The 286,235-nt window shown below is 47.3% G+C and overlaps 5 protein-coding genes and 1 long non-coding RNA gene across 14 annotated transcripts in view; 4 read left to right on the plus strand and 2 right to left on the minus strand.

Moving 5' to 3' along the window:
* The first annotated feature begins 26,673 nt into the window (after positions 1-26,673).
* ITGA11 (integrin subunit alpha 11) lies at positions 26,674-144,957 on the plus strand. 2 transcript variants are annotated; one of them, XM_005602972.4, is made up of 30 exons: positions 26,674-27,199; positions 55,769-55,880; positions 80,895-80,995; positions 85,136-85,227; positions 87,805-87,919; positions 90,599-90,726; positions 91,871-92,019; positions 96,728-96,872; positions 97,357-97,522; positions 98,884-98,954; positions 108,102-108,246; positions 111,779-111,927; positions 115,071-115,211; positions 115,490-115,693; positions 116,348-116,478; positions 119,313-119,479; positions 120,851-120,993; positions 122,470-122,580; positions 124,963-125,048; positions 125,858-126,065; positions 129,779-129,877; positions 131,346-131,422; positions 133,258-133,347; positions 134,162-134,252; positions 135,570-135,683; positions 135,875-135,961; positions 137,341-137,451; positions 137,559-137,654; positions 141,023-141,136; positions 143,825-144,957. In XM_005602972.4, exons 1-30 carry the CDS (start codon positions 27,148-27,150, stop codon positions 143,870-143,872), a joined length of 3,543 nt encoding a protein of 1,180 aa, XP_005603029.2. In that variant the 5' UTR covers positions 26,674-27,147; the 3' UTR covers positions 143,873-144,957. The 2 variants fall into 2 exon arrangements, with proteins under 2 accessions (XP_005603029.2, XP_001495918.2); XM_001495868.7 differs by having other exon boundaries at positions 26,729-27,199; positions 141,806-144,957.
* A 5,169-nt stretch (positions 144,958-150,126) lies between these two features.
* On the minus strand, positions 150,127-167,971 carry FEM1B (fem-1 homolog B). 3 transcript variants are annotated; one of them, XM_070269851.1, is made up of 4 exons: positions 166,513-167,105; positions 165,116-165,274; positions 156,990-157,026; positions 150,127-156,355 (listed from the first exon to the last, which is right to left on the minus strand). In XM_070269851.1, exons 3-4 carry the CDS (start codon positions 157,013-157,015, stop codon positions 154,720-154,722), a joined length of 1,662 nt encoding a protein of 553 aa, XP_070125952.1. In that variant the 5' UTR covers positions 157,016-157,026; positions 165,116-165,274; positions 166,513-167,105; the 3' UTR covers positions 150,127-154,719. The 3 variants fall into 3 exon arrangements, with proteins under 3 accessions (XP_070125952.1, XP_014589262.1, XP_001496275.1); XM_014733776.3 differs by lacking the exons at positions 165,116-165,274; positions 166,513-167,105 and adding an exon at positions 159,101-159,137; XM_001496225.7 differs by lacking the exons at positions 156,990-157,026; positions 165,116-165,274 and having other exon boundaries at positions 166,513-167,971.
* On the plus strand, positions 167,159-176,581 carry LOC138924649 (uncharacterized). Its single transcript, XR_011439682.1, has 6 exons — positions 167,159-169,097; positions 169,993-170,057; positions 170,244-170,361; positions 174,843-174,991; positions 175,592-175,805; positions 176,040-176,581. It is a non-coding gene; the product is annotated as an uncharacterized lncRNA (long non-coding RNA).
* Positions 176,582-203,739: 27,158 nt separating this feature from the next.
* CLN6 (CLN6 transmembrane ER protein) lies at positions 203,740-218,494 on the plus strand. The gene is made up of 7 exons (XM_070269875.1): positions 203,740-203,920; positions 210,317-210,431; positions 211,825-211,923; positions 213,001-213,189; positions 213,537-213,592; positions 215,062-215,184; positions 216,859-218,494. Exons 1-7 carry the CDS (start codon positions 203,835-203,837, stop codon positions 217,127-217,129), a joined length of 939 nt encoding a protein of 312 aa, XP_070125976.1. The 5' UTR covers positions 203,740-203,834; the 3' UTR covers positions 217,130-218,494.
* A 2,310-nt stretch (positions 218,495-220,804) lies between these two features.
* Positions 220,805-233,561, plus strand: CALML4 (calmodulin like 4). 6 transcript variants are annotated; one of them, XM_070269890.1, is made up of 7 exons: positions 220,806-220,945; positions 221,612-222,345; positions 222,448-222,478; positions 223,351-223,484; positions 227,464-227,569; positions 228,451-228,591; positions 233,253-233,561. In XM_070269890.1, the coding sequence occupies exons 2-7, from the start codon at positions 222,211-222,213 to the stop codon at positions 233,348-233,350; spliced, it is 645 nt and encodes a 214-aa protein (XP_070125991.1). In that variant the 5' UTR covers positions 220,806-220,945; positions 221,612-222,210; the 3' UTR covers positions 233,351-233,561. The 6 variants fall into 6 exon arrangements, with proteins under 6 accessions (XP_023510657.1, XP_070125991.1, XP_070126002.1 ...); XM_023654889.2 differs by lacking the exons at positions 223,351-223,484; positions 227,464-227,569 and adding an exon at positions 230,209-230,397 and having other exon boundaries at positions 220,805-220,945; XM_070269901.1 differs by lacking the exons at positions 220,806-220,945; positions 223,351-223,484; positions 227,464-227,569 and adding exons at positions 221,075-221,232; positions 230,209-230,397.
* A 2,652-nt stretch (positions 233,562-236,213) lies between these two features.
* PIAS1 (protein inhibitor of activated STAT 1) overlaps positions 236,214-286,235 on the minus strand; it is a 110,665-nt gene continuing 60,643 nt past the window's right edge. Inside the window, exons 3-14 of the mRNA XM_023654887.2 lie at positions 281,599-281,683; positions 281,288-281,335; positions 277,997-278,087; positions 277,219-277,353; positions 269,540-269,645; positions 259,671-259,744; positions 249,211-249,371; positions 247,370-247,500; positions 246,431-246,611; positions 242,477-242,619; positions 240,841-240,878; positions 236,214-240,225 (exon numbers count right to left, since the gene is read on the minus strand). Of these exons, the coding sequence (XP_023510655.1) occupies positions 239,932-240,225; positions 240,841-240,878; positions 242,477-242,619; positions 246,431-246,611; positions 247,370-247,500; positions 249,211-249,371; positions 259,671-259,744; positions 269,540-269,645; positions 277,219-277,353; positions 277,997-278,087; positions 281,288-281,335; positions 281,599-281,683 (1,487 nt within the window). The 3' untranslated portion in view covers positions 236,214-239,931. The remainder of the gene's footprint in view (positions 240,226-240,840; positions 240,879-242,476; positions 242,620-246,430; positions 246,612-247,369; positions 247,501-249,210; positions 249,372-259,670; positions 259,745-269,539; positions 269,646-277,218; positions 277,354-277,996; positions 278,088-281,287; positions 281,336-281,598; positions 281,684-286,235) is intronic.

Here is a 286,235-nt window from a genome sequence, read left to right on the forward strand (position 1 = left end):
CTCACTCCTGCTGTGTAGAGGAGGTGGCATCTCCTGGCTCCCTGAGCATTTCCCATGGGTGAGATGTGATCAGCATCTCACCATCACATTACTCTAATAACACCTGGGCTACTCTGTGACAGCCACGTAAGTGTTGTGGGTGTTGGTGGCCTCCGGGACATGCTCCCCCTAGAACTTAGGTCAGGGCAGTCATAAGCAAAGTTACCTTCAGGGTCACACTGGCTCCTGTGTCAGCAAGACTGAGCCACATCCTGATGGAAAGGTCTAAAGAAAGAATGCGTAGGTCCAATGGGGAGGGACTGACCAGTCACAGAAAAGTGGAGAAAGATGCTGTGCTCGGACCAACACTGGTATTGCCTGGAAACACAGGGAGAGGTGGCCCTGGCCTCTGGACTGGCAGTCTTTTCATTCACAGAGCAAATTTATCTCATTCAATCTCTAGTCATTCATTTATTCATCAGACGCACCTGTGCCAGACACTCCTCCTGGTGTGGGATTCGTCGGTGAACGGAACAGATGAGTTTCCGTTGCATTTATCACAATCCGTAACTTTATTTTTAGCTATGTGGTTATCCTGCCTCCACTGTTGGATTGCTCTGTTCTGTTCAACGCTGTATCCCCCATGCTCACCATGGGACCTGGTTCACAGCAGCACTTATAAATATGTCCTGGCTGAGTGCAGGACATGTCATCCCTGTCGAGACGAGAGATGCAGGAAATGCATCAATACACCCTGAGGATTCCAGCCTCACTGGTAAGGGCTTCCAGGTGTGAGAAGTGTGGTTCTCCTGTCCTCACTGTCAGTACGCTGAGCCACTTCCTACTGGGGATAAGGGTCGCCATTTAGTCCCCCTTCAGAAAGAGAATGTGGGCACATCAACATGGGTACTGAGTTCCATTTGTAAATTAACAATGTAGCAGTTCGGTTAACCCATGAGATTCAGATGCTTTATTCATGAGAACCTGCCCCTCCCTGCTGAGGCGGAGTCTCTGGGTGGGAGCCTGATGGAGCTGACAGCTGTAGGCATCCGATGTGCCTGGCTGGGAGTCAGTGTGATGATCGCCCCCTTGAAACTCTCCAGGAGGTGGCCGGCCCATCAATCCCCAGAGGCCACCCTCAGGTTCAGCCTGGGAGACTGCCTTTCCGCTTGAATGTCCACACCAAGGACAGGTGCAGGATCGCTCCCCAGTTCTGGAGCACCAGCACATCTATGCTCAAGAACTGTGTCTACTCCCCCCTCACTTCCACAGAGCTGGAAGCCATCTGGGCAAAGAGGACTCTCGGAGATCGTCTAATCCAACTCCCTCACTTGATTATTTTGTTTATTGTAACATGGATCGTACATACAGGAGTGCGCAAGAGACAGGTGTTTAGTTTATAGAACCATAAAAACGAACACCTTGTACACGTCATCCAAATGAAGGAAAAAAACATTATCAACGCGTTAGAACTGCCCACCCCATTCCCTGTGATGACCTCCTCAACGCACACACCGGAGGGAATCATCTTGACTTTGGGTGAACCAGTCTTTACTTTTGAAAATAGTTTTACCACCGAACAATGACATGGTTTTTCGTATGTTTACATGGTTGTGTAACCATCGCCATTATCTAACTACAGAACATTTTTATCACCCCCAAAAGAAACCCTATACCCATTAGCAGTCCCTCCCCGTAACCTCTAGAAACCATTGATCTACTTTCTGTCTCTATAGATTTGCCTGTTCTCGATGTTTCATGTAAATGGAATCACACGATAAGTGACGATTTATGACTGGCTTCTTTCACTAAGTAGAATGTTTTCAAGGACGATCCGTGTTGTTGCAGGGATCAATTCTTCATTCCTTTTCATGGCTGAATAATATTCCATTGTGTGGATATGCCCCATTTTGTTTATCTGTCCGTCAGGTGGTGATGGATATTTGGTTGTTTCTGCTTTATGGCTATTATGAATAACACTGCTATGAGCATTTGTGTACAAGTTTTTGTGTGAACATGTGTTTTCAGTTCTCTTTGATATATACCTAGGAGTGGAATTTCTAGGTCCTATGGTAACTCTGTTTAATCCTTTGAGGAACTGCCAAATTGTCTTTCAAAGTGTCTGCACCATTTTACCACCAACAATGTGTGTGGTCCAACTTCTCTACATCCTCTCCAGCACTTGTTATTGTCTGTCTTTTTTATTATAACCATACTAGTGCGTGTGAAGTGGTGTCTCATTGCAGTTTTGATTTGCATTTCCCTAATGACTAATGACATTGAGCATCTTTTCATGTGCTTATTGGCCATTTATGTTTCTTCTTTGGAGAAATGTCTATTCAAACGCTGTGCTCATTTTTTAATTGGGCAATGCGTATTTTTAAAAAAGGAATTTCCACAGGCAAAAGTGTGAAGTTGGACTCCTGCCTCACATCGTATGCAAAAATTAACTCAAAATGGATCAAAGACCTAAATGTAAGAGCTACAACTGTAAAACTCTTAGAAGAAAACATGTGTGTAGATCTTCGTGAGCTTGGCTTAGAAAATGACTTCTTAGATGTGACACCAAAAGTACAAGTGACAAAAAAATAAACTGAACATAATCAAAATTGAAACTTTTTGTGCCTCATAGGACATCATCAAGAAAGTAAAAAGATGACATACACATGGGAGAAAATTTTTGCAAATTAAGTACTTGACAAAGAATTTGTATTTAGAATACATAAAGAACCATCACAATTCAATAACAAAAAGACAACCTATTTTTGCCAATAACAAAAAGGCAACCTAATTAAAAATAGGCAAAGGATCTGAATTTTCTCTGGATAGACATTTGAGTTGTCTCCAGTTTGGGGCTATTACAAAGACTTCTATTATGAACATTCTTGAAAGTGTTCCCTGGTGCACGTGTGCAAAAATGTCTTTATCTGAGTGGAATTTGAGTTATAGAGTTTGTACACGTTCAGCTCTAACAGGTAATGCTAAACTGCTTTCCTAATAGTTTCCTCAATTTATATTCCCACCAGCAGTGGAAGAGAGTTTCATGGCTCTGCATCTTTACCAACAGTTAACATTGTCAGACTTTTTACTTTTTTTTCTATCTCATGAATGTGTAATTGTTTCTTGTTTTAACTTGCATTTGCCTGATTGCTAATGAAGTTGAGCATCTCTTCCTACACTTACAAGCCGTTTATGTTTCTTTGTCTATGATATCCCTGTTTACATTTATTGCCTATTTTTCAATTGTTTGTCATTCTCTTATTGATTCATATTTATGTATTCTGGATGTTATTTAATATTTTGTTAATTTTATGTGTTGCAATTATCTTCTGCCCATTTGTGGTTTGTCTTCTTACTCCATAACATTATGGTGTCTTTTTTTTTTTTTTTTTTTGCCGAGGAAGATTTGCCCTGAGCTAATATTCATGCCAATCCTTTACTTTGTATGTGGGTCACCACCACAGCATGGCTGACAGTGGGGTAGGTCCACACCTGGGATCCGAACCTGCAAACCTGGGCCACTGAAGCAGAGTATGCCTAGCTTAACCACTACATCATGGGGCTGGCTGTAGGGTGTCTTTTGATAAGCAAAAATTCTTAATTTTAGTGTAGTCTAATTTATCAATCTTTGTCTTTATAGTTTGTACTTCTTGTGTCTTATTTAAGAAATCTTTTCCTACCCTGAGGTCACAAAAATATTCTCCTATATTATCTTCCAATAGTTTTATAGTTTTTCCTATTATATTTAAGCCTTTATCCCATCTGGAATTGATTTTGTGTATTGTGTAAGGTAGGAATCTAATTTCATTTTTTTCCGTATGGATAACCAGCCTTCCTAGCACTACAGATCTGCAACATCTGGTCTGTCACAAATCGAGTTTCTACGTATGTGAGGGTTTCTTTCTGGGCGCTCTATTCTGTTTCATGCTATGCTAATATCACACTGTCTTAATTATCATATCATTATGATAAATCCTGATGTCTGGCATGGTGAGTCCACCACCTGGCTTGTTGGAGTTTTTTAAATCAGAACATCTTGGCTATTCTTGACTTTTTTGCTCTTCCATATAAATTTGAGAATCAGCTTGTTAAATTCTAAAAAAAAAATACTGTTGGGATTTCAATCGGAATTATATTAAATTTACATGCCAACCTAGGGAGAATTGACGTCATGATTATATTGGTTTTTCTATCCAAGAACATGGTCTATCTTTCCACTTATTTATATCTCCTTTAATGTCTTTCAATAAAGTTTTATAATCTACCCATAAAAGGCTAGCCTATCTCTGTTAAATTCATTCCTAAGTTCTTTAAAATTTTTGCTGTTTTTGTATTTAGTATTTAACGAAATTTTTTATTGATGTATAATACACATTAGAAAAGTATATATTTCATAAGTTAATAGCCCACTAAATTGTCACAAACAGAACACACGCATTTAAACAGAACTCAGATTAAGAAATAGAGCAATAATAGCATCCTCAAAAGTCCCTCGTGCCCCCTGCCAGTCACCGTCCTGCAAAGAGAAGCACTGACCTAACTTCTAACCCCACTAAGCACTGCTTTATTTCACCTGTTTTCAAACTTCATTTAAATGAAGTCGTATAGTAGATACTCTTTGAGGTCTGGCTTCCTCTCTCAGCATTATATTGATGAGAATTATTCATATCGTTACGTGTAATTGTAAATCATTCATTCTCATTGCAGCATAGTATTGAATTGCGTGAAAACATCACAACTCGTTTATCCACTCCCCTCTTCATGAACATTCTGTAGTTTCTTGTTTGGGGCTATTATGAATGATGTGGTTGAAAACATTCTAGTGCACGTCTTTTGGGAATATATTCTGGAGTGGAACTGCCAAATCATAGAGTACCTGTAAGTTCACCTTTAGGAGATATTGCCCAACAATTTTCCAAAGTGATTGTTCCCCCTTCGTCACCGCTAAATCATATTTTGTCTTTTTCATTTTAACATTCTCGTGGGAGTTAAGTTGTATTTTATTGTGTGTTTGTTTTAACGACTTTATTGAGATATAATTTACATACAATAAAGTTCATCCATTTAAAGTGTACAATTCAATGTGTCTGGAGTTTTGCAACCATCATCATAATCTAATTTTAGGACATTTTCATCATTCCACAAAGAAATTTTGTACTCTTTAGCAATCACTCCGCAATCTCCCTCATTTCCTCCCCTTCTCACCTCATCCCTAGACACTATAATCTATTTTTTTCTATAAATCTGCTTATTCTGGACATTCTATACAAGAGGAATCATAAAATATGTAGTCATTTTTGACTAGCTTCTTTCACTTAGCATAGTATCTCAAGATTCATCCATGTTGTAGTATGTGCCAGTACTTCATCCTTTTTCTTGCCAAATAATATTCCATTGTATGGATATACTACGTTTAATTTATCCATTCATCAGTTGATGAACGTGTGTGTTTTTTCACTTTTTGGCTATTATGATTAACGCTGCTATGAACATCCATGTATAAGTTTTGTGTGGACATATGTTTTCATTTCTCTTGAATAGATATCTAGTAGAGTTGCTGAATAATATGTAACTCCATGGGGAACTGCCAAACTATTTTGCATGGTGGCAGCTGCATTTTCATTTTACATTCTCACCAGCGATGTATGAGAGTCCCAAATTCTCCACATTTTTATCAATACTTGTTATTGCCTATTATTATTATTATTATGGTGGATGTGAAGTGGTGTCTCATTGTGATTTTGTGCATTTCTCTAATGACTGACAGTGTTGAACATCTTTTCCTGTGCTTATTGGCCATTTAGATGTCTTTTTCAGAGAAATGTCTATTCACATCTTTTGCTCATATTTAATTGGGCTGTTTCTCTTTATTATTAATAATGAGTTGCAATAGTTCTTTATACATTCTGGCTACAAGTTCCTTTTGAGATTTATGATTTGCAAAGTTTTTTTCTGAAAATTTCTTTGAATTGTCTTTTACTTTCTTGATGGCGTCTTTTGAAGCACAAAGTTTTTGATCTTGATAAAGTACAGCTTCTCAATCTTCTCTTTTATCACTTCTAAGAAATCATTTCTTGACTCAAGGTCATGAAGATTTACACTCATATGTTCTTCTAAGAGTTTTATAGTTTTAACTTAGATTTAGGTCTTTGACCCATTTTGAGTTAGTTTTTGTGTATGTATGAAGTAAGGATCCAAATTCATTCACGTTGTGGCTTTAATTTGCATTTCTCTGATGACTAATGAACTTGAGCACCTTTTCATATATTTATTGGCAATTTGGATGTCCTCTTTATGAAATGTCTGATCGTCAAGTATTTTGCTCATTTAGTAATTGAAATGTTTGTCTTTTTCTTAGTGATTTGTACGAGTTCTTTATATATTCTGGATATGAGTACTTTGTTGGATGACTCACTTTGTGGATTTCATTTCACTCTCCTAATGATGTCTTTTGATGAACAGAAGTTCTAATGTTAATGTGGTTTGATTTATCATCTTTTCTTTATGGTTAGTGCTGTTTGTGACCTATTTAAGAAATCATTGCCTACTCCATCATGGAAATTTTCTCTAATATTTTATTCTACATTTTTTTATTGTTTTGCTTTTCACTTTTAGATCTGCAATCCCTCTGGATTTGATTTTTGTGTGTGAGCTAGCGAACCAAGTACATTATTTTAATATGTAGATAATCAACAATCCATTGTCATACTACATTATTGTGTCACCTTTATCGTAAATCAGGTGACTGAATACGTGTGGATCAGTTAATAGACTCCCTAATCTGTGCCATTAGTCTGCTTGCATATCTGCCGCACAGTTTCAACCACTATAGCTTCATGGCTGTTCTTGTTATCTGGTAGTGAAAGTCCTCCAGCTTAGTTTTTCTTGAAGATTGTTTTAAATATTTTAGATCCTTTGCATTTTCATATGTTCACCAAATATACATGCACACACAGATTTCCTTTAGTGAAGATTTTTGGTGATAAACTTGGTTTTATTTGTTAGGAGATGTCTTTATCTTACCCTAATTCTTGAAGGATAGTTTCACTAGGTATAGAATTATACATCAGTAGCTATTTTCTCTCAACCTGTTTTTTTTTTTTTCTATTAAGACATCAGCTGCCAATCTAACTGTCTTTTCTCTCTGGCTTCTTTTACAACATTAAGTATCTGTCTAGGAGTGTGTGTGTTTGTGTGTGTGTGTATGTGCATGTGCACGTATGTATTTATTCTTTTGGAGTTCATTAGGCTTTCTAGATGTAAAGATTAGAAGCTTTCAACAATTCTGGAAAGTTATTAGTATTTATCTCTTCAAACATTGTCTCTTTCCCATTTTCTCCATTACCTCTTTCTGTAAATCAGTTCAAAACATATTGAAACTTCTTGCTCTATCTTCCATGTCTCTTAACACCTCCCTCTCTTTCATATTTTCCAGCTCTTTGTGTCACTAACCTATATCTGGCTAGTTCTTTGAAACTATTTTCCAGTTTACAGATTCTCTCTTCAGTGTCTAATCTGCTCATTAACCAATTCATTTGGGTTTTTAGTTTCAGTTCTTATATTTTTAATTCTCAATCTACTTGACCCTGTTTCAGATCTGCTTGTTTCTTGCTTATATTTATAAGATATTTTTTATTTCTTTAAATGTATTAAACCTAGTTTTCCTGTCTGCTAAGTCAATAGGAAGTCTTGGTGGATCTGTTTCTGCTGACCCTACCTTTTGGTACCTTAGTTCCTTGTGTGTTTTGTTTCATTTTGTTTTTACTGTGAGCTGTTCATTTTCCTTGGAAGTTTATTTGTGGGAATTCTTAGAAAGCTAGGTTTAAGCTTAGTTCCTCCAGAGATTATTTATATTTACTTCTTTGGACATAGGACCACTTAAAATTAAATTCTCCGTTTGAAATTTTTGGGCCACACCTGTAATATGAATTTGGACTGCAAGCTCACATAAAGATCAGCTTATAGTTTTGAATTTTCAGAGGTTTTCCCTCTCCAACCACATCAAAAAGAATTTTTTAAAGCTAGTTTTTATGCTTTATCCTCCTTGCACAGTCCATTTCTTATTCACTTACACTGAAAATAAAGCTTTTTATGGATGTCCTAAATTTATGCAAGGATCTCCTATTTGATTTTCCACCTTGGGTGGCCCCTAGGCTTCCTATTCTGTTCCCTGCTTCTGTAAAACCATGAAACAGAAGCTCAAGATCTTCAAATTTTGACAGAAATCCACAATTCAAAAGAGAGCTTTGGCATCAATTTATACCCAAGAATTTCTGGTTTCACCTCATTTGTGATTCCTTACCTTTATAGAAGTTCAGCAATGCAATTAAAAGTATTTTTTTTATTCTTTATTCGGGATTGTCTATTTCTTTTGGTAGAGTCATCCGTGGTACCTAGTCTGCCATTCATACAGGAAAATAGAAGTCTCCATCACTTTGCAAAAGAGGAGACTAAGGGCTAAAGAGAAGAAGCCAGCTCACAGCCACACAGATGCTGACACTGTCAGAGCAGTCCAACGAGTCCACTGAGAGCACCACTCAAAGAAGGATCCCTGGGGCCAGGGCTGACCTGGCTCATTGTTCACCATGGCCACTGTGGGCAGCATGGCCAGAAGTCTCTGATTTATGGTCAAGGAGGGTCAAGTGTCCCCCAGCACCCTTCCATCCTTCCATGCCTCCTCTTCCCCTACCATACTTACATCCCACTGTGCATGCCATCACCTTCCACTTCACAAGAGGATGACATGGAGCACAGCAGGATGACAAGGCCGTCCAGTTGGAGGTGGAATCATGAGCTCCTTCCTAATTATGGTCCACATCAGAAAATGCTCTTTGCCCCTTCTCCTAGCATCCACTGGCACTTGCTGGGTTTCAGCTGGCCTCTATTGGCTCACATTCAGCAGCAGCCACTTGATGTCTGGCTTCTGGACTTCTGGTGACCAGTCAGATATTGACCTGGGTGCCTGGGTAGGGAATACTGGCCTTGGGGAGTGCAGAGCCACCTTTGGCTCCTGAATACTTCACTGCCCTTGTTTTCCAGTCTCTGCCCCCAGGAGAAGCAAGTAGAAAAAGTTGGGCAGATTCTTATTACCTTCATTACGCAGATTCACTATCTTCACGTCTCAAGAGTTCATTACTTATTTACTGAGTGCTTCCTTTACATTAGGCCCTGTGCTACACTCTTAACACGTAGCAATTCATTTAATTCTCAAGCCAACCCTAGAGTTAAGAGGGTTTAACTTCCTTACCCAAGGTCCCCCATTGGTAAGTGGTGCTGGGATTCAAACTGGGTCTTTCTGATTCCTGAGTCCATGATCCTAACCCCCTCATAGTGCTTTATAAGCTGAAGTGATCTTTGGAAAATCTAATACAATCCTTTCCTTTTGCAAAGGAGGAAACTGAGACTCAGAGAGGTAAAGCACTTGGCCCAAGGTGACACAGCTTGCCAGTGGGAGTGCCACAGTGGTGTGATTTTCCTCGTGATGCCCCGGGTTTAAAAGCAGAATTTGGCTACTTTCACTGATGAAAAGAACCTGTTTTTCGTCCAGGGAGAAGGGAGAACACAGTCCATGGGAGAGTCCCACAACATTATCCCTGCAAAGCCCTGACCTCAGCCAGATTCCAGACACACAGGATCCCAGCTCCAGGCCCTCTCCTGTCTCCCACACACCCAGCTGGAGGAGGTGGCATACGCCCCACCTCCTTCTCTGGCCCCTCCCTTCACTGCCAGCCCAGCTGCCTGCCTGCCGCCTATCCACAGGGCTGTGGTCAGGCTGGCAGGGGAAGTATCAGATGCTGCTGGATTTCCATCTTCCCATCCAGCCTTGGAAGGCCCCCTCTCAGATCTTTGGGCAACAAGCGATTTGTAGAAAACTGCAAAGTTGGCTCTCCTATCTGAAATCCTGCGAAGCACCAGGCAGGGAACAAAAAATAGAGGCACCACAACATGGCACAGTCTAATTTAAAGATGTGGGGACAAGTCAGGCTGCCCAAATGAATGAAGTGTGCCAACCTCCAAAGACACAAAGGCGCAAGCTATGGCCTTTTCTTTCTACTAGATTTTATTGTTTGTGTTGCTGTTGTTTCACATGACTTTCCTCCTGGAAACAATTATCTGAAGAAGCTGGTCCCTGCCCAGAGGAGTGTGCAGTGTAGACCAGAAGGATGCGTGTAGCGTTTATATGGGGAGGTGGCAAGTTGGGGCCAGTTCGGGGAACAGTGGTGGTTCTATGGAATAGGGGTCTCATGAGACAGTGTTTAAAAGTGTTCCCTCAGGTGGGGCTCGAGGGACCTCCCAGACCACCCAGCCCTAGGCTCTCGTTCTGCAACTGAAGAAACTGAGGCCCAGAGAGGGGAGGGACCTGCCTGAGATCACGTCGCCAGTGAGCAGCAGCTATAGCTGAGGAGCCAGAGAGTCTCCTCCCGCTCAGAGCAAATCTTGCCTTGTTCACAGTCTGTCAGTTGTCAGCCAGAAGCCACAGGGGGAAATCCTCTCCAGTGTGGACACAGAGATCGTCAGCCCCAACTCTTGGGGGAGGGAACAGGAGACATTCCCCTGGGCTGCTTTGGGGCATCTCCCCAAGGTCTTTATGGCCCACACCTCACCTCTAGGGGCTCTTCTCTTGATTTGTCCGTGGCACTGACCTCTTGTGGTCCAGCACCCACCACATTGTACTGCACCCATGTCGTGTCTATCTCCTCCATCAGACTGAGCCTCTGAAGGCCATCTTCATAGTGCCAGCACCATGCACATAGTAGGCAGTCAATATATGTTTGTTGAGTGAATGAACAAATAAGTGTATGGATGAATGGATAGACAATACAGTACTTTCCCAATGAACATGATCTCCGTTCAATGCATCTGGAAAAAAAGGTGAATGTTTCAATCTGGACTCACTGCTCACCAGCCATATGACCTTACACAAGTCACCAGCCAGTGCCTGGCACTTGGCAGCAGTTCCATCTGCCATGTGCCAGGCCCTGTATTAAATGTTTAGCCCATGTTGTCTCATTCTAAACTCACAAATATCCAGTGAATGAAGCACTGTTGTTCCTATTTTACAGATGAAGAAACAAAGGTGCAACAAGGTTAAGAAACAGCAACACAAGGCCTGAAATTCAGGCTCAGTATTATGTACCGCCTTGATATCTGGTGAAATTAAGGGCCCCAAATGTCCACACAGAGAGTTCCCCTCTCCACTCTGCTCTCAGGAATAAGGTTCTCTGGCCAAACACCTCTTCCTCTCCGAGGGGCCAGATGCAATTCCAGTTTACCCCTAAATAATGGGCTTCTGTTCCCTGCCAGCCTGTGGAATGATTCAGACCAGCCAATCACATCCTCCTGTGGGCACAGAAGAAACCACACCCTCTTGACACTACAACGCCTGCCTCCCACAGCCCCCAGGGTTCACCCGCATGTGGCCCTGTGAGGTGTGTGGTGTCCTCCTCCCCAGGCAGTGAGTACAGGTGACTAGTAAACAACTGTTGAGCTCAGCTGTCTAGCGCAGGGGTTGTGTCCAACTATCCCCGTAAGCCTAGGATAGTAATCTTCCCTTCACTGATGGGGTGAAGAGGAGGCCACCAAAACGGAGACTGGCCCAAGGTCTCACAGCTTGTGAGCCATAAAGTTGGGACTTGAACCCTAGAATGTGACGCCAGATCGCTCTGCAAGCACTCAGTAGTTACTATGCACTAGTCTGTAAGCGTTAGAAGATCAAGGGCAGTGTCTTGTTCAGAACTGCACCCCTAGAGACCAGCATAGCACCAGGAGTATTAAAGGACTCAGTAAAGGTTTGTTAAGTGAATAAGTGGGTGAATGAACCTCACATTTCTGAACCTCAGTTTCCTCATCTGAAAAATCAGAACAATCATCTCCATCTACCTTGCTAGAGACAGTTGATCAAAGAAGTTAAAACCCTAGCTTTGCAACCAGATGACCTGGGTTTAAACTCAGGTTCCACCAAACATATAACCTTGGACAAGGTCCTCAACACTGTGACTCAGTTTTGCCACTGTAAAATGAGGATACTAATAAGACCAGCTCGTCAGGCTGTCATAAGGTCTAAACGAGTTCATGTATGTGAACACGTGATAATGTTAGTCATGACTGCCGGTTTATGGGGTTATTATGAAGTAGGTGTCAGAATGTGTTTGTAAAACACTCTGGGGAATTGTGAAATGGGTGGTTTGCCTTTGGTGACGCCCCCCTCTACTACCAACCCCCTGTGATGGACACTGCTGACTGTCTGCCCAACGGCCACTCTGCTCCTTCCTTCTTCCTTCCTGATAGAACCCCCATTTCATTGAGGAGTTGGACTCTCCCACACATGACTCAAGGGAATATGGCCCCATGCCCAGCCAGGAACAGAGTGTGATTAGGATAAGTCCATTGTGGTAACTTTATTCCCTTTGCCAGTGATTGGTATAGGAATGACTCAATTCTGCCCAGTGACAAATGAGGAGAGATGTGCTAGGGGTTTCCTGTTCTTCCTCTGGATATTTTCACGGCTGGATGAGACGAATGGAACTTCAGCTGCCATCTTGTACCAGCCTGCGGACAATGAGAGAGAAGAGGCAGAGGAGCAGCCAGAGTCGTGATGGCTTCTGTCTGAGGTTCCTCCACCTCTGGGCTGATTGTTTTGTGAGGGATAATGCATTCAGTCATTATTTAGGCCCATTTGGGTCCAGTTTTCTGCTGCTTGCAGACAAAGCATCACAACTGATGGAATTCTTCTTGTACTTGGCACCCTCATTCTCTTCCTATTGCAATCGATTGTTCTCAATCAATTTTCCTCTCAATCTCCCATCACATTTGAGTGTAGCTATTCTTTTTACTTGTTCCTCTCTCTATCTCCAGACGTTAAACTTTGGGAGAGAAAGGAAGGTGTCTGCTCTGCTAACCACCAAATCTCCAGGGCCCAGAAAAGTGCCCGGGACATAGTAGACACTCAATAAATATCTGTTGAATAAGTGAATGAACTCGTGTCTTAGTCCTCAAGTTGTTATTAGATAAGACTGGATAAAATCACCATCTCAGGGTTACTTGCCTTTGCATAAGAAATTCTAGGAGGCTCACCAGAAAATTCTTGTTGAGTTTTATGAGCTGTTACTAAAGGTCGTCTTGAGGAATTGACATTGTCATATTTTGGATTACACTTTCAATTTTGGCAGATTAAGTCGTGTGGACAAATTTTCTCTCTGAGGAGAAATTGACAAATTGGACAAAATATTTTCCAAAAGTCAGCTGAAAGTATGGGAAAGCTATCAAGGTGGTAAAAAAAAATTGCTAGACTGAGGCCTGAAAGAGGAAGGAAGCCCAGAGAAGGTAGCCTGGCATTTAGGAGGAGGCATCTGCAAATCCCGGAGACGCAGCTGAGAAACTGGGAGACATTTTGGACAGTGTTTGTGGGTAGGGAAAAGGGCTGTAGTTCAGGGTCTGTGGAAGTGGGGATCGTGGTAAACCTCTAACACTTTTAAACCCTGAGAGCTCTACCCGAAGAGTGAGGGCGAACTGCCAGCAAACCAGCCCTCGCTTAGACTGTAGCCCCGCTCCTGGACAGCTGGGTACCCAAGAAAGTCTCCATCCCTAAACATTATTAACATTATTAACCGTATTCAAGTGATCTGAATGGCCTTGGGACCCTACCAGAAGCAAATAATCATCTTTGGAAGATAAAATTCAAGCTCTCAATTTATTTTTACAAACAATTTTCAACTATGATGTTCTATGCACAATCAGGCTAACCGGCCCCAGGAGGAGACAAGACATCAAATGCGAGGTTGAAGAGAGACAGCATATGATAGAAACAGACCATAATGACTCCAGTAGATCAGACCCAGACTTTAAAATAGTGATGTTTCTTGTGTTCGAGGAGATAAAAGACAAGATTTAAAATTTTAACAGAGAACTGTAAAGAATCAAACAGAAATTCTTGAAATAAAAAATTAACCAAAATTAAGAACTTAAAGAATAGATTTAGAGTCAACTGGAGAAAGACTTAATAAATTGGAAGATAAAGCAGAGAAAAGTATCCAGAATGAACTATAGGAAGAAAAAAATAATTGAAAAATGCGAAGAGAGGATAAGAGGCACAAAGGATGCTATCTTAGTCCTTTCAGGCTGCTATAACAAACATACCATAGTCTGGATGGTTTGAGCAACAAACATTTACTTCTCCCAGGTCTGGAAGCTGGGAGGTCTAAGATCAAAGCACCAGCAGATTCGGGGTCTGGTAAGGGCCTGCTTCCTGGCTCAGAGAACCTTGGAGGTCTTCTTGCTTTGCCCTCACGTGGCAGAGGGGCAAGAAAGCTCTCTGGGGTCTGTTTTATAAAGGCATTAATCCCATTTATGAGGCTCCACAGTTACAACCTAATCACCTCCCAAAGATCCCCTCCTAATACCATCACATCGAGGGTTAGGATCTCAACGTAGGAATTTTTGAAGGGACACAAAAATCCAGTCCATAACTGGTACAATGAGAAATTCTAATAAATGCTTATTAGAGAGCCAGTGGTAGAGGAGAGAGAAAATGGGATGGACACAATGTTTGAAAAGGTGATGGCTGAAGTTTCCCCAAACTGATGAAAGGCTAAAATTCGCGGGTAAGGGAAGGCAAACTAATCTCAGGAGGATAAATAAAAATAAATCTACATGTTAGTAAAGCCTCTCAAAGCCAAAATCGAAAAGAAAAATCTTAAAGGCAGCCATAGGATAATTAGACATCTTCCCTTTAAAGGAGCAGTGAGTAAACCGATAATTGACTTCTCATCAGAAACAACAAGAATCAGAAGACAAGAGAATGATCATTTCAATGTGGTAAAAGAAAAAAATAATGCCAATCTAGAATTCTATGCCATCCCTCAGGAATAAACGTGAAATGTCATTTTCACAGAAACAAGAGCTGAGAGAATTTGACACCAGAAAATCCAGTCCTAAAGGAAATACTAAATGGTATTCTTCTGGCAGAAGGAAATGATCCCATATGGAAAGTTAAAGATGCAGGAAAAGCAACAAAAATGGTAACTATGTGGATAAATCTAAATATTGACTGGCTGCAAGAAAAATAATAAAGTCTCATGGTATTTAAACAATAGAGAGACTTAAGATAATAAAAACAATTGTATATAATTCAGGAGGGTAGCAACTGCAGTTCAAATGTCCTGAGGCCCCTGCAATGTCTGAGGGGATAAAAGCACTTCTTAATGTTAGACTTTCATGAATCAAAGATGCCTGCTGGGATCTCTAGGGAATCATTAGCAAATAGCAAAAGAGTTCATTATTTCCAACCTAGCAGAGGGGGAAATAGAATAATTACAAATAATCTATCCAAAACAAAGCAAGAAAAGAGAGAAAAAGACACATAAATCAGTCAGGACAAATAGAAAGAAAATACTAAGATGATTTAAACTCAAATACAGCAACAATGAAATTAAACATAATGGACTAAGTGTTCCAATTAAAAATCGGTTTAATAGATTAAATTTAAAAACAACTAAACGCTGCTTACGTGAGATGGGTCTAAAACACAAAGATACAGAAAGGTTAAAAGTGAAAGGATAGAAAATGATGTTCCATGCAAAGACCGACTGAAAGAAAGCCAGTGTAACTACATGAATGTCAGACAAAGCGGGTGTTAAGGCAAAAAACGTTCATAACGATAAAGACACTCTATAACAATGAAAGGTTCAAGTCACTAAGAAGATATGACAACTCTAAATTTATATACACCTGATGACTTAACCTCAAAATCTATAAAGCAAAAATTGACAGAACTACGAGAAGAGAGACGTGATTCTACAATCTTTGTGGGAGAGTATTTTTTATTTCATTTTTATAAAAACAAACAGCACTTTCCTGTGCCGGGCACTTTTCCGAACATTTTACATGTATTCGCTCATTTAATCCTCAGGTAGGTATTCTCCCTTAATAGGTGAGAATTCTGAAACACCCAGAGCTGAAATAACTTGCCCAACGTCACAGAATTAGTAAGTGTTAGGGCTGAGATTTGGGACCAAGCATTCCAGCTGCAGCAAGACTGAAGTGTAGTGGGAGACACTGACGCTCCTCGCTCCTGGTGATTGACCAAACACACAGGCAAAACTCAGCCAGAGGAGGAGGTGAGAGCAGAGCCCTGTGACTCCCCACACAGCAGCCCTGCTCAGCTCGTTTTACGGCACAATTGTGTCCAGTAGTAGATTGTTGGGACGTTGAAATGAGATCACACATGTTTAGAAACTGGAAAATGCTGTGTAAACGTTAGTCCTATTGTTTGACTCTCGGTCTTCCATGTTTTGTTTTGGTTTTTTGGCAATTTTATGGGTTTGTAATTTCTGCTTTTATTGTAATCCCTTCAGATCTCTATTACAAAAAGGTCAAGTATAAACAATTAAGAGATTGTTACACTGTTGTATCACAGCTTATACAGTTGGGTATAAAAATGTTTGAGTAAATAGAATCTGAATTCAACATACTAAAGGATCGCATGCTGACGTTCTTTGGCATTTTTTCAGCCCACACAGTATGTAATTCAGGCTCAGGGATATCAGTACAGGCTTGCTGAAGGATGGTATGACCAGAGAGCTGGGGGGGACCTTGTGCAAGTCCCCGACCTTCTTCGGGCCTCTGCATCCTGGTCCATCCAATAATCATGCCCTCCCTAAACTACCCACTGCCCTCACAGGGCTTCAGGGCAGGTTTAAGAGACATAACTGGGGAGGCCTTTGGATTATACCAGGATTATAACAGACGTCCGGCATTGTTAGGAATCTCAAATGGTGCGGACAGCTCAACTGGTCTGATTCACACCATTTCATATGTTGTTGATAATAAAAGCTAACATTTATTGAGAGCTCGCCATATGGCGGGCACTGTGCCAAGCCCTTTATAGGCTGCGTTTCATCCACTCCTTGCAGCAGCCCAAGAGGTGGTGTTCAAGGGCGCTGCAGCCAGATTGCCTGAGGCCGTCTCTGGGCTCCACTACTCACCAGCTGAGAGTCCTTGAGCAAGTTATGGCCCCCTTTGGGTCTCGGTTTCCTCAACTGTAAAATAGGAATAGCGACAGCAGCAACTTCACAGAGCCGCTGTGACTATTCAGTGAGCTAGTATATGCTAAGTGCTTAGAACTGTGCCTAACACTTGGTAAGTGGTCTGTAGAAGCTTGTTTCCTCATTTTCATTTTATAGGCAGTAAAACGGTTTTAAGTGGCAAGTCATTCAGCTGATGAGAGGCCGGGCTGGGATTCTAGCCCAGGTCTTTCTGAGCCCAGAGCCCACATGTTCAACCACTACACTCCCTACCCCCACCGCCCCATGTGCACCGCAGGGGCCACCAGCCATTCGCAGAGCCTGTTTTGAAGCTCCACAAGGACCCAGGAAGCTGCCGTCTCTGTTTCCCGTCCAATGATCCTCCACACGATGCTGAACTTTTGGCCTTCACTGAGGGGTAAGTTCTTAAGAGGGTCTAAGCTCAACGCTCGCACCCACATTTTTCTTACTAACTCTCAGCAGAGAAAAAAATGTGCAAAGAAGCATTTGTTACTCAAATATCAACTGAAACATCTGCATTCACCATACCTCTCCCCCGACTCCCAACCACCGCCACTTGGCCTCTGCCCCCAGCTGCAAATTGCTTGGGAGATGTTTATTTCTGGAACATGCTGGAGGATGAGCAGCAGTAGCTGGGGAAGTCTGGAGACAACCTCCCCGGGCAGGGCAAGAGGTCGGTCCTCTTTGCAGAAATAAGCATAGCCAAGCAGAGTCTTCAAGCGAGCACCCGCTGGTGGCTGCCCCAGCCTGGCAGGTATTGGATCCCAGGGACAAGGCCAGCCTCTTAAGCCTGTGGCAGGAGGGGAGGTAGAGGGAGGCAGCATCTTTTTAAAATTCCAGTCACTGGGTTTGGCGAGGCTGGCTGGAGACGAAGGTTAGACAGTGGGTTTCGTCACTGGTTGTATTGTCACGAATGTTTTTTATGGTTTGTCTTGGGCTGTGCCCCCCATCTCTCCTCTTCAACTTTGAAGATCACTTATGCAATTTGTGAGGTTCAGAAATCCCTGTCTGTCCTTCCAGGCTGAGGGCTCTGGCCTGGCTCTCAGCTAAACGGGGCCATGACACGCTAGTTTTCATTACCCTCCCAGCTCCCTTTCCGGGGGTCTGCTTTCTCTTCCTGGGCCCTCCAGCTGCATGAGGGCTGGTTCTCCTGACCCACATGCCCTGCGAAATCACATCCCTTTCTCTTCCTTGTTAAAGCTCCTACTGTGTGTGGGGACCCGGGGGAATGAAGTGATGCCATAGATATGTTCATTCTATGGGTGAATGACTGATATTAGCTTAGTAGGTTAATCAACTTCCCAAAGGGAATTTTCTTTTTCGAAGAGTGCACCGGGAGCCAGAAACTCAAACGGCAAAATTTCTGGCATTCCCAGACATTCCAGGTGCTTAGACAGATGTGAGAAAGCCTGGAGACAGAATAATTAGAGCGGTTCGGAGGAGTTATCAATACCATCCTCCCCATATCCCCTGAGTTCAAATCCTGACTAGGCCACTTTCTAGCTATGAAGCTTGGGGCAAGTTGCTTCCCCTCTCTTAACCATCTGCCTTATGTTGCGTTCCCCTGGAAGTAGACCCTGATGCAAGGATTTAAGTGCAAGGCTTTCGGGGGAGGTGATCTCAAGAAGCACGGTCAAGGGAATGAGGAGTTAAGACAGGGAAGGGAAGGAAGCCAACACAGGGTGCAGCAGTGGGCAAATGGCCTTGTGGGTAACGGGGGTGCCATTCAGCTGGGCGCCCCTGAGAGACTAAAACACTCCTCAGAGTTGTCCCTCAGGAGTGATGTCTTAGCCTATGTGGGCTGCTGTAACAAAACTACTATGGACCGGTAGCTTGTAAACAACAGGAATGTATTTCTCTCAGTTCTGGAGGCTGGGAAGTTCAGATCAAGGTGCCGGCAGATTTGGTGTCCCGTGAGAGCCCACTTCCTGGTGCATAGACAGCGCCTTCCAGCTGTGTCCTCGTGGCGGAAGAGGCAGGGGATCTTCCTGAGGTATCTTTCATAGGAACACTAAGCTCATTCATGAGGGCTCTGCCCTTGTGACCTAGTCACCTTCCAAAGGACCCACCTCCTAATGCTCTCACTTTAGGGGTTAGGATTCAACATATACATTTTGGGGTCCACAGTAAGGAGTGTGGGAGCCACAGTATCCATCCACCAGCTCCCATCAGCCATTAGGTGAGCATTCCTCCCGCTAATTCCCCCGCACTCCCAGGGGCCAGAGAACACCTCCAACCTGTAGCTGGAAGCCGTATGATCTGGCATTCACAGGAATGCCAAGGGAAAATATTAGCATATTCACAGTGATTGCAACACTGTCCATTAGATGGGAAGAGAAAGACCCACTGCACGCTCAGGGATCAGATGAGACGGTGTATGGCACTCAGCACGGTGTCTAGTCCATGGTCAGTGATGGTCAGCGATGGTTGTTTGTCCTGTCATCTGTGTTCCAGGCATGCTGAGTACTAGCCATCAGACGAGAATACATGGTTTGTTTTGGAGAGAGGTGGTAAACAAAATAAGGAAGGCAGGAGTAAGCTCTACTACACAGGGCTTCCAAGGGCAGGCAGGGCACAGATCTGACCCAGCAGGCAGCAGGGCTGGGGGCGGTGCAGGGCTCCATGGTGAGCAGTGGCAACAGCACCCACCAAGGCCAAGGCAGGAAAAAGACGGCATCCTTATGGAAGTTCAAGCAATGCACGTGAAAACACATGATGTCTTGAGGAAGTATGAGGGGGCATCTGAAAGATGTTCTGTGAGGCATTTGCGTCTCCTCCAAAGAACCTTCCTGAATTGGTCCAAAGGCCACAGGCTTCTGTCTTCCTGATTAGTTTGGACATAGATCTTCCCTCCCTTCCACCATCTCACTCAAAAACCTCTGAAGGCTTTTCACTACCTGTCATATGAAGGCTGATTAAAAATCCCCCCCAGTGCGACCCAGAAATATTTTTCCACCCTTATCTCTTAAACCACTCCACTCCTCCCCCCAAAACTAGGATTTACCCCCTTGGAATTTGATCCGCCCCCGAAGTAAAGGATGAAAATGTAAAAGCTTTATCTGAGCCTTTTTACAGCCAAGGAGTGACCTTCCAGGGCTGTCTCTGGCATTTGAGACATGGATGCAGTGACTCATAACCCTTAGGCTTCATCTGAAAGTGGAAGAAAGAACCACGAGAAACCAACACTGCTCTGAGCAATCATGGAAAATGCTATCTCTAAAATTCACAGGATAATCTGTACATTTGAGGTTTATTTGGAGAAATGTTTCTCTTCCTTAACGTGGCTTTGGATTATGCTGGATCGGAAAAGGGTTATTTATTGTTGGAGTGGATGTGCACGCGTGTGCGTGACTGTGTGTGTGTGCCTGTGTTTGGGCCGGATCACACCCACAGGAAGCCCACAGAGAGGGTACATCTGCACATCGCCTCCTCTGCTGACGGAGAGACCTGAAGTTGAGCAGACTCAGACCAAAGTGGCTCGCGAGAGGCTAACTCAGCAGCAGACAGGAGGCAAAGCCCTTTTCCCCGAATACCAGAGGGAGCTGACCCTCAAAGGCACAGAAACTCGAAACTTGACTTTGCTCTGTTCTGATGTCTCTTCCACCTGTGACTGCTCACCACCGCCTCTGCCTCCAGGCACTCGGTCACACTTCTGTCATAGCACTTATCACAGTCCTGTCTACCACCCAGCACCTAAGAACAATGAAGCCGAGGGGTTAGGAGCAGAATCTGGGATCAGCCAAGACCAGGTTCAAATCCCAGGTCTGCCTTTTACAAGTTCAGGGACCTTCCCTCTCCAAGCCTCAAGTTCTTCATCTGTAAAAGGCAGATAGATAGTAATTGTACTGCTTCGTAGGACTGTCATGAGGATGAAAGGAAATGAGATAAGCGGTCAATAAATGGGCGCTGTGGTTTTGATAATTATGGTGCATATTTGCTTCCTCTCCTAGAATAGGAGCTTCATGGGGAGGCAAGAACCACATCAGGTTTGTCACTCCCTCCTTGGCATGGTGCTCAGTAATACACCTGTCCCCTTGCACCTGGTCCATACACTGAGGATTCCTTTCTCTGCCCCATGTCTTCGTTTAATATCATGATTCTGCTTCCCAAGAGGCTGCCACAAGCTCATCTTTACCCTTGTGAGCTCTCTCCAGACCTCTAACTCTCACGGCTTCTCCTTGACATCTCAGCCCAGCCAGTACCAGGATGAAAGTCCTGGACAGCCACGTGGGCCGTGTTGATGACTAGAGGACATGCGCAGGAATTGGCATTTAGCCCGCATTAAGTGCCCAGTTGGAGCAGTTATTCTTTGTACTGTTGTCGCTGTGACAGCTGTTTCTGATGTGGCTCTTCCAGTCTGGTCCAACATCAGGGGCTTAGTTCATCTAAGCGTCATCAGAAATGGCCTCTCGGCTAGGATGTTGACAGCTACCTCTAGATTTTTAAGGCAATTTGTATTCTCCAGAACCCTTTGACATACTTTTTCTTCAAAAGGATGTTTCCTTATCCATCCTATGTGTCTGTTTGTGCTGTGGCCACGCTCCTTCCCTTTGATATCTTCACTGCAAATGCTGTGCATACTTGTGGCTTGAGAAATGGAAATCAGAAAATAACTTCCTGGATTCAGTATAGGTTGTACACAGGGCTTGATCCTGGTCACTGACCCTCAACAACAGGACTGAGAGCGGGGCTCTAGCACGATGTTTAGAAGGCAGCATCCACCCCACTCCAACATTTTGGGTTGGACTTTCTACTTCAAGTGGAAAGGGGCTGGGGCAGACATAAGCTACTGGTGTAAACACATTTATTCAAAGCTAACATCCTTCACTTTGTTGGCAGGGATGAGACCTGGCACGACACACTGACACTAAGGGAAGCTCTCTAAGCCTCTTTGTATGTGACACATGCAATCACCTCTCCCTCATCCATCTTATTGGCCCAGAACAGTGGCACATGTCATTGAAACACCAGATAACAAAAGCAATCTTGTCGTTTTCTTCTCTTTTTCTTTTTTTTTACTTTGGAATTTATTATATCATTTTTTGGCAGATGTGCCTTCCCAAGTAACCGTAAGTTTGCCTAAGTTTATCTTTAAAAAAAGAGAAGAGTTGCGTTTCCTAAGCACAAAGCAGCAGACAAGGCACAAAGGGGAGGCCGGATCCATGAGGGGGGCCTGTGGGGGCAGAGAGGAGCCGGGAGCCAGGGTATGCCTCCAGGTGGACCCCTCAGCCTGTCGACATGGAGAATGGCTGCACTGGAGGCGCTGGGGAGCAGAGAAGAGAAGGTAGAGAGAAATAACCAGAGAGGGGAAAAGAGACGGAGCTACCTGAGGGCGGGTGCAGGGAGAGGAGTGTTGGAGAAAAATGGGGCAGAGGGTCCAAGACAGACAGAGTTAGGGGGACCAATTTGTCCCAGTTGGCCAGGGATTGTCCCAGTTTTGACACTGAAAGTCCAACAACCCAAGAAACCCTTCAATCCTAGGGCAGTTGATCACCTCAGGTCACAGAGGTGAAAATGCAGAGAAAGGGTAGAAAGAGAGAGGTGCCCTCCAAAATGGAAGCAGATCCGGGAGCCCCAGGTACTTTTCTGGAAGAAGAGTGTGCTGGTCCTAGCTGAACCAGGCTTCTATCATCAGCACCCTTCCCCACTGCTGGGTTCCTTTGGAAGTGATGGCCTCTCCCCACCTTTCCTTCCTAGAGAATTCAGGGGCCCCCGGAAGAGGGAGCTCAGACTCGAAGCTTGGGAGACAGAGGACCCGCATACACGACTCTCTGGGCTCCCCACGCCATTGCAGTCCAGGCCTGAAACACCTGCTTCCCCATCCAGCTGTGATGTGGTCATGAGTTCGGAATCTCCCGTCAGAACACCTGGATTCTCATTCCAGTTCTGCCGCACAGGTGCTGTGGCACCCTGGGTGAATCCCTTGCTGCTTTAAGTTTAGGTTTATAGAGTGGACTTAGCAACTGTGGATCTTGCCTGTCCAGTATGCTTTGTCATCCCCTTTTTCTATTTGCTTTTGGGAACTCCTCTCCTATGATACATGGTCTTGGTAGGGCTGTCAGTCACAATGCCCTTCTCTTCCCAACTCCTCAGAGCTAGGCATGTGCTCCAGAGCAGACCAATTATAGTCCCATATGCTCCAGACACTATTTGGTTCAGGAGTGGGCATGAACCAAAACCCTGGACCTTCCTGCTGGATCTGGAGGGAAGCCTGTCTCTCTCCCTTTCGAATCCATAAAGAATAGGCTTGGGACTGCTGGCTACATCTTTCTAGCAGGCAGAGACATCCCAAATGCTTCAGGAAAGGAGAGCAGAGTGAAGGGAAACAAGAGAAGACAGAGAGAAAAAAAAGACAAGAGTCTCATGTGAGAGTCTTGATCCACCCATACCTGCAGCAATCACCTTTGCACTTGCTAGATACAGAAGCTTGTACCTTCTCTTTTCTGCTTCAGTCAGTTTGTGTAGTTTCTGTTACTTGCGAGTGAAAGAATCCTCACCAGGACAATCACTTTATCTATAAAACTGAGTATAATTCCTTGCAGGACTCTTGCGAGTATTAAGTGAGATCATAGGTGTGAAAGGGATTTCAAACTTAATAAAATACCAGGTACAGCCCACATACACTGCTGGTGGGAATGTAAAATGGTGCAGCCACTGTGGAAACAGTCCGGCAATTCCTCAAATGATTAAACATAGAGTTTTACCATAAGACCCAGCAATTTCACTCCTAGGTATATACCCAGGAGAAGTGAAAACATATGTTCACACAAAAACTTGTACACAAATGTTAATAGTAGCATCATTCATAATAGCCAAAAAGTGGAAACAACCAAATATCCGTCCCCCGATACTGGATAAACAAAACGTGGTATATCCATACAATGGAATGTTATTTGGCCATAAAAAGGAATGAAATACTGATACATGTTACAGCATGGATGAACCTTGAAAATGTTACAGTATGTGATAGAAACCAGCCACAAAGGGTCACTTATCATGTGTTTCCATTTACATGAAATGTCCAGAATAGACAAATCCATATAGATAGAAAGCAGATTAGTGGTTGCTGGGGGCTCGGGTGAGGGGGTGGGGAGTGGCTGCTAATGATTACAGAGTGTCTTTTTGGGGTAATAAAAATGTTCTAAAATTAGTGGTAATAGTTACACAAACTTGTGAATGTACTAAAAATTGCTGAATTTCCTGGAGGATTTTATGGTATGTGAATTATATCTCAATAAAATAAGTAAATAAATACGCTATGGATATGTAAATGATGATGTTGATGAAGACTATTATTAATATTATTATTATTACTGCTCAACTCAGACCCCGGCTTCCATAAAGCCCTTCATCCAATTCTCTGAGCTTCTCCAGACTGAATCTGGATCATGCATTTGTCACCCATACACTGCTGCCTTGTGTGACTTAAGTAATGTTTAATAGTCATTAAATAATAAATGACAAATAATGAATAATGATTATGCCAATAAATATGAGGTTATGACTCGACTTCTCAGCTCCATCAGTAGCTCCTTGACTGCAGGCTTCTCTTGTGTCACTTGCAGAGCATGGGGACACAGTGTTTGTATAAGTAAGGGCACACCTCTCCCCGGCCAGGTTACACCCAGGCGCACATACAGTAGTCCCCCCAATCTGCAGAGGATACATTCCAAGACCTCCAGTGGATGCCTGGAAGCACAGATAGTACCAAACTCTATTCATACTATGCTTTTTCCTATACATACATACCTATGATAAAGTTTAACTTATAAATCAGGCCTGGTAAGAGATTAACAATAACTAATAATAAAATAGAACAATATACTGTAACAATATGCTGATAACCAAGATGGATACTAAATGACTAATGGGCCTGTAGCATTTACAGCGTGGATATGCTGGACAAAGGGACGATTCACGTCCTGGGCAGGAGGGAGTGGGAGGGTGCGAGATTTCATGGCACTTCTCAGAGCGGCACACAACTTAAAACTTACGAATTGTTTATTTCTGGAATTTTCCATTTAAAGTGAAACAGTGGAAAGTGAAATCACGGATAAGGGGGGACTATTGTACTTGATTCAGGACCCCCATGTCCCTGATGAGAACAGTGTGAATTAATGAATGGCAGAAGTGTTACTTGAGGACCAGCAGCAGCACCCACCGCAAAGAGCCCCTCAGGAAGCAGTGTGCGGTCTCAGAGCGTGGTCTTCAGTCCACCTACACGCCAGAGTGCCTGCGGTGCCCATCAGGACTCCTTGATCTTCACGGACTTTGCAATCTTCATAAGTGCTCCAGGCAATTCCCTTGCATCAGATTTGGAAACCCACTAGCAAGAGCATAAATTTGTGAGAGGCAGGGAAGCGGTTTGTTGCCCACGGGATAGCTCTAGGCTCAAAGCGTCCTCACTCAAATTCACTGAAACAATAAAGGGGACTCAGCGACACAATTGAAAGTCCCGAGGGGAGCAGGCTGAGGGGTGGCTTGATTCAGGGCCTTAACAAGACCCTCCCGGACTTGGTTTCTCCATTCTGTCATCCACTGTCTGCCTCATCCCCAGGCCAGAGCTCTCTTCCCCACCCCTATCCCTATCAACTTCCAGGCCTCTCCGATTCTTTGTCCCAGCCTGGGAGGGGACACGGGGGAAGGAGAGAAAGAATTAGTTAGTTTATTCTAGGGTCTCTTTTAGAAGAGCAAGAAAGCTTGTTTCCCAGAAAACATATTTCCTTTGTCATATTGTCCCTTCTTAAACTATGGCCAGGGGGTGGCAATACACTGATTGATTTCAGCCTAAACCACATGCGCCCGGACATACATGCTGCAGGGATGGGAGCATCTTCCCCCAGAGTCTGTGGCTGAGTGGGAGAGGTGAGGATACTGAAATAAAAACTAGGGTGGCTACCAAGAAGACAGCAATGTTGGGGATGCAGGCACAATGCCTGCTATTACACATACTTACGTGAACCTGGGCCTTCTCAAACCCCCAGGACCCAGACTGAATGTCACCTCCTCTGGGAAGTCCTCCCAATCCCTCCCAGAGAGAAAACTCTACCGTGTTTTCAGTCTGGACAAGGAGAAAAAAATCAGTCAAATGATTACACCAGTTGATGTCTAGTTTCTCTCCTAAGTACAGTGAAGAAAAATGAGAGCTCGCCTGTATCTGAGGACCTGACCTGGTGAGGACAGCAGTGAAGGGAGGCTTTCCTGAGCAAGTGGCAGGGCCTCTGCTGTAGCTTTCACCACACGGGCCATCCCGCCCTCTGCCTCAGCTCTCTTCCGTGGGGAAAGGCTGGCCTCCATACCCACAGGTTGTGGTCCAGGGCCTGATTTAACGCTTGTGCAACAAATGTGCGTTGAGTTTAGTTGTCTGTGGTTAGAAGAGCTGGGAAGGAAAGCGGCTGGGTCCCAAAGAAGAGCTTCGCTGTTACGCTAAAAGTGGGCCTGGGGTCCTCCAGGATGCTTTGGGCTGTTTCGGGCGTGTGGGTGGGAGAGTAGAGGCAGAAGAGGGGTCTGCGTTTATTCCAGGGTCAGAAGAAGCGTTGTGGCCTTTACAGTCCAAGCTCCAGGGTGTGTGTACGGGGTGGGGGGGGGGGGGGGGGGGACAGGGGCATGTCTCAGAATGGACGTTGGAGGGACATCCACTCCACTCGGCCAAGGGAGACCTGAGTCACAGCCGCTGTCCCCGGGTCACCCCTTCAGCTTTGCGAGGCTCTTTCTTCTGGGAAATGGCATATAAACCACTTTTCCTGAACAGACTGAACTTGGTGGTGATGGGGTAAAGGGAGGTGTTGAGCGGGGGACGGGGTTCCCAGGAGCGGTTCTGGGGTTTTCTCCTAAGGCAGAGGTGAGGTGGAGGCAGAAGGAGAGATTTGGAGACGGCGTCGAGGCCGCAGCCTGCCGCCTGCCCAGGTGGCAGAGGGGCCGAGACGGGACCGGAGCCAGAGCGGGTGGCGTCCGGCGCCCCTCCCCGCCGCGCGGCCCTCCCACTTCCTCCGAAGGAGCGCGCTGTCAGGGAGCCGGGCGCCCGCGCGCACTGCAGGCTCGAGGCGCCGCGCCGAGGAGGCTGCCGCTCTGGCTCGCCGCCCCCGACGCCGCTCCGCACCGGGCACCCGCCGCCGCGCCGCGCGCCATGGACCTGCCCAGGGGCCTCCTGGTGGCCTGGACGCTCAGCCTGTGGCCAGGTACGTGGCCCTCTTGCTTCCCCTTGCCCTTGGGAGCCCCCGCCCCCCGCCTTGGCCCGCCGGGACCTCGGACCCAGCTGCCAGGAGAGGGACGCGTTGTGCGGCCCAGAGTCGGACCTTGGCTGCTCTCGGGGACGTGGGTTCCCGGGAACTGGCTGCAGTCCAGCGGCTCTGCCAAGTTCAGGAAAAGAGGGAGACGCGCGGAGGCGCCTTGGAGCTGGGACTTCGGTGTGTTTGGGAAAAGTTGAAGAGGTTCGAGTTGAAAAGCGCCGAGGGCGGGTGGCCCCACTGGACAGCCTGGCCACCTCCAAGGGCCACGCCGGGGTTGCCGCACCGCCGGGACGGGGAGAGACGCGCAGAGCGAGCCCCGCTCGGCTGCCCTCCCGCCTGGCGCGGAGAGAGCATCCTGAAGCGTGGAGAGCCAGGCGCAGCGGCCCTAGAAGGCTGGGGCAGACCCCGGAGTCGAAAGCCGCCCGGAGTCCCTCCGGCGGGGGACAGAGGGAACCCCCAGGGCAGTCGGCTCCTTGGCGGTGGCGAGCAGTCCCCGGACCGGCCAAAGGCAGCGGGGTGCAGCTCTGCAGCCCAGGGCCCCCGAAAACGTTACCTGACGCTCGGGGTAGGGACGGGGCATCGCCCCCCAGCCCGCGCTCAATTATGCAATGATTCCGTAATCCGGGGGAAGCCACTGTCGCCGAGACGCGCGCGCCGCCGCCTAATGCACTCCAGGTGCCGGGGCGCGGCGGGGACCTCGGGCTGGCCAGGCACGCGCCCGGGAATGAGAGGGCAGCCCTGGACTCTCCGCACTGGGGCACCTGGACCGGGCTTCCCCACACCCGGCGCCCCGGCCCGACCCTCCACATAGGGGCGGCGGCCAGCAGCGCTGTTCTAAAGGCCCGAGAGCTTTCGGGGACCCTCCTCGGAGCAGCTGAGTGCTCCGGTGGGGACCAGCGGGGGCCACCTAAGGGATTAACCGCCGGGCCTTCTGCGTGGGCTCCAGGCTGGGGCTGGGGCGGGGAGCAGGGGTGAGATGTGGTGGCAGTGGGAGAAGCACCCTTAGTGGAGACCCCGTAGCCTGCGCTCCTCACCCGGGTCCAAAGTACCACGGCAACAAGTGCACCGCGTGTCAGTCTATAAAGGAGCTTCTGAGAGGGTCTGCAGTTGAAAGGGCCTCTGGCTGGTGGGCTTCAGTTCAGATCCTAGAGTCACAGTTTACAACCAACGTTGAGGTATGAAACTGTCGGGGTGAGGGGGTTTGGGGACGGCAGGGGAAGAGCTGCACCAGGCGGGCATACATCTAGAACCCAGCTACAGGAAGAGCCAAAGGCCATTCTAGGTCATTTAGACAGGAGGGGAAACAACTACAGGAACTACCTTTAAATCACAGGAGATCCAGCCAAAGGAAAAGGGAATGCACCCCTGTGTGACTCCAGAGGGGTGGAACCATCCCGTCAGACCCGGAGATGGAGTGGCTGCCTGAGGGGCTAGAGAGAGTCTGGACCTCAGGAAGCTAAGAGCAACGTCTTTGAAATCAGACCCGGCTTCCAGTTCTGGCTCTGCTGCCCACTAGCTGCACAACCTTGGGCAGGTTATGCGATCTCTCCAAGGCGTCTCCTCCTCTGTGGAATGGAGGGAGAAGTTCTGAGTTCATAAAGCTGTCTGGATGATTAAGTGAGGCACCGTAAGAAAAGTCCTTAACACAGAGCTGGGTGCACAGTAGGACTGGAGCAATGATTGTTAATATTGTTGTCACTTAAGCAGAGGTGGGGGGAAGTAGGGGAGTGGGGTGAAGGACAGGGACAGGATTTGTGACTCACAGCTCCCTTTATATGGAGAAAACCATCCCTGAGTTATGTCTGGTCAGTTTGGGTTCTTGAAATATGGGATTCATTAAACATATCAATCAATGTTGGAACAACATCTGTTTGCAAGGAGCTGGGGGTGGGGCTCAAGCACATGTGCAAACCCGGCCCTGCCTGGAGCTGAGAACAAGGCAAGACTAGGGAAAGCTAAACAGAGGCCCTAGGGAGGGAACAGCACAGAGAAGCTAAGGGCTGCTGTTCAAACAAGAGAAGTGCAGTTCCACTTGGATAACCAAAGGGGGCTTCCTGGAGGAGGAGATATCATTTGAACCGGGCCTTGCAGAAGTGTGTAGAATGAGGACAGAGCTTAAAGTAGGACTGTTCATATGTCAGAGTGTTATTTCCTGAGACTAGTTAAAACTCAGAAAGGCAAATATTTTAAAACCACAAAGGTGACTCCCGTCAGTCTGAACTCTGAAGATTGGAAGGGTCTCAGGGGTCGTTGAGTCTATTCCCTTGGCTCCAGAGCAGGGTTGATGTTGATCTCTCATGTGTGCATCATGTGCATTCAATGTGAGGACTACCAGGAAGTTTTCCTACTGGTGACGGCACAGTTTGGCTGCGCAGGGGACCTGTCACAGGCCAAGCTGGGAGTGAGTCCCCATTGAGGCCATTGTGAGTTCAGAGCCTCCATCTTTCCAGAGCTTCTGCTACAAGCTGGGCAAGATGATGGGGTGGGAAAACTATCAAGAAAGCCAGAAAAAAAGTAGACAAGTCCAAAGTGATAGCTGACATTCAGAGAGAGCAGATCCATGGATCAGGACTTTCCTGTTAAACACATCTCTATAAGGGTTGATGGGGTAATGGCTCTTTAAAAAGCCAGTCTTTACTGAGCACCTGTTATCTGCCATCCCCAGAAAGACACACAAGGAGATCAGACAGCATGGGAGTGAAGGCCCTGGGGTCTCAGCCTGGAATGGGTCTGGGCTCCGCCAGCGAGGACTCTATGCCCTCGGCAAGTTACTAAACTGCTCTGTGCCAGGGCCTGCCCAGTGGCACAGCGGTTAAGTGCACACATTCGGCTTTGGCAGCCCTGGGTTCGTCAGTTCGGATGCTTGATGCGGACATGGTACTGCTCATCAAGCCATGCTGTGGCAGGCGTCCCACATATAAGGTAGAGGAAGATGGGCATGGATGTTAGCTCAGGGCCAATCTTCCTCAGCAAAAAAAAAAAAAAAACACAACCTGCTCTGTGCCTTAGTTTTCTCACCTGTAAAATGGGGATGATAATAATAGAACCTATAGAGTTACCCAAAGATTAAATGAGCAAATGTCTATAAAGTGCTGGAAAGTTCCAGGCACATATTAAGCACTCAAGGAAGTTATCTTTCTTATCATCACATTATCAGTGCACAAGGTACTGACCATTCAGTAAGGGGTCTAAGGATGCACAGAGATGTAACTTCCAAACTCAAGTCCATGAGAGAAGTCTAGAAGAAGTGCTGGGGTTCTGGAGGCTCAGAGGAGACATAAATGCCAAGGCTCTAAATAAACCTAAACTTTCCTTGCCCCTGCCCCGAAAGGCCTCGCCCAAAGTCTGGATCATAATGGGAACTCAGAGATTTTTTGCTATAGAGGCTGCCTTAAAGTCAATATGGTCTGAGTGTGAGTGTTTTGGGGTGTTGGAGAGGAGAGAAACCAGACGACTCAGCGTGGCACTTGTGTTTCCTGGCGGGTGGGGCTCCTATGCCACAGGAAAACCGTGTGTGGCAGAAGCACGGTTCTAGGCACCACAGATGCACAAAGACTAAGATCCCAGCCCTGCTCTCCAGCTTTGGAAGAGCAGGGAGAGAGACGAAGTTTGTCACCTTGCCTCCCCAACTGCCCATCCTGCTGGGAACTTGTCAGCCAAGTCTCTCAGCTACCATCAGCTGAGGAGCTTCTGGACCCTTCCACACACAGGCCCTGGGGGCCCTAAAGAGATGGGAGTGGAATATCACCTTCTTTCTACTTGTTCACCATGCCGATCTCTACCCAACAGTGGACCCCCGCAGATGGGATGTCTACCTCCTTGCCATTCTCATTGTTCTCAGCCCAACCACGCAGGGCTGTGGGCCCTTGGGGAACTCAGACAGCTGCTCACCTTCGTTTTGCCCTCTGGGAGCCTCTTTCTCTCCCTCCAGGAGAGGGAGCTTCCTCCAGCAGCAGGGAACTTCCCTTTCATGCTCTCCCCTGTCACCTAGGACAAAACTGTGTTCTGAGCTGGTCTGGCTTGGCTCTTGCTGTATAGAAGGGAGTTTGGAGAATTCAAAAAGCCCTCTTTTCTCTCCATAGGCCTGACTTCGGAGATTATTGTCTCACTATAGTTTCAAGATCTTACTTTGTGAGTCAAAGTTGAACATTGTTCTACTGCAATTGCAAAGAGAAAGGATCCATCATAATGCCCCCCAGGCAGCGATGGCCTTTGGCCGACTCAGGGAGCCCAGCTATAAAATAAGCTTTAAACATGCACTAACACAGTTCAAAAATGATCTCTCTGCTATTTTGGTATCTCTGCCTCTACCCCACCACCACCAGACCGTGGGCTCCATCAAGGATTCATAGCCATTTGAAACTATTTTCACCCAAATAATTGGGAGCTCCAAAGACTCCCAGGCACCCTCAGTACTGAGTGCTTGCTTAGAAAGCTACGGTCCAGGTGCGGACCGTCCCCAACCTCCATGATGTAAATCCTAACTGAATTCTTAGTTGAAAGCCCAGAAGTTTGTTACCAGTGAGGGGAAAAGGGGAAGAGAGAGACTGGAGTTGGTCATCTTGTAAACCAAAAATAAATAAGCTCTCCCAAAATTCCATGAATGGTTTGCATACTGTGTACTTATGCTCTGAGTCACAAGGAAATAAAATCCCACCTGGAGGAAAAGGTCAGTGTGGTCAAAACCCCTTGCTGCCTCTGTCCCTCGTTTCATCCTTCACCCTCACGCTTACTGAGCAGCAATAAGCATCATCGCATGCACGGCCTGGAAACCCAGCTGTCCACGTGGGTGGATCCAGGATAAGCCCCTCTGGGCCTCATTGTCCTCGTAAAATGGGGAGAATAACGACCGCACGTGCTGATGTGTGTTAGACGATCTATCAGTGGCTCATTTATATCAAGTGCTTAGAGCAGCGTCTGCCACTCAGTCAGCCCTCCAGTACCAGCAGCAGTATTTACCCTTCCCATCATGGATTATTTGACTGATGCCAGGCACTGTGTCAAGCACTTTCTTACGTCTCGTCTAAGATGTGAGAAATGGCTCGTCTAAGGTCATGCCGATAGAGTAAGAGGCAGAATTGGGATTTGTCTGACCCCAAAGCTGCTGCTCTTAATCCCTGCATGATATCTCTTCGGGAAATGGGCCCAGAGGGCATAGAAAGAGAATAAGATGCCCTTGCTGAAGGAGTTGTCATCAGGGAAAATGAGGTCAGTGCACAAATGGCCATCCTGACAGGGGCACTGGCCCAGGAGCGTCATCGCCCTCCTTCAGACTCAACCAGACAGTGACGCCTCGCTTATGATGCTGGCTCAGTGAGCCGTGGTCCTTACATGGTGCCGCGTAATGTGGGGGCCTCTCTCCCTCACTTGCCTCCCCTGCTCAGGGCCAACAGGAGCTCACCTCCTGTCCCCAAGTGCCCAATACTCTGGGCCACTGTGACTGCCCCAGGGCTTCCTCTCCAGCCCATCCTCAGGGTCCAGGCTGGGCATTCCTCTCCTGCCTTCCCTGCCTCGGCTCCCATTCCCCTAATCAAAACCCGCTCTGAGCTCCAGGCCTAACGAGTTACTTCATGCTGAACAGCACTAATGAGTGATGACAACTTCCTGTGTTCTACCGGAGCAATTCGCATTTTAACTGGGCTGTGCCCTAAGCCAGAGGAGTAAGGGGCTAATGGTGGAACTTCAGGCACCAGGACCACCCAGCAGATGGAATAGTTGAGGCAGGGGGTCCTGCCTGGCATGGTCTAGCCCTTCAGCCCACTACTCCATCAGCAGTCAGAGGCGTCCTGTGCCGACCCTTGTGGACAATGAGCAGCCTCATCCTGTAATGCAGAAGAAGCCAGCCTGTGGCTTGGCTGATGCCGCTCTAAAGCGGGCAGAGGTTTTTCCACGTGGCATGTGGGGTGAATTAGGCAAGTTGCTACAGTAACGCGCTCTGGGATTCCAAACAGGATGACACAGGGAAGGGGTTCCTGTCTCGGCAGCTGGGGCTGAAGGCTTTCTCGCCCTAGCAGCATCGCCCAGCTGGACCAGACTGCCAGAAATCCTGACCCTGCAGATTTCCAGGGTCTGTTTCTTTGCAGATCAGGAGGACTGGGCCTCAGGAAGAGGAGAGCCCATGGAAAATTCATGAAATAGGCGAGTGAGTACAGCTCCAAACAGTCTGCAAAAAGCACTCCATTGTTCATTCCATCATTCAGGATAGGCCAGGTGAGGCCAGAGGCCCTGCCAAGGGTGGCATGTCCATTAGACAGATGGGGAAATTGAGGCTCTTAAAGGTTGAGTGATTTCCCATGATTTTCCCAAGATCACATGGGAACTCAAGGAGGTCTTCTGGCCAAAGATGAGGTTAGGAACCTAATTTGCTACTCTCATCAGAGGAACTTAAGGAGTAAGCAATGCTTCAGCCAAAGGAATGATGTTCTAATGGTAGATTTTCTACATCTATGTTAGGCAGGTAGGACAAGATCATTGAAATCATTCTCTGTGGACCTCTGGGGGTGTCCCCAATCTCCACCATCCTCCCTTTCAGCCTGGCTCATCCCCATACCCTCAGACCATTGCACCTTCCTCCTCTCAGGAAGAAGGCCACAGAGCATTATCCATCTCCTCTCCTTCTACTGGAATTGCTCTTTCCCTGGAGCTCCCAGCCCCTCATATTCAATGATTGGTGGCAATCATAGAGTGCCATGAATAATTTGCAGACAGAGCTCTTCTCTGAGTTTATCATACACACCACTTACCACACATGCAGGACCACGTGCACATAATCTGCAGGACACAGTGCAAAATGAAAATGCAAGTCTCCTTGTTTAAAAATCATGAAGAATTTCAAGATGGCCACAGCAGAGCATTAAACCAAGTGGGGGCCCTTCTGAGGGTGGGGCCCCAAGCAACCGCACAGGCTGCACAAGCATGAAGGCAGCCTTGTTCACCTGGTTCTCCCCGCTGGTCTGTAATTTGGCAAGGAAGGCACCATGATGCCACTTTACAGATTAAGAAACTGAGTTGCTTGTCCATTTGGCCAACATGTCCTGAGCACCCACGAAACCCCAGGAACCTCCAGGTTCTGGGGATTCCAAATTAGATAAGACACAGGCTCTGCCTCAAGGAACTCGGTGAGAACCGGAGGTGCGGATTACACAGACTACAGGGCTCGTGAACGTGCTGGTCTCCACAGAGGGCAGGGCTGTCCATGGGCCAGTCCTAAAGGCACACAGCCGGGGCTGTGGGATGATTTTTAGGCCATGGAATTCAGAAGACGCTTCTGTCTCCAGTTACAGCCCCAAGACCTCTTTGAGAACCTTTCTGGAGGACCTTCACACATTTGACACTTGGCTCTGGAGTAGCCACCTTGGTGAGTGCACGAAGCCAAACCTTGCAACGCTGGCCTCCCCGCAGGTATCTGTGCTGCCGTGGTCCCGCCAGGCAAGCACTTCTACAGAAAGCGTCACTCCTCAGGTTCTGTTACCTGCCCATTTCGGCCTCTCCACTTGGTCTATCATGGAATTGCAGACGATCAGCAAATCCATGCCTGGGTGAACAAGAGAACGATGGTGTAAAACAAAACCTCTGCCTAGGCCATACCCCAGAACACATCGTTGCTGCCCACGGTGGAGCCCAGTATTGGAATTTTTTAAGCTCCCCAATAATTCTAATGCACAGCCAGGGCTGAGAGTCACTGTAGTCCTCTAACCCCAATCCCCAATCAAGCAGAAGAGAAAGCACTGTCCAGGGAAGGGAAACGACTTGCTCAGGGTCACACAGCCCCCAGTGGTGAAGCCAAGATCTAACCAGTCCTCCTGAATCTCGATTCTTCCAGCCCGCTTCCCCAGCCTGCAGCTGCACAGGATTCAGAGCCAGGCGGGGCTGGAGAGGCAACTTGGACTCAGAATTTGAGAGGCTGAACGCAAGCCGGAATTTGAGGGTGGGGGGTGGTAGTTGGAAGGTCTTACTCTGCCAGTCTGTGTCCCCACAAAGCCATAAGCTATTGATCCCTGTGTGGTCCCAAGCTGGAGACCTAGGGAAGCCAAAGAGGGACCACAGGGACACTGATTGACTGAGGATCCCAGTCAGAACTGCCCACAGACAGAGGGACCGGCCCAGGGGCTGGGGGAGTAGAGGTGTCCAGCAGGGGTTAGACGAAGCCCATTAGGGTCATTCCGACCCTGCAATCCTGGGCCCCCCCAAAGCTGTCGAGAGTGTTCAGGTGAGGGAAGTGCCTGACTCAGGATGGGGACCTGCAAAGCGAAGCCCAGGCTGGGTGGGGAAGGGATGTTCCATCAGGGAGAGAGAGGAGGCTGCCTGGGAGCGGAAGGGCTCTGGGACCTCCCTGAGGCTCCAGCCCAAACTCAGGTGTCGTTGTCCCTCTTGCCCCCACCCATCCAAACCTCTCTCAATAGCAGCCAAAATGAGGCAAAAACACAAACTGGGTTGTGTAGTGACTCCCCTGCTTGAAACCCTCAGTGACTCTCCATTGCCAGTAGATTGAGTCCAGACTCTTTAATAGCACTAACCAGACCCCGAATGGCTGGTCCCGGCCTGTGCTTGGTTTCACCTCTAGGAGCACCACGTGCACGGGCACCTGCACATCCTACAGCACCCCATGTGACTGAGCATCTCACTTTCTCAAACACTCCAGCTCTCTCTGGCCTTCGTGCATCTTGTTCTCTATATCCCATTCTACCTCCTCCTTTCTCCTGGCTGCCTCCCACTTAGTCTTCAGGTCTCCACTTGGGCACGACTTCTCCCTGAAAGCCTTACCGGACCCCCCCAATCAGACCTCAGAGCCCCGCTTGTGTGACCTCAGGATACCCTGCACTTCGCCACCACACAGGGTTACAACTGCCTGAACATCTCGCCCCCTGGACCGAGAGCAGAGACCACATCTTCCGTCAATCTCTGCATCCCCAGCTCTCACACAGTGCCAGACATAGTAGGTGCTCAATTAACATGAGTCAAACGAATGGAAGAACTCTGTCCACGTGGACAGAAAGATATTGAAGGGCAAGATAGTTGTCTTAAATTTATTTGCACCTGCACCCCCAGGAGGTAGTGCGAGCCAGGCCCTGTGCTAGGTGCTCTGGGGATAAAAGATAAGAGATAAGTCCTGTCCTTCCAGGAAGTTATGGTTTAGTAGGAGAGAGACTCTTGGGTAAATAACTATAATATAAGGGAGGAAGTAATAAAGGCTATAAGAGCTCCAGACAAAGGACTCTGGGATTTGACTGCTGAGAAAGAGATGGTTTGCAGGAAGGGGAGAGAGTCTATCTGGGCAAACGGCCAGTGTTTGGTCGACAGGATGCTGGAGTAGGTGCCATGGGAACTGCAAGAACGGAACTGAGGCCATTGAGAGAGGACCAGAGCGCCAACTACGGCATTTGGATCTAGCAGATGGGGAGCCACTGAAGGCTTTTGAGGGAGGGTAGTGGCACATTCTAATCTGTGTTTTAAGAAGCTCCTGGGGGCGAGGTGGATGTGACAGGGCAACAACTGGGAGCCAGAGCAATAGGACGGCTATGCAGCGACCCAGGCGAGAGGACACAAGAGCCTGAGGGAACAGTGGTGAGATGAAAGAGGAGGTGTGAACCGCTGGGAGGCAGAGTGGCACAGGGCCTGGTCACCAGGGAAGGAGAGGGGTCTGGGAGGCCACAGGGCAGCGCCACTGACCTGAGGAGAGAAGACGGGAGGTTCGAGAAGGGTGAAGTTGAGTGGGTTCTGGAGGTGTCGACTTTGCGGGCTCTTGGGCAAGTGGAGGTGGCCCTCAGACAGCTGGAAATGTTGGCTGGGAGCTTGGAATTGAGTCCGACTGGAAATGTTTTGACTAGGAGCCTGTCACATAAACGCCCCTTAGTGGCATGAGGCCTGAGTGAGAGGGAGTGCCCGCGACACAGTGCCTCCGGTCCCTCCATCCCCTTTCCAGGCCCAGAAGCGGTGATTCATGCCCCAAACTTAAAGAGAACCTGGATTCTGATTTTAAAAGCCTTTCAGAGCAGAAAAAACCAAGGAGAGGGCCAGGCCAGACCACAAGCCAAACGTCAGCTGTGGAATGTGCTTGCTGCTGACAGTGAGGCCAGCCAGGGGCAGAGACATTGGCAGGCTCGGCAAGAGGCCCCTCTAAGTGGCCCGAATGTGTCAAAATTGTCGCTGAGATTGTCCCTGCTCCTTTCTCTCTTGTCAGTGTGGATCTGGCTGTGTTTTAGCTCATCTTAGAGCTAGTCCCTGCCCTCATGCCGTGGCCTGTCAGTTCCACTGGTCCCACTCCATCCTTGGTGAGAGAGCTCCGGCTTGCCTTCCATCTGCCCCGCTCTGCTCAGCCCAGAGGACTAGGACCAGGAGGCAGGCAGGGGTCTGGGGGCTGCTGGGGGGGGGGCACCCAGAAAGACTCCTGTGGCTTCTGGCAACAGCCACCTGACTGGGCCCCCTGCGTCTGCCCTGCCCCTTGAGGCTCTTCCACCACCAGCCAGAGGGAGGCTGCTAGAATGTAGGTCAGATCATGTCATGTCCCGCCTCTGCTCCAAGCCCTCCAGGGCTCCCCTTCTGTCTCTGAGGAAGAGCCTTCTGTGATCTGGCTCCCCTGCCTTTCTGACCTCATCCTCTACTCCTCCTCCACTTGCTCCACCCATGCAGTCTCTGGAATGTTCTTCAAACGTACAGGGCGCTGTAGGCTTTGCACTTGCTGTTCCTTCTGCCTGGAATGCTCTTCACCAATGAGACATCTTCCTTCAGGCCGTTACTCCAATATCACCCTCTCACAGAGGCCCTTCCTGGCACCCCTACTTAAATTTCAGCCTCGCCCTGCATGCACTCCCCTACATGAACACCCTTTCCTGCTTTGGTCTCGCGGAGGTGTTTCCCATTATCCAGCATTATTGCCTATTTTATTTATCCGCTTGTTTATTGCCTGTCTCCCCCCAACAGAACGTAATCGTGAGAGCAGGACTCCTGTATGTTGTGCTCACTTAGGTATCCCAGGGTCCAGAGCAGTGGCGGCCAGAGTCGGCGAGTAGTAAACAGTTGTGGAATGAATGAGTGAGCCAGTGAAAATCTCCCCAGTGGGCTGCACCAGCCTGAAATCCCATTAATTAACCCCTGTGGGACGTGCACAGCCTCTCTCCCGTCACCCTTGTTAGGGCGCCACTTCCCTAGGTGGGCATGCGCTCAGTCCTGACACCTCCAAGGCCGTTTGCTATTAGAGGCTTGCTTTCTAGAAGAAGAGGCTGGCGGCAGTGGCAGATGGGCAGGACAAGGAGAGTAGCTGAGGGGGAAGAGGGGCTGTTGAAGGGAGAAGGGTCTTGAAAGGGGCAGATCGATTCAGAGCTGCAGCCCAGGCTGGCCCAGCTGGCCCCATCTCCTCAGCACTGTTTACCATGACCTAGAGAGGACACGGGGAGACTGGGAAAGGCCTTGTTTATGCCCAGTGGAAACCTGGGTATCTAAGGGGACTTCCCAGGAAACAAGGGGGCGGGAGAGCAGGAGATTAAAATGCCTCATTCCCCACAAGAGGGTAGTGATTCAGACATCATCCCTGTACCGCACGACGTGGCCGTGTCATTTAGTACCCAAGAAGGAGCTGGCAGTGCCCAGAGGCGATGGCAGAGGCTGAACGGTGGACCCCAGGTTAAGGCCCAATCCCTGGGAGCCACCAGACCAGAAGCTGCCCTGGTGGCTTAGGAGACAGGATGAAACCCATTGTCCAGGTGGAGAGATTGAGTCTGAGCCCGACGAGGTTCGCATTAGGGGTGTGTTCCACTCACTTGAATACCAGCCCTGACACTTATTAAGTGTGTCACCTTGGGCAAGTCACTTCCTCTCTTTAGAATTGCCATGGAAATTATAATGCCTACTTTGTAGGATTAGTATGAAAAATTAGAAATGATACTGATTAGCAAACAAAATATCCAGCAGGGACGAGGTGTCAGTAAACATTAGGAGTGACAGTAATCCTTGCTCACGTTCGCTGAGGGCTTCTAGGAGTCAGGCTTTGCTCTCAGCACTCATCTCACTCATCCTGTAGGAGGGGTGCTGCTGTCCCCCCACCTTAGACATGAGGACACCAAGGCAGGTGGTTACGTAACTGACCCAGGATCACCAAGGTGGTAAAGGCACAGCCTGGGATTGGAACCCAGGCCAATTCTGAGACGGCAGTTCCCAGCGGTTATGTGACTTGCCCAAGGTCATGCAACTGCGCTAAACAAGAGAGCCGGAGTTCAAATCCAGGTTTGATGGTCCCAAAAGCCCACCTTCTTTCCTGCTTTGCGTCTGCCACCCACATGACTTTGGCCATGTCTGTGTATCACCTTGATGACTTTCACGCAATAATTTTCCTTAAATTGACTTTAAATCAACTCCGTCTTTTTACTTAACCTTGTCCTGAGCAATAAGCACTGTGGAATCTAAGTTTTGATTTGCTTGTCATTTTTTTAATACCCACTAAATAAACACACGAGTAGTCAAGTTTTAATGTTCTCTCTTGTCCCATCTAAACGCTTCTCACCACTCCGCCCTGGGGGACGCCGGGTTATACTGGGCAGCCTCAGGAGGACAGCGCTCCCTAGTCCCCGCTCCCCCAGAGCTGAAGTATGGCAGGGCTAGGTTTGACGGGGGCAGTTTTCATGAGACGGCCCAGACGCCTTTCAGCTGATTTCTCGGTTGCCCGGGCTCTCTCCTTGGGCGTGTGGTCAGAGCCCCCTCCAGGACCACGCCCCTTGGCGTTCACTGGGAGGAGTCTAGAGAATGGCAGATGTCCAGGCAACAGGAGTGGCCACTTTCTCCAGTGCTCAGCCCACCCCAGGGGGAGGCCCAGGAGACCCCTTTCCCGGTGCGTAATACCCCGTCGCTTGTTGTTTCTGCGGTGTTGTTTGGCTTGGCAGCAGCCCCACTCAACTGGTCCCCATGGCTGATGGGGGTGGGCCAGGGAAGAGGGGTCTGGCCAGGGTGCCTCCCTCACGAGGGTAGAGGGAGCTTTTATGTGGAACCAGAGGCCAAAAGCCCCAGATCAAAGCTTTGCTGAGCCTGGGGCTGGCTGGAGGTGGGAAGGTGGGATGGAGAGAGATGTGGTGGGGATGCAAAGAACCACCGGGGAGGGCAGGCCAAATAAGTCTGTTGTCCCCGTGAAAGAGGAAACTCCCGATCCTCTCTCTGATAAATGTCTGTAGGGGATGTAGGTTCAAGCGGAAAGGATATTGCTGCTTTCTCTGGGCCCTTGCAGCTCCAGAAAGGTCTCCTCTCCCAGGAAGCCCTCCTGGACCACTGCCGAAGTGACAGCCCTAGTTCTGTGGGCTTCTCGACCTCATCTTACAGCAGCACCCCCACGCTCCACAAGGCTGCCTTGCCCCTTATGCGGTGGGCACTGTTCGCTTCCTTACCTCTTACTTTCTCCTCCTCTGTGTAGCATCACACCATCCTGCACAACCTCCTACACCCCCCTCCTAGGATTTCAACAGTGCCTCAGGCAATTCACGCCAGCCGGCACTCTCTCTTCAGATCCTGCCTCTGCTCAGCCTGCTGGGCAGTAAAACAACTACAGACTAATGTGCACAGCAGAGTTCACGGCTGATAGAATGTTAGACCTATGCCACCACTTGCTGATTTTTTTAGGAGAGGCTGCCTGAAACCACCATGACTTATCCCAAAGGGACCAATCTGAGCCAACCCTGATGTTACCAATGTGGAAACCCCAGCCTGGGGCTGGATTGCTCCCTCGCTAACTGGACCTTTTAAGCCTGGGGTAATGAAAAAGCCCTGGACTGCGGACGAGGACCTCTGGGTCAAGTTCAGGCTCTAGTACTAAACTTGACTGAGCCGTGGACCCTCTTAAGACTTCCATTCAATCACTGCTAAAATTAATATTTGACTTTCACCTTTCCAAAAGCTTTTTGGAGGCTGTGCTTCTGGGAACATTTCCTGAACCAGAACCTCGACTCTGGTTGTAAAGCCACATGTAACATGAGGAAGAAGAGGGTCTCTATTTTAAAACAACTTCATCTAGAGCCCGGGTGGACCCAATGCATGGTGGGCCCCTCCTCATTCACAGGTCCTGGGCCTCAGGGGCCTCTTGAGAGGACTCAGTAATAAGTATCTGCTTGGGAGGAAACTTGGAACCTGAACATCCCAGACAAGTGGCCACCTTCTGCTTGTATCCTTCCAGTGACAAGGAGCTCACCGCTTCACAAGGCAGGGCTTTATTTCCTAGCAAAAGCAGATGAAATCATGAATCCTTAACTCTTCTACAGACCTGAAAGTGGCAGTAAACATTTCGCATAGTCTTGAAACCATAAGGAACTCCACTCCCCAGTATCCTCCATCCGCACCAAGCCCAGCCAATGGCATCCAGCTGAACTTGGGTTCTGGTGGATCTTTGTTGAGCTCTGTGCAGCCGGAGAACTTTTCAGATCTTTGTGGGCGTGTACACTGCAGGGCGGGCCCTGCAGGCTTGGAAGGGAAGGGCCCCCACAATTCCTTTTTTTAGTTTACATTCAAAGACCAGGGGCAGACAGGCCCAGCAGTTCTCCGGGTTCTCACTGTCCTATTTCCTCTCCTCCAAGGGAAAGCCCTGCCACAAATTGCATATCCTGAGCCTTGTCTTGCTCTTGCTTTACCCCAACACTCCCTGGGCTGGGACTAACCCGGGATGCACAAGGCTTTTGATCCACACACCCATGACAAGCAGGAGACAATCTTAGGATTTGGAAAACCAAAACCAAACTGTCTGAACTCTTTGAGCTGGTTAGTATGTCAGGAAAGGGAGGGACTCAATGTCCAATTCGGCTCCCTTTGAAAGGCCAGTGGCCAGGATCAGAGTGGGCAGGGCTGCCACGTACAGCTTTGCAGGCCGTGCACTGCATAACTCGATCGACTACAATGTAAACAGCTACCCCTGCAGTTGTGTAGTGTAGTGCAGGGACCCGGGAATTGGGGGTAAAGGAAATGGTAACAGTGTACCTAAAGGGGCTTCATTCAATCCTATGTGCGGACCTAGAGAATGAGCATCCAGTCCAGTGTGTGCCTTTTACCAATAGGAAGAGGAAGAAACTGACCCAATGTTGTGAACCAGTTAGAAGTCATGCTGGGGTTAGAACCAGGGCTTCTGAAGGCAAACCCAGTGCTCTAACAGCCTTCACTCCGTGAGGCTCTGAGCATCAGGTTCACTTCAACTCCTTGGCAGGTTAGTGTATGATGCTCGTGAATGCCTCTGTGTACTTTTTTCTGTCTTTTTTCACAAATGCATGTTGAGCACCTATTGTGTGCTGGGCATTGTTCTAGATGCTGAGGATAAAGTGGGGAGACAGACAGATATAGTCCCTTCCAGTGTCCTGCTGGTAAATGTTTGGCAACCGGTTCTGACTCTTGGGATGGGGTGGGGAAAGTCCTTACCTGTAGCATTGGCCAATTACTGTGGTGTAAATCCTCCCGCCATGGTCAACGTTAGCCTCCAGTGTGACCTCACTGAAAGGGAAGATGGCACTCATTCGGCTCTTGTGAGCAGGATCCAGCACAGCACTTCCCCGGTGGAACTTAAACCCAATGAGAAAGGAGACAGTGTCCAAGCAAGCAAATAGCTCTTGTAGCCATCTGTAATTATCTTGATTGTAAAGGAAATAAAGAAGATGCTTCGAGGGAGAATAATGGGTTCTCCATAGCACAGTCAGGGAAGATCTCTCCAAGGCCATGACATGGAAACTGGAGGTTGAGAAGGAGCCGGCTGAGCAAAGCTCTTGGAGAAGAGCATTCCAGGCAAAGGGAACAGCACATGCAAAGACGTTGAGGTGGAAAAGGCTTGGTGTGTTTGAGGAGCAGAGAGGAAGGCAGTGTAGCCAGAAGTCGTAAGTGACGAAGATGGTGGCACAGGAACAAGCAGATCCCGCAGGGCCTGGTGGGCCCTGAGGAAGGGTTGAATCTACCGTAAATGCAGTGGGAAGACCCTGGAGGTTGGTAACCCAGAAAATGCCAGCATCTGATTGGCATTTTTGAAAGACTTCTCTGGCTGCTGTGAAGAGCATAGCTTGGAACTGAGCACAGTTAGAATTGAGGGGCCAATTAGACAGCTCTTCAAAAGTCCAGGCACAAAAGCATGAGAATGACTTGGTCTGGGCAGTGTCGGAGGAAACAGAGAAGTGTGTACACATTTGAGGGGACTTGAGGGGTAGAACCTATAGCTTTCGTTGATGGGAAATGAAGGGAAATCCTCAGGAACACTCTCCAAGCTTCTGCCTTGAGCATTGGGGTGGGTGGTAAAGCCAATCCTGAGATGAGGAGCCCTGGAGAAGCCAGTTTGGAGGGGAAGCCCCGGGGCCCCTTTTGGTCCTGTGAAGTGTGAGATGCTGCGAGACCTCCAAGTGAAAGTGCTCTGTGGGCAGCTGGACGTTGATCATGGGGCTCAGAGGGCAGGGCTGGGCTGGGCTGGGCTGTGACCCGGGGTCCTCAGGAGTTTGGGCCTTTTGAGGTGAGCGGAGGAAGGTGGGAGCCCCGGGCCCAGCACACTCAGCAGGTCCTACAGGTGTAAATGTGGGGTCACACCTCGACTCCAGTTTTCCATACAGTAGGTGTGTATGTGTGTATTTTAGTTAATCAAGACTTTATTGCACTTTAAATGAACTTACAACTGGGGCTGGCCCCGTGGCCGAGTGGTTAAGTTCGCGCGCTCCGCTGCAGGCGGCCCAGTGTTTCGTCAGTTTGAATCCTGGGCGCGGACATGGCACTGCTCATCAGACCACGCTGAGGCGGCGTCCCACATGCCACAACTAGAAGAACCCACAACGAAGAATACACAACCATGTACCGGGGGGCTTTGGGGAGAAAAAGGAAAAAATAAAATCTTTAAAAAAAAAAAAAAAAAAAATGAACTTACAACACAGAGATTCGTAGTATCGATATTGGTGTTTTTATATCCTTCATAGCAGCTCTTGAAAACTTAAGGAAAGTGGTCCATTTTGATCACTTTCCGACCTAGAGAAAAGGATAAATGATGTAAGACAGAAAAATACATTGGGTTTCGTAAACCTGTGAGTCTTACTCCCAAAGGAGGTGATACCTGTGTTCTCGAAGGCGTGAGACGGCTAGCCAAGGCTCGGACCGAAAACAATGTTAATTACAGCAAATTTCAGCTTGCTGTTTCCTGTTTTCGATTTTTAGGCCTGTTTTCCATGAGCTTAACATCTGCTTAACCAACACCTTGGCAAACTTCTGATTTCTTAAAAAAATTAAAAGGGCAGTCCTTGCTCTCGCCAGCAGTTGCTCCTTATCTCCGTCTCCCCCCTCTGGAAGCTTATGCCATGTCCCTATTTCAGCCGGCCTCCCACCTGCTCAGCAGGCATTTGGTCTCCTCCACACACCCCGGTGATGGGGCCCTCCCTGTTCCATAGGCCGCCCAGCCCACTCTGATTGTCTCCGAATTGGAGAATTATTCCTTACACAGGGCTACACATGCTTCCGAGAGTTGAGGGGATGCTGTGTACGTCTCACGTTAGCTGACATTCATTTATCTAGCACAAAGTAAGCCTACTTTGGGAACAGAAGAGTTTTTTGATGAGACAAGGAGACTGAAGCAGGGGAGAGGTAGGCCGGCCAGGGCAGGGGGCTCTGAGGTCTCGGGTACCCAGCGTGTATGAGGGCACGGCAGAGCCCGGCTGGAGAGAGCAGAGGGTGGATTGACAGAGGGCCCTGGCTAAAGGGAAGGCAGCCCCGTGTCCCACCTGCTTGGGTCCTTCTTGGATGAATATGAGGTTAATTTGATAAGCTCTTCCATGCTCATTCATTCATTCGTTCTTTCATGAGTTTGCTCGGTTGACTTTGTGGAGAGCCTGTTGTGTTCCAGACACTGTGCAGGGCGCAGGGGTGAGGAGGGACAGAACCCCTCGGCTCAGTGGAAGTAGCCTCCCTTTGGGCTCCAAAGACCAGGTTAGCATAGGGTCTGCAATGCTTCAACCCAACGAAAGCTTTGCAAACAGAGCTATCCCTGATCCAGCTGGTGATCTTCAGGCGTGAAAAGAGGGTCTTGTCCAGCCCCTCCAAGGAGAGCTCTCGGCTGCCCTGCCTTCCCTCTCAGAGACAGCCTGCCTTGATGGGGCCACACGCAAGGGGTAAAGGATGTGTTGCCTGGGAAGCAGACGGGATGAGACCTCGGCACTAGCAGCTGGGCCATGGGCAGGTCAGTCCTGGAGCCTCCGTTTCCTCTCCTGCTTCATGGGGACAAAAATCGTTAATCACCCGTTAGAATTAAATGAAATACTGTACTGTGGCACCTGGCCTGTCCCTCGCAGTTGGTAGATGCTCCGAGAGTGGCAGCTGAACCCCAGTGGGAGGTTCAGGGTAGGGGTGAAACAAGAGCGCTGCCCAGGCTGGGGTGGAGGGGCTGGATCTCTGCTGCCAACGTGCCCCACCAGCTAGAAGACCTTGGTCACAGCTGGTGACCTTCCTAAGACTCCGTTTCCCATTAGTGAAGGAGGCCCCAAGCCCACCCTCTGTGTGTGTGTTTGCTTCATGTCTGAGTGCTTCCTGTTTGTAACACGAGGCATCGGGAGCATGCAGGTGCATACACAGGATGCTTCTTGTCCTCTGGACCCTCCAGCCCAGGTAGGAAGGGTGGGTCAGGAGGCAGGACAGTCAGAGAGAGGCGTGGGATGGGATGGAGGCTGGTGGGTAGGTTGGCCGGCGGGCAGGACAGGCACTGGGCCCGCTGACAGGGGTTGCAGAATAGGGGGCAGACAGCAAGAGAAGCATATACTGGAGGAAACCGAGAGCCAAGGCTTGGAGGCGGGAGTGGCAGGGCTCCTTCTGTGTAGACAGTGTGCTGGAGGCTGCCGTGAAGACCTGGTAGGATCGTGAATATGAAAGCTCTTTCCCCGTTAAGCTCTCCTCGACCTCAGAGCTCAAGCAGAACCTAGAACTCAACTCCTGACAACGCCCTGCCCTCCTCCTCATACACATGAGGAAGCTTTCTGTTGTTTTTCACACATTTCACATTCAAGAGGACATAAAGGTACATATTGACCCGGGCTCTTCCTCCTGGGGAAGGTGGACATGTGGCCGCTGGCGTGCTCAGAGCAGCTCGCAGCCAGAAGCACAGCGGGGTGAGCTGGGAACACACTAGTTCCCAGATGAGGTCATTTCCCTGAGAGATGCCTGTAAGAAATGAGCGGTGCACTCATTCCACGGGGAGGGGTGACGCCTTTCCACGGAAGCCTGCGCACTCATTCCCTCTGCCTCCCCTTCTCTGTCCCGTCTGGGGAGACAGCTGGTCCTTCCGCACCTCCATCCTCCAAACCCTCTCCTTTCTCTGGACTCCATCGGGAGAATCATTCCTGCCCGTTGTTACCTCTCCCCATCCTGTCCTCTCTGGCTAACCGCTGGGCTACCCAAGCACGTGTGCACACGCACACGCACACGCACAGGGTCCCACAGTGAGCCATGTTCTGACCTGCACGAGGCTGGGGAGCCAAGGAGATGAGACTCCACCCGAGACAAAGCTCTGTGTGCTTCTTCAGCAGAGGGGAGGGAAAGGAAGGACAGAGGTTGGCTAGTGATGTTAGTGGCTGGAGGAATACGAAATAGGATGGACTTCGTAGTGTTTTTTCAGAGAAAAAGGCAGTGGGATAATGACCAGTTAGCAGAGAGACATGAAATCACTTTGTAAAGAACTAAGACGCTGATGAGTTGATTAGAGAAGCTGGGAAACGGGGATATTTTGCAAGAGTAAAGAGAAGGGACTTGTCCCTCTCCTGGGGAGACAAAGTTTGGGCTCATTTGCTAAAGCACCAAGGGGGCATCAGGGCCCAGGGTGAGAACTGGCTTGGTATCACCAGACCCCTCCCAGCCGATCACAGCCCCTCTTCTGGCATTCAGGCCCAGCTGAGTGCTGAGCCACGGAGGGTGGGCAGGAGGGTGTTAGAGCCCCCTTTATGAGTGGCTTGAAGCCGAGGGGCACACGTGTTGGCCCCAAGTGCTGGAGAGGAGGGAGGGAATGGCCCCACTCCCTGAAGCCAATCTGATAGGGACTTGCAGGGGCAATGGCCACCTGCCTGGCCTCTTGGGCTGCCCCAATGCCCATCTGCCTCCTCCTCCTCTCTGAAGGGAGATGGATTTGGAAATGAATTCAGAGGAGAAGGGGCACGCAGACTCAGAACATCCCGGCTCTAAAGGATTTTAGGCCACCTGGTCCAGCTTCCTCATTGTCTATAATGGGAGACTGAGGCACAGAGAAGAGAAGCATCTTATTCAAGGTTTGGCCAGTGGCAGAACCCGGGAGAGAACCCAGCCTAGTTCCACTTACCACAGCAGTCCTAACTCTCAGTCGGTGGACATTATATTCTCATGTCCCCTATTCTGAGTCTTAGAACCAGCTGTCCAGAGTCAGGAGTCTATCCTCTGAACTTTGACCTTGGCAGTGGTCCTCCTGCCATTTCTCCCCTCCAAGGGGGTCATCACTGCCATTCCTAGAAGATCTTAGGGAGAGAGGAACCTCTGTCATTCCAAGGCCACATAGTCATATCCTTGAGGAGTCCATGCACACAGCCTGGCGTCCACAATTTTTGAAATGAGAGGGGTCTGAAGAGAATCGTGGTAGCCCCTGCCCACGTGCTTTAAATCTCCTCACTAAGATTTGAGCAGCACAGTCCAGCTCCAGGGCAGGGCTGGGCTTTCTTGGAAAGGTGACCACATTTCCTGGACCCCCACCAAGGCCTCATGCCCTCTGACATCTGGGCGTGCCCAGAAGCTGCAGCCAGGGAAGCAGAGCCCTGGGGCCCGGTCTCCACGGTTCAGGCAAGGGCAAAGGGAGCTGCGCCTGGATGCTGCAGAGCATTAGATGACAATTTTCTTCAATCCTTCCCTTTGGCTTGAGAATGCAAAATAGGATCATTTTTGCCTGGAGAGTTCCCTTCCTAAATGTGTTTGGCTTTGTCCAACATTAAGATGAGCTTGCATTCCTCCACACCGCCTGGCCTCCAATTCTAAATAGTTTGTGGAGACTCAAGACAGATGCTCGCGTGCCGACAACTGGAAACTGGCTGTGTGTTTGCCTAAGAGAACTTCTTGACGTGTGCAGGGCTGGGCCTTGCATGGCAGGGAGCTGAACCCTCTCATTTTACAGATGGGGAAACTGAAGCCCAGAGAGGCGTAGTGACTCTGCATGGACGCATGACCAAGTTAGTGAGGAAGCTGAGATTAGAAGCCAGGTCACCCCGCCCTGGTCCAGCCATCTCTTGGTTTCATTTTGGGCTCTGGTGAGTTGCAAACATGTCTGCTGGCTCACCCACGTGGCTGTAGCCTCTGAAGACCACAAGTCATGTCTTTTCTGACTTGGTGTCCCCACTACCCAGCATGGAACCTGGAGCATCACAGGCCCAAGTAGACTTTTATTGAATTAAAGGACCATCAAGGAGAGTTATACAGAAGGAGTGGTGGTGAGTAGGATGGGCGTGAAGAAAAGCTGGTGACCTCAGACAGAGCCCCACTCCTCTGCTAGCCTTAGTTCTCTCATTTATAACTAGAAGCATCTTAAAGCTGAGCAAGTGGTTCTCAAACTATGTTCCAGGACACCCTGGGGTTCCAAGGAAGTGTGTTAGGACTGCCACTGGGAATGGGGAGCTACTCCTTGTCCCCTACCCCGACCCCTACCTCGACTTCTTGTGTCTGCTTTTCATGTATAGATTTGGTACAAAAAAGGTGGGATTCACTGCAGGAAAAGCAAAGTTTCGAGACTGCTGGACTATTTGATCTCTAAGATCCTTGCTTGCTCTTAAAAATAAAACCCTGTTACGTTACCCTTCCCTGATGCCACGTTTGCTCCACACCACCTTTGGCCCAGTGGTAAACTGCCTTGCCAGCCACGCCCCAAACCTGGCATCGCCTTCTTAGATGCCTGTCTGTGAAACAGTGGCCTCGGGGCAGAAGGGAAAGATGGCTGACAGCAGAGCAAGGACCGCCACACGTCTGTTGTCTGTCCAGCCAGGCCTCTAAGGCTCACTTCTGTCCCCCTTTGGAAGGTGTTATTTTGTTTCCCATAGCAGTGGGAGGTCCACTTTACCCTTTCTTTTTGCTCAGGCCAGTCTCAGGGTCTTTTCTGCCACGCCCTCTCCCTATCTGTAATTTGCTTTTCGATGTGAAGATTCTTGGGGCCCAAGTAAAACTGGGAAGAGGGAGATAAAGCAGAGAGTTTGGGTAATATTTCAGCCTCCCTCGCCCCCACCCTGGCTCCCATAGCCAAGGAAAATGAAAGCTCTTGCTTACACAGGTGCGTCTGCAGCCCAGAGCAGAGCCCAAGGATGAGCCAAGGCCTGCGTCCAGGCAGATGGAAGGCTGCTGAGAGCTGTTTGCTCTCGGGGTCCGCAGAGTGGCTTCCTCTCACTATCAGCTCAAATCAGGTGCTTCATGCAGACTTTCAAGGCCCCTAGGACTCTGACTGCATCCTTCTGGCAGGGCTGGTCTCCCGCGGGGTGATCAGGGGTTCACCTGTCAGTTCTCTAACCAGCAGGATCTGAGGGCGCAGCACCCAGGATGGGAGAGTTTTGAAGCGGGGGGGCGGGGGGGGGGGCGGGGAGGAAAAGCCTGGGTGAGACACCACAGTGAGGACTCAAGTGACTGAAGGGGTGGGGGCTGCCGGGGGGAGGAAGGCTCGATGGCGGCAGGCAGCATGGGGCAGGACCAATGAGGCCTCGGAGTGCATCCTTGCCACTTCCTACCTGTGGGACCTTGGCTGGTTATCTGCCTTCTTTGTGCCTCAGTTTCCTCACCTGTTAAATGAGAATAATAATATACTTACTTCAAAAGGCTGTTGTGAGGACTAAATGAATTTAGAACAGTGCTTTCCTATGTACACGTACCCTATAATTTTTATTATTATTATCTAAATGGTAGGGGACTGTCAGTACCTAAGTCAGAGAGCTAGGAGGTAAACTAAGGCAGGAAGAAGCCAACAGGTGCTGGTTCTGAGAACAGGCTCTTAGAAGGTAAGAAATCCATCAGGCAAGTCTGTCTGCACCTTCCTGGCTCAGGGCAAAGATAAAAAGGCATTCCAGGATGTTGCCCTGAATAGTATAGAGCCAGATAAGAAAGCAAGGCAGATGTGGAAACAACTGTCATCCGAAATAGAAAGCAGCAGAAGCTATGAGCAGCCCAGAGGAAGGACCACGGTGTAGCAAAGATGTCATTAGAGCTGCGCCTTGACGTTTGAGAAGGCCCACACTTTGGGCAGCAGAAACAGCATGGACAGAGGTACTGAGGCAGCTCAGAGAACAGGGAATCTTGATTCAGTTCAATTTGACCAAGATGTACTGTGTGCCTTCCATGTACTAGGCACTGCCAAAGGTTAGTTACTGCAGTCAGTCTTGTCAGCCACACTTCAAGGTAGGTATTATTATTTCCATTTTGTAGATGAGTAAACTGAGAGCCAGAAAGGAGAAGTAACTGGCCAGGGTCACCGTTAGTGAATGAATGCTGGAGCCAGGCTTCTAATAAGCCCGCCCTGAACTCACAGGCCAGGCTCTCTCCCCCCAGCGGGCTGTCTCTTCTCCTTCCCTGGCCCCACGGTCACATGAGGAATTCCTGCCTACCACCTTTGGGCCACCTCATCGATTCCTACATGGCGCCCTTCAAGGCCGGGGTCAGGCCTCCAGAAGCTTCCTGACACCCCAGCGCACAGCCATGCCTCCCTTCCCTAACCACCACCACGCTGCTCCCAACACAGCACTTCCACTCCCCGCCGTCTATCCACCGCCCATGCCCCCAGGCTGGTAGGGTCCCTACGCTCCTCTTGCCCTGCTCACACCTCAGCTGGGTTCGGGGCCAGCCCCACGCTCAGTGCTGGATCCAGAGTAAACAGACCCCATCTTGCCCTCAGGGAGCGGCTGTCCTGATGGGGAGACAGGAGTAGTCAAATGCTTACAGCTGTCGTCTATAATTACTAACTGTGATGAGAAAAAGAGGCATCATGGTCACCTATTAGTGAGGTAGGAGGGGTGACAATCTCGTTAGCCAGGATCTGCTAGAATCGGGATCAGGGAGCTTCCTAGGGGCGGGGAAGAATGTGACCTTTATGCTGAGATTTGAAGATGAGGAGAAGTTCATCAGAGAGGCTCAGGCAGAGGACACAGCATATACAAAGGCCCCAAGGCAGGAGGAAGCAAGGTACATCCGGGGAGCAGAAAAGGGCCCTAGTGCCTGGACTGCAGGGAGCCAGAGGAAAACTCGCACAAGATGAGGCTGGGGGGGCTCGGAGGGCCTTGGGGCCGCATGGAGATTTTGGACTTTCTCCCAAGATCCCTGGGAAACTATCTGGCAGCTGGGGGGGATGGGAGGGGGAGAAATGGGAGTTGAGGGGCGGAGGGTGGAGCGGCACAGTGTGGATGCTCAGCAGATGCTCCCTAAGCTAGAGTGAGCACTCCCCAGGGAGCTGTGGAGTTGTGGAGTTGACGGAAGCCCTGGACATGTGGCCTCAGCATTTGGGACTGTGACTGCCCCATCTGGTGGTAGGGCGGGGCCTCCATGGCAGCCTGGAGTGATGTGTTGGAGAACCATGAGCCCCAAGCAATGATCAAGCTCCATGCTATGGCTTTGGTGCCTTGTTGGGACGGACTGAAGCTTTTTTAAAAGACAGATAAGATTCTGAGAAGAGGGCAGCAGCTGATGTAACCTTGGCCCCAGCCCACAGGAGAGCAGCCCGGGAATTGTGGTTTTTCCCCCCCTGTCATCAATATCAAGGACAGATAAGTGGCAAGCTGCCCAACCAGGCTCCCAGTGTCTCTGCAGTCAGCCTGTTGATTCCTGTCAAAAACAACTTTGCTTTGTTTTGTTGGTATTTGGGGTTCATAAATCCCTGAGAGGAGTGTATTCTCCATCCTGAAAGCCACCCGCCATCAGATGAGCCGGCCAGAGATCTCATTGGGAGCCAAGGTCAGCATGTCGGACTTGACATCACTTTTAGAAAATCCATTCTCTGGTTGGTTTGGTTTGCTCAGAAGCAAATGCCGACTGGGGGAAGAAACCAGCACTTTGTAACTTAGTGCCTTGGCCTGAGGGCTTTTGTCCTCTTCCCCGTGGCCAGATGTCACTAATCCTGTGCCAGGGGTGGGGGTGCTGAGGGAGACAGGACTAGTCCTAGACAGAGCCCCAAGGGAGGGAGGGAACCCAGGGCAGCCTGCCTTCTCTCCCATCTGCATCTCTCAGCCGTCCCGAAGACAGAGGCGGCCGGCCCAAGGGCAGGGGGTAAGGGAGACCCCTTCTCTGAAAAAAATATTCCCTCCCTCCATGGGCCCTTCTTCTGAAAGGCTAATCTCCCAGGGGTCACATCCCCCCAGTGCCCCATGCTCTCTGATCCTGGACTTGCTCCAGTCTCCCAGCTGAGTGATTTGGGACAAATTATTTACCCTTTCAGAGGTGCAGTAATATCTGTCTCACAGGGCTGGCGTGAGAGTTAACTATTTAATGTAAAACTAATGGTTAGAGATCTAGAACAGTGCCTGGAATATATCAGTGCTTGGTCAATATGCTTTTCTTCCTCCTTTTCGTCGTCGAGGGAAGACAGCGTCCCAGCCAAATATGAATCTGGTCTCTAACCATTCCATCAAGCAATATCTCTCGACCACTAACTCTGAGCTAGATCTTTATTCGAGGCGCTAAGGATACAGCAGTGAGCACATGGCAGGATCTCGTGGCACTTAGAGAACTTAAGAATATCATAGAATATCAACCACGTAAGAATAAACAGATAAGTATGTAATATATTTGTGAGAAGTGCTCTGAGGAAAAATGGAGAATAAGGGAGATAGAGAGGGACAGGGTGGCCTGGTGATGGCCAAGATGGCACTGAAACAGAGACTCTCATGATCTGAGGGAGTGAGCCATGTGGATAACCAGGGGAAGAGCATTCCAGGCAGAGGGAACAGCCAGGGCAAAGATGCTGAGAGAGAAGGGGCCTGAGACAGCGTGGCTGCAGCAGAGGACAGGAGATGAGGGGCACAGGGGACGGGGTGGGATCACATGGGGCCTTGCAGGTGAGGAGTTTGGCTTTGACGGGGAGGGGGGGTGGGAAACTGATGGAGGGTGTGGAGCTGAGGACTGATGGGATCTGACTCATCTCAGAAGGATCACTCTGGCCACGTTCACTCAAGAGGCCCTGATGGTGGGAGGGCCCTGAAGACACAATTGATGGCCTGGTCTTCACTGGCCCTCACTCCCATGCAGGTCCAGGAGTGGTGGGTAGGTCTGGATTTCCCGACGGCCTTCCTCTTGTTCAGGGCCACCTCCCCTGCACGGGTCAGATGCAGGAAGAGGAGGACCAGGGACCGCTGGGGGGCACCTCCAGGGGGCGCCAGGGAGCCAGAGAAAGTGTTGCCCCACAATCAGGGAATGTGTGTAGCCTGTGCAGGTGTGTGCAGGTGTGTGTCCATGTGTTTTTGTGTGTACACACGCATGCATGCCTGTGTGTACATTTCCATGTGTGTGTGCGTGCATGCATGTTCATGCACACATGTATGACATCAGTGTGTGCGTGTGTGTGTATGTGTGTGTTCATCCCTGAGACAGACTGGAGAGAGGATGTTTCATCTGCAACTCCACTTCTTTGACCCCTCTCTGCCCACCTCCCAGCTCTGCACAGGTGACAGTGGCATCTCTCTGTCTCTCCTCCGTGCCATGCCCTCGCTGGCCAGGGTCCTGTGCTCCTTCATCCCTCTGTGCTCGCCTGACCCTGGCCTCTTCCCCAACCCTAGCTGCTGCTTTCCAGGCTAATGCGTCCGTTTGTGGGCTGGGCTTTGTACATAAGGCACTAACAGATTAATGCGCTCCTCTTCCCCACTCCCACTCAGGGCTATGACACCAAATTCATGTGGCAGATTAGGAATCATGAAGTCAGGACTGGCAGCCAGATGGCCACTTGCTGCCACTGTCCTCTCCTGTACCCAAAGCAGGCACTGCTGATTGATCACACTAGTCTTGCCCACTGAGCCCAGACTTGACCTCAGAATCTTTCTTAACTCAGTGCTCCAGGCAGCACAAATAACCAATTGACATGGGTAGGTGAGATAAAACATATCTAACATCCCTGCTCTAAGGTGTTCCAAAGTTTTACCTCTGGGGGCTCTAATTCTGTGACCCTAATGATAGAACTTTTGTCCCCTGTATCCATCTGCGAAGCAGGAAAGGAAGTGTGGAAGAAACTGCTTGTTCCTGTCCGGTAGGCCTGATTCAGGTAGGGGCCCCGGGCATCACCCCTGAACACTCAGAATGGGGGTCAGTGCCCCGTGGGACGTTCAGGGGTATGAGCCTCAGATTCAGGTCCCTCTCCACAGGCTCCGGGACTTGGCAGGTCAGGTCGCCTCTCTGACCCTCGGCTTTCCCTCCGCTGCTCGCCTCACAGGGCCGTCATGGAGAGCGATTGAAAGCATAAATGGGACCGTTCTTTGACATTTAGAAAGTGCCCTACACATGAAAGAGGCGACCATGGTCTTCTGTCTGTTCTGTTCTGTTCTGCTGATTGCTTTTCACTCATCTGAAGTTCCAGCTCGTGGTAGCATGCCACCCCTTAAATCCCATGGGTCCCAAGTTTGCTGGTCCTGTTCGTAGTGACGTGTGACAAGGCTGGACATGCCTGAAAATGCCTTCTGGAGGGAGGGAGTCACAGAGCAGGCGTCCCAGATCCTAGTTCAGATGCTGCTGCTGACCTGCTGTGTATCCCTGGACTTGCTTCTTAACCTCTCTGGGGCTGAGTCCCCCTCTGCCAAATGTGGATGATACTAGCTCATTCTCCCAGGGTCCTAGGCGGGTAAATGGTGGCGGATGTAAGGAGACCCAGAAACCCAAACTGCATACAGATGTGAATCATTATTTCTTGTGATTTGCCACCGGAATGCCAAAGGGAGAAAGCATGTGGCTTCACACCAAGGCTGTCCACCAGGTGGAATCAGTCCACTGACATGGGAGTTAGCCAAACTGAGGAGACCTTTGGGGCCAGGGCAAAAGGGCTATGGGACTTTCTCTCTGCTTTGCAGCAGCTGCCCCAGCCAAGCAGTGGCCCCTGCTGAAGGCAGGCAGAGCTCGGCCGACTGGTTCAGAAGCAGTGCCGGTGCCGTGGCCACTAGGGCCCCAGGCTTGGAGGGAGGTGGAAAGTCTATTCCCTGACTCTTTAGCAGGCAGAGGTGAGAGAAGAGAGAAGGAGGGGGAGGAGGGAGAGAGGAGAACACAGAAGAGGAGACCAGCAGAAGCTGGAGGAAGGAGTGATGGAGGAGGAAGGGAGCTGTCTTCCCCGAGAGACTGGGAATTCTCTTCCCATTGCGACTGGGTCTCCCTATCAGACTATGGCTCCCCTAGGCAGGAACTTGGCCTCTCCCATCAGACTGTGGGCTCCCCCAAGCAGGGACTATGGCAGCCACATATGGGGGCTCCCCCAGGACAGGGGAACCTATGCCCCCCGCAGCCAAGATCCTCTGAGGCAGGTGACCTGCCAGGGGGCCTGTCACACTGCTGGCGCCTGGACTTCTGCCCACCTGACTCCTCGACTGTCCGCTCCTCCTCTCCCTGCCCCAGGGTTCACGGACACCTTCAACATGGACACCAGGAAGCCTCGAATCATCCCTGGCTCCAGGACGGCCTTCTTCGGCTACACGGTGCAGCAGCACGACATCAGCGGCAAGAAGTGGTGAGTGAGCGCGGCCGCCGCCCCCTGCCCCAGACTCCCCACACCGGCCCCTCCCTCGGCCGCCTGGCTGGCCCTCACCTGTGGATGCCCCCGTTTCCAGTGACTTGACTTCTTGTCCTGGCAGGCCCAAGGCTGCATAGGCTCTGCTCCTGACTATGAAAGCTTGAGCATCCCATTTTGCAGGCCCTCCATCCTCTCACCTGAGAAATGGGAATGAACAAGCCCTCCTTCTCCAGGTTGTGTGACAGCACAGGCAGCAGGCACCCTGGACCAATAGTTCCCCCTCCCATCCCCTTCCAGGGCCTCAGTGTCTCGTCGACTGGGGCAGCGTCTCTGGTCTTGGCTGCTTGCAGAGCTGTTGGGGTGTCTCTGAGGGGACGGACGCGAGCCCACAAGCTAAAACACAGGCAGTGGCGGGGCAAAGGGAAGTGAGAGCCAGACCGAGTGGAGGGAGAGGGCCAGAAGGATCCCAAGGAGCCCTCTGGGGCGGAGGGGATCAAGAGGAGGGACGAATCCACCTCCAATTTTTAAAAGTAACCTTATTAGGTCGTATTTTACAGATGATATAATTCACTCATTTCAAGTGTACAATTCAATGGTTTTTAAAAGTGAATTTACCAAGTTGTGCAGCCATCACTACACATCAGTTCTAGAATATTTTCCTCACCCCAGTGGGATGCCTCGTGCACATTTCCTGGTGACTGCCATTCTCCGCCCTCTGTGGGGTTCTAGCTGACAGGAGGCAAGGCCTGCCCTCCTGAAGTGGAAAGGGTAGGCCTCTGCGGGGCCCTCTTAGGAGCTCTTGCCAAGTCAACGGACCCCAGGAACACCGCGCTGTGTCCTCCGCTGCCCTCTCCCCCGTCTGCCTCTGCCCACCCTCCTGATCTCTTCTTCCGCTCCCCTTGCCTGTTTTCTTGTGCCCAACCCTCTAGCCAAATTGCATTATTTCAGTTTTTCCATTCTCCAGACCTGCTTTGCACGTGCTGTACTCTCTCCCCGTGATGTCCTCTCTTACCCTCCCCATTCACCCTACCCCACCATTCGGATCTGGCTAATTCATATACGTATCTTGTGTGTGAAGGAGTATCTTACTAATTATCTTTCTATTGAGCTAGAACTTAGATACAATAAAGTGTAGACATCTTAAGTGTCCAGCTCAGTGACATTTTATGTGTGTGTATGCCTATGTAATCACTTCCCAGAATATGACATAGAACATCCAGCTCCCCAGAAAGCTCCTTTGTGCCCCTCACCCAGTCAGCGCCCCTCCAGGTAACCACTGTTCTGACTCCCGTCGCCATAGATTTGTTTTGCCTGGGTTTGAACTTCATCTCAATGATATCATACAGTAGGTACACATTTGTACCTGACCTGTTTTACTCAACATTATGTCTTTGAGATTTAACATATTGTTGTATGTATCATAGTCCATGCTTTTTCACTGATGTGTAATATTCCACTGTGGCAATATACCACAATTAATTTTTTTATTCTGCTATTGATGGATATTTGGATTCTTTCCATTTTGGGCTATTTCAAATAGAGATGCTATTAACATTTGTATGCGTGTCTTTTGATGGACATAAGTATTCATTTTTATTGAGTATATACTCAGGAGTAGAATTGCTGAGTTAAACAGTAGATATATGTTTAGCTTGAGTAGGATCTGCCGAGCATTTTTTTCCAAAGTGGTTTACCAATTTAAGCTCTTTCTAGTAAGATAAGAGAGTTCCAGTTGCTCCACATCCTTAATAGCACTTGGTGTTATCAGTCTTTTTAATTTTAGCCATTCTGGCGATATGTAATGGTATCTCATTATGGGTTTAATTTGCATTTCTGTAATGACTAATGATGTTGAGCAACTTTTTGTAAATTTATTGGACATTTTGGTATCCCATTTGGTCTGATGAGTCTTTTGCCTATTATAAAAATTGTGTTTGTATCTTTTTCTTATTGATTTATAGGACTAAAAATATATTCTGCATACAAATCCTTTGTCAATGAGAAGCATTGCAAAGAACTTCTCCCAGTCTGTGTCTTGCCTTTTCATTCTTCTCATGATGTCTTTTTATGAACAGAAGTTCTTAACTTTAATCAAGTCTAATTTATCTATCTGTTTTATGGTTAGCATTTTTTGTGTGTCCCATTTAAGAAATCTTTGCCTCTCCCAGGATCTTGAAGATATTCTCCTCTGTTTTCTTCTAGAAGTCTCACATTTTTGCTTCCTCATTTAGGCCAATGATTCATATCAAATTAATTTTTGTGTGAGGTGTGAGATAAATCTTTTTTCTTTTTCTGTGTGGATATCCAATTGATCTGGCACCATTTGTTAAAAGACTATTTTCCCCACTGAATTGTAGTGTCATCTTTGTCAAAAATCAGGTGACTATATATTTGTGGGTCTACTTCTAGCCTCTATTCTATTCCATTTGTCTATTTATCTAAGTTTTCACCAGTGAAAAGCTGCCTTGGTTACTGTAGCTTTAAAGTAAGTCTTGAAGTCAGGTGGTGTGAGTTCTCCCTAATTGTTCTTGGACAGATTGTTTTGGCTGTGCAAGGTCCTTTATATTTCCTTATGAATTTTAGAACCAGCTATCAATTTCCCCTAATCACACTTGCTGAAAATTTGATTGGGATTGCATTGAATTTATAGATCAATTTGGAGAGAAATAAAATCTTAATAATACTGAATCTTCCAATCCATGACATGTATATCCCTCCATTTATTTAGTTTTTTTAAAAGTTTTCTCTCAATAGTGCTTTGAAGTTTTTAGTATAAAATTCTTACAGATCTTTTATTACATTAATTCCTAGTATTTGATATTTTATGCTAATTAAAATAGAATGATCTTATTTCATTTTCTAATCTTTTCTGCTAGTGTACAGAAAAATGCAATTGATTTTTGTATATTTACATCATATCCAGCAACTTTGCTAAATTCCTTGACTATTTTTTAATAGTTGTCTTATAGATTCTTTTGACTTTTCTACATATACAAGCAGATGAGCTGAAATAATTACAGTTTTATTTCTTATTTTCCAATCTTCCCAGCTTTTCTTTCTTTTTCTTTCCTGACTGCAGTGGCCAGGAGTTTCAGTACAAGGTTGAATAGAAGTTGTGATATGGAACATGCTTTCCTTTTTTCCCTTATTGGAGAGAAAACTTTCAAAACTTCATAATTAGATAAGATATTAACTGCAGTTTATTCATTTGTTTGTTTGCTAAGGAAGTTTTCTTCTATTCCTAGTTTTCTGAGTTTGTGTGTATGTGTGAATAGATCTTAAATTTTATCAGATACTTTTTATGCAAAGGTTGAGATGTTATACGGTTCTTCTCCTTTATTCTGTTATTATGGTTAATTATACTCATTGATTGATTTTTTTTGAGTATTAAATCAAATTTGCATTCCTGGGATAAACTCCACTTGGTCATCATGTATTCGTATATATATTGGATTCCATTCATTAATATATTCTCAGGAATTTTGTTTGTATGAACATGAGATATATTGTGCAGCTCAACATATCCAATGTATTCTTAATTATAGATATTTGATTTTGCAGTTCCTAAATTTCCATTTGATTCTTTTTTATAGACTCTACTTCCATTAAAATAATCTTTCTCCCATTTTTCCATCTTTTACTCTATTTTTTTTTAAACACACTGATCATAGTTATTTTGAAGTCCTTGTTGGCTACCTTAAATATCTGGGTCATCTTTAGGTCTGCTTTTAGTTACTATTTTATCTTATGGTTACCAGTCACTTTTTCCTGATTCTTTGTCTTTAATTTTTTTTTAATTCTGTGAATGGTACACTGTAGAGAATCTAGATTATGTTACCTCCCTTTAAAGAAGGCTACCTTTTCTCTGACAGGTGATTAAAATGCTGGTGAGACCACCTACATCTTCCCATGGCTTGATTTGGAGCTTGGTTTGCACAGGTGTCATCTAGTTTTGCCCTCATTCCTTGGGTGCAGTCTTTACTCCTAAGGCATGGATTTTCTGGGGTCTCAACTGAAAGCCCACAGTATCCATTAAAGTTTCTCCACTCTGACTGGGCAAGAACCCCAACATCTCCTGGGCACTGAGCGGCCTCTAAAATCTCTGCCCTCAGTGGCTGTTCTGTGATAGATTTTCCAGGGTCTCACTCTGTGCATGTACAGCTTAGGAGTCAGCTGAGGATCTGAAGGAAACTTTCAGCAGGGTTTGGGAGCTCTTTCTCTGTGGCTGTCTCCTTTCTTCATGCCCCCACCAAATTCTAGCCATCTTTGCAGCCCCAGCTCCAATCAGTTTCCTCCACCCAGAAAAACTGCTACTCTCTATTTGGACTCTGTTCCCTATGCTCAGTAAGGAAAGTACCCTCATGGAGAGAGCCAGGTGAACGTCGGGTTGGCACCTGTCCTTCCCTCTTGTCCAGTACTGAGCTCTGCAATGACTGCCATCCAGTGCCTGCACATAGTTGTCATATGTTTTGTCTCACTTGTGCAGTTGTTAACAGCTATAATTGAAAGTCCTCGTTCATATTCTTTTATCAACTTAGATACCATTTCCTCTGAGAAAACATTTATCAAACCGGATAGTAATTGCCTGTTTCATTGTCTTTCTTCCTGAAATCAAGGGTGCAAGCCCTGGCGTTTAGTAGATGCTCAAAAGAACATACTTTGCAAGGCTGAATTAATGATATGAACCTCTCTCAACCAGCCCAGACATAAGATGCACAGCATCCAGATTCTTTACATTGTATGAAGCAATAAAGATTAAATGCAACTGGCTTTTCCAAGATAGAATTTATTTTGACCAATATTTGTTTATTAAGCTTCTGTTAAGAAATTTTACTAGACTGCAAAATATTGGTATGAGTAGATATGGTTTTACTCTCAAATAACTTACAGATCAGTTGAGTAGACAACACTAATATCCTTGAAATAATTAAAAAACAATACAAGACAATGTTAATTATGTTCATCTTTGTAAGGCCACTTTCTCCATGAAGGCTTTCTGGATCCTTCTCCTAGCCTAAAATGGCCTTAGCTTCCCCAAGCCCTCTCTCTGATGGCATGTCTCACATCCTACCTTGTGTTGGAGTGGCTGCGGCCCGTGGCCCCTCTACCTTACTGGACACCAGCTTCGTCTCCCCGTGCCGGAGAGCAGCCGCCACAGTGTCTTGCTCACAGCCGGAGCCTGGAAGGAGTCGTCGCTGTGCCTGGACTCTCTGGGAGGGCTTCAGAGGAGACGGGCATTGGAATGGGGTTTTGGAAGTCGCTCTTAGAGAAGAAGAAAGCTATGATAGAATTAATTCCTGGTGACTTTTGCTGATCTGAGTTCAGCCAGAGGTATCACAGAAGAGAGCTGGTGCTGCAGGCCGGCAGGGTCACACCCGCTGCGGCCGCCTGGCCTGAGCGTGTGTATGGCCACAACTGAGCTGGGAGACAGAGAGGCCTTGGGGCCCCAGGGACGGCACCTCATGCCGAGGGCTGGAGCACACAGGGCCTCTAGGAGTCTCCTTCCTCCCTTGCGTGGACCCCCTGCACAGCCTCCTCGGTCGCTTCCCCTCCCTGCTTCCTCCCCCGGCCCCCAGGTTTCCTGTCCTGTAGGCAGCACTCCAAGAGTTTATTCGGACATAAGACCATGTGGATGTTGATCGTGGGAAAAGCAGTCGAGGCCGGTGTCGTTTGGGGAACGCTGGCCGGCTGTTCCATGCGACTCCAGGGGCACGTGTGGCGTCAGCTCCATGCCAGGAGGCACCTCAGGGGAAGGGCAGGAGCCAGCGTTGGAAGTCCAAGACTCTGCCGCTTGGAGGCAGCCCTCGGGAGAAGCTCTCTCGGCCTCCTGCACCCCTGTTTGCTCAGGTATAAAGTGGGAATAAACTTGCCCATCTCAGGGTACTAGGCAAGATCAAAGAATACTCAAAACTCGAACGTGTTTTGTAATCTGTCAAGCAGGAAATGGAGGACTGAACTGCCCGCAGCCAGCGGGCAGCCAAACCTAAGGTCAGGTCTACGGAGGCTTGGTGGAGAGTCTCCCTCTGCCCCAGGCTCCTCCTGCCTCCGGAGCGGGGCCCTGGCTTCCGGCCCTCAAGGCAGAGGTGGCACACCTTGTCTGCATCTCCTGGGCCTGCACTGGGGCCAGGGAATCTGTGTTTCAAAGAGCTTCCCAGGAGACTCTAGCAGGGAGGCTGGGGCGTCTAAGGATCACCATCTCCACTGAGGGTAAGGACATGCCGGTGGGAAGCAACATCACTCCCCAGCCCCTGCCCAAAATCCAGGTCCCAACACTGCCCCAGAGGACCCACAGCTGTCTCCCCGTGAGACACCAGCGGGGTCTGGCCCCCACTTACCAGGCTGTGAGCCTCCTTGCACATCAAGGGCACCAGACCCTGATGTAAACGGCCAGAGGACGAGGGCACAGACCCCGTGGGGCTGCCACTGTATTTTCTTAACCCTTCCCCTCTGCCCACTGCACCCCCAACTCAGAACTCCCACTAGGCAGAGCTGGCTGTACCCCAATGTACATCTTGAACAGTTTTCCACATGCTTTGGTTTTAGCAACAATAACAACATTCACAGACACACAAAAAGGAAAAGAGAAAACAAATTCCTCTTGGCCTGAGTGTTCTCTGCCCCTGCTCTTTAAGCCCTTGTGTATTTTCAGAGGAATCTAATCCACATGACTCTCATGCGTATACATTGGAATCGTGAGGTCAGTTGGTTTTTAAGACCCTTTGATGTCCCAGAAGCGCTGGTGGAGGGTTTGCAGAGGGCATCTCCAAGCCTTTGGTCCCCTGGAGCAGGAAGCCTCCTGGTGCTGAGAAAAAAGAGAGCTGGGCCCCCCAAGTTTCCAATTTGTCACTGAAGCTCTTACGCCTGGAAGAGCAGCCTCAGCTCTCGGCCAAGTGGGGCATTTTGCCAGCCACCCTCAAGGGCGCTGGGGAGCAGGAGCCCGACAGCCCCCAGAGCTCCCTGTCCCGGTCCCCCACTCCCCTCCCTACTTCTGTACAAAGCCACCAGTGTTCTCAGTCTCATCAGCCCCACGTGTCCCCTTGTGGGGAGGGGAGGGAGGAGTCCAGCCCCAGCTTCCCGGCACCTGCTCACCTGGCCAGCTGTGCTGCCCTCGGGGGTCGCTACCTGGCGAGCAGAGCTTGGACACAGAGAGGGACAAGGGCAGTGAGAGGGAAGGGCCCTGAGGGCCGAGAGAAAATCCAGAAAGGGAGTCCAGTGGAGAGGGAGACTGAGAAGGAAGTTAGGGGAACCATCCCGGAGCCTCGGTCTCCTAAATGCCGGAGTGTCCTTATGAGAAACAGAAGCTTCTCTTGGGGGAAAGGGAGCATCGTAAACATAACTGTCATCCCTCTCAGCAACGGAAGGACAGACTTGGTGGCTTGGCTCATCCAAAGTCACAAGGAGTCCTAGACAGCCTCCCAACTCTTTGAAGGGTCCTTTCGGATTCTTTTGTAATAACTTAACTCAAGCCTTTGTGCCCAGATGCTGAGGGGTCTGTGTGATTAGATGCCCTACATACGGACTTTGAGGGACTGGGGAGGGGGACCCAGAAACCAGCCAGGCTTGGAAGCAAATCCTCCACTCTAGGCAAAGTGCAGGTCCTGCCAGGAGCCTGTACCTCCTCCCAAAGGCTTGGTGTCATTCGGGGGATGGGCCCCCTCAGCCCCTTAGGGGGACAAAGCTGGAATAGACCTGCCTGACACTGGTAGATAGCCCACCTCTCCCCGAAACCTCTCTGCAGGTGCAGTGTCTTCCGCTGGTGCAGACCCGGGGAACAGGGCTATCTCCTTAGCCTGAGGACAGGGTCACCCCCGCCATGGTCCTCAGTGGACCCCCATTATAGAGGCAGAGGTGGGCTGGGGAGGGACAAGGTGTCTGGGAGCAGGCCCAGGAGGCGTGGATGGACATGAAGTAAACATGGTGGGCTGGCCTTCAGGGCTACGAGACCCCCTGTGGCATCTCCCGCTGCCTGAGAGGGGTCTTAGAAATTATTTACCCCAATCTGCTTATTTTACAGGCAAGGAAACTGAGGCCCAGAAATAGAAAGAAACTACACCAAGGTCACAAGCAAGTCAGTGGGAGAGCCAGGACTGAAACCCAGGTGGCCCAACTCCCAGTCCCATTGCTTTCTACTTCCTGTGATATTTCCACCTGGCACTTAAGTGAAAACTGCCAGCGGGTTAGTTCCCCCGCCATCCAGGTCCCTTGTCTCAAGATAACTAGGTGATAGCTACCTAAACTAAATTCTAATTTGGGTAAGGCATTCATTCTATTACAGTGCCTTTCTGTACTGACCTTCCCAGATAACAAGTTTGTATTTTCACCAGGATATTCCAAGTCTAAACCCAGAGGCCCACTGATGGTGGAATTCGGGGTTGACTGGAGAGGTAATCCATGAGGAATAAATCCATGAAAATTGGCTGTCAAGCGTAGGCCCCGGGGGTGATGCCCTCAGGCCTGGACGTCCCTCCCGTCCCAGCTCCAGGGTTTCCCAGCCTCACATTTGTGGCCCTTTCTGCAGGGTTTAGCAGTGCGTCAGGGTGGGTGCAGACCTGCAGCCTCAGCAGATAAGAGAAGGCACACAGAGTGGCTCCTGACTGCAGGAAAAGTCTAGGCTTCAGAACCACGCAAACCTGGGTTCCCTTCCCTGCTCAGCCGCTTGCCAAGCCTTGGGAACTTGAATCCATCACATCCACTCACTGGACCACAGTTTCTTCCTCTGTAAAATGGGCATGGTGATGCGAACCCCAAAGGGTTCTTGTGAGGAAGAACCAGGAGACAGTGTGTGAAGTGTCTACTGTGAGCAGATGCTGGATAAGTTAGTCCCTACACTGGCCTATCCCCCAAGAAAGGATGTGGTGTTCCGGAGAGGTTTCGAGGAAAAGGACCCCCAGGACCTGCTGTTTGGACAGAATGACAGATTGTGTCCAAGTCTGTCTCTCCTCCTCGGAGGCAGTGCCAGTCGTCAGGCTGGGGCACCCTCAGCATTTGTTGCTGTGGAATCTCTCTGAGGAACACCCTAAGCTCTTTTCCTGGCACAGGCCCCCCGAGCAGGCTCCCGACACCGCAGTGCATAAATGCCCTCTGCTATTTTCTCTTGGAACAAATAAAATCCGGTACTATGACTCATTCTGGTTAAAGGATAAATTGCCACAGAAGCAAAGCCCAGGATAGGATGAAACCACCCGACACATGAGAGAGAGGGAGAAAGAGAGAGAGAAAAACTGTCCTCTGGGGAAATGTTGGCTCAGGGCCCCAGACCAAGCCACCCAGCAGACCCTGGCAGCCAGCACGTGGACAAAAAGAGAGCGAACCGGAGAGGGCTGCAGGAGTGGGAATCCAGACAGGGGTCCTCACAGGCAGGAACTGAGGGCACCTTGAGGCCCTCAAAAACACAACACAGCATTGAGAGCAGCCAAGGAGAGCCTGTCAGCCCCAGAACCCCACGAGAACTCTGGGGAGCGCAAGCATTTGAGACGCAGCCTGCAAAGGGCTCCCAGTGCCCCTGGCATCTCGGGATTTTTTTTCTCTTCTCTCCTTGTTCTCTCACCCCCTCTCCTTTTTTTTTTTTTTTTTTTTTTAATGTCAAATCAACACAGGAACGTCCCAGAACTTGAAGAGTATGTCAGTGAGGGCCCAGGTAAACTCTGACACACACACAAACCGGTCACCCAGAGACGGAGCTGAGGCCAGTCCTCAGGGCCGTAGAAGGACCCCAGTGCTGAGCTCCGAGAGGCAGGGAGCCAACCATTGCATGCTTTGGGGGTAAGACGCACAATCTTGGTAGTGGAAACATTGAAAGGAAAGTTTCCTGGTTACTAACCTCCAAGAAAGAAAATAGATTTAATTCGAGCAGTTCATGGAAGCCAGAGGGATTTGCCAACTCAGCATCGTCTTTGCTCGCCGCCCCCCAACCCCAGCAGCCTGTGGTCTCTTCCACCCCCTCCCTGGTCTGACGCCAAGGCTGTTGGTTCTGTGACTCCAATGTCCTTCCTAAGCCCAGGGCATGAGAGGGAGGGGGACTTGCTCACAGGAGGTGGAGAGGAAACTAATGCTGAAATTCACTCTCTCTTGAGAATGGCTTTCTATGATTGCATAGGTTTGAATTTTCAAGACTGGTAGTTTTTAATTGCTCCGTGGAACTTTATCTGCATTACCACTAACTGACACTAGGGGGAGCAAGGCTGCCCGGTAACGGCTCCTCGCTCAACCATCTCAGCTTCCCACAGAAGCGTGGATGGCGCTAACTCTAGGCAGCGTGTGCTTCCATTCAGTGAGGCTATAAAACGTGCAAAACAGAACTCTCTGTTGAAAACCACAAAGTGGAATAAACATGTTTTAAGGTTATATACAATTATAAAAACAAATCAATGTGCTATTCCTGCTTTTTCTCCCTGATCTGAACTGTGATCAATCGCTACTTAACCTTACCCTCGTTTTCTCCAGGCTTGGATAGAACACCTCCTTCTAACTTTCCCTAACTCCTTCCTGAAGAATCAAGGGCTCCTGGGGATTTCAGACTCTTTCAAATGGCTTTTCTTCTCTTGACAACTTCTCTTCCTGCACAGCTGCAACACTCAGGCACACGGCCAATGCTAAATACTTGTTATCGACTCGAGACCTGCTTGACAAAGTTTCTCTCATTTTCTGTTAAATTCCGAAATCTTCCCCACTTTCTCTCGAGTTATTTTTTCCTGGTTTAGCTGTCATGAGTCACCCCAAGCCAATAACGCAGAGAGACATGGAGAAAGAGTTGTAGAAAAAGCCAATTAACAGACATGGAAAACGAAATAAGGAAAAGGGGAGAGGAGAGGAGAAATGAAATGAAGAGTAAAGAGCTAAGAGAGAGTGATGAAGGAAAGAGGGCTGTAAGCCCAGGGGCAGGGCTTGCCTTTTATTCATCTTTGCATCTTCCATGCTTGGCACAGGACCACAGAAGGAGGAGAGAATGGCTCTGGAAGTCTGGGTGTGACCGGAGCTAAATCTCAGGGGAACTCAAAGCTGGATGGTCTTGTTATCGAGGGCCTGGGGACCATGGCCCTGTGTGGCAGAGGTCTTGAGATTCCCCGTCCTTTTCTTTCCCCTGCAAAGTTTGGAGGGGCCCCGCTAACGCGAAGTCAGGAGAAAGAGCAAGTGCGTGGTGGACGGCAGCCTGGCCCAACCCCAGGCGGCTCACCCTGTGACACCAGCTCCTCTCTGCGCCGTCCAGTCCCCTCTGCCTCTCCCCGACCACCGAGGGAATGATCTCGCATAACCCAAGGAGGAGGACGTTTCCAAAAATGCAGTGACAGCCTTCACCCTCCAGTGGTTCAAGTGGAGCCGCTGCCTCGGTTTCTTTATGGGTTCTCACAGTAAGAACCATGCTGTGCAAACAGCCATTGCCCACAGTCCGGGAGGGAGAGGAGGGAAGTCAATCTGAGCTCTGAACCGGAGGGAAAGTGCTTCGAAGGATTCTGCATGGCCAGTGATTCCTGATGCAGCCGAGGGCTCCCTGAGGGAAGGCACGGCTGCCTTCTGTGGGCTCTGCTCTCCTGCACCCAGAGGCGGGGAGAGGACCGGGTGGGACACTGAGGCCGAAGAGCTGCGCCTTGGCGGGCTGGGGGACTTAGTTGGGTCACCCAGCTTCTCTGTGTGGCAGCTTCCAGATGGGACTGCTATCTCTCTCCCAGAGTTGTCGCGAGGACTGAGTGAGTTCACGTCAGAGGACGCACCTAGCACACCCCCTGACTCAGCATAACCCCTCCCAGACGTCCATTCACGCTCGCATTAATGCATTTGTTCACACTGAGCACTTTGAAAGTACATGAACTCATGGCCCGGTGCTTGTTAACTGTTTCTCGATTGGGCATCCTGTGCCTGATTCCCACGTGACCTCTCTTCCATTATCTCAAAGCCTGGTGATCACCCGATAATATAATCCAGGGGTTCCCAAAGCTGGCAGAACAGTTAGAAAAAGAATTAAAAAGTGAAAGTTAAATTTAAAAAAGAGTTAAAAATTCAATTAAAGTTAGAAAAAGAGTTAAAGTTAAGTTAGAAAAAGAATTCAGATTCCTTAGCCCAATCCAAGACTTACAAAATCGGAATCTGTAGATCTGGCCATCTGTATTTTTAAACACCCACAGATAAGCCCAGCTGCGTTCTGGAACCACTGACTTTATCCTTTCTCAGAGGTCTGTGAGCTCTCGTGGGTTCGTAGGCTAACTCCTCTCCAGGCTTATGTTGAGAGTGACCCACGATGCCTGAATCTGAAGGGGTGACCGGTGGCAGGAATTGAGAGGCACTGAAAATCGGGTGGGGGGGTAACCTGATCAGGGGGACAGTGTGATGTTTGTCAACCCACATGGACATCTGACGGAAGTCTACACTTCCGGCCACTTTAAATAGCGTTCTCTGGACCAGCGAGGGGAGAAGGGAGGGGATTTGGAATGTCAGGGAGGCGTGGGTGGGGAGGGAGAAGGGAGACGAATGGCCTGAGCCGGGTCAAAGCTGCTCCACCCCAGCTCTGTGAAGGCAGGGACTTGTCTATCCCTCGTGTCGGGTCCATCCCGGGCCCGGCCTTCTCTATGGAAGGTGGGTTAGAATAACACACATGAGCACTAGCGCCATCAGCACTGGGCTGTCCCTCCTCCCTGAGGGCCTCTGGCCCTCTTCACCTGGGTGACACCTGGTCATCCTGCGAAGCTCCATCCAGGAGTCACTTGTTCCAGGAAGCCTCCAAGATGGCCGAGCCAGGGCCCGTCCTCGGTGCCCCTGCCATACCTGCGCACCCCTCTGGTCTTATTGCCTCCACTCCGCAATCGGCGGGCATGGTCTCTCAGCCCCGTCAGACTTGGGTGTGGACTACGCTCCATTCACCTCTCAGTCCACAGGGCCCAGCGCAAAGCGTTCAATAGCTGTTTCTTTGAACCAAACTTGTCCAAGCCTCTCATTTTGCAGATGAGGAAACTGAGGCCCAGAGAGGGTAGGTGGCTCACCCCAGGTCACTTTGCCCATCTGGGAGTGAATCGGAGTTAACCATACATGTGTCAACATGCCCAAGACCAAAAAAGAATACCTGTCCTTTTGCCTCTGGGCTTCTTTTTCCACGTTACCTGAGTCCACGTGGCTCATGGGAAGAGCAGTGGATGCAGTTGGAATAAAGGACCTCCCAGCTGTGCCTCAGCCTCTCTGGGCCTTCTTTCTTCTCCAGTCGAATGGGAATACCTCTCCTCGTCTGTCCCCCCAGCCACAGGAACGATGAAATGAGCCGTTGGGTGTGTGCGCTGCTCACACAGAAAGGATCCTCATCCTAATTATGACCCAAAGGACACGGGCCCACCAGCGCGGAGAGCAGGCATCCCAGGGCCCCTCTCATTCCTGCCAAGTAACTGCTGAGACACCGTCAGACTGGCACAGACCAAGAAAGCAACACTACATCCCCCTGAGAAACATCTGCCCCAACTATTGCTGTGTTTATGTTTCGTTTTCAGAGGAAGCATTGTTATAAAACTGGAGGAAAAAAACCCTCTGAGCAGGACTTGGAAGAACAAGCAAGAGTTTATCAGACATTTTGAAAAGATAATGGGAGATTTGACAAAGTGGACTCAGCCTCTCTGGGGGACACCAGACCACAGCTGCCTTCCTGGGCAGAGCTAGGCCGGGCACCCCGAGGTTGGTGGTCCATCTGCAGACGGGACCCAGGAGAGCTCAGCCCAGCTCTGCTCTCAGCTCTACCCCAAGATGCAGAGTGAAGACTCAGCTCGTCATTGCAAAACCAGCAGCCTCTTCCATCTGTCCATCTGTTTATTCACTCAACAAACAAATACTGAGCCTTCACTGTGTTCAAGGTACTTTGACCAGCACTGAGAGGGAGATTTAAAGATGGACCAGGGTCTCTACTATCTAGAAGCAAATTATCTAAAGGAGAGGAAAAAACGGACAAGAGAGGTACAAACAAAGCATCATGGGAATTGAGAGAGAGCTTTCAGCTGAGAGATCAAGGAGGGCTTCCTGGAGGAAGAAGCACTGAAGCGTGGATGGAATGGGCCAGTGTGAGTTCAGGATGAGGGGGCTGCACGCACAGAGGCAGGAAGGAGAGTGCCAGGTGTGGTGAGGAAAAGACAAGTGGCCTGTGAGCCTGGCTTCGGGATGTGGGAAGGAGAGGGGCATTGAGCTAAATGGCACAAGCTGGCCATTCACAGTCAGTGGGTCAGCTTCTCATTTCCCTTCAAATGGGTTGAAAATGTCCTTTGTGGTCACCTTCCCTCACTCTTTCCTCTTCTCGTCTGAGTACTTCTGCAACTTAGGAAAAAACGCTTTCTGGATGTAAGCTGAGGAGGACCCAGAAGTTTCCAGGAACAAAGCAGAAAGCCAAGCCTGTGAAATCAACATCTGAGCTGATGCTTGTCAGCAGGCTCCGTGCCCGAGATGGCAGGGGCGGGCCCCAGGGCCAGCCTGCACAGGAACACACGGGCTCTGTCCCCACTGCCTGCATGGCTCCACACAGCTCCTTGTGCATGGCGGCTTTTTCATTCATTTGTGTGGTCACGTGCAGCGTAACGACATGTCGGTCAACAACAGCCTGCGTATAGGATGGTGGTCCCATAGGTTAGCACCATATGACCTAGGTGTGTCAGAGGCTCTGTCGTCTAGGTTTGTGTAAGTCACTCTGTGATGTTCGCATGACAAAATCACTTAACAATGCATTTCTCAAAAGATCCTTGTTGTTAAGTGATGCAAATACAGTATTGATAAAAGGCTTGTGCAGTGGGAAAAAATTTTTTAAATTACCTAAACATCTATCAATAGGAAAAAATATGAAACAATTTAAATATCCATCAAGAGGAGAATGGTTAAAAAGACAAGTATAACACTGTGCAACCGTGTAAAGAATGAAGCAGAGCCATCTTACCTGTCTCTACCAGGCCCGCCCCAACGCCTGAGGGGCCTGGGTCTGGAAAGTAAATGGAGGCTCTGGCCCACAGCCCCCCATCTTTTCTTCCCACCTACAGTTATCTCTTGGTAATTGACGGGCCTTGCATGTGTGGACACCCCAGCCTGTCCATCTGAGCTCTGTCCACAATGCCCAGCAAGCAGCCCCCTCGGCTAGCCCCATCGGTGGTGTGAGCCACCATCAGCAAGACAGAGCCAGGGAAGAGGCCTGTCCTGGGCTGTTTGGGCAGGAGATTCTGGTACCCCAGGTACATAGAGGAGGCTGCAGGCTCTAGGTGGCCTGTCCCCCGCACCCCTAGGACTCCTCTCCCCATAGGAGGGGGCCCAGCCAGAGAAGAGTCAGAACAAAACCCACAGCGGGGGCCCCAGTGACCAGGTCTAAGTGTGGCATTGATATATACTGACACAGAAGGGTGTTCAAGTATAAAATAATTAGGTGAGAAAAGCACGCTACAGACCCTTGTATGTAGAATGACTCCGTTTTTTAAATTCCCTACGTAAATGCCTAGCCGATCGTCTGCAGCCCCGCTGCTGGTGGCAGTTGCCTGTGGAGGGCCGGGCTGAGCAGGGGAGGGAGAGGCCTTGCACATTTACTTTGCACAGTTTTGCTCTATGAGCATCATACAACAAGCGTGTGTTACCTTTATAATCTAAACGAGTTTTCAATAATACTTTTTAAATAAGTGAGTACTTTTTTGAACCAGTTAAAGTAGGTATTTCTTATGTTGTCTTGTGACCAAAAGAAACAAAACACATTTTGTAAAGACCCCAATCTAGGACCATCCCTGGACAGCCAAGGAGGCTGCTGTGGTCATGACCCCCACGGGGAGGGAAAATTCCCGGGACTCACATGCTTTGTCCCTCGTCCAGAGGGCCTCAGAGCCACTTCCTCAGCAGATCCTTCACACAAGGGCTCCCAATCCTGCCTGTGCAGCTGGGGGCTTCTAAAAATAGATCCCCAGGCCCTGGGCCCAACTGACTGAACCAGAACCGCCAGGCGCCGGGAACCTGCACTTGTAACTCCCCAGGTGTTCTCATCACCACCAAGGTCCAGGTGTCGCCGCCCTCGAAGTCCTGGGTGGTAAGTAGCCCCGGTACGTGCAGCCCCATGTGGTGGATGGGGACACTGCGGCCCAGGGCAGCTAACAGCCCCGTCTCAGGCCAGGGTGCGCAGTCTCTTGGTTCCTCTGCTGGAGCTTCTTCTCCTCCCGCAGCTGAGGTCACAGGTGTTGGGAGACCAACCCGGGCTGGCAGTCAGTGGTCCCCATTTGCAGGCTCCCAGATTCCAGGGGTCCCACTAAGGCGTGTGATTAGCTAATTCATTCGACAACCGTATTTTAGGGACCTATTCAGTGCAGACACTGCTCTGGGTGCTGGGGTATCTAGAGCTGCCCACCTGGCCCACAGGGTCCTAGCTCCTCGGCAGCTCAAATTCTACTGGGAGAAAAGGATGATTAAAAGGTAGATAAAGAAGACAGCATCAGAGAGTGCAAAGGGCCACGAGGAGGATAAGGCAGGGTGGTGAGGCATGGAGGGACACGTGGTCAGGAAAGGCCTCTTTGGGAGGTGACTTTGGAGCTGAGCCCTAAACGATGACCTGGCTGTGCACAGTGTTCACAGCAGCGCTGGTAAAAGTGAGGACAGGCTGGGGAGCAGCAGGGAGCTAATGCAGAGCCTTGGGGTGAAGCGGCTGACCTCACTGGCATGGATTTGGCCCTTTGAGCCCAGAGAGGATTGCGGGTCCCTGAGCCTCTGCTTCCCCCACGTCAGCAGTTCTCACACTGGACGGTGGTGCTTCTCAAAGGGGAGTGCGCATCAGCATTCCCTGGGGGCCTGTAACACCGGGATGCCAGGCCCCTCTTCCAGCTCTCATCTGTCGGTAGGGCCCAAGATGTTGCATTTCTAATAAGCTCCCGGGGGAGGCTGACACTACTGGGCTGGAACCACCTTGAGACCCTCTGCGGTGCTGCAGTGGGCTGTTGGCTTCCTGTTTCCTCTATGAGGCTAGAGGCCCCCTGAAGGCAGAGAGATGCCGCGTTCACATCGTGCCCCCCGTGCTGGGTGCATTAGTAAGAACTCAATAACTGCTTATGATTCAATGAGTGAATGACGGTGTGGATCATCAGCAACATGAAATAATATATGTAAAGCCCTTAGAACTTAACAAGCACCACGTAAATGTGATAGTCAGGGTTCTCCAGAGAAACAGAACCAATAGAATGTGTGTGTACATATATATGGAGAGAGAGAGGATTGATTGATTGATTGATTATAAGGAGTTGGCTCATGTGATCCTGGAGGCTGGCAAGTCCCAAAATATACAGGTTGAGTCAGCAATTCGGAGACCCTGGAGAGCTGACGGTGTAGTTCCAGTCTGAAGGTCAACAGGCTGGAGACCTGGGAAGAGCCGACGTTTCAGTTTGAGTCCAAAGGTAAGAAAAAGCCAGTGTCTCGGTCTGCAGGCACTCAGTTAGGAAGGATGCTCTCTTATTCTGCGGAGGGTCAGCCTTTCTCTTCTATTCAGGCCTTCAGCTGATTGGATGAGGCCCACCCACACTGGGGAGGACAATCTGCTTTACTCAGTCTACCGATTTAAGTGTTCATCTCATCCCAAAACACCCTCACAGACACACCCCAAATAATGTTTGACCAAATGGGCACCACATGGCTCAGTCTAGTTGACATATAAAATTACCCATCACAGTATGCATGTTTAAAATACACATGAAGGATTCCCATCTCCGATGGGAGTTTTATGGAGGCAGGGAGAGTAAGGGATGTACAGCAGAGGGGTCCTCATTTTTCGGGCCCCCAGGAGTCCAGGCCTGCCAGGCATGTGAGTCACAGGGAACCACAAGCTCCTCCAACCACCCCACAGAAGACCTGCAGGTGCCGTCTCCCTCGGGCAGGCCACCTCCAGCGGGTGCAGCCCTGTTACTTCACAAAGGGCACGATTTGCTTGCCGCAAGACAAAAGCCGATCGTCAAGAGGCAAGATGATGGTGGAGAAAGGGCATTTTATTACAGCTTGCTAGCAAGAGGGAAGATGGCTGACTAATGTCCAAAGGACCATCTTAAGTCGGGCACAGAGTCTTGAAGCAGTTATATAGGCCAGTGGGTTACAGGGGAGGGGTTAGGAATGTTGACCCTCTGGTGTTACAGACTGGGAGTTGCCACACCAGATCTTTCAGTTGTCATTGGTGATGGCTGTCAGCATAGACTTTCTGTTTGGGGGGTCATCACATTCCTAAGGAACTCAAAAGAACAAAGGTATCGTTTTAGCACAGCTGGGTGGTATATGCACAAGCAGGGGTCAAAAAATCTACAGAACAGGTGGATCTCCTGGAGGGTGCAAATCCAGCTGGGTTAGTTAGTCAGAGGTCATGCAAAGTTACAACATGGTCTCTTTTCTACAATATGGCTTCCCTTATGTCAACCCTGTGTTGAGCCACTTTCAGCCCCAGGGCCCTCCCCCACAGCATTCAGGTTTGCTGCGATCAGCACTTCCCCAGCCCCATCTTGAACACATTAGCCACCGCGCTCACGCCGGCTGGAGGAGATTCCATTTTCCATGGAGAGAGAGGGAGAGAAAAAACCTCGCTAAAGGAATACTCTCTCCTTTGTTCCCTTGAGTTCTCTGCTCCTCCAGGGGAACCCCACCGCCCCCACCCCTCGATGCCCTTATCTGATTTCAGGAAAGGACCATGAAGCCAGGAAATAATGGAACTGGGGCCTCGAATGGGTTTGAGTGGAGGGGCGCACTGGGGGAGAGGAGCAGAAGAAGAAGGGAATGGGCTGAGAGAGGAGGGGGCAAGAGGCCCCTGGGGGACAGGCCCAGCTGGCTAGGGGAGGGCAGCATCCTCCCCATGCTGGGCACTGCCCAGCCCCTAGAGCTGGGCTTTCTGAACTTCCTGGTCCTTCATAGTGGTGGAAAGAGCACTGGACTTGGAGTCCTAGCTCTGAAACAGACCAATGTCTCTTTCCAGGCTTGTCACATCTGCCTTCTGAGCCTCAGATGCTCACTGCCCTTCCAGCTCAAAGCTGTCCTGGTAATCAAAATCAAGTGCGATTCAACTGCGTCAAAAGTTATTCACTAAAATAAAAAGAATAATCAGTGGTAACTGGATTTCCTGGGATGTGAAGTCCAGGTCTTGCAGAGAGGGGCAAAGAGGTTGGCCAGGGAGGGCATTAAACCCACAGGTTGCCTTTCCTAGGCAGTCAGTGCTGGCCTCTGGGCTCAGGGCTTCCTCCAGGGGCAGGCCCATCAGTTGCAGCTTTCCTCCTTCCTTCCCCCAGCATCTGATGGCCTTTTTGTGCCCATGGCCTCTGCTCGTCCCATCTGCTAGGGAGTTAAGCTGCTCAGACCTGCCTCCCTAGACACAGACAGTAGAAGGCCAGGCTGGGCCTAGATCCTCAAGCCCCTACTTCCAGGCTTTCCACCCTCCCTGGCTTGTGGGGAGCACTGCCCTGGGATTCAGAATACCATGCACCAGCCCAGCTCTGCCACCGTCTGCTCTGAGACCTCAGACACAGAACTTCCCTGCTCCGAGCCTCCAATGCCTCACTGGTATGTGATGAGCTTGGCCCAATGTTTCCCCCCAGCCCTGATGGTCTGCGAGGCCAGTTACCAGGTAACCAGAAGCATCTAGAGTGCAGGGCTCCCTGTCCAAGTGGCTGCTATAAGTGGGATGCACACAGATCAAAAGGATTTCTGTTTCCACAAGCCTGGGCCAGGGGACAGTTTTACACACTTAGTTAAACAACCAAAGAGAAATAACACATGTTGTCAGCAAGTCTGCCCACTACTCACGCAGTAGGTGTTTGCCCTTGATGGAGCCTGAGCTGGGGGACATGAATCTGAATGCGAGCATTGATCCTGGATGCCGTGTTCTTCTGATAGCATAGGAATATATGGAATTTCTATGGCTAATTTTAACTATTTGCTCTATTTGCTTTTTTTTCTTGCCTTACATATTTTAGTTAGGATGTTTTAAATACCTGGAAACTCAACTCAAACAGACTTATACAGTAAAAAGTAGTTATTGCTTATATATTTGGAAAGTCCAGCAGCACTTCAGGCTTCGGATCTAGTTTGATCCAGGGCTTCACCATGTTATCAGTACTTTAACTCCTTCTCTTGATGCTTCTCTCCATCCTCCCTCTCTCAATGTATCAGCTCAAACTCCTTATCATCACAAGGTGGCTGCCAGCAGTTCAAGGCCTTGCATCTACACACTATGGCATCCAGAGAAAAGGGAGCACTTTGGTCTCTGAGTCCCAAGAAGTCCTGAGATTCATGCTGATTGGGGTGACTTAAGTCATTTGCCTGCCCTAAGTCAATCACTGCAGCCAGGGGATCAAACTGGCCTGGCCTGAGGTATGTGCTTGGTCCTTAGAACCAGGAATGCAGCCAGAGTCCCTGGATCCTCAAACAGAAGTGAACACTGTGGAGAAGAGGGCAGTGGAAACCAGGAGGCAAGCAACATGGACTTTTCACGGAAGCTGGGTCACTGCGTTGAGCCGCCAGGCGTGGATAAGATGCCATTTCTCAGCAGCCCCTCTCCAGGCGCTGAAATGGGGGCTCCCTTAGGCCCAAGGCAAAGCCAGAGGCTCCTGAAGCTGCTGCTGCTATAGACTGTCAGACAGAAGGTCCCACCGGTCCACGGGTGGCTTCAAGACCAGCCTGCGCGGGTACAGCAGGGCAGACGAGGATGTCTGGGCTCTCAAGAAATGACAGCCCGAAAACGCTGGCCATAGCAGGTGGCAGGGATTCCCTGCTGGTTTATGCGGGCAAGCCCGGGGTGATCATCGAGGGCTTCCTGGAGAAGGTGGGAATTCCTACTGGATCTTAAAGGGATGGCCTCCAGAGTAGGGTGTGTGCACCACAGGGGATGTGCGAGACAGTATACTGGAGGACAGAAATAAAATGATTCAAGTTCTATTTAGGGTTATATTTTATCTGAAAAAACAGGATTACTGATATTTAATGTACAGATTGACAGTTGTACACTAGTATAATGTACACATATTGGGAGGACGTGTTACCCTTTTTTCTGATAGCAGAGTACAATTTAAAAGGATCAGAGACTAAAATTGCCTTGAAGGATGGACCAAGGATAAGCAGAAGTCAGGATGAGTCCCGTAGGAATCTCGATGGAGAGGGTGTGAGGTAGGGAGCGAGGGGCCCCTTCTCTCAGCCTGGGTCCCGCTGGGAGCCAAGGGCCCAGCGCCCAAGGGGGCCATGTCCTGCCTTCCACAGGTGACCATCTCCATGGCGAGCCCCCACCCTTGGCAAGGCCCTGCTTAGAGGGGTCCTACAGGGCTGCGGCTGAAGCATGCTGTCAACGCTCCCATCCACAGCAGCCCTGCGCCCCACGCCTTGCGGGAAGGATGCTAGTGCCCGCAGCCAGTGAGTCACGACACGCGGCCCATGGAAAGGGCCCGATGCTCGCTCGCCACGACCTTTGGGGTTTGCCGTGCCGTCTGGGGCCCACGCCAGAGGGGATAGGGTGTCTAGCCCCTGCGAGGCACAACAGGCCCTGAGGATGCAGATGGCTATATAAGGCTGAGGCTGCAGGAGGTGGCAGGGGCTGCCAGACCCCAGGAGCAATTTGGCTGGTCTCCGTGGTGATGCAAACATTTTCCCTGCACTCCACAGCGGGACTGAATCATCTCCTCAAAACCTCAAGCCCGACAGGCACACGTAATGCCGAGACTCGAGGACGGCAGACAGAGCTAACCCAGGCACCCACTTCATGATGAAGAAATTTGGGGCCACACAGAGAAAGCTGTCCCAGGAGAACTAGTGCCAGCCCGGCCACAGACGAACTGTGGGGCCTGGGTCAGCTCCCCTCTCAGGGCCTCAGCTTCTGCATCTGTAATAGGGAAACAGTAAGCCATGACCCCCGAGTGAAGGGCCAAAGACGCCCCAAGAAATCCAGTCCGGGAGAATGGAGAGGGGCCACAGCGGGCAGCCCTGGTTCTTTGAAAAGGACAAAGCCTAGGCTTGTAGCAAATTTGGGGTCACAATGACTTGGTAGATTTACTGGCAGAGAGTCACATGCTGGCCATTGCCAGAACATGACTTCTAGGAAGTCACCAGTCTTCGTACATAGCTTATCTAGATACAGCCCCTTCGGTTTCTCGATGCCTTTTGACATCTGTGACTTCTCACAGTGACCCTGGGAGGTAAGCAGTGCAGAAATCGTTAACCCCATTTCACAGCCAAGAAAACAAAGATCTGGGAAGTTCAGTGACCTCAAGGCCACACAGCCAGCTGGTAACAGAACTGGGATGAAGACCTGACCCCTAGATTCTCAGCCCAAAGATCTCACCCTGTGTTGGGGGCCCCACCACGTCGCCATCAAGAACTCAGAATTCCTCTCTGTAAAATGGGCAGAGTTGTGAGGAGTCCATCTTGTCAGGCTGCTGGGGTGTTTTCTGGAAGACATATGAGGAGAGCTTGTCTGGAAGATGGTCATGGTTCTCCTAATCTAGAACCTGCTGTGCCTGATTCTCCCAGAAACACCCTGGCAAGTGTTCCTCAAAGGCACTCTTTCCGGAAAGCACCCACATTGGGCAGTGGTGTCCTGGAGGGAGCATCTTTCTGGAAGACTCGCTCACATATCAGGGTGACCTTGAAAACCAGCGCAGCCAGAAAAGCAAGGTTGGAGTGCAAACCTCATTTCCTGACCTCTCTCTCTCTCTCTCTCTCTCTCTCTCTCTCTATCTCTCTCGGTTTTTGTTTTTTGTTTTTGGGGGTTTTTTTGCTGGAAAGAATGGAGCAGCCTTGACTACACAATCACTCGCAGAATTAAGTAGCCAAAAATCACATCGTCTAGACAAATAGAATTTATGGGTCCAATTAATTCCTGCTGGTCAAAAATAGACATGCTTAATAAGTGGATATATTTAGAATCTGTCATTATCTGGTTCCCGGGGGAGAAACTGCAGCTCTTATTTCACAGGCTTAATTTCAAACAGAGCTCTGTTAACTCCCACTTCAGACCTCCCTCTCTTTCCTGACAGCACCGAGTGGGGGCAGGGGGGAATTTGACCACAGGAAGCCACTGACGTCCTGCGTAGCCTGAACCTCCAGGCCCATCCCCTCTCAACCATCCTTTGTGTGTGTGTGTGTGTGTGTGTGTGTGTGTGTGTGAGGAAGAGTGGCCCTGAGCAAACATCCATTGCCGATCTTCCTCTTTTTATTTGAGGAAGATTGTCGCTGAGCTAACATCTGTGCCAGTCTTCCTCTATTTTTTTATGTGGGATGCCACCACAGTATGTCTTGACCAGTGGCGTTAGGTCCACGCCTAGGATCTGAACCAGTGAACCCCAGGCCACCAAAGCCAAGCGAGCGAACTTAACCACTCGGCCATGGGCCGGCCCCAGCCCTCTCAACCATCTTAAATCGGAAAAACAATGATTGCTTCTTCTTTGGGCTGCACTGCCAGGGCTGGGAGGCTGCTCGGCGAGCAGGACTCCAGAAAGTTCTCCTCGCTCCCAATGTCTCACTCGTGCCTGTGCCCCAAGTGCCACTGCCACCTATTCTCTGCCCCTCAGGGCCTGGGATCCCTCAGGGCTGAGTGAGCTGTGGCACCCCCTGCCCTTACAGCACAGCTGTCCGTGGAGGGTTCCGTTCTCCAGTCACGAGGGCCTGAACAGAGGCAGCTGCAGCTGAGAGAAACTGGCGCCCGGAGCCTCGAGGGTTCCAGAGACGCCAGAGGTGGGCAGCACTGACTGGCAGGTGGGCACCAGAGGGACACATCACCCACTTTCAGGGTGTCACTTATCATCAGCACTGGGTTCCGGCTCCCTCCCCAGGCCGCTCTGGGCTGCTCTTGATGGTGCTGCCCTCTGGTGGGCTGGAGATGGGGCATGGAGGGGGCTTAGGAGCACTAGGGAGAGGGCCTGGGCCGGCCAGTCTGAGATGGGATTCTCCCTGGCTTCAAGGGAGGTGAGTCCCCAGCCCTTGCCGCCAGGGCCACGGGCTCTGCATCCCAGGCACTGCCAGGGCATTGCTGGGTCAAGAAGGAGTGGCCCTCATTTCTCTCTATGCATGCGTGTCAGCAAGATGTGTTAGTTTCCTGTGGCTGCATAGCAAATTACTGCAACATACGTAGATGGCTTACAGAAACAGAAATTTATTCCCTCAGGCTCTGGAGGCCGGATGTCCACAATCAGGGCATCAGCAGGGGCTGAGCTCCTTCTAAAGGATCTAGGAGAGAATCCTTCCTGGCCTCGCCTGCTTCCTGTGGCCCCAGGCATTCTTTGGCTTGTGGCCGCATCCCTCCCAGCTCTGGCTCCGTCTTCACATAGCTTTCTCTTTTCTCTTGGTCTCTCCTTTGTGTGTTTCTTGTAAGGACACTTGTCTTGGATTTAGGGCCCACCTGGGCAGTCCAGGATGATCTCATCTCAAGATCCTTCATCACAACTGCAAAATCCCTTTTTCCCAATAAGGTCACAAAGGCCTAGGCTCAGGGCAGAAGCCCCGGCTGGGCAGCTGCCCCTGGCCGCTCTTTAGCCCTGCTGGCTGCCTTGCCCACCCTGAGCAAAGACTTAGTGGCTCAGGGGACAACCCCAACCCTGAGCAACATGCCCACATCTGGGTCACCAGCTGAAAGGCTGTCATATATGCTGAGGAATGAGGCCACCTGCAGGCAGTGACAGATGGCCAAAACTCTGGCTCCAAAATCCTCCTTTCTCTGCGTGAATGACCACCATTGCCACTCTCCCTCCAGGGACAAACTCATAGTCCCTCATTAAGACCAGCTCGAGCCTCACGTCCTCCATGTTGTCTGCCCTGCCCTCTTCTCCCGGGGACTGCCTCCACCCCACTGGCTGCAGGGCACCGTGGTCTTCGTCTCCGTATCGCCACATTCTGGCAACGGCCTGCATAGACCACAGGCCCTGTGACTTTACGCGGAAAGCCGAGCATCTCCCCCAGAGAGAGAAAAGCCCCTCCTCCAGGATTCCCTCCCACCCTCCCCACCCCGTCTTCCCCTCAACACTGCCCTCCAGGTTCCAGTATTTGCCAGGAGAGTACCTCCCTCAGCATCTTTACTTGTCTTCTCTTCCTTCCCAGGCTGGTCGTGGGCGCTCCATTGGAAACCAACGGCCACCAGAAGACAGGGGACGTGTACAAGTGTCCGGTGACCCAGGGCAACTGCACCAAGCTCAACCTGGGTAACTTGGGCTGCCAGCCTCTCCACGATGAGGCCACCATTGTCCAGGGTGGGGCAGGCTCTAAAGCACATCCACGCCCGCAGTCACGCTGGCTCCTCACAGCTGTCCAGTGAGGTGACCCAGCTGGTATCGCTGCCCCATTTCACAGATGAGAAAACTGAGGTCAGAGAGAGAAAGCGACTTGCCCATAGTCACACAGCTTGTCAGGAGCCGGCTAGGATTCAAACCCAGGCCTCCAGTGTCCCAGGCCACTGCTTTCTGACCTATCCACTGCCCCTCAACTCAAGGTTTCCTCTCCCAGCAGGAGAAAAACACTGTCTGTCTTCTTTCTGATTTTGAAATAACAACAATAGCGAAAATTCATCCATTTCATATAATGTGCACCGTGTGCCAGGTGCTGGTTTTTTAGGTATTTTGACTCATTTAATCCTCGCAACAACCATATGAGATTCAAGCACTTAACAAAGGAGGGAATGCCAGCCTGCGGAGGTGAGGGGACCTGCTGGGGTGGCCCAGCTCATAAGCAGCGAGGGGGGGATGCCAGTGCAGGCAATCCACAACCGCCCTTAACCACCACACACGCTGCCTTTCTGAAACCGGGGCTTCGTTCCTCTCTGGAGAGCCTTCAGGCCCAGGGGAGATGCCGTGAGCTGCCTCATGCCCTCCAAGCCCTCGTAAAACCTGTGTGTGTGTGCACACGCATGCATCCACGAACACACACACACTTGCGGCTGGGCCATCGCCTTGATTTCAGAAGAAGGAGAAGTTCCGTTTGGGCTGAGAAGCCACACTCCCAGGCCTTGCCCTGGAGGACTGGCCGCCCCTCCCCCAGGAGGGGAACCTCTGCCCTAGAGCAGCAGCGTGGGGCTCCCTGGGGAGGTGGGGACGGGAAGCGGGGGCCTGGTGGGGGACATGGCAGAGCTTCAAGAGATAAGACGGATGAAAAGGCCCACATCAAAGAGAATGCCCGAGGACTCAGATACCCGGGCCAGCTGTCCCGTCACGTGGTCCGGGATGCTCCCGCTGTCCACAGCTGCGTCAGTGCCATGGATGGGAAGTTCAGACCCCAGCTGGGGCCCAGACTCCAGTGAGGAAACAGTCTAGGGGAGGCGGGAGCCTGGCCGGCGGCTCAAGAATCCCAGTCATCCCCACCCTGAGAATGCAGGCTTCTGAAACAGGCCAAGCTGTGTTCTCCTTCCAGCTGTACAGTTTCCTCATAGTGTGTCCATGGGGAGCTCACATCCCCTCTCTGAACCTCGGTTTGCTCATATGTAAAGAGAGGAGGTCAACTCAAGGACCTCAGGATCCATTCCAGGTCAAATATGTCCCCCAACCTGTGCTGAGCACCCAGTCTATGTCAAGCACTGTGCTAGTTACTGGGGATACAGCAGGGCTGTCTCCACGGGCTCTGCTGGGAGGGGACGGTAAGCAAGTAGACAAATTAGAAAGCAGGGATAAATGCTGTGCCATCAACCGGAGTGCTGTGATAAGAGGAGCTGAGCAGGGGTGGGGTTTCTACCTTAGCAAGGGGGTCAGGGAAGGCCTGTCTGAGCAGGTAACACTTGAGCGAAGGTTTGACAGTGAGAAGGAGTCAGGTGGGGCATTCTAAGCAGTGGGTGAGCAAGTGCAAAGGCCCTGAGGTGGGAATGAGCTTGCTCTGAGGATGGAAAGACGGGCCATGTGGCTGGGGCAGAGGGAGTGAGGCGGGTGGTGGGAGAGGTGGGCTCTGGGCTCAGGGCCTGGGCCCCTGAGAGAAGCTCCTGCTCCAGGTGGGGACACAGAGGAACTGGTCATTTCATTTCCTCTGTTGCTCTGGTTTCCAGTGTGGTCCCGATTTCCCTCCAAAGGAGAGGAGCCCCTGCCATGAAGCTGGCAGACCCTGGGAAACTGCCCTGAACCGGGCAGATACGGGAGGCCGCAGGCAGCAAAGGGAGACAGAGGAGTGCTGGGCAGGAAGCCCCTGTTTTTGGGCAGTGGCTCGGCAGGAAGCCTCTCCGTCATTTTACCCCACGGTGGGAAGCTCGAGGCCGGGAAACCTGAGTCCCAGGTTTTCCAGGCTCTGAGTCACACTGAGTCAAGGATGTTCTTTCCTCTCTCCCCAGGGAAGGCTAAGTGGGTGTCAGTCATTCACACCTCAGTGTGGGAGAGTCCACCGCGGGCACTGTCTTCCCAGCACCTGGATGAAGGCAGGGTTCCACTGAGGGCAGAGGCTGCGGGAAGGGGTGTGATCTGGAAGGCAGGCCTGTGTGCAGACAGGCTTGTGCCCCTGGACCCTCACAGAGACCTGCTGAGAAAGGTGTTAGTGTTCCGGCTCTCAGAGGGGCAGACTGAACCCAGGAGAGGTTAGCGACCGACTGCCCCAAATGCAGGAAGCCAGTACGCCGCGGAGCCGGACTCGAACCTGAGTATGTCTGACTCTGTCTGACTCCGTCTGACTCCAACGCAGGGGTCTTCCCTACCATGCCCTCTGCTTCCGGGCCCGCACAGTTTCAGTGAGGACTTAGGTCACTGAGACAAGGCAGAAGGAGAGAGGCAGGGTGAGGAGTGGGATGTGCCCCCTACATCAGTTGGGGGCAGCATTCTCCAAGCTGCCGAGGGGTGCCTAGTCAGGGCTCGGAGCTTCCTCTCCAGATTCCTCACTACCATCCCACTGCCGCCGCAGGCCTGCCATCAGACGGGAGAACTCAGGTGGATGTCAGACGGCCTGGGTTCCAGTCCCCCTCTGTCATTTGCCACTCACTGGTCTAGTAGGAGTCCCTGCCTCTCTCTGCCCCTCAATTTTCTCATCTGTAAAATGGAAATGGTGACTCCTGGGCCTCCCAGGACCCAGAGGGGATCCTGGGAGGACACGTGGGGATGGTACTTTTTAAATGATAAGGCACCATAAAAACACCAGGGTTATTACTTTTTTTTCTCTCTGCCTTTTGTGGACAGACAAGACAGAAAGCAATCCCAGTCACTTGCAGCACAGCTGCGAGGGGCTGGGTCTCATAAAGGAGACTCACTCCCAACTGAGGGAACCAAAGGGACAAGCAGCAAACACAGCTGCCCCCGTCCAGCCACGTCCAGTCAGGAGCCTGGAGTCCTGGTCTCTGCGGAGGCCTGTGACCCGAAGGGCAGGCCAGCTCTTCACGCTTCCCATCGCCCACCAAGCAAAATGCAGACCTTTCTTGGTCCAGGCTTCCCAGGTCTTTAGAGATCCCGCCCCTCCCCCAAGCAGAGACGTCTAGGTCCTCACACGGCAGGTCAGGACTCGCTCTTGGCTCAATCTAATGCCCAACTCGCTTCCCCTAATCTCTGCCCCACCACGTGGCCGTACACGTGCGCGCGCACACACACTCATACACACCCACACACATCTGGGGAATTCAAGCTCCCTTCCTTCCCTTCAGTGGCCTGGCAGAAGGATCTCATAAAACCTTCGCCATGTAACTTTGTTCCATAATTCTAACCTGCCAGACCCTCTCCCTAGACCGTGTTGCTATGATCCTGCCCCTCAGTACCTCTCCTGGCAGCCAACCACAGAATGACATTCTTGGGCAAGACCTTGAAGTCCCAGGAGGTTCTCATTAAGTTGGCTATTCGTTACTTGTGAGAGAGAATCAGCTGTCATGCATCAGTTTGTCAGATGAGCAGAGAGGCAGGCCCTGAGAGAGGAGGACACGGGGCTGGCAAGTGCTGATGACAGGTTGGCTTGAAGGAAAATGTGGAGGGGACACTGCACAGAGAAGCCAGCCTAGGTGGGGGGCCCTGGTACGTGGGGGGTGGGACTCAAGGGGAATGCTGGCGTCCAGTCAGATGACTGAAGGAGGGAAAGCTCCAGACTAGGGGATGGAAGGCTCTGTTATGTGTGTACTGTGTGACTCTGGGCAAGTTGCTTGGCCTTTCTGAGACTTGGTTTCCTCATTTCACAAGGAGTTGTGAGGGAGTAACGAGACCGTGTCTGGGCAAAGGCTTCATAAACTGTGAAGGGCTGCACTAAGGCACGGGTGAGGGAGGGGCCCAGAGGGCTGGGAGAATCAGGAGGACTCTGCCTGGCACCCGCCCTGCCACAGGCCCTTCTGGTAGCCGGCGGCAGCAGGCTCTGGGCCGAGGGCAGTCCGGAGGGGCTGTAGGCTGAGCTTGTCCCTCCCACCCCAGGAAGGGTTACCCTGTCCAACGTGTCCGAGCGGAAGGACAACATGCGCCTCGGCCTGAGCCTGGCCACCAACCCCAAGGACAACAGCTTCTTGGTAAGAGCCACCCCCCACCCTGTCTGAGCCTCAGCCCTTCCTGCCCCACGCACCCTCCGCTTGAGGCTGGGAGAGGCACAGGGTGACGGAGCATGTCCCTACACACACCCCCACCCTCCACCCTCCACGCTGCCTGTCCACACACGCTCCAGGCAGCAGCTCCCTCCACCAGCTTCCTGTCTGTGCCCTTCTGCCTGCTGTGCCCTAAATTTTTGAGGGGAGACAGTCCAGACAGGAAGAAAGATTGAGCCGTTTGATACGAATACCTCCAGGGTGAGGGGGGCAGACAGCATGAAAGGACCAGGAATAAATAAAGATAGCCGACAATTCGATGGGAGGCCTCTCCCTTCCTTTAGGGAGACAAATTTCTAAAGCAGAGGCCGAACCGCTGCTCCAGGTTTGATCAAAGAAAAAAGACACACCACACCCCCTGAAGAGACTTTGAAAGGAAGCCACAAATGAGTGAACACAGGTTTGCGACAATCGAGGAAAGAGTAGGGTAACGGGTCACCCGGACTGCGCAGGATTAGATGGAAGGTGTCCCAGAGGAGGTCTCTGTTTTGTTTTTAAAGAAGAGACAGGTCTTAGCAATAAAGAAAGAGGAGGGAGTATTTGGGCTGAGGTGGGAGAGACATTCATTCATTTAGACAACAATTTTTGGGAGCACTCACAATGTACTGTGCCCAGTGCCGGGCACCAGGGAGTCAGGAGTCAGAGCTCCTCCCCCAGGAGCTGACATCCTGATTAGGGGAGTAACAGTAAGCGAGTGAGTGATGTCAACAGGACATCAGGACAGAAGGGCAGCAGGGGCCGAGCAGGAGCTCTCTGAACCCCGCCCAGGCTTTGCGCACAGCAGGCGAGTGAGTGCTGGTGACAGTCGGCGTGATGGATCTGCAGGGCCTGCTCCTCCCTGCCATGTGGGAGTGGCCCCCCATGAGTTTGGGGGATTCTAGGGGTTCAAAACAGGATCCTTCTGGAGCTGATAGCTCCTAGAAACAGCTGCGAGAGAGGATTTCAGAGAAAAATTACCCCAGAAAGCCCACTAAAATGCACCACTTGTTTTAAGATGGGAGGGCTGTGTTACTCTTGGCTCTTGTCCGTCAGTCCATTTCTGTCTACAGACGAGACATCTAGGATGTGAAGCGCCAGACACCCTGGCAATGAGATGACTCGGATGCTCTGGGACTTGAGCAGAATGTAGTGGCTCTGCCAGGGAAAGTCCTGAGGTGCCTCGATGTGTGGTCAGCCCATAGCCGTCCATCCTCCCCAACCAAGGCAAACAGGATCCCTGGCCCTGTGCACACACATGCCTGTCAGGAGCCTGTTGCTACACCCCCTTCCCTCTGAGGCTCCTTGTTGCGTTCCTACTAATTTGATTTCACCCACTTTACAAAGTGGGATGAAGGCCCAAGAGGGATGGTGTGACATACCCTCTGGGGTCTATGTGGGTAGTTTAAGTCCCTGGTTTATAAATAGCAACTTTTTTAAAACTCATTTGCCCATCCGTTTATTCATTCACTCATCAATCCATCCCCCAATAAATTATCCTTCCCTCTATTCATCCATCCATCCCTTAATTCATTCACCCATTCATCAATATATCGATCCACACCCTCATCCTCCCATCTAATCATCCATCCTTCCATCCATCCCTTCCTACCTCCATTCATCATCCATCCAGCCACCCATCCATCCATCCATAATCTTTCTATCCACCCATCCACCGATCCACCCATCATCCATCCATCTACCCATCCACCCAACCATCCATTATCCATCATTCACCTTTCCATTCTTTATTCTCCCTCTACTTCCAAAAATAATTTACTGCAGCTTCAACAAAGGACACAGATAAAATAAAATCTTTAAAATCTGAGTATAAAAAAAGACAGCTAATTAAAGAAAGGTATTGGCAATAGAATAATTATTCTTCCAAACCAAAGAAAATTACAACACAAAATTTAGTCCTGAGTTTCCTGGCAGCAGGACAAAAATGGAGACATGGAGCTGGGCTTTCATTTTTAATAACCCTGACTCTGAGAGGAACTCTTCACTCAGTCTTTAAATGAGGAGTTGATATCAATGTTTTTGGTAGCAGAGAAAGAGCAGAGGTGTTCTTTTTTCTTTCTCTAACAAGAGCCATGGCATGTTGTTGGGACCCAGTCCTAGAAATATCCCAGTAAGGACCTTCAGTGACCTGTTCAGACAGAGGGGCTATTCTAGTTACCTTGAAAGGTCCACTCCCCTGGATGAAAAGGCTTTCCCAGATCCTGTGTGGGGGGTGGGGTGGGCAGACTGAGTGAAGGAGAGTCACAACCCTAGAAGATAGGATAGAAAATGGCACCCTTGAAAATACAACAAAGGACTCTAAGATTAGTTTTTCCCCATTCCACCTGAAACCAAGGGAATTGGTACACCTTGTAGCAAAAGGGAATTCAGTTAGACTCAAAGAAGACCCTCTAAACCCTGGGTGTTTGTCTTGGGTCTTGGAGGTTGGGTCTGGACTGAAGGCTGTTGGGCCTGGACGCACCCTGAGGCCCCCCACTGACTGGGGGTCTGACTGCGCTTCCTTTACAGGCCTGCAGCCCCCTCTGGTCTCACGAGTGTGGGAGCTCCTACTACACCACAGGGATGTGTTCACGAGTCAACTCCAACTTCAGGTTCTCTAAGACGGTGGCCCCAGCTCTCCAAAGTAAGTGGCTTCTAATCTGCAGACTCAGGCTGAGCGGCCAGCAGTCTGTGGGAGGCTCGGGGCTCTGATCCCCGCTGTCCTGCAGCTACAAAGCAGCACTTAGACTCTCACCCCGCCCTGCTCCGGCTCTCTGGGTAACCTGGGACCACTCGCTTCACGTCTCGGGGCCTCTGTGGCCCACCCTCCCACACGGAGTGATGGTGGGGGAGAAATGAGCTGAGGTTAGGAAGACAATCCTGGCAGACAGCGAGGCTCACTGCAAACACACCTGAGTGGGGAAGAACTTGCTGGGCCACCATGTATATCAGGCAAGCTGTGCACTGCACAGGGGACGTCGTTCGATTAGACTATGGTGTGAATGGTGCCCCCTAATGTTATGCCTTGCTGTTGTCTGTGGATAGGGGGCCAGTGAGAACAGAAATATCCCTGGTAATAGACCCATCAAACCCATGTTCCTGGACATCAGGAAGCTCTACCCAGCTTGCCAGGAACTTCACGGAACGCAAAACCTCCCACACACTCCCCACCTGCCAAGAAAATCTGGGGAAATGATGCTGAAACCTTGCCTCCCTCGAGCCCAGGCTGCTTGGCTCCGAGCCTCACTATTTCCTCTGGGCTGAATACCATCACCCAAGCAGCTGCTGCCCGTTTGATTGAGGGTGAGAGGATTAGCACTCCAGCTAGCCCGCACCTCCCTCCAAACAGCAGGGCCCAGTCCGAGATGGAAAGATGGTACCTGAGTTGGGGGAGGAAGCATCAGTCCAGCAGGGGCTCGAAAGTGGTCCTCTTATTGCAATGAGGAGGTGTGGAGTTTATTCACACAAAATGGCAGAGAGAAGGACAGTGCTGGGGCTCAGGAAGAGGCTCAAGGTGAGTCGCCCCACGCCCAGGGCTGCTCTTTCCTCTGGGCCAGGGTGTGACCCTCCCAGCCACCCAGAACCGCCTGTGGGGGAGGCTTCCTCCCCTGACTGACCAGCAGCAGTGCCCAGGAGCTTACTGGACACAGATTCCAGGGCACTCCCCGTGGAGGTTCTAATGCAACAGGTCTGGGATATGCCCCGGGGTGTCTGTGTGTGTGTGTGTGTGTGTGTGTGTGTGTGTTTCAGTGGGGTGTTCACCCATGTTTAGGAACCACAGACCTAAAGCAAAATTCTTCCCGACATGTCTTAAAAAGAAAACTTTGAAGTTGTAAGGAAGAAATCAGCAATAATAAGTGCATTCCAGTAATAAAACTGTCTTAAAAATAAAAGAAACCTGGTCCCTACCACTAGATTGGAAATTCCTCCCAATCAAGAAGTTTCTGTCTCGGTCACCCCACGTGGCGCTCCGGCATGTGGCAGGTGCTCCCTCCTCAAGTGTGGAGCTGAACCACACTGGAACAGGACAAAGCTATCAGGCACGGTCAGCCCGGACATGTCAGGGTGTCACATGCTGCACAGAGCATGCAGCTGGGATAAGACTATCTATGCAACTTCTGTGAAAGCAGAGGTGACTCTGAGCATCGAATCACCCAAACACTTCTAAATGCTGCCCCAGACGCAAGGCCTGCGACGGGCACCTGGGTTCAAAGCCACCCCCCTTCCTCTCTCTAGTGAGCACGGGCTGCAGCGTCTGCACCTTCCCGATGCAGGACTTCCTGGAACAGATCACACACAACAGGCTCCGGCCTTATTGCTGCAAAGTAGATTTTCTAGCAGTGCGAAAATCTCTAGTAAACATAAGCAGATGCCCAAACTTTCAATATAATGTAATATAATATAAATCATAGCATATTTCAAAGTAACCCCAACTGTTCACAAACAGAAATAAATTACTTAGATTTTAAAAGAAGTTTCTTACATTTCTTATAGTACCGATGTTTCATTAGTTTTCTCTGAAAAAATTTCTCTGAAAAATTGATTTTTATTATGCGTTTTAATTACATATTAATGTTATAAGAATATAGAGAAAGCTTTATGTTCAGAGCAGAAATAAAAGCATGAGAGCTCGACCTGAGTCTGTCATTGCCGCATTGACAAAGTGGTTTGCTTAAAAAAGTAAAAATAGGATCAGCTAAGATTTCTGGAGCACTGGCTTGGTGCTCCGCCCTGTGGAAGCATCACCCCATTGATTCCTCCTGACAACCCTCTGCTATCATTATGCCTGTTCTAGAGAAGAGAAAACTGGGGCTGAGAGGTCCAGTGACTTGCCCAAGGTCAAAGCCAGGAGTCAAACATCATGACTCCAGGCTCCATATTCCTAGCCGTTACACCATACTGCCCCCTTAAAAAGTGAAACCCCTCCATTTGGGCTGAAAGTCGTTAAGTCCAGCCTGCCCGTTTCAGTAAAACAAATTATAAAGAGATGCCAATGTGAGCAGTGTTGGCTGCCTCAGAGACACTGACCAGCTGCCCGTGGTCAGTCCGTGATGAGAGCCGAGCGGGTCAGGCTTCATCTCAGCTTTGTTTGCATGGCCAGCACAGAGAGGTGGAGCAGAGCCAGGAATTCTTGGGCTCGTCATTCACATTGCCCAAATAAATGTCCAGCCCAAGGATGGCTCCCCAGCCCAGGGAAGTACACACATGTAATTATATACATACAACAGAGTCCTTCTATTGTCCTTTGGACAATGAACCGGAGAATCAGAGACTTGCAGACACTGGGCCCTGGGGTAGCTGTGACCATGTCCCCACTTCCCAGGGTGCCAGACCTACATGGACATCGTCATTGTTCTGGATGGTTCCAACAGCATCTACCCCTGGGTAGAGGTTCAGCACTTCCTCATCAACATCCTGAAAAAGTTTTACATCGGCCCTGGGCAGATCCAGGTGAGCATCTCTGGGACTCTTTCCTCCTCCAAGCATGGCCCCCCGAACCCATGGTAGATACTGCCCTGGGATGTGGGGGAGCATCTTTGCATGCACTAAGAAGGTGTAGGTGGAAGGGCCAGCACCAGGGCTCTGTAGCCCAGGACACTCATCTCTGCTGGGCACATGGAGGGACAATTTGGGGGATGCCTCACCTCGAGGGTCAAACATTGTCTTCTGGAATAGATGCTACCTATTAAGAGAAAGTTTGACCAACTAGAGAGTGAGAAGGAAGGCAGGAAAGATTGAGTAGGTGCTAGAATCCTGCTGAGCGGGGCACAGGGGAGAATTAGACACACTGATCTTGGAGAGGAGACTGGGAGAGGGTCGTAGCCGCCAGCACATATTTGAAACGCTGCCTGGCTGGAGAGCAGGTAGATTTATTCCCTGTTGTTTTGGCAGGCCAAATGAGGACCAATGATTAGAAGTTACAAGGTGGCAGATTTTAAGTCAATCTAAGCAGTTATTTTGTAACAATCAGGGCTGGTAAAAAGGGAGTGGGCTTTCCTGAAGCGGTGGACCTCCCCAACCTTGGAAGACCACCTTTTAAGGTATTGTGGGTGAAAGTCCAGCATTACAAAGGCACCAAATAACCTCTGCGGGCCCATCCAACAGTCGCATTTTGTCATTCTAGTTCTGCTGTAGGTCTTTAAGGTTTTTTGTTTCTTTCAAGGCTATTAATATTGTCTATATTTTATCAGCCTTGGGGATAAAAGAACCTCTTCTCTTCCAAGTTTTAAGGAACCTCAGTTCCAGAGTTTGGTGAACAATGTCATGCCCCTCCCCCAAGCCATTCCTAATATTTTAGACTTCAATTCTATGCTCAGCTTTTGTCTTTTTAAGTAACAAACATAATCTCTTGGGCCTTTCTTTAAATCACAGTCTCCTGTCTTGATAAGTGCCTCCCACGCGTCTCACCAAGCCGTCCGTTGTTCCCAGAGCTTTCAGAACCTGCTGCCCTCAGCCTAGCTGCTCTCCCTCGGGAGGTCCTGAGCCCTCCTCGCTCCTGAACTGTCCCAGACAGTGATGCCTCAGGGAGCCTGGCCACCGCAGGTCTCAGTGTCGGGGGTCGAGATGTTCTGTCGCCTTCTCCTCTAACTTGCAGGTTGGAGTTGTTCAGTACGGAGAAGACGTGGTACATGAATTTCACCTCAATGACTACAGGTCCGTAAAAGATGTAGTGGAAGCGGCCAGTCACATTGAGCAGAGAGGAGGAACAGAGACCCGCACAGCATTCGGCATCGAATTTGCTCGGTAAAGAAAAAATTAAATTTTCTAAATCTGATACCGTTCTAGATATATATTGCCGTGTAACAAACCCCCACCAAATTTAGTACCTTGAGACAATAATTTACTAATGCCTGAAAGTTCTGGGAATTGGTTGGGCTCAGCTGGTCAGTTCTCTCTTGGGTTCTCTCATGTGGCTGAAATCTGGTGTCGGCTGGGGCTGTTGTCATCTGAGGATCTGACTGGACTGGACATCCAAAATGACACACTCATGTGCCCAGCAGTTGATGCTGGTTGTTGACTGACAGCTCAGCTGGGGCTGACCACACATGGCCATGTGGCTTGGTTTTCTCACGTCATGGCAGCTGGACTCTGAGAGCGAGCTTTCCAAGGGACCCACGCGGGAACTCTAAGACTGCCTATGACCTAGCCCCAAAAGTCCCCGAAAAAACTTCTACCATATTGTATTGATCGAACAAGTCACTATGGCCAGCCCAGATTCAAGGGGAAGAGAATCTGATTCTGCCTCTAGATGGAGGAACGGCAATGTCACATTGCGGAAGAGCATTTGGGATGGGAGATATCATTACAGCCAACTTCGGAAAATACATCCTGCCACAGAGACCCTATAAAAAGTGTAGGTTCTTTGATGGCAGAATCTTCCTGTGGAGAGTTGTCATCAATGAAGTGTGAAGAACACAGTTAAATCTAATCTCTGAGATCATAGAGTAATGAGGCTGGTTCCTTAAAAGTCACCCCAGAACTCACTCATGATGACAGTGAATGCTGTCTCTAGTCGTTGTCCACACAGACAGCTACGTGCTTATTCCAGTAATGTGGCCACTGCTCAGAATGCTGTGTTCATCCCCTCTGAAATCAGTGAGTGATTTTATTTTTTTATTTTTTCTCCCCAAAGCCCCAGTGCATGGTTGTATATCCTAGTTGTAAGTTATTCTAGCTCTCCTATGTGGGACGCCTCCGCAGCATGGCTTGATGAGTGGTGTGTAGGTCTGCACCCAGGATCTGAACCAGTGAACCCCGGGCCACCAAAGCAGAGCATGCAAACTTAACCACTCTGCCACGGGGCCAGCCCCTCAGTGAGCACTTTTTTGCTGAGGCCTGAACTCCTGTGATGGCTACATCCAGGGCATTTAGATTTTAGATGTATAAATTTTATGCCTGTGAATGTGAGTTCCGCCGTGTTCATTGAGACCGCAGTCCCATTACCTTATAATCCCACCTCACACGGGGTTAGTCAATGTGTTTAACAGGATTCCACAGTGTAAGAGCGATTTAGTAGTAACATGACTTTATGTGGTGAAAAGATTGTTTTTTCCCATCTCACAGCTCTTTCTAAGTTACTGCTCCACTAACCTATTCTGGTTGCTGATAAAACCTCCTCATGCCTTTTTCCTAAATGAGCCTTCCTCCTTCATTGGGATGAGCCCCTGAGCCCCCAGAGCCCCCTGGCAGGCCCTCGTGAAATGGCTGGGCAACAGCGGGAAGCCCCGGTGCCCACTGAGCTATCACTTCCTCAGTGGGGAGCCAACTGACTCAGCAGGGCTCGTTCCGCAGCCCACCCACCCCAGGTCAGTTACAAGTGTGTGACTCCCCAGGCAGTGTGAACATCCGGGCCTCACAGGCACCACTGGGGTGTGCATCTGCACCTCAAGTGAAGTTGAAACCTCTCTTCCCGGCCTGCCACGCTTGGGTCCCAAATTACAACCGGTGCCCTTTAAGGTGAAAGCTTTTCTCCCCTCACTAAGCTATTCGTAATGCTTTTTTTTCTGTGCACCTACTAAAGTAACAAAGATCCAGGCCATGGATTTGACGGGTTACAAAGACAGTAACCTGTGCCCCCACCCCATAGGGGAGCTCTGATAAGCATCAGCCTAATTCAGTAAGGACGAGAGAGAGAAGGCTCCAAGGGAGGGGCCGGGGAGGACTGCCAAGACAGGGTGGCATTTGACCTGTCCTGTGAAGACCCCAGGAGTCCAGCAGGGAGAGGCAGAGAGAAGACATTCACAGAAGACCTTCTGCCCTGGTAAGGGCCAAGGAAGGGGGACGTCGAGGGACATTTACATTCATGCTCTGGCCGTGGCCTGGGGTTCGTGTTGGGGTTAGTGAGCCAGGCAACTGCAAAGATGGCTTGGATCCAGACTATGAGGCTGATAATGTTGTAGCTAAGACAAGCGTGAGTGGCCACTGAAGGTTCTTGGGGATGAGAGTGTTATCACGAGATGTGCACATGAAGCCATGTATGGCTTGGGGGGTTGGGGGGTGCAGGGACAATGGTGTGATTCATCTTAGTTTACTCAACACTTTTTATTGAGCACCTACTACGTGCCTCACACATGAACAAAACAGATAAATGTCCTGCCCTCAAGGGCTGACAACCTAGAGGGTGAGGCAGACAATAAACAAATAAACAACATAGATGCTAGAAGGAGATAAAAAAACTATGGCGGGAGCCAGCCCGGTGGCGTAGTGGTTAAGTTCACGCATTCCACTTCAGTGGCCCAGGGTTTTCAGGTTTGGATCCTTGGCATGGTTCTACACACCACTCATCAAACCATGCTGAGGTGGTGTTCCACATGCAAAATAGAGGGAGATTGGCACAGATGTTAGCTCAGGGCAACTCCTCCTCAGCAAAAAAAAAAAAAAAAAAAAAAAGCTATGGGGTAAAAATTGAGCATAGTAAAGGCACTCAAGTGGATTGAAGAGGACAGGTATTTCCTCAGTATTAGAGTGGTCAGGGAAGTTTGCACCGAGAGCTTGCGTTTGAGTGGAGTGTTGAAGGAGGTGAGGAATTTGGCCAAGCAGGTCCTGCCTTCCAGGGAGGGGCACAGCTCATATGAAGGCCCTAAGACAGGAGCGTGCCTGGTGGTTCCAGGATCAGTGAGGAATCCGGAGAAGTTTGGTGTGCGTGGAGGGGAGTGAGCAGGAGGAGGGGCGCAGAGGGATAACGGGGCCACGTCACAAAGGGTCTGGTGGGCCATTGTCAGGACCCGAGAGAAATGGGAGCCAGTGCAGGTTTTGAGCAGCAAGAAGCCATGATGTGACCTAACTTCTCACAAGATCACTCTGGCTTCCACGTTCACAGAAGCTGCTGTGAGTTTAACGCTCTCACTGCTCTCAAGGAACTTACAATCTGTTTACGTAGGAACACATCCAAGTCTTTCACGCAATACGAAATCAGACTTCAAATCTAATGATTCATGCCAGTGTTTACCCCGCTGCAGATTCGTGCAGATATTCACACTATTCCACTATTTGGAAATATGATCCTGAAATTTTTCCTGGCTCCATATATAATAAAACCTATTTTTTCTCTGCCATATTTTTTGCATGGAGTTTTGTTCCTTGGCCCTCCAATGAGGTCATGGAAGCATCTGGAATCTCCTCTGAGGGACTAGCTGAGTTCTCCCTCCACAGGTCCGGCTTCAGCCCAAAATCTGATCTAGTCGTGTCAAGTGTGCCTTTGCCCTGCTTCAACCCACAGTTCGTACTGAAAGTAGAGAGTTTTTTAAAGTCAACATATCCGATATAGCACAGAACTGCTGAGAGAGTGGCAGCTGGTCTGTTTCTCCTAGGTGGTAGCTCGAAGATGCCCTGAACTAGCATATTCCAAGTTTTGTGAATTCCTCAACATCTAAGTCATGCCCATGAGCTCATCAGCTGAGACACCTTGGTTCCCCACGCCTTGGGGCCCGGAAACGGGCTTTAACTTGGCACTGGAGAGTTAGATCTGTGGGTCAGACCCGGGAGAAATCGCTGCAGGGTTTAAGGGTAACATTTATTTTTAGATCCTTATGAGAAATTCTACCTGCTGGGCCAGACTCTTGGGCCATATCATGTCTGTCCTTCTTAGAACCTCACAGTCTAAGGGAGTGTTGGCCGCAGAGGCACCAAGAGCCAAGGATGGCTCGAGAGCAGTTTTGCACGCTTCATAGGTTGCCAGCTGCACGAGCCTCTCCACAGCGTCAAGGGCCAGCGTGCCAGCCTCTGGTCCCCTGGCTGGATTGTACAACAGGCAGGCCAAGCCCCTGCTCTGGGCACTGGAAACAAAAAGCAAGAAAGAGGAATATTTGTCACAGAATTTGATATTTAATAGTTCCCAAAATAAAACGAAAGCAGTCCTCGTGGGAAAAATCAGAACTTTGTCAGGCTTCACCCCCTGCGTTTTATGGATTAGTGTGGTTTGAATTACTCTGGCACATCAACTTTTCAGTACTTGGGGAAGTGGTTCCCAACTCTGATGTTCGTTAGAACTTTTGAAAAATACTGATGCCCCGGCCACACCCCTGAGATTCTGATTTCGTGAGTCCAGGTGGGGCCTGGACATCATTTTTTTTTTAACTCCCCAAGAGATTCTCCTGTGCAGCTGGGTGTTTGAACTGATGACTTAGGTCTTCTAAAGATCTCCATCTGACCCTGAACCCTCCCCGCTCTACCCTGTCCCCTCCACTTGCCCCAAACAGCAAGGAGAGGACCCTAGAGGGGCTTTTTAAAGTCACTGTTTAAAGACAAACAGACATAAGACCCATCTGAGCAGCTGGCGAATGAGAGTCTGCGCATCTCCACGCAGCTGCTGCTTTGGTTTGAGGTCTCTGCTCCTGTTGGGTTCCCCGGGGGACTCGACCCTGGCTTCTGTGGCTGCCCCTCCGGAGAAGCGCCGGGGGCTGCCCCACAGCCATCTCCTGCTTGTGATCCTTCCCTTGTGCTCGGGTTCCAGCTCAGAGGCTTTCCAGAAGGGCGGAAGGAAAGGGGCCAAGAAGGTAATGATTGTCATCACAGATGGGGAGTCCCACGACAGCCCGGACCTGGAGAAGGTGATCCAGCAAAGCGAGAGGGACAACGTGACCAGATACGCTGTGGCCGTGAGTCCGCCCGTCCTGCCCCCTGCTTCTGCCCAAGGGCTGCCGGCTGCCTTCTAGAGGCTTTGCCATCAAACCCCTGGGGTTTCTGGGGAATGAGCAACTACCCAGGCCCTCAAAGGGGCCTCTCCTTTTTTCATCCTCTGCTAAAGAGCAAGTCAAACATCTTCTTTCTGCACTACCCGGGCCTATCCACAACAGTTGTGGGGTTTTTTTGTCTCCATTGCCAGGGAGGTTCTGCAACCTCAGAAAACTAGAAAACACCCCCACGCGCCTCCCACCTCCAGAACCCCATCTCAGAACAGGGCCTGTGTCTGGCCCTTACAAGAGACTTTTTCAAAATGCAAATGGCACTTTGGCTTATGCTCATGACTACCAGAGTAGTGGCTCCAGCTGGCCCTGGGTCCCCAGGGTCAGGGGTCATGGGCGTGCATGGAGGTCTGTGCCATGTCCTGGTTTGTCGCCCCTGCCCCCTGTTCCCTGGCAGGTCCTGGGCTACTACAACCGCAGGGGGATCAATCCAGAAACTTTCCTAAATGAAATCAAATACATCGCCAGTGACCCAGATGACAAGCACTTCTTCAACGTCACCGACGAGGCGGCCCTGAAGGACATTGTCGATGCCCTGGGGGACCGGATCTTCAGCTTGGAAGGTGCGTGATCCATCCCGAGAGAGGTCCATGCTCCTGGGCTCCCATCAGATGAAGCCCAGGGAGCGAAATCCAGCCCCACAGAGGGGACTGGGTTCACAGGGTCCTCCCTCACCATCAGTGCCGACCCCTGCGTGTCACCGTGCTGGCCGCCAGCCTGCGCACTTTCTGAACAGCCCCGGAAGGTGGTTTTGCTGATAGTCTCCTCTTTACCATTGAGAAAACTGAAGCCGAAGGGGCTGAGTGCCTTGCCTAAGCTCCCACAGCTTGGGAAGGAGCTGGGGTTTGAATGAGGGCTGCCAGATTTAGCAAATATAAAATACAATGTTTGTGGCAAACTTATACTAAAAAATTATTTGTTGTTTGTCTGACATTCACATTTACTGAGCGTCCTGTGTTTTATCTGGCAGCTCTAGTTTGCACCCGGCTGAGCCTGACTCCTTAGCCAGAAACACTTGACCCCTCAGCCCCACTGCCTCCCATCCAGAAGCACCTTCTGCAGGGCCCCGTCGGGTGGCCCCTCTCCTTGCGGTTTAATCTCCAGCTCTGAGCTGCACACACCTCACTGGCATCACGTGTTGCTCTAGCGGGCCCTTCCCCTCCTGGGCTTTGCCACGTGGGAGGACTGTGGAAAGAGACAGAGGCGGTGTCCAAAGCCTGAGCAGTCTGCAGCACATCAGAATGACAAGCTACAGACACAGAAAAAGAGACAAAAACACCCTCATAAACCAGGCTAAAGGAATAGAAAGTATGAACCTGAGTTTTGACACTCACAGTAGAACTTAAATATCCAAATCACTGTATTTCTCCTCAAAACAGTCGCCTTGGGTGACGAGAACCTTGGTTCCAGTGATGTGCTCGGAGAGGCCCTCTGTGGGGGGGCCTTCAGCACACGTGGGATTTCTCGTGCAAATCGGTGGTGGTGACAAGTCCCCCTCCTGAGGGCCAGTTTGATGTTTGAGACCCTCCAGAGGCATCTGGAACAAGATCTGGTGAAGAATAGGAATGAACAAAGTGGGAAGTTCCAGTTCTTGCCAAAAATGTAGACTACTTCTTTCCACGCACCTTTCCTGGTCTTTCCCCTATTTGACAGTCTTATTGTACAGGATACCCGCCCTGTAACAGAAGCTGTCCCCAGCCCTTTTCAGCCATGAGCGGCCTACTAATGATAAACCCGCACGGCCACCTGGCTCCTCCTGGTGTAGGGCACCAGCCACGAGGGCAGACGAGGCTGGACCCAGACTTGGGCCCCTGTCACCTCCCTGAAGGGGCCCCTGGGACACAGGTGCTGGGATTGAGTTGCAGCGTGTCTGGCGCTCAGCAGTCAGGCGCGGAGCTGACATCCTTCTGTCCCTCTGTTTTAGGCACCAACAAGAACGAAACCTCCTTCGGGCTGGAGATGTCGCAGACCGGCTTTTCCTCGCACGTGGTAGAGGTACGCGGGTGGAGAGCTGCCTCCCACGTGCTCACTCTTGCCAGCCTCTGCCTTGTCATCCCGCCTTACCGGGCCCTCTCCTCCCCCTTCTCTCTTGCTTGAGGTCTCTCTGCCTCCCATCTTCTATGGCTGGAGGAGGGAAGTCAAGGCCTTCAACTTAGAATAAGTTGTCTCGGGCGCTTTTGAGCAGAGCATGGGCTACAGATAATAAGCCCACATACCCCCCTGGCGACCTCTCTGTGCAGGGTGCTGATGGAGCGTTTCCCCCCAGGGGCCCTTTCAGGCACAGAGCCTGAGGCAAACCAATTGCACGCACTCCACTAGCACCCATGCGTGCCTGGGGCAGCCTGTGTGTGCAGGGGGGCGGCGTGTTGTCGACGTTGGGAGGGTGTCCAGATGTTGCAGATGTGCTCCGGCAGATGGCCCTCCTGGGCTCCCTCCCTGTGCGGACTCGGCTTCACATTGCAGAGGGCCAAGGTGGCACATGGCGTCACAGCAGCATGTTGTGTCTGGGGCTCTGCGGCATGGGCCCAGAGCCTCAGGCTGCCACTCACCCTGCACTTCACCTGGTTCTGATTCACAAGATGGGACTGAATGCTCACAGGACCGCAGGAGGGGCAGAGCCTTATAAACTGTTTGGGAGGGAAAGCCCTGCCGGGAATCCCACGTGGGGAAAGCCCATCTGTGCCGGTGTCAGCACATGCCCCGTGGGCATGCTTTAGATAGACAGGTGTCCTAGGTGTCCTAGGTGTTCTGCCTGGGCTGGCACTGTGGGGGAGTACTTCTGCCTCCTAATTTTCCAGAAAAGGCCTTTTAGACCATCCTACTTATACATCACCTTCATTATCCCACTGAATTCTCCCAGCTGCCCTGTGAGGTGGTTAGGGCAGGATTCCTTGTTCCCAGTTTCCAGATAAAGAAACTGAGTCAGGGAAAGGTTGAGTGATCTGCAGAAGTGACATTTGTGAGAGAAATATTAGTCTCCTGCTGTCCCCTACACATTAAACAGCTGCTCCATGAGAGAGTGTGGAATGTAAGGGGTCTGAGTCAGAAATCCCCAACTGGCAGGGAGGGGAGACAGGCACGACATGCAGCAGGCAGATGGACGGAAACGTGACTCATGCTCAGCTTTTCCTCGGCTGCATCTGGACCATCTCATGCCCACTTGAATGCAGCGAGATAGAAATGTAACTGCCCTACAATAGTAACAGTCGTGTCACACGCGCAGAGCACTTTAAATTTTTCCAGGAGATTCCTGCCCCTTATTTCGTGCTCAGCCCTGCAAGGTTGGCAGGCGGTAATCGTTGTCCTGTTTTAGGTGGTCAGACCAGCAAATGTTTTCAGTGCCTTCTCTGTGCTGGATCCCAGGAGAGGCAGGAGGCCTGCCCTCAAGGAGCTCGCAGTCTGAGGGTAAGGAGCCGGGCACGAGGAGAGACGAGGGCATCCATTCACACGACATAAGGAAGAAAGTCATGCACTGGCCCCATCTCCTGACTCTGGGGTCAGGGCTGATTAGAAAATGCAACAGGAAACTCAATTTAATTAAATCCAACAAGCAATTGTCAAATGCAACCAAGGTTATTCCAGACCAATGTGACCAGAAATTATTCTTGCCACCAGGAGTCAATTTGCAGACAATCTGGCACAGTGGTCCTCAGCTTTGGGGGTAGGATGAAAGAAATGGTAGACTTCTCGTAGGTAAGAAGAGGGTATAACTTCAGGAGGCCCCCCCCCATCCATGGAGCCCCTGGGAAGACCCCGTGCTCAGTGGGGGAACCACATGCACACATCTAATGCTAATCAAAGTAGCGTGTGCTTAGGGTCCTAGAGAAGGCAAGGCCCAGCCTAGGGGAGGGGGCAGGCAGGGGAGGGGCTGGCACTTAGGCAGGCCCCTGAGGACAAGGATTTCTGCAGCCACGGGTGGCAGCAGGCAGGACAACAGAAGAAGTGGTGTGCACAACACTGGGGGAAATCTGAGCACACATGGGGGGCCAGCGCTGATGTTGGGGACAGTGAGAGAGAATGAATGTCCCAATCTCTCCTTCGTTCATCCCACAATCATTTTTTGAGCATCTCCTTGTGTGTCAGGCTCTGTACTGGGCACTAGGGATATATAAATAGATAGAGATCAAGGTTTCCGCTGACAGCAGCTCATGGTCTAGTTAGGGAGAAAGACTCTTAAATGATAAGCTCACTCTCCTGCTTCTAACACTGTGATGTGTGTGTGCCCAGGAATCGGGGAACCTGAGGGCACGGGGAGGTCAAGATAAGCTGCAGGGATTCAGGGAAATTTGAGCTGAACTCTGAAAATGGCCCAAGCAGCTCAGTGTGTTGAGCAAGATGAATCCGTGCAGGATCAACAGGTGCCTCAACTGTGAGGGGAGACCGGGAGCTGAGAGCCCCTGCTTGTTATTTAGGTCAAGGTCATGCTCTGCCCTATGCAGTGCCTTCCAATATGCCCAGCTCTTTTTCATTTGCCTAATTAGAGAGACCCACGTGCCCCTCCCTATCCTGCAGATACAGACCCCAGTTCTTCTAACACCCCCAAGTCTTGTTTTCAAGTGAAAGGCATCTGGAAGTTTTCATCTGATAGGATTTTTAAAGAGATGATGATGTTTGAATCCGAGACTCTTTAATACTTAAGAAAACAAAAACAAAAAACTTTCCAAATCCAAAGGAATGGGGCAATGATGGTGGGCTGTCTGGCGCTGGGACGGGCCATCGGGTTGCTATTTTAGAGCACGGAAGGTTTTCAACGCCAGCCACTGATGCCATCATAATTGGCCACAGCCATCCTGTCCCTGGGAGTCCAGCTCCACGGCCCTTAGGGTCAGTCAGACCTCTCTGGGGGTTGGGGCCCATGGGTCCAGCCTTTCAGCTTTGCCAGAGCAGGTCCTGAGCCCAGTGAGTCCATCTCCTGGGGGACTCCACAGGAGGCTCCACAGACGGCCTCAGGCCGCTGCTTCCTGCAAATATGCTGCAGGAGCCATCAGGAGCCCTGGGCCTGTTGAGTTATGTCAGAAGGAAAGGTCTCTGGTCCTAGGGGAGGGACCCAGTAGAATGTTCTCAAATGGCAGAGGAAAGACCCAGCGGCTCATCACCTGGTCTGCTGCCATCTCTCTAGCAAGGAAACTAGCCTTTCAGTTAGGGAGGATAAAAGCAACAAGAGGAAGGAGGGACCAGAGCCCAGGGTAGTGGAGGAGACCCCAAGACATCACCTAGCTACTCAAAGAGCCCAAAGCCTCAGGCCACAGGAAGTGCATCTCAGGCTGATGACCAAAGATCTGAGCCATTGGGGAACCCAGGGAGCTGAAGCCACCCCAGGGAACTCTAGTCTTGACTTGCAAAAAAGGGAAAGAACATTCTGGGAATTACCATCAGGAAGACCAGCTATTTGATCCCTGGTCAAATTCTAGAATGGATTTTTAAGCCAATGGTTCCATTAGCATTTGGAAATGGATGCAAAGGTCACTAATAGCTGGAGTGGCTTCTACGAGTGCTGGCTGCCTGCTGAGGTGCTAAACTCCCTGTTGGCTGGGTAATCAAGAAGAAGCTGCGTGAATCTGCCAGAAAGCTTGCAGAAGGAACCCATACCTTCCAAAGGGGGTAGACGCTAAGAGTCTATAATCCCCATGGGCCACGAGCGGAAGGTGTGGAAGAAGGAAGAGGACTATAAATAATTGATGCTTGATGCCCGCTGGTGCCGGATGGAGCTGCTGGGGAGCTCCTCCTATGGGACTGCTCGGCACAGGAATTCTCCTGGACCTCCTACACTGCCGTCCATAAATCTCCCCAACACCAAAAGTTCATAGAAGGAAGCAGTTTTATTAGGGTGAATCTCATCTATATAAAATCCTTGGTGACTCACCCAAGATGGGAAATCATTTTTCCTTTAACCTGCGCATGATGATCTGGCGGGACCAGCCCTCAGCTGCATTTGAAACAGGCCAAGGTAGGGAAGCCCCCTATTTCCAGCCCAGCTGCGTGCCCTACCCCTGCCTGTCAGCCCGTGCCCTTCCCGCAGGCCCACTGGGGTTGTGGACTGCATAGCTAAGGTTATCAGCTGTTATCTAAGGTTCCCAGCTGTTGAAGGCTTAAAGCTGTAATCTTTCCTAAGAGTTTTGCATTTGAACTACTTTTGCATATTTGATTCAATCAAAAATGAAAGAAACTAATCCATAATGGAGAAATAAGGAGCTGCTACCTAGAGGCTGTAAGCCCCTCTGAGCCCCCATAGTGGACTCAGGCAGTCAGGGCTGTCCACGGCCCCACCCCATGGGGCCAGGACGTGCTAGCCAGGGACTTCTGGCATGCTGTTCTGATTGTCTGCAAGTTGATGCCCGGTGGCAGGATTCATTTCTGTTTCATTGGGGTCCTCCCAAGCCCAAGGCCATGTCCTCCCGCTGTATCCTCGTGCCCAGTGCCGCACTCCTGGGCCTCATTCCCAGGACCTCTGAGGAGAGACACCCAAGCCTCTGATCTGGAATGAGCAGTCAAGTCCAGTGTGCCCCATGCCCCCTAGGCCCCCTCCACGCCACCCAGCCACCAGCTTCCAGCAGTGCGCAAGGGGAGGGTCTCCTCTCCACGGAAAGGTTGAGGGCCCGTTTCCGGTCTTTCCTGCCCAAGCACGTCTACACCTCACGGCTCTCATCCCTTCTTAGGCTCCACTTTGAGCTTATTGAAAACAAGTCTTCTAATGACAGAATGGAGCAACTAGTTAAAGCATACTCCACCCTCTTCATGATGTGTTTGCCTTAGAAGGGGCTCTTGGGGACAGGGTCTTGCCCCGCTACGGTCTCTCTGAAGATGGACATGCAACACTAGGGAGCCATGGGGGAGCCTAGGGGTGGAGACGGACTCAGTGCCGTCTCCGTGGTCTCCGTGCGCGCCAGCACGCAGGACCACCAGCGGCCACCTCCACCTGCCTCCACACTCCGGCCTCCCCAATGCCAAGAGCAATTGCTGGCATCTGGTATTCTAATGCCGTTACAGCTGGGCAAGGGGAAAGCACTGCCTGGCTGTGTGGCCTCAGACAAATCATTTCACCTCTCTGAACCTCAGTCTTTGAGCAGATGTCTGGAAAATATTTCTGGAATTGAATCTTGAGGCTTGGAACTGGAAGTGTTCATTTTGAGACTTACTACAAACCAAGTAAAGTTTTTTTAAAATCCTTTCCTAATTCCACTCTGCACCCACCCCGCCCCTCAGTTGGTCAGCCCGTCCACTGGGTCCCCAGAATAGAGTGTCCTGTCCTCCATCAGAGCACTTCTCACGGGCTGCCGCATTGACTCATCTGGAGCTCTCGCTCTTCTTTGATGCCCGCCTCCCCGGAAGTGCTTTATGGATGAATTAATGAATGAGAGAAGCTACTGTGTACCCAGTCCTTATTGGCTGCCAAGCAGCACGCTAAGAATTAAAAAGGCTAATTCTCACGACACAACTATTTACATCTGAAGAACCTCTCAGTGAGAGGGAGAGAAACTTGCCCAAGGTCACACAGCTGGAAGCTCTGGAGGTGGGACTGGAACTCAGGAATGCCTGAGTCCAGATTCCTGCTCTGACCGGCAGGCCAGGGCCTCTCACGCTCAGCCCTAGTGACACTCCGGGCTGGAGGATTCTTCGCTGGGGGGCTGTCCTGTGCGCTGCAGGTGTTCAGCAGCATCCCTGAGTTCTACCCGCCAGGTGGCACAGCAACCTCAACACCAGCCCCAGCTGTGACAACCAGAACTGTTTCGAGGCATTGCCAAATATGGCCCGGGGGGCTGAAGCGCCCCCCGTTGAGAACCATGGCCCTAGACTCTGCTGCTTCCCGTGCCGGGGACACAGACTGGTGGGAACACAGAGTTCGGGGGGGTGTGGCCACAAGCCCAGGGAGCATTCGGCTGTGCTGGAAAGGCAAGACTGCTCCAGAAGCCAGGTCAGAGGGCAGCTGGGACCTTAGCTGGCAGGATCTGATGGTGGGCACAACACTGGTGAGGACGGGTACAGGTCGTCCTCCGGGAAGGCAGGGACTTCGCCTTGGACCTTCTGAGGACAGCCAAGTCTGCATCCTCATTTCTGCACAGAGCACTAGGAAAGTCAGCTTGCACAAGGGTCCGTCTGTGTGAGGCCACCCAGGCACACCCTGGTAATATCCAGCAGGAGCCTGGGGGGCCCCGTAGGAAAGGGGGCATAAGTCAGGGAGCCAGGACAAGGTCTGGAGTGGTGCATGCGGCTCTTCCCCGGAATGCCCTGCTGCTTGTCTCCAGCTGGCCTGCATGCCTGGCTCCTTCTGTCCAGGCTTTGGCCCTTTTTATGGCCCTGCCCCTTCCAGATTTTCTCCAAACTCAAAACGTCTGGCTCCCCAAGAAGGGAAAAGCCGGCTAGTGCCCTCAGTGAGCCCACTCCTCGCAGTGCACCCCATCCTCAGTGGGGCTCTCCCTGGCCCCCACAGGCCTCTCTCAGGAAAGGGCCTCCCACTAGAAGCCCAAGCCTGCAGCCGCTGGCAGGACACAGTGGCATAAGGTGAGACCCACGAGTGATCACCTGCCCACTGTGCCTAATCCAGAAGCCCGAGTGGAATTCGCAAGCCCCACATCCGGTGAGTCAGCCTCGGTGCCCCCTCCGCTAGATCCCAGGCACCTGGCCTGGGCCAGCTCTTCTCAGTACCTCACAGAGGCTTCCGGTCATCTGCAAGCCAACAATTCATCTTCAAAGGCCTCTCTGTGAAGCAAGGAAGCCTGGTCTGCAGTTGCAAACTTGAACTTAGCAGGCGGAGAGAGGGAGGAAATGAAGAGAGAGAGAGGAAAGCCCAAATGTCGCACTCCTAGAGCGGGGCTCAGATGGAAAATCTGTAGCAGAATCCGGGAGCTTCTGGGCAGAAGATGGATATTTTCCCTTCTCCTCAACCCATCTCCCTGATCAAAGTCCCAGCCCTGCCTCTGACTTGCTGTGTGACCTTGAGCAGGTCCCCTTCCCTCTCTGAACCTCGGATTCTCATTTGTCAAGCGCAGATAATGAACATCTGTCCTACTGGTCTCACACAAATGGGTGACTGGATGAGAAAGTCTGCCAAGAATGGAGGACACCCCAAGTGCGAGGAATGTTGGCGGTGACTGTGTGGGCAGAGTCTTTGAGGCCCTGGCTCCGATCCCGGCCCAGGTGCATTGTCAGGCTCTCCAGGCTGAGGCGCGCACCCAGTGGGAGGGAGAAAGCTGATTAGAAAGTGCGGCATTAGACACAACCAAGCACATCAGACTCTCCCAAGACCAGCTCATTGATAGTCATAAAGACACAGTCTGAACAGTCAGTTCTGCCTCTAGCACATCAGAATTTTAACCCTTTGATATAGATCAAGGGGCTGGCCCCGTGGCCGAGTGGTTAAGTTCGCGCGCTCCGCTGCAGGCGGCCCAGTGTTTCATTGGTTCGAATCCTGGGCACGGACATGGCACTGCTCATTGAGCCACGCTGAGGCAGCGTCCCACATGCCACAACTAGAAGGACCCACAACGAAGAATATACAGCTATGTACCGGGGGGCTTTGGGGAGAAAAAGGAAAAAAAAAATAAAATCTTTAAAAAAAAAAAGAATTTTAACCCTTTGATAAGCTCAGCTTTACTCTTTAAATTGACACCTTGGAAGTGAGCAAAGGAGGCTTAGGTTCAGGTCCATAATCTCGCCCTCCGCCGCCATGAGTGACACTAGCGCCCGGGGCCCTGCCTCTGCGTTTAGGGACGGCTCTGAGGGTCCTGAGGCCACAGTCACGCTCTCTCCTGGCACCGTGGTTTTGGGGGTGAGGGGAGATTGAGTGCCTTGGGCCCCACATGGCAGGGGAATCTCAGATCCCACCAACCAGCCATGCTTAGGGATGCTCAGTGGGAGAGAGGGGACTTCACCAGCCCATGCTTTAACAGTCTGCCCCAGCCCAGCCCGGAGCCCCCAAGGTAACCCAGGAAGGCGGCCCTCCCTGCTCTCACCACCCTCCTCGGCCCGGCATCGTCCCTGGTCACTCCTCTTCCTCTTCTAGGTGCTTACTGTTTGTCCGCCTGTGCCCACTAGTTATGTGAATTGTCTGGGGGTGTGGAGGGGGACAAGGTGCAGGTACAGCCCAGAGAGTGAGTGACCCGGTCCTTGGGAAATGGCCCTGGAGTCAGTAACATGGAGACTTCCCCTCAGAGAGCCAGAGCTTCCGGTCTTCCTGCCCAAGCATTGCAGCAGCCGCTTACCCTGCAACTAAAGACAAGCCCCTGTCCTCTGGGGGTTGGCTGTCATGGATGTGGCCCTGGCTTATCTGTCCAGCCTCATCTTGAGCCACTTTGCCCCCTCTTACTCAATGCTCCAGCCCCATCAAACAGCTTTCAGTCCCTTGAAACCAAAGGCTCTAAATTCTGTCCAGCCTCAGGGCCTTTTGCACAAGCTGTCTCCTGACAGAGAGAGAGAGAGAAATTTGCCCAAAGTCACACCAGCTCTTCTACTTTCTGACCCTACCCAGCTTTCAGGTGTCTGAGTAAGCTTTTCTTGACCCTTATCTTACTCAAAAAGGCCTTTCCTGACCCTCATCTCAATCTAAATTAAACCTTACTATGGTTTTCCCTCATCACATTTATCAGTTTGCAACTGTTATGTTTATTTGCATATCTATTGAGTATTTTTGAGCTCCACGAGGTCAGGGATGATATTCTCAGCACCAAGCAAGTGTCTGGCACAACGTAGGCATTCACTGAATTTTTACTGAAGAAATGAAGATGTAGGATTTACACACAGAGAAGCAACTCAGACACTGCTGGGGAATGTGGAAGGAGGGCAGGGACACAGCTCAAGAGAGTCTCAGAAGGGAGGTATAGTGACAAGAGATTTCCTAGAGGGGTTTTGAAGCCCAAAGAGGAATGGAGGTTTGGTCCTGGATTTGGAGTTTGTTTCTAGAACATTTCTTTTTTCCTAAGGTCCTATCCTTGGGATCAGCTTAACCCATTTTGTGCTAAAGATGGGATGGGGCAAGAAGGTCCTCGGCTCATTCAAAAGCCGAGAATCCTGGCTGGAAGTTAGGCTGCTAAATAATGAGCCCAGGAGAAGGTGCCCGCGGTGGCTGGCAGATACTTCACGGTACAGCCTTCCCGGTGAGGGGCGCCCGGGAACTCTAGCTGACATGTGTCCCCTCCCCAATGACAGGACGGGATTCTGCTGGGAGCTGTTGGCGCCTATGACTGGAACGGAGCTGTGCTAAAGGAGACCAGTACCGGGAAGGTCATTCCTCTGCGCGAGTCGTACCTGAAGGAGTTCCCCGAGGAGCTCAAGAACCACGGAGCCTATCTGGGTAAGAGCCAGAGCCGAGGGCCCTGATGGGCAGGGGGTGGGGAGGGGCCCCGGGGGCCCCAGAGCCCACCCACACACGAGGCGAGGGGCCTGGCTGTGCATCTTCTGTGCCGATTCAAGCCTGGGGCAGGGGCCGCTGCCTCTTCAGCCTGCCATCCACCACGCCCAGCACCACAGCTCTGGAACCGGAACGGGCTCTCGGTAAATAGGTAAATAAATGACAAGCAGCACACCTGTACCTCCAACATGTTTCGGTCGATGCTTCTAAGACGCTGGGCAAGCTATTGGCGTGTCTTTAAAGCTTTCTGCCCTGACTAGGGTTTCAGCGCTCTGAACCTACCTCCCAAGGCAAAATGCAGGTCGAGGGGAAACCCACACTCGTGCTTATGCCTTACTATTCACCATCAAAGCCAAAGTCACTGCCCATTAGCACTCTGGAAGCGGACATTCTCCAAAGAGGAGCACCAATCACTGACGTCCCAGCACTGAGCCCTTAACCCGCTGACCCCAGTGCCCTCCAGCTCCAGAAAGCAGGGCCCCAGCCGTCCACACCAAGGCCCACCCACCACAGCTGGGTCCTTTCGGAAAGGGCTGAGCCGGAGCCAAGGGCAGCAGGGAGTGAACGTCCAGGGCTCCCACTGGCTCTGGATCTTTCTGAATTTCAGAACCACGTCTACCGTCTGTGAAGTCACTCGTCATTAATGCCTCCTTGGACCCCAGTCCGCTGTGGCCTGGGCCATCCAGAGTGGGCAGTATCTGTCCGCACGTCCATCCTCTCCCTAGTGCTCCCTCCCATCCCCGCTTTGCCCCTCAGCTACTCTCACGGCCTGTGATGCTACCCACACTGTGGTTACTCCATTTTCCATCCCCAACCCTGGGACCCTCAGCTAACAACAGGGCAGGATGCCAGAATCTGGACTGTGCCAGAAAATCTAGAGGATCTAGAAGCTTCTAGATCCCTAGAAGTTCCTCAACAGTACCTGGCCCTAGGGCCTGGGTTCCACTGAATTCTGTTGATATTAGACCGGGCCTGCGTACAGAGCACCTGTGGTCGATGCTGTCAGAGTGCAGTGGAAACCAGGACACAGCCCCCGCCCTCAAGCTGCTTCCCAGCTAGTTAGAGAGAGAGAAAAATCAGTACACAAGTGAGGTCAGAGCCCAAATAAATACAAAGGAGGGAGAGAGTGGATGCCTTGCCTTGGCAAATGCTCAAACACTAGGAAAGATGTCAGAAGAACAAAGGCTTGCACCCTTTACTTCAAATCAGTCGTGGTATCTCGTGCTCCTCATAGTGCCGAAAGTGAGGACACCAAGTGCGGGCGTACGACGCAGGTCTCACGAAGCATTAAATGACAGGCAGATAAATAACATCAGGGCCCAGGGCCCCAAGCGAGTGGGAGGCATGCTGTGGGTGGTTGTGGCGCCTCAGCCTGGCACACTCTGGCACCCGTGGTGCAGGAGCTGGGCCTACACCAGCTCTCCAAAGCAGGAAAAGATTTGAATAAGCCACAAAGGTCCAAGCAAAAGAGGGCGGGGCGGGAAGTGCTAGGCGAGTTCAGGACCCAGGAGGCAGACGGTGTGGCTGGAGCGGAGGGGAGCAGGGGGGACAGGAAGGGGAAGGCGGGGGAGGGCCGGCTGCAGCAGGAGGCCTCGAAAGCCAGGTTAGGAGGGTTGAGCATTTTCTTGTTGGCAGTAGGGAGATAGTGAGGGTATCTGAGGGAGGGGGCAGCAGGATGAACGCCACCTCCCTTCCCCAGCCCAGCAGAGCCGTCCTCCTCCTCCCAGAAGACGCTGGTGGGGTAGAGCCAGGCTGAAGGACCCTCAGGAGGCCCGGCTGTCTTCCCTTAACCACAGACAGTGCCTTGGGTGGGGGTCCTGAGGGAGTGCCTTCTCTCCTCCTCCTCTCTCTGGGGCTCATCCAGTGAGGGCAGTGTCTGGGATCTCTGGAAGAGTCCCCCCTACGTGCCCCGAGGGAAAGGAATGGTTTAGGGGAAGGAGGCTGGGAGGCCAGGCTCTCCGCCTCCACGATGAGGAAGCTGTATGGACTTCTGGCCACGGGACCTCTTGGCAGGACTTCGGGGAGGCTGGTCCAGCTTTTGCTGGACCAAGAGCCACATGGGAACTGAACCCACAACCAACAGACTATGGGAAGCAGGAAGTTCTCAGTGCTGCTGGGAGCTTTGAGAGTCAGCCCACACAGGCCCCCAGGACGTTAGGCCTTCAGCCCCCACCACCACTACGGTCCCTCCTTCCGGGGAAGCCCGAAAGTCCAGGGTCAGTGGAGAACACTGTCAGTAGCACCATTCAGGGCTCAGCTCAGAAGAATTCTTTGTTCCACACCTCAAGGCTTATCCCACCCTCCCCTCATGTGTTTATGGTTGTGCTAAGTACACGGCCACGTTAGCCACCTACATGTGATATCCTGACCTTACTGACCTTTCAAGCCCCACTTCCCAGAATTCACCTCCAAGAGTCAAAAATGATGTATCTGGAACTCAAGTAGCCCAGCCTACTGCACCCATGCTTCTGGCCACCAAATTGGCCAGATGCTCGTCCACGCATCCTGCAGCTACTCTGGAAGCAACCAGTGGGACCCGAGTTACTGTGTTCCCCACACACACGCACACAGGCACCCATGCACAGACATGCATGCATGGTGGAAGGAGACATCTATTCCCCAGAAACAACTGAGGAACTGCCAACAAGGCCGGACACCCATCTAAAAGCTGGGATCCAGTATCCAAGATCATCTGGCAGAAAGTGGGAGTCTCAGCTTTGCACATCTGCCGGGCCCCCCTTTCAGGAGAATCGCCCGAAGGTGCTGCATATGCACAGCTCCAGATTCACTGTGATCAGGCCAAGCCAGCCAAGAACACGGACGGGTGGCCTTTCCAGAAGGAGCCCGTGGGCATCCATTTCTGCCTCTTTTGCATGGTGTATGCGTGGACTGAGCGGAGCCCAGGAGCTCCCTCCTTTGAGTCTGCAAAGCTGTGGGGCTGCAAGAATTCCTGAGCCTCCGCGGGGATGCGTAGAGTGGAGCAGTTCCTTACACCTGCACAGCCAACGCTAGTTTTCATGAACCACTTAGCAGGAGTTTGTGGGAATGAAGAGGGCGCTGGTTGGTCCTGAGAGAGACAGTTCCTGGGGATCAAAACAAAGGTTGAGTGAAGTGTGGCTAGGGCTCGCCCTGCTCCCTGCTCCCTGTACTCCACCATCATGTGAAGGAGGGGATGTGTACGTTCCCGGTCAGCAGTGACTTTTAGTGGTCCCACTGGCTTCTTTCATTCCCTCCGGCAGCAGGTGGGGTGCAGTGAGCTCCACGTCCTCCACAGGCCTCTCCTGAGCCCTCCTCTCCCAGGCCTCCTCAGCTGTGCCTGGGAATCACGGCTCTGCATTTTCCAATAAGCTCGGCCTGCTCTGAACACACTCCCTGTACCGGCCCAGCCTTGGGCTCAGCTGAGCCATGTGCCAGTCCCTCTCAAGGCCTGCTGAGGACTCGAGGCCAGAGACCAGCCTGTTTCCTCCTGTGGCAGGGTACACAGTCACGTCGGTCGTGTCCTCCAGGCAGGGGCGGGTGTACGTGGCCGGAGCCCCACGGTTCAACCACACGGGCAAAGCCATCTTGTTCACCATGCACAACAATCGGAGTCTCACCATCCACCAGGCCCTGCGGGGTGAACAGGTAAGGGAGGCGGGGGCCGGGGGTGGGGGCTGAGGAAGCCGGACAGAGAGGGGAAGGCTGGGCCAGAGGGTTCTCTGAAGCTCGTCTCTTCCCTCTTAGTAGGGCTGTCCCCAGACCACAAACATCCTTCCTGGTTGTGGGGCACATGCCTCCTTCACACCAGCCTTGGAGCTGGACTGTCCTGTTCCCAGAAAGCCAGGCCCTGGTCCCAGCTACAGCAAGGAGAACCTGGGAGAATGTGCTGCCTGCGTTTCATGGACCTCTTGCCTCTGCCACATTTGCCCGGCTCTGCCCGTCACCGCCAGCTTCTCTCTGGGTCAGGGCTAGAGTTAAGAGCTGGAGGGAGCACCTGGGCTCTGGCTGCCCAGCCTGGGCTGCCAGGGCCCCCAGGCCTCCTGAAGGGGCAATCATGTTCCTCAAGCCACCCTCTTGCTGCTGGAAGTGGGAGGAGCTGTGCATCCACCCACAGTGAGGCCCCCTGGGTTCGCCAAGACGCCAGCTTCTTTCCTTCTCCTGAAGTGGTACCAGTGCAGATCCGTACAGCTGCTGATGCCGCTGCCCCGCCCGGGATGTGGTGGGCAACCAGACTCTGTTGCTAAGAGTCTCGTGTTGGAGGGTCATGAATGGAGACTGGAAAACTGTGATAAGTCACTGGTGGTGAAAAGATGGAAAAACAGGGTTCTGATCCAAGTCATTTCAATAGCCCAGGAAAACTGGAGTCCCGAGAAGCAGCGTAGCTTTTCCAAGGTTATATGGTGGATGCATGGCTGGGTCAAGCTCAGAATCCAGGACTCTTGGTGGTGCTGTCTGCATTATGCTACCTCCTGGCAAGCCCCAGCAACCCCCAAACCAGGCCTCGGCACCCCCTGCCTGGCAGCATCCAGCATCCATGGCACCCTGGGCCTGAGCAGGGCCCTGTGCAGGCCCGTACTGTCCTTCCCAGCTTGCCCTCACTTCTCCAGAGCCTGGGAACAGCCCTGTCTCCTGCCTCTTCTGCTGCCCTTGGCCTGTCACCATGAGGATGGGCTCCTCACTAGGTCTAACCTAAACCCCTCTAGCTGCAGGAAGCCATCATTGCACCGTTCCTCGTCCTGTCTCAAAGGCACCGGTGGACCCGGGTGCTGCTCTGTCCCCCAGCCTCCATCCTGCCCACCCACACTCCACCCGGCAGGCTCTTCCAGGAATCCAAGGCTAGACCTTGAGAGCTGGAGGGAATTTGCTGATGAATTTATCGCATTTTTACTGCCCAGTTCCGCCTCCAACATCTGAATGAGAAACCACAGTGCTGCAGGCAGCTAAATTAAGTGGATTCCAAATCGCTGTGACACACATAGCTGAGGCCACAGATTTACACAAACATCCCCTCCCTCTTCCCTTATTTGCTCTGTCTGCCTCTTAATTACTTTATGTAGGCACCTCTCTTCCCTCCCCGACCCTGTGCTTGTGATTTCCTCTTTCTCTCTTCTGTATTTTTATCTTTCTCCTCAGTTAAAAGCTTTTAATGCTTGAGGATAGATCTCTTCTGGAAGCGTCCTCAGCCAAGGGCTGCCTGGGTGGGTGGATCACGGGCTCGGGTGTCGGGACCCGAGTTCCAACCCAGCTTGGGTGTGACTAGCCTTCTGACCTTGGGCCAGTGGCTCAAGTTCTCTGAGCTTCAGCTCCTTGCCTGTGAAGTGAGGGCGGTGATCTCTCGGGAGGTGGCCCTGGGGCTGTAAAGGAATCCCACCAGGCCTGGTGGCCGGAAAGGCTCCTCCCCGTTCCTAAGGGGCCCACTGGTCCAATGCACATTTGTTGAGTCCCTCCTGTGTGCCAGGCACACACCCAGGCCCGGAGAGAACACAACACGCACAGTGCCCACTCTCATGAGGCACCCCATGGAGGAAGCAGGTGCTGGTGGGAAGAGTACACAGCTTGGGAGGCATCAGGAGGGACACCCCCTGCAGGGAGTGGCGTGGGGAAGGGCAGGTGGACATTATCTGGGGGTGGGGAGCGGTGCAGACCAGAGTACTTGCAGAGGGAAGCCTGGAACCCAGCCAGGGCCTGGGGCCTGTGGAGGAGAAACATCACTGGGATGTCAGAAGCGGGGGTGTGAGACAGAACGTGGGAGCCAGAGATGAGGGAGGGACGGAGGCCAGTCCAGCAGGGTCATAATGAAGAGTGTGGACTTTTTCCAGAAGGCAAGGGAGCAGCATGGTCAGCTGCTAGAGGTCACTCTGGCTGCCCATAGGGGTGGCTTGGAGGGGCTGGCCTGGAGGCAGGGGCCCCTTTGGAAGGAGCCCCCCCCCCCCCGAGGAATAAGCTGCAGAGAGGAAAGTAGGTGGATTCAGGACATGTCTGGTATACACCAGGCAGGACTTGCTGGGAGGCCTCAGGTGGGCAAGGTGGAGGCCTGGGCCAGAGGAGCCTCAGGTTTCTGACTGAGTGGGTGGATGGTGCCCAAGGTGGGAGAGGAACACAGTGAATGCTCGAATACTGAAAAGAAATCCTAGGTCACCGTCCCAGGTGCCAATCCCACAGGGATTTGGAACATTCAAAATTGAAACGAGCTAAACATCCACCAATAGAAGAAACACATTTGGCACATGCATAAAATGGAATATTATAGAATCACCAATGATCGTTTTGTAAAAAATATATATAACGCGTCATGGAGAAAATGTTCATGATCCATTGTTTTATTAAAAAATCAGTAAATAAGCTATATGTATAGTATTATCCCAGATTGTGAAAACAAAACTACACACACACAACAAGCCCCACACCCTAGAGAAAACAGATGAAGAAAATACTCTAAAACATTCGTGGCAGCTATGGTCGGATGTTAGACTATGGGTGACATACTTCTTTATACATTTTTATGCTTGTTTTTTGCCATTATAATGTATCACAAACAGAACAAATAAAATTAAGTAATGGAAAGAAAGACGTGTGTGGGCAGGATGGATAACAGAAGGGATAAGTTAGAATAAACTGAAAACAGGTGAGTCCACTCTGTTGGTGGGGGTGAGAAGGAAGCCACCCTTCTCATTTGTTCACGAAAATTCTGAGTCAGAGGCTGCCCTCAGTTTCCCTCCATCCCTGGGAGTGAGGCGAGGGCTCCCAGCAGCGCGGCCCACTCCCCTCTCCCCATCCCCGTGCCGCAGATAGGCTCTTACTACGGGAGCGAGATCACCTCCGTGGATATCGATGGCAACGGCATGACAGACGTCCTGCTGGTCGGCGCGCCCATGTACTTCAGCGAGGGCCGAGAGCGGGGCAGGGTGTACGTCTACAACCTGAGACAGGTACGGGTGCGTGGCGCTGGGCGCCCTTGCTAGGGCACCTGACCCGGCCTCCACCCGGTATTCACGAGGGAAGCTGGGTCACGAGAGGGGTCAGCGCCCACTGACCTGCTGAGCCAGGCCAGGAAGAAGAAGAACCTCCTGTGTGGCTGGGCTTATGTAACAGAGAGGGGAGGCTGGGGAAAATGGGGTGGAAAGAGGACACTACAGGCCAGAGGGGATGGTGACCCTGAGGGCCCTTGCCAAGTCCCCCCAGCCTGTTCCCGCCCCTGGTGTTGCAGAACCGGTTTGTTTATAACGGAACGTTGAAGGATTCCCAGAGTTACCAGAATGCCCGATTCGGGTCCTCCATCGCCTCGGTTCAGGACCTCAATCAGGATTCCTACAACGACGTGGTGGTGGGAGCCCCTCTGGAGGACAACCACAGGGGAGCCATCTACATCTTCCACGGCTTCCGAGGCAGCATCCTAAAGACGCCGAAGCAGGTAACGCTCCCCCTGGAAAATGGATGGAGCTAGGACTGGACGTCCTAACAGCTCATGCTCAGCCCTGCGGTCCAGGATTTTCTTCTGCTCCTCATACAGGAAAGGATTCCAGTGTGTCCTAGCTCTACGTGCCTCAGGTCGAAATTGTGAAACGGGTGCATTTGTCTTCAGGATCTTCCCATCACCCCTTTGAGCAACCTCTCCTTGCTTAACTCTATCTCCCCAACAACAACAAAACCCCAGGGACCCAAATCTCACTGCCCCTCCATATGTGTTCGTGCAGTTGCCTGCAAATGGAGAACTCCTGCTTGGGCTTGCTCTCCTCTGGAAATGCTTCATGCTGGAAACCTTGCTCACCCCAAAAGTGACCCAGGTCCCATCCCCTCAGGGTCATCGTTTTTGCGTCCATATTTTCGTAGTAAAACAGTCTAATATACCATGGATAGCGATGCCGATGGGTTACCTGCAGGTCATCTGCATTTACACCTAATGGGGAACTCTCCTAAGACACAAGATCTTAATCCAAAAGGATGACTTAGTGGTAAGAATTTCAGGTGCCCTAACAGACCAGGAGAGGCCATAGCTTTGGGCTAGGGAAGTTCCCTGAAGGTTCTGATAGGCTCTCTCCAGCTTTTCCTTTTTCACTCTCTGCAGAGAATCACTGCCTCAGAGCTGGCTCCGGGCCTCCAGTATTTTGGCTGCAGCGTCCATGGGCAATTGGACCTCAATGAGGACGGGCTTGTCGACCTGGCGGTGGGCGCCCTTGGCAATGCTGTGATTTTGTGGTTGGTTCCCCCTTTTCTTGACTCTTGGGCTCTCCTGAGGGTCATGACGGTTACAGGGTTTAAGAGATATGTATCAGGATCTTTGTCCCTTGTCTTTCATCACTGTCGGCCAAACTCACCCTGTTCTGATCCCATCTCCTTTTTATGGAATTGCTGTATGATTTTTGAAGTTCAAATCCCTCTTCTCAATGGAGTTCTAGGATTTTAGAGCAATTTAATGTCAAAAAGCCCTTCTTAGAATTTGTCCTAAAAGTTCCGGGTACTTGGGCATATCTTCCACTTGAGCTTTTCAAGCTCCTTCCAGGGTCAGGCTGAGGGGATTGTTATCAGCTGGGAGGATCTCCCTTGTCCCCTAGCGTGAAAGAAAGTTAATGTAACAGAGATTTCCGTCCTCCAAAGCCTTTCTGACTTCTTGTTTCCTTTCTCAGGACCTTCTTTCTGCACCACCCCACAGATGTTTGCCATATATCTGCATCCAGGGTCTCTCTCTGGCAATAGTCTACAGCTTAAAAAAACAAAGCTTTCTAAAAGTCCATGCATTTTACCCTATCATGTCTTAGCTACATTTTGAGCCAAAAAAATTTTTAATTTGTGTTTTTTTCATATATGTTGATGAGATTTTTCATTATAAGTAAGATAACTTAAAGAAAATTTGGAAAATAAAGAAACAAGTTGCCCAGAGTTTCATCACCTTAACATTAAAACATTTTGGCATATTTCCTCCCAACCTTTTTCCGCCCACATAAAATTTTATATAAACACCATCACATTTTTCATACAACTCAAAGAAGGCATTAAACAGAGATATCGTGCGGCTCCCTGGGGAGATAAAGAAGGAGAGGGTAGGCTCTTGGTTCTCAAGAACACTAGAATCCAAGAGGGAACTGTCTTAGTCCAGGGTCCCGAGAAAACAGAGTCTGAGGCTGAAGCTTAGGCATCAGTGCTCTGGGCACCAGCTTCAACCCCAGAAGAAGAAGTGAAGGCCGAAGGAGGCTGGAGAGGGAGGGAGAGCAGATCCGAGCGGAGGCTTGCTGAACCAGCCGCGGTCCCACAGTCAGTGCAGCTCCTTGCTCACAGTATCTCCAGAAAGGCAGACACTGCCTCTGCTGTTGCAGCAGCCCGTCGTAGGGGTGGGAGGGGCAGCAGTGTATCCGCAGGCTTCTCATGCCCCCCGTTTGCCATGGCCAAAGCTTCAGCTGCCCCACACCTCCAGGTGGTGTCTCCTGCCCCTCTGGCTGCCCTGAGGAAGGTCTCTGCAGGGCCGCCCAGCCACTGCAGGGTGCGCTGGCCTCTCTGAAGCTCTGCACTGTGCGGGGCTCTTAGGTCTTTGGTGCTGGTGGCAGCAGCAACAGCAGGTTGGGTGGTAAAGGTATTCGCTGTGTTGGTTCCAGCAAGGAAGCAAGATTGGTGACCAAGATCCAGGGTGGGGAGTAGACATCGCCTAGTGGGTCCTTAGGGTGACACATAAACTAAGTCCTTTACAGGAAAGAAGATACATACACAGGAGAGCACGCACACACACACCAAGAGAATCAGTCTCGCAGAAAGGATTGGGCCAACCTCTAGCTTTTGAGGCCTAAACCTCTGTGCTACCTGAGTGGTGATGAAATTGTGGGCTGGAGCCTTCTGGGGAGATTTTCTGGTCCAGCCCCATGGATCTGAAACGTGACTGCCCATTAGGATTACCTCTCATTGCCCCGGCTTTATCCAGACCACTTAAAGCAGAATTTCTGGGGCAGGGGCCCAGGCAGCAGTAATTTTTACAGACTCCCCAGGCGTTCCTATTGAGCAGACAAGTTTGAGAACCAGTGATGCAAGCTATTATGTTTACACAGCACTCTGCACCGTCAAAGGGCCTTCTCACTCACTGCTTTGATCCTCACAATCCACATCAGAGAGATCAGGTGACCTGCCCAAGGTCCCATGAGGACCGACAAAGCCAAGACTCAAATGCACCCTTTTCCCTCCACAGCTCAGAGGAGGCGCCATCCATCCCCCTGATACTAAGGAAAGTTAATGATCATGCTAATACTCTGAAGCACCTAAAACACACTACACTTGTTTCATCTCATAAATGCATGGTTTGGAGAGGCAATGTGTCTCCTTCCCTAGTTATGTTTGACTTCCACCAACAGAAGAGTAAATTTGCATTTCTTTGGCTGCCTGGACCAGGAAGTCTGGGTGGACGGGTAGGCAGTCTCCCGGACAGTGAGTGGTTCGCTGTGTTGGCTGCACATTAGAATCACCTGGGCAGCTGGAACACCTTGCTCTTCAAAGTGTGGTCCACAGACCAGCAGCATCAGCATCACCCAAGAGCTAGAAATGCAGAATCTGTGCCAACCTGTTGGATCAGGATCTGCATTTTAACAGATCCCCAGGAGATGTGCAACCGTATTAAAATCGGAGAAGCACTGCTCTAAGACATGTGGACGCCGGTTCTGACTTACTTGGACTTGGAATGCAACTTGAGCATCAGGATTTTTTTGAAGCTGTTCAGATTATTCTAATGTACATCCAGGCTTGGGAACCACTGCTCTAAAAGTGATGAGGAGGCAAAAGGAAGTCAGTATGGTCTGCAGCAAGTGAGGCCCCTGGGAAAGTGATGAAGGGCTCCTTTGAGGGGCGATGAGGTTGCTGAGCCCACCCCTCAGCACCTCTGCCCTTTTTCACCCAATCCTTTGACATCTGGAGCCCTTCTTTGCTCCCCCCCTCCCCCACCCCCCAGTGGTGGTCTTGCAGATGCCATTCCCATCTGGCTCTCCACCTTTCCCCCTGAGGCACAGCAGGGCAGCCTGTGGCCCACCCCACCCCAGCTACTCACCCTTCTTCTCCAGGTCCCGCCCCGTGGTTCAGATCAACGCCAGCCTCCACTTTGAGCCGTCCAAGATCAACATCTTCCACAGGGATTGCAAACGCAACGGCAGAGACGCCACCTGCCTGGCCGCCTTCCTCTGCTTCACACCTGTCTTCCTGGCGCCCAATTTCCAAATGGCAACAGTTGGTAAACCAGGCCCCTCCCCACTCTCCCAGCTCGGTCTTCCTGGTGGATTTTGTGATTGCTCTGTTTCAAAACCTGGGCTTTGGCTGAAATGGGTTTTAAGTGCCAGGTCACACCGAGAGCCACCTTTGATGACTGCTAGATGCCCATTCGATGCTCTAATTCCTCTGCCCTAAAGGGCCAGGGAGGGGATGTCATGCCAGGGCGAGGAGGGCAGTGAGCAGCAGTGACGAGCAAGGGAGAGGCCAGCAAAGAAGGAAATAGTCAGATACAGAGTTTGGGTCAGAACAGGAGACAGGATGCTGTGGAGCAAACTGGGGTGAGGAAGCCATGAAGTCAGCCTGAATGCAGAGGAAGAGTCAGCGCCAAGCCAGGGAGTGGGAACCCAGGCCGATGAAGACCCCAGTAGCAGTGGTCACTTCTCAGAGTGGGCGTGAGTCTTTGGCAGGGCAGTTTCTTTCTGAGGGCCCATCATTTCCAGCCAAGGCTGGGGTCAGACATCTGCTCACAGCAGCCCTGGGCCCAGGCAGCCCCCGGAAGTGAGAGCTGCAGGCTCCCGTCTGGGCTGGGCCGTGCAGGAAATGGGGACTGCGGAGAGCTTCTCAGCCAAGGAGCAGGACCCACCAGACGAAGAAGGAATGGTCTCCCAGGGGAAGATGAGAGCAAAGGCAGGCCTGGGTGGCTGTGCTCTTCTTCCAACTTCTATCTGTGAAAGGAGAAAGATGCAAGAACTGGCGCACCCAGAGGGCTAGCTAGGGTACAGGAGAACGGACTGAGCCTTTCCTGGATTAAGCAAGAGAAGGGGAGGAGGCTGCAGGCCTTAAGCCCTAGAACAGAGTGTGAGGTTTGAGGAGCTGGTGGGAAGGGCCTGGCTAGGCCTCCCTAGTGTGATGGGAACTGTCACCTGTCCAGGCTCTGACCCAGACCTGACGGGACCCCAGAGCTGAGGGCGAGACCTGGGAAGGGCAAGGGAGAGGTGGAGAGGTGTATTCATCCGGGAGGAGTTCAAACAGGGGCACTGCCCTGACCCCTCGTCCTATCTCCTCTCCTCATCTACCGGGTTCACCTTCCCCTCCATTTCTTCCTCTTTCTCTCTCCCTTTGCTGTCGGCCCATCTTGCTGTCTCCTCCTTCTGCCTCCCTCTTCTCTGCGGTTCCCTCCTTTTCCCCTTTCTCAGTCCATCCCTCACTTTCTGCATGGGAGTTTCCCACCCACACTGGGCCTCATGACGGCAGGGGAGCAGCTCTTCCCTGGACAGCCTGGAGGGCTTCCTGAAGGAGGCTGCTTTTCGAGAGGCTATTTTAAAAGAGAGGCAAACTGTCTCGGGTAGAAATGTGGCTCCACCTTATTGGTCTTGCCCTCTGCCTCTTGCAGGCATCAGGTACAATGCCACCATGGACGAGAGGCGGTACACGCCGCGGGCCCACCTGGATGAGGGCGGGGACCGATACACCAACAGGGCTGTCCTGCTCCTCTCCGGCCAGGAACACTGTGATCGGATCAACTTCCATGTGCTGGTGAGCCTGACGCCCAGCAGTGCCACCAGCAGAGCCGGAGCTCCTACAGGAAGGGGACACAGAGCTGGAGGAGGGAGAGGCAGAGGACTCAGCTGGTGCCAGGCTGGTTCTGAGCCCCCAGCAGACCTCAGACGGCCCAGCCAGGGGGCAGTGTCCTGGACCTCAGCCACCCCGTACTCATGCCCCAGAGAAAAGGCCACTGGGACACACTAGCTACCACCTCATCGTACCCTCCTCCAAGATCCCTTCTTCATCAGCTCTCAGATGCCCGCCATTTCTTTAGCCCGGGCTGAAATCTGAGGAGGGCTTGGCGGGATCTAGCAGAGACAGGGGTCAGCCAGCGGAGGCCATGGCTCGAAAGGCAGTTCCCAGGCACTGGCTAACAATGAAGACCAGGGAGGGGGTGCCAGTAGTGTAGACAAGCTGGGAGGAGGGACAGAGAGAGGCCAGCCTGACAGAGAGGGGGACCCAGGGCGTGCCCCATGTTACAGATAAGGAAGTGCAAGAGAAATCTGTCTCCTCCAGAAGCTTCAAATACCCAGGCCACAGCTCCAGCCTCAGAGACACAAGCAGGGGGCACTCAGAGCCCGCCTGACCCCAGGAGTTCAAGGGCCAAAGGTCAGAAAAGCAAGCAGATAGGAGAAGTCCTCGTGTCTGTTAATACACTGTCCCCTCTGACGTGTTTGTGCAGTGGTTCTCAAAGTGCGGTTCTCCAGACCACAGCATCCCCATCACCAGGGGACTTGGTAGAAATGCACGTTCGCAGGCCCCTTCCCAGAAGCCCTGAGTCAGAAACTGCGGTTGGGGCTCAGCCTGTTAACAGGCCCCCCGGGATTCAGATGCAAGCTCAAGTTTGAGAGCCACTGCCTTAATGCAAAGGAGCCGCTCGTGTCAGGATGTGGGGTGCAGGGGGGAGAGCCTAGGGCAGCTCTAAGCATCCCCTTCTTTCCCATCTATACGTGGGACCAACCTGCATCGCCCCCGTTCTGTTCACTCGTTTGTTCATTCACTGATTTAACACATTTGTGAAGCCCTGTCACAGGGCTGCGACTGTGCCAAGAGGCTTCTGAGGGAGAAAGACTGACACATAATCGGATTCAATGCCAGTGAGAAGTTGTAGTAACAGGTCCAGACAGGTTGTGGGGATGGGGCACTGCCTGGCTTCCTGGAGGCCGAGGTGCTGGGTGACGGGTGCCTGGCATTGAGGATGACCCGCAGATTAGTGAAACATGCAGGCAGCTGGGCTGGCAAATGCCGAGCCCAGGGCCCCTCTCCACAAGGCACAGTCTTCAGCCACGGACCCCACTGGGAATCTCCATCCGCCCAGGGCAGCTGCTCTATTCCCAACCGATCCTGAGGGCCAACAGGGCAGCTGCCCTCCTGACTTAGGGAAGGGGAAGTTCTCTCTCAGTGGTCCTGGCCCAGAGATGGATGCTCCTCCACCCTCACCCCTGTCCTCATCTTCTCGCTACACAGGACACCGCTGACTACGTGAAGCCAGTGACCTTCTCAGTCGAGTATTCCCTGGAGGACCCCGACCACGGCCCCATGCTGGACGACGGCTGGCCCACTACCCTCAGAGTCTCGGTACATCCCAGTGCACAACTCCGGCCCATGCCCCGCCCCCACCCCACCCCAGCCCAGACCCAGAGTGTGACAGGTACCAAGGAGTTCTGCCCCCAGCACGCCTTCCCACCTCCTGCCCGGCAAACCCACACGGGGCTCCTTCGCTCCTCCCTTGTGACCTGTGCTGAACAGTTTCTCCAGGGGAAGGCCCAGGCCTTCTGTTCAAGCTTCCCCGTAGCCCCAGCATGGGGTGAGCACTGAGTGGGCCCTGGAGAATCACAGGACCAGAAGGACCCTTAGCTCTCCATCGCCCACCTCCCTCATTTACAGATGAGGGCACTGGAGGCTGGAGAGAGTGACTCGACCACTCACAGCCTGGTCTGCGGTTTGTTGAATGACTGACTAACAGACAGTCCTCCCAGCCCACTCCTAAGTGTTCCAAAAATAAGTAATTTTGGCCTCAGCCTTGGCTCTGGCCCTACCCCTCAACTATATTTTCTAATCTCTGACTGTAGGGACATCAGAGTTTTCTGGTGTCTAATATTCAGGTGCTCCTGTACCTGCAGCTCCACCTAAAGTGCGCTCAAAGGTAACGTCAGGCAGTTATCAGTTCTGCCTGAGCTGTGCTAGGAGAGCAGGCAAAGTGTGTCAAATGAAATATCTAATAACTGAACCCTGAGCATTTAGGAAATAACTTTAAAATATACCACAATGCCCTTAAGACCATGACCTGTGAGGTCCAGTCTCTGAGAATTATATAGAATCCAGCCTGAAAATAATTTCAAAATTATTCACATTCTTATTTGTATTTCCCCAACATAAAAGGGCTGTATAGTCAACAGCAAGGCTTCTGAAAGTCCCCTGTCTGCTCTCATGCACCTCCAGCATCCCCCGGCCCAGACCTCCCACACTCCACCGCCCCACCCTCCACCTTCACACCTCCCCTCTCCTCCTGATCATGCAACACAGATGCCTAGGAGAGGCTGTCTTAAAATGCAGGTCAAGAGACAGCTGCACACCCACTGGGCAATGGGCAAGCTGAGGGGCGGGCTGGATTGAAACGTGTCTGATATCAGAGCACATGGATCTGAGCAAGGGCTAGGGAGCTCACCTTTGGGAAAAGTTAATGAATCTAAGACATGCATGGCCTCTGTGACACCCGCTTCCCCTCGCCTGGGTTTGGGCTGTGTTCCTGGTACGGACAGCTGTGCGCCTCAGCTCTAGACTTGAATATACCCAACTGCCTGCTGAGCATTTCGCCCTGGATGGGCCACAGATGCTTCAAACTCAAGGTGCCCCAAAACGGAACTCCTCCACTCAACCCCTCCATGGATGAGTAAACGGTGTGGCTGTCCTTCCAGACACTGAAAAGGAAACTCTGCCAGCATTCTGGGCCCTTTTTCTCCCTTAACCCTGACGAACTCCAGGTCCTATGGGTCCCACCTCTAAGGTCCCTGACCTGTTTTCTCCTCTCCACACCCACTACCACACTGACACCATCATCATCACTTACATGGACATTGCAGCAGCCTTCTTAATGGTCTCCCTGCCTCTGGTCTTGACCCTTCCAGTCTATCCACTCACAGCAGCTTTCAATATACGAGTCTGGCAGGACATTTCCCTGCCAAAAGTAGACGATGATTCCTATCAGTTGCAAGGCATGACCCCAAGGCCCTGTAAGAACTAGCCCCTGCCCATCCCTCCATCTCCTCCACCGCTTACTACAGCAACACTAAACTACCTGTCATTTCCCAAACTCACCACACTGCTTCATGCCTCAGGACCTTTGCACAAGCTTGTCCTTCCTCCCTGGCTTCCCACTCCTCATGGTCCATCTAGCTAACTTGGTCATCCTTCAGAACTCTCACCTACTGTCACTTTCCTGAAGCCTTCTCTGACCATCTACAGGCCAAAATAACTGTTACCTCCCTTCTGCCTCTTCTATTCCTCATACAGATTTCTTTTTTTTTTTTTTTCACGTTTCACATTGCAATTATTTATTCACATGCCAGTCTTCCCCATGAGCTGGGAGCAGAAGCTGTGTCTTCCTCATCCCACATCCCCAGTACCAACCACCTTGCCCACTCCCACAGTCAATGATCAGTACGTGTTGGCTGGAACCGCTCTGCTGGGTGAGTGCGGTGTTCTGTGCTATCAGCTCAGTTAAGAACTGAACGGGACACAGGAAGAGTTGAGTTTTGAGCCATGTTTTAAAGAAAGGAGTAACTATGTGAAAGAAGAGGACAAGCAGTGTGGCGTCTGTGAAGAGGGCAAAGAGAAAACCCGTGTCTAGTGCAGTAGAGAGCAGAACTGGTGTGCTGGGGCGTGAGGGGTGGCACAAGGAGGGTGCTGGAGGCTGTGTGTCCCTATCCAGCCGCCCACCGCTGGCTCTCCCTGGTCCAGGTGCCCTTCTGGAACGGCTGCAATGAGGACGAGCACTGTGTCCCCGACCTCCTGCTGGATGCCCGCAGTGACCTGCCCACAGCCATGTGAGTCAGCTCCTCCGCGCCCCAACTATGAGACCTTTCCCTTCCCTGCTGGTGCATCTGGGGCCCCAGGGCCTGGATGATTTTCTGCACATCCTTCACGCAGACAGCGTGGGTGCAGCACTGCACGTGGAGGCAGGGTCTAGCCCAAGCTCTGCCTCCAGCTCCTGTGTGAACTCAGACAAGTCCCTTCCCCGTCCTGGGCCTCAGTTACCTCCTCCGTAAAATGAATAGTGTAATCCTCAAGCTCCTCAAACTTTGTTTAGAGAAGAGAATCTTTTCTTTAGCACCCAGACTACAAAACAGATAAAAGGTGGAGACCAGAGATGCAGAATTCTGGGTGCTCATCCCCCAACCTCTAGACTAGGTGATCTCTAGGGTCCATCGACTGAGTGCTTGGGCTCGATGCTAAGGAGACTAGCAGAGGATGAGCAGTGTGTCCCCAATCCCCTGGAAGAAACAAACTAGGATGCAAAGAAAAATAATGAACAATATCCTATTTTAAATTTATGTAATATATTTTCAAGTAATTTATGCTCAACTTTTATCCAACCATGAGATGATTTAGATAGAAGACATATGTACCATGACACATACAATAAATAGAAGTAGCACATTCAAACCTTATAGAAGGATGAAGAAGAAAATATTCTAAGCTAATAATCAGGATTGTCTCTACATTTAGCTCTGAGCTTCCTGGCAGCCAAAGCCGAAAGGGAAACATGCTGAATAGAGAGGTGATCCATGAGTCATGAGGTCTACGCCGCATTCCCATTCCATCTGAGTAATCCCTGGTGGTCTCTTTCCCACAGGGAGTACTGTCAGAGGGTGTTGAGGAAGCCCGCCCAGGACTGCTCCGCATACACACTGTCCTTCGACACCACGGTTTTCATCATAGAGAACACGCGCCGACGGGTGGCGGTGGAGGCCACGCTGGAGAACAAGGGCGAGAATGCCTATAGCACAGTCCTAAATATTTCACAGTCAGCAAACCTGCAGTTTGCAAGCTTGATCCAGAAGGTAAGACCTCGACCCTGCCAGTCCTGCCTGAGGTGAAGGGCAGAGGCAGGAAAGGGGGGTCCAGGCGGGGGGCCTGCATATCAGAATCACCTGGGAGCTTAAAGATACCTATGTCCACACTTCTCTGGAGAGTCTAATAGGTCTGGGGCAGGGCTGGATCTGTGTGCTTTTCAAGCTGCCCAGGTGATGTCAGTGGGCAGCCAGGGCTGACAACCACGGGGGAGGGGAGTCTGAGCCCTTCAGAATGTGGGGAGGAATGTCCGTCAGCCTGTGTCCTTGGCCCTATATAGGGGCATGCTCACGTGCACACACACCCCCCGCCACGTGCATGCACACCAGCACATACACACCCTCTGCCTACAGTTCATCCTCCAGGCTTTCTCGAAAGGGTCCTTCTAACAAGAATCAGGACAGGTTGCTCCCACTTTCAAACTTCCAATCATTGCTAGCTGCTTTCACAACAAATTCCCAGCTCCTTAGTGTGGCATTCAAGGCCTTCCAGCTTCCCCACCCTCCACCTGCCCCTTCTCCCACCCCCACCCTCATTCCTACCAGCTGCCGCTGTTCCCCAGCACAGCTGCTCCTCCACACCGAGGCCCTGCCCACCACAGTCCCCTGCCTGGAACTCCCTCCCTCCGCTGTTCTTTCTTGGTGACCACTTACAGTGTCCGGGCACTGTGCTCAGCTCTTGCATGCATTATCCCTCACAACGACCCTGCGAGGTGGTGGTAGTACTGGGGATGGTGGTGGTGATATCCCCATTTTGCAGAGAAGGGAACTGAGGCACAGAGAGGGGCTGTGTGGAGCATAGAGCTGGTAAGTGGCAGAGCGGGATTCTGCCCAGCAGCTGGCTCCTGAGCCTGCACTTCCTGACAGAGCATCGTCCTCTTGTCATGCTCTCTTGGATACCCTCTTGAAGCCCCAACAGGCCACACAGGGCCCGGCAGCCCCACACAGCCCTCTGGCACAGCCCTGTGCATGCTCCGAGGAAGTCCGCAGAGTCTGAGGGCTGCCCTGTGGCACTGAACTCCGGGGGGCAAGTGCTGTCTTAGCCAAGTCTGTCCCGGGCTCGGGCCAGCGCTGGGCACGTACAAGTCCCTCAAGACATGTTTATTGAATAAACGCAGGACATCGCTGTCCTGTGTGGTGCTGGGGGGGTCCCAGGTCCCCTCAGACACAGACTCCGTCCTCACAGATCTGAGTGTCAATGTGGAGCCCAGGGTGCAGGCCGGGACAGATGTCGGCCCTTCTGTCCTCACCTCCAACGCAGAACCACCCCCAGCACCCGCTGCCCCAGTGCAGAACGGGCCCTCCCCAGCCATAGGCGCACACGCACACACACGAGCACTTCCCTTAGCCAGGTGGGAAAGCTGACTGGAGGGAGGCCACCCCAGGAAAGTCAGGGGAGACCTGGTCTCTGTGTCCTCCCTCCCTGCCCCTCCGGGGGCTCTCAGTGTCCTCAGACAGACCTCAAGGTGCCGCCTGAATGAAGGCCTGTGCGTGGCCACACTTAGTCCCTCTGGCAGGCCCGGGGCTGGGCCCCAGCACCGCTCCTGCTCCACGGCCCGGAGGGAAGATGAGGGGCCCATGTGATGGTCTTTCAAAGTCCTCTCCTGCTGATAGATTTTCTGTCTGGATTCGGGGTATTTAGGGAAACTGAGCCCCAAACCTGCCTCCACCTCTTCCCGCTTCCCCGGCCCAGCCCTTACAATCCTGTGCCTGTTCATAACCCTAGCGGGGAGGAATCACGGAGTTTTGTTTCTGTGGCACAGAAGGGCTTTGGGAGCTGAGCAGAGGCAAAGAGAAGTGGGGAGCACCTTCTGTACAGTGCCGGGTCCACACACGGCAGGTGGCGTGTAGGCCTAGCCTGCAGCCCGGCTCCTTCACAGATGCCACCCATGCATTCAAGCCCGGGAGCCGCTCACAGGTGCAGTCAGCGCTCCCGACCCATCTCCCGCGCCCTACCACCCGGCCAAGGGGAGCTCTAGTGGAGGACACATCCTCCCAGCAACAGACAAACGAGTCAGTCTGACCACACACAGGCAAAACCATACAAACCTCCAGATACAGCCGAGGAAAGGCACATGCTCTGTATACATGCCACTGGGTGCATGCACACACGTGCACCGACATGCAGGCCCACACGCACAGAGTCTACACAGATGTGCCTTTACATCCACATGCAAATGCATACCAGAGATACACACAGGCATGCGCCCAGGCGGTGCCCAAGGCAGGTACAAATAATCATTATAATGATTTGTTGTTAGTGCCATTGATTCTATTCCGACTCCTAGCGACCCCGTGTACAGCAGAGCAGAGCCCTGCCCAGTCTTTCTGCGCTGTATCAGAGAGTGCTCCGCTGCTATTCACAGGGTTTGCAGGGCCAGTTTTTTCAGAAGCAGGTGGCCAGGTCCTTCTTCCTAGTCTGTCTTAGTCTGGAAGCTCCACTGAAACCTGTCCACCATGGGCGACCCTGCTGGCATGTGAAATACAGGTGGCATAGCTTTCAGCAACATAACACCACACAGCCACCACAGTGTGACAGCTGACAGACAGGCAGTGTGGTCCTCTGGCCTGGAAACAAACCCAGGCAGCGATGGCAAGGGCGCCAAGTCTTAACCACTGGACCCCCAGGGCTGGCTGTCATAATGATAGCTGCCATATTGCATGATGACACTATTCTGGGCCTTGAACCAGGCACTGCGTTTACATGCACTGTATCATTTAGTCCTCATAACATACGAGGCAGGTACTATCGTCCCCATTTAACAGAGGAGCAAAGTGAGACCCATGCAAATGAGTTCAGGGCCAACCAGCGTCAGCCAGAGCACCGCGTGAGAGTCCCTTCCTGCTGGACCTGAGCTGAGGGGACACCTGTGCTAGCCCAGTGGGGCCCCAGCTCAGACAGGCTAGGGAAGCCTGGTGGCATTTCCCCCTAGACGCTGCCACCTCTTTCTGAATAGCCACCAGCCAGAGAGTGACCTGCTGTTGAGAGCCCTGAACCAAACAGTGGTGGGAGGGCTTGAAAGGGGCGGAGCCATGGAAAAAGAGAAAAGAGAGAAAGCGCTGCGGGGAAAGCCTGTGGCAGCAGAGGCTCCGGGGGAGCTCCTGGGAGGCACAGACACAGCCCCGCCCTGGGGGAGGTGGAATAGAGTCTCAGAAAGACCCCCATGGCCCCGCCAGGAGGTCAGCCCACAACCTGCCCACCATTATTCTGGGTTACAAAGTCATGCAAGACCCTGAAGCCTCATTTCATGGCTCAAAAGGATCCTTTCCAATCCCTCTGGCAGAAGACGTGCCTCAATCAAAGGGCCAGAAGGAGGCAGGACAGCCAGACTGCAGAGCCTTCAGAGCCCAGCCCGGCCGCTCTCCAGCGGGCTGAGCTCCTCACTGCAGCCTCTGGGCCTCAGTGTCGCACCTGTAAGCGGGATGATAAGTCTGCGTCCGGGCGCGATACAGGGGGAATGACAAAGCACACACATGAGCACCTGCCACTTTCCAACGAGGCCGCGATGAGTGCGTCCACAGGCTACACTGTGCCCACCACGCTTCCGCCCCAGAACCAAGCCACACCCCAGCCTCCAGGGCCCCGTAGTCCCAGACCCACTGGCCTGGGCTGCAGCTTCCACCCGGACTTGGGGGAAGGCGGTCCTAGGCCTGGTCTCAGGCCCCTCCTGACTGCTGTCTGTGGCATCCCCACCCGCCCCCAGGACGACTCGGACGGCAGCATCGAGTGCGTGAATGAGGAGAGGAGACTCCACAAGAAAGTCTGCAATGTCAGCTACCCCTTCTTCCGGGCCAAGGCCAAGGTTGAGGCTGGGGGCTGTTCCGGGGTGGGACCAGGGAGGGTACTGGGAGGCACCAGGGAGGCAAGAGAAATGGAAGCAAGCAGAGGGCATGACTGGGAAGGACAGAGAGACCTGACAGTGGCTTTTAAGAATATTAGATTTTCCTCCCATGAATGACATTCAAATAACCTAATGAGCCAGCCCGCCCAAGAGAGGCCCCTTCACCTCTGGGGGGTCCTGTCACTCCCCCCACCCCTTTCCCATCACCTCTTGGCCAATCCCACTGTCATTTATCCTAACAAGTTTTTAAATGTCTGAGCTCTGCCATCATGCCGTGCATGGGGAGAGACGGGGAGAAAAGCAAACATTTCTTGGCACTGCCATGTGCTCGGAAGTGCACATGAAGGGAGTGTGGTGTGTGTGACGGGGGAAGCTCATTAGCAGGGAAAGGAAGGTAGACCCCACATTGTGGGGCGTGTGCCCATCACCCTGGGGCAGTGGGCAGCCACTGGAGGTTCTGGAGCAAGAGAAGACCTGACTGAGGCCCAGCTGCTTGTAAAGTGGGAATCAGATAGAGGGGAGTTTGAGGCGGAAGCCAGCTGGGGAGCAGCGTCTGCAAGGCTGGGGAAGAGGAGGAGCCGGGGGCAGGGGATTATGGCTCCTTGTCAAAGACCCTCCTCAGCAGGATACAGGTCAAGACTGTTGTTTTCAGGGTGAGGCACTGACAAACCCAGGAGCTCTAGAGTGAAGACCCAGGGAGCAGCACGAGCTTGCCCACCCCACCCCGGCCACTCCCTGGGAGAATGGGGCCCTGAGGCCTCCTTGGGGAACTCCATGAGGGCCAGACCTGGGAAGAGCCCAGGGGTCTGAGCAAAGCCCCAGTAACACCCCGAGGTCTGGCAGAAGCTGCGAGAAGGGTCAGATGTCACAGGGCCACAGTCAGGGGACCCAGGCCCCACTCCCGGGCAAAGGCCCAGGGAAGTTTCAGGACCCATCAGAGTGGCGGGAGGGCCGCTGGACAAGGAAGCAGGTCCCAGGGGCAGCCTCAGCCCCACCCCCACATGCAAGAACAAGGGGTGGATGAGGTGGTCTTCTGGCCCCCACATCCTGTGGGGCACGGTGATGGCCATCTCCCCTCCTGCCATCGTCTCCCACCCCGAAAACCCTGCAGAAAGAGTCTGAAGTTGGACTTGCTGTCCTCTTCTAGTTGCCTTAGTTAAAAACAAAAAGGAAGAGGCGGGAGGAGCGCTGGCCCCACAGCCAAGAAACCCCACCAGGGGAGCTGTTGTCTTTGGCTGCGTCCCCAAGGCAGCCCCCCACTCAGCTCATGTTACTCCGGCACCTGGTCCTCCCTTCCTCCAGCCCACTCCCAGCCAGCAGGGCCACCGAGCGAGCAGGCAGGGGCAGGAGGCTGGGCCAGGGCTGGTTGGGGCAACGCCCAGACATGCAGTTCGCCACCACCCCTGCTGCAGTGACCTCTTCCTTGCAGGTGGCCTTCCGTCTAGATTTCGAGTTCAGCAAATCCATCTTCCTGCACCACCTGGAGATCCAGCTCACAGCCGGCAGGTCAGGGCCTCGCCGCCCCCCCCCCCACCCCTCTCCCCCGGCTGGATGCTCCTGGGCCTGTTCTGCTGCTAGCAGCTGCCCCTCCCCCACTGAGTCCCCCACCACGCCCTGTCCCTCACTGCCCTGACCAACCCCGCAGCGTGGGCAGCCTGCTGCCAACTGTGCTGCCTCAGCGTCCATTCTTGGGCGGCCTGGATGTAAATAATACCCCTACCTTTATACGGCATTTTGTATAGCAGTTACTTAGAAACCCTGCAGTTAGAAATCACTGTACATACTATATCTCAGTCAGTCCTCACAGCAGCACCTTAAGAAGGCAAAGCAGGGGTCCAGCCCAGTGATGTAGTGGTTAAGTTCATGCATTCTGCTCTGGCGGCCTAGGGTTCATGGGTTCAGATCCTGGGCATGGACCTACACACCACTCATCAAGCCATGCTATGGTGGCATCCTACATATAAAGTGGAGGAACATTGGCACAGATGTTAGCTCAGGGCCAATCTTCCTCACCAAAAAAAAAAAAAGGCAAAGCAGGGGTTATTTCTCACCCTACCTCCCAAGTTACAGGTAAGAAAAACAAGGCTCAGAGTTGAGTGAGTTTCCCAACAACACACAGCCTGACTCTATGTGGATCTGTCTGTGTGTCTCCCAGGCCCCCCTGAGGTGGCTCACTATCTGTTGACACCGTGAATCACCGTGTGTCAGCAGTGAACACATTGGAGGCAGGGAGGATTCTGGCTGCTCTGGAGCCTTAGAAACCCTCCTGAGAACTCCACACTGAGAAGGAAATACTGCAAGCAAACCCAACACCGACATTCCAGCCCACACACACACACGCACACACACGCATGCACACACACACATGCGCATGCAAGCCAGCGGTCATGGGAGCACTAGGGATCCACAGCCCAGCACAGCTCACCTCCCGGCTGTAGGTACACAAGCTGTGCACTCTGGGGGACCTCTCCCTCCACGTGAGAGCAGGATCATAGGATGTGTCAGGCCCTCAGGCCACCCTCACGCAGCTCCCTGCCCTCAGAACACAGCCCGTTCTCACGGGAAGATGAGTGCCCTTGCAGAGTAGTGCCATGCACCCCTAGGCTGTTTGTGGGTGTTTGTGAATTAGACACGTACAGGAGGGGGACACTGGTCTCCCTTTTCTAACTAAACACCTATCCTGGTGTCAGGCTTCCAAAGGAAATAAAACTTACTGTAGGTAACGAGCAGAAATCATATGTTTTTATGTCCAAAATTATTCGCTCTGGTTGTTCACTGTGCTCAGATGTAAAGGGCAGTGTATTTGACGAAACTTCCTGCAAAGTCTCTGAGTTTCGCTCTCTGGCCTTTCCAAGGCAGCAAAGCGCCCTCAGCGCCACCCCAGCCAGCCCCAGGGGCGGATGGAGGACAGACAAGCCACGCTGCTGTGGAGCCCTCCTTGTCCGCCTCCCAAGGCAGAGCAGCCAGCCTTTACCCTTCGCACCCACAGCCCGGGATTTCCCAGTCCACAGACAGGAGGCTCAGTGAGGAGGGCACTGTCCTCCCAACTGCCATTCGGTCTTTCCCTGCCCCACACCAGCCCAGACGTGCTGTGCCTAGAAGGCGACAGGAAAGCTACTGTCACCAGTCCCCCGCCTCCCGGCCCCTCCCCTCCTAGGAGATGCCTCTGGTTCCCTCCCAGGCTGGCCCGGTGCTCGCTCCTCAGCCCTAGAAGAGCCAGGCTGCTCCTTCTCAGTCTGACTCGGGTCCCTCCTGCTGCAGTGAGCCTGCCCGTGAGCTGGCTGACCTGGGTAGAGGGAGGGCCGCTCCTGCCTGACCGCACCGCCTGGCTCTCCTTGCAGTGACAGTGACGAGGAGGAGAGCACCAAGGAGGACAACACGGCACTCCTGCGCTTCCACCTCAAGTACGAGGCTGACATCCTCTTCACCAGGTAGGCAGGGGCCCTGGGACCCCCAGGGAGGGGAGGCACCGGGGAGCGAGGCCTAAGATGGGACACCCCTGGGGTCCTCAGAGGGTCGGAGGTCCCGGGGGCCAGGCCCAGGGCTGAGGGACCATGAGATGGAGCCAAGTGTGTCCCTGAGGGGTAAGAGAGTGCAACCCCCTCATCCACAGAGGGGAGGCGGTGTCAGAATAGAGGAAGGAGGAGACACCGCCCTGGCCCCCAGGGATCTCCCAGCTGGGGTGGAGGGGGAGGGCTGGGGCAGGGGGTCGCCTCCAGCCAGGTGCGGGCATGGGGGCTGGGGGCATGGTCTGTAGAGAATTTTAAAATGGTAATAAAAGCTACTACGAGGCCATCTGCTTTTCATTCCCACCCTGGACCAGCAATTCTGAACAGTGCAGTGAGAAAATGCTCCTCCCACAGGGCACACTGCTCCCACCATCCACCCCCTTGGTGTGCCCCGGGCCACGGGCTCTCCTCTGAGAGCTCCCAGTGGGAGCTCACCCCTAGCCACTGCTAGAGGCTGGAACGTGCACAAAGAGGCCACGCCCTGGGCAGAGAGGCCAGGGCAGGGGGCAAATAACTGGCTCTTCTGGCTCATGCCCATCCCCATCACGAGGCAGACACAGACGACCCATCTCAGCCATTGATTTCTGCTGAGCCTCAGAATCCTTCCCAACACAGCACTTCCAATGGACACAAGAGGTCTAGGGGGAGGCAGGCACGTGCCCACACCCCTGTCGTTCATTCACCCTCCAGCCAGCACTGACTGAGCTCACGGCGGCCCTGTCCTCTGTCCCTGCAGGAGCAGCAGCCTGAGCCACTACGAGGTCAAGCCCAATAGCTCACTGGAGAGATATGATGGCATTGGGCCTCCCTTCTCCTGTGTTTTCAAGGTAAGGCTGGAGGGAGCCGGGTGGAGAGTGGAGGACCGGAGTTGAGGATCCCCTATCTGGGGGGAGAGGAATTTGGACTCATTGCTAGTGCCTGGGGCTCAGCCTCAACCCTGCCGTCCACTCACTGTGTGACTTTAGGCAAGCCACATCCCTTCTCTGGGCCTCTCAGGCCTCATCTGGAAAATTACAGGGCTGGACTAGGAGGATGTATCAGTGAAGACTAGGTGTGGCTGAATATAATTTTTAAAATATAAAAAAAAGTGGTATAAACACACCAGGGTTTATTCTCTCCCATATAAGAAGGCAGGAGTTGCTGGCTTCACAGTCATCCAGGACTGGGTCTCCTTCTATTTGTCCCACCATCCTCCATCCTCAGTACACCATTATCAGCCTCTCGAGTTCACCTCATAGTCCAAAATGGCTGCAGCTACAGCCATCATGTTCTCATTCCGGGCAGCAAGAAGGAAGAGGAGAAGATCTGCTGGGCGGTGCTGGCACTTACGTCACCTCTCGTTGTCCAGCACGCTGTGATCCAGCTGTGAGGCAGGCTAGGCACTGCGGCTTTCTGTCTTGGTTCCTGTCACTAAAGTAGGAGGGAGAAGGAGAACTGGGAGGCGCGTTGGCAGTCTCTGCCACAGCGGGCCCTGCGATCTCGCCCACCTCTGAAGCACTGTGTGAGAGCTGGGGGCAAGTGACAGCTGGGAACTGCAGTCAGACTCATTGACACCTGGATGGCTGTCCCAGAATGGTTTAGCAAGCTGCCCAAGGCCACACAGCTCACACGTGGCGGCAGCCCTGGGTTATATTCCTAGCCTTTCTGAATTCAAAGCCCTGCTCGTAATCACTGCTGCTCTGACACCGAATGTGTCACAGCTGGAATGTGAACTATCACATACTATTTATATCCTTCATTAATTAATGATCCTCTCATAATAAATTAATTGGTGCCATCTCCATCCCCGGCCTCTGCCCAGGGTGGCCACCAGCACCAGGCTACAAAGTTCCCACAGCCAAGAGAGGCTGGAAACGGAAGTGACCCTTGCTCTCCGGCCTCACGCCACCGCTGACTTGTCCTCAGCCTGCGGGAGCCCGCCCGCTTCAGCGCCATCGCGCACGTCCATCTGCGCAGCCCCCAGGCCGGGCTTTGGCAGAGCTGTAGAGCTTCTACAGAGAAAACGCCAGGGGGCTTGAAGGGGCCTGTTTCCCAGGCCCAGCTGCGGGGATCGCGGCCCCCGGGGGCTGGCTGGTCCCTGTGGGCCTCGTCCTCCACCCCCAGCTGCTGCTGTGTGCCCTGACGCCTCCCCTCTCCGGGCACAGATCCAGAACTTGGGCTTGTTCCCCATCCACGGGGTGATGATGAAGATCACCGTTCCCATCGCCACCAGGGGCGGCAACCGCCTGCTGATGCTGGGGGACTTCCTCACTGACCAGGTACCGAGGCCTTGGGTGCTGGCTTAGGGGAGGGGACCAGAAAGAGTGTCCCCAAGTCCTCAGACCTCAGTGCCTTCTCCCAGGACCAGGGCCAGCTGGGCCTCCTCTGGGAAGAGGTGAAAAGAACATCCCTAGGGTGCTGAGTCTGCCAACGCTGGTTGTGAGGCTGGTCGTGTGTGTCCCTCATGTAGGTGAACACGTCCTGTAACATCCAGGGGAACAGCACAGAGTACCGGCGAGCCCCGACAGAGGAAGACTTGAGTCGTGCCCCACAGCTGGTGAGTGGCCCGCACGCCAAGAGCCGTGGGGGAGGGGGAAGAGGAGTGCCGGCTGAGCCCCGGGGCCCTTTCTCTCCTTATCCAATAGCTTGTCACTAAGAGCTCGCTGAGCACCTGCGTGTGCCCAGCCTCAAACCAAGAGGAAGCAGAATGAGGAAAAGATACTTCTTGCCTTTAGTGAGCTCACCAGCTCGGAGGTGACACAAGAGTGAGTGCTGAAGAAGCCAGAGAACAAGCTGGGATCCGTGTCAAAAGAGTGACAGCAGGAGCAGACAACCTGGGGCATAAAAGGACAGGGACAGTGGACTTGCCCTTGAGCCTAAAAGGGCCACAGGATAAGCAGAGGGAAGGGGAAGGAGCTGGACGGCGCAGCACCATGGGAGCCCCGAACACACAGGGCTTGTCCTGGAGACACTGACCACGTCCCCAAGACACCTGCCCGTCTCCGGGTTTATGTTCTCCGAGTGACCCTGTCCCCAGATACCAACTTCTGAGCATGCTTCCACGATCCCTTACCCAGACGAAACTTTTAGCTGTTTTAGTCTTATTTCCCCAAACCAGGGCCTCGCACCAAGCATGCTTTGAGTGCAGTGCACTCTACTGAGGACTCGGGTGGGGAAGAGGTGGCTGCAAGAGAGGGACACAAATAACTGTCACCTAATACATTCTAATTCTTTGCCTGCTGCTTTGTTTGGGGTTTCTATTAAGATGGTATCATGTGAAATAATAATAGCTTTAGCTTTACCATTCAGTCCTTATAAGTTGTTTTTCTCCTCTCACTGCTCCGGCTAGGACCCCCACGTAATGGGAAATAGAAGTGATGACAGTCTGGTCTTGATGATTTGAAAGGAACTGTTTTTAATTTTTCATTCTTAAATATGATACTTGCCAAAAGTTTTTTATAAACACCCTTTATTCAGATTCAGGAAGTTCCCTGGGAGTTTTTAATCATAAACAGAAGTTGAATTCCCTAAAATGCTTTTTCTGCATCTGTTGCAATAATCATAACTTTTTCCTATAATCTGTTTGTGTGGTGATGACATTTATAGGTTCCCTAATGTTGAACCAGAGTTCTGTTCCTGGAATATACCCAATTATGCACAACTTCAAATGGAGCCTCAGAAATGCCATCCTTACTTTGTCCTCCCGCCATCCCCTGGCAGCCCCAACCCCTGTACCCCACAGCCCCTCCCCTCCTCGTCCCCTGTCCTCTGCCCCTGCTCCCCTAGGAGCAAACCCCACTTGGCCAAGCAGTGCCCCGAGCCCTCTCTCTGGCGGCCCAGGGCTCTGCTCACACTCTCAGGTCATGGCTAGGCTAGCTGCCTCCCCTGCTCCCCCAGAGCCCGGCTGCTCAGCCCCAGACCCACCTTCTCTTTCAGAATCACAGCAACTCTGACGTAGTCTCCATCAACTGCGACGTGAGGCTGGCCCCCAACCAGGAAATCAATTTCCGTCTGCTGGGGAACCTGTGGTTGAGGTCCCTAAAGGCAGTAAGTAAAGCACCTGGGCGAGGCTGGAAGGAAGAAGTGGGAGGAGGGGGTGCCGGGAGCCTCCCACCTGGGGAGGGCCAGCTTCGATGAGGCCTCTGCTTCTACAGCTCAAGTACAGGCTGACGAGGATTGCAGTCAATGCCGGCTTGCAGAGGCAGTTCCACAGTCCTTTCATCTTCCGCGAGGAGGACCCTAGTCGCCAGGTGAGCCCCGGGGCCCTGCAGACGTGGGCTGGGCCAGGCCGGCTCAGGAAGGGGTTGCCCTTGCCCGGAGTTCCCTGCACCCTCTGCCCGTGTCTGCTCCTGCAGCGGAGCAATGGGCAGAGCTGCCAGAGGTAGGGCAGCAGCAGAGCGGGACAAATCAAGACACATAGGCCATAAGGGGCAAAAGCAGGGAGAAAGCTGGAAGAAGGTATTCGCCCCCGGCCTCGGGACACCCGGCTCTGCACCACAGCAGCCCAGTGGAGGCAGAGAAAGGCGGGGAGCCTGTGTATTTTGCACTAGAGGAAACTGAAACTGAAGCCCAGGCCAGCTTGCCTCAGGGTGGCCCGTGGGCAGCTGGCAGCCTAGAAGGACCATCCCATCCCCTCCTTCCCATCCATTCGCACCTCAAATCTAATTATATGCACGTGACGTGTGCTCTAGAAGTCTGGCGTGAACTGAATCTGTGAAGACCAATGGTATGAGATGTCTTAGTCCTGGGACTCTTTCTGAACTGGGTAAAACCAGACTGTTGCAGGCCAGACAGGATTGAATCAGGGTCCAGGAGAGGGGTGAGGCTCTGTGGACTGCTCTCCTGGGAAAAGAGAACTTGAGTCTTGAAGAAAAGCCCAGTCCTCTTTCCACAGGCAGAGGGGCATGGGACACTGCTGCCCTCCACTGGCCACATCCCTGAACCGCAGCGGGGCTCCAGGGGGTTTTCCGGTGTCAGAGGCGGGGTTAAGCCCCAGCCCCACCCAGGAGGCGCTGGAGAGCAAAATAGGCATGGTCAGGAAGCCAGACCTTAATAAAACACACCAATGCCCATCACCAGCAGGGTCGGGGTATGCAGGCAGAGGGGTAGCAGGTACGGAGCCCAGAAGCAGCACTGGGGGACCCACCTAAGGAGCAGTTTTATTTGCTCATTCATTCAGCCTTTGTCAAGTGCTCCTCCTATGACTCAGGCCCCCCAGGGGTACAGAGATGAATCAGGCAGACCAGGGGACGAGGACAATAAAGCATGGGTGCAATCTGGGGGTGAGCACAGGGGTTGGTCAGAGTGAGGGATGTCAGTCCACCTGAACTGAATATTAAGAGAGATGCTGGAATTTTCCAGGCAACCAAGGGAGAAGAGGTGTGGTACAGGCACCCCCCCCCAACACAAATTACCCCTCTCTCCACACTAGGTTGTGTGTTTTAAGTGAATTTTCTTTCTCCTCCCACTCCCACCTCTCCCCAAACAGTCCCTCTTAGGCTCTCTGGATGCCTCACTTCTCTTTCAGAATCCAGCTACCCAAAGGTAGGCCCTGCCAGCTTGGCTCTGCACTCGGTGCCAGAGTGGGAAGGCCAAGCAAGGTCCCAGCCTTCAGGGAGGAAAGAGAACATATAAGGGACCTGCCACTTTTTGAGCCCTAATTTTGTGCCGGGCACTGTAACAGACCCTGCATGGGCTATCTTGCTGCCTGCTCACAGTACTGTGAGGGATGTGGAAACTGAGGCTGTGTGAGAGAAGGCAGAAGGGGCAGAGTGACTTGCCTCAAGTTGAGCAGTGAGTCGGTGGCCAAGCCAGGGCTCTACCCTGCTGTTGCAGGGGCTCATTCAGTCATTCAGCATGCAGACTGAGCTCCTCCTCTGTCCCAGGACTGCTCCAGGCCCTGAGGACAGAGCAGTGGACACGACAGATAGAGCCCCTGCTCTCCTAGAGCTGACATTCTAGGCAGGATGACAGCAATGAACATAAAAATACACAATGTCAAGAGTTGATAAGTTCTGCCCAGAAAAACACAGGTGCATAAGGATGGCGACTGCTCTTTTATACCGGGAGATCGGAAAAGCCTCCCCAGTAAAGCCATGCTCAGATGGAGAGCATGCGGACTATTGTTTTTCTAATGTAACAAGACCCTGCTTAATGAAATCAAAGTTGGTGGTACAGGCGAGGGCTGTGGGGGCTCAAAGGAAGGGGGTGCTAGGGCTGCAGTGGGGGGCGGGGTGCTGGTGAGCAGTGATCGCACCTCTCGCCTGACTAGGGACTCACTCTGTCCCCCTCGAAGCCTCTCATCCGTCCCAGGGGGACAGCAGAGCAGGAGGGCTGGCCCCATTTTACAGTTGGGGAAACTGAGTTCCATACAGGGGTGTCGCATGGGGTCTGTGGGAAAGCCTTGCAGGCAGAGGGAAGAGCAATGCCAAGGGCGTGGATTTGGTGTGTTGGAGGCCAGGTGGCTGGAGCGCTGGACTAGGCAGCAAGGGAGAGAGCAGGAGATGAGGTCAGCGTGGTCCACAGGGCCAGAGCGTAGGGCCTTGCAGGCCGGGGCAAGGACTCTCTTCTTCACACCGAGTGAGATGTGAAGACATGGGGGCTCTGAACAGACTGCTGGGGGCGAGGCAGAAGCAGGGAGCAGTTAGGCGACTATCGCAATCTCCAGACGGTGCTGGAGTGCGCGTGGGTGTGCAAGTAAGTCAGTGACAAATACAAGGTTTCTGACCCGAACAACAGCAAGAAAGGACGATGCTGCCCTTTGCTTTGATGGGAGAGACACTGAAGGAACAGGTCTGATGGTGAGTAGTGGGATCAAGAGTTTGTTCCGGTACCTGGTAAAGACGGCAGGCGGGCCAAGCAGAAGGTCGGATACGAGTCTGGAGTTCAGTGGAGAGTTCAGGCAGAAGGAAGATACACGGAGTGGTCAGCACGTGGGTGGTTAAAGCCCTAGACAGCGTGGGTTCACCCAGGGCTGCAAGGGGCTTTCACGGCCCCGGAGGCTTTTCCCTCAGGGCCCCTTCCTCCATCAAAAAATTTTAATTATTATTTTATGACTATGTTCATATAAAGACAAATAGGATCCAGACAAGATTATATTTGTTTTTTTCTTCTAATTTTAAAAGAAATTAGGACATTTTCATGGGCCCCTAAAAGCGCTATGGGCCCTGGGTGCTGTGCCCACTGTGCCTACTGGGTCGGCGGCCCTGAGCTCACCAGGGAGTGACTGCAGATAACGAAGAGGTCCAAGGACGGAACCAGGGGACACACCAACGGTTAGAAGTTTGGGAGATGGTGAGGAGGCAGCAAAGACAAGAAAGAGCCCACGTGGTAGGAGGAGGATCCAGGGAGAGCAGACCAGAGCGGCCTGAGGCCAAAGGCAGACAGTGTCTCAAAGAGGAGGTGGGACCCTCTGGGTCACTTAACTCCGGTGTCCACTGTGCCGAACCTGGAGCTCTGAGACCCCTGTGGGCTGGCTGCCACCCATCCCTGCAGCATCTCCCAGAGGGAGGGCAGGCAGCTCTCCCATTAAGTTCTAGCTCTATCCTGCCCTCCAGCCCTGCCCCCCCCCCCCCAGAACAGCAGTGCTGTTGACCTCGCCCCACCTCTCCCCCTGCAGATCACGTTTGAGATCTCCAAGCAAGAAGACTCGCAGATCCCCATCTGGATCATTGTCGGCAGCACACTGGGGGGCCTCCTGCTGCTGGCCCTGCTGGTCCTGGCGCTATGGAAGGTGAGGGCACCCTGGGATGGGGGTGGGGGGGACATCCTGGATTGTTGCCCAAGCCTGGGGCTCCAGCCTCTAGACTCTATGGCCAGTCCCCACATTCTCCTCCCCATGGGAGAGGGTACCCACCCAGCCTCTTCCCCAGAACCTGCCTGCTGCCCTCACCACGGCAGGCAGATTGGCTAGGGCCACCAGAGGGCACTCAACCTATGGCTCCAACCCTCTTGTGAGTCCCTTTGAGAACCTGAGGAAAGCTAGGGTTCCTCTTATCAGAAAAAAAGTACAGACAACCACAAAATTTCTCCAGCAAAGTCAGTCTGTTAACAAACCCCCTAGAGCCCTTCTCTGTCTCAGCCTCCTCCTGTTACAGATACAGTGAGGGAGGCCCAGAGAGGAATGTTGACTGGGGCAGGGTCACACAGCATGACTTCCTGTCTCCTGCCCCGGGGCTCCATCCACCCCATTCCAGGGTCCCCTCACCAACTCAAATGGCCACTGTGAGGCCCACAGGGTAGTTGGGAGATGGGGTGGGCGGTTCTCAGCAGGAGCTGGGGTATTCCGGGGAGCCTTCGGCAGGAAAGAGCCTGAGGAGGCTTAGTGGAGGACGAGCAGGGAGGGAGACAGGCCTTGTCCACCCCACCCACCCCTGAGGCTTCTGCCTTTGCCTCCCCACAGCTCGGCTTTTTTAAAAGTGCCAAGCGTAGGAGGGAGCCCAGCCTGGACTCCACCCCCAAAGTGCTGGAGTGAGGCTCCTGAGGAGGCTGCGAGTCGATGGGGGCCAAGACACCCATCCAGGTGGTGTACAGGCCCAGGCCGGTGGCCCCACCGAGCTGGGGCGGAGAGGACGCCAGCTCGCTTTGCACTTGACCTCATCTCCTGAGAGAGGAACCTGCTCCCTCTGGAACTCACGCCAGTTTTAAGAGGGACTGCCCTACCGGAGACCAAGACACCTCCAATACAGATCCCTAGGGACTTAAAGGGACGCCCCCTTCCCTCCCCAAGGCACAACCCACAGCCTCCCCCAGGCTCTATGGGGACATTAGCTGCCCCACCACTAAGGTGCTAGGAATTCCTAATCATTCCCATCCACAGAAGAAATCTAGAGAGGAGACTGCAAACTGCAAACCCACTCTGCACACTCCAGGCCTCTAGATCCAAAAGGACCCAACGGGACAGCAGATCGAATTCTGTACTGTCCTTCCACCCCCTCACTGCCAATGGCTCCCGAGTCATGCCCTCCTTCCCCAGAACAGAAGATAGGTCCCCGGAGCTTCCCATGAATGAGCCCAAGCCCAACGGCTTAGTGGTGACAGCTGCTGGCCAGGGATGAAGAGAGACTCTGGGACCTGGGACCTGGAGACTATGACTGACGAGCAACGGGGACCCAGGATACGGGGCACCCTCCCGGAGATGGAAGCCGATGGACTCTCCACCCCCTTGCGTTCCCACGGACGGGCACTCACACTCCCCAGGCCCTGCCCCTCCCCTCGGCTGCCGCCCCTCCGGCACTTCTGTTCTTAGGTACCTCGCGGAGGCCTGTGGATGACGCAATCCCTGGGGCTGCGCATTCCCTCCTCATCTTCCCGCTCAGCCGGCCTGCCCAACGCGCTGGCCTGGCTGCAGGCGGGGCAGCAGGGGTAGGGGTGGGGAGCCTTCCCTCCCTGCGTCCCCCACCTCCCTACACACACACAGCCTCCGCCCACCCGCGCACAGAAGGGCTCCGCCGGCACTGCTGAGGGGTCCTCTCTGGAACGCACTGAATAAAGCCGGTGCAGGAACCCCCAAGCCTGTGCAACCTAGGTGGCAAACATCTGATCCCCTGGCCTATGGGACAAGTGGTACCACAATGACGGAGGCCCGAGGACAAGAGGCACACCTGGTGCCCAGCCGAGTAATTTATGCCTTAACCTTGTTTTGAGGTAGAAATGAAAGGGGAACACATCAAAGGCATCTGTCCCCCTGTTACATAGAACGACCTTTACTGTCGTAAATATTTTTAAGAAGTTTTTTTTAAATACAGTGTTTAAAAACAACCAAGGCGCCGACATCCCAATCTGTGGGGACAGCATTCCTAACGAGCACTCTTTCCCTAAAGGAGAGGAGGTGGGTGTCAGGCTCTCTGTGTCCTTCCTAGCATCTCTAAAGGGTGGGAAGGGGCTTGTCCACCATCTTCTCCCTACAACATCCCCTCCAAGTGGCCGCCTGGCCTTGGATGGATGTCCCCAGTGAGGCAGCACTCCCTCCCTCCCAACGCCACTCATTCCCTCTTTGGCCAGTTTGGATGGTTGAAACCCACATGTCACTGTAGCTTCTACCCCTTAGTTCCAGGTCCTTCCTCTCAGGCCTCCCAGACTTCTCCAGGCGAGCATTTCAGTGCTGATCTTCCCACAGCCTGACTGCAAGTTTCTTCACTTTGACACACAGGCTGCTCTCAAACTAGATTGTCTCCACTCTATTCTTGTGCCACTGGAATCCCAGGAAGCCAGAAGCAGAACCTTAGAAATTATTTGATCTTGTTGCCCTATAGATGAGGACACTCAGAATCAGAGAAGTTAAGAGATAGCCCTAGGTTCCACAGCAAAATCAAGACTAATCCCAGGACTGCTCTCTCTCAAGCCAGACCTTCCTTCTAGCCCAGGCTCAGAAGAGCTTAGTGAAAGAGCAGAAGAATTGATACAAAGTAACTCTTTACAGGAATATTTTTGCTCAAATGGTGAAACCAAATCAGAAGGAAACGTGTGAAAATCCTACTTCGAGCCACTGCCTTCATGAACGGAGTAAGCCGGCTGATGGAGAACCACGGAGCCCACACTCAAAAGTGCGCCGTTTGGCTTCACACCGAGTCCTCTGTCGAACGCCATCAACCCTGAGAGAATGCCTCTATGTGAGATCTTACTTTTAGAGATTGGCATTCACATTTTTTAAAACTGACATGTGCAACCACACTGCAGGCCAAACAAAATGTGTCTGCAGGTCAGATGCAGCGCAGAGGTCGCCAAATTGCACCTCTGGACTCGGAGGCAGCCTTTACCCCGGCACTCCACAGCCCCTCCGTGCCCTCCCCCAGCCCTGTACCAAGAACAACTAACTGGTCAAAAGGTGGGGGAGATGGGAGTCTTGTATCCTCGAGGCCTTCAGCCCTTGCATTGTGTCTCTCTTTCTCTTACCAATCCTCTCTTTCTGAATTTATTTGCTCTGGGGTGTAACTGTCCGAGACTGGCCTTAAGAGTGCCTGGTGGGGCAAGCAGAGAAGATGCATTCTATAGAGGGTAAAGCCTCATGCTAGAGCAATGTTTGCCAGGCCTGGCTGCACACTAGAATCACCTGGGAGCTTTAAAAGACACCTATGCAAGGGCCCCACCTCAGGGATTCAGATTTAATTGGTTGGAAGGGGGCTAGGACATCCTTTTTGTTTCGGAGTTCCCCTGGTGACTGTAATGTGACAGGTGAGGTCAACAGGGAGGTGAATGGATATAGGCCAGAAAACCAACAAGGGGTGAACATGCATAGGGAGCTTCTGTGAGGAGTAATGGAAGTGTGCTGTTGTTCAAGTTCACTCAGCTCCGGCCTGGAGTCTGGAAGACTCTGTCCTTCCAGCGAGTATCCAGAGTAAGATTTGCTGCAGGAGATCTCACCCAGCTTCACCCTCCAAGGGGGCCCTTGGAGGAGTTGGGCACCTTGCTGTTGTCTAGGAAGGGAGATGAGCAGCAGTCTCTGAAACAGTTTTGTCATTTAATGGCAAGCGGCCCAAAATGCAACCTCAAATCAACATTAAAACTCACATTGTGGTTTACAGATGGATGTCATTAAAAATGTTCTCTCTGAGAGTTAAGAACAATTATTTATGATGGAGCTAAGGACTGAACTCAAGAATGTTAATATGAAGTGTAATCAACTTAAAAATGGTTCGGTTTTTTAAAAGCATTATTGGCCCATCCTAGACACTGCTCTAAATGTGCTGCTTTGACTTCCAGTTGGTCCCATGATGCTTAAGCAAGTCTGCAGCCAACAGGTGCACAAGGTCTGACTCTTGTAACCAAATTACCAACAGAAGGTGGTTTTAGAATTTGGTCCATGGATTGTCAATGTTTCTTAAGTTCTAGGCTCACTGTCTAGTAGAGGAGAAAGATCTCCAACGACGAGTTGTGAAATGAGATGTGCAAGATGTCCTGTGTGGATTCCAACACGGTGAGACCCCATATGGGATGGGGCCAGGCCCTCAGAGAAGATACCAAAGCCAAAGGGCAGACATGGGGTAGATTCGAGAGACCTCAGGCCCTTGTGTACAGGATTCTGCGGGAAGTGGACATCAATTATGGTGTCCCTCAGTTCCAGACAGCTGAGAGCTGGAAAGGAGAAATCCATGCAAGAGTGCCACTTCTTTCTGGCTTTACGTGGTGTGGGCATGCAAGCTTGGAAGCTGAATTCTGCCTCTTAAAGGACATTAGCTATCCAGAGATGAGCTTCTCCAAGTGGGGTCCCAGAGCTGGTTCCATCAGAACCATAGACTAAGTTCCATCCCAGGCCTCACAGATCTGACTTCTATGAGGTAATTCTAATCACATTAAACTAATAGAACCAGCAAGCTAGAGTTATAATCTTCTGTTATTCTCTAAACTTCAAAGTCAGGTTCTTAAACAGTGCAGCCTTTCTGAGCTGTCCTTGGGCCTATCTTGGTGGCAGCAGTCATCAGCAAAAACCCCCAAAGGGTGTTCTTCCAGTGCAAACAGTGGGGTTTCTGGGGTTTCCTCTTGTTCTGGAAGATGGTATTTCTTAACAAGACACGTATCAGGTGGAAGGGGCAAAGTGCTAACATGAGCACAACAGAGGCGGGGACAACTGCCCGGGGAAATGTGGCAGAGCTTCTGGGAGAACTCACCTTTCCTAGAGGGCTTTAAAAGACAAGTTGCTACCTCCATCAGTATTCAAGAGCTGTTAGTGTCAGAACTCTCCCAAGATAAGACTCTAGACTTGAGTCAGTCTCCCTGGCTTCAAGCCCCAAGAGCCAAGCAGCCTGTAATACAGACAGCTGGCTTAATCATTACCCTTTTCTGGCACAATGACTCACTACAACCACGCCTCGCCCCACGCAAGAAGTGGCCAGGTCTCTCTACCAGCAGATGTGCCCTGCGTGACTTGACTTCATACAGCCATTAGTAGTTCATGCTTCCATTTTCATTCAACACCACACTGGCCTTTGTTTTTACCTTCAACTGAAGGTAGTGCCAACACTTTATTCCACACTACTTCTTATGATTAACAATAAATCCCCCAAATTACCCTGATATTAGTATTAACATCAACCAGGCTCCTCTCAAAGGGCAGTCAAGCTTAATCGATCACATTAAAATCTTCAGAGTGCTTTTGTGTCACTGTTTATTCTATTAACTTTGACACCACACTAAAGTAGGACAGCATGTTCCAAAACAGAAACTGAAACAGGAACAGAAGAACTTTGCTGGTTTACCGTGAAAAGAGGGTTACAGGCCTGGTACCTGGGCTCGGAAACTCTTCAATAAGATACACGTTAAAGGTACCTAGCAAATTCAGAAGCTCAAAGTAGCATCTGAGCAGAAAAATCTTCTTTTAAAAAAGGAGGGGGCACACTCCCTCATGGACTGATCCTCTCTAACCAGTCTTGCATGTTCTTTGTTCTTTCTCCCTGGTTCTACATGAAAAAAATGACAAGTAGCCACTCAAATGATGTTTTCTGAAATGTTTTCAGAAGGTGGCCCAAGCCAGAGTCAAAAAGTAACATAAACTTTTGTTTGGGGAATAAAAATAAAAATGAGGAAAAATAGAAAATCAGATTTCAAATAGGGACATCTAGCTGGATGAAAGGCTTATCAAAAGCAGGGACCATCTTTCTTATTTTTGTATGCATATCCCTGGTATAGTGCCTGACACACAATAAGTGCTCAATAAATGCTAATTTCTAAGAGTTTGTTTCCATCGGTTGAGGCAGGAGCAAACCTGAGTTCTGCTCTTGGAATGGACTGAGCACACCAAATTTACAAAGCACAGGCAAATTAGAAAATACAATTTTGTCTAAGCTTGCCAACAAGCTAAGATTTTCTGAACCACCTGAAATTTGATCTCATACCAAAATTTTCTAGATCACGTATCTGATGAAATATATTACTGCCAGTATTTTCCTTAGTCTGGTCATCTGTTACTTTTTTTTTTTTTCGGAGGAAGATTAGCCCTGAGCTAACATCTGCTGCCAATCCTCCTCTTTTTGCTGAGGAAGGCTGGCCCTGAGCTAACATCCATGCCCATCTTCCTCTACTTCATATGTGGGACGCCTACCACAGCATGGCTTGCCAAGCGGTGCCATATCTGAACTGGCGAACCCCAGGCCGCCGAAGCGGAACGTGCGCACTTAACCGCTGCGCCACCGGGCCTACCCCATCTGTTACTTTAATACAGCAGACATTACTTGAAACACAGGGGGGAAAAAAATGAGTTCGAATTTGAATGATTTCTGCAGTCCAGCTGGTCATTGCTGTCAGGCACAGATCAGGCAGAGATGCTAAGATGAGCTTCTCTGGTACCGGCATGAGAGTCTACCCCGGGCTCTGACACTTAGTCCTCGTGTGACCTTGGATGGACAAGTCACTTCTTTCTAGGCCTGGATCCTCAACTATAAAGTGAGAGAGTTGCACTAAATGATTTTTCACATCTCTATAAAGGCACTGGAGTGGCTCCCTAAATCTAAATTTGAAAATAAACATGTGCCAAGGATGTGCTCCAACACCACTATATTTATACTCTTCTGGTAATGTTAACCAATGTGATTGGGTAAAAGAAAGAAATATGAAGTATGAATACCGGATATGAGAGGGCAAAATTATCATTACTTGTAAATGATGATTAGTGTATCTGGGACATCCAAAAGAAAGAACTGAAAAATTATTTTTTTAAAAAAAGCAAATCCATTAAAATGCCTATGTGAAAGCATTAACATTTAGAAGTATAGAGGCGGGCCCCGTGGCCGAGTGGTTAAGTTTGCGCGCTCCGCTGCAGGCGGCCCGGTGTTTCATTGGTTCAAATCCTGGGCGCAGACATGGCACTGCTCATCAAACCACGCTGAGGCGGCGTCCCACATGCCACAACTAGAAGGACCCACAACAAAGAATATACAACTATGTACCGGGGGGCTTTGGAGAGAAAAAGGAAAAAAATAAAATCTTTTTTAAAAAAACAAAAAAAAAAACATTTAGAAGTATATATAATGGAAGCAAAGCTACTATCTACAATATAAACAAACAAAAAACCAAATGATAATAAAAGAAAGATATTTGAAAGAACTTCATTTAAAAAAACTTTAAAAAAAATCTCTGGACAGAGACATAAGACTTCACTAAATGAGAATATCTTCCTTTTGGATAAAAAGGCTCCGACTTCAGAGATGCCAAGTCTCCCCAAATTAATCTATTAATTCAATGCTACAGAAAATAATCTTTCGATAAGATAAAATGACACCAAAGTTCATCTGGAAAAATAAACATACAATAATGAAAACAATGATCTACGGCCCAAAAAACACAGATGAAAATATTCGCCCCACAACTACTTAACATTTACCAGGCACTTCATTATGTGTCAGGCACTATCTTAAACATTTTAATTCTCTTATTTACTCATCACAGTCCAAATTAGATAATACTATTGTCTCAATTTATAGAAACTGAGGCTTGGATAGAAAATTTGCCTAGTCACAGAGCTAATAAGTGATAGAGCCAAGGTCACAGAACTAATAAGCGATAGAGCCTAGACAATATTCCCCAGAGCTCCACAATGCCAGATCAACAGAACAGAACAGAGAACCCAGAAAAAGATGCAATTACATTATGGGAATCTAGTTTATTATTCAAAATCATTAGAAAATAATTAAGGGAGTCCTTGGCTAGCTGGATTCTTACATCAAAATAACTTCCAGGAAGATAAAAGATTTAAATCGAAGAAGAGGAGGAGGAGAAAAAAAGGAAGAGGAAGGAAAAGAGAAGTGGGAGAGAAAAGCCACAAAAGCACGAGGAGAAAACATGGGTAAAAAAGATTTATGATCTCGGAATGGAGACAGCTTTACAAGAAAGAAACAAAACTCAGCAGATACAAAAAGTACGATATTTAAAGACAAAAAACAAACTACAAACTGACATAAGACAGAGAAAATTTGCTTAAACTCTCAAAGCATTTCTAACAAGTAGTAAGCAAAAGACCACAGCCCGAAAGCAAACAAAAGAAATTCTAAAGGTCAGCAAATAGATGAAAGTGTCGACCTCATTCATAATAAAGGAATACAAATCAAAACCATGAAATACTATTTTCCATCAATCAGCTTGGCAAAAACTAAGAGATTAGGAAATATCAGATGTCAATAATGGTGTCAGGAGATGGAAGGCAACTGGATAACCTCTAGCAAGATTTTAAATCCTGAGTCACTAAACTGGAAGTTCTAGTGCGAGGAATGAATTTGTTCCATGAATACAGTATGTAAGGATGTTCACCGAGCATTATTTGGAATATCAAGAAACTGAAAACCTAAAAGTCCTGCCATAAGGTCTGGTTAAATATATTTGAAGTCCATCCATAGAATTAAATGCTATGGAATTGTTTTAAAAAAAAGGCAACATATACCACATTGAAAAAATGTCTAAGATATATTCAATGAAAAAGACAAAATGCAGAATAGTGTAGAAAAGGTAAAAGTCCATTTGCATCTTTAAAAAATGAAAAGGAGAAAAAATACATATATGCACAGAAAAATTCTGGGAAGCTACTCCAAAAATAGTAACATGACCGCCTTCTGAAGAGTCCTGGCGGGAGGCAGGGAGAGATGGGAAGGGAACTTTTTCTTCACTATTTGAATTTTTCTTTACTAGCTGAATTTTTTCCCCATGCACAAGTATAACTTTGACAACTTTTTAAAATGAACTCAACAAAAGATCATCTCAACTAAGGCACACTGAACAATAAAGACACAAACTTCAAGGTAGTTTTTTTCAAACATTTACTGAACACAAACACCATTTTTTCCTTTTACACAGCAATATTGTTAGTTTCGAATTAGCTGGGCTATTAGGACTGTCAATTGCCACGAAATTAAAAATGATTCTACATGTCAAACTGAAGTAGAAAATGTCATGCAATATATAAATCACTAATAGACCTCTGGTGCAGTCAGCAAGTTTACTATGTTCATTAAAGTCACGTAAATGGTTTGACGAAAGTGCACACTAGAATGACATCACTGGCTTGTTATAAATCACAGTGAATTACTAGAATACAACAATGTAGTTCCTCTACATGGAGGATCGCAGGATGGGGTGAATATTATAAAGGATAGGATCTTTTCAACATGTTAGGCCACTCAGATTTTACTCCTCAACTATGTACCTCTGAAAAGACTGGTTAGCAAAGTTGAGGTTTTTCCCCTCATCTTTTCTCCTCTACCAATTACTAAGCAACAACAAAAAAAGCCATGCACAGATTTTACACACCTGATTGAAAAATAGATACAAACCCTTGTTCGCTTCACCACCCGGCAAAGCTTGCATCTTCGCTCCTTCATTTTTCTGATTAGGCCACTCTCACATGACTCGCCCCCAAATGAAAAGCTGCTAATAATTCAGCAATACTCACCCCTGCACACACATCAAGATACACTCCCCATAACCATCAAGTCCATATCCCTTCCCTACACATTAACACAAATGAGCACACGACAAACCAGGGACTAGAGACATTTACTTTACAGTTTTAAAAATTAATATATCTACCACTATTATCAGAATAGTAATTATTTCAGATCCCATATTTGGGGGAGGGGATGCTGTACAACTCATCCCATCTGAACATTTAGGCAAGTCTGCCAGAAATGTATGAGAAAGCCCTGCAATGTGCCATACCCGGTTAGAAGCTTTCTACTTTCCAGAGAGGGTGTCCAGAGCAGAGCTGTGCATTTTCAGAATAGGAATGAACACACAGCTTAAAATTTTATGGACTACTAACTTTTCATAGAGCAAAAGGCAGAGTTTCCTTTAACCCATTTTAATGTTATGGTATAGTCAGGGAGGAAAAGAGAATAGTTATTTGTACATTGATACATCTGATTAGCCTGGAAAGGAGCATTTAAGCTTTTTACAGAAAAGCTACCATAAAAAAACAAGTCCTTTATACTTTTATCCATTTAACTCACTAGTTCAATCACTGGCTGCTTCTCAAACCAGCAAACTGTAATTCAAGGTCCAGCAACTCACTCCTCACCCTGCCCCATTCCAAAAAAAAGCTTCTGCTTAAATAATCCAAAATGGTCTTATTCATAAAGTAGCTGCCTCAGCTGCAGTGGAGAGTGGTGACAGGGTGTTGTTCCCTTGAGATTTTCATTTTCAAAAACACTTGCCAAATGCAGAGCTGATACTTACGGAGCTGCTGCCCCAAAATCATATTTTACTTCAAACAATGCTATCATACCTACCTAAGTTTCTCATAATTACCAGTTATTAATCAACTATTATTATAATGAAATAAAGCCCTTCAAGTTCCCACAGCAAAGAACCTTAAGGTAGCTGGACTGCGGCCTACTAGAGCGATCCAGGGTAGATTGAAAAAAAGCAGGTTTTGTCCGAGTTCTTACGTCAAAAATTTCCCCCTCTCTTATCAATTGAGAGGATGGATTTGCTGCGCATTCCTTGAGTTAGTTACCTAAAGTCAAGAGTTCAATTTCATCAACTCTATTAAAACCATACACCACTTAAGTTTCACATGGTTTGCCCAGGCCATATTCATCCATCTGGGCCTTTAGTTCAACTAAATTTGACAATTACTGAGCAAGACAAGTTTTGATTGACTTCGTAACATTATCAAGGAAAACTTACAATCCAAAGCATAATTCTACCAATAATAAACATAAAACAACAAAAGTGGCTGGAAAAGGGAGACAGCCTAGAGTTCTCAGAGCTGAGATACAGAACTATCACCTTTCTTACCTATTTATTTTCCTTAAAAAAAACAAAAAACTTAAGCTTGGGAAAGGCTTGGCTGAACATATTTTAAAATAATTCTACCAAAAACAAATAAAAAAACAGGCATGTGGATCACTTGTTTCAAGAATGGTTTTATACAGGTGTTTCACAATACATATTCGGATTTATTTTACAAGACAAAACGAGATCCTTAGCAATATAACACACAATGAACTACTATACTACAGCAAAAAAACCCCAAAAACCTGTTACCATTAGCAGAGTTCATAGAGTTCATAGTTTATTCCACTATCTTCAAATTCTTTCTCCAGCTCTGTCAGCATTTCAATCAGCAGTTCTGTCTCCATCCCCCTTCTCAAAAACACTGTCACTGAATTTTGATATCTGAATATGTACATATAATCATTATCCTCATTTTATAAATAACATCTAAAATAGTGCCGGTCCTGGGTAGCCAAAGGGATGAAATGGGTTTTAAAACATGCAACATTATCTGGTATTTTAAGTTTTGGTGTTCAAAAATCATATTCATTAATAATGGAAGCAACTGAATCCCCAGTATCATAGCCATTCCTCAGACTCTCACATCAGCAGGCCTTGAAGTCTGAAAAATACAGGCTTTGATCTGAGCTGTGGAAAGGGCGTGATTCACTCACCTTGAGGACGAGCATTTTCTCTTTTAGGCCATGAGCTGCCAAGGGCAAGGTACAGTATTTCCTTGATTCACACCAGGAGGATCAAGGCCAGCAATTTCAAATTAGGGCTCATTCAAATACCTCCCTTTAAACCAACCTAAAAATGTTCCTTGTAAAAATCTCAGGTTAGGAAAACAAAAATATATTACCAGACAAAATTTACCATCAAAACATTCCTAACAAAAGCAAGAAGACACACAAAGTATAATACCTACAGTAGCTGTTAAAGAATCTTGCATTCTTGGGGGAAGAAGTTTTTAAAGTTCCTCCTTCCATTCCCTCCCACCCTTCAAAGTACTTCATTTTGTCGGGCATCGCTATTTTATTTAAGGCCCTAGGTGCTGATTTTGGCTTGGTCATTATGTTTTATACTGATCCAACTGCAACCTTTCTCTTATACTTCACAAAGCAATATCCATACATAAAGTGTTAACTGAAACCTTACAAGTTTTTTTTTAGTTTATATCTGATGTTACTACATCATTATAATGCTTTTCATTGAAGAAAAAAAAGCTGCAGGTCTTCACTTACAGTACCATGCACTATGAGTAGCTAAGGCATTCATTTGGCACTAGAGAGAAAAATACAGATATAGCTAATTTTACTTTATCATTTTTAACATCAATAGAAATGTGTGTACCCTTTACTTGAATTTCTGTGATGCTTAAAAGATAATCACAGAATGCTTTATCTGACAGTTAAAATATTGCCATTAAAACAAAACAAACATAAAGGCCTCTGTACAGCCTGTAGGAATAAGTGATATTTTCGTGGTTGAAAAATATGCAGCTCTCAGAAATACCTTTCAAAGTGGCATTGAGAATTATTTTCATCATCAAAAACATTTCATTTCCCATACCACACTAGTGATTTTTCTTATCACGAACTAAGAAAAGAAAGTGAAAAACATCCTGGTTCCTTTTCATCTGTCACTAACACCTTATTAGGGAGGCACAAATAATGACCTCTGGAAAAGTAGTTTCCAAATTTTAAGATACCACACAGAAGGAAAGGGAAACGAGAACAAAAATTAGAATGTATAACTATACTGTGACAATTTGTTTCCTAAGAAAACACAGCATTCATAATTTTCTGTGAGCTGACTCAAATGCAGACTGCTGCAATTTAGATAAATTACATTAAAACAGAGACTGCAAAGACGTTTAGCAGTCAAGCCTAACAGCAAATAGTCCATTGATATTCTCTGAAAAGTTGCTTTCAGACCATTACTATTGTGTATATACCACCCAGCATAATGCAACAATTTCAATGGATTTCACTTTATCAATTTGTGACTAGTATTAAATTAGCCCATTTTTCAGGTAAATCTGTAGCTCTATTTTTAAATCCTCCTGATGTCATAACGTGTGGCATCACTGCACATAAATAACGCAAGAGTGAACATGACCTGCAGCAGTTTGGCATGTGCAGAACACCCGGGGATCCCATTACTCTCAACGTCCCTTTTTAGTTGTTTTTCTTCACAAAATCCTCAAAACTGCTGCAAGGAGAACACGCTGCACGGAGAACACGCTGACACAGGCTTAAGAGAAATACTTTCGTAGGCAATTTTTTAAAACATTATTAACTTCAAATCATAAATGTCCCTGTTACATAAACAAAACATTTTATAAGCATTCCTCAAAAAAAAGAAAGGAAAATAGTTAAGGGACCAGTATCCGAACACCTTAGATTATAGTTACACCTAAACAATGTGGCTTTGTTTAAAGTGTATTTGAAATCAATTACCATATGAAGCAAGAAGACCAAATACAGAACTAAGGATGGGGAGGGAGGAAAGGTAGTGGAAAGAAAAGTAGAATTTATGAACACATAATTCTATTGTCTGTGATTAAAGTCCTTTACTTTTTAGCACCACATTAAACGATTTTACATATCCAGTCACTTAATGAAATCCAACAAACTCTTCAAGAGTTCTGGGGATCTGGTCTTGGTAGTTAATGTCATTAGCCCGAACTGCTCGGGCAGCCAGGCACTTGAGACTCATCTTCATTTGCGTTTTTAGTAGTATTTCAGATACCCCAGTTGTACTTTTGTCTAGCGGAGTCTTATTCTGTTTATTTGTCATGTCAGTGTGAGCGCCAGCTTCAACTAGGCTAATGATGATAGAGTGCAAGGTCAAAAAATCACTGATGGGCCTGTTGTACTGAACGATAATATGAAGGGCGCTGTTCCCCTCATTGTCCACAGCATTCACCTCAGCACCACAGTCCAGCAGGAGCTTTGTGACAAGCGCATTGGGAAAGCTGCAGACGTCATTGGTGTGGAAATCATCAACCGGGGTATTCGAGTTGACAGCTAGATGCAGCAAGGTGAAACCTTCACGAGTTCTGGGATCAAGGTGAATCAGGTTGTAGATCTGCTTGTTAATTTTGCACTGATCTTCTTCACTGCACTGTGTTTTGGTGGAGATGCACACTAAATACAAAAAGGTATAGAGATTACATTCATAATTGTCCATAGCATTGTGGACATCCGCATCTGGAATATTTTTTACTCTGTTCATACTTTGTTCTATTTCCAAAACACTGCATCTCAAAACACATTCTATGTCTGGGGCCTTCACGGTTTCATTCAAATGTATCATCTGTGAGAAAACTTGAGCAAATCGAAGAAGATCCTTGTGGGTATTCCTGTTACCTTTCTGTCTGAGGTGCAGGGCATGAAGCCACAACTTGATACACTGTTCGAATTCCATGTTATCCGCATAAACAGCTCCCCTGTAAATGATGGGATGGGAAACATCAATATTATCAGCACCCAAAATCCGTTCCCGAACTATAAGGCCTTCCATATGAAGAGCATCTCTGTCTTGCCGAATGGATTCCAGTTCCTGAGGATTTCTACATTCAGTTCTATTCCCATAAGCATGGATTGGTGGGAGTACCTCTTTCTCAAGAATGTTATCACCATCTTGAAACCTCTCCAACATGGCTAAATATAAATAGTGGTATGTCTTCATGATGTCATAGTTCTCACGGTCATTTGCAAAGGAGGCACCCAAGAGTTCCAAAGCTTCAATTCGACTTCTCCGGTCACAATCAGCGTGAGAGAGCAACAGTTCCACGACATCAGCTTTACAGCTTTCGGCAGCTACTTTTAATGGCGTCATCCCATGGCCGTTCACTACTATAGCAGCACGCCATTTTATCAGCTCTTTCACAATATCTATGTGCCCAGCTTCGGCTGCAAAGTGCAAGGCTGTGGCTCCACAATGTGCTTTAGCATTGGGATCGGCACGTTGTTCTAAAAGGTATCTGACCACGTCAGTGTGTCCCTTATATGCTGCAATCATTAGGCAGGTGTTGTCATACTTGTTGGCAATGCTGATGTTGGCGTTATTCTCAACCAAGTATTTCACAATGTCCAGTCTGCCATCAAAGCACGCTGCCCGCAGAGGGGTCGAGTTGGTTACTGTGGTGTGGTTCACGTTGGCTCCATGACTGACTAGAAGTTTAACAACTTCGAAATGTCCTGCTCCTGCTGCACACCAAAGAGCGGTGGCCCCATCAATGACATACCTATTCATGAAAGAACAAACAGTTAGAAAACGGAGGCCAGATGCCCTAACATAAGTTTAAAGAATGCATTCATTTGCACTAACCGAAATTTCAATCTATAGAACATAATAAAACATTAGTTTTGGTGAAAATAAAATCAGGCGATTTAAGTAAAGCACTTAGCATAGTATTTACACCTAGTATAAGTTCAATAAATGTTAGCTATTACTGTTATTAGTAAAGTATATAAACCCAAAGAAAGAACAAAGAATCACCGACTTTCTACTAGCAAATGAAAATAAATTTCAGAAACACACAGGAAATGTATGGAGGTTTGCAACTTCTTTACCACCAAGCTGATGCACTGGCTCTTAAGAGCAGAGCATGTTCCTCCTTCCCAGTACCCCCCAAGTACCACAGTTTCCCCCAATCCCTACATTGAAACTGTTAGAAACTGCTTTAGGAAGAAAAGTATTTAAGCAGATAGTTTTTCCCCAAGATTATCTAAGCTACTCAAGTATTATACTTACTCTACTACAGCAATCAGAATGACAAGATTACTTCTCCATACAATATGTATGGATCACATAAACATGATGCTGCGCAAAAGAAGGCCACCGAACACAGTACGCACTGTGTTACGACATTCACATACCCAGCTGTAGTGTCAGAAGTCAGCATACTGGTTACCTCTGGGGGGAGGCAGTGAATGGGAGGAAGCACAAAGGGGATTTTATTAAATAAATATGTTCACTTTGTGAAACTTTTATACACTTTTAATTAGTGCATTTTTCTCTACATATTATACTCCAATTAAAAAGTTTTAAAAATATGCATGCGTATGTACGTATGTATATTGTGTATCTATGTGTGCCCCTCAATTAAACTATTGGGGGAAAAATACTATCAGGAGGAAACAATTAGCACTTTCCAAACACCAAGCAGGCATCTTCCCTGACCTTCAGTGTCTGACTGGACTTTGTGCCTTCATATCACCACTTGCCAAGTGAATGTCTGATATGTGCTAGGTTCTCTACTTACACAAAGTTAGACTCTTGCTAGGAGGCCAATCTTTCCCACATTTCCACTTCCGATTTTCCTTCAATTTCCAAACTTTTTATCCTATTACTGACCATCAGACCTAAAAAGTAGATTTTTGCTGGAGATACTTAGATCTACTGTGCTAGAACCACTAAAATAAGTATACTTGGAAGTGTTAAGGAAAAAGACCAAAAGCAATATTCACCAGAACAATTAAGTATATATACCAAAAACCTCACTGGTGAGCTTCTGACTATACAACCTTATGTTATAACACAGGTCAGATTATATCTCCCATGAAGTGACAAAGAATACTATCCCTCTGGAATAACATAAATCTCAGAGTTTAACCCCATTTAACAACTCCATCTATCATTTCCGCTGTAACTAAAAGACCCACTTTATAATAATTCAAGCAATTACTTTTTTAGTTTCAAATAATGGCACAAAAACCTTCTCAGTAAGTTACTTATGAGGGTTCCCTAGGAGGAAGGGTGCAGGATTAACTGGGAAGAGGCCTAAAGTTACTGGAAATGTCCTATATCTTGCTCTGAATGTGGCTACACGGGTGGGTATTTAGGGAAAAAAGTCATCGAACTGCACACTTAAGATTTGTGCATTTTACTGTATGGAAGATATACCTCAAAAAAAATTAGAAGCCTTCTGAATTCTTTTTAAAATAATATTTTCTAAAATGCCATTTAACTGTTAGTTAATTTTTTTAAACTAAAGAATGAACCAAGAAAAGACATTACATCAGTGATATGTTTTGGTGTTTGCCAACTGTGTCTGAGGCAAACAATTCAGTGTAATTAAAATTCACTTATTACATTTTTATTGTCAGGATTATACACAAAGTTCAAAAACCTTTTCTTTCACTGTCAAAAAAAATACTATTTACAACAGCATTAGAAAGTATCAATATCTAGTAACAAATCTAATGAAAAATGTACAAGATCTCTACATTAAAAACTACAAAACACGGGGCTGGCCCCGTGGCCGAGTGGTTAAGTTTGCGCGCTCCGCTGCAGGCGGTCCAGTGTTTCGTTGGTTCGAATCCTGGGCGCGGACATGACACTGCTCATCAAACCACGCTGAGGCAGAGTCCCACATACCACAACTAGAAGGACCCACAACGAAGAATATACAACTATGTACTGGAGGGGCTTTGGGGAGAAAAAGGAAAAAAATAAAATCTTTAAAAAAAAAAAAAAAAAAAAACTACAAAACACTCCTGAGATAAATTAAAGAAGACCTAAATAAATGGGGAAATATTCCATGTTCATAGTTAGAAGACTAGACAGTGTTAGGATATCAATTCTCCCTCAAAATGATCTATAGATTCAATGCAATTCAAATCAAAACCCCAGCAGATGTGTGTGCACACATACGTGCTCATGTGCATCCACACACGTGTAGAAATTGAGAAGCCAACTCTAAAACATATATAAAAATGCAAAGGACCCAGACCAACCAAGATAACCTTGAAAGAAAAAAAAAGTTGGGGGACAAACTACAGTAATTAAGATAGTGTGTCACTGGCACAAGGATAGACAAATATATCAATAGAATAAAATAAACTCTAGAAATAGCATCACACATACAGAGTCATTTGATTTATGACAAAAGCTTCAGTGAAACTCAGGTAGAAAGTATGATCTTTTTAATAATTGGTGCTGAAGCAACTAGATATCTGTATGGAAAAAAATTAAGCTTGACTCTTACCTCACACTATGCACAAAAATTAGAGAAGGAGCAGACCTGTAATATGAAAAGCAAAACAATAAAAGCTTCAAAATAAAACAGACTATCTTCATCATGACCTTGGGCTGATAACGATTTCTTAAATAAAATGCAAAAAAAGTACTAACTATAAAAGAAAAAAATTGATTTATTAGATTTCATTAAAATTAAGAACTAAGCCAGCCCTGATGGCCTAGTGGTTAAAGTTCAACGCACTCCACTTCAGCAGCCTGGGTTCAGTTCCCAGGCGCAGAACCACAGCACTCATCTGTCAGTAGCCATGCTGTGGCAGTGGCTCATATAGAAGAACTAGAAGAACGTACAACTAGAATATACAACTATGTGCTGGGGCTTTGGGGAAAGAGAAAAAAAAGAGAGGAAGTTTGGCAACAGATGTTAGCTCAAGGCAAATCTCTCCCAGCAAATAAAAAACAAAAAATAAATTAAGAACTTCTATTCATCAAAAGACATTGTGAAGAAAGTGAATAGGCAATCCACTCACTGGGAGAAGACAGATGTATACCACAAATCAATAAGAAAACGGCCAACAATCCAATTTAAAAGTGAATGAAAAGAATGAACAAGTATACTTCACAAAAGAAGATATTCAAATGACCAAAAACCTATGAAAAGATGTTCAAGATAATTACTCACCAGGGAAATGCAAATTAAAACCAAGAGTTATCAATGTTCACCCACCAGAAGAGCTAAAATTAGTAAAACTGACACAACAATACTATGTGTTGGTCAGTATGTGGAGCAACTCAAATTCTCACTACCGGGAGAAATTGCTGGTAGGGACGTAATTTGGTTCGACCACTTTGGAAAAGCTGTCCATTAATAACTACGAAAGTTAAATGTACACCAACTCTACGACCCAGGAATTCCACTCCTTGGTATATACCAAAGAGAAATGACTGCAAATGTCCACCAGAAGACATATATAAAAATGTTCATAGTAGCTTTATTCATAATGGTCAAACACTGGAAACAACTAAAATACCCATCAACAGGATAAACCACCACATACTCATACAAGGGTTTACTACAAAGCATTAACAAAAAAAAAAATGAGGAATAAACTACTGATACATGCAACTATGTGGGTGAATCTCATAGATACTGTTAAGCAAAAAATGCCAGAGGGCCAGCCCCGGTGGCCTAGTGGTTAAGTCTGGTGCGTTCCACTTTGGCAGCCTGGAGTTCGGTTCCCAGACGCAGAAATACACCACTTTGTTAGCAGCCATGCTGTCCTGGCAGCCCACATACTAAAAAAGAGAGGAAGATTAGCAAGGATGTTAGCTCAGGGTGACTCTTCCTCAGCCAAAAAAATAAAGAAATACAAAGGCCAGACAGAAAAGAGTGTACTACACAATTCCATTTATAGTAGATTCAAGTATAGGCAAAACTAATCTATGGTGACAGAAGTCAGTATAATCATTACTTCTGGGAGGGGAAAAAAGGGGAACTGACTGAGAAAGGGCACAAGGAAAACTTTTAGAGTGACAAAAATGTTCTGCATATTCATTGGCCAGCTCAGTGGCACAGTGATTAAGTTCAGTGCACTCCACTTCAGGAGTTCGGGATTCACAGGTTCGGATCCCGGGCGCAGACATACACCACTCATCAAGCCATGCTGTGGGGGCATCCCACATACAAAAAATAGAGGAGGACTGGCACAAATGTTACGTCAGGGCCAATCTTCCTCACCAAAACAAAAAACAAAAAAACACACAAAAAATGTTCATATTGACCTACAAGGTAATTACATGAATGCAAACATATTAAAATTTTATCACACTGTACACCTAAGTTTTATACACCTTACTAGATGTATATCTTAGCTAAAAATAGGTATAATTCAAAACAAAAACAAAAAAGCACAAATCAATTTAAAGAAAAACAGCTTAAATGAACACAAATAGCTAAAAAATACTTTCCCTGTGCCAAGCACTGTATTAAGTCCTGAATATGCAATATATCTCACTTCATTCTCACAATAACCTTCTCCCAATAACTCAGTGAGGTAGATACTATTATTATGCCCATTTTACAGATATATAACTAAAGGTTTACAGGAGATTACAAACACAAAAGCACTTTAGAAACTAAAAAATGTATCAAATGTAATGAAACATAGTACATGTCATTATTCAAACATTTGTTTCAACTTAAAAAGCATTTCCTCAAACTGATTATTACTATAATCTATCAAAAAAGTAATACATCTTTAATATATAGTTACATTTGCATAGTCACAATGTTTCCTTACACTGTGTGTGTGTGTGTGTATGAGAGAGAGAGAGAGAGAGAGAGAGAGGAAAATTGGCTCTGAGCTAACATCTGTTGCCAATCTTCCTCTTTTTTTTTCCCCTCCCCAAAGCCCAGGACATAGTTGTATGTCCTAGTTGTAAGTCCTTCTAGTTCTTCTACGTGGGACGCTGCCACAGCATGGCTGGATAAGCGGTGTGTAGGTCCACACCCAGGATCCAAACCCGTGAACCCCAGGCCACTGAAGCAGAGTGCGTGAACTTAACGACTCCACCACGGCTGTGGCCCCCTTTGCACTCTCTAAAAATATAAAATTATTGTATGCCAGTAACATGGACCTAAACTATCTAAAACTCATGAAATGTTACATTAAAATAGGCATTCACATACATTAACTCTCACAATAACTGTACAAGATTAATATGACTCCCATTTTAAAGATGAAAAAAAGACAAAAAGTGATTAAAATATTTTTCTGACCTCAAACTTCCCAGAATTAATGATGTAAAAATTAAATTACAAGAATATATTTCACTGGGTTTTTATAATAGTTTTAATACTTTTCCTAGTATAACCTAGTAATTTCGATTTTTCCATATAGTGATGTGACAGGAGTCTCAAAAAAGTTGCAATCATCTATTTCTATTGATGCAGTCAAAATTTTTAAACAGTTTATGACAACAAAATTCACTGCAGAATGTATTATAAAATGATTAGTCCTTCAGATAAACATTAGCCTTAGTAAATTTTGATTTCTACATCTAAACAAAAATACTAAAGATTAAATTACAATCCTAACATCAACGACATTCCTTTGTTCATAAAATTCAGCTATAAGCGTATACGGCCTCAAAACAAAATACCAAATACATTTATAACAGAAAATAAAAATATAATAAAATTAATGCAATATTTACTTAGTGCCATGGAAGAAGCACTACAAAACAATGGTCCTTCTAGAATCAGTCCAAAATTACAACATATAATAATATATTTCATCTTGGGGCCGGCCCCATGGCCGAGTGATTAAGTTCGCCCGCTCTGCTTCAGCGGCCCAGGGTTTCACCGGTTCGGATCCTGGGCACAGACATGGCACCACTCATCAGGCCATGCTGAGGTGGCATTCCACATGCCACAACTAGAATGACCCACAACTAAAAATATACAACTATGTACCGGGGGGCTTTGGGGAAAAAAAGGAAAAATAAAATCCTTAAAAAAAAAAAAATAATAATAATAATATATTTCATCTTAAACATCAAGAAACTACAATACGATAGTCACCTTTTCAAACATTTTACAATAAAAGATAATTTATGGTCATAAAACTAAGCTCATCTATTTCCTGGTTCAATTTGAAATAACAATGTCTGGTTCAAGCATTTGAAATGGAAATAAAAATTCATTAAACACAAATGATCAGCACTTTATTTTAACCAAAGTCCTTAAAATTATTTATTAGATCAAATGTCGTTCCTTGAAATATATACTAGCAATGACTTTTTAAATGAAGTCAGTTGATGATGTGCCCCTCAGGTCTTTCCTCTACCTGGACATGGATTAAAACTATTAGTACGAGCACTGACTTTAAAAACACTCAACAAAAAGCCTCATAATTCCCAGAGGTCCTGTTCCCCTTTCCATCCACGTCAGTAAACCTCTTCCAGGACAGGGGTTCCCCACAAACTCTGGCACAAAGCAGTCAGGCCCTCAGAACTCAGGCCAGCACAATATCCCATGGCCACACGACACCTCCCCTTTGTTCTGTTCCATTTCTACAACATTCTTAACAGCTTCCCATTCTCTAACCAAAGGTTCTTCTTTCATTCCCAACATGTAACTTTTCTTCTTGTCCACTCATCTATGTCAATTTTGGTCTTCATATATTAAGCCATAAGAAAAATAATCTCAAATGTTACTCCTAAAAGTATGAACAAGGACTCAAATATCAGCTTGGGCCTTAATCTAGGTGAGTGGCCCCTTCCCCCTTGAGGCTCTGTTATGAATCCACTTTAGTTTCCTAAGGTATCATAGAAGTTTTTAGGCAAAACAGACTTTTAAAAAAATTTTCAGGGGCTGGCCCCGTGGCCGAGCGGTTAAGTTCGCGCGCTCCGCTGCAGGCGGCCCAGTGTTTCGTTGGTTTGAATCCTGGGCGCGGACATGGCACTGCACATCAAACCACGCTGAGGCAGCGTCCCACATGCCACAACTAGAAGGACCCACAATGAAGAATATACAACTATGTACCGGGGAGCTTTGGGGAGAAAAAGGAAAAAATAAAATCTTAAAAAAAAAAAAATTTTTCAAGTTATTTATTTTAATGTTTCTCTCACACACACAGACACACAAAACGTACCATATCAAACCCATAATTATACAGATACTGTCGCTTAGGATGAAGGTAAGAAGTGAGTCTTTGTTAAAAAGATACAAGGAAAATACCAGGATAGGTGGTGAACAATTTGGCAAAAAATTGTGAAGATGGTACACAAGTGACTAAAAATCAGGAAACATTAATCTCCCTCAGCACACACAGAGAACCTGTTAGTCCCCACCTGGCCATGGGTCTCAAGTGCCAATGGAATCTAAAGGGGGCCTGGCTAACTACTTCTCAAAAGCCAGCCCCCATGGGGTGAATGAGCTTCTGACTGTTACTGTTAACACCTCACTCAGGCTAACATTTTCACAACGTCTGGAATGAGAGCAAAGTGAAATCATGACATTTGCAAATAACACTCTCCTTATCTAGTTCTGAAATGCCAAAATGACTGGGATAAACTGCAAAATAATCTCACAGAGTGGTGTGAATGGCAGAAAGGTGGCCGTGAACTTCAATTCTTCTCCTGTTAATTAATCGGTAAGCTCCTCAAAAGGAGAAACCTTATATTTTTTCTATATCCTCCACAGAACGTGGCACAGGGCTAGGCCCATAGTAAGCATTTAATAAATAAAATAAATACTAAACTACTATTATACAGCAGCTAATAAATTCATAATTGTCATAATCCATAAACAAGTAAGATAAAGTTAAGAAGGCTTAGCGGAAATCACGAACGATACAAGTGTTTGCAATTACAGTCTCACCAGTCTGACTCGGTATTTTACACCAGGATCATCAAAATGTGGCCTCCACCCCTCTCCAGTTCCCACACTCTCTCTCTCAATTTCCCCGGCTGGGATCGCTTCCTGCAACTGCCCTGAAAGACTCCCCGAAGGTTCTCCATGCTGCTGCCCCTCTTCTTCACCTCCTTTAAGACCCAGCTCAAACACCACCTCACCTGGGAAGCCTTCCCTGATCCCCCGGGGAAAGCTCAGCACTTCCTCTTCCTGTCCTGCCTCAGTAATCCAAAGGATTTCTATAATCCTAAATGCCCTGGCATCTGCAATTGCTCATTTCTGTATCTACATCTCTGTCTCCCCACTAGACTGTCTTCTTCCCTCCACAGTGGGGACAGTACGTTGTTCATCTCTGCATACCCAATCCCTACCACAGAGCCGGGCACACAGTAGGAGTTCAGTAAGTGCTTGCTTGCTTACTGAACCCCTAAATTCACTGGCCAATGCAGAGTACTGGGCAAGGTAAAGCACTATACAGGCTCAATGCTACATTCCTAGTCATTTCAGGGTCTTTTAACTGCCACCTCAAAATACCTTCTCTTTGATGGTCAAGACAGAGAGCAATAAGTAAAGCCTTCTCAAACGCTTTAGGAAACTATTTTTTCTCACCACTATTCTCCTCTCATCCAAACAGGCCTCAGCAAGCTCCTTAGCAGCAGTGTTCCCAGGTGTTAGAGCAGAAGTTCATATCCTGGGCCTATACAACTGGCATGGTGCTGGAAGCTCAGGGGCCATTCCACTTCACCCCTCTTCTAGGAACAGGAAAGGCTGTGGGAATGCAGGGAGTTACAGAAAGGACACAGAAGCCAGGAAAGGAAAGCAAACATGAATCAGGTTGCCATCTTTGGTCAACATGAAAAAGACCATCATTTCCTTAATATCTAGAGGAGTGGTACCAAAGATTAATCACCACCTGTGGGCTGTCATTTCAGTAAAATGTAGTACTCTAAAATATTTTCCTCTCACCTAAAACAGAAGAAAAAGCTTTTATTATTTAACCCCCAAAAAAAGAATCAACCAACATTCAACAATGCCCTAGTCATCTTCAAGAAGTGCTTTTTCAATCATGTTTTAACCAAGCAGCACTCAATCACCAAAACTAAAGATATATATCTTTATGCTTGGACCACATCTACCTCAAAAGAAGAAAATGCTAGAATAGCTTATGTACTGGCACAAGTCAACAAAAACAAATGCAATCAATGAAGTTTCTAATCTGTAAAACACTTTATAATCATCCAGTACAGAAAAGAGGGTAAGGTCAAACCTGACAATTCTGTGTCAACATTATCATACCCAAAAATATGCACAATTGAACCCCAAGGGCAAGTTTTAACTATCACAATATGAATTTTTTAACTCATCACCTCGAACAACAGTAAATTACCAAGCTTGCCCACAACATCACTGGATAACATGTAACTTAACAAAAACATCATCTCTTGCACCAGGTCCAGTGCCACTTTTACAGCCAGCATATCCACCTCGAGCAACGTGGAAGAGTCAGAATCATGTCTCGGGAATCACACCTGACAATCCCTCAAGAGGCTGGAGCTGCTGCTGGTTCTTGAGGCTTAATTTGACACTGATGGGGTAAGAATTGGGTGACCAAATAACTTATTCAACAGAGGTCTCCAATGTTAATTGCTGACCTCGTTAATTTCTGTTCTCGGTTACAACCGTAGAACTTATAAAGGTAAGACCTGGAAAGGCAGCCACCTCCTGCTTGTTCACAGACTATCTAGTAGAGAAGAACACCTACTAGATATCAAGACAGAGGGTGTGGCTATTTACCTAGAGAAGGAATAAGGGGTAGGGGCCGATGAGGAAGAGCAGTAAAACACAGGAGTAATGCCCCTGGAAGATGAAGTGGGCATTAATGGGGCAGGAGGAGGTACAAAAAGGCTGAAATGATACCTCTACGAAGAGAAAGTGAAGGAGAGGAGCACCCGTGGGGGGCGGGGAGGCCGCGGGTCGGCGAGGGGGCTGAGTTGAGAGGTACCTACCCGTCGAAGCGGACGGTGCCCGTCTGCTGAGTCTGCACCCGGTAATGTTCTAACAGCAGGCGCACCACCTTGGCGTGCCCGTTGCGGGCTGCGATGATGAGGGGCGTGGAGCGCTGCCCTCCCTGCTGGCTGACATAGCCGAGCAGGTAGCGGATGTCGCTTTCAGACCGGTTGAGAAGCAAGGCGGCCAGAGTCAGCACCTTGCCCTCGCTGGCCGCCTTGTACACATAGCCAGCCAGGCCCTCCATGGCCGCCGCCAACTCCAACACCCGTTTGGTCGCCACCGCTGCTGCTGCCTTGCGCCCCCGGAGGCCGCGTTCGCCAGCGCTTCAAACCTGGGCCCTTACAGCCCATTCAACAGGGCGCCGCCGCCGCGCCCAGGCAGCAGCGCGGCCGGGGACGGCGGAGACGCGGAGGCGGCCGAATGCTGCCGGGGGCACGTCTGCGACCCAGCCCGGGCAGGCAGGAGGCGGTCAGGGCCGCCCCCACGGCCACAGGCGCCGGCCCTGGGCCGAAGGGCTCTCCATGGCGGCCGCGGTCCCGGGCCTCTGGCCGGACCCCTCCTTCCTGCGGGCTGCGACAGGCGCGTGCCCGAGCTACGGGTCGCCGGCGAGGTCCCAAGAGAGGCGCGCGCGCCCCGGATGGCGAATGGTGGGCGCGTCTCAGGCGGCTGGGCCCGCCCGGCCCGAGGCCTGGAACTGCCTCCGCCCCCGCCTCCGCCTCCGCCTCCGCCTCCGCTCTCCGTCCTCCCTAGCTAGAGAAAACAGGTCGGCCCTGGCCCGCCGGAGCTCAGAAGCGCCAGACGCCGTCGATGGCCTCGGAGCCCACGCCTGGGGCCCCCGGAGCGATGCGGAACGCTCCCGCGGCGGCAGCCCGCGAACTCGGGGCGGGGAGAAGGAGAGCCTCGGCAGACGGAGCCGGGAGGGGGCGGGGGCGAGCGGGAGGGACGGTTAAGTGGGTGTCTCCTCCAAAGCCGACCGGCCGGCAGACGAGGCCGTGGTGAAGAAAGGTTCTGCTGCTGCGCGACGTGGGCCCGTCCCGGATTCGGGCCTGAGTGTCCTCGTTGCCCTTGACGCCTGGAGCCTCCTGCTTCCCCGACACGGCCCTGGGGGGTCCCTAGCCAGGGAAGGGGACAGAGTGAGGGCGCTGAACCGATAGTACTGATGGGCCGGGGGGCCCGCCCCGTTTTCCGGTGGACAGCTCGGGACCCCGCTCTGCCCCTGATTGGGGGCCTGAGGGGGCGTTGCGCGCACCCGGCGGGGCCTGTTTTAGGAAAAGGGCGGCGTCTCTGAGCCCCTGGTGTGGGAGGACTTGAGGGCGGCCCCAGTCTCTGAGAAGGGCCTGGAAGACCGCCCGTCCTGCCTGGAGGGGCCTTCGGTGTGAGAAGGGCGGGGGGGCGAAGGAGCGAGGTGCCCTGGGAGGGAAGGCTCCCACCCTGAGCCCGACGGAAGCTCCTCTCGCGCCTCGCAGCACGGCCAGGATTTGAAGAGGCCATTTCCCCCGCGGACGCTGGAGGTCCGCCACGTGCCGGGCTCTTGGCGCTGGGGTGCCGCGATGGCGCAGACAGACACCCTGCCCTCCCTTCAGGGCTTGTATTGTTGCGGGAAGACAGGCAGTAAACAAGTCAACAAATGATACACAGGACTGGTGGAGTTAGTGTCGTTCCCATTTGCCATGAGGCAAACGGAATAGAGTTATGGTGGGAGTCGCTCATGTAGTTTGGGCCGTCAGACGAGACCTCCAAGGCGGGTGAGCAGAGCAGAGGGTCTTCCAGGCCGAGGGAACCGCTAGGAGCAAAGGTGACTGTGGCTGCAGCCGCGTGGGCCGCGGGAGGAAGTCAGCAGGGCCGGGTCCTGCTGGGCCCCGTGACCCGTGGTAAAGTGTTTGAATTCCACTCTCAAGTGTGATGGGGGCGTTTGAAGAGTTTTCAACAGGAAAGTGACAAGATACAATTTCTGTGTTTAAAAACATCACTCTGGCTGTTGTGTGGAGAATAAACTCTAGGAGCGAAGAGTGCAAGCAGGGAGGCCATTCAGGAGGAGAGGTCTTGGACTGGGATGGCAGGAGTGGAGGTGATGACGCTCCGGGGCAGTCACAAAATGTACCGGCTCAATATGGAAGCTGCTTCTCCCTCCTCCGCCCTCCCACAAAGGGCAACATCTACCACAGGGAAAGAACAAATGCGTTTATGTGGTTCCGATGGACCAGGTCGGGCTTTCACATCAGTTTTTTTATTTGAACCCCACCGTTCCAATCCTAATTGGCGAAGGCCCCACCTCGGTTGCAGAGCTGTTGGTGGTGGTTTGCGCCGCTTCTTGAATTCTCTCCTCCGTCCTTCAGCACAACTTAACCTAGGGCAGATCCCTACACGAACATTTTCCTGCCTTGCCATATTAAACAAAACCAACACTGGAAATGAAGGCTGAAGATGAGGTTCCACTGGTAGAGTCTCTGACACAGCTGGTGGAAAAGAGGCGGGAACTGGGTGGTTTCATTCTGGGGCTTCAGGTTTAGAAGAAAATCCACTTCTTGACTGGCTGACCCGGGCTTTTTGGCCTCTGGGGAGTTGGCAGTGACACCTTCAGGTGTGTGACCTGGGGGCTCCCTTCCACCTGATTTCCTTCCCTGGCTCTGTAGGGCAACCAGGCTCTTCCACACGTTCTCTCTCTCTCTCTCTCTCCCACCACCCCAGCCCCCCGGCCTTCTGGCCTGCATCATTCTTTTTCCACCGGACTTTTTGAGGACAGTGACCCAGACACAGTCAGGAGGCTTGGGCTGCTCTTTTCTTCCATATATATCACAGTTGCCTCGTACAGGGTTCTGGGCTCCCTTGGTTGCTCAGTGGCCATTGGCTGACTGGACACTATTTGGTTGCCTCTAGTTACCTGGGCTTGAAGTGTGACGTTTCTGTGGTCAGGTTGCGCAAATCTGCAGAAAGGACGTATAAACAGGAAAAGGCTACTTTCCCAAAGGCTGGAGCCCAGAAATAGTTCCTTGTGCTTCAGACCTATTCCCCACCCCCTTGACAGAAAGCTACAGAGCAAATAAACCAGAGTAAAATAAAACTGCAAGTAGTTACATCCTGATGGAGATTGATTTGCTGACGACAACAAACTGCAGCCTTCTGCCTGGACAAAAGCAGAACCAACCTCCAGTGCTTTGCTTCCTGGGGATTGGGAGGTGGCCTCCGAGGAGAATTAGCTATACCTTCCATGGAGCATTGCTTTTTCTAAGCAAGCCTTACAGCTCTGAGTCAATGGAGTTTTCAGATTTTGTATAAAGTACATGCAAAATGTCATTTTTCAACACCAGTAAAGATATTTGTTTTAATCCTATAACCCTCCCACATACTTTAATGGAAAAGGATGACCCTTAGTGTTGAACAGATCTGGGCTGGACTGCCTTTGATATGGGCTAGCTGTGGCCCTTGGGCAAGTATCTTCATCTGTACAATGGAGTTAATAAATACTTTCTTTGCAGGACTGGCGTAATGGTGACATGCAAGCTCCTTCTCTCAGCCTGTTGCTGTGAAGGAGTGCCTGTCGGTAACGTATTAGTTTCCCTTCTCCCTAGCTCCCACCCAACAGTCATCCTTCTGTTAACCATTATTATTGAACCATTTTTTTAATTTTATTTATGAACCGTTTTATTATTAACCATTATTGAACATGTTAACATCCATTAACCTATTCAAGAAAGGACCTCCCACCCATTCTCCACTTTACCTTCAGGAATGTGTCTGCTTCTGAGAAGGGAGAGTAAATCCATGGTAGGCAAGCAGCTGAGGAGGCTAATTAACAAGAGTTCACAAATTCCAACAGAGCTACAGAAGGAACATGCCAGAAAGCAGTGAGTGTGATAGCCAAGAAACCACTGATGACCGGTCTGTATTTGCCCAGTTTCAGAGGATTCGTGGCCCATTGGCCTTTATCTCCTCTGCCTCCCACTCTTTGCTTTTCCCTGAAAAGTAAATCTAATAATTGTTGAAAACAAAACCTAGGGTGGAGGAGGGGGGCAGCCAGTCTGTGTTGTTTTGCACACCACTTTACCCCTGCCAGATCTAGGTTTACCTGAAAGCAGATTGAAGTGGACGTGTGTTCTAAGCCCATTCCTCCCTGAAGCATGATGCCAATCAGGGACCCTGGGATTATAATAAGAGAAATAACAATAGCTAGCTCTCTTGTATTGAGTGCTTACTGTGTGCCAGACATTAGAGTAATAAACACTTTACACAGATTAGCATATTAAATTTGCACAAACCTCTGAAGGACATACCATTATTATCATTCACATTCTTCAGATGAGGAAACTGAGATAGAGATGTTGTGTGGCCTGCCCATGGCCTCATAACCAGGGCGTGGTAGAAGGTCTGGATTTGAACTCAGGCTGTCTCACCCCCACCCTGCTACCAGCCTTCAGTGCCTCCCTATATCCCCTAGGAGTGGCCCCCACCCAGCCTGCTCTCTGCGGCCAGGATCATGGCTGTAGGACACCAAGGCTTTCTACAGTCCTGATCACTTCATCTGGGCCAAGGCGCCAATTAGCTAATCTGATCAGCCATCCTGTGGGGAGGCTAACGGGGGAGGGCTAGAGGAAACCCTCTCTACCACCACCTCACACACTCCCTGGAAGTTCCTCATTCCTCCCTAGGAACACGGGTCCAAATCCAAAGCAAATGCCATCTCATCCTAGAGATCTTCCTTGCTTTGGCTCTGAGCTGAATACCACTTTATCCCTCTCTGGGGACCCTTACCTCTTTCTGTAACAACTTGTGTCTGTACAGTACTTTATAGTCACAAAGCACTTTGCCAACCACCTAATCCAGCCCCCTCCTCCTGGCCTTCTCCACCACCTTCTATACCTGGGGTGGCACAGAGCATGGTGGCTCAGCGCCTGAGTCTGGAATCCACTCTGCCAGCATCCCCGCTCCACCACTTGCTAGCTGTGTGACAAGTTGTTTATTTAACTTCCCACATCTGTTTCCTTATTTGTGAAGTGGGGATAAAAAGGGGCTCAGAACAAGATGTGCCACTTGGCCACCTGGAATATTTTGAGCTAAAGGCAATCAAGACCCTGCAGGCTCAGGAAACTTTTACCTCTCCCTTAAAGAATTGAAAGTGGGGACCTTGCCCATAATAAGACGTTACCAGAAATAAATTTTTGTGATCTCTCTGTATGGCAAGGCAAACCTCTAATTGGTGAACATCTGTTCTTCCCATGAATTACCCTTCTCCCCTCTGAAGCCTCAGGCCCCTGTCCCACTCCTTGGCTCGAGGTGGCATAAATACCTCACTTTACCTTTCTGTCTCTGAACCTCTTGTGTATGTAGAATCTCTGACTCTGTCATGTATGTGGGGTTCCCATACATACAAAATTAATTAAATTTTATTTTATCCTATTAATCTGTTTCCTGTCAATTTAATTTTGAGGCCAGCCGGAAGAACCTAGAAGGGTAGAGGGAAATTTTCTTCCTCCCCTACAGTTGGCATAGTCAGTAAGACAAACTTCCCTGGCTGGACTTTTTGCCCTGCTAGACTCTGCAGCTGAGAGGTCCTGGGACATCTACAGGCTCTGGTAGAGGGAAAGAGTTCTTGCCCCATCAGACTCCCAGATTTCTGCCTGCTGCAAGGTCTATTGGGAGCAAAAGTGGGAAGAGTCTTTTTTTCTCTTTCTAAAATTTAGATTAGCAGGAGAAAATATTTGTGAAACTAGTTTCTTGAACTTAAGCAACTCTGGTGAACCTGGTGGAGTGCTCCTGATCCATTTCCTCCCAGAGATGGTCTGTGTTTTTCTCTATTGTGTCATTTGTCATAAGAAGGAAATTCCACAGGCAAAGTCAGCTCATGGGTATTGCCGTCTGGAAGGGTTTCCCTGCTGAGCTGCCTCATGGTATGAGGTTTTTCCTTCCCTCTTGTTATATGTCCTCAGAGCTTAGCTTTTTGACCAGTGAGAAAATCCAGAAGGTGCATTTACCGGGGTACATCTGGTGACCAGTCAAGCAGACTGGGGTTCTGGGACACTTTGTCTGGCTGTGTCAGCTCTCAGGGGAGTTTGTCATAAGGGGTCCTGTAAGGGTACCTTTGTCATCTCAGCCTTCGTTGCTTGTTAGTGCTGGAAAAACCCCATTCCAGAAGTGCCTGCCCAGTGTCACAAATTAGCGAGTTTGTGACTGGAGGCATTCCACATTCCTGCGGGAGACCAGAGACACCGTTCACCATCCTTACTGCCTGTGCAGCAAAGGCCTTTGCTTTCTTAGACTATTTTTGGGAGTGAACTTTCTGGATTTTGTAAGAGCTGCTTCTTTTGCCCTCTCTTTTGGGGATGCCTCTTATGTCCATGGTTAAGCCATGAAAGGCTTATTGGTTTGAGTTGCTATTAAGATCCTACTGGTCATTGGCCAGATGATGGGTCCTTTGACTTGGAAAAGCTTCTAAATTGGAAAAAGTATTTAGACAGCTCCCTTATTGGTACAAAGGCTAGCCATTAAGACTCCCTTATAAGATGAAAAGAAAGAAATTAGAACAAAAATCAAAGTCTACTCAGACCCCTTCCTATTTGCCTTCAGACATTGCAGTTATTGTAAAACTCAGGAAATTGGAGGTACAATTCTCCAGCACTTAAAAAGAAAAGGGAAGAAATTAATATGTAGCAGCTAGACTTAGGGACTCTCTAACCAAATGAGAGAACAGAAAAATTTGACTTAAAGCAAAAATCCAGTGTAAAATCCTCTCCTTAAGATCTGGCCCCATCCACCTGTTTTAGCTTCCCTTTTGCCACCAGATTTACAGAGAGCACTCCAGCCTACTCTCTAAGAGTATACAGGTGACTCACGTAAATGCTCACGACCAGAAAATGAATTTCGCAGAAGCACCTGGAAAAGGCGGTAGGACTTGCTTTGCTGGACTCTGGAATAAGGCTCTGCCAGCTTCAGGTCTTCCTGTGCAGTGTCTATTGTGGCTGTGTCCTAGACGCCCACACAAGGAATTCGTGTCCCTGGGACCACAGATCTTTTGAATTATAAAGCCTTTCTTTCGTCCATTTTCAGAAGATCCTAACAAATGTAGAAGAGAATTAGAAAGATCAATAGCCATTCTGTAGTGCCCAGTCAAGAGAGGAAAATAATATTTCATGTTGTCCCTTCCTTTCCAAAGCTAGACCCATTGGTTACTGACCCTTTCTCTCCCAGGGATCGCTATTGCCTTCTTGCTCGTCTCATTTTGTGTCCTAAGGGCTTGGCTTGGCTTTCTGCCTGCCTAGGACACGCGGGCTGTCAGTTCTTTCTTTTGGCTGTCTTTGGGAGTGACTCTGGATCTTGAGAAGGTATTAACCTTTGAGAACACCTCTTGGGTTCATGGAGTTGTTTAACATTGCCAGAAATATTTACTGTGTACCCCAGCTGAAAACTGGCAAGATATTTAGAAGGATTTTGTTTTTAGTAGCTTTATGGTCAAATTAGAAGCTGATATTCAGAGCCTGACAGGAATTTTTTAAAGGCCTTCTTCCCTAAGTTAAAATGAAACTATGTACCCAGAGGGAAAGAGGCAAATTAGGGATGATGTGGTTGGACAAGTAGATAAATCTATGATGTCATGGAAGTTATAACCCAATTTCTGAGGAATTGAGAGCAACTGTCCTTATCTTACAAAATCTTTGCAAAACTGGAAATAAGCTCTAGAGGCAGTTCAGATTCTACCCATTTCCTTTCACCAATCCCAAAAACCTCCCCTATTTACCTCAAAAGGCTTGTAACCTCTCTGGGAACTTATCTCAACCATCCCCAATTCCTAAGACTGAGGGGAAAAAAGGAAAAGGAAGCAAATGGCTATAGAAGCACTTCTGCCCTAAATCTAGCATCAGAAGTTTCTTCTCCACAAGTATCAGTAGAAAAAAATGCTTTAGCCATCTAAGCAGGTAAACTTAGTTTATTCTATCTGCCAGAAACACAGTTTGGTTTCAACTGTTCTTTTATAAATAGCGAGTTTTGCATTACTATACCGATCTCATGGCTAAAATTTTTAAATGAAAACTATTTAAGGTCTCTGCTTGCATCTGCCTATGTATCTATGTATGTCTATGGATGTATATTATATATTTGTGATATTTTTCTACTTCTGGGTGGTATAATTTCTAAAAGAGTTCTATTTAATTGGCTTAAAAATAAATAAGCACCATATAAATTGAGTATACTTTCAAAAATATAATAGAAATTAACACAAATGAATTTCAGGATCAGATGATCTAGGAAAATATTCACTAATATTTATAGACACTAATTTGTTTGCTGTCTTTACAGTTATCAGCATTAAACAAAAAGCTTTTGTTCTACCTAGGTTTACTCAAAGTCAAACAAATTCCTGTTATCTCTGTTACAAAATTTGGCAGCAAAAAAATTGATGGCTGACTTTGTCTAATGTCTCATGAAGTTTTGGAAGGTACTCTAAACCTAAATAATTATTGGGAACAAGTAAACAAAATAGATGTAAGTAAAATAAAAAGGGTTTTAGGTGAACTTTTTAACAATAATTGTGTGTTATGGTATATGTACTTAAAAATAGCTTCCAAAATCTTTTTGGTAATTTGAAACCCTAGAGTTTTGCTAAGTTAAATGATGGGAATTCAGCGAAGATCTAGATCGTCTCCAAATAAGATAAAATACTAAAACGTTAATTGCTAAATAAGTCTAAGTTTACCTACTTTTGACCTCTTATTACAGGGAAAATGAAGCTAAATTTGGGTCTGTTAGTAAAGATGTCTTGTGCTTTATTGAAAAGATTGTACTATGAAGAAGCATATGTTTCTAGAAATTATTAAATGAATTCATAAATTTGCCAATCTAAAGAATGCCGGTACAGCAGACAGTTCACAATTGCTAACGTCTTAGTTTTTACTAGAAATTAAGGTTTCTGAGGGTTAAAAAATTCTAATTAATATATGTAATTAAAACTACTAAAATAATAAGGGAAATATCTTAGTATAAAATGTGTAGTTAGTAAAAAAGAGAGAGAAAAATATTGTTTCAGTAGAAATTATAATACACTCTTGTGGATATTAGATTCTAGCTCTCCTAATTGTCTTTGAGGTTTTGTTTTCCACCTGTAAACTGGACTGGATCCTGAATTCTTCTAGTTTCCTCCAATACCTGGCTACAACCCTCCAAACTAACATGATCTGATTTTCTCCTCCCTTTTGACTTGGAATCACTGACAACTAAAACTGCCGTTTTTCCTGAAGCCCTGCAAATTAAAGCTGAACAACTTGATATGAATCACAGAGAAATCACCGCAATGGCTTAGGTATGGATGATCTTTATCCCTGTTGCCACATGGGCCACACAGAAAGATCACCAGAGACACTCAAACTGCAAACTAGGAAAATCTGTCAGATTGCCGCTGCCTGCCCTCACTCCATCTGAAGATGCTTCAAGCCAGACATCTAGAAATCTCCTTGACTGGCTACCTTCAGAACTCAGAAACTGGGATTATAGTCTGCTCCAATCATTAACCATTGTCTTTCTTTTGTTTCCACAGAAATGCCTCTTATTAAATACTTGATTGCTTGCACCACAGACCTAACTTTGGGAGCCCACGTGCATCACTGCCTCCTGAAATTGGACACACTGCTTAATTGCACAGACCTATTCTCTGACCCAAGAGACTGGCTCAGTGAGATGGAGCACTCCACCAACCCAACTTCTGGACTGGAAACTCCGCATGAAGCTCAAATGCGGAACTGAAGGGCTTCCGAAGAGGCCTCCGCAAGACGTGCCGCTTTGACATCTGGAATATTTTGAGCTGAAGTCAATCAAGACCCTGCAGGCTCAGGAAACTTTAAGGCTTATTACCAGAAACCAGTTCTTACGATCCATCTGTATGGCAGGGCAAACCTCTAATTTGAGAACATCTGCTCTTCTAATCATCCCATGAATACCCTCCTCCCCCTTGAAGCCCCAGGTCCCTGTCCCATTGGCTCAAGAAGACATGAGTACCTCGCTTTACCTTTCTGTCTCTGAACTTCTCATGTATGTGGAGTTCCCATGTGTACAAAGTTAATTAAATCTGATTTTCTCCTATTAATCTGTCAATTTAATTCTTAGAACAGCCAGAAGAACCTAGAAGAGTAAAGGAAAATTTCTTCATCCCCCACAATAATAATAGTGCCTCCTCCTATCTGGTTGTTGTGAGGGTTGAATGAGTTAAACACACAGCCACATGCACATACAGACACACACACACACATACGCAGAGCAAGCGAACTCAGTGGTGCCTCTCGTCATCATTATCTCACTGGATCTTCCTCCAAACCCTGTGGGAATAAACAAAGCAAGTCAGTTCTTGTCATCAGTAAAAATGAATTTAAACCAGATCGTCTCTAAGCTCTCTTCCAGCACCATCAAGCTCTGATTCTGCCATGAATCACATGTATTTATGGACACGTCTTAGCTCTTCAATGCTGTAGCAACCTCCTAAAGGCCCAGCCCTTAACAGAGGGCCTTGGACACAGTAGGCTGTCCTGCCAGGTTCGATGTTAGCCTGTAACAATAGTCCCGGCCTCATCTAGGCATTGGGATGAGCAAATGAGAAATTCCTGTATGGCATTTGGCATGGTGCCTGGCACTAAGTAAGCTCCTAATAAATCATAGTCGCTGTTGCTGCCCCATCTTACAGTGAAGCTCCAAAGCACGGTCCTTAAAAACATAGACTCTGGAGCCACACTGCCTGGGTTCACCCAGTGCTGACTCTGTGAGACCTTGAGCAAGTTAATTAACCACCCTGGGCCTCAGTTTCCTCATCTGTAACATGGACGTGATGATAACACAACATGTCTAATAAGGTTGTTGTGTAGATCAAGTGGGTTAATATAAGAAAGACACCTAGAAGTGTGTCTGGTATACACTTGGTGTATGTAAGTACTTTTTGTCATCATTTACGGGTGAGGAGACCCAAGCTCAGAGACATCAAGGGACATCCCCAAGCAGTAGTGGAGTTGGGATCCAAATCTAACAAAGTCCATCTGATTCAAGAGCTTCAGTCCTAATGTTAGGATATGTTCTTGCCCTACATTATCCGTGTACATTTTAACAGGAGCCTTCTCTAATGGTGGAGAGCTCAGGAGCAGAGGAGAGTGAGTTGACGCCAGTGACCTCTGGGGTGAGGGAGACCACAGGATGCCCTCAAATCATACCACAGAAGAAGTGGCTTTCTCCTCACCTATGTCTGGCCATATGGTTTTGGCATTCCATCAGGGCCATGGTCCAGAAGCCCATCAACATGGCACCACCCACACCTGCCCTCTAGCCTGGAATCTGCAGCAAAACCCTCATTATGCACATGTCACACTGAAAGCTGGGCCCCAGCTTTCAACACAGACAGGCCCTGGCCTGGAGGCTTTTTTCATTTCTGAGGCATGATTCAGCCCAGGAGACAAGACCAGACAGACCCGTCCCAGAGGAAGGAGGGCTGGGTTGCAGATGCAGGGGAAGAAGAAAAACAAACAGGGTTAGAGCCGGGCAGATCTCACAGCTGCTGGGCTGCAGGGGGCGGGGAGCAGGAAGAAGCAGAGGAGTGCCTGCTGAAGGAGCCACACAACACACAGCGCCCGCTGACCGATTTATCTTCCTTGCAGCCAGATTTATTGATTATAACGTGCATCCAACTGTGCTTCTGAAGCCCCAGAAAAACACTAATCACATTTCACATTTGTATAGCACAATATGATTTTCAAAGCACTGTCACACGAATAACTTTAATTTTGAGTTGCCTTTTAAAATATTTGCTTCTCTTATTGCAAAGCAGCACATGCTTATTGAGGAATCCTGGGAAAATTTTTTAAATGTGAATTTTAAAATTTCAAATATGTATATATTATACCACTAGCAGCACCATTTTCATAAATTTCCAACTAGTCTTTTTTCTAAGCTTATGTACATATATATAGTTCATTAAACAAAACTGAAGGCGTACTACATTAAGAGGTGTTTCTTTTTCACTTAACATAAAACCATAGGCATTTTCTAATGTTACCAAATATTCTGCTATAATAATTCTTTTTTTTTTAAGATTTTATTTTTCCTTCTTCTCCCCAAAGCCCCCAGTAGATAGTTGTATATTTTAGTTGTGGGTCCTTCTAGTTGTGGCATGTGGGACGCCACCTCAGCATGGCTTGGTGAGCGATGCCATGACCGCACCCAGGATCTGAACTGGTGAAACCCCAGGGCCACTGAAGTGGAGCACGCGAACTTAACCACACGGCCCCCAGGCGGGCCCCTATAATAATTCTTAATGACTGTGTTTATCAGCATAGACGTGCCACAATTTCTGTAGCCATGCCCTAATTGTTGGACATTCAAGATGTTTACAAAAATGTTATAATGTTATAAACCAACATGACCTCAATTAAAAAAAAAAGATGTTTACAAAAATCTTACTATTATAATACTGCCATGAACATCTTTTTACTCACATTTTTGTCTATATGTCTGCTTATGTCCTAATAGTAAATTTCTAATAATGGAATTACTAGCTTGAAGGATTTGCATATTTTTGAGTACATATAGCCAAATTACTCTCCAGAAACTATATTCCGTTTACCCTCCTCCGGCAACATGTGAGTGTGTGCCTCTCACTCAGTGTTGGGCCCAGGAACCAGTGTGGCAGGTAACAAGCGTCTCATGTTACATATGACAAAAACTGGGCACAAAGAGTTTAAGTAACTAGCTGGAGTTCACACTGAGACCCAAACTCTAGTCTCCTGGATTTGGTGCCAAGGCTCTTCCCACCCTGCCTGCTAGGGAAGAGAGCTCTGAAGAAGTTTTCCTGACTAATGGAGCTGTATAAAAATTTCTTTTATATCAATACTTGGAGAAAATATTTTTGAAAATCTCCAGTTTCTTGAGTTTATTTGTGCCATGGACCCCTTTGGCAGTCTAGTTGAGCCTTCCCTTCTCAGAATAATGTTTTCATATTCGTATAATAAAGTACAAAGGACTATAAAGGAAACCAGTTATATTAAAATATAAAAGCAAATGATAATACAGCAATCCATCTGCTCCTTCTAAATGCATGGTGACAAGGTCTAGTACTACCTGTGGGAGAGGCCATCCACCAAGGGTCCTGCATGTCTCTGTACATTCTTGCTGAGTGTGTCAGACTGCAAGGCTTATCCACTGCTTGATACTGATCGGTTTCTGAGCTGGTCACTTAGGCAACCAGACTGGCGGATTTGCTGCTTGCTCGAAAGTGCTGGGTCCCTGGCCCTAAACTCCCCTCTTGTAACAGAAGCTACTACATGCCCTCATGTCACCTGGCCCTCCAAGCGCCCTGCGGGAGCCAGAGCTCAGGAAAACAGCACAAATACACTGACACTCCGGCTAGTGCTTTTGTTGTGAGTAATAAAGTCTTTCATCTCAGATCCAGGAGTTTCGTGTCTTCTGCTGTTATCTATGAAACTATGGCAAGCTGACTTGCTAGCTTGCAAGTCAGGTAAAATCTCAGAGCCTTCACAGTTCTGACCCTCCAACAATTTCAAAGTAGTGGTGAGCATAAATAAATATGTCAGGTTTTTTTTCTTATTCAAGTTCACAGAGTTTGTGAGAACTCTTGTCTACTGCCAACTCCTCAAAAGAAAACTAGAAAAACCTGTTGATCGAGCAAAGTCAGTTTGCGTTGATGGGATTCACGGCAGTAAGAGAGAACACCGCCTTGATGGAGACTTGGGAGCGTCTCAGAAGGCGGATTTCAAGAAAGGACACTCATGGGATTCGGGGTCTAGGATCAAGTGGTTTAAGGTGGTTTTCAAAGCAATAAATTGGTGGGGATTGGGCACAGTTTGTGACATTTCAGGCAGTTTAGGATTTGTAGACACAGAGAAGCAAGGATCTTGAAGCAAGTCTTGATAAACTTTGTCATATAAGTAAGCTCTTTGCCCATATGAGTAGTCTATGGTCCTGACAGCAGAGCAGTCACCTGTCCTGCCCCAGATGTGCAAACTCTTTGCCCAGATAAATTAATGTCTTGAAGCAAACAAGGTGTCTGTGTATCTTCCTGGGCAAGAGTTTCCTGGAGCAGTTGTGTCACGTTGATGTGGGTGGACTCAGCCCTTACTCAACAAGACCAACTTCTTAGCCTGAAATCCCCTTTCTCACAAAAGTGGAGGCCTGCCTATTTTTGCTGTCTGTCCTTTCCATACTGCGAGTTTACTATCGGCAGAGCCTAAATCTTATACTTCTAGATGTGCGGTTTGTTTGTTTTCTATACAGTTGTATTCAACATTTATAATATTTGCTTTATTTCTTGCTTTTTTAAAAACTTAATATTGCATCATAAGCATTTTCCCATCGTTTTATGCGATGGTTATAAAACCATTTCAATGGTTCTATTATTGAACATTGGGTTGTTGGGAGTTTATCCTTAGCTAGGTTCCAAGAAATGGAATTACTGAGACAAAAGATATCAATATTTTTAGGACTTTAATAACATTGCCAATTCCTTTCCTAAATAATTTTACCAATTTACACACCCTCCAGACACAATGAAGAACCCTATTTCACCAAACTTTCCATAACAGTGGATATTAATATTTTTTAAATATTTGCTAATTTGATAGTATAACTGATATTTCATTGTTATATGGACTTATATTTGTTTGATTCCTAAAAATGTTGGGATTTTTTCATATATTTGCTTCCTAGTTCTATTTAATTTTTGAAATTATTTATTGTTTTCTTTTTAATTGGAACTTGGGTCATCAAGTGCAGAGAATTAGTAAATCTGACTCCTCGGTCCATAGTTCATCGTCCTCAAAGGTTGGTACAATGGCTCTCTCAAAATTTTTCTTTGTTCTCCCTTCTTCTCTCAGATATATATATATATATCATACATACCATTGTAGAGGAGGAAGACATTTCCTCTATCCAAAGTGGGTTCATCTGACCGGAGAACGAATTAAATTCACATGAGACAGAATAGCAAGAGAAAATTAAACAAAGCTTTATGAGGACCATGGCCCGGGGCCTTTCTTCCCAAAGGAAGAAAGGGCACAGAAGAAGTGGGGTGCACAGAATGATTATATACCCCCAAACAGGGTGTTTCACATATGATTGAAATGTCCCTCCCACAATAGTCACAAGATTGCCCTGTCGGCACAGTGCTTGATGGACACAGCAGGCAGTGGGTCTGCTATCTCGGTGGACGTAGCAGGAGGCAAGTCTATTGTCTGGAACTGGGTGGTCACAGGTGAGCACAGCAATCAGTTCCTAGCCTAAGGAAAGATGCTTAATCCTTAAAGAAATGCCAAAGTTGGGAGGGGGAGTCTATCATAGGAGATTACCACACAAGTACAGTAAACAAAATGCAGATGTAAGTCCTTGCCTTTGGCATTGATTAAGAGTTTCTAGAGAGAAGGTCATCTCCCCTTCCTGGTACAGAGAGGGAGATATCTTTACAGATGGAGAGTTCCTTTACAATGTAAATGTCTCTTACAAAGGGTAAGCAACTTCTGCTTTTCAGTTGCTTTCCTGTCTGCAAAGGAACCAGCCTCGAATAATCATCATGCCAAAGAGACATATCTTGGGGTGGCCATTTCCAGGTCCCCACACCATATATATATACATGAGCAAAAGAACCCACACTAAAGAGTAACTACTGTATGATTCCATTTCTATGAAGTTCAAAAGAAAGCAAGACTAACCTTTGATGATAGAAGTTAGGAGACAGGTTACCTTTTGCAGGGACTACTGACTGGGAGGAGACACAGAGGAAGTTTCCAGCATTCAAGAAATGTTCTATTCTGGACATGGGTAGTTGGTTAAGTGGGGAAACTCATTTGTGAAATTCATTAAGTTTAGTATACTTAATGTTTATGCACTTCACTGTATGTAAGTTATACTTCGACAACAATGTTAACTAAAAAAACCAATACGATGCCTTTTTTTATAATAGGGATGTTCAGTTGGTGGGGGTTCCTTGTGCTGTACACTTTCCATATGTATGTAATACTTGAATAATTGTTTCTTTTTAAAAAATGCCCTTATAGCTGTGGATTCTTTTTCCTTTTTTTCTCCTTTTTACATCAAAATTCCCAGAAAGAGCTATCCATACTCATTGTTTCTAATTAGTGTCCTTTCATTCTCTCTTTTGTTTTGAAATGAACTTTTTTATTGGAGAATTTCAAACATATACAAAAGTAGAGAGAATTGTAGAGTATGCATGTCCAGATTCAACAAGCATAAGCGCATAGTCAGTCTCGGTTCGTCCATACCCCATCCCACACACACTCCCATTGTATTATTTGAAGCAAATCTCAGATGTTGTATCATTTCATCAATAATAATTTTAGGATACATCTTTAAAAGATAGGATTTTTCTTAACCTAACCATAATACTATAAATCTAAAACTTGATACCATAATATCTAAAACACCTTATTGTAAAATATCATAATGCCATACTATCTTAAAAATTAACAGCAATTCCTTACTATCATTAAATATCCAGTCGGGGTCAAATCCCAACTGTGTCATAAATGATAGCACATTTTTTTGTTCGAATCAGGATCTAAATAAGTCTATAGATTGCATTTGCTTGCTATGTATCCTAAATTTATTTTAATTTAGAGATTCCTTGTCCCTCCTCTATTTTATTCTTTCCTTTCTCTTATTGAAGAAACTACATCAGTTGTCCCGTGGAGTTCCTTACAGTCTGGATCCTGCTGATTGCATCCCCTTGATATGTTGTTTAGCACGTTCTTCTTATCCCTATATTTTCTATAACTTGGTAGTTGGTAGTTAGACCTAGTGACTTGATCGGATTGAGGTTTGGATGTTTAGGTAAGAATAGTTCAGAGATAGCGCCGTGGTCTCCTATCAGGGGGCGTAGGGTGTCAAGTTGTCTCTGTCTCTTTTTGTCTCAGTCTCTCTTTTGCAACCATGATGATCATTGCCTACATCCATGATTTCCTTAGCAATTGCGTTATTCTTATTTATTAATGAGAATACTTTCATAAAGAGAAGCTTCCTCTTATCAGCTATTTGGGTATCCTGAGACACAGTTTCCGTAGAAAAGGCAGGTCTACTCGTTCTTTCCTTTTGTTTCCTAGTTTGTTTTCAAAGTAGCGACTTGTTTCTCTAGCATCCTCCAGAAGTGAACATTGAAGATTTGGGGGTTTTTATTGTGTCGTCACAAACTCATGGATTTAAACGTGTTTCCCATGTTTTTGTTCATTCTTACTGATGGGAATACCATTTTCAATCTATCGTATTGTCAAAGATCAAAAAGTTTAGAAACATACAGTGCCGGTGAGGCTGTGTAAAATGGTTCAGCCTCTACGGGCAGCAAGTTGGCAATATGAAACAAATTATAAAAGGCACATTTCCTTTCGTCCAATCATTTTACTTTTAGGAATTTGTCCTACAGATACACTTACATGTGCACAAAGTGGTGTATGTACAAAGATATTATTTGCAACCTTGTTTATTTTAGCAAAAAATTAAAAAGAGATCGTTGTACACTCTTGTTCATAGCAGCATTTCACAATAGCCAAAAGGTGGAAGCAACTCAAGTGTTCGTGTATGGATGGATGGACAAACAAACTGTAGTATATACATACAATGCGATATCATTCAATCTTAACAAGGAAGGAATTCTGTCACATGCTACAACATGCTGAACCTTGAGAACATTTGCTGAGTGAAGCAGCCAGTCATAAAAAGACAAATACTGTATAAAGTCAGTCAAACTCACAGAAACAAAAAGTAGAATGGTGGTTACCAGAGGCTACAGAGAGGAAGAAACAGGGAGTTGGTGTTTAACAGGTATAGAGTTTTAGTTTTGCAAGATGAAAAAGTTCTGGAGATTGGTTATGTGACAATGTGAATATACTTAACACTGCTGAGCTGTACGCTTAAAATGATTAAGAAGGTAAATTTTATGTTATATATATCTTACAATTAAAATTTTTTTAATGTTTTTTTCAACCATTTAAAAATTAAAAACGATTCTTAACTTGCAGGCCATACAAAAACAGGTGGTGGGCCCACGGGTTGTAGTTTCCTAACCCCTGAATTAGGGTAACTACATGCAAGATATTTGTAAAGTAACAACAACAACAACAAAAGATTGGAAACAACCTAAATTTCCATCAAAGGCACAAATTAACGAGCTTTCCAACAAGGGAGCATTCGTTATTAAAAAGAGTGCGTTAACGCTGCATTAGTGATATGAACAATCCCCACAATAGTGGGAGGGGAGTGTGCTTACACACTGGGTCTTCCTCTCTTGCTGCTCTTGGGAATCTGGAGACGGCCGTGTCAAGGCCCCGGGGCTGTCTGGTGGACAATGAGAGATTACGTAGAAGAGAAGTGGGGTTTACTGGAAATTGCTTTTGTCAGATGAGAATGATGAAGGGAGACAGGAGAGTTCAGGGTGTCTTCAGGGGCGTGCGTGACTATTGCTAGTGGACAAGGATGTAACCACAGGACCAGGAACAGAATTTGTCACCCAAAATATGCCTCTTTGGCCTAAGAATTATTTTAGGCTAATTATTTTTAAGAAACAGCAAACACAAGGAAAGCTCTGAAAACCTAATTGAAGTTACCCAATTGTAAGGGAAATTTACATTTATAAGAGAAATCTCCAAGGCCGCCCCATGGTCTAGTGGTTAAGTTCCACAGGCTCTGCTTTGGCAGCTGGGTTGGGTTCCCGGGTGTAGACCTACACCAGTGGTCTGCAGCCATGGTGTGGCAGTGACCCACGTACAAAATAGAGAAAGACTGCACAGATGTTAGCTCAGGGTGAATCTTCCTCAGCAAAAAAAAAAACAAAGAGAGAGAAATCTTCATTTGTAAGGGTGCCTTCCTCTCTGAACCAGGAAGAAGACCACTAAATCTCTCTAGAAACTCTTATCAGTAGAGAAGGGAATGATTTAAATCTACATAACAACTTCACCCTCGTTTACCATGCTGACCTCATCTTAACAATAGAATGTCAAGGCTCTTTTTCCTGGGCAATGAGCCAGCCAGGAGTATGCACAGAAGAGAAAATTCTGATCTGCCAATGGAAACTCATCCAGCCAGTGCTTCCGCATACCAGCCAGCCCTATGTGATCCCTTAAACCTTACCCCATTCCCTGGACCAGGGAGGCAGATTTGGAAGCCTGGCTTCCTGTGGCCTTGCCAATCTATTGCGTAATAAACTTTCTTCCCCCAAAGACCGCAGTGTACACACTATCGGCTTCTGTGCCCATGGGTGGAGACAGCCCTTGCTCCATAGCAATGACATTAAAGCTGAGCAAGGAGGGAAGGCAGGACATGGCAGGGAGTCAAGGACAGAGAAAAGGTGTAAGATCAATCAGTTGTAGGTCCCACTGGAATCAGAGGTATTGGACTTGGGGCGCTAGAGGGAGTGAGTCCACAAATAGAAGGAGTGGTCAGAACATGGGATGCTTGAAATTGATATTATGGAAGGAGGACCGGCTAGTAATTTGAGGGCCCAGTATGAAATGAGGACAAGGCAGGTGGGGTGGTGCAGGCCTGTGGCAGGACAGTGGCACAGTGGTTAAGTTCCCACATTCCGCTTCTCAGTGGCCTGGGGTTCACTGGTTTGGATCCCAGGTGCAGACATGGCACCGCTTGTCAAGCCATGCTGTGGCAGGCGTCCCACATATAAAGTAGAGGAAGATAGGCACGACGTTGGCTCAGGGCTAGTCTTCCTCAAAAAATAAAAATAAAAAAAATGAGGACAAGGGGCCCCTTGTTCAAAAGCAGGAAAAAGTTTTTCCTTTCTTCCAGAGATGTCTCTCTTGACTTGTCACGGTGCTATTTGCTTGCTACTTAATATCTAAGTAAAGAAAAATTAAAGTTTTTAATTATCAGCATGAATTTTACCATTCATCTTTATATTGTGCAATCCCAGTTTTAAATGCAAATATCATAGTATTTATCTTGCACGTGGAATCACCAAATTCACACAATCTGTGTGTTACAGCCTGTCCCCCGGTGGCACCTTGAGCTGTCCGGTCGAGACAAACACAAAAAGTCTGAGGAAGGTTGGAAGAAGGAAGAGAAGATGTCCCACGCCCTGTCCCCAAGCTCGGTGCCAGACTAGGGCGCGCGCCCACGGGGCTGGCGCAGCCCCTCCACGGCGGCAGCCGGGCGTGGAGCCCTTTCCACGCGGAGCTGGCCAGTGGGGTCAGGCCTGCACGCCGCTGGGTTCCGGCGCCCGGTGGCCGCTGACCGCCAGGCCGCGCCCTGCCTGGGCCGTCTGGAGGAGGCAAGCCAGACATTTCTCCTTCCCAAGAGCCCGCCGCCCAAATCAGGGCAGACGGGCAACCCCCAATGGTTCTGCGACCTTGGCGTCGGTCGCGCTCCGCACCTGGATCAGGGTAATCGAGAGACCCTGAGCTGCCAGCTGGGGCAAGGGATGGCCACCGCCACACCCCGCCCTGATCCGCCCCACGACTGCGCCCTCGACCCTGTCCGGGAAGGAAGGTGGTGGCAGTTGCGGGGCCGGAGCCAGGGAAGAGGTGGGCCAGCGCTGGGGACCTCAGGTGGCACCGGAGCCATCCCCGAAGGCGGCAGGCGGCACGCCTTCAAGCCCCTGGCGCATGCTCTGATGTCCTATGAGACGTCACTTCCAAGCTCAAATTCAAAGATAAAATTAAGAATTTCAAGGCAATGACAGCAGAGCATTAAACCAAATGCGAGACTGTTCTGAACATGGGGCCCTGTGCCTCTACGTGGGGCGCACACTCACGTGGAACCCCGGTGCTGGTGACCTAGAGCAGGGCTGACGCGCAGAAATATAATATGAGCCCCACCTGCCAGCTACCGGGATGGAACGTCAGATTTTCTGGTAGCCACATAAAAAAGGTAAAAAGAAATAGGTGAAGTTAATTTTAATAATATATTTTATTTAACCTAAATCTAAAATATTATCATTTTGTGAAAGATGACATGAGTGGAGCCATATTAAAATAGAGGCAGAGCAGCCATTTCAGAGGATTGCCTTGCACAGCTTTTCTTTATCTTCCAGACTGGACCAAACCGCCAACATTCCAAGTCAGTAAGGACAAGAATATCCTGTTTGTAAGGACTGATGAAACTGGACTTTGCTGATGAAGAAATCACTAACCAATCAATGACGTACAAGTCTAGATTTTTGCCTCATGACCGAATCTCGAGCCAATCCGTGGGGTGCAAACCCAGCCTCACCTCCTCCAGCACCAAAGAACTCTTCCTCAGTACAACTTACCTCGTCTTCCTCCCTTTTTCCCTTAAAAACCCTGAGCCCCTCTCCTGTAATCAGAGTATATTTGTTTCTACTTGAATCTCTCTCCTGAATTGCAATTCTCGAGATTCCAAATAAACTTTTTGCTTCTCTTGCAGTTTATGCCTCTTATTTGCTGACAATTTCACCATGTAATCAATATTAACAATTATTAAAGACATTTTACTTTTTTTTCATACGAAAACTTCAAAATCTAGTGCGTATTTTTCACTTAGGGCATATCTCATTCCAATTCAACTGTGGCCCGTGGCTAGTGGCTAATGTCGGGGACAGGCCAGGTCTAGAGAATGAAAACAGAAGTGGGCTGCTGGAGAACTGTTTGTGCTGTTGCCATTTGGTGGCTTAACATTGGCTGCTAAAAGCAGAAATACCTACCAACATTTGTCAGTCAATTCACATGAACGAGAAATTTGGCACCAGAATTTCTGGGAGTGATTTAGATGACTATTATGTTGCTATTTTAACATTGACTGTTACTAAATTTAAATCATTTCTTTATGCAACAGTCTCACGCAGACGTTCTTAAATATCTAATACTAGCGCTGAAAAACAGCTGCAAACCAAACAACACAGGAGGGGAAGTTAGATGCGTCACTTCCCACGATGGAGGCCGAGGACCAGCCTCATGCTTCCTGTTGTTAATTTAGGAATGAACACCTTGGGAAATATTGGAAAATTCTGAGAAATAAAAATCAACATTTAAGCAGATACACTTTTAAGTTTGCAAAAATGGTTATAGAACCAGGCAAAAAGAAAGGAAAAAACAAAACCTAGCCACATGGCTTCAAGATCCACGCCAGAGTAACACGCACCTGAGCTGCCCTGGGCGTGCACGTGAACCCTTCGAGAACAGAAAGCCCTGTTTTATACGTGTTCCAATGGGGAAACGGAACGCCACTAAAACGCTGCCACGAGGCACATTTCTATTTTCCCTAGCCTTTCCCTTTCAGGAGTTACGTTACTGACGGACTGGCCTGCCACATAGTGGTGAAAGGGGGAAACTACAGGCCACCTTAAAAAACTAACGCGGAGTATTTGATGCGCCAAAAGAATAAATGCAACATAAAATCAAAGCCTAGAAACCCACCATCCAGCTTACAAACTAGAACATGACCTATTGAAGCATCCACCTGCATGCCTCTTTCCTGTCTTATCCTGCCTTCCCTCGAGAGGTAATACTAGCTTGAATTTTAGATTGACCACTCTCTGAAAATACATAGTTTTATCACGTGTATGCATCTCTGAACAAAATATTGTTCAGTTTACTTGTTTGAGCCTTATAAAAGTGGTATCATGACTTTATGTAGTTTTCTGCCACTCTCCTTTCTCATACATCACATTCGACCAGGTGACACGTGTAGCTGTAGTTCCGTCGCTGCATGAGTATATAGCCATTTGTTTATCCAGTCTCCTGTCAATGGACATTGGGTAGCCTCCAGTTTTTTGTTATTTTAACAATACTGCAGTGAACATTCTTATGCATGTGCAAGAACTTCTCTGTAATATATCTAGTTCAACTTTACAAAATATTGCCAAAGTGTCTTTCAAAGTTGTACGAATTTACATTCCACCTGTGGTATATAAAAGATCCATGATCCTCATCTCTGCCAGCACTTGGTGCGCTAAATTTCTTAATTTTTGCCAAATGGTATCTTATTTTGTGGCATTGGTTTATATTTACCTGATTGTTAATGAGGTTGAGCATATTTTTATTTTTGTTGGCAACTGTTTCCTTTTTTGTAAAGTGCCTATTAATGTCTTTTGCTCGTTTTTCTACCAGTTCGTCTTTTTCTTAGTTTGAGATTAAGATCCTAATCTAGATCTTAATTTTCTATCGGTTAGGTACGTCACAAATACCTTTTTCCAGTTTTTATATTTAGCAACCTTGCTGGACCCTACTTAATTCTAATAATTTGCCTGTAGATTCTTTTGGGGATTTCTATGTATACAATTATATTAGCTGCAAATAATGACAGTATTGTTTCCTCCTTTCTCCTATCTGTCTTATCTTGCCTCATTGAGCGGAAGGGTGACAGCAGACACCTTTGTCTTGTTCTGCTCTTAAAGGAACAGTGCCTTCAATGATTCACCATTAAGAATGATGGCTACTGGAGGCTTTTAAAAAAGGATTACCTTTTAATGTTAGGTAGTTTCGTTTTATTTCTGCTTTACTAAGAGCTGTTATCGTGACTTTCCCTGAATGCCTTCACTACATCTAGTGAGATAATCATGTGACTTCTCGTTTAGCCCATCACTGTGATGAATCAGTCACAGGTTTTTATGTTGTCGTCCTAATATTCTTGGGGTAAATCCAGCTTAGTCATGAGGAATTGTCTTTATTATACACTACTGGATTTGATTTGCTAGTATTTTGTTTATAATATTTCCATCTACGTCCATGAGGGATTCTGGTCTGCTATCTTCTTTCTCATACAGTCCTTGACTGACTCTGTTTCAAGGTTATACTAGCCTCATGTGATGAGCTGGGGACTACAGCCTCTTGAAATTCTTTGTAAGCATTTGTATAAAATCAGAATACTGTAATTTGTTCTATGAAAATTTGCCAGGAATTGCCTGAAAACCAGTTCGACTTGATTTTTTTAAAGCTACTGATTCCGTCTCTTTAATACTATTGGACACTCAGGCTTGATACAGCTTTGAGAAGTTATAGTTTCCTAGAAATGTTACCCTTTCTAATAAGTTTTCGAATTCATTGGTGTAATGTTATTCGTGGTGTGTTCATCTTGTCTTTTTAATCTCTGCTGTATTTGCAGCTTTCTTCTGCTCTTCATTCGTATTATTGCTTATTTGTGCATACTACCACCCTCTTTTTTTCCTGAATCTTTCCAAAGATTTGTTTGTTTTGTCCGGCCTTGGTTTGTTGGTCATCTCTATTGTATGTTTGTTTTCCATTTCATTAATTTTTCTCTTCTCTTTATTATCTTTTTCCTTATATTTTCTTCGGTTTTATTCTATCTTTTCATTCCCTCTCAGGGTAAAAGCTCATTCATTCCTTTTCAGGCTTTTTTCTTTTCTAACATAAGCATCTAAAGCTGTAAATTTCCCTGTAATTACCATCTTTGGTGCATCCGCCAGTTTTGATGTGTAGAATTTTTATCACATATCATATAGTTGTTTCTATACAACTTTCAATTTCTCTTATGATTTCGTACTTGACTCATAAATTATTTAGAAGTGCACTTTCTAACTTCTAAATCTCAGAGGATGTGTCATTTATCTTCCTGTTACAGACTTCTAATATAATTGCATAAGTTAGATCTATGATCATCCGTCATAAAATGTGGTTTATGGGAATCAGATTCTTTGAAATTTGTTGAAACTGATTTGATATGGTCAATTTTTGGAAATAGTCCACGTGCACTTAAAAAGAATGTCTAGTCCTTGATTGTTGGATCCAGAGTAATTTGTAAATATCCACTAAATCAAGCTGGTTAGTTGTGTTAATTTTCTTGACCCATCAATAATTGAGAGCATCGTATTGAAATCTCCCACTGTGTTAGTGGATTAGTCAATTTCTCTCCATAGTTCTATAAATTTTTATTTTATGCATTTGGATGCTATTTTGGTAGGTACTCACAACTTGAGAACTATTTCATCTTTCTGATAAATTAAACCCCTTAACAATAAAAGGTCCTTATAACACTTTTTACCTTATAGTCTATTTTGTCTAAGATCAATATAATTATACCAACTTTCTTTTAATTAGTATTTGCCTTTTTTCATCATTTTACTTTCATCCTTTCTGTGTCCCTTTATTTTAGGGGTGTCTAGTCTGTCTTTTAATTGATTGTTTAGCCTATTTACATTTGTTGTGAATACTGATACTTTTTAGATTTCTACCATGTTTTTCCTTTCTATTTTTCCTCCCTTTCTAAACTTCTTTTTCTCCCTTTTTTTTTTTCCTAAATTGAGTTTTTGTTTTTATTCTATTTTATCCTCTACTGGTGTGGAAGTTATACTTTCTCTGCTTTTAGTGATTGACCTTGAAATTTTTCTTCTTCTTCTTCTTCTTCTTCTCCCCAAAGCCCCTGGGTACATAGTTGTATATTCTAGCTGTGAGCGCCTCTGGTTGTGCTATGTGGGACGCCACCTCAGCAAGGCCTGATGAGAGGTGCCATGTCCGCGCCTGCGATCCAAACCAGTGAAACCCCAGGCCACTGAAGCAGAGCACGCAAACTTAACCACCCGGCCACGGGGCGGGCCCTGCTCTTCACATTTTGCCAGGCACATTTAACGAGGTCTAAGGTGAGTCAGTACCCGAACTTTCCAACTCCTCTCACTAGCCTCATCTCTTCTTCCCCCACCTATAAATTATTATTGTCCAGGATTTGTTCCTGTCCTTTTTTAACCCCACAAATTGTATACCATCATCATGTTTTATTACTAGTTTTTGGCAGACAATGTTTGTTTGGAATTATCTTCATATTTACTGATTCCTTTGCTCACCATTTCTTCTTGCATTTCAGACTTTCCTTCTGGGATTATTTTCCTTCTTCCTGAAGTACCTGTTCTAGAAGTTGGTTTAGTGAAGATCTGTTAGTGATAAAAATCTCTCAATTTTCTCCAAAAATGTCCCTATTTCACCTTCACATTACTTTTTTACACTCATTCTTGAAAGCTGGTTTTGCTGGATACACAATTCTAGGTTAACACTTATTTTCTCCTAGTACCTTGAAGATATTTTCCTGTCTTCTAAATTCATTGTTACTGTCACCATCCAATTGTTTTTGGTAGGCAATCTTTCTTTTCTCTCTAGCTGCTTTTAAGATTTTTTCCTTAAGTGCTCTTTGGTTTCTCTGCAATATGTCCTGGTGTGGGTTTCTTTCTTTTTTAACCTGCTTTGATGTATGCTGTGTTTCTTCTACCCATGGGTTCATGCCTTTCATCAGATCTGAAAATTGTTAACCATTAGCTTTTCAAATATTGCTCCTCCTTTACTCTCTGTTCTCTCCTTCTGGGATTCTGGCTAAATATTTTTTATTCTATTCCATCCTTCTTTTTCTTAAGGCCCATTCATATTTTTCATCTCCTTGACTCCCTGTCCTGTGTTCCGGGTGATTTTCTCAGATCTATCTTTCAGTTTACTAATTCACTATGCAGCTGTGTTTAATCTGTTGATCTGCTCACTGAGTTTTTAATCTCAATAATTAAATTGTTCAATTCTATTTGCTTCTTTTTCAGATGTGTCCGGTCATTTGCAATAGTCTCTTTGTCTTGCTTATTTTTTAAAATAACAGCTTTATTGAGATGTAATTCATAAATAATGATTCACCCTTTGAAAGTGTACAATTCATTGATTTTTAGTATATTCACAGAAATTGTGAAACCATTACCACTATCTAATTCTAGAACATTTTTATCACTCCAAAAAGAAACCCTGTCCCCATGAGCAGTCACTACCAATTTCCCTCCACCCCTGTCCTCCAGAAACCACTAACCTATTTTTTGTCTCTACAGATTTGCCTACTCTGGATATTTCATTTAAATGGAATCATACAATATATGGCCTTTTGAAACTGGCTTCTTTCATTTAGCATCACGTTTCCAAGGTTCATTCATGCTGCAGCATGCATCGGTCCTTTGTTCCTTCTTGTATTCCATTGTATGGATCCACCACATTTTGTTTATTTATTTACCAGTTGATGGACATTTGGGTTGTTATTACTTTCTGGCTGTTATGAACGTTCATGTACAGGTTTCTGTGGGGATGTACATTTTCATTTCTCTTGGTTCTATACCTATATACCTAGGTCCTGTGGTAACTCTATGTTTAACAGCTTGAGGAACTGCCAGACTATTTTCCAAAGGGCATGCACCATTTTACAATCCCATAGCAATGTATAAGGGTTCAAGTTTCTCCATATCCTCCCAAACATTTGTTATTGCTTGTCTTTTTGACCCCTTTCTTATTCCTATGATCCCATTTTTTTATTTCTTTAAACATTTCCTATCTAGCTATCCTGTATCTTCTATCTGATAATTACAATAACTAAAAAACATAGGGATCTAAGTGTGTTATTTTTGTCTTCTGTTCATGATGGCTTATGCCCTTCTGTATTTGATGATACATTTCTGTGAAAATATACGATAGGGTTTCTGTCTTGTTCATTGCTATATCCCCTCCATCTAGAACAATGACTGATATGTAACAGGTGCTCAACAAATCTTTGTTGAATGAATAAATGCATCCTGAGGACCTAAGCAGGAGAGGAAACCCCAGGGAGGATACGCATTTGCTCCTGCTGGGTGCCAAGATGCCTCCAGACCTCAGGCCATGTTAGCCTCTATCGGTCAGTGTCTCCTTGGGAAAGCAGAAGCCATACGCTCTACACATTCTGAGTGCATCCACCCGGGCCCAATCAGCAGATGGAAACCATGCAGTGATTTAAACAGGGGACGTTTAATAGAAAGAATGATTAAACTATGATAAAAAAAGTAACCAAAATATGTTAAAAGAACTGTAGGACTGAGAGAAAGTACTCAAGGAGACAGACTTTAAAGGGGGGCTCCCTCCCAAAAGCTGGGGCTCAGACCTCACTAGAGAAGATGTGGCTGCAGCCCACTGGATGGCAGAGAAGTTTGCAAGGTGGCCTGGGCCAGAGGCTGTCCTCAGTCTCTGGAAAGGCAAGAAGCAACCTTCTAGAGCACAGGTGAGCTGTGCCCACAGAGGAGGTGGGCAGGCGTGCAGGTGCACAGAGAGAGTCTGGGCCCTGCTGCAGGAGGGAGGCCTGGAACACCACTTTCCACGTTAGAAGGCCACAGGGAGGTGATCACCAGGCCAAGCAGGGGCTGCGAGGTCACTGAGAGATGTGCGTTCTGGGTGTGCGGCTGGGACAGAGCGCCACCAGAATTCCTCCCCATACCACACTCCAAAGTTACACACCAGAACCAGCAAGAGAATCCCTTCCTCCCCGTGTCTTTCCAGTGCCTTCTACTGACAAAGCTTAACATCATGCTTGTAGTAAGGAGGTATGTTTAAAGGAACCTTGCCCATATCACAAAACAGGTATTGAAAGTGAATTTTGAGAAAGAGGCAATAAATTGATAACTGGCACACCAAGTGTCTAAGTTTCGGATACAGGGAAATCGAGGTTTACACAACCATTGGGAGCAAAGGCAAGGGAGCCTTCAGCTGCGACTTCAGTCTGTGGCACTCCCCTGTGGGTGAACGGCTCTCCAGGCTTGCCGAGGCCACTCTAATCTCAAGAGCCTCTGGGAAGTTCCCACCCACCCTCCAGCACCATCGCAGCTGATTCTCAAGAAGCACACCCAGAAGCTACCGTGAACCCATGTCTGCCCACGAGTTGGCCTGCAAGAAGAAACCTAAGAAATGAGTGATTCAAACTTGTGGCTGCGTTACAGAGACCTTTGAAGATCTGATGAAAGCTAGGAATTCCAGGAAAAATACATATCCTCAAAACATGTTGCATACAATTTCAGGTAGTTCAAAGGCCCCTGAAACCCGTCTGTGGACCCTGTCCATGGAGCGTAAGAACTTGATCAAAGAGAAATAAGGTCACATCCAAAATCGCAGTCCAGCTTTCATAAACAGGCCAAAGCCATTGGAATTTTTCTCCAAATGCTTTTCTAAACATAAATAAAAGCATTTCTAATTAAACATCCACTGTTTACCATTTCCAGCATATTCATTTTAAATTATATTAAAGACACAGTAGGGTCAGCCCCGTGGCTGAGTGGTTAAGTTCGTGTGCTCTGCTTCAGCGGCCCCGGGTTTCGCAGGTTCTGATCCTGGGCATGGACATGGCACACTCATCGAGCCATGCTGAGACAGTGTCCCACATAGCACACCCAGAGGCACTCACAACTAGAATCTACAACTATGTACTGGGGGGCTTTGGGGAGAAGAATAGAAAAAAAAGAAAAAAGAAGAAGATTGGCAACAGCTCAGGTACCAATCTTTAAAAAAAAATAGACATAGTAAAGTTTTTTGTGTTGCATAAGAAAATTTGCAGTGGAATAGGGCCCCTTGTGTAATTAACGTTTACAATGCCTTCATGCCTGTTTCACAAAGACTGAGGATAGTTTTACTAAGTTATTATAAGGGTTTCTTCGTAATAACTTTTCTTATATGAGATTTTCATCACTTAATTTATGTCAAGGCCTTAATCAGGAACAAACTCTCAATTCAAACAATGTTCTTATGGGGAAAACAGTTTTACGCAATGGTCAGTTTTTTCAACTGTTTTCAGGAACGCCCTGGTGAAAAACTGGATTGTCCTGTTTCATGTGTGTTAGTCTTGGCCTTGTGCGTTCCCCAGGGAAGAAGGGCACAGCAGGAACACCTGGGGGTCCATTCTGGCTTCTGCTGGGCAGCTTTGGGCCAGTTAGCTCACATCTCCAAGCATCCATTTAATCATCTATCAAGGAGTAATGACAATACCACTGAGTGGTCGGGCAAGGACAGCAAGGTTGCAAGAAATATTGGTTCCATGGTGCAGCTCGACACATGCTTACTGACTGACTGAGTAACTGAGAACTGTTTCTAGTTAATTGTCTAGCTAGCAAAAGAGATCCGGCTTTGTCTGCTGGGTCCATTTAGAGCTCTGACTTGCCCATTGTTCAACGGAGGATCCTGTAGCCAAACAAATGAATAGTTAATTTAAAGTCAGGCAACTAGGGCTTTTGCTTTGTGTGGAAATTTAATTCCCAGACAATCCATACATTATGCATAGCCTGCCTTGACCTGCTTCTGCGCTTGGCACTCAGGCCAGGGCCCAGCACAGGAAGATCATGGAAGGGCACGGGAGGGTGAGAGATGGGGTCGGGGTGAACGACCCAGTTTAGAGCGTCCCTCTCAGATTGCAGGGATAAGGAACCTCTGGGGCACAAGAGTTGAACACGCGACTTGATCCATCATCAGGGTGATGATGCTGTGGTTACCTCTGCTATAGTCTAGAAGGTAATCTTTCCTGACCCTGCCACGAGGAGAGCTCCTGAAGCTTTTAAGATCAAAGATCACTTGATGGGGCCGGCCCCACGGCCGAGTGGTTAAGTTCACGCGCTCTGCTTCGGTGGCTCAGGGTTTCATTGGTTTGGATCCTGGGCGCGGACATGGCCCTGCTCATCAGGCCATGCTGAGGCAGCGTCCCACATGACACAAGTAGAAGGACCTACAACTAGAATATACAACTACGTACTGGGAGGCTTCAGAGAGAAGAAGGGGAGAAAACAAACGTCCCTTGAAATGGTTCAGCTACTTTGGAAAACAGTTTTCAGTTTCTTATAAAGTTAAATGTACACTTGCCATATCACCCAGCAATCCCGTCTGCCTAAGAGAAATGAAACATTCGTCCACACACAGACTCATACATGAGTGTCCCCAGCAGCTTTATCAGAATAGCCCCAAACTGGAAACCACTCCAGCGTCCTTCAGCTGGTGCACAGATTAACAAGCTGTGGTACGCCTGACAACAGAACTTGACTCACTAATAAGAAGAACTGAGCTCTCGATATAGACAACAACATGAATGAATCTGAAAAGCATCATCCTCAGTGGAAGAATCCAGACAGAAAAAGCTAGATGATGTGTATGTATGTGAAATGAAAGAAAAGGTGAAATACAACGACTTAAAGAAGATCATTGTTGTGAGAGGTGGGGGTGGCAGAAGGGAGCGACCGCAAAGGGGCACGGGGAACCTTCTAGGTGATGGAAGCATTCCGTATCATAACTGGGGTGGTGGTTACATCAGGATACACATTTGTCAAAACTCATTGAATTGTACTTAAAATTAAAGAATTTCATCGTGTGCAAATTATACCTCAGTAAAGCTGATTTTTTAGAAAATTGTGTGACTTGAAGCTATCATGTTTATCTCTCAATAAAACCCGAGACTAGCTAAGTTCACTTACGTCTGATCTTAGACTCATTTTTCAGGCAGGTCGGTGGGCCTCAAAAGAGTTCCTAAGGGTCTGCTTCTGAGCCCAGGCGGAAAAGGCCAACGCGGCTCGAAACCCACAGTTTACGTGGTGCTTTCTGCTACAAGAGTCCATAGGTTCAAAGCTCAGAAAGGAATTCAGGGTGACTCCTACCATGTGGAGCAGGATCCGGACCACCTGGTGGGGTCTGAGGGGACCCAGGAAGTTTTCCTTCAGATGACCCACACTGGAGCTGAACTTCCAGTCTCAGCACCTCCTCTGGATTAAGCACTGCCTTCCGAGAGCTTCCCACTTGGGAAACACATTTCCTGCCACCAGGACAATGATCACGAATTCTCAAGCTTCTACCATCTTCTCTGAGCCCCCCATAACCTTGGAAGGGGGCTATTTTATCCCCATTTTACAGGTAAAGAAACCAAGACTCAGAGAGCTGGAGTGGCTTTTCTAGGATCACACAGCCCTGAATCAACCTAGATGGGGCCAGATCCTATCTACAGCTTCCTCTTCAAAGCCCTCGCTCTCCCCACGAGCCTGGGCCAGCCACCAAGCCGGGGCTCTGGGCAGCACGGCCGTCCACTCGGCAAACGGCTCTCCTACTCTGAAAGGATTAGACCTATGAAGACGCCCCCAGGAAAAGCTAAGGTTTTCTGAAGACCTATTCCCTCTGGGTCCCTGTAACACTTGAACAGATAATTAAATTTCAAAGTCCAACAACCCAGAGTTCAGGGTTGACAATTCTTAAATAGTTTTCAAAGCAGATATTACTCGTTGTTCACTACGGCCGTGAAAACCTCCCTCACGTCTGCAGGGCCCGCCTGCCCAGGCAGTTTGTGCGGTGGTTCCTGAAGAGCGCAGGCCCCAGAGGCAGCTGCCCTGGGGCACTATGACTACACCACGGACAGGCTGTGTGGTCTTGGCTGGGTGACTCCACCTCCCTGTGCTTGAGTTTCCTCATCTGTGAGCAAGGCAAAACTTCTTCTTACCCCTTAGGGAGGGTCTCGTGAAGACTAAATGAGCTCATACACAGAGCACTGAGAGCAGCGCCAGCACACAGCGATGGTGCAGTAAACCCAACTGATCAGAGTAAGAGAAAAGGACCCTGAATTCCTCGCTCGGCTTTGAACCTACGCACTCTCCAAGCAGAAAGCACCACGTAAGCTCTGGGTTTAGAGCCCGCATCAGTCTTTTCCATCCGGGCTCAGAAGCAGGTCCGGAGGAATTCTTTTGAGGCCCATCAACCTGCCTGAAAAAATGAGTCTAAAATCAAACTTAAGTAAACTTGCTAGTGTTCCCTTAAGTGCTAGGGATGTGACATTAGGACAGTGGCAGGCCCTGGGACCCTCTCAGCTCTCAGCAGCAGATGGGAGGGGAGGGGCTAGCTGGGCCAGGCGGGCTTCTCGACAAGGTCTGAGTTTACACCCACATGTAGAAGAGAGCGGTCTCTTCCGTGAAGGAGTGGCAGAGGAGCACAGAATCTCCTGTCTCAGGGCTTTTGTTCGAGTGTGCAAGCCCAAGGTAGTGAACTGCCCCTTCTCCTCCTCTTGCCTGTCTGGTCAGAGAGGGAGCAGCCAGGACTGTGGCCGCCCCCAGGCTTCACTGATGGCCCAGGGTGAGCACCGGCCTCAAGCCAGGCCAACCCGAATCCCTCTGCGGGAACCAGAAGTGGGCCCAGCAGAGTCCAGGCTCACTCTGCTTCTCTCTTGGAAGAGAGGTGGACTTAGAAGCTGCTGGCTGAGGGCCTTAGCTGCCATGCTCTCTAGGACGCAGGGAAAGCCAGTCTTGAGGGAGACAGAAGGACGGAAGAGAAATAGAGTTAAGAGAGGCATTTTTCTGGGTTCTCTAAGTCCAGACCCTGGTTCTCATCTGTTCCCCAAGGCCCAGTTACATCCTTTTGCTTGGATTCCTTAAGACGCCCCTGTATCCTTATAATATAAAATCCCTTTTTGTCATCAACCTGTCCCCAGTTGTTTCCAGTAGTCACAACCACAAGAATATTAATGAAAGCAATTTGAGGCCAACACCTTCTGTCTCTTTCCCGACAGTGTGACTTCTGGTCACCTCCCAGCTTCCTAAAGGACAACATCAGCCTGGAGAAGGGTGTCCGACAGGTGACACCCGCTGCCAGGGAAAGCTGGCCCCCATCTCCTTCTGCAGCTCCTCTCTCTTTCCCCAGGCCTGTCTCCCACTCTTCCCTGGGGTCTGTCCTCATGCAGCCTTCTAACCAGAAGCAATCCCTGTTTCTCACATGCAGAGGTCCCGAAGTCAGGCCTTTCCTGCCTGCCTTCCTCAAGCATACCTGCCCAGCCCAGGTCCATTTCCTCTTTGTCTGCCCTCTTGAGTCCCAGCTTCTGAGCTGGCTGTGTGTCATGCCTCCTAGGTGGTGGTCACAGTCTAACAGCGGCCTTCAGAGCCTTCCAGGGGCAGACCAGTGTGGGAAGATGTTTTGGGAAAAGAAAATTCTTCAAAAGTTCTTACGCTGACTTGATAGAAAGATTAGGATCAGTCTTGTGGATTAGGAGGGAGACTGGATGCTGGTCCTGGTTTTGTGACTAACTCACTCTGTGACTTCAGGCTTCAGTTTCTTCAGCTGCAGAATGACAGAATTGGATGAGATCAAAGGCTTTCCAGGGAGCCTTGTGGCGGGGCCTCGCTTATCGCCTTGGAAAGCATAGGGGAAAAAGAGACGGCACCCAGGGCCCTGTTTCTCTTCACTCAGAGAAGCCCCATCTGCATCTGTTTTATACACTGAGCATTCTTCTAAGATGTTGTCTTAGCCTGGGTTCCCTAAGGAACAGAACTTGAGGCAGAAGCGTATGTGCCAACACTTTATGGGGGAGTACAACGCCAGGAAGCGGAAGTGAGGGAAAAGGGGTCGAGACAGAGAGAGGGAGAGCACACAAGAGAGCTTTGCTGAGCTGGCCACCATGAGCATCAAGCGATGCTAGATCTTGTGGGACCTTCCTTAAAGAGGCTGTATGAAGTTTAGGACAGTCCACCCAGAAAGAGGAAGAAAGAATGCATCTGCCAGGCCCTGTCTCTTGTTGGTCAAACGTTGACCCCATGGAGTGTCTGATCCTCCTGCACTTCTGAGGCCATAAGTTTGGGGGGATGCACTTGGCTTGTGTTGGAACGACAGAAGTAGAAAGCCCTGGAAGACAGGTGTAGCTGAGAAGATCTTAGTAGGTGCATTAAAAAGTATTAATACAGCTCTAAGTGAAAAGAGTGAGGTCTGCTAAAAGGAAACTTGAAACCACCGGGCTGGACAGTCCCCAAGGACCTTCCAGCTGACAAGTTCCTGATGCTGCTCACTGAAATTGCAGCTCAGAAAGCGGAGGCCATTTGCTCTTCTCGTGTGTGGGAACCACGTCCCAGGACAGTTGCAAGAAGATCCCCAGAAAGGGGTGCCCCTCAGTGCCCATGAGTTGGTGCCAACTTTGCCCTACCCCCCACCCCACATACCCCCAAATGTCCATGCAATTTGAAAACTAACGAAGAAGAGTCCTGATGGGACAGGAAAGAGAGGGACTGATAATCCCACCAGGCTGGGGGAGTTTTCATCATGTTCATTCAGGAAGGCCTGGCCCCACTGCCAGCCTGGGCTCCCCTCCACTCAGGGGGCAGCTACCAGCTCCAGACACGAGGCAGATTTGTTGGTATTTAAGGGATTGAAGGATTAAATGGGTCCCTCCACACAGCCTCATCCTCTAATGGCTGGAAGCCCATCCCTGGCTGTTGTTAAATCCATGATTACACCGTGGGCACTCACGCCCCTTCCTTGGGAGCCCAGCAGGCTTGCAAAGCCAGCAAGGAATGAGAGATTGGGGTCAGAGCAGGCAGCCTCAATGCTTCTTTCTGGTGTACACATAGATCAATCTGTAGATAGAAGAGCAGATTCACCAAAATTAAACCTGGGGTTCAGTCTGAGATTGTCACTGGGCACACTACTTCAGCTCAGGACATTGGTCTTCTCTGCGGCAAAACAGGGACATCGCCTGCTCTGATTATGACATGTTGAGGAGCAAGCGAGAGAAAGAAAGCTGTACAGTAAACGTGCCCTTTCGTGGGGCCAGGATGAGCTCTGGGGAGTGGCCTGTGGGCTGCAGGAGCCCAGGATGGGGCTGATGGAAAACGACCCCGACGCAGGCACCAGCCACGGCAAAGACAGGACATGTGGGTTCTGTCCAAAAGGAGAAGGAATAAACCCAATAAACGTCTCCCAAGAGAAAAGACAGGGAAGAAAACAGAATGGAATAGGCATAGCTCAAACCCCTCACATCATGGAGGGAAACGTCAGGCCCAGGGACAGACTATTGTAAATAACAAATCTACCAGTGCCAGGCCCTGTGCTCCGTGCTTCCTGTGCATGACTTCATTTACTCATCACCCTCCCAACGCAGAAGATGCAAGGGGCTTCCCTTTGTTACTGATGAGTAAACTGAGGCTGAGAGGGGTTGAGCAATTTACCCACGTGTCACAGCTCATTAGCAATGGTACCAGGATCGCAATGCAAGGCTTGGGCTTTGCCCTTGTTCTCTCTTCTCCCAGGGATGCTGTCTCCCCACACAGCCTCTTAAGTTCTGGTTGTCATCTATATTCCCGTGATGCACAAGTCTGTCCACCCAGCTCCCAGGTCTGGCCTAAGGTTCAGATTCATGGGTCCAATAGCCTTCCTGACTCACCAGCTTAATGTGTCCAAGGATGAATTCTCAGGTACCCTAAACCTGCTCCAACCCACTTCCCAGGGGCACCTCCACCATCCACCCAGCTGCAGAACCTGGCACTGCCTGAACACTTCTCCCCTCACCCCAACATCCAAGTACCAGCCACAGCACCTCCCACACAGCACTTGATGTCATCAACTCGCTCCTTTCCCCGCCACTACAGCGGTCTGGGTGCCTCACTAGAACAACGGCACCCAACGTGTCCCACCTCCCTGTCTGCAGTCTTGCCTCCTCTCATCCACCCCCAGTTGCGAAGGGGCCAGGTCTAAAATGCAAATACGATGGTGCCACTCCCCTGTCCAACACCCTTGTCCTGCTTTCCATTGTTCTAAGGATACAGCGCCGCCTGTCTGCACCAGTCCCTTCCCCAGGTCAACTTCTGCTGCTCTTCCTCCCTCCACGCTGCTGCTACCACTGAACATCTTTTCGTCCCTCCAAACACCAGCGTCTCTCTGGACGCGGGGCCTCCTGGCTGGCTGTTTCCTTTGCCTGGAACCCTCTTCCTTACCCTCTGTGTTCTCTGGACTGCTGCTCACACTTCATTGTCAGCACTGAAGTCCAAAGTCACAGCTAAGATGTCCGTCCTTCAGAAGCCTTGGCTGACCCCCTCCAAGTCTCTGCCGGCACAACACTGTCCCCATCACACCACTGACCAATGCTGCGCCCCCCGGCCCCATGTAAGGCCTACCAGAGCAGGGTTCATCCGTTCCTGCCTGCACAGTGCGCTGCTCACAGCAGGGAGTTAATACATGTTCGAATGGGAGAGACGGGAAGTGACTTTTCCAAAGCCACAAAGTCCAAGAGGACGATAAAGCCAGAACTAGAATCTGCATCACCCCCACCCCACCCCCAACTTGGAAAGAATTCGCTGCTCCTCTGGGTCCTACCCTCCTAGCCCACCAATTATTCAATTCTTAGCGTCAAAGGCCAGAGTTGACATTTTAAGAAGCGACATCTTCCATCTGAAGAGAGAAGGCGCGTGGCAAGCCTTCCGGTCCCCAAAGACCAGGAAAATGACACCTCGCCTCCTCCGCAGAGGAGCCTTTGGGTCAGGTCAGTCTTTCCCCAGGTCCCTCCCCGACCCTAGACCAACACCCGGCCCTCAGCCAGCCGAGCCAAAATTTCCCGCCTGCTGCAACTCAAGCGGCTCCGCAAAGCAAGCCCTCCACGGCCAGGGCGCTGCGCGTGCACGCCTCCGCCCTCGCTCCCCGCCGGGACGCCACGCTCGTCGCGCCCCTCCTCCCCGTCGCTGAGCTCGCTCCGCCCCCCGTGCGCCCTGGGTCCCTCCCTGCGTCCCCGCCTCCCGCAACGGCCCCGCCCCCGCGCACGGGTTCTCTGTCACAGCCCCGGGCCGGGCGCGCGCGACTCTAACGCTGGGCAGCCGAGCCGAGGCCGGCGGGGCAGCATGGAGGCGGCGGCGCGGAAGAGGCAGCAGCCCGGAGCGGCGGGCGGCCCGGGCGCGCAGCCGGGCGCCTCCTTCCTGCAGGCCAGGTGGGCGCGCGGCGGCCGGGTGGGCGGGTCCGGGTGGGCCGGAGGGCGCCTCCGGAGTCGGTCTTGCCTGCGCTGCCCTTGCGGCCGCTCCCTCGGCCGAGCCCACCTCCGCGATCCTGCCTCTTCCTGCGGGCGCCCCGGCCCAATGCGGCTCCGCGTCCCGCGGCCGCGCTGGCTTTAGGACAGCCGCTCAGAGGCGGAGACCTCGCTGGGGACCCAGGAAACTCGAGGTGGGGCGACAGGCCCAGAGGCCACCTCCGCTCACTCGGGCCCCCAACGCACCTGCAAGCCCGGATGCCACCGCCAAGTTCTCGGGGCCCCTCCAACCCTGAATAGGACCTGCCTTCCGGTGTCAATCAGGAGGCGCACTCATGCCCGGAGGCCCCCGAGAATGTAAAGGGAATAGACCGCGAAGTTTGGAAGCCCCCCTCCAGGGAACAGCGAGGAAGGGCTTTGCTCACGCAGTTGCTGTTCCCTGCTCTCAGCAAGGGGAAGAAGTTACTGGCTTGGGTAGTCGAAGCCAGGTGGGGCAGAGGAAGAGGCACGGAAGCCACCTTTTAATCTTTCCCTCCATTCTGCCTTCATCCCGTTTTACTGCCCAGAAACCTCCGTTGCGTTGGGCAGGGATTCATTAAGTATCTCTGGTGTGCCCAGCGCTGTGCCAGGCACTAAGGGCGTGGGTAAGGTGAAGCCGGGAAGGGCTCACAGTCTGGTAAGAGCTGTGGGACAGCTGGAGGGACAGAGCCCCACTGGGGCTGAGAGGTCATGTTGGAGGGCTTCGTGGAGGAAGTGGCACTTGAGCTGACACAGGGAAGAAAGGCTGTTGCAGGGAGTGCAGCGGTGCTGGGGCCTTCTGGGTGTACAGTGGCAGGAGGATGCGGACTGACTGTGGAGGCCTTTATAAAGGCAGGGGGCTGGGACTAGAGTGAAAGCCTGGAGTACAGAATGTAAGGAGAGGCTCCCTCCGGACAAGGGACGACCCTTTGTCTGCTGAAATGGGCCCTCTGTGCCTCACTTGCCTCACCCTAGTTCCTGCCCTAAGTGGCAGGTTAAGGATGCAGCCTTTATTCTGTAGGCACAGGGGAGCCATGGAAGGTTTCTGAGCCCTGGTGTGCCCAACTGTAGGAAGTTGTGGTGTGATTTGGGATGAGGGGAGACTTCTGAGGGACTTGGCTGAGGGTAGCTCTTTCTCCTGCTGCTGGGAGACAGCTCTGTTCTGGCTCCCCTTCAAGTTGGGGGCCTTTGGCTGCCCTGAACTGTGGTGGCCCAGTTAGAACAGTCTGTGGGCATCAGATATGGTTACCACTTTATCTCACGGGTGGTACTTCCATATGCAGCACCTTACTCAGTCTTTCTGTGTTTTGTATATGTGGAAACTGAGGCCCAGAGAGGGTACACCATTTACTGGCAAGACCCGGGGCCTAACCTAGGGCTGCTGACTTCCGGTTTCTGCCCTTACTGTTCCACTGTGGCTGCTGAGGAGCGATGTCCATCCTTATTCCTGCATGAGCCCTCCACCAGCCAGGATGCTGCCTGGGGGTGGCATGAGGGGCTGGCTCTCTTCCAGGGTGTCTCTGCCCCCCTCATTGGGTGCCTCTGGGCCTGTTCTCAATATCATTGCTGCTCAAGACAGTAGGCAAAATCATCCTGTCCAATTCCTAGGATGCCTCGATTCCCTGTGCTGCATCCATGCTTTGCTTACAGACCTCTAATGACAAGGTGCTCACTACCTTTCAAGATAGCCCATTCCAGCTTGTGCCTGCTCCACTGACAGTTTTTTGTATTGTAATCAAAGTATTACATGCCCATGACTAAATCAAATAGCACAGAAGGGCTAAGAGTAAAAAGCAGCAGTCCTCTGTTCCACCTCTCCCAGGCACCAGAGACAACCACATTAACTTCTTTAGCTGTTTCTTCCACAGTTAAATTCATATTTCTAAATAATAATAACAAACACTATGTAGCACTTTCTGTGGACCAGGCCCTGCTCTAAGTTTTTGCACATAATATCAATTCAACTACAAATGAGGTAGGAAGTACTATTATCCCCCATTTTACAGATGAGAACATTGAGGCCCAAGAGGTTAAGTAACTTGCTCAAGATCTGGTTAGTGGCAAAGCTGGGATGTGAACCCAGGCGGTCTCAGAGCCCATCCTCTTAAAAGCTATGCTTACTGCTATTTATTGGATTAACAATTTTCGCCTCTAAGGTAATGTTTACCTGCTGACTTCCTGTTATGATTTGGCTCACTTATACCCACCACCCCCTCATCTTAACCAGATAGTTCTTTTTATTACTGTTTTTAGTTTTTCTCTTTGTTACCTTTATAGCCTTAGGGAATATGCATACACAATTATTTCTATTTTGGTCAACTGTAGCCAGTATCTCTTGATACCTTTTTAAAAGGAGAATATTGTCCCCTACTCTAACCTTTAGCTTTTCTTACCCTTTCTCCCAACTCCTGTCATCCATATTTTGTCTTTCACATTGACAAGGTAGACAGTATTTACCTTCTGTTTTTTAGCCATAATTGTCTTCCATGTTTTGTTTGCAGATTGATTCTAAACTTTGAAAATCATTATACAATGTTTTTATTAGTTAAGCCATGTAAATATTGTTCCCTACAGAGCCAAATAATGTTTAACAGTTACATTTGCTTTTGTTTTTCCTGGAGTTTCTAATTGCCTTTCTTTTTTTTCTCGTATTATTTGCCTTCATTTTCTCATTTTTTTTTTCAAACTTTCCACCATGTCAGGTATTTCAGCATTCTTTATATAGAACCAAAATCAGTCCCTCTGAAGTCCCCATTTGTGGGTCCCTGCTTGTCCCCACCATGGTGGAGACACCTTCCTTTTCTGCAAGGCAGTCCTGCAGATGCTGCTGCCTGCTTTGAATATTTCAACTGTATGGCATGCGCTCCCCAACTGTCATGATATCAGTTTCCCATATGGTAGGCTTGTAAGCTGCGGAGGAGAGAAAAGGCCATCCTTGTTTCAGGTTACCTGCCATTGTGCTTTTACCATTGTTCTCAGCAGCAGTTTCTGATGATTGAGACCCAGAGCTGGCCCAGGCTGGGGCCTCAGCTTGTGAAGTCTGTGGAGTCAGGAACCTGGGACAGGCTTGTCGCTGCTCATCCCCAGGACAGCGACTGGGGGAGAGGATGCCTTCACCCTCTAAGATCTGCGTGCCATGGTCAGAGTCCCCTCAGAAGAAAACCAGTCAGATGCTGACCAGTCTTGATTCCCAAGTTGGTGTCTGCCCTGTACCCGCCCTAATTTTTGTTGTCCTGCTAAGCCAGGCTGGACCAATGACAGGGATCCCTGTTGACCGAGGTGCCTCCTGAGGTGAAGGAGAATATGGTTACTGAGCTCTTAGTATGCGCTAGGCATCCACAGCTTCCAGAGACCCACACCTAAGTGCTTCCACAGGCTGTCAAAATGCCTTTATTCCCTGGACCAAACATCCTACTCTTTGCCCAGATTGAGGCTTTCCAGAACAAAACACTGAGGGCTGTTATTCTCCTCCATCCAAGTTCTTCAGGCCTGGAGGTTATCACCATCTGCTTTCTGAGGCCTTGCCGTGATAGTCACTAAGAGGAAGGGGCAGCTGGGGCCTCTGTGCCAGTCAGTCGTCTCAGACTTACCCCAGAGCAGTCCTCGCAGTTAGTCTGAGTACCTGCCCAGTCCGAAGGCCCAGCCAGCCCTCCCTGCCCTCCATCTCCGCCAGTGAGCGGGCGTCTCACCTCCAGGCAGTGCCTTTCTCACTTCCTCCTCCAGGCCTTTGGTCCTGCTCTCCTGTGGCTTTCCTCTCTCGTTAAATCCACCCATCCCTGCTTCCGGGCTCCCCTCCATGCAGCCTCCGCATATTGCTCCAGGCCACACTGATCTCTCTCTGTCTTGATCTCCTTAATATGCCACTTGGCTTATTATAATGATCAGAAACAGAATAGCAAGCTATTGAGAGCACAGGTCTTGAATTCATACAGACCCAGGTGTAAATTCTATACTATTCAAGATTCCCGGGTTGCACGTGACAGAAGGCCGGTGGGAAATGCAGCACCCTTAGCAAGAGGGAATGTACTGGCTCATGTGGGCAAACCACTGCCGTGGGGATGCCCGGATCCGGACGTGAACATTCTCAGGGCTTCTCCTCCCTTTCCCTGAGCCTCTCTACAGGCCTGCTTCATTCTCGCCTGGCTGTCCCTCCAGGCTGGAACCTTGGCCACAGGCAGCCCTGGGCTTGCATCCTTAGCACCCAGCACCAGAAAGGAAGGTGTTGTTTCCACCAACTCTAGTTACAAAAGTTGCACTGGGCTGGCCTGGGTCACCGGCCCTCCCTGTGGCTAAGGAAACGTCTCTTACCAGAAGAAGCAGGGAGTGGGGAACAGGCTCACAAAAGGACGCGCTGCTGCAGCTCCTTTGACGGGGGACCTGGCTAAGCACTGCACCCCTGGAAGCCGCAGTATCCTCATCCGGAAAGCAGGAGGGCGGGAGCCTCCTGGTGTTGCTGTGCCAATTAGGTGAGGTGGTGCAGGCGAAGCTCAGAAAACAGCACACAGTCGGTGCTCAATAAGTGGTGGGGGCACTGAGTAGAGGGGACAGGAACACTTAGTTGAGTGAGGATAGGCCCATTCTACCTGCCTTGCCTGCCACCAAAGGATGGTGCGATCCCCAAAGAGCCGGCCTCCTCGGCTCTGTTGCTCCCTCAGCCCAGGGTCGACCATTCTCAGAACTGGCTGAGAAGGATCCGGATAGTTATGCAGCGTTGACAGCGGAAAACCTTCATGGTGCCTCCAAGCTAGTGTTTGCCACTAAAAAGAAGGAATAACTGGTCATTGAGATTGTTCTAAACCAGCCAGTAATCACTAAGCATAAACCAGATCCTGAGCTGAGACCTCTGGAGAATACGCACCCCTGTGACACAGCTCCTGTTCTTGGCACAAACGGGGTGATCAAACTCACACCTCCATCATCTTAGCAAGTAGTGGGCTGCTTGTCACTGGAGGTATGCAAGTAGTGGCAGGGAAGCTGTAAGGAGGATTTGGACTCTGATGGGGACGTGGGTGAGTGGAGAGAACCTTAAATGTCACTCGTCTTCTTGAGGGTCTAGATAGGAGGGTAAATTCCCGCCCTGTGGGTTAGGGATGAAGCACTCCCTGTAGTGGGGCTGGCGGGGCTATGGGAAAAGCTTCATCAGAAACGCCTTCCTGGAGGAGGTGGCACACGCACTGGCCCTTGAACCTCAGCTCCTCTGTGAAGAGCAGATGGGCTAACTTCTTTGCAAGAGGGACAGGCATCCAAAGATGTACTGTCAGATGGTGTTCCACTTCTGGCCGTGTCTCCCACATCAGCTTATCCCTGCTGGCTTCCTTCTTAGGTTTCACTGTGGATTGATGAGAAAGGGACACCAGCGGCCCCATTCTTACCTCCTCATGGTTCAGGAAGCAAGGGAGACGGGGCCCTGTTCATCCCGGTCCATAGTCTCTAAGGCACATCTCCCTATAGGACTCAGATTGGTCCAGCTCAGGTCGCATGCCTATCCCATGGACCAATCACTGCACACAATGATGGAATCTGGGTTAAAAGTATAAGCTCTAAGGTGGCTGGCCCCGTGGCCCAGTGGTTAAGTTCGCGCACTCTGCTGCAGGTGGCCCACTGTTTCGTTGGTTCGAATCCTGGGCGCGGACATGGCACTGCTCATCAAACCACGCTGAGGTGGCATCCCACATGCCACAACTAGAAGGACCCACAACGAAGAATATACAACTATGTACTGGGGGGCTTTGGGGAGAAAAAAGGAAAAAAATTTTAAAAATCTTTAAAAAAAAATATAAGCTCTGAGCCAAATCATCTAGGTTCCTATATTTAGCTGTGTAACTTTGGGCAAGGTGCCTAACATCTTGGGCCTCAGATTTTTTTTACTTGTAAAAGGGGGTAATATTCCAACCTCAAAGGGTTTCTGTGAGGATTAAAAGAGTTAAATGAGATAATACATGCAAACACCTGTAGCAGTGCAATATAGTGGAATATAGTAAATGGTCAGTCAAGTTTAGCTACTATCACCCATCGTCATGTTTCATGTTTTCCAGCTGCATTTGCATCCTGTTTGCCGTTTGACCTCCTCACTCTGTCGATGACAAAGCTCAACTGGTATTATACCCGTTTGGCAGTTTCCTTCCTGAATCACAGAGGAGCTAAGGTCAGGGCAGCTGGAGTCCACTTCCAGGACACCCTTCCCTTGGCCGCAGGGCCAGACCCCCATATTTCCTGCAAAATCCTTTTCCTAGAAGTATCCTCCTGCTGCCAAGTCCCCAGATCTCCCTGCGGCTCATCTCGGGGGGAAGGTTCCCATGGGAGGAGAGACGAGCTGACCCCTCTCTTCTGGTTTCTTCCCAGGCACAGCTCCGTCAAGGCTGAGGAGGCTGCCGGCACGGCTCCCTTCCACCTCGACCTCTGGTTCTACTTCACCCTGCAGAACTGGGTTCTGGACTTTGGCCGCCCCATTGCCATGGTGAGTGTGAAGCTGTGGACAGAGCCCCCACCAGCAGTGAGGGTAACTGACTGAGCGACCTTAGGCAAGTCACTTCCTCCACGAGTAAACTACAAGAATAGGCCTGGATGATCTCGGATCCTTTGGCTCTGTGACTGTGCTCGGTGAGGCACTGCCAGCAAACAGGGGAGACTAGGGGGCCTGAACAGTCAAATTGTGCCCCAACTGTCATGGGGGAACTGGTAGCCCTGAACAGTCAGTACTGTGCCCCCTATATCCTACATCCAGGTTTAACCAAATCACCCAGCCAGACAGAGGGCTAATTTGCATTATCACTAGCATGTACAAGGTGTCAGTTTCAGTGGTTGATAGTGTTATTTTTACCACCCACATGCAAAAATTATCAACTTGGTGCATGGTGGTACCTCACTCAGTTTTTTTCACATTCTGTCATCCATCTCTCTGTCTGTCTATCACAAGTGAAGGGCTTTGGTGCTCTCCCAGGTGTACAGAGGCCAACACTGTACACTGATGCATGCAGTAGCCTTAGAGGGAAGGGGATGGTTTCACCAGGTGGCACTAAAAATTACCTGAGGCTCAGAATCTTATATAATATGCAAAGTCAGCCTATAGTCTTCACCTCCAGGAAAATACTACTATGCCAAGGCTGCGAGGAAGGCGGTGGGTACATGCTAGTGATAATGCAAATTAGCAAAGCCCTTTTGGAAAACAGTTTGCCAAGGTGACAACTAGTACCTAGAATAGTGCCTAGCATTTGTGATAAGTCCTCAGTACATTTTTTTTTTCCTTTGGTGAGGAAGATTGGCCCTTAGCTAACATCTGTTGCCCATCTTCCTCTTTTTGCTTGAGAAAGATTGTCTCTGAGCTAACATCTGTGCTAATCTTCCTCTATTTTTTGTTGTGGGACACAGGCACAGCATGGCTTGATGAGTGGTGTGTAAGTCTGTGCCCAGGATCCGAACCTCCTGTGGCCAGGGGATCTTGTCTTCATCATAGGACCTGGAGTGCCAGATCCCTAAGGGTCCATGTAGACCACACCTCTTGTGTTACAGAGGGGGAACCAAGGCCTAGAGAGGGGAAGGACTTGCCCAGGGTCACCTAGGAAGTTGGTGGCACACCTGAGTCCCAAGGTAGCCTCCAACTCACAGGCTGGTACCCAGGGACATTTACTTAGTGCCCACAGGGAGAGGGCACAGGGTAGGCCCTGGATTGGCATCTACTGTGCCTGGGGACAAGTCCATTTATCTTCTCTGGGGCTCGGCTTGTGTGTCTGGAAACACCTTCGCTCCAGGGCTGCGGAAAGGATTCCAAGAGATCACAGAGAGAATGAAGTGTGTGTGGAGGGCCTCACGGGCCGTGCCTGGTGAGCACCATTCCTCCCCTTGCTCCCCAGCTGGTGTTCCCTCTCGAGTGGTTTCCGCTCAACAAGCCGAGCGTGGGGGACTACTTCCACATGGCCTACAACATCATTACGCCCTTTCTCCTGCTCAAGGTACAGTGTCCCCTCCTGCCCTTGTTCCCTCCGCCGGCTGGCAGGGAGCTGGTGCCAAGCCCGGCGAGTGCCCTGCCTCGGGCTTTCCCTGCTGATTCTGGGGGTGAAGGCTGTGAGAGAGGGGTACATCAGGGCCTGGGGGACAGGCGGGATGGAGAAGGCCTCCCCAAGGAGGGGCATTTGATTTGGGCCTCAGCCTGGTGTCCTGGGGGTGGGGTGGGAGGGAGAGGTGTTCAGGCAGAAGGACCTGAAGACAAGGCCATGCTTGAGAAGCCATAATACCTCTGGGGAGGCCGAGGCAGAAGGAGTGGCTGGGGTACCCAGGGAGAGGTCAGGGACCGGTTGGGAAGGCAGGTGGGGGCCAGGTGGCAGGAATGGCAGCAATGGAGGGTGACCTCTATCCTCTGGCCTGGAGATCCCTGACTTTGAGATGCCACTGGGAGCACAGAGCTAGCCAGGGCTGCCAGCTTTGCACTTTGCCAATAAGGGCTCTTAAAACAACTGTGGCCATCTACTATCCCCATCATTTTGTTTTTAGAAAGACATTTCAAATCTCCAAAAGTAGGAAATGTATAATTTCGGAATTCAGAGGAGTTTTTAGTTAAATAATTTAGTTTCAGAAACAGCCGCCCATCCCTGTCATTTTCTGTGTTTGCCGTGAACCAATCGCTCAGAAGTCAGAGGGCCCTTCAGCAGGCCAGCCCAGCCTCCCAGGGCACAACTGGGGGACAATGAGGGGCGATGGGAGGGTGGGGCCTGGAGCCTGGATGCCTGTGTCGAAGGCCTGGCTGTCACCTCCAGCACGTGGCCTGTGTGTGACCTTGAGCAATGAGCTGGCCCTTTGAGCCTGTATCCTCTCTGGGAAAAGGGGCTGTTGTTCCCCAGCCTGAGCTCCGCTCACAGGGGCCCTGGGAGACTCTGAAGGCTGGGCTGGGCTGCTAAAGGGACCCACTGATTTGTGAGTGACTTCCCAGCTGGGGGTGTCCGTCCCACCCAAGAGTGAGGGTGGGATACAGGAGGTGTCTGGTACGGTGATGGATGCCGCGGTCATGCTGCCAGGCCTCCCTCTGACCTCAGCTCATCGAGCGGTCCCCCCGCACCCTGCCGCGCTCCATGATCTACGTCAGCATCATCACCTTCATCATGGGCGCCAGCATCCACCTGGTGGGCGACTCCGTGAACCACCGCCTGCTCTTCAGTGGCTACCAGCACCACCTGTCGGTCCGCGAGAACCCGATCATGAAGAATCTCAAGCCGGAGACGCTGGTGAGGCCGCCTCCCCCCACTGCACGTAAGCGCTGTGGGCACAGCCTGTCCTGGGGGCCGGAGAGATGACCCCAGCCCATCACTGAGCTTGACCTTCTGCTGAAGGCATTCTGCTAGGTGAGGGCCCTGCCACCCCGCCAAGCTAGGACACTCGTGTGTTATTAGAAAGTGGCACATTGACTGGATCCCACCTGGACCCCCTCTAGTAGAGGGCAGGACCCTGAGGGTGGGGAAGGAGGGCAGTTGCGGGGAGGCCGGGGCGTAGGGGAGGGTGGCTGGAGGGCCAGGGGCCCCAGCACTGCTCCGAGCGCCTCCCGCTCTAACCGGCCATGCCCTGCCGCCCCCAGATCGATTCCTTTGAGCTGCTCTACTACTACGACGAGTACCTGGGCCACTCCATGTGGTGAGTGATGGGGCCAGCCTCGGCCAGAAGAGCACGTAACAGCTGGTCTCTACCTGGGAGCCCTGGCCCGGCCAGCTCTGCCGCCAGCCTCGGGTCCCTGGGTGTGGAGCGCAGCGGCCGGCAGGCGTGCTCCTGCCCTGCGGGGGCGCTGTGAGCTCGCCCCCCGCCCTGCCGCCTCCGCCTCCTCCCAGCCGGCGGTACCCGCGGCGGCCACTAGGGGGCGGCGGGCGGCCGTCCTCCCTCGGCCAGCCTGGAGACCGAGGCGGTGGGCAGGCGGTGGGCAGGCGGAAGCCGGCGCCGGTAAACAACCCCGCCCCCCGTGATGGGTGGGCAGCGCCAGGGGACCCAGCCGCGTCGGGCCGTGGGTTCCGGGATGGTGGCGGGGAGGAAGCTGAGGAGGGCTCGCTGGACCAGGTTGGGGGTGCTTTGTGCGCCCCCCTCCTCTGAACTCCCGCGAGGGCTCCCCCGGCTTCACCCTGCAGTTGCAGGAAACCTCACACACGTGGGCTCACTTTCCACAGGATAAACTGGGGCCGGAGGGAGGAGGTTTGACCGTGGGTTGGCAGCTAGTTAGTGCCAGAGCCATCCTTGGACCTGGGTGGTCCTGAGAGAGGTGGGCTCACTCATGTCACAGACACCCTACACTTGTCTTTCCAGGGTTTGTTGTGAGGCATGGAAAGTTGATCCTCTGGCTCAGGGGGTCTCTGGACAGGCCTCTTGCCAGCTCTCCCTGGCGTTTGCGGGAGGAACAAGGCCCGGAGAAGTGAAATAGCAGGAGAGGATGTGGGAGGGGATGGGGGCTCCGTCAGGGGGGAAGAGGGGAGGGTGGGTAAGGAGACAAGATGGTACACGAGAAGAGAAAAGAGGGGCGTGTAAAGACAGTGCAGGTACGTGGGGAGGAGAGAGGGAGGCGCTTTTTGGATGAGATTTTGCGTGTGTGGGAAGGGGCCAAGGCGGTGGGCTGTGTGTCAGTGAGGGGGCTTCCCAGAGCTCCTTGGAGGCCCCGGCAGATGCTGTTCTCTTTTTTTTTTCTACTTGGGCCTCAGGCCTCTCCCTGCTCAGCCCTGCTGGGTACACCTGTTTCCAGGCCAGTGAGGGGCTGCGGCTGCTGGCGTGTAGGATGTGTACAGGAGGCAGAGACCCCCCCCCCCCCCCAGCCACGGAGCGAGGCGCCAGGGCAGTGTGGGAGGGGCCCCGCCATGCAGCCTGTGGGCTCCCTGATTGGCATATGCCCAGGGAGCAGGCCTCATCTTCCTGCCTCCCTGCTATCCCACCCTGGCCCCCCAGCGTGGGACAGGCTGGCAGGACAAGCGGCCTCACCCAAACAAGGCGTTTTGTAAACCATGGAGTGACACTGCATGGAATGGTGCAAGGACCCAGTACAGGGACCCGTGGAGAAGAGGGCCCGGGTGGAGGCTGGGGGGTGGGGCAGCTGGGGGGCCTCTGAGCCACCGGCCTCCCTCTTGCAGGTACATCCCCTTCTTCCTCATCCTCTTCATGTACTTCAGCGGCTGTTTCACTCCAGCCAAAGCCAAGAGCTCCATGCCAGGGGCGGCCCTGCTCCTGGTGGTGCCCAGTGGCCTGTACTACTGGTGAGTGGACATTGGTCCTGGGGTGGGGGAGGAGCAGGGGCTCTTAGTGAGCCAGGCAGTAAAAATGTGCTCTTGACCACCGAGCTGCTGGCTGACCCCAGTGAGGTGCTCCTTCTTGGGGCCCCTGCACCCTCCTCTGTCTAGTAGGGACTGTGACAGTGCCTTGTGGTGGCCTCTCTGTTACCAGGAAGCCAGGCCTGAGTGTGGCCTCTCCATTCTTATACTCCTCTGCCCTGTGCCCCACCTCTCAGAACCCCAGTGCCACCTTGGGGCCAAGAGTATCCGTCCCCAACACCAAGCCCTGTAGAGCCCCGTGGGCCTCAGTTTCCTCCTCTGAAATGGGGATGAGACCTTCTGATGAAACGGGGAAATGTCTCCTTCTGAGGAGGTGGTGAAACTCCAGGGTGAGAGAGGGGCTTTGTGAGCTGTAAAGCACCACGGAGACGCCAAGGACAGAGAAGGGGGGACTTCCATTCCCTGGCTCCTTTTCCCTCCAGCTCTCTGCCCATTACAGAGGACCAGGCTTCAGCCAGGTCTTACCCCTCCTCTGTCACTTTTGCTCCAGAGACAGGCTCCCCCCCAGGGATTGTGGGTGTCATAGGAAGGACTGCCCCTTCTCTGATAGGAAGCCTCTGTCAAAATGAAAAGGGTCCCCTTTCCTGGGGCCAGCTCCCGCCCACATGCAGGGTCTGTCCCCTGACTGCTGAGAGGGTCCACCAGGGCGAGTCTGATGGCCCCTGAGGACAGGATTAAAAGGAACAGGTGGCAACTACAGCAAGAGGGAAAGAGGTCAGACATGGAAAAAGCTTCCTAGCCAGTTCTCACCCGCAACGTGTTTGCGCAGTGATAGCTACAGTCGGAGCAGCAACCATTTGTTGAACAATATGTTTTTCCAAGTAAGAGTTGTATACAGCTCTTGTCTGTAATCTTGGGAAATAGTGCCATTTATGCCCCTTTATATTAAGAACACAGAGGCTCTGAGATGTCATGTAAATTCCCCAAGGTCACACAGCCACTAAGTTGCAGAGCTGTAGTTCCTTGAGTAGAACGGGTCAGCATTGTGGTTCTCTCTAGAGGCAGGGGAGTGGACCAGATAACCTCCCAGAAGCCCTCCAACAAGTGTTACTGAGTTCCTGGCCATGTGCTAGGTACAGCCTTAGGAACTGCAGGGAACCCTGGGAGATCTGAGACTGTGTCCCACCCTTCAAGGAGACAGCAATGACAACCCCCATAAATTGCAACTGCATTCCCAAACTCAAATGCCTATAGGAACCAAGCTGGTAAAAGAAATGCATCAAGCAGGTACCAAGCGAGGCAACAGGGAATGGTGGGGACTGTGGCAAACTGTAGAACAATGCTCTCTCTAAAGGGGGCAGCTGCATTCTCCTCTAATTGGTTGTTGTCATGCGGGAATACAAGCCTAATGTGACCAGAGAAACCAGAAATCCACATTTTCAGGTAATGTGTAATTTAAATATTAGCAACAAACTCAACACATTTAACACAGCTGCATATGGGCTGTGGCTCAGAGTGGTGTGTATCCCTGCGCCCTGCCATTAGATGAGCCGTTCTGACTGACTGGGAGGGCAGCCTGGTACTTGGGTAGAGGGAGGGATGCTGGGCAGGATGTGGCTGTCATGGCATCTACCTCCCCTCACCCACTGGCCTTTTCAGGTACCTGGTCACCGAGGGCCAGATCTTCATCCTCTTCATCTTCACCTTCTTCGCCATGCTGGCCCTGGTCCTGCACCAGAAGCGCAAGCGCCTCTTCCTAGACAGCAACGGCCTCTTCCTCTTCTACTCCTTTGCCCTCACCCTCCTGCTTGTGGCCCTCTGGGTTGCCTGGCTGTGGAATGACCCTGTACTCAGGAAAAAGTACCCCGGTGTCATCTACGTCCCTGAGCCCTGGGCCTTCTACACCCTCCACGTCAGCAGCCGACACTGAGTCCCTGGCACCAGCCACTGGTGCTCTGCCGGGCCGGAGATGGACCACAGAGGGCATCTGAGAATGCGTGTGCGTGCGTGTGTCTGTGTCCACTGACATGTGCAATCCATGACTGAGAACATGGGTGAGTGCATGGTGCACATGGATAGGTGTGTCTGTGTGTGTGTGGAGTGCCTCACCACGAGACTCGACTGTTCTGGTGCAGTTTCTCTTTGGTCTTGATCTTTTCAGGGTGGGCTTTAGTTTTCGGCAGTGTGTCCAGGCCAAGATCTGGGCCCTGCCCCGCTGTGCACCTGACTGGAGGTGGGGCCCTCTCCCTCCCACTGTTCAGGGCCGGTCTCTTGTTCCTGGGATGTCTTCTGGTAGCCGTGCAGGAGAGGCCTGGGTGGGGCAGAAGCTGGGAGGGGACTCGGCATGTCACCCACCACGTGGCTGGCCCCTCAGACCTGCCCTGACCCTGAAGGCTAGATTACCTAGGTTACGGCACCGTTATGTGTATTCTTGAGCAAAGCGTGGCCCCTCTCTGGGCCTCAGTTGCACTAGATGGGCCCTTGGTCCCAAAGTGGATCCGTGGGTTGGTCTCAGTCTCTTCTTGGGGCAGCTCTGGGATGGACAAGTAGTGCTATCTTGTCACTGCTCTCTCCTTCCCTGGGAGAGAGATGTGCACCCAAAACCCTCACGCAACCTCAGCCCCCATGGGGTGTTGGACCACCCTCACCCCGGGGAGCCAGAGGCCACCCCGTGCCCTAACCACCAGCTGATCGTGGGGTCTGGCGGTGGTTGCTCTCCAGCCATCTCCCTCTGCCAGGAGCTCTGTCAGCTCCTCTCCCTCCAGGAGAACTGTGGCACCGCCTTGCATCGGCCTGCCTGCAGGTTTCTGAGCCACAGCTGAAGCAGAGTTCTCAAACACTTGCACCGTTCCCAGAGCCGCATTCTAGGGTCGGCGGGGGGAGGGGGGGCGCGTCCCGAAGGTCTCTCCAGTTGGCCTTGTCTCAGCCTGAATCTCCTGCTTGTTGCCAGTGGCGCTGCTCCTAGGAAAGGGAGGCCTCATTCCCAGCAGGACGCCCCCCACCTCACACCTTCTCCCAGGCACTGGGGCCAGGGCTCCTCACACAGCTGCGGGCCCCACAGCCTCCTTTCGAGCCAGCACTGGCCTATTTGTGCTCATGGGTCTCAGGCGGCCTGCCTTGCCCTCCCTGGACCCCTCCTCCTCTCCTGTGTTCTCAGGGAGCCCCGTGCCTCAGATTCTCCCTTCATGTTGGGGTCCCTCTGCAGCCCCCTTAGGGGTCCCCCAGCCCCTGGTCGGTCCCTGTCTGCTGGCAGCAACAGGTGGTGAGAGGTGTGAATAAAGGCATATGCAGCCAAGCCTGCCTGGGGACTGCTGCTTACTTTGGGTGTGAATTTGGGAAGGTGGGAGGTCCTTGGAGCAGGACAGAGAGTGGCTAGTCTGGGGTCCAGGCAGGAGTCCTGGGCAGACCCCAAGGGCCCACTCAGCCCCATCTGGCCGAGAGCCACTGCCCACTGGCCCTTCATAACAGTAGGATCCTGGAGTTGGGGGGAGTGGCAAGGAGGGCTCTTTTTAGAGGAGTCTGGGGGCTACAGGAGTTGGGGGGCCAAGCTAAGGCGTCTCCAGACCTGCCCTTGGAAGAGGTCACGTCGAGCCTCCCAGCTGTGCTGCCAGCCCCTTCCAGAGGCTGAAGCAGAGAGGGTGCCCTCTGGGGGAAGGTGGGGTGGCTGGTTTGTTGGAGGTTGGCACTCAGCCTTGGGTAACCACTTGATCCCTTAGGGCCTCTGCTATTGATATGCGTCTCAGCCTCACCAGAAGCCACCAGAGACTTACTCGGTGACTATTATCAGACAACACAGGAGGGGACAGGAGACACTTGCACTGTCATAGGCTGTGTGTCCCCACCTGCCCAGCAACATCATTTGATTCCTTCCCTACCTCGCAGCCACTGCTCCAAACCCCTGTGCTGGGCCCGTTCTCCACAGAACGACTTAATGGATGTCTTATGGGCAGAGGCGGGCCTGGTCGTGGGGGGCCTGAAGCTTATGAAATTTGGGGGGGCCTTGATAAGAAAACAGTAGAGCCAGCCCAGATGGCCTAGTGGTTAAAGTTCTGCACTCTCCACCTTGGCGGCCCGGGTTCATTTCTTGGTCATGGAACAAAACCACCCGTCTGTCAGTTGCCATGCTGTGGTGGCGGCTCACACAGAAGAACTAGAAGGACTTACAACTAGGATATACAACCATGCACTGGGGTTTGGGGAGAGAAAAAAAAGAAAAGGAAGATAGCAACAGAGGTTAACTCAGGGTGAGTATTTCCCTGCCAAAAAAAACTTAAAAAAGAAAACAGTCCAAAAAGATGAATAAAAAATTAGGTATGAAAGTGAATATTTACAATGGAAAAGAAATCACAGCAAATACAGCCTTGGAGATTTCCTTCCCTCTTGACCAAGACCCTTTTGGGTAGTTGCTGGAAATGTCTCCCCAGAAATACTTCTTAATTGCAACCTGGCTTCACCTCACAGCCAGTGGTTCTCAAAGTGTGGCCTCACTGGCAGCAGCAGGACCGCAGAGGAAAATGCAAATCCTCGTCCCCTTCCGCCTGCTGAATCAGAACCTCCAGGTGAACAAAGTCTCGGGCCCCGAGTGGTATCAGAGAGGGTGTTTTCTCACGTTGGGCTGACGCGTGGTGTACACAGCAGAGTGAGGCACACAGCTTGAGGGATTTTTGTACAGTGAACCTGACATCCCACCACCCCTGCAGGTGAGACCCCCTAAAAACACGAAGGAGGTGGCAAGCTGGGATGCCTTTGGGGGCACACAGCCCCAAACCCCAGCACACGCCAGCCTTTGCTGTCAGTAGCGTTTGAGTGGATTCCAGCTCTTAGCGACCCTGTGTATAGCAGAACAGAAGCCTGCCTGCTCCTTTTCTGCACCGTCCTCTCACCCCCCAGCACAATATCAGACGATGTTCTTCTGCTATTCATACGGTTTTGGTGGCCAATTTTTTTTCACAAGTGGGTGGCCAGGTCCTTCTTCCTAGTCTAGTCTGGAAGCTCCACTGTAATTTGTCCACCATGGGTGACCCTGCTGGTATTTGAAATGCCAGGGGCACAGCTTTCAGCAGCACAGCAACACATGGCTGCCACAGTGTGACAGCTGACAGACGGGTGGTGGGCTTCCCTGGCCAGGAAACGAACCTGGGCTGTGGTGGTGAGAGCGCCGAATCTTAACCACTAGACCACCAGGGCCGGCCACGTACTGATCCAAAGCCAAGGAAATAGCTTCTCTCGGGGCGGCTCCGTGGCCAAGTGGTTAAGTTCACGTGCTCTGCTGCAGCGGCCCAGGGTTCGGATCCTGGCCGTGGACATGGCACCGCTGGTCAGGCCACGTTGAGGCAGCGTCCCACATCCCACAACTAGAAGGATGTGCAACTAAGATATACAACTGTGTACAGGCGGGGGTTGGGGAGATAAAGCAGAAAAAAAAAAAAAAAGATTGGCAACAGTTGTTAGCCCAGATGCCAATCTTAAGAAAGAAAAATAGCTTCTCTCCCCCTTGAGCCCCTCCCAAACACAGGGTGATTTGGAGCGGGAGCTTCGCCCTGGCTCCTCCCAGGTCCCCCACAAGCCTCACCTCTGCAGCCCCCACACTTCCGAGGCCCCGCCTGACTTTCCTTCACTTCTTCTCCCCCACGGCTGTGTGGAGAACCTCTCTTCCTCCCCTGTACCCTGGCCAGCCCTTCCTTTTCTCAGCCCCACGGAGAGGGCTCAGAATCCTCCGGCTGAAATTCTCTGGGTCTAGAAACAGGTATGAAGAGGTGACGCAGGAGACACGATTTGGGGGGGAAGAGAACCTTCCACGTGGAGGTGATCAGGAAAGGAGGGAGGCAGAATGGACCAAAGGCAGGCTCCGCCCGTCACGTGCCTTGTACAAATTAGCAAGAGGCCCCTTTTCCTCTGGGCACGTGCGGCCCCTCCCAGGACCCACGGGTCACCTGAGCCAGGAACCCTTGTGTAGGGCACAACCTGTGCGGCCATACAAGCCGGTCTTACCAAAGTGGGCGGAGCCTGGATTGGAGCCCCACAGACAAGGCGGTGAGCTGTGGACAGGGAGGTGGAGGGCGAGAACCCAGCGGGCCATGGCAGCAGCTCTAGGGAACGCCCCACCCTACCCTCACTTCCGGGGTCGGGAGGGCGCACAAACCACTGAGGAAACGGGAGGAGGCGGTTTCTGCGGAAGGGGTGGGGGCTGCGGTGGGGAGAACAGGGAGAGGAAGAGAAGGAGCCTTCCTGGCCCGGGAAAGAAACCTAAGAGGCCTCCCTGCAAGCCCCTGGGCAGCGGGCTGTGCGGCCTGAGACCCCGGCGCAGGCACCCACCCGACCCCCACCGCCACCCCCAGGGTCCCCGGAGGGGGCAGGGAATTGACACATGTTGAGAACCGACTGTGCGCTGGCCCTTTGATTCTCTCCACAGCCCTGTGATGAGGCCTGGCGAGGAAACTGAGGCTCAGAGCGGTGAAATGATGCCCCAAGGCCACTCAGCACACGGGCGTGAGGGGAAGGACTGAATCCAGCCTGTGAGCACCAAAGCCTGTGTCCCCACTACATACTGCACCCCAAGGCTTTGTCGGTGGAGGCCTCTGTCCCGGGGCCGTGCCCTGGCAGCGGGGTTTCCTTCCCAGCTGCAAGACGGTGTGTGATGAGCCTTTGATAAGACAGTGTGCAAAGGGCCCGACACATAGTAGGAGCTTGTCAGCTTTCCATCTTAGTCCCAGGAGAGAAAGAAAGGCCCCCTAAGGCCCAGGGCAGGGCCCAGGAGCAGCCCCGGCCCGGGCCCCCTTTCTCTGTGTCACCGATCTCCTCTCCGTGTCCACGGAGGGCTCCCAGGAAGGAACAAGGGCGCTAATCCGCTTGCTACAGAGCCTCAGCTTGCCGATGCAGGAGTGGTCCGGGGGGAGCCCTTCTGCAGCCCCGTTTTCTCAAACTCCAACCTGCTGCTTGGCCCAGGCGGTGGCCGGGCATCAGCTGTGCACGGAAGCTGGAATCTGACCCCTGGCGTTGGGCCTGGTCTCCATGGCAGCCGCGGATTTATTACTGGGGCCTCCACCCAGCTTGGCGGACTTTCGACTTGAAGCCGGGAGGAAGGGGAACCGGGAAGGCGCTTCTGGGAGCAGCGAGCCCAGGGTGGCAGCCAGAGGCTCCACGATGGTAATGGAGGGTCTGTGTCACCCCGCTCGGCTGACCCGGGATGGGGGAGGGAGGGGCGCCTTCACGAGGCCCTCCCTGACTGTTTTCCTCTCTCTGCTGCAGGCCAAGTTTCTTTCCCAGGACCAAATTAATGGTAGGTTGGGTTTGCTCCTTAATTAGCAACTCACAGCAAAATATGGGTCTCATTAGGCAATTTGCTCTGCTCGTTTTTTTTTGTTGGTGGGAAGGAGACGGCTGGTGGGAGAGCTGGGCCCACCCACAGGCAAGGGGCCGGCTCTGCGGGGGGAGGGAGTGGGGTAAGGCTCCGAGGTAGAAATGCTGGTATTACATGTGGCAGTGTGACTGACACATGATGGGGTGGGAGGTGAGAGGAGAGCTCGCTAAATTTTTCCTCCAGAACCTGACAGATGGATTTGGGGGCGGATGGGAATAGGAGATGGTGAGAGACACCATTAACTGGCTATGGCCAAGGGCCAAACAAAAGAAGGGAGCTTCGGGCTGAAATAGAGAGAAGAGCCCAGGTCTGCACCCCCAGGCGCGATACTTCTGCTCTCTGGGCCTCAGTCTCCCCATCTGTAAAGTGGGGGCATCAGCTTAAATGGTCTCTGAGGTCCCTCTGCCCTGACATCAAGCCTACTTTTGGTGTTCGGAACACTTTATTCCGAGTCCCCTAACCTGCTGGCTCCCAAGCAGGCTTCAGTTTCACACAGTGCATTGTTCTCTTTCCAAAGGCCAAGGGGAAAGAACTGGGTTACCCAGAACTCAGGGGCCCTGCTCTGGACCAGGGGAGGCTCAACAGAGCCCAGGTGGGCTCAGGGTTACTTGGGCAGGGATTCCAGAGTTCTCGGCACCCAGAGCTTTGTCTAGAAGGGAGAGTAGGTGAGCGAGTTGCAGGCTCCAGGTGGGCACCTCTGCATAGACCCCTTGATATCCTCACGCCAAGAGGAGGGCCAGAGCAGGGACGTTTAAAACACCAGGCCTAGGGTAGGGGCCTCTCCTGCCCAGGTCTCAAGGCAGGACTGAGTGGGTCTCAGGGCTGGAGTCTACCTGTCAGCCTCAGTGTCCCCCAACCCACGCCTGGTTCTGAGGTCCCCTGGCCCTCCCTCCTGGGGCCCCTGAAGACCTCGGAAGGGAAGAAGGTAAGCATCCCTTTGTATCCCAGTATCTGACATCAAGAAAGTGGCTGATGAAGGACTGGGCAGGGGCGGCCTGCTCGAGTGGGAAGAACAGGGGCCTCAGAGGCCGCGGGCCTGGGATCCACTCACCCTGAGCCTCAGTTTTCTCATCTGTCAAGTGGGGGTGACACTCCCTCCCCAGGCTGTTGTGAGCAAGGGACAAAGAGGGTGATGTCAGTCATGCACCTGACTCTGGGTCATGGAGCTCTGTGCTGGGGCCAGCCTGCTCTAGCTAGCGCCAGCCCAGTGGTACAGTTTTAGGAATTTTGCGAGCTGATTGTTAAAATTAGTCATTATTACATAACATAAAATCAAACAATATTCCAATCCTGCATCTATACAAAAAAAAAAAGTCCTATTGCAATCAGCAGTGCTGAAGATTTTAAAGAGGCTTTGGTTTAATGAATATAATTTGTACAAGGGTGAGAAATAGTTTAACAGAAGATCACTTATGAGATTTAATTACAATATTCATTCATTAGGAAAAGAGGTGCATTCTTTGGCATGCAACGTCATTGGGCAAATCATGATTGAATCAAAACTATAGGTTGGCGGGCTGGCCCGGTGGCGCAGTGGTTAAGTTCGCATGTTCTGCTTCCAAGGCCCAGGGTTCGTGGGTTCGGATGCCGAGTGTGGACCTATACACCGCTTGTCAAGCCATGCTGTGGCAGGCGTCCCACATATAAAGTAGAGGAAGATGGGCACAGATGTTCGCTCAGGGCCAGTCTTCCTCAGCAAAAAGAGGAGGATTGGCAACAGATGTTAGCTCAGGACTAATCTTCCTAAAAAAAAAAAAGAAAATTGAAAACTGTAGGTTGGCAACAGATACAACTCGCTTGTGATCATCAATTGGCTAGATGGAATTTATAATGCAGACTATTGCATATTTTATTATTATTTGTGAATTGTGTGCTACACATCCCTTATGTCTATAAAATTTATAATAAACTCATATACATGTGTCATCAGAGCCAGGTGTTAAACCTTCGACAGCCCATTATCCCAGGCCCCAGGGAGAGCTCTTTCTTGCCCCGGAGTATTTGCATCTTGAAAGGGAAGACCTAGCAAGAATTTTTTTTTTTTATCATTTTTTTTAAATTAAGGTTATAAAAGTTAACATCCTTGTGAAATTACAGTTGTACATCATTATTAGTCATGTTGTAGGTACACCACTTCACCCCTAGTGCCCTCCCCCCATCCTCTTTTCCCCTGGCAACCACCGATCAGTTCTCTTTGTCCATATGCTAACTACCACCTATGAGTCGAGTCATACAGAGTTCGTCTTTCTCTCTCTGGCTTATTTCACTCAACATAATACCCTCAAGGTCCATCCATGCTGTTGTGAGTGGGACGACTTTGTCCTTTTTTATAGCTGAGTAGTATTCCATTGTATATATATACCACATCTTCTTTATCCAATCATCAGTTGCTGGGCACTTAGGTTGGTTCCATGACTTGGCTATTGTGAATAATGCTGCAATGAACATAGGGGTGCATGGAACTTTTGGAATTGCTAATTTCAGGTTCTTAGGATAGATTCCCAGTAGTGGGATGGCTGGGTCATAAGGTATTTCTATTCTTAACTTTTTGAGGAATCTCCATACTGTTTTCCATAGTGGCTGCCCCAGTTTGCATTCCCACCAACAGTGTATGAGGGTTCCCTTTTCTCCACAGCCTCTCCAACATTTGTCACTCTTGGTTTTGGATATTTTTGCCATTCTAACAGATGTAAGGTGATATCTTAGTGTAGTTTTGATTTGCATTTCCCTGATGATTAGTGATGATGAGCATCTTTTCATGTGTCTATTGGCCATCCGTATATCTTCTTTGGAGAAATGTCTGTTCATGTCCCCTGCCCATTTTGTAATTGGGTTATTTGATTTCTTATTGTTGAGTTGTGTGAGTTCTTTGTATATTACGGAGATTAACCCTTTGTCGGATAAATAACTTGTGAATATTTTTTCCCAATTAGTGGGCTGTTTTTTTGTTTCAATCCTGTTTTCCCTTGCCTTGAAGAAGCTCTTTAGCCTGATGAAGTCCCATTTGTTTATTCTTTCTATTGTTTCCCTCGTGAGGGGTTATGGTGTCTGAAAAGATTCTTTTGAAGCTGATGTGATGGTGCAAAGAGTGTGCTGCAGATATTCTCTTCTAGCAGACTTATTGTTTCAGGCCTAATCTTTAGGTCTTTGATCCATTTTGAGTTTATTTTAGTAAATGGTGAAAAAGAATGGTTGATTTTCATTCTTTTACATGTGGCTGTCCAGTTATCCCAGCACCATTTGTTGAAGAGACTTTCTTTTCTCCATTGTAGGCCCTCAGCTCCTTTGCTGAAGATTAGCTGTCCATAGATGTGTGGTTTTATTTCTGGGCTTTCAATTCTGTTCCATTGATCTCTGCATCTGTTTTTGTACCAGTACCATCTAGCAAGAATTTTTAATCCAATTCATTTAACCCAATTTATTCTGTCATTCAACAAATCTATGAGTCCTTTCTTCCTGCCAGCCCAGTTCTAGGCATTCAGGATGCAGCAGAGAACACAATAGCCAAATCCCGGCCCTCTTGGGGGGGTCACATTCCAGGGAGGGGAGCAACAAAGGAAAGCAGTAAAATATATAGGATGCTAGATGGCCGACCTATCAGGAGAGAAGGCCGGAAGGGGACAGGAGGTGTGCGGGGCTGGGCGGATGGAGAGAACAGCCCAGTCTTCTGTTCCAGCGCTGGAATCCCAAGTTCAGATCTGGCCGCCCAGGACCCTAAATGGTGTGTTTGTCAGGTAGGAAGACACAGTGTGCTCTATGTAGCAGCTCGTTAGGAAGTGGCCCTCCGTTTGACCCCGGCCCTGCTGATGTCAGAGGCCATGCGCCCCAGGTCCTGATGGGGCACGTGGGAGGGGGCAGTTTGCCCACCTGTAGTTCCAGGCCCCCAGGGTGGGATGGCCACCTTCTAGCACAACCGTCACAGGACAAGGCCTCAGGAGGGCAGTGGGCCCACTCCTCGCCCAGGCGCAAACCCAGACAGGAGACAAGGTGGGGTACCCTTGAGAGGTCCCCAGGAGGGACACAGTGGGGGAGAGCTGAGTTTAAGCCCTGCATGCACAGTGGCCCCCCTCTGTCCCCCTGATGTCAGGTGATGGCTCCGCTGGTGCTGGTTCCTCTTGGAAAGAATTGGGTTTTGCAGAAACCAAAGTGGGGTCTTAGGCCAGGCCCTGACCTGCTGACCCTGGGCCACTCCAGCCCCTGCCACTGGGTCCTGTCTGTGGTCTGCCCCTCCTGAAGCCCAGGCTCTGGATTCTTTGAAACTAGAAGGGGGAGGGTCTTCCCCTTCAAACTCTCCACCAGCACAAAGGCAGCAAATTGTCTCTAAACCCCATTGGGCCGGCTGGCCTTTTGTTTCTTGGTGAAGAAGATTGTCTCTAAGCTAACATCTATGCCAGTCTTCCACTATTTTGTATGTGGGGTGCTGCCACAGCATGGCTTGATGAGCAGTGCATAGGTCTGCACCCGGGATCCAAACCCGTAAACCCTGGGCGATGGAAGCTGAGCACACAAAACAAACCACTATGCCATTGGGCCAGCCCTGGCCGACTTTTTATTAGCAACCCCCCTGCACTCCTAGGCTGCCAGGAGAGGCCTTGTCTAGGGAATAGGAAGGGGCCCTAGGCCTGGTTTGGGGGGCAGGGGGTCGTTGGGGGTTTCCTCCCTCCCTTCACCCACTCTGCTGCCCTCTGCCTGGGAATCGAGGATCCAGTGTGGCCTTGGGCAGAGCTCGCCTCAGGAGCAAGGCTGCCCAGGGGAGGTGCTCAGCTGCCTCAGCCCTCACTGCCTCATCTGCACAATGGGAACAATAAAGGGACACAGCAGAGGGCACTCAAGATTACACAAGGGCCTGGGGCAAAGTGCTCAGTAGTGTGAGCTGTCCTTGTTGTTTTTGTTGTTGTTATGAGCTAAGGGGCTGCTGGTCCAGGCCTCTGAGGAACCACCTTGGTGGTGTGAGAAGCAGCAGAGAGCAGGGTGCTGAGACGCCCCCGTGCAGGCCCCGCAGGTCTCCAGGTGGGACTCAAGCAGCAGCTCCACCCTGTGGGCCTCGGGGACTAAAGGAGAGTCACCCGGGAGCTTTTGACCTGTTCTGATGGCAGCCCCACCCTGGTCAGACTCTCTGGGTGGGTGTCGGGGGGGGGGGGGGCATTTCATCTCCACCAAGGGAGAAAGGGTTTGGGAGACCAGCAAGCCAGATCCCATCAGAGCACAGTACCCCTTGATGTCCCCGAGGACAGGCCAGGCCTTGTGTCAGAGGGCAGCTTGAGAGTTCAGCAGCCTGCAGGCTAGGGGCTGGAGCAATGGACTGAGAAGTGCCCGCAGTTGTGATAATAACTGTCACCACATACGAGAGCCACTCTCTGCCACGTCCTCCCAGAGGGGATTTCTGGTCCTCTCAGTAACCCAGGGGCATTATTATTCCCCTTTTCCACATAAATGGTCTTTGCTAAAGTCCCCTGGGCATCTGGTCTCCCTGGCCTGAGAGAGCCTTCCTGTGGTTTTCCTCGGTTGTGGGAGGGGAGAGAAGGGAGAGAAAGAGAAGGAAGGAGGAAGGAGCAGGAAGGGGGAGAGAGAGGGAGGAGGCAAGGGGAATAGGGTTGCTAGAGGAAATACAGGGCACCCAGTTAAATCTGAATTCCAGATACACACAAATACTTTTTTTTGATAAGTATATCCCAGGCAAAATTTTGGACATACTTATACTAAAAACGTATTCATTGTTTATCTGAAATTCAATTTAAATTGGCAGTTCTGTATTTTTATTTGCCAAATCTGGCAAGCCTAGGAGGGAGGAGGAGAGGCGGAGGGAGCAGAGGGAGGAGGGAGAGGTCTGGGCCGGTGGCGCGCGGGTGGAGAGCGAATGATTCTCCCAATTCTCCCTCTGGGCCGTGCAGACTACAAGGAATGCTTCTCCCTGTACGACAAGCAGCAGCGGGGCAAGATAAAAGCCACTGACCTCCTGCTGGTGATGCGGTGCCTGGGGGCCAGCCCGACGCCGGGGGAGGTGCAGCGGCACCTGCAGACGCACGAGCTGGGTGAGTGCGCCGGCGGGCGGGCGCGGAGCCCGGCGCTGGGGAAGCAGCCGCCTGGGCTGGTGGGTGGGCCCGGAGCCGGCAGCTGTGGTCCTGCCCAGGGGCCCAGCCGTGGGGTGTGAAGAGCTGGGAAGTTTGAGGAGTGTGCAGAGCTCACTGGCTCGTGCATCGCTCGGCTGCCTTGAGTCCTCACAGCGATCGCTGACACCCCCTCTCCCAGAGGACCCTGGGGTCGCGGCATTCCACGAGGTTAGCGCAAACCCGCGGTGAAGGCAGTGCCCACGGCCATCCCCGTGTTGTTCCGACAGAACAGTTTCCCTGGATGGAGGATTTGTCCTGTGCTTGGCTCAACCCCTATGAAGTAGGCGCTATCCGAGTCCCTGCTTACAGGTAGAGGTCAAGGTTCAGAGTCGTTAGGTACCTGGCCCGAGTGCTTAATTAAGCCAGTGGAACTCAATTCTTCTAATTTCAAAGACTGACCTAAAAACGACACGATACTCTGAGAAAAAATGTGGAGGGAAACCCACCCAAAACTTCCCAAGAGGTTCTCTCTGGTCGTGGGGTTATGGGTGATTTTCATTCCCTTTATTGTTGTTTCCTGTTTTTGACAAGGGGAATATATAGGACTTTTATAACCAGAAACAAACAAGTTGTGTGTTTTTTTTTGAGAAGAAAAAGGGAGGGGTGTCAGAGGCTGCGGTGGCTGTTTGCATTGGTAGCTTAGGAAGGAAAGACGGGCCCAGAGGAAGGGGGCAGCCTGGAAAGAGCAATTGACCTGGAGCCCAGAGGCGACTTCTCAGTCTCTGGACCTCAGTTTCCTCCTCTCGGATGGGTCCACCACCTGCCAGGGTTGTCCTGAGGTCCCGTCAGAGTGAGCCTGCAGCAGTGCTGGGAGCCGCTCCTGGCGCAGGCCTGGCGGGCTGGGGCGGGCCTCCGGAGTCTGGAGCCCGCTGGTGGGGCGTTCAGCAACTGAGATCCCCGCTTCCAGCTGCGAAGGGGTGGTGGTTTCCTTTGGTTTCTGTCTCCTCCAAACAGGAAGTTGTGGTCAGGGGAAGCTCTTTCCTGCAGTTGTAGCCTGGCCAGGTCCCCAGGCTAGCTCGGAGGAGGGGCACAGACTGGGCAGCCTAGGGTGGAGGCTGCAGTGAGGGGAAAGACAGGTGAACAGCCCAGCTGGGACTGGCGCTGGAGGCCCCCAGTGGGGTCACCCGTTTATCTTGGTGGATGTGCTGCAGTGGCCGCCAAGGGCGATGGACACAAAGATGTACTTCCCTCTAATTCAGGGCAGGAGAGAAGCAGCCAGAAGAGAGCAGAGGAGGTGGTTCTCCATCCTGATCTGACCACTCTCTGTGAAATGACTCCACACTCTGAGCTGCTGCCTCCTTCGTGGGCAAAATGAGATGATGGTCTCTGAGGATTGTTGGGAGGATTAAATGAAGTGTATCCGTGGTGGGAACTCAGAGGGCTGCAGCCTCTTCACCATGACCTGTGCCACCATCATGGCGCCTCTTGAATTAGGTGGCCTTTGAGCTGGTCATGAAGGCTTGGGCAGAAGGCCAGTTGGCTTCCCCAAGCAGAGCCTTTTCCTCCCTGCTCACTCTGCTGTGTTTGGGGGTTTCCTAGACAGAAATGGAGAGCTGGATTTCTCCACTTTCCTGACCATTATGCACATGCAAATCAAACAAGAGGACCCAAAGAAAGAAATTCTATTGGCCATGTTGATGGCAGACAAGGAGAAGAAAGGCTACATCATGGCGTCCGAGCTGCGGTCAAAACTCATGCAACTTGGGGAGAAGCTCACCCACAAGGAAGGTAATGGCATGGGTCCATCTATCCCAGTAGCAGGAGAGGATTAGGGAGTTGGGGGGAGGACAGCAAAGCCCAATCCATGCCACTAGGATTGTGCAGATACCACATTTGATGCGTGCTCTGGAGGCTGCAACTGGATGTCGGTTGAGGTGGGTGAACTCTGGACTGGAGCCAGGGGGGAGAACTAAGGGGCTTTGGGGTTGGCTGACAGTGGAGAAGTCAGCAGGGAGAAGGAACGGCCTGGGGAAACCCAGCTAGGGTCCACTTGGGCATCACTCTGTTTAAACTTTCACTGTGGGCCAACATTTAGTGCTTATGGCACCCCTGGGAGCACTAGTGCCCCCCTTATACTGGTAAACAAACAGGTGAAGTGTGGGGCTTACAAGTAGTCATGCTAGGAGCCGAATGCAGGTCAGTTAGACACTTGCCCGCCCCTAGCCCATCTCAGGCTCATCTCCTCCCCACAACTGTCTTCTGAATTTGCTGCTGATGCCAAGAGTTTCCAAACTCAGGTGCTACATTGGCCCCTTTCCTCATGGCTCAGCCAGCACTAGGAGCTCTTCCAGAAGGGGTGTCCATGGTGGCCTTTGCCGGGACTGCTGGTCACAGAACCCTACCAGGGGGCCTTTGTCTCGCACCTTCCAGCAGCCCAGCATGCCTTCCTGCCTCAGAGCAGGACCAGCAGCCTGGGTCTTCTGGGAAAGCCCTTTATACATGGGAAAGGGCGACCTCAGTGCTGGGCCATTTGCCGGTGTTCTTCCAGCCTGCCTGGCTAACCGGTTCCTCGGCCCTGCCCCAGCTGCCGCAAGTTGCTGCCGGAGTCCACACCCACCAACCCAAGAGGCCGGGATTTCTAGTTAGGCCCCTGGGCTTGTCTGTAGTTGGGATGGGAGGGCTGGTGTAGGACATAAGTGGGTGGAGGAAAAAGGCTTCAATGATGATGGGCCTTTAGCCTTGGGTTAAGTCACAACAGATCAGTGGAGAGGTTACAAGGTTGTGGTTTGAATTAGACTTGAATCCTGGCTCCCCCTCCTTCTGGGGGCCCTCAGATGAGTTTCTTAACCTCTCTCACCCTCCTCAGTTTTCTCCTTGGGAAATGAGGTTACAGCAGACAATCGCTCAGGTCCCTCCAAGAGCTAACATTCTATGAAGCAGTCTGCTTGGACTTTATCTGCAGTCACAAAGGCACAGCGCAAAGCATTTACAAACAGCGCTCCAGAAGGCAGATGCCACGCGCTCTCCCCACTGTTTCAGGCTAGCAGCTCTCACCAGCTCAGCTTTCACCGTGGCTGCTTTACGTGAATGGGGAAACAGGCTCTCCTTCCCTCCCAGACTCTGAGGACACCGCTTGGCCTTTTATGTACCAGGTGGAGAGTTAGCTGAGAGGGCCAGCTGGGGCCTTCGTTCTTACAGTTAATGATCTCTGGCTAAAGCAATACCACAGCCCCTAAACCCACGCATCTCTCATTTGTTTAACCATTAAAGAAACTAGCAATGTGTCCCAGACAGGCAGGGAGGCCGATTTCCCTTCCTCTTGCTGTGGGAGACAGAAAGATGATACTAGAAGTAGGAATCCTTTACCTTGGGTGATTGAAAGAAAACCTTTAATTTTATTACAAAGCATCCTTGGAGCAGCTGGAGACGGCTGCTGGGAAGGCCTCCCTTCCGAGGCCTGGGAAAGGCTGACTTTTGCAGCCCGGTCCTTTATGGGTTCACAGAGGGAAGTGCCGTTCTACCCGGAAGCCATCATCAGGACCCAGCACCGGGCTAAGAGGTGCTGCCCCTCTTCTGGACCGGAGGAGGCTGCAGTGGTTGGCACTGGAGCGGGCATTGGACCTGTCCACAGGGACAGTTTTAATCAAGTGGCTGTGGGTAGAAGCTTCCCCGTGAAATAAGACAAATTACAGTCTCCTCCACCTTCTAAAAAGACTCAGAACTGCCATCAGCTCAGGCACGGAGTACAGGAATTGCATTCAGAGGACGGTGAAGCAGAGACTCACGGGGTATTCTCCAACTGCCCAGAATTATGTGTTGATGTCCAGGGGCAGCGAGGTTAACACAGGGCTGTGAGACGGTTTTGCATGACAGCGAGGATGGTCCAAAGACCCAAAGATGGGTTGGCCCCGAGGGGCCACTGTGGAGATGTGTGAGCTGAGAAGGCTTTTCCTGCCAACGCCTGGGACAAGCTAGTATTTTGTCTCAGGAATCCAGAACCAGAAGAAACAAGCAAATGTGATTTTTCTTGAGCAATGTCAGAGAACAATGGCAGTTTTGTACACTTTAACTTTAGACAGAGTTGAATTTATTTTCTCTCATACTACCTCCACTCCCAAAACAAACACTTTGAAAAAAAGAGGTGATGGTGGCAGACACCACTTGTCGCTAAGTCCCCTCTTGGGGTGGGGGTGGTAGGGAATGCCGAAGTGGGGAGGAAGGCAGGCCGGCCAGGGCAGGCCAAGCCTGGGCTGGTGGAGGGTGTCTGCCTGCCGTGAGGCTGAGAGGGTGGGCTGTGGAAGGCAAAATCCATGCCAAAGGTTTCTGGAAGTATAGGCACAGGGATCAGATATTTTCTACAAAACAAAGCAAAACAAAGCACAAGGTGGCTGCAGTGACTGAATGCTCCTCACCAGTACCTGCCCCAGCCCCTGCAGAAAGCCCGATTAACTCAAAATGGAATCCGGGGTCTCCAAGGGGGAAGGGGAATTGTCCTGTTCCATTCACTGCTTTACCTCCCCGTCTACGGGAACAGTCCACGGGACAGTCAGGGAAGACCTCTGGAGAGCCCCAGCCCCTAAGAACTTGATGTCCTGTACCGTAACACTAAAGCCAAACTGAAAAATTCATGTGATTTATTGCAGTCGATGAGCTTTTCCGCGAAGCAAATATCGAACCAAATGGCAAAGTGAAGTATGATGAATTTATCCGGAAGATCACGATTCCTGTGCGGGACTACTGAATGAAGAGAACACAGGAGGGCCTCCTGGGCCTGGAAATGCAGACTGATTGATTTTTAAAAAGGAAAGGGTTCCTTACACTCTAGGGAGATGGCAAACACAGCAGCAAGATGACATTACCCGACTGTGGCAGAGAACTCAGCAATGAAAAGAAATGATTTCAGCCATGGTGTTAGCATGTCTTTAATAAAAGATTTGTATTGATGTTAGTAAGTACATTGGTTGAGCCCTTTACAGCTGGAAAGAGCCTATGATTTGGAGTCGGGCCTGGGTTCCAAGTCCTGACTATTTCCCAGCTATGTGACTGGGCAAGTCACTTCACCCCTCAAAGCCTCAGGATCCTCACTAACGTTGGAGTCCTACTTCTTACCTCACGGAGCCTGTTGAGGATGGTCTTATATAATGACTTGAAAAGGCCTTTGCAAACTGTAGAGCACTGTTCAATCCTGAGTTGCCATGGTAGTGCTTCTCCTAAAAAGGGCAAGCTACCAAAAGACTATACAGTCACGTGTTGCTTAACGACAAGGATAGTTCTGAGAAATGCGTCGTTGAGCGATTCCGTCGTCGTGCAAACATCATAGAGTGCACTTACACAAACCTAAATGGTATTGTCTCCTACACACCAAGGCTATATGGTACTAATTTTATGGGACCACTGTCACATATGCGGTCCATCGTTGACTGAAATGTCATTATGCAGTGCATGACTATATTCCGTATCTGGGTGCTAGAACCATCTTCCACATTTCCAAGATAAAGCCAGTGCCAGCTGAGAAATAGCAACAAGCAAACAGCTAAAACATCAAAAAACAAAAAACTATGGCAACATTTCTTGCAGCACAGGGCCACTTAAATTCTCATTCCCATCTCAACACATGGTAACATAGTTCAGGATATTCATAAAGAGTATAGGGTGAAAACACTCAAGTTAAAACAAGGCAGCATCAGTTAAGCAGCGGGAAGAGTGATCTGCCTTTACAGCCCACACCGAAGGAAAGCAGATGTGACACGTTGCATTCGGTGAGGCCTTGCAGAGCTTGAGAAGGCCCTTTCTGATGCTCCTGGCAGAATTTTGAACTCTCCACTGGCCTATTATCAGAGAGGCTCATGAGACTGGATGGTCTTCTCAAGTGGGTCAAATTGCTCGTGGCTTCAAGCCATTTCCCCTGGACTAATGGAAAGTAATAAGGGATCTAACAGGCCATGGCCACGATACAGCAAGAGCCCTGGAAAACAGTAGAAGGGGTATTGGTCTTGCTGGGAGCTCTTGCAGCTCAAGTGGCTTTTTAAGTGAGTTATGTAGCCAAGAGGTGCCAGGCTGGTGCTGCCTGTGCGCTCATCAAATTTGTGGATCCATTGGCAGTGTTAGCACAGCCCTAAAAAGGGCCGGAGTCACACATCAGCATGTTGGGGAAGGGGAGGGGCAGGGCAGAACTCTAAGTAGAGATTTTCATCCTTATATGTATCAAAATTGGGCTCTCTGGGCTGTGGCTTTGTCTAATGGTGCCTTAGCGGCTAAAGCAAAAGAAAACCAAATTAAGGGGGTGGTGTGTCTTTTGGGAGGTTATACAAGACACAAATCTAAGGGCTAGGCACAGGGGAAACTGCAGGGGACAAAACAGTCAGTTTTTAGGCAACTATCTCAGGATGCCATGTGGCTTCTGATCAAACTGAGGTCCTGAGAAAGGAGAGCTCATTTTCCCAACAGTGTAAATGGTCAGTGGGGGTGAGCAGGAATTCCTAGGAGCTATGGAGGAGGGTTTTGTCGGGGGCAGGCAGTAAATGGCCCTAACACCAGCTGGGTGAAGTCTTGGGGAGCCTAGGTTCACACAGGGCAGGGGCAGATAGATCCCAGTTTTGTGGGGTCTGAGGTTTCTGCGACTCGGTAGCCTTCTTTAAAAATACAAAAATAGAAATACACGATTGCTAGGGCTGCTCCCAAGACCCTGGAAGAGGCCAGAGCAAGTGAGGGGCCCTGGTCTTAAACTTCATTACGTTCATGGTAAATGGACCTGCGTCCTGCTTGGATGTTGGCACCCTGAGAACTGCTGTATTTCACTTTCAGGCAAAGCTCCCACGTCTAGCCCCACCTCTCTTTTTAACTCATCATGGACATTAGGAAGCAAGTCCTGCACAGCCAATCTGGAATACCAAGGATTAGACAGCAGACACCTGGGATTTAGATGGGACAGGAAAAGGAAGTTCTGGGCTATAATAAATGAGGCTGCTTTCCCTCAAAGGCTTTTTTTGTCTTTGTCACTGAATGGTCCCAGTATAGTTTTAAAGCAAGTTTTATTAATCTCATTTGCCTAACAGGAGTGTGAAGTATAGCTTGCCAAACACACGTAAGCGCTGTGGAGTGCTCATTAGAGCCTGGAGCGCCTCTCCACGGACTCAGTGTTTCTCATTAAGGGTGTTCGGTGGCTAGGATCCTAAGATCCGACGACGTGTTCTTATTTAAACCTCTACCCCAGGAAAGGCTTTTGCACTACCCCAGGAAAGGCTTTTGCACTACCCCACGTCCAGATTTCATGCTCATTCCTGAAATTCCAATTGGTTCATCTAGCACCTAGTATTGTTTACAAAAAAGGCCACAGTGCTCTTAGTACTCAAATTGCAGATTATTAAAGAGATTTAAAACTAAACAGATACTGTGGTTCATTACAAAGCTGGCCGTATTTCCATAAGAAAGGGGAATGATGGCTGTATACTCATTACTTACCTCAAAGCATGTTGCAAGACAATTAGTTACTTGTCATGCTTTGAAATCTCTGGATCAAAGGTGCTTTGGAAGCACAGAGCATTATCACTTCTCACAGGGACTGTCCCCTGGTATACCCGGCAGTATATTTTACAGAAGACAAATTAACTGAAGGCTTTTCTTTTATTACATCTAAAGAGCTCTACATAAACAGGTAACATTCAATAGGTAAACAATTTTTTTTCCAATGCATGTAATAAATATTTTCACTTGGTACTTTTATACAAACTGACATCGGTCTACTATACATTTTTAAAAGCCATTTTACTGGTTTGGCATGCGGTATGGAAATTCTAAGAGAGAAAGTTTTAAGGCAATGAATCACAGATTTAAGTTCATGGAATTTATGGTAACTTTTATATCTGTTTATATACATTTCCCCCTTTGTTAATTGAACAATTAACAGCAGCGCACTCTGGGACCCCCAGCTATTCTCCCTCCCTCTTTCTGAAATCTAAGCTTTGTGGTTTTTTAAATTAAAAAACAGAATTCGACAGGTATTGATAAAACAAAATTCTCACTAAAATAATTTCAAATGTGCTTTAAAGTCCTGAAGATCTTGAAGTGTTTTATGTATTTAAAACTGGAATTGTTTAAAAACAATGCTCTTTCCACAATTAATCATTTAAAATTGGGACATATTTTCATTCAATTTCAGATATTTGACTCAAAGGAATCTGCCAAGAAATCACATTTTTCAGAAGCTTAAGTGAATCTTTCCTAAGTCAGTAATAATTAAGAATTGTGATAATGTCTAAACTAATAGAAGTAGAAAAATTTTAATGCTCAAAACAAATTAGTCAACCAAGTGTGGCATGGTTAAGGTTCAGATTGTTTTAAAAAGATGTGTCCAATAATGCCCACAAAATAATTGAAAGCCACTTCAACCCTGCTACTCAAACAGCTATTTTATCAAGGATGTATGTGTGCGTAGCATATACATATATACACGCACATACACATACAGTACTGTACAGAAACACAAACATATGCACATCTATTATGAAAGACCAAGGCAAGGGGGATGGTGGCAAGCTGCCTAAAGATTCTGACAATCGCTATTTGTCCACAGACAGCATGTCAATGTTGGCATGGGTGGGAGAGTGAGGGTGGGCAAAGGAAAAAAAGAGATGAAATGACTATGCTTTTTTTTTTTTTAAACTTAGAAGATAAAGATGCAGTGCATGACTCTATTAATAATTACTATAGATCATGAAAGTCTGATTGACTAATATTGGCCATGAGACCAACAGAGTGATAGCAACTACTAATGCAACATTGTGGAACATCAACAACTGAAGGAAACAAACTCCTTACAGTGGAATGAACTAAAATAAAAAGACAACTGAATGGTTAGCTTCTCTTGTGGAGACATGACCAAAGCCACTAGACAGACATTTCTTTCTCCCTATGTTCTTCCCTTAGGTTGGTATAATGCCGGACACTGAGGGAAACTAACCCTCTCCAATACTGGGCTGAAGAAAGTGGAGGGATGGGTTTTCAACTGGATCATTCAAAGAGTTTGTAATTCAGCATCATACACAAAGTTATTGATCAGAATTTTGAGACCACTAACAACGACAGAAAAAAAAAGAAACAAAACAATTCATTTTACCTTAGGTATCTGAATTAATAGAAATATCTCCTATTACAATGTGAAATAAGAGGCAACTCCCCACAATTTAAGTAATTTCTATTCCAATCTGAATTTAGACACAAATTGTACTATTAGATATTAGCCTAAGTTAATATGGCAATGAGAGTTCTTAAAGTGTTTACTCACCACAATACCAGATTCATTTAAAAACTCAACTATTTCCTGTTTTAACTGACAAGGAATTTTTTTTATTGCAAATTGTTTAGTGACTATAACTCAGCCATGTATGTGTGGAATACACATGCGTAGGGGAAGACTATAGAACTCACTTGTCACTCACACACACTTATCTATAAATACATATATACAACACACACATATACATATCAACACCAACTTGTTTTTCAAAATTCAAGTCAACAATTTAGTGGCAGAGAGATGCTGTAAAAACAGGTATTATTTTTAGATGCCACGCCGTCATGAGAACCATTAACTTTATCATACAACTGCAGACACAACCATCTTGAATTCTACCTGGATTAAAGTAGGTCATTTTGTTACCACTGCAAGGTTTAAAATGACCATTCGATACACAAAGGTGGTCCTTCATCAACTCTGAGAACTCTGAGAACCTTACGTTGTAACATAAAAATCCAGTCTGGAAAACTGGTGATTGTTATGCCCCTTCTTTATTTTTTCTGTTAAACCTGCTAAACCTCTGAATCAGCTAAGAAATATTTCCACAGCGTCAGGTATTACCTGAGGAACATAATACCTTCTCTGATGAGGATTTTGGAACATAAGTAGAGCCACTTTTCCTTCCCTCCACACCTCACTCATCTCCTGAAAAACAGTTTTCAGTATATTTACATGTTCCATTATTAATAAGAATAGATCAGACTAATCCATGAATTCTAAAAAAAAAAAAAAAAGATTTTCCTATGTCATGCTTGTCTTTAAAAGGTAAAGAAAAAATAAACAAGATAGCCAGGCTAAGAAAATAAGTACACTCAGAACCAGAGAGTAAACATGACTAAGAATCAAGACCATTTTGAATTTCAACTATTTATCAGAGAATAGATTTCTACAGATTGACGTGTGGTGCACTGTATTTTCTGAAGCGAATTTACTTTTAGAATAATCGACTTTCTTTCTTTTTTGAGGTGATGTAACCTTACCTCTGTCAGCTGCACAAGACACCCAACAGGGCTTTCTAAGCTATTTTTACTTCCTACTTTGGTATGAAGATCTTACATGAAAACTTGTTACCCTGTGGCCAAAAAAGCAGGTGTTCACAGACTTGGTTTTAATACATAATACTGGCAATCCAAATTTAGAAGAAAGAACTAGACTAAAGTGTATTATTCACAGGTCTGCTAAGCCTACTCGTTACCCAGACAGCTTTATCCCAATCTCTAAAACATATTCTCAGGGGGTATTCAGCAAAAAAGAGCGAATATGTGATGGAGAACATGCAACTGGGATAGTCAATAAAGATGCTCATATGTGAGTTCAAGACCTTCAAAGCACTTTGAAAGAAGCAGGCAACTGATTTATGAACTGAATGCAAACTCGGGAGAAGGAACAGTATGACAGAAAGAGACACACAGACACACACACTGACATACACCCACGAGTTATGTCCTGAAAATACAGAGGGAATGCAGTGGGACAGATGAGATTTATAACTTAAGGCTGGATAAAATATGCACACACACAACAGAATCCAAGTCTGTCATTTTTAGAAAATAGAAATTAAAACTATCTCCCCCAGGCCCCTCCCCACAACAAAGAAAAGCCCACAATTTAAAACTTCAAACATGCAATTCCTTTTCTGTTATTGCAAATAAAATAATGCCATTGAAGTAAAACAAAACCAAAACCAGAGGACAAATGATGAAAAAATTCTTCAGAATCCAGAAAAAAATGAAATGAAGGTGGTTTGTGGGTACTTGTTTTTTTCTTTTTTTCTTTTCTTTCCTTTTTTTGGTTTTTTTTACAAGTGTTTTATCAGACAGGCAGTCTTAGATTTATATACAAAAGTAAAACTGAAAATATAGTTTTGTTCTCTGTACATTTCTTTTAATTTTTTCCCTAAAAAAAGGAAAAAAAACACGCTTGTGTACTTTTCTAAACAGAATAAGGTAAAACATAGCACAAAGTTCTCTTCTTTCTGCCAAGTTCATTTAATCTAGGGTGGGGATGGAGCAGCAGGGGCAAAGGAATCAGTCCAATGAGATAATGTCTGGTATGATGCCGAAGATGGAGGCTGTGTCCGTGCTGCTCCTACTTGCAACGGGGTGGCTGTGGCTCTCCCTTAGGCTGTTGGAGGATACAAGGCTGCTATTACTGCCGCTACTGCTTCCATTGGTGGTTGGCAGAGAAGTACTGCCTCCTGCACTTAACTGATCAAGAAACATCTGTGAGGAGGTATACGGAAAAAACCGAGACGAGTGTAAGAGGTCTTGATCATCTGAAACTGCTGCTGCGGCCGCGGCAAGAAGGGAGGTGTTATAATGCTGGGGAGGGACACAGAAGACAGAACAAAATGCTCATTAGACATCAATAAACTTTCTTGTCAGCAGAACAAAGTCCTAAATTTAATATATTCTGAGTATCTGGTGTTTCTCAAACAATAAAACATTTTGCAAAATCAAATGGCCTTACGTAATGATCACATAATTGATCTTGAGAGGTATTTTTGTATCTGAAACTGGGGGAAAAAAGCAAAATAAAATTTTTATTGTTTTTTGTTTTAATTTGTATTGCAAGCAATTCTTAAAATTATATTTCCAAAGAGGCACGTGCTCCAAAGCAGCAGTAAAGAGGACAGTCCATACTCTTACTCTTCTGGAAATATTTGGCCAAGAAATTTATCAGTCAATATGACTCACTGCCCTGTTTCCTTATAAAACAATACTAGAAACCAACAAATAGATACTGTTCTTACTATATTCTTAGGCACAGCTGAAACAAAGGGATTTTATTTAAATTCTTAAAACCTTAACAATAATGGGTATGACTATAGTAATCTGAATTTCCTAAGGAAGTTTATTTTCTTTCTCTTGGCTACACATTATAACTAAATATTTTAATATACAATTAAAATAACTAATTTTTTTCATATAACATACCTGATTGTCTCCTGATAAGAAAGGAAAGAAATCTAACCCTGTGGGAGAAAAAATTATTTTAGCTTTGAAAACAAAGAAAAAACCCTCCCAAATACTTGAAAAACAAATACAAATCTTAAATGCTAATTCTAAATTCATTTAGAATTTATTTAAACATGAAGAGTTGAGCTGAAGGTTTTACATATCTCCCATCTCCAGATTACCAGGGCCGAAGTCCAAGCTTCAGCAAGGATCCACCCTCTCTCTGACTCCACTTGTGGGACTCGGGCCAGTGCTGCCCTGTGGATCTAACACTGATCCCTTAAACTGACATAACACTTTTCACCAAATGCTCTCACTGATTCCTCTTAAGTAACCTTTCACTCTACTCTAATTTACTGCTCACAAGCACCCCATGAAATTTGTAATTATTTTTGGCCTCATTCTGTGGATAAGGAAGTTTGAAGTTGAAAGAAGTTAAGCAAGTTGAAGTACACATTTTCTTTTTCTTTCCCAAATTTGCTCACTTGCCACTATCTATAACAGATTCTAACTGAGAGACTCTCCAGTGGCCTTGTGGCGAAGAAGTCTGACTAGAACGATTATAACACGAGGACCTGCAAAATGCATAGCACTGTGGTTCTTGATAGTGAGACTTGGCAGTGAGCTAAGTGAGAAAAAGGGCTGCACTGTCCAATAGAATAGACACTAAGCACATGACGTGGTTTCCTCAGATTAAGTAAAATAAAGAATTCAGTTCTTCAGTCACACCAGCCACATTTCAAACGCTCAACATCATATGTACCATACTGGCTGGGAGACATCACATTTCCCTCACTGCAGAAAGTTCTCTTGGATAGAGCTGAAATAAAAATCTACTAAAATCACTAAAAAATCTACTAAAAATCACTAAAAATCTACTCAACTATCTTAGCTCCCAAGATTCCTTGGGGGGGAGTTGAGTGAAACTTCACTTTGTTTTTGTATTAAATTTTCTACTATGAGCATATATGGATTTTTGTAATAAAAAAGAAAAATGTTCTTAGATTATATGGCTAAATATACAAATTAAATTACAAAAGCATATGGGAATAACTAATAATTCTTGATAATGGAAATGATTATTATGAACTCAAAATACATTGTACAAATGAGTATACTGACATTTCAGACTACTTTTAAAAAGAAGAATCAGGCTCACTGGAACAAAAATTAAAACTTTCCAATGTCTCAATTCAGCATTACCTAAAAGACAATACAACACAGTTACCCACAATGCCTGCTGCATTATAACTGGATTCAGGGAACAAAAAATAATTTTCATAAATGTAAGAATTCAAGGCAACATAGTGGAAGTCATCCAAAAACAACTAGACTACTTTGAAACTCACACTGAAAACATTTGAAACATTTGAAACTCATATCATTGCCCTAGTTTTACCACTGGTAGTAAAACACTGGCTATTGATGAAGATACAAACAAGGAACGGGATGTGTATTTACTTATGACCACAGTATGTATCTCTCCCAGTTCCCTAGGTCCAACCCCCTGTTTTTCCAATCTTTCAGTTCCTCCTCAGACTCACCCCGAAGAAGACTATATACATCAAAGAAATTCATAATGCTATCTGACAAGACAGAAGAACCGGTGACTCACCTTGTAAGTCATAAGGCATGGGTGTCATGTGGAAAGGATGCCTGTAGTCTTGGATGAGGGATGTGTTAATGTAGCTTGTGTCTACAGCAGGGAGGCTTGGGGTGCGGGACACTGGAGATGCTTGATGTGGAAGACTTAATATGCTAGAAAAAGGAAAGGTCTGCATAATTTTCATGAGTCAACTAAACTTTTAAGTTTGACAAACAAAGGGGTTACATCTTACAATGAGTCCTAGCTTTTGTGCTAGAATGAAAGACAAGCAGAGTAATATCTAACTTAGACTACCATAATTATTAGGAAATAATTTGTATACTTAATAGCATTTCAGAGAGGCTACAGGGAGAAATGGTTAGATACAACAGTATCCAACATTCCTAAGTCATATGCTGTCTTCGGAACATCATCATCTACACTTTCAAGAATGCAGGGGGAAGGCATGGCTGAGCCACTTCAATGGGATATGAGTGAAATGTATCTACAGCACAGGAAATTCTGAAACCTCTTAAAAATAAACACTGGAATATCGGCTATTAAAAAAGTACAGGTAGGGGCTGGCCCCGTGGCAGAGTGGTTGGGTTTGGGGGCTCTGCTGCAGGCGGCCCAGTGTTTCGTTGGTTCGAATCCTGGGCGCGGACATGGCACTGCTCGTCAAACCACGCTGAGGCAGCGTCCCACATGCCACAACTAGAAGGACCCACAACGAAGAATATACAACTATGTACTGGGGGGCTTTGGGGAGAAAAAGGAAAAAAATAGAATCTTAAAAAAAAAAAAAGTACAGGTAAGTTCTTACAAAGAAAACGCATATAGACAAGACTGGGGAATGGAGCAAACTGAGCAGTGAGGATTTAACAGCTGGCCCCCAGACTTGTAAACTTTATGACAACAGAAGCTAGGTACTGTTTTTCTTGGTACACACGGTGCCCAGCACAGTCACACAGTCATCAGCACACTGCATAAAAGGCCTGCTGAATGAACGAAGACAGCAAGACAAGGAGAAGCCATGCTCTAAAATGAACAGGTGGTGGAGAGTTTTTAAAGGGAGAATAGTATAACTGGAAAAGAGAAAAAAACAAAAAGAGGGATTCTGGAAGAACAGAGTGAAATGTTTTAAGTAGCTAAGTTGTTGAATCTTTTTTTCTTCATCAAAAATTGAGGAAAAAGCAAAAAGGATGGAGAAAGGAAAAAGAAAAGGAAGAACTGAAACGATTTTGAAAAGAAAAAGAAAAAATTCTAATAGTTCTGAGTGCAAACAAAGGGTCATATGCTACCCCAACCATACAAGAGGTGAATAGGCATATTAAGTTATAGAAAATAAAGAGAAAAGAAGGTATCAAGAGACTGTCTTTTGCTTTTAAAACTTCATGGAAAGTACTTGGGGTGTAGAGATGCCATTTCATTGATACAGAACATTTTGCAAGATGCCAAGGTTGGATTTCCAGGAATAGAGTTCTAGTTATGACCATCTACCACATTTTTATGAATGGGAAATGAAGCATAAAATACACTCTCATCCACCTCATAAAAACGTTTCGCTTAATGGAAACTTAATTAAACCTCTTACATCTATAAAAAGTACCAATTTCCATTAGCTGTCTCCTCTGACAACGCCTAAGGGATTACAAGAGAGAAGAAAGCAGTTGAAATCCTAGTCTTTGAAAACATCTTGGTATACCAAACAGCAAAGGAAATTTCTGGATGAATACTAAACACTCAGTGATTAAATACAGCAAAACATTTTACATTTACCAATGTTTGTCTCTTTTTAATTCCTGGCTGGCTCCTTTTCTTTCAATTTTGTGATAATATTCTGAAATGTGTTTCTACCTTTACAATGCACAACAACAAATACAATATGCTGGGTGTAGGTTTCTACTTATTGGCTAGTCATTATTGTAAAATGGCCACTAGTATTGAATATGGTGTTATCCTTCTAAAAATGTCATAAACTTTCAGGTTGCTGTTTCTATCTGAAAATAGAGAGGGAAAGGTCAGGCATTTGCAAATATTATATCTGGGTTTAATTAGTCACTGGGAAGCTCAAGGAAGCAGCTAATGCGTCTAATGTAATTTTCCAAACATAATAAACACAGCTATTTTTGGAGAAACAGCAAAGTAAATATCCAAAGAAGAAATATTAGATTTCTAAACATTCAAAAAAGTTCAAGGAAAAATGTATAGTCAGACGGTAAAATTATTACATAGTTTACATATATATATGACTATTAATATTCTAAAGAGTAGAACTAACATATATAATGATGCATTTAATCCATAAAGTATTTGTATACCCAGAGATTTATGAAATATCTTTTAATGTTGCAGGTATGGCATTTAAAGAAATAATATAACATGTATCTGGTTATACTATGGTTTGATATTAAATATAAAATATCTTGGAATCAAAATTCTATAGAAATTTGTTCTAACTACATCAGCTTCTGGTAATTTGACTTTTCTTTTTTCTCCCACGGAGATTTATACAATAAGTTAGTGTAATAATAAGGTCAGGCTTGCTGGGCAACAGCCATCAAGGTAGGCTTTCATCAGAGGTAAAGTTCATAAAGTAGGATTTAAAGTAGAATTAGTGTTTAAATATTCACTTTTTTTAGAATAAGGATACTGCTTGTAATGTCTTTCTTTCTGTCTGTGTGTAATGCTGAGATAAGCTACTCGAGAGTGAAAATATCAACTTGTGTAGTCTGTTTGTATTATGAAGATTCCTGAAACAGTGAAAGTCCCCTAATGAGAGAGGAGCTACATTTATCATGACTGTGCTCTTTACTGTGGCAACTTTATCTTTCAAGTAACTACAAATATGTTCAAATAGAAGATCTTTTTATCTCATGAAACAGTATCTAACCTGAAAATGATTTGACTCCACGCACGGAATGCCTGCTCTTGGTCTGGTGTTAACTTCCCCTCTTGCACCTTGAAACCTGTAACCACGGCTTCTGTGGACTGCTCTCCTCTCATTCTCATTCTTTCCTCAGGCACGACTGTTTGTTGGAACGAGATTTTTCCAAGAGCCCCTATTCAGTTACCACAGGCCACATAATTCTCACGATACCTAAAAAGGGGCGCATCTATTTCTAGATTTACCTTTAGTATGTTCCAATTGGGCCTCAGCAAAACAGGAAGTCTTTTTGCTAAGAATCCCCGATGTGTCTCTTGAGACTAACAATAAGTCTGTTTAAGAGTACAGCTAGAGTTAGCTACTTGCTTTACTATTCTCTAGAAAATGTTAAGCTGTTTAAGGTTAGGACTGTACTTACTCACTTTATTATCACCCATGTTTAGCACAGGGAGTTTTACATCAAGTAGATAACAGTGTTTCATGAACTGAACTGAAGCATAACCAAGGCACATTATTATTGACATGAGACTAATGGGAAATACGGGAAATGAGTCTGCAAAACAGAAAGCACTGTGTACTGTAACTTAGGTCTTAGACTTCTTTCACTGCCAGCCTTACACATCGTGGGACAGGTTTAAAGCATTCACCTGGTGTTCCTCTGCTTTCCACTTGAAACACTCAACTTAGGGTTAATTCACAGCACACATTTTCCCGTTGGAGTAAATGTTCTAAATCCTATAATCAGTATTAGGATCACCTGGGAACTTAGTAGAAATACAAATTTTCTCAGTCCCTATTCCTGAATCAGACATGGGGGGATAGGGAAGCATATGTGTTTTAATAAGCCCTCCAGGTGATTCTGATGTACACTAAAGTTTGAGAACCACTGTACTAGAATCATCTTTTGGTATGATGAATACTGTATCCAAGTTACCCCTTTAATGCATTATCCCAACCCCTCAAGAATTATCACACACCTGGGAAAAATTCAACCGATTCTTTGATTGCTAAGTATTACTATCATGCATAATCATGTTATTTGGCAGATCTTTTAAAATTAACTTTCACAATGACTTTTTTAAGGGCTTAGCACTTACCCTTTATTATTCAGTGGTGATGTGGGAGACAAGGAAGGACAGGTCCTCTTGGCAGATGGCTCTTCCTCCTCTTCATCAGATGAACTGTCTATGGTTAGGTCTATCACCTCTACTTTCTTATTTTTATTTGAGGACTGGTGGTGAGAAGCCACTTGATGCTCCAACGTGGAGGTCAAGCATCCTGTGTAGGAATGATTAAAAACACAAGGCAAAGAAGACCTATGACACCTCTCTTTTTTTTCTCAGTGTGTCTGTGGATTAATTTATCAGGTATAGTTTAGACCTATAACATTGCTGGGGTGAGAAACTAGAAAACCAACAGTGGCTCTGTTCCCCTAAGATTAAAACTACTATTTATTATTAAAACAAAACAAACAAAAAACCCCTACTATTTATTATTGGTTGTTAAAGGATTTTTTTGAAAAACAATCATGAAATAGGGCAAACATCAAAATGTATGTCCACTTCAGAATAAAAGCAGTTTGAAGGCAAAGACTATACATTACATATGTTTACCTGTACAGTGCCTGATATGCTTAAGGAATGCTATGGTAACATTTTAAAAAAGTTATAGCCTCCTTCCAGCAAAAACATACTAAAGGCCAGGAAAAAAAATGTAAATGAAAAAGGAATGTTCACTAATCTGTACAAAATCTGTTAAAAATTTTAAAGGATACCATTTCAAAAGCATGACTTTACAAATGACTTATTAGACTGTTATTTTGAAATCTATACCACAAAATTTTAAAAGCTGGCAAAAAAGTGAATTTAAACGGAGTTTTACTACTTCTGAACATTTAATCAATAATTTAATAAGAGTTATTGAGCTATCCATATACTGCTGAGTGATTTTTAAAAATTTATGCTTTTTACTATTGAAAACCAAGGCTTTGCAACAGCAGGGAGATTGCCCCACCCTTCTGGAAAACTAACACTCACCATCAACTCCATTGTAAGAGGCAGAAACTTCCTGCACTTCCTTTTTTGATCTCATAGGTGCCCAAGAGCCATCCTCCTTAAACTGTATTTCATCACAATCTGTACAGTACTTTAGGATTTCCATAAACAAGCTATAAAAAACAATTTGTCATTTGAATATCACACTCAAAATGAACACAGATTAGAATTATTACTGTTCAAAAAACATTCAGACCTTCTATGCTTTGCACAAGTACAAATGAGGAGGAAGAAAGTGGAATAGACAGTTATATTTGTTCTCAAAATCTAGGGCTAAATAAGAAAACAGCTACCTAAATTATGGTAACTTTATGCAAGGAAATATTATGCAACCATGAAAAATGAGGTTTCCAAAGATTTTTAATAACATGGGAAAATATAAAAAGTAGGAAGAGGCAAAGAAAAGAAAACTCTATATTCTAAAAATAAAATTCTGTGTTAGTCTGGTATATAAATAGCAGTTATCTGAGTGGTGACATTATGGATATTTTTTCTTCTTTATACCCTTTTTACATAGTCTAAATCGCCTACAATAAGCATAATGGATAAACTGAAGCAATACAAAAATATGTACTGAATGTCAAGTCTCCTTGACAAATATCGTGCAGATATTTAAAAATGAGATTTGCAAAAACTGTGTAAAATTAATGGTCAAATTCTTAGGTTATAATGTTAAATGAAACCAAAGGATAAAAAATATTAATACTGTGCAATCACAATTATGTGAAAACAAAAATCAGAAAATAACACACCACAAAAGCTTTTTATTTTCCTGCGTTTTCCAATTTCTAAGTGTGTGTGCGTGTGTGTGTGTGTGTGTGTGTGTGTATGGCTTTTATAATGAAAGAAAAATTCCAATTGATGGGGATATCTAAAGCTATATAATATACACAGCTGGTAAAATATTATTCAATTCAGAGTTAGTGATCACTGTCATCTCTGAAAAATTAAGCATAAAACATTTAAGTTACATGTTTACTTTTTCTCCTGTGACTGATCTGACATCTTTCAAGCTCTGGGTTACACTTGTATTGCTAAATGTATTCCATTCCTGATGTTACACACCCAGACTCCTATGTTTTCTCACATACTATAGATCAGTTGCCTTAAGTGTTTTACTAGAGAGTACAGGAAATATTAAGATCTTTCTTTTCACAATTTATCTTTGTTCAGTGGCAAAAAGGAAGCTAGAGAATAGGGGAGAATTTAGAGAAACATCCCAAAATGTCTGCTGGGACAGATCAAACACAGGAGTGTTAAAAAAATAACTGTTGTCATGCTGCAGGTGGACAAGAATGACAAAAACAAGTATTTCAGAGGGGATAGAAAAACAAAGTAAGCTGCTACTCAGCGTGCTGATCAGTTTTAGGAGACCTTCAGTGGGGAATAGGTATGATGGACCATGATTCAAGCAACAGAAAATGTGCAAAAACAAGCCCAATTTCTGGTGAGCTTAAGTTAACCACAGTTTCACAACTCCTTCATTCTTTCTCTAATATGGTCTGCAAGTCTAGGGGGTAGATGGATTCATGTTAGGAAAAGGGGTACGCACATCCTGCACTGGTGCTTTAAATGGTAAATGTCAGCAGGCACTGAGAGTAAAGAACGCATTTCCAAAACAAGAGGACATCAAGTTAAAAAGGAAAAATGTATACAATGTTAATTACTTTGAAAAAATATTGATTTCTAGAATCATGAAAACTCTAAAATACATAAACAGGAAACACTACCTGTAGAATTTTTATCCCAAACCTGATGGATAACAAACTCAGATAACAGACGATCATTTCAAAGTACAAGGAAAAACTTTCAAGTTCACATACCCATCAATAATAAGGTGTTCATAGGGAGCCTTCTTATCACACACAGGACAAACCCAGGTTGGTTTTTTCTCATTCATTTGAATATAAAGAGTTGCATCAAAACACTGCAGATGAGAGCATGTAAGGGCCCGACATGGAATTGTCAGCCTCATTTTACCGAGCTTTAAAATAGGGAGACAAAAGGAAATATTAGATAGCTGTTATTCAAAATTTAAGTTTATGATAAAAATTTTCTGAAGCAATGTGTCTGTGTTCTGATTTAACACATACTGCATTTACTTTTCATCAATATGGCAGAAGATTAAACACATTTTCTGTGAAACATCTACAGGTTAAAAGTTATAGTATTTCTTCGGATATTAAACACAGTGACTATGGAAAGTCTACAGTCAACAGTTATTTACTCCCAAGCCACAGCTCACAGATGGGCGTTTGAGGGAAAGGGCCTTCAACCCCTTGAAATTATATGCAAAATTTTCTAAGTGTGTGCATTTTTCTGGAGAGAGTGCTTTCATGAAATTCTTAGTATAGTCCCTGATCCAAAAAAGTTAAGAACCACTTTACAAGGAATTTGGGAAAGGAAAAAAGAATGTGTTACTAAATACTGAGGGATACAGATATATGACATTTACTATCAATCTGAGCTCTGAACTAGAGCAGTTCACAGGTCAAAATGAAATGAATGGCAAGCATTCCCCATGATGTTTGGCATAATTGCCAAATGGCAGCTCTGAGAAGGAAGCCAGGTGTGTTCACCCTCTGTATTCTTCCCTCACTTGGCACCAACACAGGCAATTCAACAAATACCCCTGGACCTCTAGTATCTCCAGTATGTTATAAGACTTTCTCTTCCGGCCCTGCAAATGTTGCTTAAGCTGACACAGGTTGAGTCTGTCCTTTGAACAATAAAATCTGCTTCATTTGGTCCCTGAACTGCTAGCTTTGGTACAAGGCAGAGAAGCTGCCCAGAGACCTGCCATATCACGACCTCCTTCGGTGAAGGACACCTCATACACTGCAGCTGGATTACCGCTGTGGGGTCCCCAGAGGCCACAATGGCCATAAACTATAGAAGTTATCTACTTTGAATAACCACATTACTTGCTAAAATACCAGGAAAAGATTTTCCACATATTTGCAAGCTTGAAAAATATAAAGGCTTGAAAAGGATATGAGTTAAATGAAGAAAAGATTCTTGGAAGAATTTCAGGGAAATGTGCAATTTTCTAGTCTACCAAGGAAATTAACTGTCATTTGGGGCCCCAAATTATTGTTCTGGTATCAATGATTTACTGCGCCTCTAGGAAAAGAACTTAACCTTTCTGCGTCTCTTTTTCTATCTCTAAAGTAACACTGTTTCCTTCTTACTTCAACAGGATGTAGTGATGAAGAATAAAAAAGGACCCAGAATGTGTGATAAACTCATGAGAAGGGAGTAATGCAAGTTTACAGTATCAGAAGTATGGACAGCGAGGACGCAGAGAAAACTGGTAGATTCCTTCTCTGCTCCCAACTTTACCACGCATATGACTATACTATTTATTTATGTGTGTGTCTCCTCCTACTAGAAATACATCAGACTCATCTCCTTATCCTCGGCACTTGGAAATATACAGCAGGAAGATGGTCCTATGTACTGATAAGGCTTTGGCAGGCACATGGAGGAGTTCCAGGAAGCAGCATTCATGGACTTTGTGTAGGATGTATGCAACACTTTACGAGGCAGCCCTGAGTATGAATTCTGGAGTTAGACTACCTAGGTTTGAATCCTGACCCCACCACTTACTGTGTGAATCTTGAATGTCATTAAGTCTCTCTGAGCCTCAGTTTTGTAAAATGGGGATAAAAATGTCATCTACATCATAAAATTTTGGGGGTTACATTATATTTATTGCATAGTGCCTGACAGATAGTAAGTGCTCAATATATGTCACCCGTTATTAATTAAAATACAGAAACGTATTTGCTTCAAATCATTTTGTAAGGTAACAGGAGACCCATCCAAACCCCAGCTCAGTCATTCTTTTCTATGCTCACACAGGATTAAACAACTTCACCACTCCCTTCTACACTTCTGTTCAATTTTTATGATTTGATTTACTTAAGTACCTGATGAAAATGCAAAAAAGAACAAACTAGCTCTTCTAACAGAAAAATCATCTATTTACCATTAACCAAGACATGCTGCATTAGTTCAGAAACATTTTCCAAATAACGATCTGGTTGAAGGTGCTAAATTAAATTTTTGTGTCTTAAGTCAGATCCTAACTTACTTGTGAAGTGCAAATTCCTCGTAAGCAGGTATTTTTGTTACTGCCTTAATACTGTAGAGAAATCATAGACTAAAAATCCTAGACAAATACAGTAATAGTAGACAAGTTTCATGTACTACAGAACTAGTAAGCTACTTCTGATAGTTTAAAACAATGGATAAGGAGATAAGAAATAAAGATTGTTTCAGACTCTAAGCCATAGGCCGTAAATGTCTACTCTGGAAAGCAGTTATTCTCTAACACGCTTTATCTCACATATCTTCATCCCTATAATCCCCAGCTGTCAGTCCATCTTTCTGGGGAGAGAGCAACTCTTAAGCCCTTATGATCAGCCACACTGACAAGTTTCCCAACAGAGTTTTTAAGGAACACTGCTACATGAATGGCACAGGAAGACATTTATAAATGGGTATAAGAAAGGAAAAGTTCACTTTCAAATGCATTATTATTAGCTGTCACACAAATGCCTTGCTTCAAAGATTCATAAAGTATTATATGATAATTATCCTCATATTCCTGGATTTTAAAAACAATCATGAAATTCTAAATACTTATCTACAAATGGAGACTGATTTCTCTAACTTGCTATCAGAAGAGAAGCTGAGTTTTGAACATCTGCATCTTGTAATTAGAAATTCCCCTTTTCCCTTTATAGGACACAGTGGTTATCTGCATCATTTGCAAATAAACACTGTGAAAACAACTCCCAAACAAGTTTTCTAATGCCATTAACCTTACTATAACATAATACTGCTGTATTAGTTAACTGATAATGCTGAGAGAGAGGAGAAAATGCCCTACTTAGATACAAATTTAAATCAGCTTATATCAAAAGGATCCTAAAAAAGTCAATAAAATATGTATTTTTCCTTGTAAAAAGAAAGAAATAGTGTGATATTAAGAATAATTTCAGGGGGCCAGCCCAGTGGTACAGCAGTTAACTTTGCACGTTCCGCTTCTTGGCGGCCCGGGGTTTGCCGGTTCGGATCCCAGGTACGGACATGGCACCCCCTGGCAAAAAGCCATGCTGTGGTAGGTGTCCCACGTATAAAGTAGGGTAAGATGGGCACGGATGTTAGCTCAGGGCGAGTCTTCCTCAGCAAAAAGAGGAGGATTGGCAGTAGTTAGCTCAGGGCTAATCTTCCTCAAAAAAAACCCCCCAAAAAAACAAAAGAATAATTTCACAACTTTTTCTTTGTCATCATCATAAATAAGTTTCCAACAAGTTTTTTTTTTTTTCTTTATCAACTCCAAGTCATTGTATTTTAATTTATAGGTCTGGTGAGCATTTCACAAAGTAGGTTCTTAAACATTCTTCTACTCTGTTTTTTTTTTTTTAAAGATTGGCCCTGAGCTAACATCTGTTGCCAATCTTCCTCTTCTTTTCTTCTTCTCCCCAAAACTCCTTGGTACATAGTTGTATATTCTAGTTGTAGGTTCTTCTGGTTGTGCTATGTGGGACGCCGCCTCAGCATGGCTTGATAAGCGGTGCCATGTCTGTGCCCAGGATCCGAACTGGAGAAAACCCTGGGCTACAGAAGCGGAGTGGCGAACTTAACCACTTGGCCACAGGGCCGGCCCCCTTCTACCTCTATTTTTAATAAATGGGAACTAAACATTTCCCAAGGAGCAAAAACATTTTTAATTATTTTCCTTGCCTTTAGCTAAATGGCACACAAACAACAGAAACTCATTTATTTTGAGCTGTGTATATCACAAGGGCAATTCAAATGCACAGTCAGACACCATATTTACATATTTCAAAGGGAACAAATCTCTTTTATTATTCTACAAATTTGATATATAGATGAGTTGTCATTACTAAGTTTTACTTTTTAGAGTAAAAACATACCTAAAATATATTACTTTACTGTTCTAGAATAACTGTAAAGGGATTGTTCCTTTAGCCAAACAGAAAACAATAAAAGTACTATAATTACGGATTATATCTATAGTTGTTTTTCTGTAATCTGAATTTTGAAAGCTGATGTCAATTTAAAATAAACTGCTAAAACTACTGAAACTAAAAAGAGAGCAGCAGGGGAATATGGAAAGAAAAATTAAAAGCTGGCCCACTAAATTAAGAGGTACAAGGAGTAAAATATGATTAACATTTTCTAATAATACAGAGAAGATCACCTGCACTATAAAACTCAAAACTAGTTCTATAAATAGTCAACATTTATATTGTAGTGTTTATTTATATGAACGTTTCATCTAAATGTTAAATGATGTAAACATCATATATATTAGCACAACTATAAACACTTTTAAAATAAGACTGCAGCAAAACAAGACTTCTTCCAGTGATTTAAATGGAAAATGAAGCTTATGCACTTTTCTAAATTTCTCATATTCTCTGAACCCATGTTTCATAATGGAATGGGGTAGCAAGTAATCCTTCCCCTCCCACATGGTGGCATGTGGAGGGGAAGGTGGATAAACCAGGATTTTGGGGAAAGAGGGTAGGATAAATACATAGCCTTTTCTTTTAATCTTTGCCTTCTTCCCACTCTCTACTTACCTGGTCTGTGAACCATTTTTCTCAATGTTAAAAATACTACCTTCCTTTAAACCATAATCAGTTACAACGTTTACCTGGTTACTTAAGAATCTACCTTCCCCCTACCCTGGCCAATATTTTTTATTGTGGTAAAAAACACATAACATTAAATTTACCACCTTAACCATTTTTAAGTGTGAAATTGAGTAGCGTTCAGTATATTCACATTGTTGTTCAAGAGATCTCTAGAACTTTTTTGTTATGAAACACTGAAACTCTATACTCACTAAACACTAATTTCCCCACCCCCTTGGTAACCTCTATTTCTACTTTCTGTTTCTATGATTTTGACTACTTTAGATGCTTCACACGAGTATAATCATACAGCATTTATGCTTTTGTGACTGGCTTATTTTGCTTATCATAATGTTCTTGAGGTTCATCTATGCTGTAGCATATGACAGGATTTCCTTCCTTTTTTAATACTGCATAATATTCCATTGTATGTATATACCACATTTTCTTTATGCATTCATCTGTTCATTGACATCTGGGTTACTTCCACCTCTTGGCTATTGTGACTAATGTTGTGATGAACATAGGTGTGCAAATTATCCCTTCAAGATCCTGCTTTGACTTCTTCTGGATATATACCCAGAGGGGGAATTGCTGGATCATATGGTAATTCTATTTTTTATTTTTTGAGGGACCCCCCATACTGTTTTCCATAAAGGCTACAGCATTTTACATTCCCCCCAATAGTAGGCGAGGATTCCAGTGTTTCCACATCCTCACCAACCCGTGCTATCTCTGGTTCTTTTGATAGTGGCCATCCTGAGAAGGTGTGAAATGATAGCTCACGTGGTTTTAATTTACCTTTCCTTAATAATCAGTGAAGTTGAACATCATTTTGTGTGCTTGTTGGCCATTTGTGTATCTTCTTTGGAGAAATGTCTATTCAAGTCCTTTGCCCATTTTTTAATCAAGTTGTTTGGTTCTTTATTGTTGAGTTATAGAAGTTCCTTATATATTCTGGATTTTAACCCCTTATCAGATATATGATTTGCAATTATTTCCTCCCGTTCTATAGGTTGCCTTTTCATTCTGCTGATTGTTTTGACATGTAGAAGTTTTTAAGTTTGGTGTAGTCCCATTTGTCTATTTTTCCTTTTGTTGCCTGTGCTTTTGGTGTCATATCCAAGAAATCATTGCCAAATTCAACTGAAGCTTTTTCCCTACATTTTTTTCTAGGAGTTTAATAGTTTAAGGTCTTACTTTTTAGGTCTTTCATCCATTTTGAGTTAATTTTTGCACATGGTGTAAAGGGTCCAACTTCATTATTCTGCACGTGAACATCCAGTTTTACCAACACCACTTGTTGAAGAGACTGTCTTTTCCCCATTGCGCAGTCCTGGCACCCTTGTTGAAAGTCATTTGGCCATATATGCAAGAGTTTCTTTCTGGCATCTCTATTCTGTTCCATCGGTCTATATTGTCTGTCTTTATGTCAGTCCCACACTGTCTTAATTACTGTGGCTTAGCAGAATGTTTTGAAATCAAGGTGTATGAGGCCTCAAACTGTCTTCACTAAAAGAGTGTTTTGGCTATTTGAGGTCCCTTGAGATTCCAGAGCAATTTTAGGATTCTTTTTTTCTATTTCTACAAAAAATGCCATTGGGCTTTTGATAGGGATCTCACTGAATCCGTAGATCACTTTGGGTAGTAGTGACATACATGGGTACGGGATGTCTTTCCATTTATTTCTATCCTCTGAATTCTCTTAGTAATGTTTTGTAGTTTCCAATGTACAAGGCTTCCCTCTTCTTGGTTAAGTTTATTCCTAAATATTTTATCCTTTCTGATGCAATTGTTTGCTTAACTTCCTTTTCAGATTAGTCATTGTTAGCATATAGAAATGTAAGAAATTTTTGACCATTGATTTTGTATCCTGCAACTTTGCTGAATTCGCTGATTAGTTCTAACAGTTTTTGTGGAATCTTTAGGGTCTTCTACATAAAAGATCATGTTATCTGCAAACGCAGATCATTTTACTTCTTCCTCTACAATTTATATGTCTTATTTCTTTTTCTTGTCTAATTGCTCTGACTAGAACTTCCAGTACTATGTTGAATAATAGTGGTGAGAGTGGGCATCTTTGCCTCGTTCCTGATCTTAGAGGAAGAGCCTTCAGTCTTTACACATTGAGTATGATATTCGCTGCTGTCTTTTCATATATGGCTTTTATTATGATGAGAAGCTTCCTTCTAATCCTAGTTTTTATCATAAAAGGGTGCTGAATTTTGTCAAATGCTTTTTCTTTTTTTTTTTTAAAGATTTTATTTTTTCCTTTTTCTCCCCAAAGCCCCCCGGTACATAGTTGTATATTCTTCGTTGTGGGTCCTTCTAGTTGTGGCATGTGGGACGCTGCCTCAGCGTGGTTTGATGAGCAGTGCCATGTCCACACCCAGGATTCGAACCAACGAAACACTGGGCCACCTGAGGCGGAGTGCGCAAACTTAACCACTCGGCCATGGGGCCAGCCTCAAATGCTTTTTCTGCATTGAGACAATCATGTGGTTTTGTCCTTCATTTTGTTAATGTGGTATATCATATTGATTATCATATGCTGAAACATCCTTACACTCCAGCTATAAATTCCACTTGGTCATGTTGTATGATCCTTTAATGTGCTGGTGAATTCAGTTTACTAGTATTTTGTTTAAAGTTCTGGTATCAATATTCATCAGAGATATTGGTATGCAATTTTTTTTCTTTTTTCTTGTGTCTTTGGCTGGTTTTTGGATCAGGGTAATGCTGGCCTCACAGAATGAGTTTGCAAGTATTCCTTCTTCAATTCACTGGAAGGGTTTGAAAAGGATTGGTATTAACTCTTCTTTAAATGTTTGGTAGGATTCTCCAATGAAGCCATGAGGCCCTGGGCTTTTCGATTGCAGCTTCAACCTCCTCACTAGTTATAGGTTTGTTCAGATTTCTCATTTCTTCATGTTCAGTCTTGGTAAGTTGTGTATTTCTAGGAATTTATCCATTTCTTCTAGGTTATCCAATTTGTTGGCATATAATTTTTCACAGTAGTCTCCTATAATCCTTTTTATTTCTGTGGCATCAGTTGTAATGTCTCCCTTTTCAGTTCTAATTTTAGCTATTTGAATCTTCCTTCTTTTTTTCTTAGTCTAGCTAAGAAGTTGTCAATTTTGATCTTTTCAAAAAAACCAACTCTTGGTCTCACTGATGTTTTTTTTTCTATTCTCTCTTCCATTTATCTCTGCTATAATCTTTATTATTTCTTTCCTTCTGCTGACTTTGTATTTTGTTTTTCTTTCTCCAGTTTTTTGAGGAGTAAGGTTATTGATTTGAGATCTTTCTTTTTTAATGTAAGCATTTACTACTATAAACTTCCCTCTTCCTACTGCTTTTGCTGCATGCCCTAAGTTTTGGTATATTGTGTTTTCATTTATCTCCAGATATTTTCTAAATTCCCTTGTGATTTCTTCTTTGACCCATCGATTGTTTTAAGAGCGTGTTGTTTAATTTCCACATATTTGTGGATTTTCCTGTTTTGCTCCTAATATTGATTTCCAGCTTCATCCCACTGCGATCAGAGAAGATACTTGGTATGATTTTCATCATAAAGTTGTTAAGACTTGTTTTGTGGCCTAACGTGTAGTCTATCTTGGAGAATGTTGTGTGTCTACTTGAGAAGAATGTGTCATCTGCTGTTGTTCCCTATTCTGTATATGTCTATCAGGCCCAAATGGTCTATAGTGTTGTTTAAGTCCTCTGCTTTCTTCTGTCTGGTTGTTCTATCCATAAGTGAAAGTGGGGTATCTAACTCTCCTATTGTTATTGTGTTGCTATCTATTTCTCCCTTCAGTTCCGTAAATGATTGCATCATATATTTGGGAAAGAATTTTTAATAATAATGTAAAAAGCCTGGAGTCAAAATATTTTCCCTAAGAAAAAGACTGGCTATAGTAAGGAATAAAAAGATAGATATATACAAAATGACGGAATTTGGTGGTTTTTATTAAATTCATTGTATTTTTTCAGCAATTTACAAAAGTCTAATAAGTAACAGGAGGTCCCATAGCAATTACAAAACAAAAAAAGTTTTTTTAAAAGAGCTACATAAAGTACAGCATTATAAACTAATTCATGAGCTACAGACTTTCATATTGTGTTTGAGGTTTTATAAAGTACAAAATACTAAGATGTTGGACAAATAACATTTAATTTCTGTTTAAATCCTTTGTTTCTTTAAGAACAGAACTTCGAGACCCAACTTAGATTCGTAGGATATCAATATTAAAAGCTTTCAATATCAGGCCTGCCTGAACAATACAGGCAAATCGGAAAACAGCTGTGTCCTCTTATTCTTCATATACTCTCTCCAATTTAGATATGATTAACTTGATTAATTATAGAACAAAAGGTAATCAAAACATCAAAGTAATTTACTCTTAGTTTTTCACATATTTTTGTATGAAAGCCACATTCAATTACTACTACTACTACCACTACTACTACTACTAGGGGACCTAACATCAAACTACTTAAGAAATAAACCTGAACAGTACATTTTTTGGAAACTTTCTCACTACAAGTTTAATCACTTGGGATGTCTTAGGCCTTGTATTTATTTTGATAAATGGCAAATGATTGCTTTTGACCTCATTTTCTGGTTTAAAAATATTTCTAGGTTATTTTTTAATTTTTTTTTTTTAAAGATTTTACTTGTCGTTTTTCTCCTCAAAGCCCCCTGGTACATAGTTGTGTATTTTTAGTTGTGGGTCCTTCTAGCTGTGGCATGTGGGATGCCGCCTTAGCATGGCTTGATGAGCAGTACCATACCCATGCCTAGGATCTGAACGGGGAAAATCCTGGGCCAGCAAAGCGGAGCACATGAACTTAACCACTCAGCCACGCGGCCAGCCCGTAGGTTATTTTTATATGCCGAACCAATTCAATTATTCAGGTTAAATACCATACTTTTCAATTGGTGGATTCTTATAATGTATTCGTCATTGGCAAAATGGTTAAACTGAATGTGCAGGTAATCATGGTCAGATTTTTATTCAGAAGGATGCTACTTTAAAAAGGGACATTTTTATAGGGGCCAGCCTTGTGGCCTAGTGGTTAAGTTTGGCACGCTTTACTTCAGTGGCCTGGGTTCACAGGTTTGGATCCTGGGCACAGACCTACACCACTCATCAGCCATGCTGTGGCAGTAACCCACTTATAAAATAGAGGAAGACTGGCACAGATGTTAGCTGAGGGACAATCTTCTACTAGCAAAAAAAGAGTAAGATTGGCAACAGATGTTAGCTCAGGGCTAACCTTTCTCAGCAAAAAAAAAAAAAAAAAGTAATTTTTATAAATACATGGAGTTAATGAACATTTCGTATTTGGAGATTTTACACTTGAATCTGATAGTCCTTAATCACACAAGCAATACTTAAATATACCTTTCTAAGAATAGAAAATTTTTATAGACTTACAAATTCGTTTAGATTCCAAATTCTATGATTAAATAATGCTTTTCTACTTTTCGAAAAGATGGGCATATTTCAAAAGTAAACAGAACTTCTCAAATACTGGAAATACTTAATAAAAGGACAAAATGTATGTTCAATCTTCTGGAAAGCAAGTTATTAGTTAAGACTTACTGGACATAGTAGAGAAACTCTTAGGCTGGTTGTAGCTATTTCACTGTCTGGATCCGCAGTCAATTTCTCTTTAACTGACATTCATTGAAGAGAAAACAAACAAACAGAACAAGTTTATTAAAGATACATCACTGATGCAACATAAGAAAAAGAATAAGGAACTTAAACTGAGAAACGTTAAAAAAAAGGAGCTAAAAAATAATCTGCTCTTTATAACCTTAATAATAAAAAAAAATTTAAAAAAATAATCTGCTCAATTATTTTCCAATCAATTGGAAGATAAAAACAATTATATGGTTTATAATTTCTACAATAAGGAAGGAAGGAAAACAACTGACTGACTACATTTCCTGTAAGTTTCCTATTTCTCACCCAAGGAACAGAAACTATACTGCAGTAACATACAGGAAATTTCTATAGCAAGTTGACATATTCAACTGATGGCAGACTTTTTTTTAATAACTCTTAGATACTGGATAAAGATTTTCTTTCTTTTAAAATATGGCTAATATTATTTTAAAAGAAATTAAATAGCAACTACAAAACTAACACACAATTTTTTCCTAAGCTCAGATAATAAACAAAACACTCATTGTAAGATACATTAATTCTAATTTCAAATTATGAAAAGAAAAAAGTTCAACTGCTTTTTTACATATAATTATTTGAGTTTTACATTTATTTATCCATAAACTAATTATGCTACCTTTGGCAAGTAAATCCTCCTCTCTGAGTTTAACTTTACACTAGATAGCCACTAAGTCTTTTCAGTTCAAACTTCCTATGGTTCTTAAGAGAGGAGATACTTGGAATTTTACTTTTAATGACTATTCTGTTACTCTCTGTCAGTCTAATAAATCAAGGACCTTTATACCTATCTGGAATCCTGAGTATCTGTCACTTTTGAAAACTTCAATTTAGAACTTCAATTAAACTTCAACACAGAAGTAAGACTGGAAATGCCTAAATGTAATATTCCAATAATTTTAGAAATTGTTCCACAAGCAGGCCAAGTGGAGTGATTGTGTACATAGTCAATCACTGAATTTCAGAGCTGTGGCACAACTAAGTATGTTAACATATAGTAAAGAAAATGAGGGGAAAAGTACTCAGATAAGGAAGAATGATTTCAGAGTAGACATCTGTTATGCTAACAACCATTTATAAGAATTAAGAATACTGCCTTTATTAAACATGGTGATCATACAGTCTGAATTTTTTGAGATGGTCCAAATCTTAGACATTCTATCCAACTGTCTCTATAAATTAGTGGATCTCAACTAAGATGCACAGCAGAACTACCTATAGAGCTTTTTAACTTATAACTGCCCCTGAATCAGAATGGAGAAGAGGGACACCAATGGGTTGTTTTTTAAAAGCTCCAGATGTGATTCTAATGCCAGACTAAAAAGTCATTTCATGGCTGGGGAATTCCAAGTTTTAGAAATCTATATAACTCATAGGCTGCCTCTCACACCTGAAAAGGCATAAAACCCCTAGGTTTTAGTTTGGAAAATACAGTTATCACATCACTTATGCTACTTACTATCATATGCAAATTATGAAAAGTATGCCTTTGGCTATTATAGATCCAATCCTAGTCAATCCTTTCTTATAAAGAAACACTTAACAAACAGTATCTTTTTAAAGGTAACAAATAATTGCCATGCAAATACGTAAATAGAATTCTAATGTGATTACAAACCATTCTGCACGACTTCACCAACCAGCCCTCCAGCACCCACCATACACACCACAACGGGAACGGTAACTGACTTTGGGTTTGGTCTATTTAAACTTCCACTTAAATGAAGCAATACTATAAATCATAATATCAGCCTTATGCAGAACAAAGATCAGTGTTTAGTAAGTTCAAAAGAAACTGAAACAGGAGAGGCAACCTGAGTTAGTGGTTAAATTAGGTTAGAATTCGGCCTCAGACAAGTCATTTAACCTCTCTTTGCCTCAGTTTCATCATCCTGTAAATGGGAATAACAATACTTCATAGCACTGTTTTAAGGATTAAATTAGTTAACATATCTCAAATGCTTTAAAATAATTTAACATTATACTCAAGAAACATTAGCTATTGCTACTTAAAATAAAATATGATTTGTATTTTTACTTTCGGAGGTGGGAGAATTTCCTGAAATTATTTTAGAATCAGTTTGTCAATTCCTATTTTTAAAAAAGGCTTTGCCTTTCATCTTTGCCATTATAGACTCAATCTTAATCCTTTCATGTAAAGATACTTTTAAAGAACCTACCAGGATCTTGATTGGATTAAATTTAATCTATAGATCAATTTGGAGAGAACTGAGGAATTGACATCTCTCCAATAACAGTATTGAGTGTTCTGATCCATTAACATGGTTTATCTCTCCATTATTCAAGTCTTATTTTAACTTCTCTCAGCAATGTTTTGCAGTTTTCATCATACAAATCTTGAACATATTTTGTGCAATGTATCCCTAAGTATTTCACATTTTTGGATGCTACACTAAATTCTTGTTTTTCAAATTTCAATTTCCAGTTGTTCACTGCTAATGGAAACACAATTGATTTTTATAAATTGGTGGTGTAATTCTACAACCTTGCTAAATTCACATATTAGCTCGAGCAAAGTTTTATAGATTCTTTGGGATTTTTTTCTACAGACAATGAGGTCATCTTCAAATAAAGACAACAATTATTTATTCATTTCTAATCTGTATGCCTCTTTTTTCTTGCCTTATTGTGCTGGCTAGGGTCTCAAGGGCAATGCTGAATAGAATTATTAAGAGCAGATATTCTTGCCTTGTTCCCAGTCTTGTGGGTGAAGCATTCAATTTTTCATCATTAACTATGATATTAGCTAACAGCTTTTTATAAATACACTTTATTACACTGAGGTAGTTTCCTTCTCTTTCTATTTTGCTGAGAGCTTTATCATCAATGAATGCTGAATTTGACCAAATGCTTCTTCTGCATCTATGGAGATGATGACATGATTTTTTCTTTTTTTAGTTTGTTGAGAAGGTAAATTATACTGATTGATTTCAAAAGTTGTATCAACCTAATATTCCTGGAATAAACTCGATTTGGTCACTATGTATTTTTTTATACACCAGACTTAGAATTATTTGACTCAGTCAAAACAATTCCAGGAAAACAAACAAACAAACAAAAAATCAAAGTTGGAGGATTCTACCTGATTTCAAGACTTACTATGAAGCTTTAGTAATCAAGACTGTAGTACTGGCATAAGGATAGACATATATGTCAATGGAAAATAACAGAGTCCAGAAATAGATTCATACATCTGTTGTCAACTGGTTTTTGCAAAAGTGCCAAGGTAATCAAATGGAGAAAAAGATAGTCTTTTCAACAAATGCTGTGGAACAACTGGGTATCTATATGGGGAGAAAATAAACCTCTAACCTTACTGTGCATCATACACAAAAATTTACTTAAAGTGAACTTAAGACCTAAAACTAACAGCTCAAACAATAAAACTTCTAGAAAAAAAAAGTTTGTAATCTTGGGTTAGGCAAGGATTTCATACAAAAAGCACAAACTATAAAGAGAAATGGGCAAGATATTTGAACAGACGTCATCAGAGACGCTATAAGGATGGCAAATAAACGCATGAAAAGGTGCTTAACATCGTTTGTTATTAGGAATGCAAATTAAAACCACAATGAGATACCACCACATATTGACCAAAAATAGCTAAAATCAAAGCAGCTTGACAATACCAAGTGCCAGTAAGGAAGAGGAACAACTCAAAATCTCATACATTGTTGGTGGGAATGCAAAAATGGTATATGTACTCTACAAGACACTGCCAATCTGTTTTCCATACACTTATCATGTGACCCAGTGATCCCAGTCCTAAATATCTACCCAAGAGAAATGAAAACACGTGCCCACAAAACTGGGATATTCACATGCAAAATGTAAATGTTTTAGCAGCTTTATTCATGATAGCACAAAACTAGAAACAGTCTAAATGTCCATCAACTGATAAATGGATAAATAAATTATAGTACACATAAAATGGAAAACTACTCAATAACAAAGAGGAACAAACTACATCGATGAACCTCAAAAGCATTATATGAAGTGAAAGAAGCTAGACAAAAAGGCAACCTGCTATAGGATTTCAAATATTTGACATCCTGGAAAAGACCAAACTACAGAGTCAGAAATCACATCAATGGTTACAGGAATTAGGGGTAAGGGGATGAGATGGACTGCAAAGGGCCACAGGGGAACTTTCTGGGGTGAAGGATGTTCTATATTTTGATCATGGCAGATTATTTATATACATCTATCAAACTGTACACTTGAAAAGATGAATTTTTACTGCTTATAAACTATACTTCAATAAACATAACAAAGAAAGAAAGAAGGGGCAGAATTACTATGTTAAATTTAATCACAAGAAAGTATGGAGGAAAAATAAAGTACTTATCCTTTGTGGGCAAGGAAGTAAAAAATAAAAACAACATACTATTCATCCTGCTGCATCAACTGACACATGGGAAGTTAAAGTTTTCTCGTATCATTGTGAGTTGCAGTGGTAACAATATTTTATTATATGTCCTATAATAAAGTCACAGTTAGCCACATTTAAAGTTAATCTATTTTTAATCCCTATTGTCACAAGCTATGAGAGTTAGCCACTAATCGCATGTGGCTATATTTAAATTTAAGTTTAATTAAATTTAAAACTCTGTTCCTCAGTTGTACTAGCCACATATCAAGTGCTAAGTGCTCACTAGCCACATGTTGCTAGTGGCTACCACATGGGACAGTGCAGATGCAGAATATTTCCATCAACACAGATTCTTCTGTTAGACAGTGCTGTTGTAGCGTTTTGTTTTATTTTTCTATATGGTCATGAGCCACATAACAACCGTTTCAGTCAACCATAGACTGCATATACAACGGTGGTCCCATAAGATTAGTGCCATGTAGCCTGGGTGTATAGTAGGCTACACCACCTAGGTTTGTGTAGTACACTCTATGACATCCACAGAACAACGGAACTGCCTAACGATGCGCTTCTTAGAACATATGCCTGTTGTTAAGTGACGCATAACTGTAATTTCTATCCTTCCTTAATATCAGATTATTTTATATTCGACCTTTTAGAATTCTAAAGCTGGAGACAAGTGAACATATTAAGTCCAATATTTCGCCTTATAGGCAAGGAAACAGAAGCACAGGGACCAGATTTTTACCCTAGCTCTCTTTTCATCAGTTTATTTCAACAGAAATCTGAGGATCTACTACATACCAGGCACTGTGCTAAGCACTAGGAATTCAAAGAAAAATAAGATTAAATTCCAGCCCAAAGGAACTCATAGTCTAATATAAAGATGCTCAGTGAGATCATCTCTAATGTGCTCTGATGGAAGTGTGTTCAAGCTAGATGAAAGTCAACTCATCTACTCTGGGGGTTCTGAAATGCCTCCTAGAAAAAGTAAAACATGAAGGATAAGTGGAGTTAGGAGTCAACAGAGAAGTTCTGAGGCATAGAGAACAATACTGGTGAAGCAGTGAGGAAAAGAAAAGAATTCAGTATTTTTGTAATATAAGGTATGAGAAGAAGAGTGGATACAGATGACAACAGAAAGTAATAAAAGGAGGTGCCAAATCATGGAAAGCTGTATACGTCATGCTAAGGAAGTTGGAGTTATTATTCCATTGGTGTTAAGAAGCCATGGATTGCAAAGGAACGGTAAGATGAGATCTGCATTAATCACTTAGGATGCTACCAGAAGAGAGAATAGGAAAAGAAGCCAAGAAAGGAGAGCAATATATTATTTAAGAGAAGGTTTTTAAAATAAAAGCAGGATATGAGAGCTTAAATGAGGGCAGTGATGGTAGGAAGAGAGAAAAGACAGATTTGAGAAATATGTAGGGTGTAAGTTTGATAGGACTGGATGAGTTCAGTCTTAAATACTGAAATTTGAGGAAGCAGCGGAATGTTTCAGTGAAGGCAGTTAGCTATACATATCTATATTTGAAATTCAGAGGAAGGTCTGGGATGAAGGTATGTATTTGGGAGTTGATGCTGGTTTAAACCACAAGAGTAGATGTGATTACCTCTAGGGGAAGTATGTAGACCAAGGGTGAAACCCCAGGGAAAACAAACATTTAGGATGCTTCCCTTAAGAGAATCCACTGAAGGCAAGTAATTGAGACCAAACAGAGAAGAGAATTTCAAGGAGAAAGTGGCTGGTATGAAATGCAGCAAAAGTATCTAAGACAAAAACTGAAAAGATAAGCTTGAAATGTGGCAATCAGATTGTCACTTGCAACATCTGCAAGAGCAGCTTCGGTGGAGTTAAAAGATCACAGTGGGTTACAGTGAGGAGGTAGAAAGAGCAAGTGAAGAATACTCTTTGAAGAAACTAGGATGAGAACAATAGGGGAACACAAAATTCTATCCAGAGAGTAGCTTGTTTTTGTATTTTCAAAGCATGAAAGAGACTTGACAGTGAAAGTAGGAAGAGCCTGCAGAGAAGAAGGAACCAAAAACACAAGACAGAGAGCAGACAAATGAGGAACTAGATCTATAATATTATTTCTGAGCATCTCCACCTGGATATCTCACAGACATCTCAAATACCAAAAAGTCTAAGAGTGCACTCTGAGCTTTTCCCTGCAACCTGATCTTTTCAACGCTGTTCTCCATTTCAGTAAATAGTGCTACCATGTAACCTGGTGCTTAAAAAAAGCCTAGAACTTCTCCTTGACCTCTCCTTTTTCTTCACTCCCCCAACACATAATTCATTACCATTTCTACGCTTCAGCACTTCTCAAACCGTCAAATTCTCCCTATTTCCATCACCATTACCTTAGTGCAAGAAACCACCATCTCTTATCTGTATAATACGTTCCTAACTGGCTGGCCTCACTGCATCAGCCTAGCTCCCTTCAATTCAGTCTTCAAAGTGATATTTTTATTGCCCAAATCTGATCATGTCACTCTGCTTAAAAATCCTTTAAGGATTTTCTATCATCTATATGAACTCATCCTGTAGCTATTTCTCTGGCCACTCTCCTCCTTTGTTCTCTTTGCTCCAGCTCCAGCGGCCTTGTCTCTTGGCATATTTCCCTCCCATCTTGGGGCTTAACTCTTCCTCATCCTTATAATCTTCCTAAACTTCACAGTACCAGAGAGGACTATGTTCTCCTCTTGTTACCTCCAGAGTTCCCTGTCTTCTTCTTTAAGGCACATGCCACAAGTCTAATTCGTTAACGACTTGCGTAATCATTTAATTCTGTCTTTCCCATTAGACTGAAAACTTCTGGGGGATGCAGAGACAGTGTGTGTCTTGTTTAATGCTATATTCTCCTGTGCCTGGAACACAGTAGACTTGTAATATAATTTTCTGAGTGAGAAGAATAAATGAATAAAAGATTAATTTTCAGAAGGAAAAGGGATATTTCCTCCTGAGACTGAAAAGAATGAGTAAGGATGGGTACAAATGTAGATAAGTTGAAAAGCAGTTACAGTGGCACTAAGATTAAGGAAGAAATCGGCAGTTTAAAAAATTCACATCTTGTAGCCTCAATTTTCTTGCATTGGCAATGTGCTGCAAGAGGGGGAATAGTGTGTGAGTGAAGTACAGCCAAGGTTTAAAGTGAATGCTGAAGGGAAGCCGGAAGAGGAGACAGGAACTTGACCAAGAATTAGTAAAGAACTGTTTGTGTAAAAGTTGTGAGGAGGTATCTCTATACAAAGGTGGAAACCACAATACAAAAATCTACTGAATCAAATTAATCAAAGAATGGATTTCTCTGTGAAAAGCCTAAATACTATCGACTTTATTCTCACAACACAATAGTACCTGATTTGACTAATAAACCTTTGCCAGTAGAACTGATTGATAAGATTAAGAATAACTTACAATGATCATATTTGTAGGTAATCCGATTTCTTCAAAAATATCTGAGACACCTGCCAACATTTTGTTACACAAAGTTTTAATTATACAGTTAATTTGTGGGGAAAGTCATTTCTTTATAGATAGCATGAAGGCAAACAATCTGTTCTTTAGTCCATGACAACAAATGTCTTATTGGTAGGATCCAAATTAATGTTTTGTTGGTTCCCCAGGCCAGTAAGTAAGATAAGATATAAAGTGCCACAAGAATCCTACCCAATCTGCAACTACTCTCCACCTCCAGCATTGAATCAGAGATGAAATAAACAGCTTTTGAATTAAGCAGCTTTTGCTGCTCAATAGTGGCTAACAGTGGTTCCTTCCAGAAAATAAAATAATTCTAGGCTGACCTTCCCACTCTCCCTCCAGATGGTGCTACAGCTACAAGTGGAGAAGATTAACACCTTGAGCAAAGACAGCTTGCCTTATCATCATCATCATCATCATCATCATCATCATCACCACCACCACCACCACCACCACCACCACCATCACTAAATATAACAACTTCCTCTGCCTTATTTCTTGGTATTACCTTTTCCATACAGGCTCACATAATTCCATAACGCTTTCTGACCAGATGAGATTCCAGCACTATGTGGCAAATATGAAGATTCTCACTAGAATGACCAGGAATAGAACTCAGCAACAGTGTGAAAATAGAAAAGTTCTTCTCTTGCAATCTCCTTCAAAGCAGATGTCTGTCCCTTCTTTTCTTTCAGGATCCTCCACCATCTCCTTGTCCCTGCCAAATGGTGCTTCCACGCCTCTAGACCTCAAACCAGTGTTGTCATTCTAGTTCACTCCCTGCCAAAGAATGCCTACAAAGGCATTAGCCAAAAGTGTGCTCTTCTTGACTCAGGATTATTTGCATTTTTAAAAGACATAAAAATCCTTCAATGAACTACTCAGGGTATTCTGATATTCAGAAGTAGTGGGATCTTTTCCTCTGGCATAAAAACAGGTTAGAAAAAAAGATAAAAGCTATGCCATGAAGGGAATTGGGAGGAAAGCTGGCCTTACCACTTTAGTTCTTTCCACCACAGTGCTTCTAACTACAACTCTGACAGTGGGTTTCACTAATCAACTCACATCAAGAATCCTTAAAGTCTGGCTCTCTAACACCTGTCTGTACAAGTTTTGCCCCCTAAGTCCTCAGCCCCACCCCCAAATCCATCCACAAAGAATCTCTCTCTGCCAAAGAACAGAATAAAGGAAGAACTTAGTTTACCTCTTTGGCAAGGCCACCAACCTCTGGCCTTAAGCCTCCAAGAATGAAGCCAGAACAGCCAATTTGCAGACAAACCTCAAATTCAACACAACAAAATGAACCATCTAGTTATTCATACCTATGAACTCAGACTTTGGAGGGGTTCTAAATCATGTGGAACACAAACCTCTTGCTACAGATGAGAAATATGAGACCCAGAGGAGTAGTGTGACTTTTCAAGGCCATATAATCGATTACAAACAGAACCTGCCTACTTCATTAATACATCTACCACCCCACTGACTCCCTTTTTACTTTATTAATGCACAGATGTAGTCATCACATATCCCTGCTCATCTTTCCTGGAGAAACTTTAAATATAAAATAATTCTCATGAAATATATGCCAAGATTTCCTTCCCATCTCCTGGACTTCCTTAAACATTTACTTCTTTTATGAAGTTCTGATAAAATATTCCTCTGTGTTCATGTACTGACTTCACAAAGTTAATTTTAAGATCAGGTTATGACAAAGATATTAAAACTACTTCTTAAGTCTTATTTACTCTTGCTCACAAAACAAAGTTTTCAGTTTTTTAAATCTTCTATATAAGCTCTAGTAAAAAAACCCTAAAATTTCTTGAGTTAAGAAAATACTACTCTAACCTTTACCAAAACAGTTCAGCTACATAAATAAAATAAGTTTATCATACGTACTTAAAGCTCTAGAATGATCCGGATTCCTTATTCCCTTTGCTCGTAACCTCTGAAGAAGAACTGTTGAGGACAACTGTTTTACAAGATATACTGCCATGGAATAGTTCTGGAAAAAAAAAAAGATGTAGAAAACAAACAACATATGTAAGTAAATAGTACATCTATTTTAATCCCACAGTGATAGGGAAAGAAAATTAACACTTCTTAAAACACCTACTGTGTGCCAAGCACTGTCTTAGGTGTTTTCATGAACAGTAAGTAATTCACTTAATCCTAACCAAAAAGCTGCTGAGGTGGTCATAACCCTACTTTTATAGATGAGAAAGGTGAAGTTTTGAGAAATAAAAGAACTTGCCCTAATTTTGCAACTTTCAAGCAATAAAGCCAGTTCTGTCATGCTTCTATATTACCTGACTACCTGTACTTCATGAAGCTAATCAATTTAAGGCACTTTTATAAAAGAATGATGTTAAAACTAAATATAAACCAAGGCCAATAAGAGGGCAAAGTCATCATAAACCATATTTAGTAGATAATAGATATATCTAAAATAGCAGCTATTAAAAAAATTACAAATTAGATTGGCTTCCTAATCTATACCACTTAATCTCTCTGTATGCCTTTAACTAGTTCTTGAAAAGATCCTACTTGAGCCATTATCACAAGACGCAGAGGGAACAGTAAAGATTTTCAGAGAGAAGCTGCTGGTTCAGCAAATGAATAGATGAATATCCATTACCAGAAGAGGGACTACCTGGAGATGGTAGTCAGAGAAGCGGACAAAGGAAACAGTTAAGAAGCCAAGGTAGAAGCGAAAGGTACGTGGCTAGATAAGAGGAATAAAAAAGGGCTGAGGCTTATGAAGGGAAAGTGAGAGATCTAAATGAGAAGGCTCACCTTCCATTTGATGTTGGGATCAAGAGGAAGATCAAGCGATTTGGAAGGAAGCAAAAGGAAAAATAATTACTGCCACTCTCTATCTTATAGCTATATATGGTTTTCGAAGCACTCAACATACACCATCTACTTCATTTAACCCTCGCAGAAGGCCTATAAGAGAGAGGTAAGACAAGTATTTTTCTAAGTGAAGGACTGATGAAACCAAGGCACAAAAAGGCACATAATCTGCCCATGATCATGTGTCTGCTGGGTGACAGAGCCAGGAAAGAGTGGGGATCTTAGGACAACAGACTTACTCAATGGCCAAGGCCAGCAGCGTTCTTTGCAGTTCCTGCTTTCACACACCTTGTTTGCCTTGGCCCCCCCTAACCTAGGCCAATGTTCATTCCAACTTTCAGTTACTTTCACATTTTTGAGAACACATTCCTCTCTTCTGGCAACAAGAGAAAATATCCTATAATACCCTCTGGAAGGTCAAATTTTCATTTAGAGTTCAGAAACCTATCCATGTTCACATGTTACACATCTTCTGGAGAACAAATGAAATGTCAAAAAAGCCAATTTACTTTCATTAATAAACTTCACAATTTATTAATGAGGAACAACTAACCTTACAACTTGCCTAAATTTTACAACATACAATATCAACCTAATATAAAACTAAAAAGCTTCTTTTAGGAAAAAAACCTTATGTACCTTTATTATTTATTTGATTAATGCTTCAGGTACAACAGAAACTGGAGAAATGCTAATTAACACTGTGAAATTATGTACTGACAGCTTGCGTCTTCAGAACTAGGAATTACCCTAAGGCTTTATATAAATTTTTAAGGAGAGATCAAGTAGAAACTACAACTATAACTTCAGTGAAAAGGTACGTTCCCTCTAGCTGAAACATGTAACCAAATAAGAAAAAAAAAGCAGCAGCAAAAAAGAATGTCAGGTAGTAACAAATGCCACTTGTACTGATAATATGGAATTAAATTTTCTATCACATGAAAGAGATTCAGCAGCAAAAAGCCCCAAAACTTCATGATGCTATAGTATCTTTTCTAGGTAGATGATATCATATTGTTCCTGCCAACCCTTCAAAGTACTACCTAACTCCAACTATTGATATATATTGCATTACACTGACGTTCTGTCAAATGCTTTTTTGAAAGCCTTCAAAACTGTCTAGCAAATTCACAGGACATTTTCTCCGTAATTAAGATGTGTATATATATATATATATATATAATGTACCCATTAAGTGTCCTTTACACCAATATCTAGATAACTTCTCTACAAAGTTTAACAAATGCTAAATGCAGTGATTACCCTGAGGTAGGTAAGATGTTACAATATAGTTCACTTTGCTTATTTCCTTCAACCATTGCACAAGCTCTTTTTTTAATATATATTATTTTTTCTTTTTTCAAAAATTGAGCTATAATTGACATATAACATTGTGATAGTTTAAGGTGTACAATTATAGACATTTACATACTGCAATATGATCACCACTGTAGATTCAGCTAATACTAGCTCTCCTATTTATTTTCTTTGAAGACATATTTCTAACATTTCTCAATAGCAACTAATAATACAAATTAATCCCCAAAACAATAAGAGTTGAATTAAAAACTAGTGATTGAAAAACAATCTAAGAAGTTATATTCCGGGCTTTGGAAAAGAACAATTTTCTTTCAGTCTTTCATTTCAAAAAGAAGGTCTCCAACTTATGGATCTTACCTGGTAGACCTTCAAATCACTGAAGACACTGTGCTCTTTCTGAGGTTTGAAAGGGTTCCCTGGAAGAGCACTCTGCCCTCCTCAGGTGCTATATACCTGCAACCACATTTCCCCCTCTCCCACAGCTGGAGACTTCTTTCACAGTTCACTGTAAACACGCTGGTGTCTACCATACTTCCCTAGTAGGCTACACTTTCCACAAACACACAAAAACAAAATATCTTCAACGCTCTCTTCAAAAAGGGGGACAAAACAGGCAAGGCCCAAGGTACACTGGAAGTAAAATATTTATTTTATTTTTTTTCAGTGAGGAAGATTGTTGCTGAGCTAACATCTGTGCCAATCATCCTCTATTTTGTATGTAGGATGCCACTATAGCAAGGCTTGATGAGAGGTGTGCAAGTGCCTGTCCTGGATCTGAACTGGTGAACTGCAGGCTGCCAAAGCGGAGCATGTGGCGGAAGTAAACTACTTTGCCACTGGGCTGGCCCCCGAAGTAAAATATTTTAAAGGATTTTTAAAACCTAACAGTGACATATTAATTAGACAAAGAAAAACAATATAACCTTGACAGATGTCAAAAAGGATACTGATAAAATTCAAAATCCATTTCTCACAAAGATATCCAGTAAAAGAGGAGTATAGGAATACATCATTGATATAATTAAGTTCTATCAAAAATTAATAGTCATTATAATACTTAATGTTGTGACACTAGTATTCTCATTAATCTAAGGAACAAGTCAAGTATGTTCACTAGCACTCTCATTATTTAACACTGTTCTGAAGGTTCACTCTCATTATTTAACATTGCTCTGGAGGTTCTCACCAGCACAACAGAACAAGAACCTATGGCACAAATATAAGGGTTACCATTATTTTTATGAGGATACATCTCAAACCTAAAGCTGCCTACCTGGAAATACCGAGAAATCAACTAAAAATCTATTGCTAACAAATATGAATTCACATGTTAAGTACACATTTAACTATACCTAGCTTTTAAATAAAGCCAATAATAAATAAATTCTTTAGAAAATATAATAGAAAAAAGATCTATTTACAATAGCAATAGTAACACAGTAATTAATAATATGGAAGATTTATAAGAAGAAATCTATTAGGTTACTGAGAAACATAAAAGAAGATTTGAATAAATGGAGAAACATACAGTTCCTGGAATGGGAACATTAAATATTGTAAATAAATTAATCCTCCCTAACTTATATACAAATTTAAAGCAATCTCATTCAAATTCCCAGAAAGATTTGGGGGAGTAATGCAGGGAAACACATCTCACTCTGTGTAATCACTTTTCCAACATTTCTACTCTCCTCAAAGGCCCTATTTCTTCTCTCACTCTCAGGAGACCTACCTCACTTCCTATCTCACAGACATAAGAGAAGTCATCAGATCAGAACTTACTCATCTCTTCAGTACCAATCACATACACTCATCCAATCCTTTTCTTCTTCCATTAACTAAAGAAGCTGTCCCTCCTACCTTCCATGACTTACTATGCAATTCACTACTGATTACTCTTTCTTCTTCCTTCTCTTGTATATTTAATCTCTTCCTCTCATCAAGAAGACACCAGCCCTGTTAAGATTCAGTGCTCTCATTGTCATGGCCTGGGTTCACTTCCTGGTCTATCTTATTGACCGTCATACTGTGGCAGCTGCATGTTGCTGTGATGCTGAAAGCTATGCCACTGGTATTTCAAATACAAGCAGGGTCACTCATGGTGGACAGGTTTCAGAGGAACTTCCAGACTAAGACAGACTAGGAAGACAGGCTAGGAAGAAGGACCTGGCCACCCACTTCCGAAAAAACTGGCCATGAAAACCCTATGAATAGTAGCAGAGCACTGGCTGATACGGCATCGGAAGGTGTGAGACGATGGTGCAAAAAGACCAGGCAGGGTTCAGCTCTGCTGTACAGAGAGTCACTAGGAATTGGAATCAAATCGATGACACTAACAACTCAAGAAGATACTTGCCTTCATCTTTTATACATGTTAAAGACTCTCTCATTAAAACAAACAAATAACTCTCATCTCACATTTCCCTCCAGCTCACCTTTCTCTTTCCAAAGCCACACTTGCAAAACTCACTATCTCCACTGCCTCACCACCTAGTCACAATCTGGCTTCTCCTCCTACCATCCACCAAAACAGCTCATGCTAAAGTCACCTTCGTGTTCCTAATTCAAAGGGTATTTTTTAGACTTCAACATACTTGACTTCTCAACATCTGTTCAATACTACTTACCATCTCTTTCCTTTTTGGAAACTCTTCCCTTGGCTTCTCATACCCACCCCCCGTTCTGCTCCATCTCTCTGGCACTATTTCCCCATGTCCTCTGCAGGTTCATTCTCTTCCACCCAGTATTAAATGTTATAGTTCCTCAAAATTAAGTCTTGGGCACTCTCTTCTTCCTACTTGATACATTCCCCTTAAACAACATCAGTCTTGCTCATGCGGCTTCAATAACCAGCAATAAGCAGATAACTCACATTTTTCTCTCTAGCCCAAACTTATCCTTTAAGCCTATAGACCCAATTGCATATTCAGAACATCTCAAAGGCATCTCAAACTCAAAACCGTCAAAACTAAACTCATGATTTTCTCCATCTAGTCCTCCAACACTCCCTCCTCCAATGCAAACAAAATGCACCTAAACTCAGTCCTTTTTCAGTGTTTCCTCTATCTCAGTAACGTTATCATTTACCTTGTTACTGAAGCCAGAAACTAAGGAATCATCCTTGATATCTCCCTTTCTCTCAGCTCCTACTTCTAATCTATCACTTAGTCCCAGAGATCCACCTATTTACCTCCATTCTCACTGCCACCATTCTAGGCTAACACAGTATTTCTCTCACTAATAATAAAGCAATAGTTTGCTCCTAAGAGGCGACCTCTCTGCATGATTCTGGCCTCTGTCCAAGCTGTTTACCACTCTGAGAGTGACTTTTTCTAAACAGAAATATGGCCCTGTAAATTTTCTGCTTAAAAAGGGAACATTCTTAACATTAACACTACCTCAAAGGCCCTGCAAGGTTTGGCCCGTTGTTACCTCTCTAGCCTCATCTTGCATATTGCTCTGCCCCAGTCTCCACACTCTTACCACAGTGGCTCCCTTTCAGTTTCTTGAAAAGAACCAGGCTCACTCCTGCCCCTGGGCTATTGAGCAGGTTGCTTCCTCTGAACCTTCTGCCTAAGTGAATTCTTCTACCCTTCTCTCAGTTCTTGGCTCATCACTGCTTCCTCAGGGAAGCCCGGCCTGACCTTTCTCTAGTTCAAAATGCCCTTTAATATACTCTAAAATCACCACACACCTCTCCTTTATAGTACTTACATTAAGAAAGTTCACATTTTTGTGTGTGACCACCTGGCCCCTAGATCTCAGGCTCCAAAAGAGCAGGGACTTTTTTCTTGCTTCAGTACTGCTGGTTTTCAGTATAGTGCATGGCACAGAGTAAGCATTCAATAGATTTCAAATGAATTAGTGAATAGATACGAGCTCATATGACAAAACTGCAATAATCAAAAACATTCTGAAATTGTCCCATAAAAAGAATGCTAGGGGCCGGCCTGGTGGTGCAACAGTTAAGTGCGCATATTCTGCTTTGGCCGCCCTGGGTGTGCTGGTTTGGATCCCGGGTGCGGACATGGCACCGCTTGGCAAGCCATGCTGTGGTAGGCGTCCCACATATAAAGTAGAGGAAGATGGGCACGGATGTTAGCTCAGGGCCAGTCTTCCTCAGCAAAAAGAGGAGGATTGGCAGCAGATGTTAGCTCGAGGGCTAATCTTCCTCCAAAAAGAAAAAGAATGCTAGACTAAGAAACAATGTAGAAAAAGCTCAGAAACACACCTAGGATAAATAAAAATCAAATATATAATAATGGTGGCTTCTGAATCACCATTTATTTAGTTAATAGTGTTAGAACAACTGGGTGACTATTTAAAAGATGAAAGTAAATCTTTATTTCACACCACACATAAATTTATAATGGATTAAATATTTAAAAGTAAAACAAGAAACCTCGAAAGTCTAGAAGAAAATATAAACAAATATTTATGTAAGCTTAGGAGAGCAGATAGACTTAAGTATGGTAGGCTCTGAGGGGGAAAGACTATAAAGGAAAGAAAAACTGATTAAGATTTGGCTCCATAATAATTTAAATCTTCTACACATTAAAATTAAAATTTATTTCACGTAAATAAAAATAAAAGGCAAACAAGAAACAAATATTTGCAACATGTGAAAGAGGATTAAGTCTTAATATATGATGAACTCATAAACCAATAATGAGAAAAACAGCAACAGAGAAACAGATGGATAATCTTCAACTGCAAGTAATCACAAACATAAAATATGTTCAATCTCAGTAATAATAAAAGGAGTACTAATTAAAGTATGGTGCCATTCTTTACCTATTAAAATTGGTAAAGATTTTAAAGAAGATAAAACTCAATGTTGACAGAGTATGGGTCAACAGGCACATGAATAAACACTGAAAGTTAGAGAATAAATTTGTACAACATCTTTTGGAAAGGCATCTGTCAATGTACACAAAATTTCTTAAAACTCTGTAAGCTTTTTGACTCAGCAATTCCACTTCTGGGAATTTACTCTAAGGAAATTATTACATATGTATGCAAAGCTATAGCTACTAGGATGGTCTTCAAAATGTTCTTTGAAATAGCAACCAAATCAGTAAATCAAATAAGTGCTCAACAATAGGGAATAGGCTACCTCATATTGGAATACGATGTAATCATTTAAAATCATGCAGATGAACATGGAATGACACAGGAAGACATTTGTGAGAAATTGCTGAGTGAAAGGATCCGGTTATAAAACACTGGATACTATATGATCCCATGTTTTAAATGGGAACATGTTGAAAACTCATTGTAAAACAAAAATAAGTCCTTTTGCAACTCACTTTACAATATCATCTACATACAAGCTCAGGCAACCATGGAGATTAACCCTTTCCTGTAATACAAAAATCTGGTAGAAACAAAAATTTACTTACTCTTCCAATTTCTGCAGTCCAAGAAACAACAATGGTGTTTGGTACTGTTGTGGACAATCGAACAAGTGAGGTGATATTAATTGGTCGGCTGGGTCGCTTTGGTTCCACACCATTTTTAGTAGGTGGAAGATAACCCTAAGGATGAAATAAATTTATTTCTACTTATTATTTCAACCATCATTTTAAATTCCTAAAAAGAACCCCTACAAACTACATACTAGAAAATATGAATATTTTCATTAAAAAGTAGAGGAGTAAATATTCACAAGAGTTTCTTGTGTTTCTCTAAACAATCCTATAATCTCATTATAGTAAGTATGCAAAAAAGGATGTATAACTTAAAAATCTCTAAAATTTAAGAATTAGGATGAATTCATGAAGAGTTTGGATAAGTACATAAGGAATATTTTAAATGTGACCACTAACAGCCCCCACTCTCATCCTCTGTTTAAGGCATAGTATTCTTCAAGTCTCTATTCTACCACAGGCTTCCAGATTCACACTAATACAGTTGAGGTTGTGTTGAGACAATTTCTCTCCCCAAAGTCCAGTACAACACTAAACGACCACACCCAACTCCAAGTCCTAGACTTTGTCCCCATAGCTAATGTCACAGCTGTTAATTGTACATACTTGGTACAAGTGTTTCACTCAGTCACATGAACATATATCCAAAATAAAGATATTTTCTTAATGAAAAACTATGATTAACAACAGCTGTGATGACATTGGATAGCTATCTTGGCAATGTATTTAAAAAATAACTTTTAGAACTCACTGGAAGGCTGCAAGGTTTTGTATTCACTTTCACACAAAGATTGGGTGGGAAGTGATCTTCTTGTGGACAACTTGTTTCTGATAAACAAAACCTAAATGATAAAAGACAAGTTTAATTTCCTTTATTAAAGGATGATCTGATTAATATTTTTGCTCAATAGCTAATCTAAAAGATGGTCAGACTTAACAAGAACAAAAAAACTATTAAAACTAGACAATGATGAACAAGCATATTTAAACAGGTTTAATATAAATAATTCCATCAATGTAGAGTTTCAGTGATCACAGCTATCAACCTGCAGTTGTCTTCATAATATTTCCAATCATTTGTTTAAGTATGTTCTGAGGGGGGCAAGAAAAAAGACTCTGGAGTTGAATAAGCTTAATAAATTTTGAATCAAAAAATTAAGTTTCCTTAATACAGAACTTCTCAAGAGCTAGGCTACCATGCACTGTAACTTTTCAAAAGGGAGATATAATATACAGTTCTACCCAAACTTATTTGCCTATGAAACATTCTTTTGGCTCTCAGCAGAACATACTGAAAATACTGTCAAGCTCATCCCCAGGACCAAGTTCTGGCCTCTAAGCCAAGGTACGCCATCATTCCCTGAGAAATGACGATGGAGAATAACAACATCATTTATATTATAGCCACATGTATTTAGAATACTACTCTAGAAACTCATGAAAACATGTATTTCTAAATTAAAGGCATAATCTTTTGGGAAAAAGAAGGACAGCTACATAATTTATAAATTCTCACTCTTATATAGATCAAGAAATGAATTATTAATTTGCTATTTAAGACATCTATCCTTAATTACCTCCTATTTCCAATATATGGCTGAGGCTCATTCCACATTTACACAATGTTCACAATATATTTGAGTTACATGTTAAGAAGAACCCTATCTCTGGAATTCTGTGAAATATTCATCACGCACAAACATCTTTCCTCAACATCTGCGGTGCAGGGTCTTAACCTGCCGACTGAGATCTGTGTGTGGAAAGGGTCCACAAAATGGGACAATTTTCTACATAAAATTTTATGAGTACATATACATGTTCCTCTTTATGGGAAGACAATTTATTGCTTCCATCACATTCTCAAAGGGATCAGGGATCCATAAAAAGGTTAAGAATTACTAATCTAGAAAGATTTCCTAGAAATACACTTAGGAAACAGATGACAAAGCTCACAGGATCATTTCTAACCCCAGTAGAACCTTCTAGTACAGGCCAGTCTTTACACTGGAACAGTAAGAGGATGCCACAAAGTTTTTAATCAATTAGTCTAACGCAATGACAAATTTAAAACATGGACCTTAGCTGCCTGAAGCTATAGGAAAAGAATAATTTATATGACAAGTAGACTCCTATTCAATTCAGTAAAAAAGCGAAAATCTAAACCACCCTAACAAATTAAAGGGAAAAAAAGAAAAAAGAGGGAACAATAGCAAAAAGTTTCTGTGAAGGAGTTCATGGGGGTGGGAAGAGGAACAGGTACATAAATGAAAACAGGCTAGGAATCTAATAGAGAAAACACCGACCCCAATTCTGACCAAATTACTTTCATGTTTTAGATAAAGATTTATAATTAGGATAGTAGCTAGGTATACACTCCTAACTTAAATAATACAATGGGACTGCAGACCTAGCAACGGGAGGTGGGGAGGGGTAGATGTCTAACAATTACCAAATATACAACACAGTTCTTTCTTCCTAAGATCTGGGATAAATCTGAATTATAAACGGCTAAATCATTTTTAACCAACAAGATTCCCTTGGAATCTCTGAATTAGAAAGTTGATCTATCTTAGGGAAAATACTCTTCCTTTAGAATGTGAACCATGCCCACTGCTGCTTTAAAGAATGCACATACATTAATATAAAATACTGAGGCTAGTAACTAGATCTTTGGTTCCAGAGCTATGGTTGTCAAATTTTTAGTCTTGGGATTCTTTCTTCAAATGAAAACTAACCCAAAGTCAAACATGCAGAAAAGATTAAAGCAGCACTACTTTGGTTCAGTGTGTGTGTTGGGGGGTGGAGGGCGTTGCATAGGGGAGGTGGAATGGTAGCCAGAGTGTAGACCCCTAAGGATGGCCCCAAGCATCAGTCTGAAAACCATTGTTTAAAGGATAATGTCACATACCAGTACGAACAAAATGTAAATTGTTGACGCAGGAAGTAAAAAAGATTACAGCAATATATAATCAGTTACGAAGGCATCATTTTTTAGTCCTTTAATTTATTCAGTCATTATCAGAGTCTGCCCCAACAGTGGATAAATTACCTTTTACATAGCAACATCTTTGTCAGTGCCTTCCAAAACAAAGAACTCAACTTCTCCTCTGCTTTCTCACTGTTTTTATCACACTATTTTTAAGCTTAGATCAGAGTTTTCACATTGTTCCACAAAGCACTGAGCAGGTGCTTTTATCTCTTTTCTGATCTCCTACTATATTTATAATTTGTACATACAACTCAGTTTTTGGTAATTGAGACTGGGCTTTCTGTTGGACCTATCCCTCCCGCTCTCTGGGGAAAACAGCTGGCTGAAGAAAACAACTGTCTTGTATTTCCTCTTCTATCCCTACTGCAACAGGGACAGTGGGAGGCACTTAGGCTCACACATGGACAGTCACTGAGTGAAGAGAGTAGCATAAGATGGTTTATATAAGGAAGAGAGAGACATATTGACATAAAATATTTCTTAGATACTCTTAGAAGAAATGGGCTAAGAAGAGAAATTATGGGACAGCTGTGAATTCACATTGGAAAATTCCCATTCATCTTGCAAAACTATCAAGAAATGTCTCACAATGGAATCTAGATTTAAACTGACGATTTAAAACAGAGGACAAAGCAAATTAGAATATTTTGGTTTTTCTTTGTCCACGAGACACTGTAAACTTAACCTAAGTACTAGTTCCTTATCCCAGAAGTTTGCCACTCATGGATCAGGCCTTTGCTTTCATAAAACTTGGTATTTCTAAAGAGCTGACTACTGTGATCTTTAAATGCATCATTAGCTGGAGCTTCTCAACTAATTGAGGGTAACCAAAATGGAGAAATGTGGTTAGATATATGGTACATGACTTACTACATCAAAATCTAAATTCTATAAAAATTAGGGTATTTCATAACAGGAGAAGTTTTTTCCTCATTCAAACATCTGAACCCAATACTTTCAATATACTTATTGGAAATTAGGTAGATTTTTTTTCAAGTCTTTAAGGAATATTAACTTTTAAACTTTGGATATATATTGTAGTCAATACTCTACCTTAACTGGACCTGCACTGTGAAGTCACATTTGGTCCCAGAAATATCCCTACAAAAGACAGAATAAGAGCTACAATTATTTTAAAAACATGCACATGAAAAGTGATTCAAGGACACTGTTACTCCAGAAAGTCTTTCAAACTGTCAGAGATAAAACTGTTCTTAGAGTAACTAACACTTTAATAGTATTTTCAATATTAATACTGGCACGACACTAATACTCACCCAATAACTGTTCTAAAAAAAGTCACTTATTATAAACAAGACTAGATTCAAAGACCAAAATGCAAGTTACACGTGAAGACAACTTACATGGAACTACTGATCTGCTGCACTTGTTGTGGTGTCAATGCAAATGCAAAACAGGTTTCTCGAAAGCGCTGACTGTTGTCTGATGCTAAAGGAGAAAAGAATTATACTTTTAATTGCCTTCAAATTCATCAATAGAGAGCACAACAGCAAAAAAAAACCCAAAACCATTCACATGTCTTTAATTAACTGGGATGTATTCTGGAGTTTAGATGCCAAGGCAATTAAAGCCCTGAAAAATAAAAACATGCCAGTTGTCATATAACAGAAATAGGCAAAAAAATGGCTAATTCCAGAAGATACATCAGGATTCAAATTCAGAAAACACATGAAGAAACACTAATAAAAAACTACCTAATCATATAAACGTTTGCATCTAAAAAGCACACTTGAAGGGGCCGACCCGGTGGCGCAGCGGTTAAGTTCACATGTTCTGCTTCTCAGCGGCCCAGGGTTCGCTGTTTCGGATCCCGGGTGTGGGTATGGCACCGCTTGGCAAAAGCCATGCTGTGGTAGGTGTCTCACATATAAAGTAAAGGAAGATGGGCACAGATGTTAAGCTCAGGGCCAGTCTTCCTCAGCAAAAAAGAGGAGGATTGGCAGTAGTTAGCTCAAGGTTAATCTTCCTCAAAAAATAAATAAATAAATAAAAAATAAAAAGCACACTTGATATTAGTTTTACTTTAACTAGAATAATATAAAGCCATTTAAAGATATATAGTTTCAGAGCAAAGTAACAAACATACATGCCATAAGATCTGCACAGGTGAGATGACATTTGGTCTTTAAGGGAAATTAAGAATTTTACCATCTTCCATGTAACCATATCACGTAAGTTTTATACAATAAATATCATAGTTTCTCCTATGCTTAGATGACTTGACTTCAAAATTTGCCTGTGGTCACCACTTAAAAGAAGGAAAATAAAGAAAGGAAGGAAGAGAAAAGAGAGGAAGGGAAGGAGAGAAAGGCAGGTGAGGGGAGAGAACAGAGCAAGAGAACAGGAAGGCAAGCACAAGTCAGTGTAGAGCAGACTCCTACAGTAAGCTGCTGTGAGCAACAACAGCTCCACTGGCTTTTAATACACCTGATGTATATTTAAAAAATCAGTGGTCAATATCCTTGTTCACTAGTGTTTCTTTAGGGCTTGGCACAAAGAAGCACTGAATGACTGCTTGTTGAATGAATCAAAGAATATGAAAATTAAGAAATAGCAGATTAAACTATTTAACCTGTACTTTTCCATGCTAATTTTCTAGGGGGAAAAATTACTACAAGTTATTACCAAGGAAATTCTGGCCTGTAGGTCACTTAAACTGCTGCAGAAAAAGTAACCGAACTTGATCATCTCTTGCCTAAACTGGGTTTGATCCTAATTGCAAGCAACACTTCCACTGCAACTACCACCAAACCGCAGTATGTCATGGTGAGAAATCTGTACAAATGTATGAGTGTGAGGGAAAAAATGGAAAAGAGCACTGCTGATCTACAATTTCATCTCAATACAGGAGCATCTTTTAAATGCTAGATTTGTGTTTCTGCTTTGTGATCTTGGCCGGTTTTTCTTAAGTACTCTATCCCCAAGAAATAATTACTAAATAGAAACTTGTCTTCATTGTGAACTATCAGCCTGGTAAATGGCCGATAACCAACGACCAGAATGTAGAAAAGCAGACAGTTTCCTCTGTCAGGCAATGCAAGTAACTCCTTTGCTTCTCAGAGCAATATCTTTATAAAGATTTTAGTCCAGTAGGCTTAGCCTAATTTAGATTTCTGGCTCCATTCTAAAACAGTACTAAAATAACTTCCCAAGTACAAAAATTCATATTACTCTCTAGGCAAAACTTCAGATTCATTTTAGAATATATGAGTACAGTAAGTTTTAGACATACACATGTAGATTTAGATAGAGAAGATACGATTAAAATAATGAGGCAGTTTCTTGCGCCACACGTAGAAATCAGGTTTATTACTTAATAATAACCCCTATTTACACCCTCTTTTATATAGAGATTGTAACACTCATAGGGTTATTACTATTTATCTGGAAAAGCACCTTTCATACTATGTGGTATTCAGGTTTAATTTCTGCTAAGAATGCCAGTGAAGAATTTATAGTTTTGGTCTTAGATAACAGACTATATAAAAACTTTTCTGAAGTGAATTAAGCTATCATTATCCCTTTCAGAAAAATTCAGGCTAAACAGAATCATAAAATCTTCATACTGAAAAAGGAGTCTTACAAATCACCCAGAACAATGATCTCCAGCACTGGGGGTATGCAACTCTGTGGGCACACAAGACAACCCACAGGGATGCAGGAAAAAATATCTACCTACCTGTAAAATAGAAGTTTTAAAAAGTTGAGATTTTACACAAAATCTAAAATCTAATTTATGAGAATATCTAAAATTTTATGTAAACCCTTAACTTCTTTAACTTTTATTTTTTGTGTGTTGTGTGATATATATAATATTAGTATAATAGCTTAATATATTTAGCAGATATATGTATGGCATATGCTAGATTATTTTGCTGAGAGGTGCATGTAATCAAATAAGTCTGCAGACCATTAATCTAGAGTTCAACCTTCCTTTCAATCCTTCCATTCATACTTTGTTTGAACCCTTTTAGAGATGGGTTCTTACCCTTTTAGAGTGGCTATCACCTTCTCAGGCAGAAGACGGCTGGCGATAAACAGTTTAACTGAAGAAAACTTGCAGCCCTATAGAGGGTAGCAAAGTTCAGTGGAAAGAGATGAGATCATACAGACTTGGATTCCAAACTGGTTTTGCCACTTATTTGCCATGTGACCTTAGGTACTTATCCACTCTGAGGCTGTTTCCTCCAATATTTAAACATAAACACATACACACACACAAATCTTCATAGGTTATTTTGAAGAATATAAATGAGGTAAGATAAAACAACCAAGAATTTCCTTTTCTGTCCCCTTTCCTCGTTATGCCCTTATACCGAATCAAAAAATATGCTGTTAAATTCCATCCATTGATGTCATACAGCATATCTAGTGACAACCATTCTCCAAATGTTTTAAACAGCATTAATGTACCCCTCTCTCTCCATCAACTCTTCCCACTGTATTTCAGGTGAGATCTCAGAATTACTTACCACCCTGATCTTTCTCCTCTGAACATACTCCAGCTTGTCACAGCCTTACAGTGACAGCCAGAACTAGACACACTGTGTCACAGCATATACTATTTGTTCAAAATATTTGCTGCCCCTCTGTACTGGCCCATTCCCAGAGGAGGATCACACTTCCGGTGCTACTGACATTAGCCTTGGCCAGTGAAATGCGAGCAGAAGTATACCACCTCCAAGCAGACCTTTAAGAACTATCCTTTTGTATCACCATCTTCCTTTCCGGTCTCCCTGGATTCTAGAATGAAGAGAACACAGAGCAGAGCCACAGCCAATCTGTAGCTAATAAGTAACATAAGCAAGAAATAAACCTTAGCTGTTCGCCATTGAGATTTATAGTTGCGTGTAAGCTAATATATTATTCCAGATGTGATGTAACTAGAAGAGTATTTCTATCAACAACTACCATCTACTATTGTTAATCCACATAATATTGAATAAAGGGCATTTGCTCCTTTTTCACATCTAGAAATTGAGGTTCAAAGTAGTTATGTAACTGTGAGGACCTCATACTAGGTAAGTAGAACCAGAACTGGCACTCAGAGCTACACATCTCCAAAGCGCATGCTCTTCTCATAACATAGGTCTATTAGCTCTCCTGATGTAGGTGCTGTACTTCTGGTAATGCAACCTAGCATTCTACTGGATCCCAGAAAATAGGAAAAGAATTACCCACTACCCTCCTCATAACTGCTTATCATTTGTACATATTTCCTTCCAGTCATTTTTATATCAAATTGTATATACAATTTGAAAGCTCACTTTTAAAAAATTACCCTTATCACACTTTTCAATTCCAGTCTCTATTACCACATTTTCATTATTGTACTGTATTCTATCTACAAGGTATATGAAAATTTTAATTACTCCCTTGATTAGTCATTTAGCTTGTTTCTAATTTTTCATTACTTGAAACAACTCTGTGAACATCTTTGGGCTTATATGTTTCTTTTTTGGAAGGAGTGGCCAGTTATTATTTTCTTTGGATCAATTCCAGATGTGTGATTTCTGGGTCAAAAAAGCATGGAGATTTTTATGAATCTTGACACATCACAACAGTGGATTTCAAATGGCTGTAACACCATATATATAAGGCCATGAGCAATTTATACATGTACTAATTACACCCTACTCTGGCCTGAACGGGAGCTGTTGCTAATTTAATGGGTGGATCCTAGTAACCCCTTAGCAGTTTAATTTGCATTAAGATTTTTTTCCCTGTTTGTTTTTGTTTAATTTCCTATTTAGTTAATTATCCAATCTTCTCCTATGCCCATTTTTATATCTGCATAAGGGTTTTATATATAAGAATATTAACTCTTAGAAATTTGCTGCAAATATCTCCCCCAGTCTGCTACATTTTTTCTTTTTGGCTACATTTTTGGATGATACAAAAGTTAGATTTTTATGTAGTCTAATCTGTCAATCACTGCCTATGTAAATTCTAGTTGATCCCCTTCTTAGGTTCAATCAAT

The sequence above is a fragment of the Equus caballus genome, chromosome 1 (genome assembly GCF_041296265.1).
Source record: "Equus caballus isolate H_3958 breed thoroughbred chromosome 1, TB-T2T, whole genome shotgun sequence".
Taxonomy (NCBI): Eukaryota; Metazoa; Chordata; class Mammalia; order Perissodactyla; family Equidae; genus Equus; species Equus caballus.

Excerpts from the sequence above, each read along its gene's own strand:
- CALML4 (XM_070269890.1), top strand. The coding sequence starts at position 222,211 with ATGGCAGCCGCGGATTTATTACTGGGGCCTCCACCCAGCTTGGCGGAC. Across the intron at positions 222,479-223,350 it reads TTCCCAGGACCAAATTAATG|GTCTCAAGGCAGGACTGAGT; the intron begins GTAGGTTGGGTT and ends TCTCCTGCCCAG. Across the intron at positions 228,592-233,252 it reads CCTGCAGACGCACGAGCTGG|TCGATGAGCTTTTCCGCGAA; the intron begins GTGAGTGCGCCG and ends GATTTATTGCAG.
- FEM1B (XM_001496225.7), bottom strand. The coding sequence starts at position 166,760 with ATGGAGGGCCTGGCTGGCTATGTGTACAAGGCGGCCAGCGAGGGCAAG. Across the intron at positions 156,356-166,512 it reads GGCACCGTCCGCTTCGACGG|GTATGTCATTGATGGGGCCA; the intron begins GTAGGTACCTCT and ends TTTCATGAATAG.
- ITGA11 (XM_001495868.7), top strand. The coding sequence starts at position 27,148 with ATGGACCTGCCCAGGGGCCTCCTGGTGGCCTGGACGCTCAGCCTGTGG. Across the intron at positions 96,873-97,356 it reads TGACCAGATACGCTGTGGCC|GTCCTGGGCTACTACAACCG; the intron begins GTGAGTCCGCCC and ends GTTCCCTGGCAG. Across the intron at positions 137,452-137,558 it reads GGTTGAGGTCCCTAAAGGCA|CTCAAGTACAGGCTGACGAG; the intron begins GTAAGTAAAGCA and ends CTGCTTCTACAG.
- CLN6 (XM_070269875.1), top strand. The coding sequence starts at position 203,835 with ATGGAGGCGGCGGCGCGGAAGAGGCAGCAGCCCGGAGCGGCGGGCGGC. Across the intron at positions 211,924-213,000 it reads CGCCCTTTCTCCTGCTCAAG|CTCATCGAGCGGTCCCCCCG; the intron begins GTACAGTGTCCC and ends CTCTGACCTCAG. Across the intron at positions 213,190-213,536 it reads ATCTCAAGCCGGAGACGCTG|ATCGATTCCTTTGAGCTGCT; the intron begins GTGAGGCCGCCT and ends TGCCGCCCCCAG.